Here is a 267,673-nt window from a genome sequence, read left to right as displayed (position 1 = left end):
TACTTTGTCGGGGTGAGGATGGGGCGGCAGGGAAACAAAAAGGCACATGGGTGTGCACACTCTCGCTCACACATTTTTTTTTTAAAACTCTTGCCTTGTCAATTACTGTGGCAAACTGTAATCCTGTACTGGTGAGGAAAGACAAGGCCAGTCTGGGCTACCCATCCAAGCCAGTATCCATGCTTTGAAATCACTTCTACATCAGAGCTACCTGCTCTTCAAGATGGAGCTGAGTTGTCTTTTGTGAGAAGCCTCCCTCGCTCCTTTCCACCTGCTCTGTCCCATCGCTCCACAGACACCCTGCCCACGCACAGGCCAGTGCCCGGAGATGGAGCACACCAACACCACACAGCAGACAGTCTGGTCCATTCCAGGGACTTAACGGGGGGGGGGGGGGGGTAGGACATGAACCAGGGACGGGGATCCCTGTGTTCACAGTCCACACACAGAACTGACACAACAAAGGTCCTCCCCAAACTACAGAACAGGGAATGGCCGACACCCCAACCACGAAGAAACCTAGAAAAACCGTTATACCCTGGGCTTAGCCACAACCCCCTTCCAGACTCCGCCTCGGAAGGCTAAGTACGACAAGAGAAAAGGAACGCAAAAAGTGGTCCTTCGTGACTGCAAGCTCGCAGCTGGTCAAGACTGAAGGGGGGCGGCTCCCAGCTCGTCGGGGCTGCAGGCGGGCACGCACTCGGTGGGGTAATGGCCTCCAACTGCCCACCCTGCGGCCCAGCGCCCATGGGGGAGGGGAGAGGGAAAAACCGTTATTCTCACCCAAAGGGCCGCCAGGGGCGCAGCCCAGGGCAGGGCGTCCGGAGCGGGGTAGAGTACCTCTAGGAAAGGGGCCTCATCCGCTCGGCCTCTTGGTTTGCACTACACGAAGCCGTGCGCGGCAGGCGCTCCTGGTTCCCCACCGGTGGCCGCCAGCTCTGTCCGGATGGCGGCTGTCAGCAGCCGGCCACTGGCGCCTTTATGGGTCTCAGCCGCGAGCGGCCCGCTGATTGGCCGGAATCAGCCACGTGACCAGGCCTGCGCCTCACACCCTGCGAAGGTGTGAGCCTTGTAACGAGGTGTGAGCCGTCCTCTGGCAGGTGAGGCTCGGGTAGGTTGCGTTTAGCTCCGACCGCCACACCCCAAGGAAGTTGCTTGTTTGACTGGTTTAGTTTTTGCATTTATTATTTATTTGTTTATCCGGAGGTGGTCTCAGCCCGGGGTGACTTTGACTGCTCCTTGGACTGGCTTAAAGGCAGGCGTGTACTACTGCGTCCAGTTCCGAGGCCTTTATTGTGCTGTTTCAAATGGAGATGGTAGTTGTATTATGTTTTTATTAATCACTTATGCGTTTGTCAGTGCAGAGGACAGCCTGCAGGATCAGTTCTTAGTTCTCCCCCGTGTTGTTACTTTAAGCGTTCATGAGTTTAGTCTGACGGCATTTCTGTCCTTTTCTCTAGCCCTCTGCATAGCGCCCGTCTCTAGTCTCAGAAGTAGACAATAGATTGCGTCTGTGGCCACACTCAATGTTTTGTTTTTTCTTTCTTTTTTTTCCCCTTTTGAGACAGGGATCCCTGTGTAGCCCTGGCTATCCAGGAACTTACTTTTTTTATTTTCTTTTTTTGTACACTAGGCTGGCTTCAAACTCACAGGGATCTATCTGCCTGCCTGTCCTCTTGAATGCTGGGGTTAAGGGTGTGCACCACCACACCCAGCACACTCACCGGTTTAAAAATACCACTTATCAGCTGGGCAGTGGTGGGGAAGGCCTTAAAATCCAGCACTTGGGAGGCAGAGGCAGGTGGATCTCTCCATGAGTTCATGGCCAGCCTGGTCTACAAGAGGTAGTTCCAGGACAGGTTTCAAAGCTATAGAGCTGCACAAAGTGATTTAGGATTTTTTTTTTTTTTTGATTTTTCGAGACAGGGTTTCTCTGTAGCTTTTTTTGGTTCCTGTCCTGGAACTAGCTCTTGTAGACAAGGCTGGTCTCGAACTCACAGAGATCCGCCTGCCTCTGCCTCCCAAGTGCTGGGATTAAAGGCAAACGCCACCACCGCCCAGCGTGATTTAGGATTTTGATTTAGGTATTTTACCTCCTGCAAGCTCGTGGACACTTGACAAGCTTAATGATGTGTTTAGCATAGTAACTATATTTTTTAAAAATCTAATTGCAATGTATCCATTTGTTGTTTTGAGACAGGGTCTCACTGCAGTCCTGGGTGACCAGGCTATGTAGACCAGGCTGGCATCAACTCAGAGATCTTCCTAAATGCTGGCATTAAAGGTGTGCGCCTCAGGCCTGCCTCTGAATTCACCGCCCTAGACCTCACCAAGGAGAAAGAGGGAAGGTCAGAGCAGCTGCATGGCCTTGACTTGATGAGAAACACAGCTGTGTCCTTAGTTGCTCAGCACTGTGGAGGAGATTCCTCAAGACCAGGTATTCACAGGGAAGAGTGCAGCCCACTAGAAGCTGCAGGTCACATACAACTGTCACCCGGGAAGGCTCTTCTTTCCAAAACACTGACAACGGCTTACTTCAGACAGAACTAGAAATCCCTCCGTTTTCAAGTAAAATTGTTCAGAGCCCAGAATGGTGGCGCACACCTTTAATCCCAGTACTCAGGAGGCAGGGCTGGTAGAGCTCTCAAATTCAAGACTAGCCTCATCTCCAGAGTAAGTTCCAGGACAGCCTCACAAACCTCAGACATTGTAGGAAATTATAGAGAACGTTTCCTTGAAAGTACTGTAGCCTAGGTTTTCAAGTCCTCAGAAGGCACACCCTCTACATTTCTGTAATCCCAGCCTGGGCTACAAAAGTGAGGTCCTAGGAGAGCATGCACTAAGGTGTCAAGATGGAAAGCAAACAGGAGCGTCGGTCTATCATAACTTGCCATCCACTTACCTTCTTTGAAGTAGCTTGGTGCTGCCAGGATCAGACATGTCTCCTTGTCATAAAAAAGAACCTAAGTTGTTGTTGTTGTTATTATTATTATTATGATTATGATTATGGTTTTTCTAGACAGGGTTTCTCTGTGGCTTTGGAGCCTGTCCTGGAACTAACTCTTGTGACCAGGCCGGCCTTGAATTCACAGAGATCCGTCTGCTTCTGCCAACCAAGGGCTGGGATTAAAGGCGTGCACCACCACCGCCCTGCAAAAGAATCAAGTTATTAAAACATCTTAAATGCCATATTCTGTAGATCTCTGGTGTTTATCTAAAATATATCTTTTTTGACCTTGAAAAACTAACTAATGTGACTACAAGCTCGATTATACTAGGTGATTAACTACTAACCTGCATTTCCTCATCCTAAACAGTTGGTAATAATAATTTTCAAGGACTAGAAATTTGCATTACATTGTTAAATGAGTTATATAGGTACAATACCTTGAACAAGAGTAGAAATATATGTATAGTATGTTTTAACAAAATTAATCTCAAATTTTTCATTATACAAAATTTGTATACAATGTACAAATGTTCAGTCCAATAGATAGCATTTATAACTAATAGTTGCTTTTTAAAAGTAGATTCAAGGCCGGGCAATGGTGCCACATGCCTTTAATCCCAGCACTCGGGAGGCAGAGGCAGGCGGATCTCTGTGAGTTTGAGATCAGCCTGGTCTAGAAGAGCTAGTTCCAGGACAGGCTCCAAAACCACAGAGAAACCCTGTCTCAAAAAACCAAAAAAAAAAAAAAGTAGATTCAATAATCTACCTTTTTATCTTATATCCTTTTTATTTTTATAGTAGATTCAATAATCTACCCTTTTATCCTATCTATAATATCTGTAATCCTCTGAACAACCAAAACCCATCCATTCCACCTCTTGGGAATGTGGGCATTGTGATCTTAAATTTACTGCCTGCTGCCTGGGAGTGATGGTATCTTTAGGGAATCCTTGTAGGCAGAGGCTACTTGTTTATTTCCTGGCTGCTCAGACCTGAAATAATCACACAGAAACTATAATAATTATAACACTGGTTGGCCAGCTTAGGCATATTCCTGGCTAACTCTTATATCCTTTTTTTGTTGTTGTTGTTTGGTTTTTTAAGACAGGGTTTGTCTGTGGCTTTTGGAGCCTGTCCTGAAACTAGGTCTTGTAGCTCAGGCTGGCCTCGAACTCACAAAGATCCGCCTGCCTCTGCCTCCCGAGTGCTGGGATTAAAGCCACTGCCGGGCTAACTCTTATATCTTAAATTAACCCATTTCTATTGTTTTGTATTTTACCACGAGGCTCATGGTTTACAAGTAAGGTTCTGTGGTCTGTCCTTTGGGGAGCTACGCGGTGTCTCTCTGACTCTGCCTACTCTCTCTACATCTTTGTTCAGAGTTCCTGCCTGACTTTACTCTGTTAAGTCATTGGCCAAAAACAGCTTCTTTATTAACCAATGGCAATAAAACATATTCACAGCATACAGAGGGGAATCCCCCATCAGATCCTGAAAGAAAAATTTGGGTTAATTGTCAAGTCCTGGGAGAAGTAAATATATCATTCAGTCTATGCAACATGAAACAGATCAGGACTATCTCAAGTCCTGGCTAGAGTAGTCTGTGAGGGTGGATCATCTCAGCCAGCCACCTCTAAATTGTTCTGAGTAGTTGGTAGTCCAAAGCCAATCTTTAAGTGGTGCTATCAGCTGAATGGCACCGTATGAACCAGGTGGGATCGTTGTGTGGGGGCCCCATCTTCTTCCTGGAGACTTCAGAGATTATTGTAGGAAAATTTATTGTTCACTTTGGAAAACTTAAACATTATTCATATCAAAGCAGAAAGTTTGAATTTCAATAGACATATATTCAAAGAAAGGTACCACAGAGATGAAAATATGTATGAGAAGTAAAATTTTAGAAAGCAGAGTGTTGATAACCTTAGTCCCTAGATTTTATCTTCCTTCTGTCCCACACCAGGTGTCTCTTGAATTTTTTTTTAACAACATGCTTGGATTTAGAGAATGAGAGCAACCTTCCAAGAGCCAGCTTTGGTTGTTAAGTGAGTTGTGACTACCATTATACCGAGAAGTGGGGAGATATGGATGGTTAGGTAGTGAGATTTTACCCCGAGGTGATTCTTTCTGGGTAGCTATCTTTTCTTCTTTAGGCATCTAGATATCCAAGAACTGTCGACTTTTTGAAGATGGGTATTTCCTGCAAAGACAAGAACAGAACCTGCCCCGACCCTTATGAGGCTCCCCTACCACCTGTAGGATTGTCACATCTGTGGATGAGCTGTCATTTCTCTTTATCAAGAGGCTTCTCCTTTTCAAATGGAATCTTGATTAATTTGCATGGTATTCATAGTTTTTCTTCCCCTGTGGGAACAAGAGCAAAACCCCTTCCCCAGTGTAGCACTTCTCCTGGTTTCCATTCTGAGGTCAACATGTCCTTGAAATACACCAGCTGATTTAATTCACAAGTTTTTTTTTTTCTATTATCCAATGTCTCTCTGCAGCTGTTGTTCCTTTCTTATTAGCATTAAGAAAATTCAAGGTTGCTGGGTGGTGGCAGCGCGTGCCTTTGATCCTAGCACTCGGGAGGCAGAGGCAGGTGGATCTCTGTGAGTTCGAGGCCAGCCTGGTCTACAAGAGCTAGTTCCAGGACAGGAACCAAAAGCTATGGAGAAACCCTGTCTTGAAAATCCAAGAAAAAAAAGAGAAAAGAAAAGAAAAAAAGAAAAATTCAAGGTTATTAAAGCATTATGCAATCCTTTTCTGGGGGTCTTTTTTTGTCCCTTTCTGTTTGTTTAACATATCCTCTATAGTTCAATTTAATCTTTCTATAGCTGCCTGTTCTGTAGGATTGTATGTATACCTATACTAAGCTTTTTGTTATAATAAGCAAAGAAACTGTTTCTTAGAGACATACACTGGAGCATTGTCTGTCTTTCTAGTAAATGTGTGATTAGCTAATCAGCCTTTTCTGAATTCAAAGCAGTTGCCCATTGAAAACCTGAATACGTATCAGTGGTGTGGTGTACATATTTTAATTTTCCAACTTCTACAAAATGGAACACATCTATCTGCCAGATTTCATTTGTTTGAGTACCCTTTGGGTTATTTCCTGCAGGTAGTGGTGTTTGGTTGTATAAAGAACAAGTAGGACATCTCCTTATAATCTCTTTGGCTTGTTGCTTTGTAATGAAAAAGTCCTTTTATAAACTTTTGTTATTGACATGATGTTTTTGTGAAATTTTGAGGCCATCAAGACATTTCCAATCAGTAATTGATGAATTTCTGCATTACCTTTTGCTAGAGGACCTGAAAGACCCATATGGATCAGGTGTGTGTTATATATGTGGGATGAAGCCTATTCCTGATTATATCTCGAACCTGAATAAATAATAAAGTCAATTCTGTATCAACTCATATAAATTCAGTGGTTTCAATATGCAAAACAACTTTCTGCATATTGTGAATCAGTAACTGTATTAATAGGTTCTTTAAAATCCCTTAGTACCATGAGAGTAGCACATAATTCTGACTTTTGGACAGAATCATAAGGACTTGTTACTTTCCAGATTTATTTGCATCAGTATAGAATGTAGGGGCTCCAGTTATTGGTGTGTCCCATACAATGTGAGGAAGGATCCAACCAGCTCTCTTTATAAGTCAAATTCTCTTGGTTTTGAGATAGTTGTTATTAATCTTTCTCATAATTTGTTAATATCATCATTAATTAAAGGCACTATAATTTAATTGACAAAGTCTCAATTTTCCTTTTATAATTAATTCAGAGAACTTTTCCACATAAGATTTTAATTTTTTTTTTGATTTTTCGAGACAGGGTTTCTCCATAGCTTTTGGTTCCTGTCCTGGAACTAGCTCTTGTAGACCAGGCTGGCCTCGAACTCATAGAGATCCGCCTGCCTCTGCCTCCCGAGTGCTGAGATTAAAGGCGTGCGCCACCACCGCCTGGCTAAGATTTTAATTTTTTAAAAAGATTTATTTATTCTGTATACAGTGTTCAGCCTGCATGTATTCTTGGAGGCCAGAGAAGGGCACCAGATCTCATTATAGAAGGTTATGAGACACAATGTGGTTGCTGGGAATTGAACTCAGGACCTCTGGAAGAGCTACCAGTGCTCTTAACCTCTGAGCCATCTCTCCAGCCCCAAGATTTTAATTTTTATGTGGTAAAAATCCATTCTAAGATAATATCTTCCGCCGGGCGGTGGTGGCGCACGTCTTTAATCCCAGCACTCGGGAGGCAGAGGCAGGAGGATCTCTGTGAGTTCGAGACCAGCCTGGTCTACAGAGCTAGTTCCAGGACAGGCTCCAAAGCCACAGAGAAACCCTGTCTCGAAAAACCAAAAAAAAAAAAAAAAAAGATAATATCTTCCATCTGCATTAAAATTCCTTTAGGGGACTATTTGGAGGGTACTATGACCAGAATGCAGTTAAGATTCAGATCCACATGATCCACATGTGCCTTCTGTAATTTCTCTTCAATCAAAGCCAATTCTATCTCAGTTCAGCTGTTAGTTCCCTGGTATGATTTAAGTTTTTGTCACCATCTAAGGTTTTGTTTAAATTAATCAAGTCATCGGGTTCTATCCCAACAGTGGACCATAGATTGGAAATAGCTCCTAGCAATCTTTGGAATCATTAAGAGTCTGCAATGGCTCTCTCCTAATCTGTACTTTTTGTGCTCTAGTTTTCTATAAACCTATTTTATAACCTAGATAACTGATTGAATATCCCCCTTGTACTTTTTCAGAAGCAATTTGTAATTCCCAATGATGTGAAACTTTCTTTACTTCTTCAAAGATTCTTTCTAAAATATTTACACTTGAATCAGATAGGATAAAGTCAGCCATATAATGGTAAACTCAGGAAATTGCTTATGAATCAATGACTGACTTACAAAATATTGGCACAGTGTGGGGTTATTTAACATTGCTTTTTGAAGAATCTTTCATTAATTTCTTTTAGTGGTCTAAGATTTATTATAAGTAGATACTGTGAAGGCATTTTTTTTCTGTCCTTTTCTTGTAAAGGTATACTGAAGAAACAATATTTTAAATCAATAACTATAAGAAGCCATCCTTTAGGCAATAGGGAAGGCAGAGGAATTCCAGATTGTAGAGGGCCCATAGGTTGAATTACCTTATTGACAGCTCTTAGATCTATTACCATTCTCCATTTTCCAGATTTCTTTTTAATAACAAACATAGGAGAGTTCCAAGGGCTGGTTGATTCTTGAATGTGCTGAGCATCTAGTTGCTCCTGTTCTAGATGTTCCAAACCCTTCAGTTCCTCATTGTTAAAGGATTTTCTCTCAACCATTTTAAAGTTAGGGCCATTAGTACCTCTGAGTGTTCATCAGTTTTTCTGTGTTTTTTGTGCAGTCTGGTTATGGTCTGTTTCTGAGACTGCAGGAATATTTATCTGGGTATTTCATTGCTGTAACAGAGCACAACCACAAAAATTCACTGTTATATTAACCATATATGGCCTCAGCCTTCTTCTCTCTCCTTCTGGCCCTATGCATTCAACCCATCTCTTTGTTTTACCTGAGGTAGAGATCCAATTCCTAAGAACTGAACATCTTGCCTCCTGAAGAAGCCAATTCAGATGCCAAGATTCTAGAGGAATAAGTCACACCTGCACCTGTGTCTAATAATCCTTCCATTATAGGTTTTTTTACTTGTACTCTCAGCTTTGGTCTTTGATTATTTGTAGAAGTCTGCCAAAATATACCTTTTTTTTATCTGCTGTTGGAATTTTTTATTTATCCTCCATAGTTATTCTATCATTCAGAGCAGTATAGTTTTCGATAAAAAGAGATTGGATTTTCTAATTTTCCTGGGGAGGCGTGTCCTCCTCCAGTGCCTGGACCATGTTCAACCTGGGAGCCTGTGAGAGGCCCCTCAAGAAGTTTCCTGATGATAACGGGTGGCCTTGTTTATCTCTTTTCACTCTACACTCATTTTCCAGTTTTGGCTTTTGCTGCATCTTCTGTATAAGCCATAAGGTTGGGGCCTTCTGTTTGATGATTCCCAGAATAAGCATTATTTCAAGAATGCCCCTTCTCAGATGGCCTATTCTCCCACAATTAAAACGTTTGGTATTTTGATCTCTCTTAATACCTTTGGAAATTGCTTCTCCTACCCAAGCCTCAGTGTGATAGTCAAACACCTCAACATTGGCTGTCTGTAGGATCCATTTGTCCATTTTTGCTGACCTGACCTTTAAGAGTTCAAGTATCTTTTCGTGTTCTAAGTTAGAATTTTCAAAAGCAAGAGACTCGGTGAATACTCGTCTAGCTTCTGGATTTGCTACCAATATTAGTACAGTTTTAGTTAGTTGCAAAAAGTTACCACATGGTTCTCTTGGGTCTTGTATTGCCTTACTATATGATTTAGTTCTTTTTCCCAGTTCTTGAACCTTGTCCCAAGCATTCAAGGCTGCTGCATGACATAGGGACAATGTTTGCATTGTATGTAGCCTGACTATCTAGATCACTGTAAGGGCCCTCACCAAGAATTTGATCCTGGGAGGTCTCAAAACCTCTGACTCTACCTTGACATTCAAGGGCCTTAACCTCTTTTCTCCAAAAACTCTTCCTATGACGCTGTGGACCATGGTCTAGTGAGGCTGAGACCAGTTAAAGCCAATTATGTGCAGTAACCTTATTTCTTGAAGCCCATGTTTTTACCAACTCCCTCACATATGGCGAATGCATGCCATAAGATACTACTGCTTGCTTAATATCTCTTAGGCCTTTCATATGTATAGGCTCTCATTTACATTCTGTGTATCCATTTGTGTATTGAGTATTTGCTGGCTAACAGGATAAGTAGCTAAAACTCTTGGTAAATCATCTCTGACTCTGAGAGGTACTAGTGATGCTAAATCCCTTGTCTGTACCTCCTTTCCTTGCTTATCTGTAGTAATATGAGCAGTGGGGCTGCATCCCCAGCACTCTGCTGCCTGGCTAGCTTATGCCCCAAAATAACAACACACAAACTGTATTCATTTAAACACTGCTTGGCCCATTAGCTTTAGCCCTTACTGGTTAATTCTGATATCCCGATCAACCCATCTCTAATAAACTGTGTAGCACTGATCTTACCGGGAAAGATTCAGCATGTCTGACCTGGCGGCTTGCTTCATCGCGTGCATCTGCCTCAGAGAGCAGAGCTATCGCGTCTGCCCGGGAGAGGGGAGCATGGCGTCTCTCTGAACTCTCTTCCTCTTCCTCCCAGCATTCTGTTCTGTTCACTCCTCCGACCTATGTTTTAACCTATCAGGGCCAAGCAGTTTCTTTATTGCTTAACCAATGAAATCAACAGATTGATATATGACACTCCCACATCACTTCCCCTTTTTCTGTTTAAACAAAAAAAGGAAGGCTTTAACTTTAACATAGCAAAATTACATATAACAAAACAGTTATCAAGCAAGAATTACAGTTACAATATTTATATCTATTTTATCTTTTATCATAACAATGGAAAACTATAATTATAACTATCTATCTATTCTGCAACTCCATTAAAGACTCCAGAAGAATACAATATTACCTAAGCAAACAAAAAGTAAGCAGATGACTTCCCTCTGTTAAAATCCGGGTTTAGCTGAGACTTTTAAGGTATGGTAATGGTATGGGTGAGAAAAACCTGTGCATTTTCTAAGTAGAACTCAGAACTAAAACTGAATGGAGTTTTGTTAAAGAGATGCTGGTCAGGGCAGCCGTGAAGAAAGTGTACACATGTCATACAAGTCATGGAGAGCTGTGGCAAACCACGGGACTGCAGGAACCATAGGAAGCCATGTGGGTGCCCCATGGGGTGTCAGCAAGGATGGGCCCAGCAGTAGAGGAAGCTAAGCCTGGGCAGATGGGAGCTGGGAGCTAGTGCTCCTCCTGCACCCAGGTATCTACTGGAATTCCAATCCCAGGCCTGGCCTGGGCTGGTGACTAAAAAGTCTCAGGAAAATGGCTTTTTCAAAACTTCATGCTCCAAAAAGTTGGGTACCAGTTGAAGCACGATCAATAAAACTCAGAGAGAGCAATTGGGGTTCAACCTGAAGATTCAAAAAGCAAAACAGCCAGCCACTGGCTCTTACCTCTACCTCAGTCTAAAATGGTGATCATGCCTCTTGGAATCTCAGATGAGACTGTGTCTGAGAACTGTCTCCTCCCATCCTGTAATCCTCTCTAGGGCTGGGATTAAAGGCGTGCCCCACCAGGTTTGTATGGCAACTAGAGTGGCTACTGGGATTAAAGGTGTGTGTTAGCCATTGGAGCACTGGACTGAGTTCCCAAGGTCCAGTTGAAGAGTGGAAGGAGGGAAAATATGAGCAAAGAGGTCAAGGCCATGAGGGGTTCACCCACTGAGACAGTTTGCCTGAGCTAATGGGAGCTCAACTGGACTGGGAAGGAACGAACACGGGACCAAAGTAGTCCCTCTGAATGTGGTTGACATTTGGGGCAGACTGAGGGGCCACTGATAGTGACACTGGGATTTGTCTCTACTGCATGTACTGGCTTTTGGGGATCCTATTCTCTTTGGATGTATACCTTGCTCAACCTAGATGTAGTAGGGAGGGCCTTGGACTTCCCACAGGGCAGGGTGCCTTGTCCTCTGTTAGGATTGGAGGGGAGAGGGGTGTGTGGAGGGAGAGGGAGTGGGAATTTGGATTGGTATTTCTTGAAGTAATAAAATAATTTAAAAAAGGTGTGCGTTAGCACTGCCTGGCTGTAAGGCTGACCAGTGGGGCTGATTTACTTTCCGGATCCCTAGGTGAGCTTTATTCATGACAACGTAATTGAAATGCCACGGCAGGTGTCGACTCCACTAAGCAAGCACTCTGCTGGTCTCTCTGCTGTGTTAAGGTGATAATTACTCTGATGTTCAATGAGTACATACTGGCAGAAAGCAGGCTGGACTTCAATGTGATGCTAGGCAACTCATAAATTTTAGTTCAAATAAATTACAGTTATGTATTCTATGTGTTCCTTATGCTGCTTTCACTACCGAATTAAAGATACAGAAGTCCAATGTCCCGTTAATACTGATGAAAATTGGATACATTGAGAGATTGCTTTGAAATGCCCAACAATATTTACTTTATTATTCCAGGGTACATATTTCCCTGTAACCACTAGGTGGCAGAATATGCCCGTATTCTTTCCAGGGAGCCTTCCTCTCTTAACCTTTCCACAGTTAGAGAAATTTCACATTTGAAGAGTACTTTGTAGTAGTATAAGTACTTTGACAATGTCTCAAGCTGCTCCTACAAGCAGGGAAGACAGTTATTATTTTTATTTTATTATTTTTATTTTGGTTTTGTTTTTTTCAACAGGGTTTTTCTGTGTAACAGTGTAACAGCATTCGCTGTTCTAGAACTCCGGCTATAGACCAGGCTAGCCTTGAACTCAGAGACCCGCCTGCCTCTGTCCCTGGAGTGCTGGGATTAAAGGCGTGCGCCACCACCCAGTTTATGTTTTTTGTTTGTTTGTTTTGTTTTTTAAATTCACTCCAGAACCAATAACATTGGTTAGCAGTTAGAAGTGGAGTCCTAGGTATCTGCTGTGAACTACGTGCTTGCCCTGGGGTTTCAGCTTTAAAATGAAACCCAACAATGATTTTTTTTTTTTGAGACAGTCTTTCACTCTGTAGCCCAGGTTGGCCTGGGATTCACGGCCCTCTTGACTCAGCCTCTGAGGCCTTGGGATAACAGGAGCAAGCTGCCACACCCTACTGGTTTTAAAATCATTTAATTTAGGATGGATTCTGGCACACATCTCTTTTTGAGTGTCCTCTGACTTCCAAACATGTTTAGGGGGAAAAGCAGTTTAAGTTTCAAGACCTCTGCATTGCCAGGTCCTGGGGAGCCCCAGGGCGCCAAAACACATGACTTTATGTACTTGAAGTTTCTGTTTCTCCAGCAGCTGAGTGCTGTTGGGTGTGTTGTTGTTGTTGTTGTTTTTCCTGTGGAGTGCTGTAAAATTCCTGGGAACTGTGCATGCTTCAACCTGCCTTGGAAGGATCTGAGGGATTCTGAAATGGACTAGCAGAAAAGTCACCTACATGTAAACATTAAGGTTGTCTGAGTTTATTACATGCAATAGCAAGGGGCTATCTAATAGCGGTGTTTCACCTGAGATTTGTGGCACTTGTGGAATACTTTCCCCTTGAGTTGTTGGCTAAGAGTCTCCTGGAGACCCCCAATACAATACAAGCCATGGTCATTGATCTTGTTAGTAAGACCAGGCAGTCATTTGAATGTAATTGGCCCCCATAATCTCAGGGAGCGGCACTGTTAGGAGGTGTGACTTTGTTGGAATAGATATGGCTTTATTAGAGGAAGTGTGTCACTGTGGGGGTGGGCTTTGAGGTCTCCTATACTTGGGATACTGCCCAGTGTCTCAGTTGACTTCCAGTTGCCTGCAAGATGTAGAACTCTCAATTTCTATTCCAGCACCACGTCTGCCTGCAAGCCACCAGATAATACCTTGGGCAACTGAGGAGAGGGAACCTGAAATGACCCTACCCTATAGCCATACTGATGAATATCTTGCATATCACCTTAGAACCTTCATCTGGCGATGGATCAAGATAGAGATAGAGACCCAAATAGGAGCACCGGACTGAGCTCTTAAGATCCAAATGAGGAGCAGAAGGAGGGAGAACATGAGCAAGGAAGTCAGGACCACGAGGGGAGCACCCACCCACTGTGACAGTGGAACTGATCTATTGGGAGCTCACCAAGGCCAGCGGGAATGGGGCTGAATAAGCATGGGATGAAACCGAACTTTCTGAACATGGCGGACAGTGAAGGCTGATGAGAAGACAAGGACAGTGGCACTAGGTTTCGATCCTAATACATGAACTGGCTTTGTGGGAGCCTAGCCTGTTTGGATGCTCACCCTCCTGGACCTGGATAGAAGTGGGAGGACCTTGGACTTCCCACAGGGCAGGGAATCTGGACTGCTCTTCATTCTCGAGAGGGAGGGGGAATGAAGTAGGGGGGAGGGGGAGAGGGAGAGGGGAGTGCAAGGAGGGGGCAATGTGTGGGAGGAGGGGGAGGGAAATGGGGAGGAGGCGGAAATTTTTTTTTCAACAACTAAAAAAAATAAACAAAAAATTAAAGTCTATAATAATAGACTGAACCTCTGAAACTATAAGTGAAAAACCCCAATTAAATGTTTTCTTTGTAGAAGTTGCCATGATCATAGTCTCCTTTCACAGCAATAGAAACCCTAAGACAGATCCTATTGCTGAAGACACCACACACTTTGGTCACAGGACTTGTGAATTCAAGCTGCTACCGCCCATGAAGCTTCTTCCCTGCTGGCTAGTGTTCATAGCACCCAAAGGTGCTGTGAAGACTGCTGGGGAAAACGTCGTGAGCCTACAGTAAATGACCAGGATGACAAGGTATTCCCATGGATACACAAGTAACATGGACCTTAAAGGATGACCAACTGCTGTCTGGTCCAGTCCACAGGAGGAAACACATGCCTAGCACTGTGAATCTGGCCAGTAAACCATGGCTGGGAAGTCACAGCCCAGGGTGAACCTACTACAGGTTTGCTAAAATGCACATAGTATCGAACTGCTCTCTAAATTCTTACCTATACTCACAGGCTAGGGCCGCTCTCAGACACGATCTGTGAAGTCTCTTTGTGCGGCAGACAGGGCAGGTGTAAATGCAGACAGAATGCTATATACATAATAGATAAATAAATTTTAAAGAAGGTTTCCATGTACATAGAAATAAACTTAGTAAGGCTCCTGTACACTGTAAAGATTTGTCACCCATATTGGTTTAATAAATCTCTGGCCAATAGCCAGGCAGGAAGTATAGGTGAGGCAACCAGATTAGGAGAATTCTGGGAAGAGGAAAGGCAGAGATGCAGTCACCACCCAGATGCAGAGGAAAGAGGATGAAAATGCCTCACCTAGAGAGGTACCAAACCTTATGGCTAAACATTGATAAGAACTGTAGGTTAATTTAGTTTGTAAGAGCTATTTAATAATAAACCTGAGCTAATAGGCCAAACAGTTTATAATTAATATAAGCCTCTGTGTGTTTCTTTGTTATTGAACATCTGCAGGACTGGGCAGGAGAGAAACTTCCATTTGCAATGGAGAAAAATCCTGTTAGTACAAATGGACAGTTTATTTTAAATGAAAAGAAAAGAAATTTGACTCACTGAAGCTCGGGATTATCTGTGCTGCTTTGGAGCCATCAGGAGTGAGGAAGGGAGTCATGAGCTTCAGAGGCTGAACTCTTGGGTGTGGCCATACTTATTGGTGGGTCGACCCTCAGCGGCAATTACGCCTCTTCGGGCCGCAGGTGTGAAATGAGCAGGGGGAGGAGACAAGACAGTGATTATGGCAGATATGCAGAAATGAAAACGTCTGGTTACAAGGTGATTGTTACTGCTTCAGGGTGTGGTGGTGAGGGCTGGGACGTGGGGCTTTTAAACAACTGGGCCTGCCATTCTTGTCAGATATTCACATGGAGTAGCTTGCCTAGTGTTCCTGAACCCCAGATTTCTTGAGGAGGAAGGCAAATAAAGCAATCAATACATTATTTATTTGGGGTTTGTTGTTTGTCTCTTTGGTTTTGGGGGGCGGTAAATCATACTCAGTGCCTGGAACCACACAGTGAACCACTCCAGTCCTGACTCTGCACACTCGGGGCCTAGCACCACACAGTGAACCTCTCCAGTCCTGACTGTGCACACTCGGGGCCTGGCACCACACAGTGAACCACTTCAGTCCTGACTGTACACTCGGGGCCTAGTACCACACAGTGAACCTCTCCAGTCCTGACTGTACACTCGGGGCCTAGCACCACACAGTGAACCTCTCCAGTCCTGACTGTACACTCGGGGCCTAGCACCACACAGTGAACCTCTCCAGTCCTGACTGTGTACACTCGGGGCCTGGCACCACACAGTGAACCTCTCCAGTCCTGACTGTGCACACTCGGGACCTGGCACCACACAGTGAACCTCTCCAGTCCTGACTGTGCACACTCGGGACCTGGCACCACACAGTGAACCTCTCCAGTCCTGACTGCACACTCGGGGCCTGGCACCACACAGTGAACCTCTCCAGTCCTGACTGTGCACACTCGGTACCTGGCACCACACAGTGAACCTCTCCAGTCCTGACTGCACACTCGGGGCCTGGCACCACACAGTGAACCTCTCCAGTCCTGACTGTGCACACTCGGGACTTGGCACCACACAGTGAACCTCTCCAGTCCTGACTGCACACTCGGGGCCTGGCACCACACAGTGAACCTCTCCAGTCCTGACTGTGCACACTCGGTACCTGGCACCACACAGTGAACCTCTCCAGTCCTGACTGCACACTCGGGGCCTGGCACCACACAGTGAACCTCTCCAGTCCTGACTGTGCACACTCGGGACCTGGCACCACACAGTGAACCTCTCCAGTCCTGACTGTGCACACTCGGGACCTGGCACCACACAGTGAACCTCTCCAGTCCTGACTGTGCACACTCGGGGCCTGCCACCACACAGTGAACCACTTCAGTCCTGACTGCACACTCGGGGCCTGGCACCACACAGTGAACCTCTCCAGTCCTGACTGTGCACACTCGGGGCCTGCCACCACACAGTGAACCTCTCCAGTCCTGACTGTGCACACTCGGGGCCTGCCACCACACAGTGAACCACTTCAGTCCTGACTGCACACTCGGGGCCTGGCACCACACAGTGAACCTCTCCAGTCCTGACTGTGCACACTCGGGACCTGGCACCACACAGTGAACCTCTCCAGTCCTGACTGCACACTCGGGGCCTGGCACCACACAGTGAAGCTCTCCAGTCCTGACTGCACACTCGGGACCTGCCACCACACAGTGAACCTCTCCAGTCCTGACTGTGCACACTCGGGGCCTGCCACCACACAGTGAACCACTTCAGTCCTGACTGCACACTCGGGGCCTGGCACCACACAGTGAACCTCTCCAGTCCTGACTGCACACTCGGGGCCTGGCACCACACAGTGAACCTCTCCAGTCCTGACTGTGCACACTCGGGGCCTGCCACCACACAGTGAAGCTCTCCAGTCCTGACTGTGCACACTCGGGACCTGGCACCACACAGTGAACCTCTCCAGTCCTGACTGTGCACACTCGGGACCTGGCACCACACAGTGAACCACTACTTGTAGCAGTCACCCACTGATGAAGGCTCTCTTTGAATCTAGGGAGGAGAGTGATGTGCATTTCTTATGACGGAAATTCGTGTAGGCCCAGGGAGTAATGGAGCCATGTCTCATGTCTTAGTGACCGGCATGCAGGAGGCCTCTGGGACTGTGGCTTATGGAGGAAGAGAAAGTGCCTTGAACGATGTCTGTCCAGAATCTGACCGTGTCCACAGGGTATGCAAACGTGCCGCACACACCTGCACAATATGCCTGCTCATCTGGAAATGTTTGGCCTCCCTGAGAGGAAGAGAAGAGAAACTCTATTGCTTTAGATTAAAAGGCTGATTAGGCCTGGTGACACATACCTTTAATCCTAGCGGAGCTAGGAGGATCTCTGTGAGTTTGAGACCAGTCTGATCTACATAGCAAGTTCCAGGCCAGCCAGAACTGCATAGTGAGTCCCTGTCTCAACAAACAAACTAACTAACAAACAAACAAACAAACAGACAGACAAGAAGGCACCAGACCTCAGCTTGACCAACTTGCTCAGATTTGGGAAAAGTCAGTGTTTCTTCCAAATCTGAAGTCTCTAATTTTTGGCTCTCATCCTTGAAGCAAAGACAATATGGTAGACATCTGTGCATTTGTTTGCTTGTGGCTTGGGTTAATTATCTACAAAGAAAAAAATTCACAAAATGTTTCATGTTCTTCTCTTTTAACTGACAAGCCAGGAACCTCTGGGGCTTTGACAGTTTGTCACATTCCTTTGGAAGTTTTATTAACGGAGATGGAGTATGTTTTTAATCTTTTGCAATATGGTTACCTAAGTTTATTTTCTGTGATTCATTTATGCTTGATCCTACCATATTTTAAGTAAACAAAGCACTTTTTGCCTTATAAAATATATCGAGCTTCATTTCTTTAAACACTGTGCACTGGTGATTAATGAACAAATAGTTTTAAATAGTGTTTTTTGTTTCAGAGAGAAACAGTCTTTCAAACTCATGAAAGATTAGTATCTACGCAGATTTTCGTGCAAACAGCAGTCATTCCTCTGCAAACACGTTTCTTTCCAATCAAGCGCTTCTTTGCCTGGGTGTTGTATTGCTATATATCTGTGAATGTAGAGCCAGGATCGGACCACTTCCTTGTGTGTCTCAGGTGATGTTGTGAGTTGGCAGTTGTCATTTCAAACAAGTAACCAGAGAAATTCCAAAAAGAAAAGCATTTAAGAGAAACCACCAACACTTCCTACTTTAAGTCCTTGATTATAATTGTGTTGTTATTCATGTTTTTGGTTTTTTCCACCCCCCACCGAAACTTGCCATTCACAGTTTACAGACTCACGGTTGAAGTTCTACTTAAGGTGTTTGGAGCACAAGTGTCTACTCTTAGTCATTGCCTGAACTAAGAGCGATGTTGTTCTTAATGATGAGTGTATAAGAAGAGCATATTTTGAACAAAATAGAATTTGTAGTTCAACGGTCTTAAGCTAGAGAGTTTTAGTGAAATGCCCAAGCAGAGGCTATTGCAGCAAAAATAAAGGCCAAAGCGTGTCCATTTTATGTCAGCTTGACACTAGCTAGAGTCATCCGAGGAGAGGGAACCTCTGTTGAGATCCGGCTGCAGGCAAATGGTTCTCAGCCTATGGGTTGAGATCTCTTTGGGAATCATATATCATATATTCTGCATATCAGATATTTATGATTCATAACAGTGGCAAACTTACAGTAATGAAGTAGCAACAAAATCACCTTATGGTTGGGGGTCACCACGACATGAGGAGCTGTATTCAAGGATCACTGCAGTAGGAAGGTGGAGAAACCCTGCTGTAGAGCCTTTTCTTCATTAGTGATTGTTGGGGAGGGCACCGCCCATTGTGGGTGAGACCATTCCTGGCCTATTGCTCCTGGATTCTATAAGAAAGCAAGCTGAGCAAGCCATGGGGAGTAAGCCATTGAGCGGCACCCTTCATGGGTTCTCCATAAACTCCTGCCTCCAGGTTCCCGCCCTGTCTGTGTTCCTGTCCTGACTTCCCTCTACATTGCATAGTGCTATGGATGTGTTTGCCAAATAAGCCTCTTTCTCCCCTACTTGCTTTTGGTCAGGCTATTTTTATCAAACAGTGGTAGCCTTAACCGAGATAAGACTTTTGGTTGAAATATATAGTATTCTTTTTTCACAGCCTAGAATTCAGTATTTAGACCAGGTTAAGTGTAAACATACTGAGAGCGATCTGCTTTGCTCCAGAGTTCCTTTTTTAGTTGCTTTTATTATATAGATTTTTCTATCTTTATCGTTGTTAAATTGGCACTATAAATTATACACGATAAGCTTATAAGACAAAATTTTAAAAGTACTTTAACAGATCTCAACTCTATTAGTGACTTATTGGGTTTTAGAGCGATACAGATCCTCAGGCCTCCCAGCCTTTAAGGACTTGAAAAGAATGTTTAATAACAGAAAACTAGCTTCTTTATACCACAGGATCTGGCACAGAAGTCTCAGAAAATGCCGGAAAGAATCACCTTCCTCATTCATTTCTTCTAGTTCCGTAGTGCTAGGGTGGGACTCGGACCTTCAAGCCAGCTGGACAGTTGTCCGACCGCTGGACTGCACAGCCTCCAGCCATCATTATCTAGTAACTAACAGAAGCTACTTCACTGCTCGACAGGCGTAAACTCGGGGACCAAAACCTCGCCCATAGGAAGTGTCTGTCAGGTGATGTGGAACAGCCGCCATTCAAGCACACCTATTTTCAGTTTTTGTTTATTCCTTTTTATTTTGTTTTGCTCTGTTTTAAATCAGGGCCCTACTTTGTGGCTGTCAGATAAGCTCACGTGCCCCTGCCTCCGTCTCCCCCGCGCTGAGGTTACAGGAATGTGCCTCAACCATGCCTAGTGTAACCACACCTTTTTTATTCTGCTTCTAAAGCTGAGGGTGTAGCTGCTGGTTAGTCTGTGCTCAGCAGGTTCAGGGCCCAGCCTCGTGCTGCTATGGGAGTCTCATGTCTTTGCTATGGATTTCTAAGGAAGCCATGGAAGAAACGCTACACCACAACTTGTTATTTGTCTGAATGTAAGAAAGTGTGACAAATCATTAGCTCATTTAAAGTTTATCATGTTAAGTGGTTACTTTCCCCAAGGATAAAGTTTATGTCGCTCCTTACTAAATTATGGTTTTATTTATACTTTATAAAGGAGACCCAAAGAGTTTAAGGCCACCAAGGTAAGTTCCGGGCTGAGCTGGAAATAGAATGTTTTTGTTTGTCTGCGATACTTTGGTCTTGTTAGCCTTTATTTTAAATGCCGAGTAGCAGCTTGGTTGTCATCCTAGCACTGGAGAACTGGAGGCAAGAGGTTCTGGGCTGAAATAAGGTTTGAAACTAGGATACTACTAGAATTCTAAGCTAAGTTTGATTTTATTTTATGTGTATGAGTGGTTTCTTTGCACGTATGTATGCCACTTGCATGAGTGGTAACCCTCAAAGGCCAGAAGAGGGTGTTGGGTCCCTTGGCACTGGAGTTACAGATGGTTGTGAGCTGCCATGTGGATGCTGGGAATTGAACCTGGTGGAATGTAAGATCCCAGAATTATAAACCACTTTTTCAACAAGTATCACCAGGAAGAGGTGATAGCACCCATGACACCAGTGACTTCTCTTTCTTAGGAGACTTAGCTGAGCAGTGAGAAAGGCTGGGACACTGCTGCCCCGGGACAACACTTACAAGTATTTGCCAACTCATTGGCTAATGATTGAATTTGAGGCCTTATCAATGAGATTTTACATCCCAGTGTTACTAATAAGAATTGGAATTTGGGAAACATGATCGTTGGGAAGACATCTTCAGAAGGTGCAACTCATTTGTGAGTGTACGTGGTGTGTTTTGTGTCTGTGCATGCGTGTGTACCTGTGTGTGAGTGCGCGCACGTTCATTTGTTTCTTTTGAGGGTGACCTTGCATCATTTCTAACCTTTTCTCAGCACTGTTCTCTGTTCGGATTGTGTGTCCACATGTATTCAGTTCAAAGAATTAAAAAAAATTAAGTTGCATTATGGAATTTGTGTAAATATTTTTCTTGTTTTCCTCCCTGATCATAAACTTGTTTTCACTCTGGGTCTGGAATGTAACCAGATTGAAGAGAGAAGATGCTTGCAGAGCACAGTGAGGTCGTAGCAAAGAACCCTTGCGTTCGGCAGCATCGGTGGCCCCCACTCCTCTGCTGAAAGATGTCATTTTAGATGAAGCAACACACATGGGATTTCCTTTTTGCATTTCTTAATATTCCAAATAAGGTATTTTTGCAAATATGATTCTGTTTCCTTTAGAAAGATTGACTCAGCCAATACGAGCCATTTGCTGCTGCAAACAATGCCATCGCCTTCCTTTTATTATATTGTATTTATTTTCATTATGGAAAGTTGTTATAATGTTAACTTTTGGTTTGTTTTTAAATTGGCAAAGGTTTGAACTCTCAAACTCTTGTTTACTAATTGACCAACTTAGCTTTTTAACATGGAGGACATTTTCCCCTTACTGCTTTTTCCTGGGCTTGCATATGGCTGCTGTCCTCTGTGCCAGTGCCGGCTGAGCTGCTTGGGAGTTGGAGGCAGAGCACATGAGGATCACTCTGTTTTATTTATTTGCAGATGTTCACCACATGGGGAGCTTAGTTAGCATGGAGAGTAATCATGAGTCCAGAATGCTGTATCCCAATTCTTTCCCGAGACACTTTTTATGTGGTTTCAGGAAATGGCTGTGTGTTTTAACGGATGCTGCTCTGGCCATGCTGAAGTCCTGTGGCAGCTCTCGCCCTTCCCTGATGTCTGCTTGACCGTCTCTGTCGGTCCACGATGAGACTAGAGTGCTTGCCTACGGTGCAGGAAGCTCTGGCTTCTGCTCTTCTGCTCTGATGGTGCATGTTGATCCCAGCCACACTGGAAGTGTGCAGCCAGACTGGGATTGCAAAACAAACAAAAGAAACAAACTGGGAAGAAAAGTCAGAGAATGAACAAATAAGCAAATTGTTCATACTTTTGAGGGATCCTTGCCTCCCTTGTACTCCGAACTAATCGGTGCCTCAGGTTTGCTCTCGAAGACTCATCGTTACAGGGAAGGGAAGGCAATGGGGAGACGGAACTGCTTTGCAAGTGTGAGGACCTGAGTTTGGATCTCTAGTGCCCACACACAAGGCCTGGTGCAGCAGAGAGAGCTCGTTACTATCCCAGTGCTGGGGAGGAAGGAATGGTGTACACACGGCGTTTATTGGCCAGGCATTTGAGTCGACGGTGAGCTTCAGGAAGAGATGGGTGTACACACGGCGTTTATTGGCCAGCCATTGGAGTCAACCGTGAGCTTCAGGAAGATGCCTCAGTGGGTAAAAGTGTCTCCCACTGAGCCTGAGAACCTGGAGAGGGACCCACATGGTAGAAGCAGAGAATCAACTCTCACATGTTGTACACACACACACACACACACACACACAGAAAAAACAAATGACCTGGAGCTTAAGATACCCTAACTTTCCAATCCATAGTGTTGGGATTATAGGCATTTGTTCCCATGACTAGTTCAAACGTTGTTTTGAAAATCTAAGCATGTTCAAGTCTGTGCTTTTAACCATTGAACATCCCAAGTCTCCAGTGTGTGTTCCTGACAGTCACACATGTTAGATTGATTCATTACATTTACCAGTCATATTTAATGATAACTTCATGAAAATTCATTCAATTATTAATTTTTCAAAATATTTTGGAAAAAAATGTTGCTCGCGTGTGTCATTAGCCAGATGCAAGGACTTTTAGTATATCTGGCAGTCTTAATTCAAAGTTCCTCTTTTTCTTTTTGTCATGTGTGTGTGTGTGTGTGTGTGTGAAACGTGCAAGCATACCTACTTGTGTGTGCATGTTCTTGGGAGACCCAAGGTTGAGATCAACAATCTTCTTCGATTGTTCTTCCACCTTCTGAGACAGTCCTCACAATCGAAGCCAGAGCTGGCTGATATGGCTGGTCTCCACAGCCACCTTGCACTGGGATCCCTCTCCATCTTCAGGAAGCAAGAGCTGGACCAGCAGATGGGGTCCCACCAGCACACATGTGGGTTGTGGGGCTCTGAACGCCAGTCACTGCTTACTAGGCCAGGGTTTTGACCTCCGCCACACTGCCCTGGCCCCAAAACTCTTATAATTTTCCATGCAAAACAATGTATTGAATTTTAAATTCTTTTTTGTAGAGGTCCAGGATAGCAAGAAAAAGAGGAGATGGGAAAGAGGGGAAGGAGAAGAGGAGGAGATGGGGAGGGGGAAGAAGAAGAGGAGGAGATGGGGAAGAAGAGGAGGAGATGGGGAGGGAGAAGAAGAAGAGAAGGAGATGGGGAGGGGGAAGAAGAAGAGGAGGAGATGGGGAGGGGGAAGAAGAAGAGGAGGAGATGGGGAGGGGGAAGAAGAAGAGGAGGAGATGGGGAAGAAGAAGAGGAGGAGATGGGGAGGGGGAAGAAGAAGAGGAGGAAAGAGTGGGGGTGGGGGAGGAGACTGAAGTGCTGCTGGCTGCTTGCCAGCTCTGGGATTCCTGCTTCTTCCCCAAGCACAGGGCCTCTGGGTGGCAATGGAGCCTTGGAGGCCTGTGGGAACAGCTTGCCCTGGGCTCTACCCCAGGAGCTTCTCCTCTCAGGCCAGGCCTCTGACCCCGTCCTCCGGGTGTGTGATGGTTTTCATGTCAGCTTTTCACAGCTGGATGCAGTGTTGGGATGCTCACTTGCATGAACCTCTCCCAGGGCCTTGAAAGATGTGGAAAAAAAAATTTTGAAAATATTGTTTCAAATGTAACCATGGCCCTTAATGAAGGAGTGAGAAGTCGGGATTTAGAGAGAAATCACTCAACTATGAATTTTACCTATTTATTAAATATATGTCATTGAAAAAATTGTTTGAGACAGGGTCTTATGTAGTCCAGGCTTGGCTTACACTTACTATGCAGTTTAGGATGACCTTGAACTTCTGACCCTCCTGAGTTTGAATTGTAGATGTGTGACACCATGATTTATGCGGTGCCAGGGATCAAACCCAGTGTTTTCTGCATGCGAGGCCAGCACCCTACCGACTGAGCTACATCTCTAACTCCTCGAAATGGTCTTTATTTAGTTCCTAAGAATACAGGGATGATTCAACCAGACCATATGATTGCTGGTGCTTTGCAAATCTGAAAGCACTGAAGTTATTATAAAACTAATTTATCTGCCGGGCAGTGATGGCACACGACTTTAATCTCAGCACTCGGGGGTGGGGTGGGCAGAGGCTGGAGAATCTCTGTGAGTTCGAGGGCAGCCTGGTCTACAGAGCGAGTTCCAGGACAGGCTCCAAAGCTACGCAGAGAAACCCTGTCTCGAAACAAAACAAAACAAAACACAACACATCCTACTAATATTGATGATAAAAACCCACTGGAGATGTTTGAGTATCAGCGAGCAACTCTGATATGTTTATAGTTATAAACTTTTGGGAGCAGCCGAAAAGCGATAACTTGAATAAACTCTGTCACATTTGTGGTATTCAAATGTGCAACACTAGCATATGGTTGAGTGGAAACAGATGTAGATTTGCAGTCTTTGTTTTCCTTTCTTGTTTGTCCCATCAGGCTTCCAGGCAGCCTGAATAGTCCGGGCTGCTTGGCGCTCCTGTGGAGAGCAGGCTGGCTGTGATCCTCAGGCTTCTGCCCCCGTCGCTCTACGGGTGTACACCCCTATGCCCACCCAGTCCACGTAAGCTCAAACACAAGAGTGATTTAGGAACACGAAAAGATGGCCTTGCTTTCTGTAACTGTAAACCTGAGATACTGAGTAGACGTGGGGCGATCCCTCACACCCTCTGGTCTCCAGGGTTGATCCTCTCGGTGTGACTGGCCTAGGCAGCTGTCCCTGTCCTCCCTGCTTCGTGTGTGCCCACAAAGCTGTGCTCAAAGAGGACGGCCCTCCCCAGCAGACAGGACCGCTCTCAGCCAGGGGCACACCGGAAACAGCCTGCTCTCACTCTGGCTTAACAACCTTTTCTTTAAATTGCACTTATTGTGTGTGTTTGTGTGTGTGAATGTGCACACACGCATGCCATGGGACATGTGAAGTTAATAAAGACATTTTAATACAAGCCCGAGTAAGGGCTAGAAAAGAGGCATTCAGAAGAAAGCGAGAGTGGGAGAGCACAGGCTAGGCGTCTCCAGGAGAGTCAAGGTCAGTACTCTGCACACAGTGTGTGGTCACAGGCTCCCGAAGGGACAGTCACAGAGCACTCTTCATCTTTACAAAAGAAGGAAGTTTTGCTACACACCACAGTGTGGGTGAACCAAGGACATTATGCTAAACGAAAACATTCCAGCTACCAAACCATTATTTGTGATTCCATCTACATGAGGTAAGTATCTAAAGCAGACACACACAGACACACACACACACGCACGTACACACACATGCACGTACACACACATGCACGTACACACACATGCACACACACATGCACACACACATGCACACACACATGCACACACACATGCACACACACATGCACACACATGCATGTACACACATGCACGTACACACACATGCACGCACACATGCATGCACATACACACATGCACTACACACATGCACACACATGCTTGTACACACACATGCACGTACACACATACGCACGCACACACACACGCACGTACACACACACGCACGTACACACACATGCACACACACATGCACGTACACACACATGCACACACATGCACGTACACACACATGTACGTACACACACATGCACATACACACATACGCACGTACACACACACGCACACACACGCACGTACACACACATGCACGCACCCACACACATGCATGTACACACATATGCATGCACGTACACACACATGCACACACACATGCACGTACACACACATGCACACACACGCACACACATGCACGCACCCATGCATGCACGCACTCACAGAAATGAAATAGGATTACCAAGGGTCAGAAGGAAGGAGAAGATAGAGAGTTGTTTCATGCTCTTGTTTCAGTTTTAAAAGTAAGAAACCTACTTATGATAATGCAAATACAATAAATACTACAGAATGTTATATTTTAGAATATAGAGACAGGGTATCATGTAGTCCAGGCTAGCCTCGAACTCAGTTTAGCCTTGGACTCCTGATACTCCTGCCTCTCTCTCAAGTACTGGATTATAGTTTGTACTGTGGCTTCAAGACAGGTAAATGGTGATAAATTTCATTCTGTGTTTCTTTTTAAATCACACTTTTAAAAATTATATAAAAATATTTTTTCTGTACAAGTTGTATTTATTGCTAGACATTTTAAACTTTTTTTTTTTTAAGAAAAAAGTGTTTGAAAGTAGGTAACATAGGAAAAAACAAACACAACTCAGAAACACTCTTGTGTAAATAGATGTAAACCGTGGCGGGCCAGCAAGGGGATGCAGCCGACAACCCGAGCGCCACTTCTGAAACTCATAGCAAGCGGGAGGAGAGAACGGGCTCCACACTCACCAGACTGTGGCATGAACAGCACCCCCATCATAATACACACTAATAATAAATTAGAAACAATTTAAAAGCCCCAAAATACTGACAGTGTGCTAAGAAAGGATGAAGTGCTTCAGTAGACACAGACCACTCGGGCGGGTGGGACCACTCAGCGAGCAGCTGCGCTTGCTGGGACCCATGCAGCGATAGTCGCCCTCTGACTTCCGCGTCTGTACCATGACCTGTGTGGAGCAAAATAATGTAATAACACCACTAAGAAATAACAAAATGAAAGCACTCGAAAGGGATTAAACTTGTGGCACCTGGTCCTCAAGTCGACTGAGCTTTCACCATGTTAGTGAGCCAACTTTAAGATCTTTAGGTGGGTTCAGAGCACGTCAGAGTCTGCATGTGACAGGCTGCATGTGTGCACACCTACAACACACACACACACACACACACACACACACACACACACACACGCAGATCTGCACTGTGTTTAAAGCTGGGGCTTCCCGGACCTCAGCCTGATATCCCACACCCACTGAGACGTGCTAATCACCTCCCTGTCTGAGCAGGACAGCAACCCAGGACAGGTCCTCCTGAGCTTCTCCACCTACATTAGTCCCTGAAGCAGACGGCACAGGCGGCAGCCCACCCTGAGCCCTGTTATTCCCAGCGGAGGGACAGGGAGCTGTGTCCGTCCTTAGAGAGGAGGATGTCTCTTCATCCAGACAGGACGCTGTGGGTTCCCTACATGTGGCACCACAGAAGGGTGCGTTCTGTGGCCCCAGGAACTCACTCTCCAGAAGACTCTTGACCAAGGTTGCAGAAAACATTCCTGGCCTCGGCTGGTTAGAGGGATTTCTCAATAGTAGTGGTGGCAGCTCAGAGGCATTGGTGAGGAGCTTCTACAATTTGGGTCACTGAGCGAGCAGGACGGCGCGGCAGAGCAAGCACAGCTCAGGGCTCAGGGCTCATAGCAGTTCTCAGTGTGATAGATAGGGAGGACAATCACTGTCCATGTGGTCAGCCTCCCAATGTCCTCTTGGCCTTCTGAGGGGAACAGGGCTTGGCCGCAGGCTGTACATGCAGATGTGTGATTTCTTCAACATCAAGTGACCAGAAAGTGCAGGAGATACACGGCTTCCCTACGGCAGAATCTGTGCTCCAGGCTGATGGATCTCAGTATCAGCAGGGCGGAGGTGGAGGGCTGGGCTAGCATGGGCTACATAGTGAGTTTGAGGCCAATGTGAGGACACAGACTGAGATTCTATCTTAAAAATAATAAAGGAAAGAAATGAGAGCTGAGTGTGCCGGCAAAAACCTATAGTTCCAGTTGTTCAGAAGTCTGGGATGGGAGATCACTCGAGGTCAGGAATTCAAGGCTAGCCTGGGCCACACAAGACCTAAAAGAGAAGTTTAATTTTTTTTTATACAAAAGAAAGTTAAATAATATTTTTTACTCTATAATTTCTCAAGGGCTTTATTATACTCATGTTGTTATATAAATATTGTAGATAATCAATATTAATATTACTTTTAAAGTGTTTATTTCCATCATTAGTGTGGCCTGGCACACAGAGGCAGTCAGAGGACAACTTTTAGGAGCTGATTCTCACTTTTTGCTGTGAGTTATAGGGATTGAACTCCCTCTGTCCTGGCTTGTACAACAGACACCTTCACTTCCACCAACATTTACTATTTATGATTAATATTCAATGTGTTGTTGGGTATGGTTGACACATGACTGTCATCCCAGCACTTGGGAGGCTGTCCTTGGCTTACATCATGAGTTCAAAGGCAATCCATGCCATATGAGACGCTGTCTTAAAGAAACAAAACATGAAATTTTTAATGTTGATGTGTTCGTATGTTTTTCCTAACTTTATTTCATCAAGGAATCCGGATTTGAGAATGTTCTCCTACGTGTATGAGACAAGATGGCTCAGGGAGTAATGTGCTATTCCCTGCTCCCCCCAAATGTGTAGAAGGTAGAGGCACGACATTTTGTAAGGTATTTTCCATAAGACAGTAATTGTCATTTCTCCTGACTCTGCTTCCATGGTAACCACTCGTGGATGGGGCGGTAAATCTTTGTTTCTGTTGCTTTGAGATTGCGAGGAGACGGTACAATGACAGCCGTGCTGAGATTCCAACTCTGTTCAGTCTTTTCCAAGCAGCCTCAACGCTGAGCCGTGGCACGGATTTGCACGGGTATCAGTGTTGCCTCTGCCGCTGGCAGAAGAGATGAGTTAAAATACGCACTCTGTGTCTCCAGTCATTGTTATCTCTGTGGAGAGCTCCAGCATGCTGTACCCAAAGCCAGTAGTTTCCTCTTTATCTTCTCAAGACCAAGACACAGCATCAAGGGATGGCAGGGAAAGCCAGCAGTGGGGAGCCCCGAGTTAGGACAAACCAACGAAAGGTAGAACCACCAATCCAAACCCTTGTGAGAGATGATGGTGTCAGTAGAAAGGAATGTGGGCTATGTGTTTCTATGCTTTTGGGGGCTTTCTCTTTAGCAAAGGGGTGTTTCTGAATCCCTCTTTTGGAAATCACCTTGCCTTATTCATTTTATTTATTCATTCAAAGCATATTTGTTGGGCACCTACTGTCTGTTAAATATTGGGTTGGCAGTGAGGGTATCTGAGTTGGTAGCTATCATCTATGAAGTTAAACATTGGGTTGGCAGTGAGGGTATCTGAGTTGGTAGCTATCTATCTATGAGGTTCATTTTGTTTGTGTTAAGAACAATTTAAGGAGGTACTGGGGGATAGCAGGTCTTGTCTTTAAAGAAATCAAAGACAAAATGAATGGTCCTGCGGCCCTGGAGATGATCTTCCTGAATTTAGGACAAGACTAGAACAGAAGGTGTGAGCAGACCCTTCATTGACTAAGGGGCCCACAGTAACCCCGTAGCTCTAGAATATTTTGGGCTTACGTTATGAGCTAAGATTTATAACATTTCGAGCTATTAATACATATCCTGGGTATCTCTGTATGTTGGCTCTCCTGGAGGGAGATGACATTTAAAAATAATTCATAACACTTTATTTTTTCTCTTATCTAGGTTCCAAACCCACAAAGAGGAAGAAGAGTAAGCAAAGAAGGGCCAGTTGTGGAAAGGGGCAGGTGTGTGTGGTCCCCTTTTGGTTCCAGCTTTCAGTTACAAGTGAGAGCAAGTCCCACCCCCCCATCCCATCCCCCATCTGCTGGGCGGAGACCACAAAGATCCCAGGTGGGGTTGCTCTTACTTTGAAATGGTACAAGTTTTCTGGCTTCATCAGAACCCCTGCTGTGGGGACATAGAAGGCAGTTGAATTCTGAAGTCTCAGGACCTGGCAAGTTGGTGGAGGCTGGAGTTTTATTAGCAAGGGAATCCTCTCCACTCTTTCACTCCCCTGGCAGGAATCACCCAGGTCCCAGACAGGTGTTTTCTGGCCCTCTGCCCTGCATGCAGGCTTGTTCAGAAGTAATCTCTCCTCATTAATTGGAAATTTGCCTGTTGCATATTTTATCAGGCCAGTCTCAGATACAAATATGGAAAAACGTGGCTCTGGATCTTTTCCTTCGATTTCGATACCATACGAAACACTTGCAAGTGTGCACTGGTGTCTTTGGGAGCAGACCCTCGAAATGACGTCATATAGCTGCCTGTCACAACAGGCCAGCTGAGCAGACGGTGAGCCTGTCCACTGGGGTCCGTGGACCGCATCCTGTCCCCACAGTTGCAAAGCAGCATTTGGTTTGTGTCCCGCCACGCATTCTTCAGAATAGTTGTGCAATTTCCCTCAAGCTGCTTGCCGTGCTTGACAAACTTTATTCGTAACTGGGTGAAAGGAGCCTACTTTTCTGTGCTAGTGGAAGGCACCAGTTCCAGTCCACAAACTCTTTATCTTGTGAAGCTGCCAAAGAATTGAGCTTTAAAAAACCAAAACAAGACTTTCTGTCACTGAAAAGGGGCTCCTTGTCACCTGTGGTACAAAGTACAGACTCCGAAGATGGATTCTGGAGTCAGGGAGTCACCCCCTCAGCCACTTGCTGGTAAGTGACCAAACCTCTCTGTGTATCATTTTATACTTGGTGAAGTGTGGATCAGGGAACAGCTTCTTTGCTGTTCTCTGCCAGGCCTCACGGCACTAAGGCTGGCCGCATGATTGTTCACAGGCAAGGATAACCCTGCATTTCTGACCCATCCTCTCTCCACCTCCTGTGTACTGGGAATACAGGCATCTGCTATCCTGCCCTGTGTACGTGTTGCTAAAGATAAAACCCAGGGCTTCTTTCATACCTTATCAACAGAGCTACATCCCCAGACCTAGTCAAGGGTCCAGTGAATTAAATTTCTAAAGTATAAGTAAATGGAGTTCTATGTGAGGACTTATGGAAATGAGAAACAACCGTAGGAGTTTAAAATGACGGAGTCTCTCAGAAGACTGCAGTTCTGCAAGGGCGGGATGCACCTAAAGCATATGTTACTGACAACCAGGTCATTATGCATCTGTTCAGTTGTCTGCTTATCAGGGGGATCTGGAGACATGCCATGAGCTGTGAGTCAATTTAAGAGTGGGTCCCTGCTTAGGGGAGGCACCACTCCAGGGCTCTGTAAATCATTGGGACTCTGCTGTCAAGCATTTCTTGTGCAAATAAGATAACGTATGCTTCCAAAAAATGTCAGTTCTCTGTTTACAGTTCCTCTTGGGAGTGGAGGGGCCATTTGTTTGCCTAAATAAGACCTGCACAATGACAGCACCGGTTGGAATGCCAGCGTGGATAGGGGAAAGGTCACAAAGCCCTACCCTTGGATGAAGGGCTCCAGGCCATGAACAGCTGCAAAGAGAGGAGAATCAGTCTTCTCAGGGGGAGCCCCTTGGTAGGTTGTTCAATTCCGAGTGGTCAGCCTCAAACACACACTTACAGGAGCAACACTAAACAGACTCAGCAGGTTATGTGGATCTGTATGTGTCTGTGTGTCTCTCTGTGTGTCTATGTGTGTGTGTGTGTGTGTGTCTATGTGTGTGTGTCTGTGTGTGTCTATATGTGTATGTGTCTCTGTGTCTGTGTGTCTATGTTGGTGTGTCTGTGTGTATGTCTGTGTCTGTGTGTCTCTCTGTGTGTCTATGTGTGTGTGTCTATGTGTGGTGTGTCTCTGTGTCTGTGTGTGTCTATATGTGTATGTGTCTCTGTGTCTGTGTGTCTATGTTGGTGTGTCTGTGTGTATGTCTGTGTGTATATGTCTGTGTGTGTCTATGTGTGGTGGGTCTCTGTGTCTGTGTGTGTCTATATGTGGTGGGTCTCTGTGTCTGTGTGTGTCTATGTGTGGTGGGTCTCTGTGTCTGTGTGTGTCTATGTGTGGTGGGTCTCTGTGTCTGTGTGTGTCTATATGTGGTGGGTCTCTGTGTCTGTGTGTGTCTATGTGTGGTGGGTCTCTGTGTCTGTGTGTGTCTATATGTGGTGGGTCTGTGTGTCTATATGTGTATGTGTCTCTGTGTCTGTGTGTCTATGTTGGTGTGTCTGTGTGTATATGTCTGTGTGTGTCTATGTGTGGTGTGTCTCTGTGTCTGTGTGTCTATGTTGGTGTGTCTCTGTATATGTCTATGTGTGTGTCTCTATGTCTGTGTGTGTGTCTCTCTGTGTGTGTAAACAATAAATAAAGATCATGAGTTTGAGAGGGAGTGGGGGGAATGAACACAGGAGGAGCTGGAAGAGAAAGAGGGAGGTATAGAAATTATGTATTCAAGAATAAAATTCTCCAAAAAAAAAGTTTTAAAAGCTTAAACTATTGACTGATGGTAATGTAGAAGGTCCTTCTGTATATGTATTGCTTTTATTGGTTAATTAATAAAGCTGCTTTGGCCTATAGCAGGGCAGAATGTAGACAGACTGAAAGAGATAGAGAGAGAGGAGGTGGAGTTAAACAGACGCCATGTAGCTGTGGAAGGAGACAGACACCCGGGAACCTTACCAGTAAATCACAAGCCTTGTGCTTAAAATACAAAGTAATAGAAATGGGTTAATTTAAGATGTAAGAGTTAGCTAGGAATACACTTAAGCTACTGGCCAAACAGTGCTGTAATTGATACAGTTTCTGTGAGATTATTCAGGTCTGAGCAGCTGCGAAATAAATGAGCAGTCTCTGCCCACACAGTGGGGATTGGTGGTTCCTGCCTTTTATCTTGGCAATTGGGAGGCAGAGGCAGGTGAATCTCTGAGTTTTAGGCCAGCCTGGTCTACAGAGTGAGTTCCAGGACAGCCAGGGCTACACAGTGAAGCCCTGTCTTGAAAAACTAAAAGAGACGGGGGTGGGGCACTGGAGGTTTAGCTTAAATATTCGTCTACCATAAGTGAAGTCTCGGATACGTGGTGGCTCATGCCCAGACTCCCCAGAGGTGAAGACAAGAGGATCGGTAGTTCATGGAGTTCATGGTCATTCTGTTACCAAGGAGGTCAGAGGCCAAACTGGGATAGTTAAGACCCTGCCTCTAATCAAACAAACACAAAAGACAAACAAACAAAAACTGAGAATGAAAAAAAAAATGATCAAAGAAATATACCAAGATACTATCTCAGACCAAAAGAAGATGGTCTTTTATGGCAACAAATGCTGACATTTCAACCAGCGAGATAGCAGGCAAAGGCACCTGATGCCGGCGCCTGAGGTTGACCCCTGGAATCCGTAGCAAACGTCACCGATGTCCACAAGAGTAGGAAGATGAGAGAGAACATCTTTAATGTCAAACACCAAACAGATTGAACTGTAAAAGCTCAGGGATAGCCCCTCCCCCAGTGATGCATTTCCTCCAGCAAAGCTGCACCACCCATGCCCACTTCTCCATAACTTCCCCAAACAGCACCACCAGCTGGGGACATTTCCCACCCAACCACCACAGATAGGAAACCAAGAGACTTTCATAGTAACGAATCTGATTAATGATATTAACCTTTGTCAATGGATCTCTGTAACGAAACATAAAGAAATATTTCCTGTTTTCTCTAAAACAGTGGATTCCAATAACATTCCAGCTGCCAATTTACTTCCAGTCAGTCAGGGGAGTCCTTGCTTAACACACATGAAGCCCCTTGTCCATCCCGGCCGCGTCAAATCAGATGCCCTGTGGTGGCTCATGCCTGTGATTTTCCCAGGATTCAGTAGGTGGAGGCAGGAGGATCAGAAGTTCCAAGTCATCCTGGGCTCTGCAGTCAGTTCCGCGCCAGCCTAGGCTATGTGAGGCCCCATCACAAAGTGAAAATAGAAATAATGTAAGTCATTTTATGAGACGTCTCCTCATGTGGGTGTGCTGGCTGGCCCACACCTCTAATCCTTGAACTTGGGAACTGGAAGGCAGAAGCCAGAGAATGGAGAGTTCAAGCTCTGCTTAAGGAGATGGAGGCTGGCCTAAGTCACAGGAGACCTACTCAATTCTGTGGTTAAAAGCCTGAGATCCCTGCACTTTGGGAGGAAGTCTAGCTGGGGTGACTGACTTGTGCAAGGTTCCCTGGATATCCAAAAGCAGTTAAGACTGGAAACTTGTCTTTGAAGCCGTCATTTCACAGTCACCCCATCTGCCATAACACCTGTAAGAGTTTCCTGTGAAGCGGCTGGTGATACTACATTTTCAGTGGGTAAAGGCGCTTGCTGCCAAGCCTGAAGAGCGACCTCAGCTGGATTCCTAAGCCCCATGTGATGGGATGGGAGGCAGTTGTGTTCTGAGCACACACACACACACACACACACACACTTAGTTTATTATTTGTTTATAGTCAGGGTCTTCTAAGGGACAGGTTTTGAACCTGCCTCCATGCTTGGGTTCTACGTGGTGCTGGGATCAAACCCAGGGCTCTGTGTGTGTTTATACACTTTACTATCGGAGCTACAGCTCCAACGGGCGATTCACTTTGAATTGGAAAGCGAAGTGTAAATAGGAGTATCAAATTTGTGTTGGTGATTGCACTGACCGCATTTAAGTCGTACAGGTGCAGTTCACGGGCACAAGCGAGCAAGACTTTGCGAGCTCACCTATCCTTTACATCCAGGAAGCTATGGGGAAACTGCAGTGACAACAGCTGGGGAAGACGCTCTGCAAAGACGCTCTGCGCCATCCTGTAGAGAGGAGAAGGCAAGACCCTGTCTACGCTACCGGAACATATCTTTTGATAACCAGAATTGGAAAATAAAATCAACTGGGGCAGAATGAATGTGTACGGAGGGACTACGATGGGGAGCGGGCTTATCTGAGATAAAAAAATTATATATAAATCAAAAACCACAACCAAATAAAGCCCATGTCTTCTCCAGAGCCCTGGTAGTTTGAAGAATTCAGGGAGTGGCAGCCAGTACCGGTTCCCCACTCTTTCCCCACCCGCCACCTCATCCCGGGCTGCTCCCCGACTTCCTTTCCCTTCTTTCAGCTTTCAGACTTCTCTGCCCGAAGGGACGCACAGGCTAGAGCAGGCTCTCTGGGCTCATCCATCAGCAGGAGAGGAGGGGCAGAAGGAGGAGTTTCTAGGCGGCCGAGCCCCCGCGGCCCGCGGCGCCCTTCCCCCTATGCGCTGATTGCTGTGGCTGCGCGCCCGACCCCGCCCGCGCGTGTGCGCGGCCGAGCGAGGGCGCCGCAAGGGCCTGATGGGGGTGAGCCAGGGTTTCGGGGACGCTGAGCGCCACTTTCCTCCTCCCTGGCAGTGAGAGAGAGGGGGACGAGGGGGAAGCGGGCTGCTGTCCTGCCAGGCCACTTTCGCTGCGCTATTCCGCGAGCTCCCGGCAGGAGGTGAAAGTCCCCGGCGGGGTCCGGATGGCGCAGTTGAGCTGCGCCTGCTGAACTCGCGGCCGCCTGCGCACGCAGGGCACGGGGACTCGTCTCGGCTGCTCCCCCACTTCGCGGCGGACGATCGGTTCCCGGACACGCAGCCGACGAGGTACGTGCGGGCTCTGCGCCTGGTTCCCTGCTGTGCAGTCTGTGCGCTGTTGCTTCTAGGGATTGCTCCGGCCACCCAGGACCTCGAGCTCGGGACCTGGCTTTGATCCGGCCGGGTTGACGCTGAGCGGAAAAGGGATCCGCGGCGGTCCCGAGTGGGCAGCGCCGGGGAGGAGCTCCCCACCGCCGCCTTCGCTATTTCTCTCCGCGGTTTCCTAGTCCAGTGCGGGGCTTACAGGCCACTGCCCTCCCGGCGCGTGACAGCGTGGGTGGGCACTCGACCGTGATGGATAGCAGAGGCCGCGGTCGCAGGACACGCGCGCCCAAGCCAGCCCCGGGTCCCTGCCGGCCGCGCCCTGACGCGGGGAGGACGCCCGGGTTAACCCAGCCTCGCTCCCGTTGATGTTAGAGGTTCTCTCGGTGTGTGAACTTGGTTGGCACAAACTCGGGACTCTTGGATGTTGCTAGAAGAATCGGCTTGCAGAGTTGCGCTTATTAGGGCATTTGTTCCACTTTATGGCACCCGGAGAGAAGTGCAGACAGCCTGCGTGCCAAGCCTGAACTACCTCGGCAGAGTAGAACCTGGCGGCTTAGATGTGGGTGCCAACAGTCGCCCCACTCGCTAGCTAAGGGCAGAGGGGACCGGGTCCTGCAGGGTGGCTTTGAGGCTGCAGGAGTGCACAGATGTTCAGGACGAGGACCGCGCAGAGCGGTGCACAGGTGTTAGCGCCGCGTGCTGCGCCCTGCGGTGAGGGATCCAGCGAGTGACAGATGGAGATGGGGAATCAGGCGTTTTAAAGTTTCTTCTTCCTTCGCAGAACTGAAAGGCTTGATAGAAGTTTCCAACATACAAAACCCAAACCAAAACAAAAAACACACCATATCGTGATCCTTTAATATCCTTGGAATGGTCGTTTAGACCGTAGTTGGCTACTTCAGGGAGAACTCAGCTGGTTCTTTTGGGGTAATAAAACGGGAGTGTATGGGTTCACTATTGTGTGCTCCATAATGTCTCCAAGGCAGCAGTCAGGCTTAAGTACCACACCAACTCTGGTTAAAATCTTGTGATTTTAGTAGACCCATTTTACAGTTCGCGTGCCAGACTGTAGGCGCTAGAGGCCAAGTCACTTGCCCAAGGGGATATAACAGCTTTCTGTTAGTTTTAATCCAAGAGCTGCCCTGGTCCTGGCGGGAAGCAGCAAGCGGCAGTAAGTCTTTGGCCCTCTGTCTTGCTTAGCTTCCTGTTTGAGTTGAATACATCTTTTGAAATACTAATTATCTGTGATTAATTTAGGTGATCATACACGACCTTTGCAGGGGCCAAAGCCCAGCTCCCCTGAGCCTGGCTCTAGATAATTATAAATAGAACCCCGACTCGTGTTAATCCTTGCTTTTATTAATCTACCATACGTTGTTGATCAAGGCCACTAGGCTTCCTTAGGAAGCAGCTTGAGGTTGGCGCAGGAGGTAGGGAAATAATTCTTACCCCCTGAAGGGCCATTAAGGAGGAGTTGATTTCATGCAATTGTGTCAGCTAGAGGATGTTGCTCTTGTTTCTTGATGTTCCCCGCTTTTGGCTTGGATTCTGCATTGTTTAGCATTTCAAGGCTTCAGCACATTTTTTTACTCTTGGCATTGCTGTTAACTTTAAAATTTCTATTGTGATGGAATATGACCACCCCACATCAGCTTTGCTTAGCTATTGGGTAAGAGATATACATTAAAAAAAGATAAAGTCATCAACAGTGTTTTGAACCCCAGCACTTCAAAGGCCAATCCCCTGGGAAATTCATTGTTCTTTTTAACATTGGCCAGTAGAGGGAGCGTAGCGTACTTACTGATGTCCTGCAGGCACCTAAACTTGCTTTACTGTATGTACTATATATTTCAGAAATGGAAAATGTTGTAGCTTTATCTAGCAAAATAACTAAGCTGCTTTCTGTGGAGGGATGGGTTTAATTTAAACTGGTTAAAAGCAGGATGACCCTGAGGTCTGGGCTTGAATGTTAAATGTGTTTACAGTGGCTTGTAGGGTCTCTCTCTCTCTCTTTTTTTCTTCTAGTTTGCTTTCCTTGAGATGTGTGCCTGTAAAATTTTGTGTTGTTTGAATAATATTTCAGGTTGTTTAGGAGAACTGGCAACCCAAAGAGATCCATTTGTGAATCCTTTCGTAGTGACCCCTATTTGTCTCATGTATAAAACTGCATAAATGAACTTCTTGGGGAGGCTGATAAATTCAGTACCGTCTTCATTATCTTTCATTATCACCTTCCAAATTCGAGATAGTAAGAGTGACCTCATTATCCCATGTTCCTTTAACATAGCTGTGTATTCTCTAGATACGTTTGTGTCAATACACGTTGGGTTCTCTGAGCAAAAGTGCTTGGGGGTGGGGGTGGGGTAAAAGGGCGCTGGATTTCATATCTGCATATACATATTGATCTCTTGGGAGAGGTGACCCAAATCCAAACATAATTTGGGTGTCATATAGACCATAAAGGTAGTTCCATACGATGTTTTTAGTGTAGTTCTATTATTACTCTGGCTACTTACACAAGATCAGTGTAAATTTTCCACTTGTGGGGGTCATGTTTGTCCTGAGAAAGTTTTGGATTTCAGAACATTTTGGATGTTGGATTTTTGGATCAGTGTCCTTTACCTGTGTGTCAGTACTGAAAAATCTTATCCTGTGTAAGTACAGATGTCTGTGGCCTGTAAATATGCTTATAAAATACCTAAGAATTAACATGCTAGTAAGTCAGTCAAACTGAGTATTTTTGATTAAGTAAAAGTTTTCCGTCTTTGTAGTTCCGTTGGCAGGTCTTGTTTTTTGTGTATCTTATTTTAAAGGTTTAACTTTATATTAGCTGTTAGGGTCAAATGGGACCTATTTTACATCACTTTAGAATTTAGCCACTTTTCTAGCTCGCAGCCTGCATTTGACACTACAGACTCGCGGTTTTCCAGGGTCTCCGTTAGTCTTCCATTCTTTGATCTACTTTACTCATCTCACAAATGTTTATCAGCCCCTCCCCCCTCTAATCAGTCCCTGTTTCCAGGCTTTGGAGTTCGGGAAATTAGAATAACGTCTTCTGATAGCCGGGGTCACAATGGTCTGAGGATGCCAAGGCTTTCTCACAGAAGAGCATACACGTGGCAAAAGTAGCTTGCTGGAAGGAAACTGTTGTCTCCTTCTTTTTTAATACTGAGAGGAATTAATATTTTCCTTTTGCATACAAACTTAATTTATAAAAATCTGCCTGCCAGCCAGGCTGTGGTAATGTACGCCTTTAATCCCAGCATCTGGGAGACAGAGGCAGGCAGAGTTTGAGGCCAGACTGGTCTACAGAGTGAGTTCCAGGACAGACAGGGCTGTTGAGAAACCCTGTCTCGAAAAAACCAAATCCAGTCAATCAATCGATCAATCAATCGATCAATCAATCAATCAATCAATCAGTCTGCCTGCCTAAAAGCCCAGGGAAGTCCTGTGGAGTCACTTCTGGCTTCTTTTAGTTCTCAAGTGGTCTTAAAATTCTACGAGTCTGTGAAAGGTGTTTTACACCTAAGGACAGACAGGTAGACTTTAGAGTGGGCAGGTGAGTGGTAATGTTACTACAGCACACACATCACCCCCGTGTTTTTGTTGTTTTGAATTAACCCTGTTCTTGACAAATCATTAAATTTCCTTTTTTGGGGTGTGTGCATGTACACATGTGCATGCACACACATTTGCCCTATGCATGTATGTGAACCTTGTGCATGCCTGGTTGTCAGAGGAGGGTGATGTATCCCCTGGAACTGGAGTTGCAGATGTTGGTGAGCCACCCTGTGTCCTTTGAGTGCAGACTATGCCTGTTGCTATGTGCCCATTGTTCCAGCACCTCTAAAAGTCATTTTAATGTGTATTTTCTATAGTCTCAGGGCTACTGGATGGAAAATGATGATGGCTACATTTATTGGTTAATGGAGGACAGCCTTTCCACCGCAGGCAGTTTTAAATAAGAATCTTAATAGCTATTTCAGCCAGTTCCTTATTTTCTTATGCTTTCAAACATTGATTTTTTTTCTCACATTCAAAAACCTTAACTGTTTTTTGAAGTTTACATGTCTGGTTAGGTTCATGTTCTTAGAGGTCTTTAACTCAAAAGTAATTTTTCACTTCCTCAGAAGTGTGGACTGTTGGGAATATGAAAACCAGCCTAGGTTATGTGGAAACATTTATTGTTACTATTGTGATTGTTTTGTTGAAGAGCTGGGGTTTGCGGCCTTATGCATTTGAGACCCCACCCCCAAATAAGGAACACCAGTGTAGTGATATTTTATTTGTGATTTAACAAATAAAGCTTGCCTGAAGATCAGAGTGTAGAGCTAAGCCAGTAGAAGCTGGGCAGTGGTGGTGCATGGCTTTAATCCCAGCACTAGGGAGGTGGAGACAGGAGTGACATGGCTGGACAGAGAGAGGACTAGAAGGCAGGAGGAGTCTGAGGAGGAGACAGTCTGAGGACAGGATCTCCCATTTGGTCGAGCATTGGGAGAGGTAAGAACTCCCTGGACCACTCTGCTTCTCTGATCCTCCAGCATTGACTCATATATCTGACTCGGGGTTTTTAGTATTAAGACCGACTAGAATTTGAGCAACACATCAATGAGTGACATTCAACGAGGCGTCTGTGTCAGTGGAAGCAAGCCCAGTGATGACAGGAAGTTCTGGTTTCCTTGTCTTCCAACCTCACGTGTGAAATAACACCGCTTCTTTGTAGCATTTTGTCAAAACAAACTGTTGTTAACCTGTTCAGTTTCTAGTCCGGATGACATAAACCAACCACCTAGAGAAACTGTACAGAAAGAATCTGGGTCCATGTCCTGGGCCCTGTCTATCTCTAGATGTCTTGTCTTTATAGTGCTGAAATCACAGTTTACTTGTTAAGTGACTTACTTGGACTCAGCATGGATCTCCAAGCATGCTCCCCCTCCACCTTAGGGACCAGTTATTTGGATCTCCAGCTCTCTCAAGAGTGTAATATTTTTGTTTGGATGCAGTATTCATATAAATTCTGCCTGAGGCTACTCTTGTTTGTACCTCATTCTGCAATTTTCCCCTTCATTTTTTCAGAACAGAGATGGAGGCTGATACAGGTTAACAACTAGTTATGAGGCATGGAGTCTGTATTTAAGAAGATCCTGCAGCAGAGGCCTGGAACTATACCTTTAGGCTATCTGAGTGCATCTGCTGATGAGAATTATCATATGGTGTTTGCCCGTGCACACGTGTGTGTGTGTGCGTGTGTGGTGTGTATATGTGTGCACTTGTGTATGCTGTTAGCCCAGCATACACCATAGTTCTTGTGAGGTAGAGGCAGAAGAATTAGGAGTTCAAGATCAACTTAACATCCACAATGAGTTTGAGGCCAGCTGGCTACATAGACCCTGTCTTAAAAAACAAAAACAAACAAAAACCAAATAAACAAGCAAACAACCCCCCTCCCAAAAAAAAAATCAAAACCGTCTCCCAAATCTGGGCAAAGGACTCTCGAGTGACATGTGACGGTGAGCAAGTTTCATTTTTATTTCAGATTTGATGTCACCAGACTAATCATTTAGATTAAATCAGAAATACTGGATCCCTCTTCAGGCTTTAAGAAAGGATAATACAAAAATGTCTATTTCCCTGGGCCAGGAGGGCCTGCAGAGCTGGGTCCTGCTCACACCGAGAACGACAAATAGTTCATTTCTCTGGCGTATGTCGAAGGTCGGGTTTTAGTATAAAATTACAGAAGGACCGTTTGTGAAAACACATTTCCCTTGATTAATTCCTGGAGAAAACAACAACAAAATAAACCTCTCTAGAAAGCAGCCTGGGAATGGATCCTTGGACCTTTCTTGTCGATCAGATTGCCCTGGGAGCCGAAGTGCTACACTGATGGCCCATGTGGAGGGTCTGGCAGAATGTTGGATTTCTTTTTATTTTTTTCTTCTTTAGCTTTTTTTCATGGAAACTTGATGAATACTTAATTCCATTTTGTGTGTGACGAGTCCCTCTGGCTTCTGTCACCCTGTTAGCGTCTTTAGCAATTTATGTGTTTTGACAGTATGATGTTGGCCCTTGGATACAACACCATGCTGGTGACTGTTTGCAGATTTCACTTCATAATTGTCTAACTGCGCAGTAATCGCCGGAGCAGAATATGACTTTTTTCCCCTTTCACATTGGGAAGGTTATTTGAGGCGAGACACTTTGACACAAAGCCTAAATAAATATCATGGTGCAATCCTCACTCTGTTATGGGGAGTTATCTCTTTTGTGGCTTTTATTCTTTTAAAACAAAACACTCAAACACAGAGACTTCTTAGTATCCAGAAAGGGTACGGGCCTCTTTCTCTTGCATGGCTTTGTACAGTGGGCTGACAAACTCGGTTTGACTGGGAGGGAAAACACCGTTGAGTCATAACGTGGGCTGAGCATCAATGCAGTACAGGCCTTCTCTGTGTGGGGAGAAGTCTCTCATCTTCTGAATGTGCTGCTTGACTCTTGGGGTCTACCTCTTTCTGCCAAGGCCTCTTCGGCCAGACGTCCCTCTTCATTTTCCTTCCTTCCTTCCTTCCTTCCTTCCTTCCTTCCTTCCTTCCTTCCTTTGTTTTAGTTTTATGACTTTAGAGAGAGGGTTATGGTCATATATCCGTAACATGCCTTTTGAACCATGAATCCTGCATGAGTAACAGCCCATTTTGGGATGAGAGGGCTGTACCCTGTCTACTCATTATTAACTGCAGTTGCAGCCTGGTCATTGGGTTCCTGATGTTTTCCACAGCAGCCCAGGAAGGAGGGCCCTATGTGCCGTATTCCGCGCTGATGGCTTCTCAGTTTGTGGCATCTGTGTCTCCTTTGCTAGAGTGTCTGTTCACGGTTTTATTTTGATGCAGTGTGTGGGCTTAAAGAAAGAGATTTCCTTTAGAAGGAGTTCTGCTAAGTTCTTGAAAACGCCTCCAGAAAACGTCTCAGATAGATAACCTTGCTGAATAGGGTTTGAATGGGGGCTCGTTGAACTCAGAGCAGGATTCTTTGGAGTTTAACTGGCCCAGGAGGCTGGGAGAAGGGGTGGGGTGGCTGGAGAAAGCTTCCCTGTTGTGTCACAGGATGGGACTGCTAGCAAGTCAGGAGGTCTGCAGGCAGGAGCTGTAAGGCTTGCTGAGGTTGTGAGGCTACAGCTGGCAACTCTTAGGATCCCAAAGATGACACTGTTCTCCAAAAGCATCTGGCTCGAGTTATGCACCTCTCCCCCCTCCACATGCACAGATATCCAAAATTAAGCCAATAAAAATGACCACCTGGGTGTGGGGCTGTCGTTGTAGTGGAAAAGACAAAGGAACGTCGCTACATGCCTTCGGGAATCTGCTGGGTTTTCTGCTCGCTTTCAGATGCCCCTCAAGTGCTCCTCTGTACCAGAAATTAGAAACAAGTTTAGGATCAACGTTTGGTTCCCGTGTTTCTCAGAGAACAGAAGAGCAAGCAGCTAGGCAGCTTTTCGGAGGTTCTAAGGTGTCAGGGGTTCTGGGACCCAGCTGGTGTTTTCCTGTCCTCACAGTGCCAAGGTAGTGTGCAAGGTCCCACAGTGTTCCATGCACTTTCCCCATTCTTTCCTGTAGTTTCTAGGCTCAGCGGTATAGGAAGCTGGGGGAGGAAATGTGGGACCCAAGAGTGAGAAGATGAGGGAGACAGGATGTGTAAGTAGCTAGATGATGCCACGAACACATCGTCCTTCACACTGGGCAGACACAGCTAGCTTTGCCTTTCTTTTTTTTTAATTAATTAATTTATTTATACAGTATCCTGCCTATAGGCCAGAAGAGGACACCAGATCTCATTACAGATGGTTGTGAGCCGCCATGTGGTTGCTGGGAATTGAACTCAGGACCTCTGGAAGAGCAGTCAGTGCTCTTAACTGCTGAGCCATCTCTCCAGCCCCTAGCTTTGCCTTTCTTTCCGAACACAGGGGCTCACATCTCTCAGGCTGGCCTCAAAGTCAAGTGTAGCAGAGGATGATCTAAACTTCTGGTCTCCCCGATGTTGGGATTACAGGCATGCATCACCAGGCTTGGTTAATGTGGTGCTGGGACTTGAACCCAGGACTTTGCGTTAGGCAAGCACTCTGTCAACTGAACTACAACGCAAGCCCAGCTGCTAGTTGTGTTGGAGAGCTTGCTGCTGGTTGTAGGATCAGTGGGCTCAGGAGACCCAGGTGGCCATGAACCTCTTTTCTGCTCACACCCAGTGTGTTGCTCATCAGAATACTGTCCCAGCCTGCTGCTTGCTTCTGCTCTTCTCTTCCCTCCATGTTCCCTTCTGTGGTTTTCTCAGAACCAGCTCTCCTGTCTTCTCTGTTGAGTTCCTGACCTCTCTTCAGGCTTCCCTTTCAGTACTGAGCCCCTGTGTGTAGCTTTAGCGTTAACCCATTTTCTGTCGCTACAACCGAATTTCTAAGACCTAGTGATTTATACAGAATGAAGGTTTGCTCAGTTCATGCTTCTGGCTGGGAGACCATGGTGATAAGGCGCTTGTTGCTGGTGGGCTCCACAGCATCTCCAGCGGGCAGGAGGGGAAACAGAGTGTCCCAGCTCAGGTGTCTCTCTGCGGAAAGCTGTAGTCAGGGTCAGGGCCCTCGCTTGACGACCTCACTTTATTGCCATCTCTTGATCCCTCATATAGTGATTAAATTTCAGCGTAAGTTTTGGTGGGGACATCAGAACTGTTAGCTCTTTCCTCATCCCTTCTTTCTTCTTCTCAGCCTACATTTAAGTGTTCATATTTCTAAGTTCAATGGCCATATCTATTCTACAAACGTCTGGCTCTCTCGTTTAGACTCGGCCGGAGGTAGTCTCATGTGGTTCAAACAGGTCTTCTTGTTAAATTAAACCCTCCTTCTAGTGTACTGTGCTATTCTGTGACCCACAGTTTTCTCTTTTTCACTCTTCACGTCAGCAATGGCACCAGAAACCAAGCTAGTGTCTCGGTCTTGCTTTTCTTCCCCCGGTCCATGGATGTGGTCTTAACTCAGCAAATCTCCGCAGATGACACTCTCTCCTCCACCCCCAGGACTTCCCAGACCCTGGGCTATTCCCATCATCACCGAGCTGATTTTCGTGGTGTCTACATCTGTCACCGCCATCTTCTTAGGCCCATCTGTGCCTCTTGCTCTGTGCGGCCCCTGTGACTCTGTTCTCCGTAGCGTGGACTGCATGGTCAGTAACTTTCAGCCACTTCTCTGCCTCCTCCCTCTGTTTCTTGTGAACCTCATGGTGTTTCCCCAGTGTGCCACGTGTGCCCACACCCAGGTCCTTCTGTCACCACCTGTCTAGCGTTCCCAGCTCCCCCTTCCAGGCTCTCTCTGTCCCTAGCTCTTCACATGTTTGTCTTGGAGATGTCGTCTCTCAATAGCTCATGAGAAACTTTCATTGCTTTGGCTTTTCTTCCTGAGGACTTTCCTGGATCAACATTGAGCTTTTCAGTCATCTTTTCATCACCACAGCCACGTACCTGAGATGGTCCTAATAAAGAGAGAAGGTTCTTGGCTCACAGTTTGGAGGGTCTTGTTCAGAGCTGGCCCTGCTGTCTGTGGTGAGGTAGCACACGGCGGGAAGTATGGCAACAACATTGCTCACCTTATGTCTAGGCAAGAAATAAAAGGCTGGGGTCTCGCCACCTCTTCAGGTGCCTGCCCTCAATGGTCTAAGGCCTCTCACTAGGTAACCTCCTTCCTGAAGGCTTTACTGCTCTTTGTGGTGCTCCTATGGGGAACCAAGCCTTTAATAAATGGGTCTTTTGGAAAACATTCTGTTCTCCTAGGTATCTGAAGCTCACTTCTGTGGATCCTTGGTCAAAACAAAGAAACAAGTGGAAGACTCACACGCATGCTTCCTTTCCCCTTCTCTGCTTTCATCGTCTTAGCATGTATCTCCACCCCACATACAGTGTGTGTCATGCTCACGCTCTGTCTCCAAGCCTCCTGGGGTCGGAATTCGCACATTTTCTTCCCTGTTGCATTCCTGTGTGTGAAGCAGTGGCCGACCGGCGAGGAGCAAGTCCTTCAGAACTGCAACGTTTGTTGTAAGATTAATTTAACTAGAAGATGCAGGCCTTTGCTGATTTTTGGATAGCTCTGGTCCGGTATACACTCCTGCTGGAAGATGGAGAATCTGATTTTTCACAGCCGCGTTGAAGACCACATGGGCTAGAACACTGACGGCTCTCCCTGCCGTACAAGTGGTTTGGGGAGATTCCCATTTCACTCCATCAGGCACAGGCTGTGGTTTCCCTCTGCCTGTGGTTTGTCCTTTAACCCATTCTGCTAAAAAGGTGAAAAATAAACACAGCACTGGAGGAAGGGGCTCTGGGAGAGGGTGGGCAGAGCCGAAGGCAGAGCTTCATCGTGGCCCTGACATCCTCCTTTGGCTCTGAGCTCATCCTGTTGGCAGTTCACAGGACTTTCCAGATTTGCCCTGCCTGGGGCTACAATAGCTTGGAGACAGCCAGACCTTGTGTCTCTTGAGTGGTTGTTTTTTGTTTGTTTGTTTGTTTTTGGTACTATTTTCTTTGAAAAGAAATGTCCTACTTTAGGCAAGAAAGACATAGAAGGAAATTAAATTACCATCTCATGTAGCCCAGGCTGGACTCAAACTCAAGAACCTTCTGCATGTACCTCTTGTACACTGGGATTACACATATGTACCACAATACCCAGTTTTTACCATCTTAGGAAACTTTTTTAAAGATTCATTTTTATTGTGTTTTATTTATGTGCCTATGTGGGGGAGAGGTAAAAAAACAACTTTGTAGAAGCTGGTTCTCTCTGGCTCCTGGATCGAACTCAAGTTGTCAGGCTAGGCAGTAAGCCTCCCTTCTCACCTACCCCCATCTTTAATTTGAAGTGAAGTTTCAACCCTTCTTAGATTGTCACAGTGTTTCTCTATCCTCTGCTTAACTGCCACCTCACCTGGGAGGGCTTCCCTGACTTGTCTAAAACAAACTCAGCGTGTCTTTAACCCTTCACAGACCTTGCCTTCTGTTCCCCACTAGAAGGTAGAATCCATAGAGCGTTGCTAACCTGTGCTTATCTCCTGGAGCCAGCGTCCAACACATCATTGTTACTTCTAAATGTTTGTTAAGTTAATGAATGAAGCAACACAAAACTGCTGGCCAGACCTTGCCATGCTGACTTCAAAACAAAGTAACTTGCCCCTGTGTCAGCCCTCGTCAGCTAGGAGCTGTCCCTTGTCCCTGGCCAATGTCCACAGTGATATAGGAACCTGCACAGGCCCTTTCTTTCCTTTTCTTTTTTTCTCCTTGATTGTGAGCTATTTCTGGCACAGCTCCTGTTTATAGTGGCTAAGAGCATGGGTTGTGGATTTAGACAGACTTGGGCTCAAATTCTGGTCCAGGGCTGCTTAGCTGGTGACCTTGGGGTTGCTTAGCAACTTAAAGGAAGCATCCATCTCTGTGGGTGGTTGAGAGAATCACTGGGATGCTATGTGGGGTCAGAGAAGAAAGTCAGGCAGGATGCGCATAGGAACAGGCTAAGGCACACACTCAGGGACAGTTGTAGCTGGAAAGCAGTCTGGGAGAAGTAGAGGACCAGTCATGGAGCCTTCTGAGTTCTCAATCTGCCTATCTGTAAGAGACTGCAGTAGGTATGATCCATCTCTAACGCTGAGTTGGCTCGAAGTAGGTAACAAAAAATACATTACACATAGGAAGGATATCAAGGATAGGATTAATTGTATGTGGTTTTTAGAATAGGAGGGTGGAATGGGTAGTTCTTAGACTTTGAAAACTAGCATAAAATGGTAGTTTTAATTTAAAAAACAACTATTTATATATCCTTTATAATAAAAATAAACAAAATGAGCATGTCTGGCAGAAGTTGGATTTAAATGCTTGCGTTGCTGGGAGCATAAGGCATCTTTGTTCACATAAGTTCTAGATAAACAGTGAGCGTAGTAACAGTGTCATCCTTGGTGCTGTTTGTGAGGTTGGACGTTTGCTGTGGATGGTTTGTGATCCTGCTGGCCTGTGCACAGCAAGGCATTTGAATCTTCCACAAGAATGCACGGGAGTTCATTTTCTGTGAGGGACTCCCGTCAGCTGTGAGTCACAATGACAACTCTACGGGAGGGATAGAAGAAAAGAGTTTTTATTTAACCTATTCATATTAAGGATGAAGAAAGTTAAAGCCCAGAATGCCTTGTGAGACCCTTGGATGGCAGAACTCTTGCCTTCTGCCCTGTTGAGCATACTCAAGAGTTCTTTCTTGCAGCTGCTCCTGGTTTGCTGGTCATTCATTCCTGGAAATGTTCTAACAAATCCTGGCCTTCCATAAATTTCCTATTGTAACGTATATAATAGTGTCATTTTCTTTTTGTAGTGCTAGCGATCTGCCCCAGGGTCTTAAGCATGTTACAGGCCCGAGCCTCACCATTGAGCTATTCTCTTATGCTGGTTGGTTTGGTTTTAGTTTAACTTGATACAGACTGGGGTCACTCAGTGACTATTGCTGTGAAGAAACACCATGACCAAGGCGATTCTTATAACAATATCTGGAGCATGTTGGCACACATGGCTTTGGAGCAGTAGCTGAGGGCTGAATCCTGATCCATAGGCCAAGAGAGAGATAGAGAGAAAGTCGGGGTCTTGCATGGGCTTTTGAAACCTCAAAGCCCACCTCGAATTTTTCAAAGAAAACTCAAACACACTCCTCCAACAAGGCCACTCCTATTCCAACAAGGCCACACCTCCTAATCCTTCTAATCCTTAAATAGTGCCACACCCTGATGACTAAGCATTCAAATATATGATCCAGGGGAGCCATTCCTATTCAAACTTCCTCACCTTGGAAGAACCACAGTGAATAATCACCTCTATCACGTGGGCCTGTGGGTAGGTCTGTGGCATTTTCTTGATTGGCATTGATGTGGAAGGGACCAGGCCACGGAGAGTGGTGCCATCCTTGAGCAGGCCTGGACTGTAGAAGAAAGCAGGTTGAGGAAGCCACAGAGAGCAAGCCAGTAAGCAGCATTCCTCAGTGGTTTCTGCTTCAAGCTCCTGCCTAGAGTTCCTGTTTTGGCTTCCTTCAGTGATGAACTGTAACCTGAAAGTCAAATAAACCTTTCCCTCCCTAGGTTGCTGTTGGCCAGTGTTTTATCACAGCAGAAGACAAACTAGAATACCCACTCCTGTCACAGCTTGTTCAATGGGGAAAGAGGAGACTCGCAGTTGGAAATGTGCACTACACTGAACCTTGATGGAATCCCTTGCAGCTTTGTAACTAAACCCTCTTGATGACAGCTGGCTCCTCATTCTGAATAGTTTGGTTGGTTTATTGGCCCTGACAGGCAGAGTTCCACAGTCCCCTGCTTAAACTTCTGAAGATTTGAGAACCAGAAGGTAGAAGAAGAAGTATGTACAGATCCCTGCCTTAGCCATGTCCAGGCAGCAGCTCCTCTATTGGGAGCAGCTTCACAAGCAGTTGTGAGGGGTGTTAGAGCTTGTGTCTTTTCTTGTTGATTTGAGAAAACATCCCCCTGTGTAGCTCTGGCTGACTTAGACATGGCTGCATAGATTAGGCTGGTCTTGAATTATGATAGTCTTCCCTATCATAGAAGGCAAACTAGAGCCTCTTGAATGCTAGGATTTAACCCATCATGCCTGCTTGGCTCAAGACTCTTTTATTACTTTATTCACTTAGTGTGTGTGTGTGTGTGTGTGTGTGTGTGTGTGTGTGTGTGTGTGCATGTGCACACACCCATAGTAGCCATGTGGAGGTCAGAGGGGACTTTTAGGAGTTCTCTCCTGCTATCTTGTGCATGTCTCAGTATGGATATGTGCTACTGAGTGAAGCTGCCCATGGAGGCCAGAGGTATAGGATCCGCTGAAGCTGGAGTTACAGGTGATTATTGTAAGCCATCTGATGTGGGTCCTGGGAATCAACTCTTTAGCACCTCTCTCTCTCTCTCTCTCTCTCTCTCTCTCTGTCTTTCCTCTTCCATCTCTTTCTTCCTCCTTTTTCCTCCTTCTTCCTCCTTCTCTTTCTCTTCTTTGTCCACCTTTTTCCTCTTTCTCACCCTCCTTCTTCCTCTTGCCCCTTCCTCTTCCTCCTCCTCTTCTCCTTTTTCAGGACAGGGTCTCACTGTGTAGCCCTGGTTGGCCTGAAACCTTCTGTAGAACAGACTGGCCTTGAACTCACACAGATCCACCACCTCTGCCTCCCAAGTGCTGAGATTAAAGGCCCGTGTCACTATGCCCAGCTGTGTTCTTTTGCTGATAGAATTTTTGAATTCTAGGAAATAAAGTCTTATCTCAAAATTAATAACTCTCCATAAATTAGTATCTATGCTTTTCACTGGTAGTTTGCCTACTGAAGTCTTGTGCATATTTTAACCACTAACAACAACTGTGTCGAGTGTGGCTGAGAAATCAGTCTGTGGTCTTTAGCCTTGGGACATCTCTCCCCATTTGCTTTCCTCTGGGTAGTGTGTTTTCCTTCCTTCCTGAGCAGACCAGAGACATCATCTAAACAGTCTTCCTGTAGCAGCTTCTTCTCCAGGTGGCCATGTGGGTATTCCAGACAGTGTTGTGTGTGTCCAGGACATTGACACAGGCCCCAAGTTTGTTAGTGATGAGGTTATAGTGTGGCTGGATCGGGGCTGGCATTGAAGTGGGATTTGATAGCTGAATTGTTGGCTGTGTCAGGAACCCATCTCTCAAGCAGCAGCTCATCTTCTATACCATTCTGGGCTTTCCCTGTCTGAGGCCATGGATGACTCTTCTTATTGGTCATCGTCCTCTTTTTCTTCACCAGGTGAGGCTCCGTGGGGTGACAAGCCATGCCTGCGGCTTTGACTCTATGCCTGCCCTGGTGTGGAATGTGCTAAGTTTCAGCATTAAAGAAAAGAGAGAGAGAAAAGAGAAACCCTTCACAGACAAGTGCACGCCCACAGGCCATCACGGTGTGGGCAAGTCTCCATAAAGACTCTCTTCCCACGTGATCCAGATTGTGGCAGGTTGACAGTTAAAACTAACCAGTACAAAGTGGATCAGTACAGCCTGAACACAGACAAGCTGCAGGGTCCATAGGAGGAGGAGGAAGGGCCCTGAGATGTTCTATGTAGAACAGACTGCAGGGATTACCAGAGGGCATGAGATCAGCTGACATTCTCAGAGCAGGTCAGACAAAAGGATGGAAAGCAAACTCAGAATGGAGCCTTTGGGCTTCCCCTGCACTCACACAGGACATCCTCAGAGCCCCTGTCCTCTTAGCATTTGAGAAGTAGAAGCAGAAGGACTGTTAGGAGTTCAAGATCATCCTTGGCTTTTCCAGACGTTCTAAGCCAATGGGAAATCTATGGGGACCCCACCCCACCTTGGCCCACTCTCTCTCTCTCTGGGCTAAGAACATCAATGTACCTGGCCTTAGCACTTTTGGTTTTCTTAGGACTAAACCCTATTATATCCTTAAAAACCCAGGTATGCCTGATTAAACCCTTGGTGGAGAAAGGAGCAGTGTTTGGTGCTCACAGTTTTCCAGTTCTTGGCAATTAACATGAACTGATGAGGCTCCCTCTTTCTCCCTCCATGTGGCTCACCCACAGCCTTGTGGGCCCCTGGCTCCTGGTCCCTAGTCTCCTGAATTCCCACCCCTCACAGCCCCTGCTCAGCCCGGAACAGAGGGGGTTTTCATAATTGGTAAACTGAGATGGAAAGACACCCTGAATTTGGGCAGCACTGTTCCATGCCCCTGAGCAGTGTAAGCACAACAAAAGCAATCCATGCAAGCAAACGTTCATTTAATCTGCTCAGCTCTTGATGGATGTGACGTGACTGGCTGTCTCCAAGCACGTGACCCTATGACTGTCAGGGCCTGCAACTTGGATCCGTGAGCTGAAATCCAAGTATTTTATCATAATAACAAAAGTGAAATAAGGGTACTCACTCAGTGTCTTTCTGTGCCCAATAATTTAAGATATGTGTCTCCTAAGAGTCCTTCCTTTATAATTCTTTCCATACTGTGTAATTCCATGTTTGTGACTATATGCCTGTTTGCCATACTGTAAATCCGTAAGTGTAAAAGCATACCTCTCGATTCATTGGCCACTATACTTCTATTATCTGGTGCAGGACAAATAGTAATAACAGTCTGTGGACAGAAGAAACGGTGCTGAGAAATTAAATGTCTTATCCCCAAAAGCAAATGACGTTGCTTTTATTTGGCCCCAACAAAACCCCACCAAGCAGAGGCTTGGGCCCTTTTTATACCGCCACACCTTTGGCATCAGACCGGTTTGCCTGGCACACAGTGGCTGTAAATATTTGCTGGGTATCAATGGTGCTTAGATATGGTTTCAGAGATTTCTCATCCAGATCCACTCCCCCACCCTCCCTCTCTGGGTACCTGAGTGATGCAGCTTTTCTCTGTGTGGAGGGGAGTTTAGCCGCTGTGAGGCTGCGCTCATCTGTGTACCATGTGGAGGGGAGTTTAGCTGCTGTGAGGCTGTGCTCATCTGTGTACCATTCCAAAGGGCATCCAGGTATTACCAGACAGCAACGGTTCTGCCTCTGCCACTTCCCCGGCTGCCACACGACAGGCTGATGTTGCAGTTTACACTGCTGTCACTGAATAGTGTATTGAATAGTGGACAAAACAGTTCTGCCTGCTTTATTTAACATTTTCAAACACAACTTGTATTTATCAAAAAGCCCACCTAACTGACAAAGTAGAAAAGTTTTAAAATATGTGTGCATATGTGTGCACATGACCACGGTCCTGCATGTGCTGTGACACTCAAGTGGAAGATTAGAAGGCAGTTTTTGGTTCTCGTCTTTGTAGGTTCCAGGGATTGAACTCGGGCTGTTGTGTTTGTACAGCAAACACCTTTGACCTGCTGAGTCGTTTTTTTGCCAGATCCCTTCATTTCTAAGCCGTCAGAAACTCGAGTAACTCACTACTTGAGCTCAGGCAATGCCATTCCCCCTGGCTGCAGAAGACCTTGGCTTTCCTGATCCTTCTGCCTCTGGAGTGTTGCGATTTCAGGCATGCACCACCTGGCCTGCTCTATGTGTTATTGTTGAACTGTCTATAGCGGGCGAGCATCCTGATGGAGTGTGTGCTGTCTGTGTAGCGGGCGAGCATTCTGATGGAGTGTGTACTGTCTGTGTAGCGGGCGAGCATCCTGACAGAGTGTGTGCTGTCTGTGTAGCGGGCAAGCATTCTGACGGAGTGTGTACTGTCTGTGTAGCAGGCGAGCATTCTCCCAACTGAGTAACCTCCTACTCCTACCTACTCATGACAGTTTTAATTCTGTTTGCTAAATCAGTCTCCTTATGATCTTCAAATCTGGGTCAGTGCATGATTCAGCCAGTGAAAGTGCTGCTGACAACCAGAGTTCAGTCCCTGAGACCCTAGTGAGGAAGAGCATTGGCCTCTGAAAGGTGTCTGCTGCATGCGTGAGTGCTCTCTATGTGTGAACCCGTGTGTACACACACACCACTCTCACACAGACACACACACATCACACACAGACAAACTCACACACCAAACACACACACACACACAAGACACAAATACACATTAACACACACACACCACCACACGCTCACACAGACACACACATAGACAGACACACACACTCACACATCACACACACAAGACACAGATACACACTAAGACACACACACCACCACACGCTCACACAGACACACACATAGGCACACACACTCACTCATCATACACATACAAACTCACACCAAACACACACACACACACACACACACACACACACACACACACACACACAATCTTTAGCCCAGAGCAGGTTTTTCTAAGCCACTCCTTTCAAGGATTCGGTTGAGTAGGCTTTCCCCAGCTAATCCCCCTATTTACCACGAGCTTTGCTGGATCCCAGGAATGTGCAGCAGCCAGCTCAGATTAATGGCCTCAGAAGTAAACACAGCATGATCTGAAATCAACAGACTTAGCGGCACATTCTTCTTTGTTTTTAATCTGTGACTCGCTCTCCATGTTCTCCTGTTAATTTGTGGTGCTTGCTGCTCTCAGTCCCTGTGCTTTGAAGCTGTAAATGGTGAGCAGAGAGAGACCACTCTACAGTGGTGAGCAGAGAGAGAGAGACCGCTCTACAGTGGTGAGCAGAGAGAGAGACCGCTATACAGTGGTGAGCAGAGAGAGAGACTGCTCTACAGTGGTGAGCGGAGAGATGGCTCTACAGTGGTTAGCTGGGAGACCACTCTACAGTAGCCTGCAAATTGTTCCAGGACCTCAGTGGGCCTTTTTGTGTATATCCTTATAGCTCATGAGCCCACAGAGGGTCAGCAGCCCCTGGTCTTTTCCAAGTGAATATGACAGACCCTCAACGAAAAGAGAAGATTTTATTTGAAAGCTTTAACTTTCGGAGGCCTGGCTTCCCCCAAATTCTGCCGAGGGACTGAATCTCTGAGTGTTGGCTGGAGATCAGCCAGGTAGGGCTCATGTGGTTCCCTTTTTAGTCTCCTGTGCCCTAGACCTCTGTCACCACCCTGGGGAGATTAGACCAAAGCTCTCTGCAGTTTGCTTTCTTCTTGAACGAGTTCTGTTAAAGAGGGACTTTAGCTCAAAGAAGGCCCCCTCTTTGTTTGCCACAGCTGTGTGGAGTTCCAACTTGTCTTGGACTTCCTCAGCGCTGTCTTGAGATCCGGCGTGAACTTGCTGTGGTTTGCTTTGGGCATCAATCTGTTTAGCTTGGCTCGGTTGTATAATAATTATATAATTGCCCAATATTCTTGTCAGCAATTTGCAGTCCATATTTTTAATAGAATCACTTGCCTTCCTTTCCATGGGTTCCCTCAGAACTGGTGGCTCCTGGATTAATGCAGCCTAGCCCCACGGGCCCCATGCAGTGGGGGGAGGAGTGAGCCCTGTGCTGCCTGTGGTCATTCACCCGTAAAAATCCCCCTGTGAGCCATCTTCTTACAGCTCCTTATGGGTTTTGCTTTATTAAAATTTCTGCTAGTATTTGTTGAAATGTTGTGTCCTTTGAGAGAGATTCTTTTCTTTATTAATTAACCCATTTAGGAAATCTAGTTTCTCAAAGAGGAAAAACTGGGACAGTCTTTCCTCGTTGTTCAGTTCTTAAGTTAATAGATATAGATATTTCCATTTCTTTGATACACCGAGGAAAAGATGGTGGCGGAAATCGAGGGGCTGTTGAAGCTAACTGCGTGGCTTCCAAATCAGTTTTCTAACTTAGCCAGCCTCGTGCCACCTCTGACTGCTCACCGTGCTGCTCTCTGGGCCTTCAGCTCCACTGGCCACTTTTCTCTCTCAGTGGCCCTGCTCTTTACTTTGGTTCTCCCCTTTGCAATAGGCAAAACTTGCTGGTAGTAGCTAAGAATTACATAAATAACCACACCTTGATCTTCCCAGTTTATCAGTGAGAAGACCTTAAAGAGAATGGAGCAGTGATCAAAATAGCTAACATTGATGACTGATTGAATGATTCATTGTATATGATCTGGGAGCCACTTTTCTAAGCCTGTGCTTGCTTGATGTCTCTCTCTTTCTCTCTTCTCTGTCTGTCTGTCTTTCTAACACACACATACACACAAACACACACACAGACACACACACACATTTCAAAGCAAGATCCTATCTCAAACAAAACAACAGATCCCCCAAAACATACATAAAAAAATCACAAAACTCAACTGGGCATGGTGACTCACGCCTTTAATCCCAAAACTCAGGAGACAGAGGAAGGTGGACCTCTGTGAGTTTTTGGCCCGGCCTTTTCTTCATAGTGAGCTCCAGAACTGCTTAGCTTACACAGTGAGACCTTGTCTCAAGAGAACAACACACACACACACATACACACACGCACGCACACACACCACAAAAGCAGCAATAATAAAACCCTGACAGGGCTCTAGATAGAACGGGGTTAGAAAGAGCCTTCTAAATCTCCTGGCCCAGGACCGAGTCTTCTACAGGACAGAGGGGCGGTGAAGACTTTATTGCTTTTTAATGTTGGCGAAAAGGTGAAAGGGCTTTGTTCTTTTATGGTTCTGTGTGTGTGTGTTTTCCAGATAAATTTTCAGTGTAATTGAATTCAATCTTGGTGATAACTCTGTCACTTTGGCATGCAGCTCGGTTTCTAGGAACTATTTCTGCTTGCTGGCACTCTGAGCTACATGTCCAGTGTTACTGTTGGCACTCTGAGCTGAGTGTTCCATGTGATTGCCTGCTGCGGATAGGACAGGTGACCTGGAGTGTCTGCAATGGTCCAGAAAACTCTACACAGGACCACAGATCTGCCTGTGATACTAGCTATTCAGGGAGGCCGAAACAGGAGGGACTTTTGAACCCCAGAGTGCTGGGCTAGTCTGGGAAACAAAGACCCTGTCTCAAACAATCCCTTCCAACTCCCCAGATATTTAGAATGTCAAGTGTAAACATGTCACTTTCAAAACTATTTTCTATGACGTCTTTGTTAAATAATCCCCGTCCCCGCCCTAATTTGCCCGAGTGCTGTCCTAGTATGTTTCTTGACAAATTGTTTCTTTTTAGAAATTCTCCATTTAACTTTTAACATTTAATGTGTGCTTGCTGGTGAAATTTCAACACCTTGTTTTCTTACTGAAATTTGTTTATTTTTATAGACAATTTGACAGTTGCAGAGAGGGATTTTAAGGCCACTTCTGACTTGCCAAGCTCGCCTTCGACCTGAAAGACCAAAGGCTGCGGTGACTGGAGGGGGCCCCCGTTGGAGAAATGGCAGTGACTTCCCACCACGTGATCACCACCATGTTCGCCCTGATGAGCTCCTGTCTGGCTGGTAATGCTCGTTTTGAATTTTGTCTTCTTATCATCTTGAGTGACTGTTTTCTTCCCCTCCTCAGTCTCTTTGATGAGAAATATTTAGGCCATGTTATCTTTCTGTAAAACACAAATATTTATGTTCTTTAGGCAAATAAAATACTTGACTACCACTCAGGTCCATAATGTATTTGCCTATGTTGTAGTTTACGAGACTGGGACTAGACATTCTAACGTTACAACACGGAAGCCCAGCTACCTCTGTAGAGGCTGGCAGACCGTGAAGAGCCTGCTTGATTCTGGTACCTGTGTAGATAATAGCGAAATAAGAATTTTATGGTTCTTTTTATTATTTTCAAAGAATATTCTTGTAAAACAAGTAGATCTTCTGGATAGAGGTGGCACTCTCATCATGAGATTTGGGGAGGGGGTGTTTAGTTTCAGCCGCTTCAGAGACATTAGTAAAGACTCTTTGAGAAGTCGAGAGAGGTCTGAGAGGCGGCTGGAAGTTCTTGTCTTGCTGGGTGAGGTCTGCAGTGCCAGCTCCAGCACTGAAGGGAGAAAGGGGGAGGGCACTTTGTGTTTCCCGGAGACATCAGAGTAGAAGGTGGCATTTGGGGAGCAGATGACCATGTGAGGACTCTCATCCCGCCTACCAGCATCTTAGCATTTCACGTCAAGGCCATGTGACTAATTTGGAAGATTAATTTGCTCTATTTTGTTGTCATTTGCTCTGTGTGTGTTCCGCAATGAGCCGTACAAAAGCAATTCATTGGCTCAGGTCTGGAAACTGTCAGTTCTCAACAAGAACAATACCGACTTAAATAGGTACTACAGCCAGCCTCTGGGCGGAATGATTATAGCATATAAAAACGAGTAGAAATTAATTTAATAAGCTCATGTAATCAAGCCTCCAGTGAGGTGTAATTATTTGTGACATTTTGTAGGAGATAAAGTGAGAGACGGAGACACAGAGTTCCGTTACACGGAGTTGGGCAACTGGGGGATGGAGAATCCAGATTTTACACTTTACATCTCGCGTGGTGGATGGAAGATAGCATCTGACCACAGAGGCTCCGCAGACAGCGGGGGCTGTTTGCAGACAGACTGCGGGGAGGCCAGTTAGCAGAAACTGATATGGAAAACTGGGGATCAGAATGCCGCCCCCCACCATGGCAAACATTTTGAAAGAAAGTTGTTAGTTTGGGTTTCTGTTTTAAAATTACCAGTGTGTGAGCTTGAACTGCCCATCCTTGTTCTGTTAGGGCGGCTCTCGGTCAGCACTTTCTTTTGTGTCATCAGTGAAGGCGTTCAGCGTGGGCATTAAGATGGATTTTCTTTCCTCTCTTAACTTCTTTCTTTCTTAATTTCTTTTTTCTTTCTTTTTTCTCTCCCTCCCTCTCCTTCCTTCCTTCCTTCCTTCCTTTCTCTTTTTCTTATTTTTTTGAGGCAGGGTCTCTCTATGTAGCACAGGCTTGCCTGAAACACACAGAGATCCACTTGCCTCTGCCTCCTGAGTGGCAGGATTTAAGGTATACACCTGTATGCCAAGGCTACAGACAGTCTCCAGGTAGGAGGACTACAGGCGTGCACACCATGTATGTGTGTGTGTGCACACGTGCATGTGTATGTGTGTGTGCATATGCGTGTGTGTGTGCTATGAAGACCACCCACTCCATGATCATTGTAGCATGAATAATAAAAAACCAGAGACAGATTTTGGGGTTCAGTCTGAAGATCAGAGAAGCAAAGCAGCCAACCACTGATTCTTACCTCTGCCTCAGACCAAAAATGGGCAAGGTTCAGTCTTCATGAATTCTGAAGACTCCATACCCCATACTGGCTGGCTGCTTTGTTTTTCTGATCTTCAGGTTGAACCTCAATATCTGTTTATGCGTTTTTATTATTCATGCTACAATTATCTTACAAATAAGAAACCAAGATTCACTTAGACGACCTGGCACTTGAGCTTAGGTATTTAACTGTTGAATACAGGCCATTGCTTCCCTATTGGGGTCCCCAGGAGGAGAGTCTGTGTGTGGAATGAATGAAACTCTTGGCTTGATTAAATACCAGGTGAGTAGCCACCAGTGTGGCAGTTGGTTAGAAGGTAGGGACGTGCCACCAGAACAGATGTCATGACCTAGGTTGCTTTCTGTTGATTTTCATGTCATACAGAGAGCCTTGTAGCCTTTTGTCAGGACCGGGATGGGGAGCAGAAGGGGTGAAGAAAGTAAAAGTTGTCTTGTGTGTATTTACCACGGGGAGGGGCAAGCACATGAGGCACAGCAGGGTTTTGTGTGTTGACCCCTGGCTTGGCGGGACCTTTTGTGGAAACCTTTTTCCCTTAACTTGTGTTGGGGAAGAGGAAGGTGAAGTAGGCAGGCTGTAGGCAGCCATGACCAGGTTACCAACTGGTTTGACAGAACTCATTCATCTTTTTCCTCCCAGCCTTTCTTCCTTGGAATTACATGGCAGTGTGGGCGGGAGGGTGCCGTTCTTGAAAGGTGCACCGTGTAAGAACCAGATGCCTTTTGATTGGAAACCACGTAGGCTGTTGACTGGCCCCTTTTTGGAGATGCTGTAATCTATCTCACACCGAGAAAGCAGAAAGCTTGGAAATGAATGCTTGCCAGTGCAGGCTCAAGTCTGTTTTCACTTTAAAGACATACTACACATCTCTAAAGAGTCGTAGCTGCTGCGTCTCAAGTTTGCCAGTGTTCATCAGGGGTGTGTTTCCACAGTCTCGGTAATGAGAAAAAAGCATGCAGAAAAAATTCAGGGAAGTCGGCTTGGTGAGAGGACACAGCTTTGGCTGCATTTGCTGACTGGTGTGCCCAGTCAGCAGGTCTGCCGAGGTGAACTCTGCAGAAACTCCCCTGCCGTAACACTGGAGCGAGAGGTGATGCAGAGGTGATGCTGGCTTCTCATTCCTGTCTTGATGTGGTGTCCAGGTGTGTCCTCTTGGAAACTCGCCCACAACCGCACACACGTTTTATCCATTAAACATGCTTCTTCTCATTCCATCTGGATACACCTGGGATTCCAGGTGCTGTCCACAGGGACGTTGAGATGGTTTTCATCTACTTTGCTTTCCTAGTGGAAAAGCTTTGAAGTCCCGTGTCCTGGTGACAGACAGCAAGCTGAGATGCTGGATGGGCAGTGCTAGGTTTGGAGCAGACTGAGCTGTCAGCGTGGAGAGTGTCTAAGCCAATGATGCTATCCTATCATAGCTGCCGTTTGAAGATGCTTTCTCTGCTCCCATTTCATCTGAACCTCCCAGCAGTCTCAAGTGGGCAGATTTCAGTCTCATTTCTAGAGCGAGAATGTTGGGGCTCAGATGAGTGAGTAATTTAGAAAGATGATTCAATTCTTGGTCCAGCTAGAGCTCAAACGTTCTTCCACAGATAACTTCTAGCATCTTCTGCTCAAGACCACCCCCTCCCATACAGACACACAACACCTCACCTCCCCAAGCTGCAGCCTGACTCCTTCCTTGGCAGGTGATTTGTTCATTCAATCCTCACAGAAAACTCATGACCTTGGCATTCAGCATTGCTCACTGCTGTTGTTATTGGCACTGGCTCTATGGCCAATATTTTAACTCCTGTTAAATGAGAAGACTGATGTGGGAAGGTTAAGTGCAGATGCGTTGAGAAATAAATTCCTAAGTTGATGTACAGCCCGATGGGAGAGGGGTGGAGAAGTGGTGGTCAAAGTTCCGTGCTCTTGGGAGGCAGAGGCAGAAGAATGAGGTGTTCATCTTCAGCTACGTGAGAAGCTCAAGGCTAAGTCTGCCTTGACTATGTAACACCATTTAAAAACAAAAATCCCCTCAACCCTCCCCAAATCAAAATAAGCAAATGAAAAACAACAAAATGAAACTCAGAGTTTACACTGTTTCTATTATGTTGTCCCAAAGATATTGACACTCAATTTTCAATTTTATTTTTAATTGATAAATAAGATATGTTTGTGAGGTCCAACATGGTATTTAATATATGTACATTATATGTGTTTATATTGTGAGGTGGCATATTTAATACCTGAATCACTTGTCCCAATTTATTTATTACTGTTTATGTCTATGTGTGTGGTGTATTGCTGTGGTTGGTGTGTGGCGATCAGAGGTCTCTTATGTGAACTCCAGGGCTAAGACTTCCTCCTTTTTAGAGCTGACAACTCCACTGTGTCATACGCCTCATTTTCTTTGCCTATTTGTCCTGTGAGTTCTCTGGCTATTGCATTAATGGCCCATAGATTTCAGAATGGAGACCAGATGACCATCTAACCAACAACAAACCCTCTGCCAAAACAGCAACAAAAAGGATCAAGCCTTGGAGTCTTAAAGGTTCAGAGCAGATTGAGAAATACTTTCTCAGGCCAACCTTGAGATCTTGAGACACAGGAGTCGACTTGGTTTCTGTGGTGGTTTCAATGAGAATAGCTCCCATAGACTCATGTATTTGAATATGTGGTCCCCAGTTGGTGGAACTGTTTGGGAAGGATTAGGAGGTGTGGCTTTGCTGGAGGAGGTGTGTCACTGGGGTAGGCTTTCAGGTTTTAAAAGCCCGCACCATTCCCAGTGTCTCTCTCTGCTTCTTGCTTCAGTAAAGATTTAAGTCTCACCTACTGCTCTAGTGTCTTGCCTGCTGCTGTGTTTTTGCCAAGATGATCATGGATTCTAATCCTATAGAACTGTAAGCCTCAAATAAACCTCTTCTTCTATAAGTTCCCTGGTCACAGTGACTCTTCTTAGGGACAGAGATGTAACTAAGCCAGCCTACAATCATTTTTGTCTTCAATTCTTTTTTTTTTAAATATTTATTTATTTATTATGTATACAATATTATGTCTGTGTGTATGTCTGCAGGCCAGAAGAGGGCACCAGACCCCATTACAGATGGTTGTGAGCCACCATGTGGTTGCTGGGAATTGAACTCAGGACCTTTGGAAGAGCAGGCAATGCTCTTAACCTCTGAGCCATCTCTCCAGCCCCTTGTCTTCAATTCTTTACTTTAGTGTTTAATATTTCTTTTTTACATATAGAGAGAAAGCCTATTGTCAGTAAAGTATGAGCCAACACCAGGGTATTAAATTTTATACTTATTCTATTTTTAATTATATTTATTTAGTGTGTTGTGTTTTGTGCGTGTCTGTGTGTGTGTGTTTACATGTGTGTACTACAGCATAACACACATGTGTAAGTCAGAAGTCCACTTGGGGTGGAGGGAGTCCTTGTGGGTCCTTACATGCTGAGCCATTTGACTGTCATACCTATTCTAAAGAGCAAATGATTGTTTTTAAAAAAAAAAAAGCCCCGCGCAGCTGTAGTGGCCTGCCTTTGGTCTGTGTTCTCTGTGGGGGATACTCTACACATCTGGAGGTGATGAAGTATCACCTTTCTCCTTCCCACAAAAACAACATACATACATACACATACAGATGGTGCAGCGAGTAGTTATTTCCCAAAGATTCTCTTGTACTGTGTGTGTGTGTGCATATGTGAGGTATGTTTGTATATGGTGTGTGTATGATAGCTATTAAAAAAGGATGTGTGTGTCTGTGTGTGTGTGCATGAATGGGGTATGTGTGTATATGGTGTGTGTATGATAGCTATTAAAAAAGGATGTGTGTGTCTGTGTGTGTGTGCATGAATGGGGTATGTGTGTATATGATGTGTGTATGATAGCTATTAAAAAAGGATGTGTGTGTCTGTGTGTGTGTGCATGAATGGGGTATGTGTGTATATGGTGTGTGTATGATAGCTATTAATAAAAGGGTGTGTGTGTGTGTGTGTGTGTGTGTGTGTGTGTTTGCAAGGTGGTTTACTAACAACTTCTTGATTGGGGAGCTAGGTAAACCCCACAGAATGGGAAGGGTGAACGGTTAGCAGGACAGCAAGTGAGAGTGTCCACAGATCTGATGTCAGATTCGTCAGCAGTAAGTGTTCTTTCTTCCATCTGTACCTAGACTGTGTAGCTTCTGCCCTGCTCGTATTTCTGATGATTTGAATTATTTCAGGATGCCAATGGCAGTCTGCTTTATGAACGGTGACTAACATTTTCGCCAGGACAGAGTTACCTGCATGCTCCCAGACAGCTGTGTAATGACTAAAGTTTACGCTTCTGCACAGTTGTGTATGGAGGGAATTAGATAACGGGTCCTTGCTGCTTTGGCAGCGACACACACTGTGTGGCAGAGCAAATGCTGCTCAGCCCCTCCTGGCCCTGTGCCTTTGCAAGCAGAAGCAGGGACCATTCATCGTTTTGCATTGGCTTTAAACTTTCAGATACCCTCTGTGCTTTAGATAAAACCTGTGCTCTTGTCAAGAGATCACGAGGAACCTGCTAAGTCTCAGGCACTGTGCTGGCTTCTGAGGCACAGAAAGGGGTGGAATTTAAGAGTCAGTGCTTTTGCCCAAGGTCTTTTTGTATAGTTAAACTTCTTAAATTGCTAATTGGTTGCTTTATTCAGCCAGGATTTGTTGAGAACTTCCTGTATTTAAGACACTCTTCTGGGTATTGGAGATAATAACGGGGGGCACAGTTCATTGTCTGGAGTGAGGAGAAATGAAGCAGAAACAATAATTATGCCTCTTTAGTGAGTCCAGTCTCCCCTGGACAAAGGCCAAGGGTACAGAGCTTGGTAAGGGAGAGCAATTTAAAGCTCAGTTAGAGAGATGAGAGATTGCCCTGTGTGCCCAAAGCCCTGATTTAATCTCCACTACTAAATAAAACAATCTGAATGGTGCATGCCTGTGATCCGAGACCTCACGAGATCAAGTGTTGATGATTAGAAGTTCAAGGTCATCCTTGGCTACACAGGGAGTTCAAAGTCATTGTTGGTTCCTGAAACTCTATCAAAAACAGAAGAGGAAGAGGAAGGGAATAGTTCGGTTGGAAAAAATTTGCCTCAATTCCACTAGGCCCTGGATTTTATCGTACTACCACCCAAAAAATATTGATTAAAAAATAAAGTTGTAATTTGGGCTTGAAGCTCTAAATAATAGACTATAGGCATCTAATGTGCAAGACCCATCATACAAAAGCACATCCATCCATCCACCCATCCACCCATTTGTCCATCTATCCATCCATCCATCCATCCATCCACCCACCCACCCATTTGTCCATCTGTTCATCCATCCATCCATCCATCAATCTACCCATCCACCCATCAATTAGTCCACCCTACCACTTCTCACCCACCCAGCTGCGGATCCTTCTGTTCATCCATCCACCCACTCATCCATTTCCCCATCTATGTACACACACTCCACAGACAATGAATATGGTCAGGGAGGGGCCTCATTGACTTGATGTCTGTACAAAAGATGGAAGGAAGTGAGCAGAACAACTCTCTGGAGAGGGAACAGTAGCAGAAGGGTCCTGAGGTGGGAGCTTGAAGTACTTGGGCTATGGCAAGCAGTGCAGGTATCTGCTGAGATAACTGAGTCGGAGAACTGACTGTGAGCTGAAAAAATCTTGGGGTGGGCGAGAGAGGTACAGTGTTGGATGTAGGACCATACAATGCGTGTAGGGCCTTTTCGGCCATAGGATGGCCCCACCCCTTGAGATGGAGCTTTGGAGGATTTGAGCCAAAGAATATGATGGGTGACTTTTCTCTTTTTCCATTTTCATATGTATATGCAAGTGTGTATGCATGTATGCATGTTGTTTTGAACGTGTGTGGGTATATGCATGTTTTGAACATGTGTGGATGTATGCATGTTTTGCATGCATGTGGGTGTTCATGAGGAAGCTCAAGGCTGATGTGAGGAACTGCCCACCTTGGAGATCACACTTCCACTTTACACAGTGAGGCAGGTCTCTCAGTCAAACTCAGAGCTCACTGATAGGACTAGTCTTACCAGCCAGCTTGTTCTGTGTATCCTGCCTCTACTTTCAGAGGCTGGAATTACAACATTTACATGGGTTCTGGGGATCTGATCTTGTGTACTTTTGTGGCTGGTTCTTTAATCCCTCAGACATCTCCCCAGTCCTGCGAGCATGTCCCATAGGCTCACGTTCTGGAATACTGTTTGATAGTTGTAATTGCGTTAAAAGAAGGAGTGCCTTTGAGTAGGGGGAGGCTTTCTGGTTTGCTTTCTTAAACCTCATCCTTGGTGTTAAAAGGCCTGTGCAACCCCGAGCTTGCCATCAGCCTCAGAAGGCAGTCTTTCTGTTTTGGAGACAGAACTAGGAAAGGTCAGAGGACTGCTGTAGTATTTTCTCTTTCCCCCAGGTAGCTTCTACCCCCCACCCATTTCTTTTTCTAGCCCCCCCCCCCCCATGTGTTTATTTTGTGGGCTGTGCATATGGAGCAGGCTAGGTTTCTGAGCGGCCTAAGATCATGAAGACTAGATAAACTGCCCAACACATGGCTGAGCTTATGAGATGGGGGCATCTTGGCTTGTGTAGGATTCTTTGAATAGAAGGTAGGGAATTAAGAGGGGGGGAGGGAAGAAGAGAGGGTGGAGGACAGGGAGCAAGAGCAAAAGAGAAACTGTATTTTTATTTTCTTAAGGTATTTTTTTGGGGGTGAGTATGGAGAGGGGATGGGGAGGTGACCTAAAAACAATGTCATACAGGAAAAAAAAAGTCTTTCTGGTAAAATAAATTGTTTGAATTTCAGGCCTGTTAATGATCTAATTGGAGAGTGGGCCCTGACCCCAGCACCTACCTTCCTTGTTGGCTGGAACAGCTCCGGGTCTCAGTTGTGGCTGTGGTGGGTGCCCCACAATCCTGCGCCCCCAGCTTGCCAGGATTAATTTGGTCTAGAGGATGCTATCAAAGGCTGTCTGGCAGTGGTTTGTTAATGATAGGGGACAGATTCAGAGGCACTAATTAATTGTTAGATTGTTTGCAAAGCACATGCTGGAAAACCTGAAGCCTATAGTGAGCCTTGGCAGAGATTAGCCTGACCTTCCAGGCTCAATTGCCTTTTGGAGCTGGGCCAAGAGGGGTGTAACTGTTCTTTGTGGAGAAACACACTTGGCCTTCTTCTTCCCTGAATTGTCAGTTCGCTGTTCCAGCTCCGGGTAACAGAGCTTTTGGGGCCCCTGAAAACGCAGAATATGCAGAGGACACCCTTAGGAAGCTGTGTGTGGTTTTCATTTAGTAAGAGAATACAATCACTTAACATTCATTAACTAATTAATTAAATTCCCAAGGTCCTTTCAGAGAATGGGTAGGGAGCTGCAGTTTGATCTTGAAGCAGTTTAGGTCCTGAGGATTAAATGTTTAAAGGTATGGGGTTTGGGCTTTTAGGGGCTTGGTGTCTGGACACTTACTGACATCCCTAAGCCTCTGTCCTTCTTTTGCAGTCTTACCAAAAATACCTGCCCCCATGAGAAAGAACACTCAGCATGTTTACAGCCTGTTTAAAGGGGGTAAGCAGGAAAAAATGAAAAATATACATTCCTAGTGCATCAGGAAAATAATGCTTAGAAATTTGGAAAAGGTTAAAAACCCCTCAATTTGAAATTCTGTATCCCAGCGGAAGATCAGTGTAGGCAGTGTACGGGAAAGGGGAAAGAAGGTTGACACTCTTCTTCTTTTGGGGGTGTATTGGCGTATATTACAGAATCATAGTCCCCAGACTTAGCTCCATCAGATGACTTAGGAAATCAGTAGTGGTACCCTGAGGCCCCTTAAAGATGACCACCAGTTTCTGCTGGAGGGCAGTGCTGTGGAAGAAAGCAGGGAGAATTCGTTCTTATCTAAGAGCCAAGCAAGTCCAAGTAAATAAGAGAGCTGCAGGAGCCTGTGTTGAAAACAGCCGTCAGAAATATTCCAAGACCCAGGACCTCCAATCCTTCCCTGCTAGGGCAGCCAAGGAGTGAGTGGCTATAGCCGCCAGGCCAAACTGCACTTTATTCACCTGATTCAAAAGAAAAGAATTCTAATGGAAGATCTCAGAGATCTGTGCCGAGCCTTTTCATGATATTGTCAGATCTTCCTGAACCCAAGAAAGACTCAGGAAGGGCTGTTACTTCTGTTGACTGCTCAGTTTGGAATTTACTGGAAAGAGTTTTCGTGAGTCCCCCAGAGAGGGTGAGGCTGGAGGAAGGACCGAGCTCACCTCAGCTCAACTGGCGTCCTTGTTTACCTTGAGGCCCCAGGGCTGGACTTTGGATCTTTCTGCAGGCTTCTCCCAGACCACTCCATGGAGTCTGATGAGACTGAAGCTCTCATGGCTGTGCAGAGGGGTTGATAACTGACTAACTTTGTGGTGGGTATGTGCTGTGTGTGGATTAAACCCACGGCCTCATGTATGCCAAGTCTGCACTCTGCTCTTGAGCTCCACATCCCTGCTGTTTTCGTTGCTGTCCGTTTGTTTCAGCTTTAATACACTTTTACTCTGGGAAAGTGACGTGTGTCGGGGACTGGCGTATCCCAGTGATGCTGTCTGTACCTACGGCCAGTACCTGAGAGTAAAGTGACGTGTGTCGGGGACTGGCATATCCCAGTGATGCTGTACCTATAGCCAGTACCTGACTTTTATTTTGTCATTTTTAAAGGCTTTAACTTAGCTGTTTTAGAAAATAACCATTTTTTCTCCTTTAAATACATGAAAGTGGGGGAAGGGTCCAGGAGAGAGAGACAGAGAATTAGCTGCTGGGAGTCTGCAGCTCACCGTGTTTGTTTTGTTGTTCATGAACATAGTACACCGTTTTGTTTTTTCTAGTTTTTAAAAAATTTCTGCTCTATGTTTGTAGTTTTGGTATGTGTTTTTCCTTTGTTTTTCTTTCTTTGTGTGTGTGTGGGCGCGCGCTTCTTCCAGGGTCTCATGCGCTAAGCATATGTGTGTGTGCACGTTCACATGTTTCTTCCAGGGTGTCATGCACTAAGCATGTGTGTGTGTGTGCGCGCGTGGGTGTGTGCTTGTGTTTCTTCCAGGGTCTCGTGTACTAAGCGTGTGTGTGTATATCTTCCAGGGTGTCATGCACTAAGCATATATGTGTGTGTGCGTGCGCATGCATGTGTGCGTGTGTTTCTTCCAGGGTCTCATGTACTAAGCATGTACCCTATCCTGGAGACACACTCCTAACCATCAGCAGTTTATTTTGGAGGCTTCAGTGTGTTCAAGTATGAACAATATTCCCCATATATGTTTCTTAGACAGTTCAGGGACCTAATTTAAAGCTTTATTTTGCCTCTGTCAATCATCTTCATTAAATGATGCAGTTCACATTCACGGTGGCTGGAAGGAGCCTGAGAGTTCAGGAACAGGGAACTAATGGACCAGTTGTAAAGTAAGTCGGTCAGGATGTCTTTGTTCTACGTCATGGGAACTTCAGACACACTGAACACTGCAAGGAACATATGTCTAGCTGAGGGTCAACTTGGCCTTCTGAGAGTCACAACGTCTCCTCACGGTGGTTAAAATGAGAATCCTTGTGATTTTGGACTAAAAGTCAGAGTTAGGGTCAGTCTCAGAATCCAAACATCAAATGCCATGCCTTGAGGTCCTCAGATTTCCAGCAAAATTTTGCTTGAGCATAATCACTCCAAGGAAGGGTCTTTGGGGATTTGTGACCAAAAGATTTCATAGAGATTTTACCTTCTGAGTGTGATTGTTTAAAGACTTTATCCAGGTGAGCAATGACTCTGTCAGATTGGTACACATTTATTAAACGGAGTAATTGTGGTTTGAATGTGAAATGGTCCCATCTCTTGGTGCCACTTGTAAAGATTGTGGGGCGTTCAAAAGCAGAGGCTGCTGGGGATCGTGGGGCGTTCAGAAGTGGAGGCTGCTGGGGATCGTGGGGCATTCAGAAGTGGAGGCTGCTGGGGATCGTGGGGCGTTCAGAAGTGGAGGCTGCTGGGGATCGTGGGGCATTCAGAAGCGGAGGCTGCTGGGGATCGTGGGGCATTGAGAAGTAAAGGCCGCTGGGGATCGTGGGGTGTTCAGAAGTGAAGGCCGCTGGGGATGGTGGGGCGTTCAGAAGTGGCGGGAGGCTTCTGGAGGGAATGACTCACTGGGGGTGAGACCGCCCAACTCCATTTCCTTTTGGCTTCCTCCTGTTCGTGCCACCTTGCTTCTCTGTCTGCTGCCACCATGAGGGACTGCTTCTCCTTGAACTTTAGGCCATTAGATGTAAGCCTCTCTCTTACATTGCTTTTATTAGGGTGTTTTTAATCATAAGAATGAGAATGTTAGATAGTGCTTCTCCACTCCCTGGTCGAGACTGACCGTGACGGGCAGATGAATTCTACAAACCAGTGGTTCTCCCAAGCGTGATCATGAGTTTGAAACTTTTCCCGAAGATCTGTGAGGTCAAAATGGTTTTCTATTAAGGTTAAGGTGTCTCAAGCCAGGCTAACTTTAAGGATGTGATAGTCTTAAGAGGATTAAGTAAAGCTGCTGGCACCTCAGAGGAATCGGGGCACTGCCTGACCAACACCCATTTACATGAAATCATTTCCAGCTTCATTTATATTGTTAATGAGCTACAGAAGCCTCCAAGTTCGTGTTAGCGGGCGGCAGCATCCTGAGCTATTTGAGCTGTAGGTTGAACTGGTCTGTCTTTCATGAGCCACCATTTTCCTGAGGGAAAGTGAAGGAACGTTGGACAATGTTCCTCCCGACTTTACAGGCAGTTCTGAGTACAAAAGGAGTCTTTTATTAGAAGGAAAACCACTAGCCATATTTGTTGCCAATGGTAAGATCTTATTGAACCAAAGTTCATCACCACGGCCGTGGCAATGCCATGGTAGTTAACTACTTTTCTGACAGCATCAATGGAGGTGCTGTGAATGCATGACTTTAAGGAGACAGCGTGATGAGGTGTCTTATCTGGCAAATCGCTAAAATTCAGCAAATTTGTTTTCCAAATCAGTGCCAGATACATGAATCAAACATTCTTCACATTTAGAGTACAGGACAGAGCAGCTGACTCTTAAAACCTTTATATTTTTAGATAATTTTACATCTAACAAAAGAGTTAGGTAGCCAACACCCAGGCCTTCTGTGCTCTTCACCCAGCTTCGTTGTATGATGGCATAACCACAGAACTGCGGTCAAAACTATGCTAAAAAAAAAAAAGCCTGGTGTGATATTATTAACATTATATTAATATTCAAAAAGTATTCAGTTTATTTGGACTTTATTTGTATTTATTTGTTTATCCAAATATTCTTTTTCATTTCCAGGATCCTTCCAGGTTTTTGTGTTGCCTTTGGTTTCATATTTCCTTAGGTTCCTCTCTCTGTTTGTGTCTGGTCCTTGGTCCTTTAATGATTTAACCCTTTAGGAAAGTGCTGGCGAACATTTCAGTTTGGGTTTGTCTGTTGCTGTCTCTTGGCCACGTTGGCATGGGGCTTTACTAGGTAAGAGACCATGGAGCTCCAGTGCCCTGGGCATCAGATCGAGTGTATTTTGTTGATGGCACTTATGACTTGGTGATATTACCCTTGGTCACGTGGCCAGGATGGCTTATGCCAGAATCCCTGCTCATTCATAAAGTTACTATTTCCCCTTTAAAATGATTCAGGACTTTGGAAGGATGCAATGGATTTTAATGCATTGGAGTATGAAAATTTCATTCTGTGACTCAGAGGCAGCATTACAAGAAGCCTTACAAATGATTGCTTGTTGGTCTGAGATAGAATATGGACGAGGACGTGGGAAGACTTGAGATTTGCAGCTTCCAGTTGCTGAGACTGCTAACCCTCTGCTTTGCTGCAGGATTCATAGCTGAGGCTTTAACCAAGCACAGGTCGGAAGTACATAAAACAAACTGCATCTGTACCAAACCTCTCATCATTATTACCCAAATAATTCAGTATAAAAGCTGCATGATATCCACCCTGCATTAGGCGTCATAAGTAGTCTAGAGGCGGTGAGAAGTACCTGGAGGGGGCGTGTGCCGTCTGCATGGGGGCCTTGAGTTTGCCTGATGGCAGTGGGGTCCCTGGGACCAGTCTCCTGAAGATACCTAGGGACAACTGTCTGTGTAAGGCCACATTTCTTCGTGTCTTTTTTTTTTTTTTTTCCGAGACAGGGTTTCTCTGTGGCTTTGGAGCCTGTCCTGGAACTAGCTCTGTAGATCAGGCTGGTCTCAAACTCACAGAGATCCGCCTGTCTCTGCCTCCCGAGTGCTGGGATTAAAGGCGTGCGCCACCATCGCCCGGCCTCTTCATGTCTTTTAAGCAGAGTAATGCATTGTAACAAATTAAATGCAGAAGGAGGTCTGAAACCCAGCTGTGTTTTATTAAGCCAGATATTAAAGAGATTTGCAAAAATGTAGAACAGTGTAATTCTACTCTCTGAATTGAGCTGCTTTAGAAACTGTTTTTCATGCGAGATGCTGTTTATGTTGGGATGCACTGGGTCTGAGGTTGGCTCTGAGCAACTTAATACGCACGTAGATGGGTCTCTGTGTCCTTTCCTGTTGTGGTAAACATATATGTAGTGTAAGCACACACATATATGACTCAAAGAAATGATCTGTTTGGAGTCCTCACGTGCCTCAGCTGGCCTCAAACTATTAGGCTCAAGTAATCCTCCTGCCTCAGCCTCCCGAGGAGCTGGGAGTACCCATACACACCCATACACTATGCCCAACTAGTCCTCAGTAATTTTAGGCACAAGCGGATTCTAAGACCACAACATGTCAGTTGCTACTTTCTGATAACACAGAAGAGAAAGCCAAGGGAAACTCTTCTTTTGGCTCAAGCAGAGGTTTAATGAGGGACTCTACCGAGAAGTCCTGGCCCTGGAAGAAGTCCTTCAGCCCCTCACGAGGTGTTTACTCAACTGGCAGACAAAGGGGATAGGCCTGCTGAATTCATGAGTTTCCTTCAACTCCAATCACCATGGCTTCAGGACGCCGTCTTGACAGCCTGGGCATTCTGGGTAATGTCCAGTCTTGCTGTGTGGTATGTACGAGGCTGAGAAGAGGGCAGTCTGCGATGCAGTTAGGGACAGGGATTCAAGGGCCTCGTTCTGAGTTTGGGACCTGCGGTTGATTTCTCTGACATTTCCCTTAAAAGCCCAAGTTTCGATGTTGATAGTATTTCCCTATGATGAAAAGGGGACTTTTAATTATTGCTGAGTGTTTCTGGCAGTTTATAGATATCACCAATTTAAAAGTATCCAGTTTCCTAGAGTTTTTCTGCTCTAATTTTGTATGCAAAGTTATCTCACGTAAGTAGTTGTTTTTCATAAATCATTTTGTTAATTTTATTGACTTTTTGAGATAGATCCTACCCATATTGTCTAGGCTGTGATCCCCCTGCTTCAGCAGGGTTATCCAGTTGCCTGTGATGTCTATATTGAAGCTGTTGGTATAGGTGGTAGGTATTTATAACTGCTTATAATCTTTATAAAATTGTTTTTACTCTTTAAAAATCTGACCACTAAGAAGATAGTTTAGGCAGCAATGATATTTGTAGAGAATTTTTAAAAGCAACAAGAGCTGGGCCACAGAGTCCAATACTTTAAAAAATTAATTAATAATCCCACACTTTGGAACTATTTTGTTTTTTGGTGTTCTGTATTAGTCTTTGACCATTTCATACAGGACGTACTGAGTTTGGGGCCCTTTAATCCCATATTCTGCTCTCATTCCCAGGTTTCCCTCTGAGACTCTTCCCAGCAGCATCTTTCCTCCTTTGATCTCTCTCTCCTTCTTTCTATCATGTTATATTAAGAATCCCAAACCGCCTGGGACCAAAAGCAGGCCCTCTCTCCTTCAACACCTCAGAATTAATTTTTTGGGGGTAGGCAGTGATGCTGGAGGTGGTACGTAGGGTTTCATACGTTCTAGGCAAGGACTCTCCCACTGAGCTACACCCTCTACCACAGTGGCAAGAGGAAGCAGGAAGGCAACAGTAGTGTCCACCTAAGTCAGGTCGTAGACAGGATCCTGTATTCCATGTAGTAGATTTTCATTGTTGAGGTCCAGCACTGTAACATTAACGTCCAGTTCATGTGTTTGTTATACTGTCATGGGAAAACAAATATTGTCGCTGAGTTTGAGCGTAATTATTTTTATTGTCATGTGTGTGAGTGTTTTGTTGGCACGTATGTTTGTGTCCAGGTGTGTGCGCAGTGTCTGGGGAGACCAGAAGATAAAGTCGGATCCCCAGAGACAGGAATTGCAGATAGTTGTGAGCAGCCTTATGGGTGCTGGGAATTGAAAATGGGTTTTTTTGAAAAGCAGTCAACGTCTTTAAAGCTGAGCTATCTCTCCATCCCTTGCACCCATTCTTTTCATGTCTGAGCTACTACTTGGACCTCTGTTCTCGGAGCTGGCCCAGTGCGGCAGATTAGTAAATTCCATATACACTGCACGTGGACTAGAAATGTGTGGTGCTCTTATATCAAAAGCGCTTCAATAGACTGCAAGTTTTATTTTATGCTTAGGGTATTTATGTGACCCAGTCTAAAAGGAAAATCCTCCTCACCCCTGACAAGAGACCTTGATTGAGTACGGTGCTTTGGAGAGTTGATTAGAGCAGATGCCTGGGTGCACACCTCAGCTCTGCCAGGAAATGGCCTTGTGACTTCATTCGGTTTGACCCCGTATCTGTTCGGTGGCCTGGTTTTGAAGCACTAATAGCATATCGTGTTTTGTGCACAAAGCCCTACCTGCCACTTAACTAACCTGGTAAGTGTTGGTGTGGTTTTATTAATCACTGCCTCATTAACTTGTGGCTTATTTTGTCATGACATCAGGATGTTTTGATGGCTGCGCACGTGCACATACTCACAGGCCTGAAATGAACCTCGTTGTCTTTCCCCAGGAGCTGTCCTCCTCTTTGTTGTTGTTTCCTGGAGACGAGAGTCTCTCACTGGGACCAGAGCTCTCTGCTCGGGCTGAGCCCGCTTGCCAGTCAACCCAGAGGAATCCTTCTGCCTCTGCTTTCCCGTGTCCCTGAGAACTGGGATTACAAGTCTGCACCAAAAACCAAACTTAGGTTCCCATGTTTGCATGGCAAGCATTTTATCCACTGATCCATCTCATCAGCTCTGATATCAGAAGTTTTATCTCATTAGCAGCATTATCCTCAAGCAAGTTTTGCCTGGAAAGTCATACTTATGAACCCAATGTAGGGCGTTATAAAAGTCTAGTAATATGTTAAGATTTTTAAAGAATCTTTATCTTGTCCAGTTCAGCCTGAGTTGGTACAAGTTACCTAATAATACCCTGTTGATGGAAATCCTCAACATTTGCTTAAATGTTTAAAAACCTCCTGGCTCACGAAATTCTTATGTTGTCCTGCAATCTTCCTCCACTCCTAGCCCCAGATCTGCCCTGCAAGGCTGTATGGAACTCATTTAATGAAAACCCCTCTCAGTATTGACAGTGGGCAGATGGGTTCTGGACAGTTGGCTACTGGCTAAAATGATTACATTTTGTCATAATTTAGATGGCTCAGAAGACTTTGCTTTCTACAGATGAAATAACTAAGCCTCGAGATTGTAGCTTCAGCATAGGGACTTTCCCCTTGAGCCTTGAGGCTGTGAACTAGATGGGCATGGACAGTGTTTTGATTTCTGGGACCTCTCTCACAAAAACACCCTTTGAATGGCCATCCCTTCTGGTGGTGGTCACTGTCGCCAACACCTGGGAGGACAAGTTTGGGAGAACAGGTTTATTTTGGCTTGTAGCTTCGGAGGGCTCAGCTCTTGGTTGCTGGGTGGCAGAAGTGTGTATAGGAAGAGGTCCTTCACTTAATGCAGGATAGAAAGCAATGAACCAGGCCAAAAGAGGCCAGGGCCAAGATATCCATAAGGACTCATTCCCAGTGACCTCTCCTAGTTAAAGCTCCTTCTCAAGTTTCTAGAGCCTCCCCAAATTCTACCACTATGTGGGGACCAAACATTTGGGGAAGGAATCTATGGGGGACATTTGTATTCAAATTCTAATCCCTGGCTGCTTTGGCTTTAATTCAACTCTGGATGTTTGGTCTTTGTGTGTCCTCCTCAGGATGGCAGCTCTGTGAGGGTGGAGTTTACCACTTCCTATTGACCCCTGAGGGAGGTCCTAGCCACAGGCAAGAGAGCCTGCTGGCCTGGAGCTCTCTGTGGTGAGCCGGCCTCCAGCTCATGGTAATCCTCCTGCCTCTCTATCGGTGCACCACCACACCCAGCTTGAAGCGCCATAGTTTATACAGCTTGCAGAACTTGGCCTACAATTCAGTATTGAAATGATACCATTAAAGATGAACTAGAAATCTCCAATGTGAATCTGTTCTTCACTTTGCACAAGAAAATAGTAACTAATCTCTCTTGTGTATCACAGCCAATCAGTTCTTCTGGTTGGGACTGAAAGGGACCCCTCTAAGGAGAAAGTAAAAGACCTCGCAGGAGGTATATCTGTAATTACATGCAACTTCCACAGACATTCAGAAAAGCACTTTCCCCCAGTGTGAGCATTTCCTAGAGGGAAAGGTTCTAATCCTATCCAAGGCAGGAGTATGCTGTGCTATCGTTGGTTACTGGGTCAACCCAGCCGGCGAAGGCTTTCTACCACAGCCCCGGCCAAGTGTTGCGAAAACCTAGCCTGACTTTCCCTGCTAATTAAACAAGAACTATGAATCTCGAGGTGCCATCAAGACATTACAATGTAGAAGAAAAATACAGTGTGGAAATTCCGTCATTTTATGTCCAAGTAGTTCCATTTTTCTGGGGATTCCAATCGTTTTCTTATGTAATTTGCAAAGACTACCTGGAATTGTAGAAAATATGTGTACAATTAAAGTGACAGGCACTGAGAACCTGAGCAGATAATTAGGGAAATGTGGGTCCCTTTTCCTGGGGGGTTTGTGCCTGTCTGCCACACCAGTAGCTGCGCTTGCCGTGAGTGAGGACGTCTGTTTGGGTCAGCGCTCGCGAGCACAGTCCAGGGACTCACTGAATTGTTTCCACAGGATTTTGGAATCAGGAAGGCAGCCTGCCTTCCGAGCCAGCTTTCACACGTGCCCTAAAGTAGGATTGGTTTAATCGTTTGATTCAATAGGTTGGTGACTTTGAGCGAGTTCATAATAATTCAACGTGGGTAGAAGGTATAGAAAACAGAACAATGAAAGACCGAGTCTCAGGCCGAGGAAGGACTGAGTACAGGTAATGGACACAAGTTATGGAAAGGGATGGGAAGCTAATTGTTTTTACAGCTCTAATTCTCTCCTGGAAATTTTTGTTTCCAGTGGTGGATAGATGTGAAAGTGTAAAATCCCGTGTGAGCTCTCTAGCTCCCTTTCCAAATGCCTGCTCTGTGTGTGGTAACAAAACTCCCTGCGTGTTGTCTTATCATTCGGTCCCTGAAGAAAGTGGCGCAGGTTTGAACATGTCATCCACCAGCCGCTGCCCAGAGTCCACCCCCCTTCCCTGTTAAAATAAATTGGCCACTATATTTAATAACACTTTAAACAGAGGTAATTAATTGTGACATGTTTTGATGTTCCGTAGGGAGAGGAAACACATGATTTTGAACAAATGTATAAGGGAGTCTTTGAAGGCTGAAGTTACTTGCCTAAGAACAATCTTAACTATTTGGTTTTTCTCCGGCTTGTAATAAAAATATAGGGGTAAGAATGGCAAGAATTCCAGGATTCGAACATTAGGTCTGTTTACACAGCAGGTTCGGCCTGTGTTTTCGGTTTGTGAATTACTAGGATAAATTAGGGAATTTTCAACCCTATAATGATCTGATTGGTTCTCTTGGTAAAAACAGATATGCTTTTGAGAACAGCACATCCTGTTTTCACTTGTTTTTTTTAAATGACCATGTATCCGAATGTGGTACCAGGCTTAAATGTTTTCCCCTTTGGGGCAGTCTTACCATCTATAGTCTAAGCCAGTCTCCAACTCACTAGGTATTCCAGGCCGACCTTGAACTGCAGGTAATCTTCCTGCTTCCGCTTCCCAAGTGCTGGGATTACAGGTGTGAGCCACACACTCAGCTGCCAAAGACTGATTACTGCATCTGCTTTTCATATGAAGATGGGTCCAGAAGTTAGGCAAGTGGGGTTGTGTCCACATGGATCCTGTGACTTCTGTGGGCCCCAGTCAGGGAGATTTGATTTTGCCCAAAGGAAGGAGCTTGACTTGTAAGTAATCTTACTGGTTTTTGTGTGTGTATTTGCATATTTATGAATGTGTGTGCATATGGAGGCCGGCGGTGGATGGCAGGTGCTCCTCCACCACTCTCCACCTGATATTAAGGCAGGGTCTCCCCAGTGAGCCCAGGAATTTCTGGTTGGGCTACTCTAGCTAGCCCCACCTTGCTTCAAGGATCTCCTGCCTGGGTTACAAGTTGGCTGCCACACCTGATGTGGGACCCCCCTCTGTATGCTGGGATTACCATTGATGAATAAAGAAACTGGCTTGGCCTGATAGGGTAGAGCAAAGATAGGTGGGAGAGGGGGGAACTAAATTGAATGCTGGGAGAAAGAAGGCAGAGTCAGAGAGAAGCCATGGAAGCCCCGCTGGAGACAGATACGCTGAAACTGCTGGTGGGCCACAACATCACGGTGATGCCCAGATTAATAGAAATCAGTTAAATTAAGATGTAGGAGTTAGCCAATAAGATGCTAGAGCTAATGGGCCAAGCAGTGACTTAAATAATATAGCTTTTGTATGATTATTTCGAGGCTGAGCAGCCGGGAACCAACAAGCGGCCTCCTCCAACACCACATGCACCTGGCACTTACATGGGTGCCGTGGACCCAAGTTCTAGTCCTCCTGAAGGTACTCACTGAGCAGTCTCCTTAGCCCGGAATGATTCGTCTCCTATAGTCTTTGTTATAAGCCTTGCACACAAAGGACAGAAGCCACACTCCCTGATTTTTCCGCAGGTATATATTCCCAGGGCCTGTGCTTCCACATGGGCTGAGCTCACCCCCTCCTCAGCATGCATCCCAGGCCTAGCAGATCTCCGGGCCTTTGGGCAGTGTTGCCTTGGGAAGGTGGAAACAGCAATAGTGGTTTCTAACCTGAAGAAGCCTTAGGATTCCAGTCCAGTTTTTTCTCTGCTAGACAGGAATGAGAAGCTCCTTTCTGTGGGGTACGAGAGTGGGTTCTACCTTGTCCAGAAGGCGGAAGGGCATCAGTGAGTATATACCATGCATGTCTGAGGTGAGGATGCTGCTGCTCCAAGGTGTGGTGGAGGGGAAGGTTTCTATTGTAGATATGAGGGAACGTGCAGCCAGAGGCGTCTGGAAGAGTCGTTCATTGAACGTTGCCAGCAGGGTGAACTAGGCCATGAGAGAGGAGAGAGAAAGGGAAAGAGGAAGAGAAGAGACACCAAGAGAGGGGACCATGAGAAAGGGGCCGAGAGAGTGCCTGAACAAGATGGCAGGGATATAGAGGACTGATGGGGAGGGGGTGTCCATGGATGAGGAGTTTAGGGTAGGGCATGGGTGAGAATTGCTGAGAAGAAGCCACAGGTACCCAGGGAGCCTGGAGGCCAGCGCGTGCTTTGGTTTGCTAGTAGGGACCACAGATAGCCATTTGTCCTGTTTCTTTTGGACCTGAAAATACACAAGGGTCTCTGACCCAGACCCAATTTCACTTCTCTAAGATCCTTCTCTCCTCTGCTCCCTCTCACCACCCTGGGCACTGCTAAAGCCCCCCACAGGAAGTCTCCACTCTTCCTATGCCCTTTACTCTTCCTGAGCCTCCGGGCCAAGATCTGTGAGGTGGGACAGACTCACGTCCACATGGTGCAACTGGCTCTGGTGTCCCCAGGGTCTACACTCCTGGATGAAGTCCTAGCTGGTGTGACGGCAGCGCCCGCCTGCTCACGGCCGATGCCTAGGAACGCTCTGGGTGACCTCCGCTATTAAGCAGCTGCGCACAGCCCCGGTCGCCGTGGCAACTGGGCTCTGTTTACAAAAATGAATAAGGACTTCAAGCCTGGGGCATCCACACCATGGATAGGGCTCCCCTTGGAAACTGACTGCCTGCCAGATTGCCAGGGCTAAACCAAAACAAAGACAAACTAACCAAAGTAGCCTGGAAGTATTCTACCCTTGGGGGCATGGACCAGGCCCCCAAACGTCAGGATCTTCGCTGGGCAAAACATTCCAGGCTGAGAAAGACAGACGCCCAGACTGTGGCCCCAATGTGGTGGTGCACTAGCCAGCCTGGTTTCTCAGCAGTGGGTTCAGATGGAAGTAGTGTTGGGTAGTGTTTAGTACTGGAAATGCAAGGTTTGAAATCTTCTTTTAGGTTATATACTTTTAAAAAAGGATTTATTTGTGTGTGTTTGTGTATGCACATGCCTGCCTGGGGGCATCAGGTTTGCTAGAGCTAGAGTTATAGGTAGTTGTGAGTCATCTGTCATGGATGATGGAACTGAACTGGACTCGGGTCCTCTGGGGAGCAGAGAGCACTCTTAACAACCTCTGAGCCAACTGTCCTGCTCCCAGGCTGGGTTTTGATGCAACCAGTGTAGCTGCAATTAAGTCTGCACCCTCCAAACCTGTCAGGAGCAGGTAGCGTTGGAGTGTATCCTCTCTGAGTTCTTCTTCTTTTTTTTTTTAATGATGAGTGATGGTCTTTTGTGTCCTAAGTCCCCTACCCTCTAGAAACGGTGAGCATACTGTGAAGTGTGGAGCCTCTTGTGACCTGCGTCTGGGTGCTTCTGTGTCCTCGGGTTTCATAATTCTGTGGCTGGAGCCTTTTAGCGCTCATGGGTCTTCACCTTGACAAAGCAAAGTCAGAACCTGGGTCTTCTGATGCCCTGCTATAGAGCTCATGGCCCAGACCATGTCTTATCTCCGTGAGTCTCCTTGGTGTGGCCCAGAAGACCTCGTGGAAGGAAACGTGCCGGGGTGGCAGAGAAGGCGGTCACTGGTGTTTTGTCAAGAGAACACATGTCAGGATTATGAACCAGAGGAAGGGCAGTCTTGGCTGTACAGTTTACTGCAAGCGTTCACTACCCCATGGCCTTGTTCACTACCCACATGGCCTTGTTCACTACCCCACAGCCTTGTTCACTACCCCATGGCCTTGTTCACTACCCCACAGCCTTGCTCACTACGCCATGGCCTTGCTCACTACCCCACGGCCTTGCTCACTACACCCACGGCCTTGCTCACTACCCCACGGCCTTGCTCACTACCCCACGGCCTTGCTCACTACACCCACGGCCTTGTTCACTACCCCACGGCCTTGCTCACTACCCCACGGCCTTGTTCACTACCCCACGGCCTTGCTCACTACCCCACGGCCTTGCTCACTACCCCATGGCCTTGCTCACTACCCCACGGCCTTGCTCACTACGCCATGGCATTCACTACACCCATGGCATCTTGAGGTCTCTCAACTGCTCATCCCGCCCTCATCAAGAAGTTGAGGGAGACAAGAGGAGGGAGCCTGGGGTGTACCCTCAGTTGCAAAGACAGGGATGGGAACTGGCTTAAACCAGAATTCCTTCTTAGAACAATCCAGGTCTACCTTTGCCCCCTCCGCCCCTCCTTCCTTGAAGCACGGTGAGCCCTGGGGCCTGGCAGGTGTTTGGGACAGCAGCACCGCCTGGGAAGGTATTTAGCCCTTGAGGCCAGTGCAGCTCCTGGGCCAGCTGCTATTGTTTGCTCCTGATAGTTCCTTGTGAAGTCTCCTGTTGATAAAGCAAACCAAATCAGCAGTAGTTTTCCTTTAACCAAGGATTTCAGTTAAAGCATAACCTCAGGTGTCCTGGCAGTTCCCACCATCATGGTAAATTTGACTCCAATAGCCCATATGACAAATTCCCTTTCTATTCGCTTGCTAATGAGGTAAAAATACTGATGGAGGGGTAGGGAGATCAGTCAGCTGTATTTGAGAATTCATCACGTGGGGTAAGGTGCTGGTAAATCTAATAACTCATTAGTCTCTCTCTCTGTGTGTGTGTATGCATATGCATGCATGTTCATGTGTGTCGGTTACACTAGTCCATAAGTGTATACGTGCCTGTGGAGTCAGAGGACAACCTGCGTATTAGGGTTCAACACTTTGTACTTTTTGTCTGAGACAGGCTTTCTCATTGACCTGGGACGTTACCAACTAGATCAGGCCAGCTGGCCACCGCCCCCCTCCCTCTCGATGGGATTGCAAGCGCTCTCCTCCATACTTGGTTTTTCATTTGGATTTTGGGGATCCAACCTCGGGACCTCATGCATGCAAAGCAAGTGCTTTATTGGTGGGGTTCTTGCTCCTTCGAGTCTGATGCTTCACACCAGGAAATTGTGAACCAGGGAAAACAGCCAGCATTCCCAGGGTTATCCTGGCACTGCCGTGAGTTCCAGATGCTGTTGGGGAAGAGGTGCAGAGAGACTTGTCAGGTGTCCTGCCTGGTGCCGTCAGGGTCCCTATGCTGGTTCGAGCTGGCAGCAGGATGCCGTTCTGGACAGTTCAGCAAACCGGTCCCTTGGGATCTGTCAGACGGTGGGCATGGTAATCTCAAGCTGGTTGGAGGGAAGCCTGCACTGGCCATAGCTACCTTGATTCTGAATGTGAGTCGGATAAACTAAATAGGTTCATTCATTCATTTGGTGAGCAGGGAGTGACAGCATCCTTACTCAGACAGGCTGATTTTCAACATCTCAATGTTGTTGTAAATAGGAGTGGCAGAAAATGTGACCCTGGGGAATTGAAGGCTTTCCTCTACTCTGTGCACAGATTCTGTTTCCCCGGTGTCCCTGATCATTGCGCAAACATCTGTCAAGGGCCAGAAACACACAGAGACACCTAGAGGGGGGGCTGTCCTCTGTGTCCCCTCTTGTTCATCCTTTGGTCCCTTCCATCGGGGAGAGGAAATAGCAGTCCATTTCTATTGGCTACTTTGGTAATAGCAGTTTTAAGAAAGATTTGGAACAGGAAATTAAAACTCTTGAGAAACAGGTGGTCTGGGGACAACTGCTGGGTCGTATTATTCTCATTTCCCGGGGACTCTATCCAGCTACCACTGGTAATGGCTGCTTTTTATGTTTAACTAGCTTGTCGGTAAGCCAGTGACATAGACTGAGAATAGAAACCAGCACTGTCCCATGCTCTAACTGCCAGCCCAGTGTCCGTCCCGGTTCTGTGGCTCTGGCTGTTGTGATGCCTTAAATCCTAACCACATGCCTGGCATTGCCCTTCACACCTCCAGAGTCCCCACTGCAAAATGCTTCCTTCTTTCGTAGTCTGAGACCTTCCATGATGGCACCGTGAGGTGTGTGTGTGTGGGGGGGAGGGACAGAGCTTTGCCTTGATATGGCATCTTTACTTGAATACACAAGGGGACCAGTGTATTCCAGTTTTAATGGGGAGGGCAAAATTACTTTCCAAGTTTGCATTTTTAAAGTGTTTCAGTCAAGTTCAGCAAGGATTGACAAACTAGGTCATTCTGTTGTGTTCTCTGTTCTTTATGTCACTTGTATTCTCTGACCCAGTGCTGAAATTGAAATAGAGATGCTTCCCCTAGTCCTAACTCTCTGAATGCTTCCTGACCAGGAAGGGAAGAAAACATACCAGGGTGGGGGAAGGGGGGCCGTGGTGGGGAATGTTTTATACTAAGTGGTGTCTAGCATGTGCAAGGAAGGTCCTAGGTTCCCTGTCCAGCACTCAGGTTCTCATATACCTCAAGTCAGGATAAAGATGCTATTTTGAACATTTGCTCTATTTGGTTACCTCCTGTACTTCCTGCAAAGTACAGATAAACAGCATCGCAAATGAGAGAATGAAGCCTCAGGATACAGGCAGAGTCAAGGTGCAATGCTAAGCATTTTCACAACTGCATTTTGTATGTGTGTATTCAGATAGGTCTCTCTTTAGCTCAGGGTAGCCTGGGATTTGTGGCAATCCTCCTGCTTCAGCCTGCCAAGGGATAGAACTACAGGTGTTGGGCACTATGCCTGCCAGCTAAGACTCCAGTTCTGGAGGATTGTAGACCAGAGAGGAGGAGGAAGTTGGGCTAAAGCCTTCAAGAAGACAGAAGGATGTTGTGGGGCAGGGATGTCGTGGGGCAGGGACACCCAATGACTGAGTTCTGCATCCTAGAGGGATGCTGGGATTGTTTCTGTAGTACTATCTATCCGGAAGCGAGACAACCAGGGCAGAAGCTAATCCAGCAACACTGGCCTTGGTCTGAATTGCTTGTACCATAAAGGGGAGTACATGTGATAGTTTTAATGTAGCTAATACTCAAAAACATTTTCATGGCAAGAGTTCAATGACCAGGAAGCCTGGCGTGTAGCTCAGTTGGCAGAGTGCTCTCCTAGCATGCGTGAAGCTCACGGATTCAGGTCCCAGCACTGAAGAGTGACGCATTGTAACACATGCCTGTGTTCCTAGCACTTGGAAGGTGGAGGCAGGGCTTACAGGTCATCCTTGGCTACATAGTGAGATCAGGCTAGCCCGGGGCTACATGAGATCCTGTCTCAAATACACACACACTCACACACACATGTGTACACATGCATGGACCCCCAACATACATGCCCCCCACATATACATGTGCACACATGCATGTACCCCCCACATACACGTGCACACATATATGCAATGTGGAAGGACATAGAACAAAGTCATACTTCATTTCCCAATTCACCTCTGGCATCAGTGGCCCCTATCTTAGGAAAATGCTGTTTACAATTAGTTATTCATTTTATAATTTTTCTGTTTATATATATATATGTGTGTGTGTGTGTGTATAGTTATAAAGATTTAAGAAATCAATTTTTCTTTTTCTTTATTTCTTGTGCATGTGTGTGCATGTATGTGCGCACACGTGTGTATGTGTGTGTATGTGCGTGTGTGTGTGTGTGTGCGCGTGTGTGCTTTGAGCCAGGGTCTGACACTGTATCCTGGGATGGCCTCGGGCTCACTCTGCAGCCCATATTGGTCTCACATTGGTCATAACCCTGCTGCCTCGGTCTTCTGAGAGCTGGGATTCCAGACCATGCATCATAGCAACCGGTTATTCTTTACCTGTTTTTCTATCGCTAAAAACTTCGCATCACTGAGACACTTCCATGAGTGTATACCACTGAGAGGCAGAGGCAGCAGGATTGCCAGAAGTTTGAGACCAGGCTTTTATTTCTCTGCTACTCACTTTGTTAAAAAAAATACAGTTGAGATTTCTTTTTGTTTTAGCTTGCCAGAGAGAAAGAATATTATGCTTAAATCCAGGCCTGCAGATTGCTCCCAGCCACATGCCTTAGTGTTTGGAAATAAAAGGGTTTTTAGCCCTTCATAAGAAGTAGACATCAAAGAGCTCTCTCTCTCTCTCTCTCTCTCTCTCTTTCTCTCTCACATTTCTTATCTTCTCTTTTTAGAACCATCAGCACAAGGAAATCATTTGCTACAATAAGGATTTGTGGAAGCATATTTGTTAAAATACAGAAAGAGGAAAAACTTAATGTGTTAAGCCTTTTCTACAAACAGTGTGGGGGTCTGAGTTTATATAGCACGGTTTTAAGCTTCATGGGTGACAGGCTCACAGATATCTGTTGGTTCAGACATAATGCAAAGGCCCAAGACAGATCTGAATATCAAGGCCAGTCACATTTCCCCTTGTTATCAGTCCTATCCTTCACAAAATACTGATTAAAAATGAAGGCCGTTCCCACTTTCCCGTGTTCTAGTTGACTTGCCTCATGGTACACCATGTCACGGCTGAGTTGGGGCCCTCGTTCCAGAAAGCATACTTCCTCTCTGGTTGGAAATTGTCCATATTTTGTTTGACCTTCAGAAGACTTGTGGCCTTACTGGAGGGCATGCCAAAGTTTGTCCTGGCAAGGCCGGGGCTGTCGGAGGCTTGTCTCCATGGGGACTGCTTTACGGAGCCGTTAGAACCAGTGGGCGGAAGGTGGCTGAAGTAATACAGGCTTTCCAGTCCTTCCCAGCCAAAAAGTCAAGGGGTGGTTTTCAGATGGGCAGTATTTCCAATCCCTGCCCCAGAGTTCCTGTTTGTCTGAACCTTTGAGGACTTTGCCAAGGTTAGGGTGTTCTTTGCAGCTGACCTTGGCAGGAAGAGGGCATCATGTCCCATTTGTCACTTTGTTAGTGCCTGTGATCCTCTAAAGTTTGTCAACCGCAGAGCTCGGAAAATGGGTCACGTGCCTTTTGAGCAGCGTGTTTTTCCGGGTTCTTCGTAAAGATGTCGGCAGCTGAGGCTGTAGCTTGTGCTAGCTCTTGCCTAGCATGTGTGCAAGATCCTGGTACATGTGGGAGAGAGAGCTTAGTCCATGACGTGTTTGCTGCTTGCGTGCTTGTGTTCGGTCTCAAGTCCAGTTCCCAGAATCTACATAGGAAGTCAGACATGATGGTGCGTGCTTGCTATCCGAATGCTGGGGAGACAGATAGTAGGTTACTGGGGCTCACTGCTCTGTCAGCCTGGCCTGACGATATACCCTGCCTCAGAACAAAAAACAAAAGCCAGAACATAACAAAATGGAACAAACCCAAACCCCAAACCAAGGTAAATGGCTCCTGTAGAATAATACCCAAGATTGACCTCTGGTCTCTGTTTCCATGCACATGTATGTGCATGTATATCACATGCAGTCACATGTACACATATACACACATACATATATGTACACATGCATGCAAACACGTAAATATTCACATGAACACACCTTGGTTTGATCATCAATACCACAAAATATAACAAACTACCACCCCCTGCCTCGGTGAACACAGTGAGTAGCAACTTCCACATTCATGTGCCCCACACAAGTGAACACACATATACATATGCATGTACTACACACATGTACACACATGCACCTTCAGCACACACACACACACACGCACACACACACGAGAAACGTTTTGCCGCTGACAAAGCAGAACTGGTAAGCGCAGGAAAAATAACCAAGGAAAATGAGTAGAAAGAAAGATGCATGTTTTGATAATCTTGGCGCAATGTTTTTTCAAAGGCCAACCTCAGATTTAAAGTATTGTCCAAATGTAGTCTTTGGCCTCCAGTCGTTCTCTGATAGGAATCCAGCCTTGAGGTGAACTTGGACGCAGGCTGTTTTCTCTTCCTTTTAATTACTGAGTGGCTGACCTGCTTTCTCTCTGTTTTCTGTTTTCTCCGCTTGTCCCCTTTGGTCGCTTTCTTCCTGAGCCGCTGTTTATTCTGGAATGCTGGATACCCACGTTTAGAAATTAGGGTTTGTGCGCCTCTGTCCTAACCAGGAATGGGGAAAATATGATCTGATGGTAATCCACAAGTTTCAGTAGACTCAGGGGGCTGCTAATCCACAGCTCTGTGCCTAGAATTCCAATCTGCAAAGCTTCGGTTCACTGGTGATTGATAGCCTTCGAGGCTCACTCTGTGCAGGCTTTCCGGCCCTGTCTTCGCTGGCTACTCCCTCACCCTGTTTAAGAGGAATCTTTTTTTGTTAGCTAGCATTAGGCTATACGCCGTTAAAATCCACATTTTCTGTTTTTGTTTTGTTTTTAGTGCTGGGATCAAACCAGAGCCTTGTACATGTTAGACAGATGCTTTTTGCATAGTCCCAAGTTCAGATTTCTTACTGGGCAAGTCTGACTCATTAATCTCTTACAGATATCTTTCTCTTAAATTTACAGAATTCTTTGATGCCCGGAACTTTAGTCCATTTCTGCAAGACAGGCAGTATTTGCTCCAAGGCAAAACTCAAGTGAAGGAAATAAAATCCGGGTGAGGCAGCTTGTGTGTTGGGGTGGGGCGGGAGAGGGTGGATCTGATCCCCCGTCTTCAGACTCTCAAGTTCAGCCTTTCTCACTTGGTTCTGGTCGTATATTTTTGTTTTCTCTTTTGGAGAAAAAAACAGGGTAGAAGAATGAATGAGATATCCTATTGCTTTTTCATATGTGAGTATTATAGTTTGGTTTGTGTCAAACTTTCCAGTTAGTTTTGAAAAACTTTTAAGCTCACAATCTTATTTGTCTTGATAACCCCCCTAGGGTCACAAGGACAGTTATTATCCTTATTCTTAAAAAGGAAATACAGGGCTGAGGACGTGGCTTAGTTGGTAAAGTGCCTGCCTCGCATGCATGGAGCCCCAGGTTTGATCTAGCACCCGCACCGCATTAATTGTGCCTGTCACCCTGCTAAAGATCATGGCTTCAGAACTACCTGTTTTTAAATTGTTCATAGTATAACCTGGGGCTCCTGGGAAACACTCTGGGTGGGAGTAATTTTCAATATGGAGAGGTGGTGACCGTGGATGGCTATGGGGTCTACTCAGGCCTGGGTACTGTTTGCTTCTCTGTGTATCTGTTTCCTATGCTGACTTATTCATTCCAATGTATTTAGATAGAAAAAATAATATAATTCTGTTTTGGCGTCTAATACACTTTTTAGTGTTTTTTGGAATTTTCTCACTTATTGTCTTTCATATTCCAAAGTTTTATTAGGACTCATTTTGGCTGTGCAGTAATAAAACCCCCTTTGGGGGCTGGAGAGACGGCTCAGCAGTTAAGAGCACTTGCTGCCCTTGCAGAGGATGTGGGTTCAGTTCCTAGCACTTACAACCCCTGTAATTCCAGTTCCAGGGATTGTGACTCCCTCTTCTGGCCCCTGTGGGTACTGCACACATGTGCTGCACATACATGCATAGAGACAAGCACGCATACACATAATAAAAGGAAAAAAAATGAAGGAGTACCCCCTTTGAAGACTGCAGGAAGTAATCTGGGGAATTATATCTTTGAAGCAATACATTTTTATTAATTTTCTTTAAGTGTTGAAATTTGTTTCTTAGTTATGAGCAGGGCATGTCTGGTGTTCTGGATAAGAGAAGTTAAGATGCCAGGAGTTAAGTGAGCATAGTTATTTTTTTTTGCTTTCTTTGGTCAAATGTGTAGTTTTACTATAAACTACTGAAAATTTCCTGTTCTGGCTTGATTTTAAAAAATCACTTCCATTCACCGTTTCTGTGTAACTTCCTGTGCCTTTTATCGTAGAGAAGAATGAAATCCAGGACAAATTACCAGTTGCCTTTTAGCAGAGAGACTGCGCGTTTTAGAAAGGAGCTTGAGAAGTAGATCTTCCTGAGTCTGCCTGTGTGTGTCCTCAGACCCCTGCTCCTCTTGCGGAAACACTTGGGGACTCTGCACCGTAATTTGGTTTCTAAAAGTTGCAGGAGTATTGCACCAGTGAAGGCGTTCTGTATGGCATCGTCTGTGTTTTCTTTATGAAATGGCACTTTGCGGCTCGTAGCCCTTCCTGGACTACTTGGCACACGGCAGCCATTTGTATAGAGAGTACTGGCTGAAGGATCTCTTCTCTATGATGGTCCCGGCCGGTGCTGGTCTGCGTGAAGGTGGGAAGGAGTAGTGAATCCAGATTCCTGGGAGGAGCTGCAGAGGAATAATTTTGGCCCTGGTGCTAAAATTTTGGTTAATCTGGAGTATCAGTTACCTCTGTTGTGATAAAATGCCTGATAAAAGCACCTCGAGGAAGGAAAGGTTCTTTTGTTCACTGTCAAGAGGAGGGTTCATCAAGGTGAGAAAACCTGGAAGCAGGGGCATGAGGCCTTCTGGTCACACTGTGGCGGAAGTCCAGAAGTAGAGAGATGGATGCTGGGACCCAGCTCACTTTCTCCTTGTGTCCAGGCCAGGGTGGGTCTAACCCACTCTAGGCTCTCTAGTCCAGGGTCCCATCTCATGGAATGGTGTCTTCCACAGTCGGGTGGGCCTTAACCTACTCTGGGATCTCTGTCACAGACTTGCCCAGGGTTTTGCTTCCTAGGTCATTCTAGACCCTGTCAAGTTGTTAAACAATACTAACCCCCACATCTGGGAGGTGTCGGTTCAATATGCTCGTCATCCCACCGAGGTGTTTGGGGAAGGAAACCATGAGAACCTGGGGGTAGGGTAGCCACAGGAGCATTATCAGCCCTACTTATCCATTTAGGTTGAAGGTCTCTTAGCAATAGGAACACGAATGGTCTTTAAATGCCATCTTGCTGTGAACTAAATTCCCAGAAGTCCACCCTTCCTACGTGAGCTCACTTTCTTCAGCTTTGTATTCAGACTTGGTGAGTGTGGGCCTAGGGTCCTTCATGGTATCTAATTCCGTGTCAGTTTTAAACATGTTTCTTGCATCATGAAAGAACCCATAATGTTTTAGTGAGTTAGAAGGAAAACAGATGTCAAAAATCCACATGGGCCATTGTGTAAACAGGCAGGGAGCAACTGAGTGTCTAGCCTTGGCTAGGGTGAGCTCAATAACACTGAGTGTGAGAAGGGATGAGCTTGAGGTGGACACAGGCCTTGATCCAGGGCTAGAAAGGCCTTCAGAAGTATGAGAAGTGCAGGCAGAGCTGTAAGTGTATGAATATGGGGCCAGCCTAGTGGGGATGGACATGGAAATATCAGGGCTGACTGGAGGACGCAGAGGGTAGAAGCTGCGCAAGCCTGATGACCAAGTTTGATTTCTGGAACTCATGGTAAGAGGAGAGTACTGACCCCTGAAAGTTGTCCTCTGACCCCCACATGTGTGCTGTGATATGTGCATGCAGGAATGTGCGTGTGTATGTGTGCTCACACACACATACATACATAAATACAAATTACAAAATAAGGGGCTGGAGAGATGGCCAGTAGTTTACAGGATCTGCCTCTTGTTCTCAGTAACCCCATGGTGCCTCACAACCACCTGTAACTCCAGTTCCGGGGTGTGTGACACCCTCTGCTGGCCCGCCTGAGAACTGCACGCATGTGCACATATAGACATGCAGGCATGCACACATACACATAAACACATGAAACAAAAATAAATAAACATTTCTTAAAAACCTTAAAATAACGTGCCAACCTTTAACAAACTATAATTAGTGTGTATAATGGTAGACTTGAATTAATTCAGAAAAATTCAAATAAGTGATTTTCAGTAGGCTCAAAATACTTACAATGGCCAGAACGTAGTTATGTATTTGTATGTGTTTTGTAATTTTCCATTTAAAGCATTGCCATAGTTCCTTTAGTAAGATTCAGCTGGGGGTGGGGTTGCTTGTGTGGACTATCTCATTAAGCAGTGAGCTTTGAGTAGTGAGATTTTGTTGTGTGGTGGGGAGGAGCGAGACTGATATGAAAAACTCAGAGAAGGAATCGATAGTTATTTCAAATATAAATATCACCTTATGATCGTTTTCTGTTCGAATCTTGCAAACGAAGCTCCTGCGCTGTGGGATTTGATGTGCAAAGCATTTTGGTTTCAGGCCAGACCATTTGGAAGTCTGCGTGTCAGTTCCCACTGGCAGAGTGGCTTCCCCTCTCCACTCATGAGGAAAAGACAGAAGCTACTTGATCCAGAGTGGAAAAACACTGAAGCAAACTTCCCCGCAGAAAACACCCACAGATTATAGAAAAACAGAAATTGCTTTGACTAATGTGACACACTTCAAAATAAATCCCAGAGAGCAGCTCCAGCCTGCCGCGGCCCGGCAGCCTCTCTTGAAAGGGTGCTTTGTCTGGGCAGGTGTACACACGGCACGGTACCACGTGTGGTGTTGCCACGCACGTGCTCAGTAGCTGCTTTGTGGAATGGGTACAGGCTTTATCTCATGTTTGAATTTGGGGGAAGCCTTTTTTAAAGCCGCAAGACAGAAATCTCTGTGAAGCAAATCCTGAACCCACCGCTCCTTTACAGTGTGACTGTAGAGTCTCTCCGATTCAAATCTGGGAAAAATACTTCCCTAACCTAATAACACGCTTGTTTCTTTTTAATGGGATTTGCATAAGCATCCTATGTTCAGGTAATGCTGGTTAGCAGTTATGTGCTGGGTTTGACTTCTTTAGATAGGTTTTCAATAAGATTCCTCTTTTGCTAGCGTTGACTTTTAATTGGTCCGCAGCAAAAGTGGGCTTTCTTGGATTTTTGTTATTGTTATGAGTCCTCTGATTCCTTTTATAGGAATAAGTACATAAACAATAAAAGAATATGCATATTGGCATGATGTTTTAGCTAGCTCACACCGGGGTCTGCTTAGGCGTGTGATACATGACCTGGCAGATGATGTCTGAAAAGTAGGGTGGGTTTGGAAGGGTCCTCTGCTGGCTTGTGTGTAGAAGTCCTTTAAACCCACAGGACAGCAGTGAGGTCACTGAACAGCATGGCATCCGCAGTTCACTGGGCTCTACTGTCCCATGCTTGCTATGGCAGAGGGAGGCTAACCTGGATCAGGATGCATTTTTTCTTTGAGCATATCCCAAGCGTGGACAGTTTGGTGCTGATGGTTACAGCCGTGTAATAGCCGAAGCCTGTTCATCCCATCGTATGGATGGAGAGATGGCGTGGGGAGACACCGCAGCAGCAGATCCAGCACTCAGCAAGACCTTGGGAATGCCTGCTGCATCTCAAGCGTCTAGCAGTGCAGAAGAGAGCAAGCAAAGGAATGTGGTTCTCGCCTTCGTGGATGTACAGCTAAGGAGAGCAAGTCCCCCGCCCCATTCCCTCACTTCTTTTGAGACAAGGTTTCACTCCATAGCACGGCCAATCTGGAGCTCACTGTGTAGACCAGGCTGGGCTCGAACTCCCAGCAATCCACCTGTCTCTGCCTCCTGGAATGAACAACGTGTGCCAACACACCCAGCTCAACACTAGATTTCTAAGGGCTGGCCTTTGCTCTAAAGGAACACTCTAATAGTAGGTTACCAGACTTAAGGACTGTCTGAATTGAACGGGCCACTGACTGTGCTTCAGGACCTATGTTAATGAGCTGGGAATGGCCCCGCTGTGTTTCCAAGATCCTTGGTGTCTACTGAGAAGTTCTGTGACACTTGAGCCCAGTGCTTCCATGAGCTGTGGGAAGTCCAGCCCCCCTAGAGCCCTAAACTTTGCCATGAAAGGAGCTAAAGGGCAGCCATGACAAAACTCCGTATAGACTGCAGCTGTCGGCATCCCTGCGCAGAAGCCCCCGAGCAGTGAGCAAGAAGACAGCGATTCAGGCTGGTCTCCATAGGGTTTGACATGCACAGTAAGCCGGGTAATTTGCTGTTGGAGTTGAGCATTTCCTTCATTTGTTAACATCAATTGCTGACTGCCCAGATTATGTATAAAAGACTTCAAGTAAACATGTTTTAGTTCAGGTCCTGCTTCGTGCACATGGCTGTAATTAGCCATGAGTCCCATGGCCAACCAAAAGTTGGTAGAATTTTCGTTTAAATCTTCCTCTTATCTGTAATCAGGACTGCTGGTTTCAGGTGATGATTCAAGTCTTTAACAGTGTGTTTTCCCTCTTCCATCCTTCCTGTCCCCACCCCGCCCTGTATCTTATGCCACTTACTGTCTGCCCGGCACACAGCATGGCAGAAAGCTTCCCAGTGTAGAGCAGGCCGCACCCCAGGGTTGTGTGTCCGGTTCTTCCCACGTCTCTCGCTTCCTTCACCCCAGGGTCCTGTGCCCTGTTCTTGCTGTGTCTCTGGCTTCCTTTTCTTATTTATCAGACACCAATTAGATCTGAGAATTGAAAGATAAGAGGCCAGGACAATGGCTCAGTGCTCGCACAGAGCCTTGGATTTGACCCCCAGTGCCAGGGTGGCAGGAAGAAAATGAGCTTTGTGATTATCTTGGGTCTGTCAAGGCCTGGGTGGGAAGCGATCTGGGACATCACCACACAGTGAGCAGAGCCAGTCTGTGGCCCTCGAAGTCTCAATTTGCCACTAACTGCTGTGTTGGTCTGGGCCGAGTTACAGGGTTTGTCACGTGGATGACTGGAGGGCGATATTAAAAGTTTAGAGCAATTAAACATTTTTTGGTCCTCACAAAGGAGTTTATTTTCCTTCAGTCATTTTATATTCCAAACTCAAAGCAGGAGGGAAAAAGGAAATCAGCTTGCTTTTTTTTTTTTGGACTTTAAATCCTAAATTTTATGTATTATTATTATTAATATGCATGTATTGGTGTGCGGGGGTGGGTGGGGAGGGGTACACACTGCCATGGTGAATGGCAGCTTGCAGAAGCTGGTTCTCTCCTTCCACTGTGTCCCCGTATTGAACTCAAGTCATCAGGTTTGTAGGGCAAACGCTTACCTCCCGAGCCACCATTCCAGCCCAGACAATCTGTTCCTCTTTCCTCTAAGCCTTCAGATTTGCCCTGGTCTCTGTGCTGAGCTGTGCGGGCAAGGCCATCGGTGAGTTCTCATCTCAAAACGGCCATTGCAGGCTGTGTCCTGTCCACTTCAGCCTCCTTCAGGTTAAGTCAGAAGAGCAGGGACACGGTACCCTCCTGTAAATGGAAGATGGGCTGAAGCTTGGCCCCACTGGAGCGAAGACTCACCAGAGTCCTCAGGAGGTGTGGGCCTGGCCCGCTGTTCCTTTCTGGGTCACACTCCCAGAGTGCGTTCAGGAAACAGGAAATTTTACTCTAACTTTGTGTAGTTTAATATGAAGTCTTCACACTGTAATTCTTAGAAACACTTTGGGGCAGTAGTAGACACTAATTTACTAAGCATTCTAAAGGCCACCAAGAGAACATTTATCAATGGGGGAAATTCATTCATTCATTTCTCCTTCCCCGGGGGAATTTGTGTCTCTACGATCACTTGAAATCTGTACAGTGTGTTACATATTACATACGCCCCCTTTTAGCCATAGGTCAAGCCTGTAAGGGCATTAGAGAGAGTGTGGGAAGCTTACAAGGTCACAGTTGGAGGCTGGAGCCCAGGGGCAGAGTACTACTTTCCTAGCAGATGCCACGTTTTGGGTTTTATCCCTCGTATAGCACAGGCATAATGTGACAACCCCCACCCAGAGATCCAACGTCAAACGGCACTGTTAGTAGCCACTGTGGAACATAACCCTCTGACCGCTCTTCCTCCTAGATCCCCCCTGAGGACATTGTAAGGAGCAGGCTCTTGGTCAGGTAGAAGAGCTGTTCTGCCTCTGTAGCTTGGCAGTTTCCCAACTCTGAGAACTTGCGTTCCCAGTGAAGCTCTGCCCTTTGTTTCCGTTTGAACATTTCAAAGTACAGTTTGAACACAGGAAATTCTTCAACATGGTTGCACCGTGATTTCAGCACAGCCATATACAAATGTGCACTGGCTTCCAGCCCAACAAATTGGCATTTGACTCCTTGGAAGAAGGTTGGTATTGTCAAGAGGAAGCTTAGATTCTGACACTCGTGTGGAGGGTTCAAGGAACCCCGAGAAGCTGAGTCAAAGACGTGGGCTCTTCTCCACCAAGAAATCCACATTTCAGGTTTAAGACTTTATCAGAATTCCTTATCAGAAATAAACTTCAGATTCTAACTAAGTCTTATTGTTGAAAACTCAAGTGGAAACTGTGGCCGAGGCCTCTTCAAGACTTTAAAGCCCATTCTTTCCCCAGCTCCATCCTCCAGGGACCTTAGAGCCCGTGAATTGTAACTTAAGATGTACAAACATTAGCTCATGTTGTGTACTGGCCAGAGGCTCTGGGGCCTAGGGCCTTCCAGGTGTTTCTTCTCTTTGAGCTTTATTTCTGCATCCTACCCTGGCATTTGTGACATTCCTTCTCCCAGAGCTCAGTGAGAGGCAGGCTGTTCTGTTGGCTGAGAAAACATCCCAGGCGCCCCTTTCTCACCGACTCTGGCATCCTCAGTGGGTAGAAGGGGTTTTCTGCTCAGGGATAGAATAGGCCTTACAGTGCCCAGTCCCACAGTCTGTGGGAGTTTGTCCCTCTTTGGCGTTGACAGCATTGCAGAATCCTCTAGGGTACAGTAACACAAACTCTTATTAGCCAATGGTGTCACTGCAATAAAAAACCTCCCCACTGCACTGTCCTGGTCCCAGGCTATAATGTTACCCTTAATTCCCATCGCCTCTTTACCACTTTTATTACAGCTGAACACACGTTTCTCATTAGTGCCCTGGGCGATATGGGGAACCAGAATACTGGAAATTGTGTGGAATAGGTACCAGATGTCTGCATCAATTTAAGATGCTCTCAGATCACATTGCGTAGATGTGAGAACAACTTTACCCTCCCCCAAGCAATACCCTTCCCTCTGTATGTGACTCCATGTTACATGGGGTGGAACGGCAATGATTTCTTTGGGGGACAGGTAGATTAAGTGTGCGGCAAACACATCTGTTCCCAAAAGCTTCATCTGTGTTCTGTCAAGGCTGGGTACTGGCCCTTAGCCAGCGTGGAACTCAGCCTGGAATTCTGGGTGTAGCTACAGCATGTAACGAAGGGGCAAGTTCATTTGCATCTTTCTCTGTGAGTAGATCTGGGGATTTAGGTATTGATGGGATAGTCAGAGCTTATGTAGTTTCCCGTGTGTCCAGTAATCAACCACTAACTGCCAAAGACAAGGAGGAGATTTGGTCCATGAGGCCATGGAGTCTTTTATCTTAGCTGCTGTATGAACTGGGCGGTTTGGGTTTTTATCGATTTTTATCGTAGTATATTGTGAGATGGGCTTGTTTGTGCTTCGTTTGTGAGTCTGTTGATGGAGTCCTCAGTAAAGACCTGTCAAGTGCCAAGCAGAAGTAGGCACTTTGTTGTTACAGGAGAGGCTGGGCCTAGAATCTGAGGAAAACGGTTTCCTCAGCCCGCTCCTGCTCTTGGCTGGTGGAGTGTGACTTTTGATCAGAAAAGCATCCTCTCTGTGCCCAGTTCCGTCACTCCCAAACCAGAATTTTAGCTACATCGTCCCAGCTGTATGACAAAGATGAGAAACAGTACACCTAGGGTGTGTGACCCAGAGCTGGTACACGCTAGCCTTCCGCAGGGTCACTTCATTGGTGTCTGTCACACACGGCAGCAGCGCTGGGCACTAAGTGTCTCACTGTTGGGGATGCTGCTCTGTGAAGGGGGCTGATGCAGTGATGGTCTCTCCAGTATGACTGTGGTGTGCCCTATGTGGGGGGATGACGCATGGAACCGAGTCTGCCTCAGGGCAGGAAGCAAGTGGTCCTTTCAAGCAGGACACTGTGTTCAGTAAGATTTGAGGAGGCTGGAGTTCCTAAAGAGCCAACAGAGAAGGATCAACTCAACTTATACTTGGAGCGCACAGGAAATTTGGCTGTTTTGGGGGGCAGGGCAGGAGGGATAACTCAGGGCAAAGCATGTAGCACTTAGTCGGAAGCAACAGAAAGTCCGGTGGGTAAGGTACAGTGTGGGATGGCTCTGGAGGGGATCTCTGAACACATAAACGCTAGGGACTTGGCATCTTGGAATTATTACATTAGTGGAATAAGTTAGATTTATTCTACTCACTTATAGAAGTTTCTGTCAGGATTCATACCAAGTATCTGTAAGATGATTCTAGCTATGCAATAGTGATGGAAGAGAGTCATCCCAGGAACCTAGCCCGCCGCTCCTCCTTTCAACACAATAGTAGTGTAGGGGGATGTCCTGTTTGCTTGTTTGTTTGTTTATATGAGATGGTCTTGTGCTATAGCCAGAGCTGGCCTGGGTCTTGCTATGTGGCCAAGGATTGCTTTGAATTTCTGATCCTCCCGGCTGTTTCCTGAGTGCAGGGATTACAGGCATGAGCCACAAACCTAATTCTTAGGTGCTAGGAGGGCAAGCATTCTACCAAGACAAGTCGCAGGCCCTTTTCTGCTTTTCTTTTTTTTAAATAGTGTTTGTGGATGCAGCGACAGAATTCTGTGTCCACGTCACCTCTCAAGGCGATGAAGCAGCCTTTGTTCCTGCTCACTGGTCTCTGATTACAGGGACAAGATTAAATAGGAAGAGGAGACTATGGGTTTCCAGATGGGGCCACAAGAGATGGGCTGTGGAGAAGCTGCACAGGTAACAGCGCAGCACAGAGCTTCCGAGTGCATTGGCCTGGCGGCTGGAGGTGTTGCATCTTAGTCAGGGAGTGGCTGGAAAAGAAACTGTCACTGTGCCCCGAGATGCACGCAGTGGGACCCATAGAGTGGACTGCATTCTTCCCAGACGGAGTCTGCTCTGGCATGTAGCCAGGCACTGCAGTGTGTGAGCAGGCTGAAGGGGACCTCCACCACTGTGTATTGCATCTGTGTTCCAGTCAGCAGGAAGAAGGAAAAGCCAGGACACCTCTCCTTCCTTTTGTAAGGACTCTTCTTTTTTTTTTCCGTTTATTTATTTATTAAAGATTTCTGTCTCTTCCCCGCCACCTCCTCCCATTTCCCTCCCCCTCCCCCAATCAAGTTCCCCTCCGTTGTCAGCCCATAGAGCTATCAGGGTTCCCTGCCCAGTGGGAAGTCCAAGGACCACCCACCTCCATCCAGGTCTAGTAAGGTGAGCATCCAAACTGCCTAGGCTCCCACAAAGCCAGTACGTGCAGTAGGATCAAAAACCCACTGCCATTGTTCGTGAGTTTTCAGTAGTCCTCATTGTCCGCTATGTTCAGCGAGTCTGGTTTTATCCCAGGTTTTTTCAGACCCAGGCCAGCTGGCCTTGGTGAGTTCCCGATAGAACATCCCCATTGTCTCAGTGTGTGGGTGCACCCCTCGCGGTCCTGAGTTCCATGCTCGTACTCTCTCTCCTTCTGCTCCTGATTTGGACCTTGAGATTTCTGTCCGGTGCTCCAAATTGGGTCTCTGTCTCTGTCTCCTTTCATCGTGTAAGGACTCTTCTTGGAAGAAGCTATGCATGGAGCCATTGGTTACTTCTCAGAACCTGGTCACATGACCATGTGGAGCTGCAAACGGAGATGGGACAGGAGCTCCATTTGAGATGACCCTGTGCCTAACAGTTCGAGAGAGAACAGTTGGTATTGGGAGACTGCTAGCTGGAAGGTGCCTGAGTCAGGAGAATGGCTAAACCATAGTGAGCAAGTGATGGGGGATGGGGCTGGGCTGTGAGGCTAGGCTAGGTCTGGTCGGGCTTTGTAAGCCTTGGGGGTGATTTGGGGCTTCACAGTGAGAATTTAGGAGGCCCCTTTAAAAAGGACACCACCACATCTATAGTCTTGAAATCTTTATTTTCTTTCCGTCTTCTCTCTGGGTTTTGGTTTAGCCCTTGGTGCATGCTGTTCTCTGCACACTCACCCAGCTATTTCTCTATGGTGAATTCCTGGGTCAGAGGAAATGGCTTTTGCCCTCTCACCAGTCTGTGGTTTCTGGAGGTGGTCCCGGCCTTACAGTTTTTATAAGCATCCCCTCCCTCTCAGTGTTTTAAAAAATGAAGCATTTCAACATAAAAAGATGTTGAAACTGTGTTTGCTGCAGATCCAGATTCCACAACGGTTGTTCTGTAATAGTTGCTTTATCAGATTTATGCGTGCCTGTCCATCAGGACATCTTCATTTTGGATGCGTTTCAGAGTAAGTTACAAACCACCCACGCCTATGATGGGTTTGTTTGTTTGTTTGATTTATTCCCTCAGACTGTGTGGGCACAGCCCAGTCTTGCTCCTCAGACTGCTGTCAGCCAGAGGCAGATCCTTCTCTGAGGCCTCAGGTGACCTTAGAGCAGACACTTACATGTGGGGAGGCATCCCTTTTTACCTGAGATGGGGAGGGTACCACCTCCCCGTGCTGTGCAGCAGCTAGCATTGCCAGCGGAGTGGGAGCTGGCTAAACAGGGATGATTTCATTGTTGTATTTCCTATATCTGTCTGACAGTAAGTTGAGCTACTGAAGACATTTTATATAATCTTTAAGATTTGTTAGCTCTATTTTTGTGTGTACACGGATGTGTGTGTGGAGGCAGGAGGCCAGTGCCAGGTCTCTTCTTCGTCGCTCTCCACTTTATGTTTTGAGGCAGAGTCTCTCACTGACCCCAGCTCGTTAGCTGGGTTGGTTGGCCAGTGAGCTCTGGAGATCTGCTTGGATTGCCTCCCCGGTAGCTACAGTTACTTTCTACCACACACGGCTTTTATGCGGGTGCTGGGGATCGGGTTCAGTCTCCCTCTCACGGCAGGCACTTTCCCAGCCAAGCCATCTCCCCAGCTTCTTATGGTTCGCGGTGGGCAGATAATCACTCATATACACACATTATTTGTACTCTTCGTTTGATTTTAGAGTATGCCTAGTCATAGGCTGTGGGCTTCTTTTTTGTTTTTGTTTTCCAAACGTGTGGGGAAGAACATATAGCGAGTAACCACAAAGCTCTAGAGTATTGAGAACACACCGTACTGTGCCAGTCGGTTTTCTGCCGCTGTAACTGAATGCCTAGGGTGTGACTGAGGGGAAGAAAGGTTCGTGTTTGATGCGCCACATCAGGGGAAGGGCCTGGAAGTCTGTGCCCCCCTTCCTGGGCCTCCAGTGACTGCCTTGTCCTATGCCCATCTCCTGGAAATGTGGTCCCTACTCCATAGCCCAGGAAGAGACAGCCACCATGCCAGGACCTGGGCCTTAAGAGTGCATTTAAGATCCAGAACACAGCACCGGGTATATTTAGACAAGGACTACAGAGGGACTTAGAAAGGGCGGTTGTCCTGCTATGTGATTTCCCTAGACTATGTGCGTCTTCCATTTGACCTTGGGCTGGAACTGAACCCCAAGCAAGAACAGTCGGCTCTTCCTGGGAGAATCTGAGGAGTGATGATGGCCTTGCAAAGGAAAGGCACGTTGAGCAGATTGCAGGCCCCTTTGTAGATGGGTTTTGGGTCAAATGACGGACCATGTTTTTATTGTGTTTAGTTTGTAATCTTTGTAAATTCATGGCAGGAGGCTCTGAAACCAACTTGGTTCCCAAGCACAGTGGTTATTGTATCATCTACGTGCCCAGAATCGGGGAACAGACTTTCTCTGAGGCTCCCCCACAGATTCACCCCCCACCATTGCTGTGGCAGCCTCTTCCTTCACCACCTCCTGCCTTCTCTGAAGCAGCTGGGCACCGTCCAGCAATGGAGTGGCAGTGATTGTTTGAATAGGCACATGCTTCCATTTCAGACCAGATTGCTATTATCAACCTACATAGTTTCTGCGAGTCCCGAAATAGACGTGGCCCAGTAGGTGGGGTGCCTGTTTATGACATAGCATTGGGGTACAGCAGTGGCTAGTCCAGAATTTCAAGTGGTGTTTGTTTGAGACTGAGTCTGCAGTTCTAAAGAATGTGTTTGTTACTTAGAAAGCAGGAGGAATTCAGCGGAATGCGCCCAGGATTTTGATCTGGGTCCCCTTAGCAAAGGTTGAAGCTTGGTGGCGCCCTGTGGCCACAGTCCCAGAGGCTCATTGGAGGGGCCGGTGAAGAATTCTAGGCACCTCTGCCTTCTGATACGTCTTTTGGACACACTGACAAACACGGATTAAAAAGGAGAGCGAGACTAGGAATTTATTGCGAAAGAAGAAAATTCACAGGGATGTGATAAATCAAAAATCCAGAAACATCTGCTCCACTTTGGAGGGAGGGGGATTGCGGGTCTGGGAAATCCGAGGGTTTGAAAATGATTTTTAGGAGAACACAACGGGCTTAGAGAACAAGAGGGGCCCAGGACAGATACACAGGGATGACAAAGGTTTGCATTGATCTCTCTGGAATGTTGAATGGGACGTGGACACACTGCGTTCTCTCAGCCTGTCATGAGCCCAGTCGGTGGAAGTCCTGGGGTCTTCTCCGGGGTCCAGACTTTAAACCCACACAAAAGCACCAGAGGGAAGTCAGGCATCCGTGGTTCTCAGAATTCCTTTCATTTCAACAGCTAACATACCAAGATGGTGTATTTTGGGGGTGACAATTTCTGGGTCCCTTCAGTATCTCATTTCCTCCTCCCAGATGTTTATCAACATGGAATGAAGCTGAGAGGTAGAGGAACTGCAGCTCATATCACTGTAGGAACCCATTTCTCATTAGTTCCTTGTAGCCAACAGGCAAGGGGCGGAGGGGAGAGGAGGGGGAGGGAGGGAGGAAATGAATGGATATATGAATATGAGTCTCCAGGCCAGGCGCTACAGTGGGGCCCTGAAAGCCTAATGATGGGTATGAATAACGTAGCCCTCAGGGAGGTGAACAGGTATATTGTTGACTGGCTGTAGCAGGCATATTCACCTGTAGTCACTGTGGTAAAAGAAGCAGAAGAGATGAGCAAATAGATTGTGGGGGTGTGCGAAGAGGTGGGGGATGGAACAGTACCTCCTCCAGTTTGTGGGCGGGGCTGGAGCTGAAGGGTGACTGAGACAGACTGGAGTAGAGGCAGGGAGTTGAGAATCTCCTACCAAGACAGGAGTGAGGTTGGAAGGACGGGAGGCTAGATCAAGCCAGACCTGGTTGTGCGCCCTGCAAAGGGGCTCAGACTTTGCTTAGTTCTCAGAGTGATGGGCGTCTGAGATAGGAAGGGCGGGCATCTCCGTGTGAACAGCTGTAGAGATGGGCTCCCTGGGTTAGAAGGACTCCCTTGCTAGAGCTGGCTTGGGGAGCTTGAAGGGTGCAGCCTTCTTAATTTAGGGGGCAGTTGGGAATTAGAGACAGAGAGGAGTGGATGGATGGTTTAGAATCGAAAGTTTCATTGGCTCGAGGAATGGAAAATGAGGCTGCAGGAGCCAACTATGACCAGAGTTCTGCTTTTCTGATTTGTAGCGCTGCCTCAGACTCTGCCTGGTGAGGGACGGTTTTCCTCACCTCTGCCCCAAACTTGGCTGTGCAGGTCTGGCTTCAAATTCCTCTTCTTAACACATTTTGTTTTGTATCATTCCTAACAAGAAAAACTCTTAAAAGGTATCAGACTATTCGGGGAGTGTGTATGCAATTTTAGGGCTTTAATATTATTTGTGTATAGTATTATTTGGACTTTAAATAATTTATTTCAGCAATCTCAGGCTTTCTCCCAAGAGAGGAATTAAAAACACAAATTTGGCAAATGGAAGGTATCCTTCATCCAAAGGGATACATACATTGGTGACTGTGAGCCTAAAGAGAATTTAGAAATCAAAATTATGAAAAAAAATGGAAAAGATTGGGATTTCAGATGATGAGTTCTGAAAACTGCTGAGTCACAAGGGCTTCCCAGCTGAGTTAGCAGCGAACCCATCACCCACAGTGTCTCTGCTCTTGCTGAGCAGCTCATGCCTGTGATTCTGTCCGCAGGTCCAGAGCCCAGCACCCCGTGTGAGCTGTCACCGATCAACGCTTCTCACCCTGTCCAGGCCTTGATGGAGAGTTTCACTGTTCTGTCTGGCTGTGCCAGCAGAGGCACAACTGGGTTTCCCCAGGAGGTTCACGTCTTAAACCTCCGCATTGCGAACCAGGGAGCAGGGCGGCTGCAGAGGGAGGTGAGTGCGGGTGTTGCCGTCAGAGACAGCTCTGAGAGTGGATTCTATGCCTCTGTCTTGGGCCCTGAGGATCAGAACTCAAGTCATCGGCCTTGTAATGAAAGTACTACTACCTGCTGTGCTGTCTCGTTGGCCCATTTACCTAAGATTTTAAATTGTCTTTTCATCTTTACACATGACCCTCCTTTCTTCTCGTCTAACTGTATCTTATGAATGTATTGCTCTCGAAAGATGAGTCAGAAAAAACTCTAGAACAAAGTCAGTGCCCTGAGGGAAGCTCTTATTGTCATTGAGGTATCTTCTTCAAGATGGTGGTCTTGGTGGTCATGGAGAAGATGGGGAGAAAGCTCATGATTGTTCAGTGTTTGCTCTGGGCTGAGGACTGTTGGAAACGGTGCACTGGCTTGGGGTCCCCTTGGAGTCCCTTCATTGTGTGCATTCTACAGGTGTGAGGACACAAGTTTCAGGGGCAAATGATCCATTCTTCCCCGTGACTCATCTATAGCTTAGACCATGGATCAGTGGTCTTCTTGTCGCTTTTAAGAGGATGGGTTTTCCCACAAAAACAACACACAGTTGTCATTTTTAATTCATGTGTCAGCAATGTTATCGGGCAAGGACTGTCTCCCTAGAGAAAACGCGTCCGCAGGAACTCCCAGTGATGTGGAGTTTAGGAAGACAGCTGTAAGATGGAATTTTTCTTTCAGTTTTTTTTTCTTGGTCAGGAAAGGGAATTCTCCATCTGCTTGTCTATGTGCTGTGGGCATCTCCTTGCCTTTTGGGGTCTGTGGGGGTAGCGCAGGCATGGAATTCTACTAGCAAAACAGAACTGACTTAATCTGATGGAAGTGTGCAGTGTTGGCTCATTTGAAAGTCAGGGCATCTAGACCTCTCCAGCTCCGTTGGAAATTATTGTGAAGCCTCTTGGTGGCTTGCCATTGTGGCTGCAACGCATTTTTCAGGTCAGATTTCCTTATCCCAGTAATGTGTCTTTAATTCTCAGCGTATGTGGGAGAGTTTGCGGTGGGAGGGGGGTGGGGGGTCGGAAATACAGCTGCTGTGAGGCCTTGCTGACTCCAGCAATTCCTTGGTGTAGCAATTACTCATTTTATATATGCTTCTCTCAGAGGGAGTGAGGAGGAAAAAGAAAGTCCGGGCTGTTGCAGGAATGTCAACAACCAAAAATTCTTAGTGTTAAATCGTGCGATACTTCTGCAGACTCTGAAAGTGGATTTGATGAGATTGCCACAGCAAAAGAGAAAAATACTTCAGGGAGTGACATTCCAGAGCGTGGCAGTGCAGAGGGTGTGTGGCTAGGTAGGGGCCTGGCTAGGCCAGTGAGAGGGCTTGTGCAGGGCAGCCCCAAACCATGCTCCTGCCATGCCTGTTCAGCCAGTGCATACATGCTCTGTGGCCCGGATGTAAAGGCATTTCTGCCACTAGAACGCCAAGGGGAAGTGCACTGTTGCCTTCCTGGAGACCTTTAGGGTTAGGTGGCTGTAGCACATGCCTGCTTGCAGACGTGATGTCGGGACTTTGGATGCTCTAGCCAACTCTGCAGAGCTGTCGTATAGCAGACCTCGGAGCACACACAAGTATTGAGGATGACACAAGGAAGAGGAGGAAGGGTTTGTTGATTGCCAAGGTAGGGAGGAGAAGTGTTAAACCTTCTTCTCCAGTTCCTGCCTCTGCTCATAGTTTTAAAATAGGCTACCCAGTCTATGTGTTAGCACTTCTACTCGGGAGATACACACAACCAAAGTACCCATAAAAATTTCTGGTGTTATTCATAACACTTAAAACTTAGAAATACCTTGAATGGCTGCCATCTGAGGAATGGGCTAAGTTAAATGTGGTATATCCACCCACTGGAAGGTTATCAGATGATAAAAAAGGGCACAGAGATACAGGTGATATAGCACAGGTAAAACGTAAAGCTAAGAAAGTGATAGGCTTACACCTATGCATTGTGTAATTGCACTGTAATGACGTGTACAGAATACACAGATACAGAGAGGCAGGAGTTAAATGAGTGTTTGCTTAGGGCTAGACAGAAAAGGAGGTGTGGGTTGACTATCAGTAGTGAGGGCCTTAGGGATGGAGGAAAAAATATTCTAAAATTAAATCACGGTGATGGTTACACAGCCTGCCATCTATACTAAAATGATTGGATTATAATTTGAATTTGGTGGTACATGAATTCTATCTCTATTTTGTTTTAAAGTCCTTCGACTTCACAGTGTTCTAATTAGCTCATAACGTCAACTTTGGCCAATTCTACGCCCCCCCCCCTCTTTTTTTTGGATTAAAATTGCTTCATCTTTCAACCTAAACTTCATTCTTTGTTGTTGTTATTCTCACTGGATAACTTGATTTTTGTAGCTATAGTGTGGTATAGGCTATGCTAACTGTAATGGCTGTCCTGTTTGGGGGTATATATAGAAGGACCAGAGGCAAGTGGACTTTGTAAAGTCTATACCAATTATTTAAGTCAAGTGTTTTTCAAAATTGAGAACAAAAGGAATGCCTTTGCTTACAAACTAGTCAAAGAATTGCCTCACTGCCCTGCCCATCTGAGCATACGTGGCTCTCTATAGTAGTTCCCCCGATGTCATTCTTGAACATGAAGGAATTATGAGACCAACCCTCTTTGCCCTCGGCTAATTAGGGGTGCAGGATCAGCTCCAGGGCTATGCTAGACCCCCCTTCTCTAACCTTTGACCAAGCCCCTACTTCCTGGATGCTGTTACGGAGCTTCATCTGAGGAGAGGTTTCCTATTTTCCTCGGCAGAGGTGACAAGAATGTGTGCCTGGAAGTGGTCACCAGCAGGTTGACAAGATTTTAGGGAAGGTGGGATAGATAGTCACATGGTTCTGAAGGGAATGGGCTTGCTACAGCCTGTCAGGATGTCCTGTTCCCCAGGCATTGCTCTTCCCCTGGCTCTCTGCTGGCATGAGCCTGGAGACGCTAGATCTAGAATTAGGGTTTCTTCATCTGGGACCCACCACTCGATGTAATCACAGGCTTGGGAAATAGCAGCCTGGAGAGAAGTGAGCAGGAGCCTGGCCAAAGGCTCCGAATACAGAGGAGAGATGAGGCCAAAGGCCCTGAGGTAGTAGATTGTGTGTTTATTGACTATGTTATTACTTTCTTTGCTTTGTTTAGAAACACTGTTACCATCATCATCTACACGTGGGCTGGGCTGAGTGGGTGGTGAGGAGGAATGTTCTGGAAGCCAAAGGATAGTTGTGGAGTCAGCTCCCGCCACATCTTCACCAGGATTCAAACTCAGGTCTTCAAGCGTTTTGGCTCTCTGAGCAGTCTTGCTGTCCACACCTAGGGCCTGTTGAGTAAGCAGTCCCCCTCCTCTCTGTGAAGCCGGGAGTCTGGTGCCTTGGGGCACCTCCTGATTGTGAGAAGGTCACAGCACCCTCAGAGCCTGGCTGGAGCAGCATGCTTTCCCTAGATGGTGGAATAGTGACAGTTTGTTTCCTATCTTTTTGTTTCTTCTTGTGATCTGTTTCCTGGGTTGGTGTGTCTTTTCCCACCTATCCTATTGTTTCTTACCGGAAAGACTGCTGAGGGTCAGCCTCCTGCACCACTACACACGAGGGCCAGCCTCCTTCACGGCTACACGCGAGGAGACATGGACACTTACTTACGTGTGTTCTGGTGTTGAAAGAGACACTGTTCTTTTTGGGGGTGGAGGGGGATGGGTATTAAATGTCCACCTCCCAGCATGCTGTGATTATACCTGTGTACTACCATGTTCCCTGTATGTGGTGTTGGGATTTGGGCCCAGGGCTTCGTGCATTCTCCCCAGGCACCCTGACTCGGCCCACGAAGGAGTGTCAGCGGGTGAGTGAGCCAGTGCCTGGCTGCAGGGCTGGCGTGAGAATCAGGAGGCTTCACTGCCATGGGAAAGGGAACAGGTTCAGTAACTCCACCTGCTAGAAAGCCCGTAGCCCCTCATAATTTGATGTATTTGCTTCTCAGCCTCCTTCCAAAAGAGGATTTGGGGGTGAGCTCCCAACAACAGACACATCAGCTTTGTGAGCAGACATGTAAGGTGAGGAGAGAAAAGCTCACTTTGCTGGCCATGTGGGTTCGTTTATTTGCTATGATAGTGGAGTCCGAAGTGTGGCTCCAGCTCCTTGACGGTTGTGCTGGTGGCTGTGTTAATCACACATGTGGCTCTGAGCTGTTCTCGCTGTCCCTTCCCGGTCTCTTCCTGGGGGTAGGAAAGACCAGAGTAGGAGAAAGAGAAGGAAGGAAAGACTCCAAATGTGCTACTGCCCTTTTAACCGCTTTCTTATCTCCAGATAGTGGTAACAACAGTCTGGTGGTAGGGGCCACAGAGGGCCTCCCCTTGCCAGATGGTCACAGACACTCAGGTAGCCCTGGGCAGCCTGAAAGGGAAGCTAGGCTGTCTGAGTGGAAGGAGACATCTGGGCTTTGAGAGGTTGTGCCACCAGTGGTGAGTGGGCCTGCCGCCTATTAGCAGTCTCTGATCCTCTGACTCTGTCCACTCTGAGATGACAGGTGAGTGGGCCTCCCACCTGTGAGCAGTCTCTGGTCGTCTGCTGGCTCTCTGTCCACTCTGAGATGGCCTCTCTTGAGCTATTACTTTATCCCAGGCCAAGTGAGCTCTGCCAGTTACTCAGTGGAGGTGGCTGTCCCCGGGAGGGTCAGGTTTGCACACGCTCGTCACGGAGGTTCTTGTTCTCGGGCCTTTGTCATTGCTGTTTTCATTTGTCAGGGCTTCACAGTAGTATTGCAATTGAGCTCCACGTGGCAGGGCCTCTTCTTTTGTGTGGTTTAGGATTAGCATAGCAAATGCCAGCAATTATAAAAGGCAGGAGCCATCGCTGGGCTCCCATGGAACAGCCCTGCCAAGGAATTTTCATCTCATTTTCAGTCAGTCTCCAGAAGCTTTCTGTGGCTGTCATTCACGTCATTAGACCTGACCTGAGAGCTGGTGCTTCTAATACACCTGCTTTGGCTGGGGGGGGGGGCGCAAATGAAGAAGAGACTCCCACCCACGGTGAAGTAAGACCCTCTCTGAGTCCACATCTTTTGGATAGCTCCGTGTAACCAGCCACTGCCTGGATGACTTTTTCCTGCTTGTTCACCTGTCTGTCAGCATCTCGTCTTTCTTTCTGTTTCTGTGATCTTAACACATGAGCAACTTTTGTCTTTTTCTCCCTTACTCTTTAAAAGTCAGCTGCAGCAGTACTTGGAGAGGGAGGAAAGAGTGTGTGTCTTGTCTGGACCCATCTCAAAAAAGAACAGATATGCCACTTAAGGCTAGATGTTTGGAAAACACGACAGAGCAGCATGCCACTAAACTAGCTGCATTTATTCCCCAAGGGGAGCATGTTATTCCCTAAGGGGAGTGTGTTTGTTCTGCGGTTAATCACGAATGTGTTCTCAATACGAGTCCTATGTGTATATAAAAGGAAACAAGCCTTCAGCCCCAAGAGGTGTTTGCATTCATGACACCTTATGTGCAACCTACATAGTCGTTGTCACTAAACTAGTGTGGACGTCAGCTCTTCTCGTACATGGACACTGACGAAACTTGGTTTCTTTCTTTTTAAAAAAGTACTGTATGTGTTTTGTTTCAGTGCTGGGTATCAAACCCGGGGCCTCCTAAACACTAGGCATGTTCTCTGGCTACCTTGGTAACTCAGCTACCTTCCCGCATCCTTTCTTTTTAAAAGAATGACATCAGTTTACTGATGGGTTGATATTTGGGGTTATGTGTGGGCTCTCCCGTGTGTGTCATGTTGAATGTGTGCAGAGGTCAGAGGGCAGCTTGTGGGAGTCAGCTCTCTTCTTCCCCCGTGTGGATTCTGGGATCTCCCTCAGGTCCACAGGCTTGGCTGTCAGTGGGTTTGCCCACTGAGCTGTCTCGCCGGCCTTGACATGACAAGCTTCATCCTACATAAGCACTGCCTGCCCTTGGGAGGAGAGTCACTCCAGGGTGGCAGGGAGGATTATTCCTAAACTTGTCATTGTATCACAGACCTGTAGCAGGGTTATTAAATGTCCCCAGGTCTCTCTCTCCCCTCTTTCACTCCACCACCTCCAGTCCTATGTTCCAGAAGAAATGGCTTTCTTCCCTTCAAAGGGAGTTAGTCTGACCCATGGGACCAGAGAACCCAACTGGATAGGACATTCGCATCGTTGAAGAAGTGTCCTCCCTTCGCTTGAAGACACCCAGTGCGTTTAAATGATGCTGACTGCTGAGCAGTGTGATGGTGACAGGCCAGGCCTGGGAAGAGGAGCAGCATGGGAGACAGCAAGGCAGGGATGTCGTCACAGAGATCAGTACGCCCAGAGCTGAAACTGCTCTGTTCAGGATGGTTTCTAACAAGTTGGGGCAAGACGTGTAATCTGAACGACAGCTAACTCTCAACTAAGAACTTCCAAACCAAGTTTTGGAATTCCGAATTTGAAAACCAAAGGTACTAGTCAACACCAGGCTTGGCAAAAAAGATAAAAATAAATTTAAAAAAACAAAAGAAAAGAAAACAAAACAAACAAACAAACAAACCAGGAAACACTGAGTGGAGAAGTTACAGCTTTCCTACCAGGACTCGGGCTGGTTAAACCCTGTCATTTACCACTAGACTGTCCACATGGTATAAAACTGCCTGTCAGAGCTTAGGTTCGACCCCTGGCCCAGCAGGGAAATTGAGCCACATGGACTCCGTTCGGTGTGATGTAAAGCCGGGCTGCATTCTATGCTGCCCCGAGCTGGTAGATAGGGAGAAAATCCAAACAACCTTCTTCTTACGTGCTGGCATTGTACCTGCCGGCCTCGTCCTCCTCTCCTGGACCCCTTTTAAGTCTGCCTGGCAACAGTATTCCCCACCAGTGTGGTGTCTGACCTTCCTGGAGGTTAGGGTCACATCCTCGATCTGTACGGTCACTGCTCTTGACTCTTTAAGTCTCCTGGACTCTTGTTAGAGCATGTTTCTACATGAACGCCCTCCACGTTTGAAAATAAGATTTATTTTCCCTGTTAGCATTGTTAATAGCATATAAAAGCCATAAAATAATGCAAGGAGCAGACCTGCCACAGTCTGAGCCCCTCGGCAATGCCAGTTGGGCCCATGCCCAGTGTGTGCGTGCCCAGCATCCACTCGCCCACCTTATCTGCTATCTTGACATTTTATTGGAGAATAAAGGGAATTTTACCACTAATAAGTTTATTTGAAAAATAAAGTTCCACGGGAGTGTTTATTGTATTACCTTCCATCCTTTCCTTGACTGCGTTTTTGAAATATTTCTGTATAAATTAGACATATTTATTTTACTTTTTCGTCCCCCACTTTAAAGAGGCCTCTAGGCAATATCTTGTTTCTCCCTTTTCCTCTCCTCCCCTCTCCGTTGTGGAATATTATTTTAAGATGTGTTACATTCGTTTGTGCTGTGGAATATTTGCTTAGTGATGCAAAGATCTGTTGCCTTCTTTTAACTCTGTGAAGCTGTGTTACTTTGCCTGTCTGAAATACCCGATTGGTCTAATAAAGAGCTGAACAACCAATAGTGAGGCAGGAGAATGAATTGATGGGGCTGGTGGGCAGAAAGAGGAGGAGGAGGAATCTAGGCTTGAGAGAGGAAGAGCTAGGAGCAAGAAAAGGAGGAGAGGAGGACGCCAAGGGCCAGCCACACGGCCACACAGCTTCCCAGCAAGCCACACAGTCACAGAGAAAGAGGAAAAGAGAGGTGTATAGAATAGAGAAAGGTAAAAACCCAGAGGCAAAGGTAGCCGGGATAATTTAAGTTAAGAAAAGCTGGCTAGGGGCTGGAGAGATGGCTCAGAGGTTAAGAGCATTGCCTGCTCTACCAAAGGTCCTGAGTTCAATTCTCAGCAACCACATGGTGGCTCACAACCATCTGTAATGAGGTCTGGTGCCCTCTTCTGGCCTGCAGACATACACACAGACAAAATATTGTATACATAATAAATTTAAAAAAAAAAGAAAGAAAAGCTGGCTAGAAGTAAGCCAAGCTAAAGCCAGGCATTCTTAAGTAAGAATAAATCTCCATGTTTATTTGGGAGCTGGGTGGCAGGTCTCTGAACTCCAGAGTGAACATCTGGGAATCCTTCTGCCCTCCCTGTTGCCTGATTTCTGTCCTGTGCTCCACTCTGGGTGTCATACACGATATTCTTTGAACAACTCATGGGCCAATGGGACTGGGAAGGGGCCTTCAAGTTGCCTCCAGAGGGGGCCAGACAAGAGGTACCAATCCACTCACTGTGGACAGGAACTGAGAGCGCCCAGAGCCCCATCCTGCTGGAGAGCTCTTCCCAGTCCTCACCTACTTTTGCTGCCTTTGAGGTCGCTAAGCATCCTTTTCCTGGCACCGCCATCTTGGTTTCTAAATGCTGTTCATCTGGTGGTCTGACTTCTTTGTGTCTGTTTCTTGGTGTCCTCGGTTTCCCTTCTTTCCCTCTCTGGGGTTCTGGTCCAAGCCACTGTTTGGCCTTGTTTTCCTCTGTAGTCCTGGGGGTGTCTTGCCTACTCTGAGGACTTGGATTGTCACCTTTGTAACATCTTGCCTCTGATTCCTGAAAGAGGGCTTCTCAAGAGGAGACACAGTGGAGTCTCTCTAGGACTTCACGTCCTGGGTTCCTGAGATGCAGCGTGGTTGGTGGCCGTTAATGAAGTGAGTCTCTGTTCTGGCACCTTCTGTATGTGGGCTCCTGAGAAGCTGCTTACTCCCCCAAGCCTGACTTCTTAGGACACGGAGGGGATAGTAGCCATTGACTGGGAGATACTGTGTGCACTTTGGGCTGGCTGGTTTGCCTGTCAATCATCAAATAACATTAATTAAAGAAAATTATCTCTGAAGTGGAATTTCAGAGCCTTCCGAAGTCAGTTCTCCTATCACAGGGCTGATTTCCCCTGTCCCTTCTGGGGGCCACAAGTGTCACCATGCCATCTCACATCTGATCATAGATTTTCCTGTCCCTTCAAGCCCTGTATTTGGTCAGTCACCAAGTTTTGTCTCCATTTCCCCTGCCGTTGCCCTGGGATTTCTGTTCCTCTCCACTTACCATGTGGCTTCCTCAGTCCATCTCCTGGGACTGCCATCTTCAGCCTCAAGCTCCTCTTGTTTCCACCTAGCTTGGGAACGGCTTCATAAATCCAGTCTTCCATAAATAATCCATTTGTTTACTCATTCGCAAACCCTTTTCTTAAGTTATTTACTAGGTTCTTCCTCATCCTGTCTGCAGCACCTGCGTGGGATTAAAGAAGAATATGTTTGATGCAACATGACAGGCAGTGTAACAAAAGACATTAGTAGGATTTGGCAGAAACTCATGAATGGGATGGAGTGCGTGTTAGAGGAGGTGCCCAGAAGTCGACACATTGTTGCCTGGCAAAGTATAGGAGCCTCTGCATAGCAGAGGGAAGGTTGGAAACCACACACGGAAGAAAGATCTTTGGTGTGTGTGGTGTGGCCGTGACCGTCATCTTCAGGCCATGTACTGCCTGTTGCTTTATTTACTTTTAAATAACTATTGAGAGATCAATTTTATACGTAAGTTTCACCTGTTTGAAAATGGCTTTAGTATGTTCATAGAGGTGTCCAATAAGTTGGCTCTGTTAGTAATGACTGTCAGTTGGACCCCATCTAGCCTCACCACCAAAACAAATCTCCGGGCATGCCTTGAGGGATTTTCTAGCTTAGTTAACTGAGTGCAAGTCTCACCTAAATATGAGTGGTACCGTTCAGTCCAGGAGCTAGAGCCCTGGCGAATGGGAACACGGCATAAACACTCATTGCCGTCTGCTTCCTGAGCTTGGATTCAGTGTGACCAGCTGTTCCTTGGTTCTGCTGCTGTGCCTTTCCCGCTAGTGTGGACTGTACCTTCTGCAGGTTGCTTGGCCACTTAGCTGGCCACAGCCTTCTAATCTAATCCCACACGTCCATTATCTCTCAAAGAAATCGCATCGCTCCCCATTTTTGTGCCTTCCTGCCCAGCCTAACAACCACTGATCTCCTTTCTTCCTAGATTTGTCTGTCCTGGATAATTACATAATGGAATCATGTGACAGGGTGATTTTTATGGCTGGCTTTTTCCGTTTAGCGTAATGCACTAGAGATTCATGTATATTTTTAACGTGTATCTGTTATTTATTTATTTTTGTTCCTGAGTAGCATTCTACTGTAGAGGAATACCATAATTTGTTTATCCATTAATCGGTCTGTTGTCTGTTTTTGAAAATAAAGTTTTATTAGGACACACCCATGTGCATTTATTTGTATTATTGTCTATGGCTGTTTCATATGATGCTAGAGTTGAATGCTATAGAAAAGACCCATATGGCCTTTGAAGTCTTAAATGGTTACTGTTTGACCCTTTGTAGCAATAGCTTACCAACCCAGGGATAGAAGATTGGGATAATAGTGGGGTCGGATTGGGGCCAAAAAGTGGAAGAGGATATTGGAATGGCCACATCAATAAGGATTTGAACACAGTCACATGGGCCAAGGTGTGGTTTGTGAAGCCCCAGGTATCCTTGGAGATTCTTCAGAGTGCGTGTTTCAAGCTCTTCCCCCATGTTTGGTTGCCCGTAGTCCCAGCTACTTGGTTGAGATAGGAGAATCACTTGAGCCCAGGAGTTTAGAGCTAGTTAAGTAGCATAGTCAGACACTGTTTATTTAAGACTATAAAAAAAGGCACTGGGTGGACCTCATTCTTTACTCAACAGCTGAATCCATTGAAAGAGAGAGAGAGGAGAGAGAGAGAGTCTGCATATGGGTGTCAGCAGGCAGGTATGTGCACAGGAGTTCAGGTGCCTGAGGAAGCCAGAAGGTGGTACTGGATCCTTTGAAATTGGAGTTACAGGTGGTTGTGAGCTACCGTGCGGATGCAGGAACCAAACCCCGAGTTATTGCAAGAGCAGTCAGTGCTCTCAGCCACCGGACCATCTCTCTAAGCCCCTCTTGTGTTCTTTACTTCTGAGTCATGTGTATTAACCCTGAATACCCACCCACTAAGTGGACTTCAGGTCTTGGGACTCTTTTGGCTCATGCCAGTTGGCCCGCACACGGCAAGAGGACAGTGTTTGAAAGTTCACCATATGTCTTGAATTACTGCGTTCTCTGGTGCATGCTGGTTTGGTTTGCTTGTTGCCCATGGCCTTGCCTTGGTTCCCCAATGCTCCTGTCTGTATGGCTGCTCTCATGTATTTTCCCCTAATTAAACTCCGTCTCACTCACCTCACCCTTTACCCTAAAGCCTACAGGTTTCTGTTCTCCACAGCGCAGTTTTAAATCCTGTTACATTCTCCTCACTTGGGGCTTAGTCATTTGCTAGTAAACTAGTTAGTCTTCCCCTGGCTGCAGAGGAAGCCGGGAATAGTTCTTTACTCCCCGCTGCTCCCCTGGGCCACTCATTTGATCTGAGCCGGGTTTGAAGTTGGGCCATGTAGCATGATCTGTCCCCACGATGGAATTGGGGGCTCCCAGCCAGTTCTTAATGTTGCTAAACTTAATTAAGTTTGATTTCTCCAATAGAGGGGTTTACTCTACTGTGTCTTCTTAAATAACTAATAACTTGAAATTTTTTTAAACTTTGTTTTCTTGCTTGGTGACTACTTAAAATAACCCTGCCTATATAGTAATTTGTTCCTTGTTTTACGTGGCGCTTCCTTTGTTTACTCTGGACTCCAGTCTTTGTAGCTTGTTTTCTAAGGTGACTCAGAAGTTGGACTTGGCAGTGCCTTCAAGCTTTACCCACCAGAGCCCTACAGGAAGTTGTGTGCCGGCCAGAAGATTCTATTTACTTAGAGCATGGTGTCCAGCAGAAGCAAGACGTTTACAAGGGTCTGCTCTTAAAGACACAGGAACACGACCTCCACTGCACTCTTGTGCCCTGACTTTTCCTTCCAGCATACGGGGCCACTGCAGCTAGACCTCAGGCTAATCTATTACTCCTTCCTACTGTCAGCTTAGCCTTGTCTGAAAGGCTTGGACACTAGGTAGTTCCTCTTAAGTTGAAATAAAGCTCGCTTTTGTAAGGATTCACCATGGACGAGGATTCTACGGAACTGTGCTGAAATGTCCCTGGCACCAACTCCTAGGCTGAGTCCCTGACTTCTATCATAACAGCGACAACAGTGCTTTAGAGTAAAGGCGTTTTCAGTCCTTCAGCTGAATCTCCAGTATTCCTATCTGTTTGGAGGTGAAGGATGAAGGGGAAAGAAGAGGGGAAGGGGAGGGAGCCTTTGTAGGTAGATTTGGCTCCTTTGGAAGTGAGACGAGAGGAGATATTTACGTGGCTGAAAGCCAGTACCAAAGCCAGCTCCAGGACCAGAATCATCGCGCAGCCTCTGGCCAGGAACCCACACCCCATCATGCACATTAGCATGTAATTTCTATTTGTTGTTACGAGTGTGCACACACCAGATTCCTCGTGGGTTTCATCTGCCTTGGGTCTGCCGTGGGGTTGGTACTCAGTACCGTGTGCTGGTTTAAGTGACAGTCATCCAAAGAGGTGAGCCTTTGGATTAAGTGCGGTGTCACAGGTTACATGAGCACAACTCCAGGTGCTTTAGGGGAGAGGAGCAAAGACGTCCAGTGGATGCTGAGGACTGAGGCAGAGGGAGAAGGGAATGTGGAATCTGCAGAGATAGCCATGCCCAGGGGGGGTTTAATCAGATACCATTGTTTTGGTGAAGTGCAAGTTGAGATCTTTTGCCTATTAAAACTCTTAACAGAGCAGTGACTTTATTGAAGTCTTAGGTAAGTTTAATGTTTCATGAAGTCCAAAACAACACTTTGTAACTCTCTTTCCTATGGTGTCTCTCCACCTCAAGTGTTACTGCATAGCAACAGTGTTGCCTTGGGGATCTGAGAGTTTCTAAAGGTGTAGACAAGGCCAGGGAGGTAGACGGGTTTTGTCAGCATGCACATAGTTCCGTGTGAGGTGTGAGGCCCTTGGGTTGACTCCTCTCCCTAGTTTAATTTCCTTTTAAAATCAAATAAATAAAAGTGCTGTGCGGGGTGAGGGGAATGGTGTGTGGAGGTTAGAAAACAATGCTGGGGAGTCATCTCTCCTACTGTGGGTTCTGGGATTAGCTTCTGATCGCCAGACTTTCAAATCAAGTGCTTCTAATCACTGAGCAATCATGACAGCCAGCATTACTCTTGTTGCCGAGCGTGACAAAGTACTGATACTGATGGAAAGAAGGGCAACACTGTGCCAGGGAAGCCATGGCAGTGAGAGCTGCTTCTGGCTCCGTGTCCAATGCCTACGGCTGTTACTCACATCTTGGCTGACTGAGAAGCAGAGAAAGGCAGTGGAGCTGGATTGTGTAACTTCAAGGCCCATCCCCTGCAGCTGGGCCCCACCTCCCATAGGCTCACAACTCCCCCAATGGCGTCCCCAGCTGGACCCCAAATGTTGCAACACGTGAACCTGCGGGGTCAGCGCCCTGCAGAGGGCTGCAGAACGAGCCCCTTCCTGCTGTTTGTGTGTTAGTGCACGTGTTGCTGGCGGTTTTCATTTCCTGCTTTCACTGTTTTGAAGAGTCCACTTTCCCCCCACTGGATTCATGTGAGGATAGTGAGACTCTAAATGAAATGGTAAGAGCACCACTGTGAAGGAATCTTGTTCCTTTTTTCATGCTGTTGAAGATTTAATTCTCAGTGTTTTAATTGGAAGCCGTTCAAATTTACCAAATCATAAAATCTTTCAAAGTCTTTCCCGAGTTGCATTTTATTGATTCAGCTTTCCTCATATTTGCATTTTAAAAAGCCCAACTTGTTTGTTTATGGGGGAAGTGACTTGTGTTTGCTAGAGACACTTGTGTTTGCTAGAGTGATAAACAAACCCATGACTTGCCGCGAGCTTCTTAGGCGTGTTGTTGGATCAACGTGCAAAGGTGATTCCGAGTCCAGTTCTGCCACGTGCTTTATATATGTTTCCCAAACGCTTTTCCTGGCTCAGTACCGTTACTGAGCATATGCTCCACATGTGTTTCCTATTTTTTATGACTCATACTTACGGTACTCATAAAGATTTCTTCTTTATCTTGGCTCTGAGTAATGAGCCTGCTTGTGCACTTCCAGCAGAGATGTGGGTTGAGGATTTTGCATGTAATCCTGTGAGAGGCCCTCTGAAGGCACAGTGCAAGAACATGGCGCAGTCCTCTGTAGGTGCTGGGCTCTGCTCCCTGCACAATTCTGAAATTCTGCCTTTTGTTTGTTTACTATACTTTTATTTTCCAGATCTCCCCCCCCCCATTTTTGTCAGGAATTTTGCTGCTAATGAGTGAGGCCACCCCAGGATGTTCTGCTTCTGACCTCTCTGGTAACTGTGGTAAAGAAAGAAATGGAAGTAATTAACTAAAGTGACGTTTATAACCTGTGGCCACAGACACGTACGTTACAGGGCTGTCTTCTTGGGCTTAGAGAAATGTTCAGATCTGAGACATAGGTGACTTTAGGGTATTCAAAAGAATCTAGGACAGGGATGATAACCTGTGGAAGGACAGCAGTCCCTCTGTGTATGTGCATGTGTGCGTGTGAGAGCATGTGTGTGCTTGCGTGCATGCGTGTGTGTGTGCATGCATGTGTGTATACCTGTGCATGTGTATACTCAGGCATGATCTTGCAGCTCTGTATGTGCACGCACATGTGCATGTGTGTATTGCGTGCAGGGTGTGCACGTGTGTGCATGTGTGTACATGTGTGCTCTCATATGCATGCACCTGCAGCTGTGTGTGTGTTACCCTAATGTAAAAGTCTTATGTCCTGCCCCTGCCCAGGAGCTTTGCTCCATAGGAATAATATACAAAGCCAGTGATCCCAGGAAGCCCACTCACGTTGCTCCCTGACAGATATTTAATATTTTCTAGCAAATACATGGGTGTTGTGATTGGCATGCCAGGTTTACAGAATTAAGAGAATTTACAAATTCTCATGCAGAAGGGAAAAGTGTCTTGTCATCTCTATTCACTTCCAAAGATATGCCTATGTTCAGACTCCCCAAACATGTGAATGTTACCTTCTACAGAGTCTTGCGGGTATAATGGAGAACCTTCCAATGGGGGATATTACCTATGCATTCCAAATTCAGTCACCAGTTTCCTTGTAAGATTTGATGACATCGCCAGAAGAGGGGTTAGAGGGATGGGGTCACAAACTGAAGGACACCAGCAGTACTGAGGAACCGGAAGAGACCAGTGGAAACTTGTTTCCTAGAGCTCGTGGAAGGAGAGCATCTCCTGACACCCCGGGATTTGGGCCCAGCAATACTGATTGGGGAACTCTGGCCTTCAAAACAGCAAGAGGATAAATTTCTATTGTTTAAGTCACTACATTTTTTGTTACTTGTTACAGCAGCCACATGAAATGTATATCTTATCAAGTTTGGAGAATTATTCTGAATTTCACACAACCTTGTCTCAAATTTGTTCCGTCCGTGTGTTTTCCTTCTCTGGAAAGAGCACCTACCAGTCAGTGGCGAAAACCCCAACGCCCTTGTGTTATCTCTCACTTCCAGAATCTTCCTGCCTTCAACTTCTCCCTGTGGTTTGCACCACTGTGTTCACATCTGAGATGTGGTAGGCTTCTAACCCACTCTTTTGAGAGTTCAGGGTCTGAGGAGGGCGCTAACACTGGGAGCCGGGTCTTTGCTGTGGCCCAGGTCACTTCTCTGCCTCATTTCCTGGGATAATGATATCATCCGCTTCATAGGGTCACTGTGACAGAAATAATTAAAAGATGACAGAACGGTGGCAGGAATCAAACCATCACTCAATAAATGCCAGTCACTATCTTTATTGGCTAATAAGATGTGTTCTCTGAACAAAAGCCAAACACAATTCTTTAAAAATTAGGCCCGATCACAGAATCCACCCATTCGGCCTTTTAAGCTGGTTTCTTATATCTAGAATAAATCTCAATCCCTCCTAGTGTTGGAGGAGGTCGCTTGTTCATTTCCAGATCACTCAGACTCCTGAAATAATCACACAGAAACTGTATTATTTAAATCACTGCTTGGCCCTTTAGCTCTAGCTTCTTATTGGCTAACTCTTACATCTTAATTTAACCCATCTCCATTAATCTGTGCATCACCACGAGGTTGTGGCCTACCAGCAAAGCTTCAGCACATCTGGCTACAGCACATGAAGCCATAGCTCCATGGCTTCTCCCTGACTCTGCCTTCTTCCTCCCAGCATTCAGTCTAGTTTCCCCCACCTAGCTCTGCTGTACCCTATCAGAGGCCTAAGACAGTTTCTTTATTAGCCAATGGCATTCACAGCGTGCAGAGGGGAATCCCACACCATCCCAGGGTCTCAATGACCTACCAGTTCCTCTCCCAGCATTTTACCATTTATTGATCACTGTATTGGGATCGTTGACCCTGACCCCTTCCTCCTTTCCTTGTGGGGACCTGGGGCATCTTTCCCATTTATCTGGGAGGCTTTCATCAGTGTTGCTCCTTCATTCCATCTGCAGAGAGGCCCTCACTGGTCTCCCATTTACGGTACCAGTCCTCTCTCACATCCCACTTGCCACATCTTCCACCCTGGTTTATCTTTGAAACGATTTATATCATCACCCAAGACTCCCAAACATGCTCGCTTTCTGTCTCTTCAAGATGAATACCCATAATAATAGACGTTTTCTGTCCTCTGATATTTCCATCAACACATAGTCTGCACTTAAATATTTATGAAATAAATGCTTTGAGTGAATAAATACATATATTAATACACAGTTTAGCTTTAGCAAATATTTGGTTAGTTTTTTAAACAATGCCTTACTGTATAGCTGAGGTTAGCCACAAACTCACAAACTCTGACCTCCACCTCCTATGCCCCGGGATCACAGGCATGGACTGCCATGTTTACAATTTTATATTTGGAAAATTCCTATTAATCACATTTTCTGGAAAATCCAGGTACTGATAGCTGACTATTGTAGAGGCCTATTATACAGGCATAAAATAATGTTTCCTTAGAAATTATTATTACACTCATTATTTGTGTGTCTATGTGTGTGTATGGGGGGGGTGCCACCATCGCAGTATAGCAGAGAACAGCTTGTGTGACTCGGTTGGCAGGCTGGGCAGCAAGCACCTTCAGCCCCTATCCACCTCACTGACCCCAGTAGTTCTAGACCAGGGCTTCATGGTATAAAAGACATTATGGAGTCTATATATGATCTTCCTTTCCCTGTGCTGGTGTTAAGACCCAGCCCTGGGTTTGTGTATGTGTGTGTTTGTGTGTGTGGTGTGTGTGTCTGTTTGTGTGTGGTGTGTGTGTGTGGGGATATGGCGTGTGTGTGTGATGTGTCTATGTGTGTGTGTGGTGTGTGTCTCAGTGTGTGGTGTGTGTGTGTGTCTGTGTGTGTGTGTGGCAGGTGCTTCCTCAAGCTCCATCAGCCCTGTCCCCCATCTCCTTGCTGAAATTCTGGTATGTTCATAGAGCCTTGGGAATCAGTTTCCATTCTTGCCCATAGGAAGGCCCTGGTGAGCCTGAACTCTTCAGGTTTCCTCCTGTGCTGTGGTTTTCTGAGTCTATACTGGGAATTAAGATTGTATTTTTAATGAAACTAGTGCAGGCCCCCAGAATGAAAGGGGAGTAATTTGCATCTAGTGAGAATAGGGCAAGAGAATCGAAAGTGTTTCTGGAACTGGTAAACTAGAGAAACAGTCCTTAAAGACACTCTCAGCAGAAGTGGCCAAGGAGCCACCTCATAGCTGAACCAGTGACTTACTTAAAACAGAAGACTTAGGCAACACAGGGTTTACAGATCTGGGGGTGCGCTTCCTCTCAATGCTTGGAAAAACACATTCGAGTTCAGTGCTTAGATCTCCCCCAGTGCTGAGCACTCCACGGTTTTCCAGAGCACCCTGCTATTCTTGTCCGGACAGAACAACTGCTCTTGTGAATCTCCCTCCCTTTCTTTTGTTTATTGGAATCATTTCAGTTTGCTAAACCAAAGGCCCTCTCTGCAGAAATTAGAAGCAGGCATTTGGACAGTGGGCCGTGCCCGCTTCCAGGACTGTGCGGGGCATTGTGGGACTGATGAGGGAAGCAGGAACAGAGCTCAGGATTCCCTGCTCTGTCCAGGGAGAAAGAAAGGACAGAGACCGAGAGTAACATCGCCTTCCACACACAAACACAACAGAAGGTTAACCATAGCCGTAATCAGCTCCAGCTGGGCTGAGGTAAACACGCTCTCAGTCATCCAGCCTGTTGGAAGGGCCCGGCTGGAGTAATTGGAGCCAGGTGTATTAACCTGGCCCTGCTTTTTGGAGGTGAGAATTTGGAGACGTTTGAAATAGGGAAGTGGTTTGGCTGGGAGACAGAGGCAGAATTTTCCAGGACCAGTGAGGAGACTGGTAAATAAAGCAGAGGCGAGTGGATGAGGACAGCAAGTGCTCCACAGCCCTGACAGCTTGTACCTGCTGGCCCCGCTGGAGCGTGTGCTGAGACAGGTGATCCAGCTGTACCGCGGGTCATTGAGGCCAGCTGAGTTAATATCTTTAACACTGGGCAGGATAATTTAGGTAATTTAGGATCTAAAGGGAGGGTGTCTTTAAGCCTCTGAACATAAACACTTGTCCCCGAGCTTCCCAGTTACAGATCTAGAGCAAACCACAGCATTCCCTCACCACCACCACCGCCGCCAGGTGAGCCCAGCCATCAGGGAAGCTTTAGTTAGTGGTTCCTCTGCTCCTGGCTCTCCAGAAGGGGTGCCCCAGGTGACTGAGTTTCTGTTCAGGACTTTTGAGCAGACGAGGCCCTGGGCATGGGGAGCTACTGAATAAAAGCAGTATTCTCTAAACCTTTCTCGGTTGAGTCACAACTTCTGAAAACAGCAGAGCTGTTGCAGAGCGAGCCCCAGACCTGTGCAGGCTTACATGTGCTGAGGAAGTAGTGAGACACAGCAGCCAGGGCGAAGGTGATGGCCCGTGACCTGCCAGGCTCTACCTCCTGATCCTTCACTAAGCCCAGGTCCCAGGAGGAAAGCAAAGACCCACAAATGGCAGAAACCATTATCTCTTTATTAAGAAGCAAAGTGAGTGTCGCTGTCATCAAAACTCAGGGACCTGTGATGGGCGATCATGGCATCAACACACTACCAACACACTGCCCCGAGCCGTGAACAAACACTGGGAACTACACAAACACTGTTTTATCCTGTCTTCTCAGCATAAGGGCTATGTGCTTAGTTCCTTATGCTGGCGTGGGAATGGAGGCTCCCAGTGGTCATTGGAATTCAGGGGCTCCTAAGAGTTCACATGCCAGGTTAGTGATCGTAGGCAAGACAGGTTTCCCTGAGGGGTCAATGGTTCTTCAACCGTTAACCCATTATTTGCTACACAACTGTTGTTGGCCAGGCGCTGGCGATCCTGTGCCTGTGGCTTAAGGATTTTGCCAAACAGAGCAAACATACAGTGGACAGCATGCTTCTCTTCCCTTGCTCCCTCCTCCATTTAGTGAGCGCCCCCCCCTCCTTGCTGCTTTTTTTTTTTTTTAATGTGGGCTTCATTCAGTGTTGTTCTGGGTTCTGTCTGTTGACATAATCATAGGAGGTAAACCTGAGCTGCCAGGAAACAGCCATCTGGTAGGAATTCGTTGGGATGGCTGCATTGTCACCTACACGTGAGGGGCTTAAGAAGAGGGACAGGTTGGGGACCACTATCATGGCTAATGTTTATCCAAACTGCTCTCTTTACTGGGTTATTTGTGCCAAAATATTACTAAGTAGCTTAGAAACAAGTTGGTGTTTTGCCCTTTACAGGGAAAAGACCATGGAGTTGCATTTGGAAACAAATATTGGAAAATGTTTCAATAACAGAATGTATCATTTCACTTTCCCCCAGACTCAGCAGTGCTAGGCTCCAGTTAGAGCATCCAGGTGAGCTGGGAGTGTACTCTAAGTGGTCTTGAGTTCTTGCCTCTCCTGATTCATTTAAAAACATGACTTTATCAGAGGTGCCCAGGAGATGCGCAGTAGAGAGAAGACTTTGAATAGGCTTTCTGTTTTCTTTTCTCTTTCATTTTATAAAACTGTAAATGAGAGGATGTCCTCGCATCAAGCTGTAACCGAACCCCACATGGTGAGCCATCTTCCCTTTGTCTCCATGGTTTTACTTCATGTAACAACTCCATGTTTTCTGTGAGGTGCGCTCTAAGTTGGAGACAAACTAATAAAAGCTACGCTTCTTATCCCCTCTTGATTCCCCTCCCCTCACCCATTTATCCTTCTTGTTTTTCGAGACAAGGTCTCACTGTGTAGCTCAGGCTGGCCTTGAACGCATGCCCTATCCTAGTACTAGGCTTACAGCTGTGTGTTACTATGTCTGGATGTTGTTTCTTTGTGTTTCTTAGTCTCTGTGTTCTTAACCAGTGGCTTAAGAGCTGGTCTTGAATTCCAAAGACCCACAGAGTCCCTGTTTCACAATAACAGAGGTGAGGCTATTTAAGAGCTGGCTGGCGGGCAAGTAGAGGCCAGGTGATGAGTGGGTGCTGGGGTTCTTGTCTCAGTCACCAGCTGTGAGACTTGGACACCTCAGAACCCCCTCGGGTTTGTTTTCTCGACACCTGGAGTGGAATATCACAGCTCTCTTCTCATTTTATTACATATCTCATTTGGGCTCTGTTCTCATCTGTGGTTTTTACCAGTGTTCTTGCAGTAGCCAAGCCTCTCGTGGATTCTGATTTCATTCTCTTTGCTTCCAGAGCAGCCAATGGAGAATATGTATACGCGCCAGGAAGAAGTAAACACTGGGGAAAACAGAGACCCCCCTTCCACACGTACCTAACGACGCCCTAATCAAGATTTGCCTCTTTCCCCTTTAAGAGAGACTGATGCCATCAAAATTATATTTTTAGACCCTGGCACCATGACCGTGTCATTTTCATTTACTCTTGACTTTTTAAAAGACTTATCTGAACATATTAGAAGCTATATATTTCAGTACAAAGCAGACAGCTTAGGCCTCCTGAAACCCAGTCTCAGTCATGCAGCCCCCTTGTCAAAACACATCTCTAAAAAAAGTGAGCAAGAGCCAGTAAGCGACCTTGTCTTGAGGCCACCACCTCGTCTGCACCACCTCTTAGAAGGATGCCACACAGGGTGCTTCCCCTTAGGAGCAGCTGCAGCTCACCACCAGGGAAAGCTCCAGGGCACACACTGCCCTAGAGTGGGCTAAGCAAAGCACAGAGAAGGAGCCACTGCGGCATTCACCCTGTGGGAGAAAACTAGATAAGTTCATTTGTGGGTCTTTTCCCTCGCTGAGACAGGCCACTTTTTCTCTCTTGCGTTCTCTTTGGCTAGTTCATTTTTTGCCAATTGTCCCTTGTATATTCATGCAAATAAAAACCGTTAGTGTGACCTTGCACTGTGGCCGTGATAACTGAGTCACACTGGCCCCTTGTTCACCCTTACTTCCATCTATTCCTAAGGGTGTGCACTGGAGAGTTGCTCTCTACCCCACCAGTCGCTCTGAGAGCCACAGGCTTTGGCATTGCAAGTGGCCATGTGTGGGGCTTGCAGGGTGGATCGAGGAACAGAACTTAGGTCCGGCTTGGTAGGAGTCATCCTTGCCCACTGAGTTTTCCGGCCTGCTAAGGAAGGTTTTTGTTTTGTTTTGTTTTCTTAAATCTGTAGGAATTAGTCCATTTAAGGTCATCTTGGGATAAAACCTGCCTAACATTTTATCTGGAAAACCACTCCCGCCCTTATTATTTCATCCAGAGTCAGGACCAACAGCTGCTCCAGCTTGCCTGGGTAACTCGATCTAAGGACATACATCTTCACCCTGCCTTGCTCTTAGGCCAGATTTGAAACGGTTGCTTTGGGAAATGTACCATGCATGAGCTCCTACGCAGACCTTCACACTGAGGCGGGAGGCTCAGCCTGGCACATGCTTGGCCTTGACATGCAGCTCTCCTAACACGGCTTTGATGTTTCACTTGAGGCCTTGGGATCAGCACACGGAGCTTGAGGTGCAATGTTGACTTTGATCATCTTTCAATTCCGGTGCCCTGGCCTTTTCATGGTGTCCAGATTGCTTTACCAGAGGTCCAGGCTAAAGCCCACGGAGTCTTTGTAGTCTGGTTGCTGTGGTGATACATAGCCTTTTGTGGACCTTGCGTCTCCAGGGAAACTGAAGGCCTTGTAACTGTCCCAACCTTTCTGGTGTCATACATGGTAGAGGTCTTTACCAGGCTGGCAGCAAGCCCTGCAGCGGTTGGTTTGTGGAGGAGATAAATACTTGGAAACAAGGCGTCTCACCCGGGATATTTAGTACTTCAAAACAAACAGCTCCCCGTCTCTGTCCCCCATCCTATGGGGCCTTTGAAGCATCTCCAAGTCTGGCTGCAGGCCGAGTCAAGTGAGTCCCAGAGATGCTGGCGTTGAAAGAGATGCTCGGGAGATCTGGGTGGAGGAAGTGGGTGCTGATACGAGGGAGAAAGAGTGGACGTGAAGGAGGAAGCTTACAGGAGCTCGTGTGTGGCCAGGGAGATGGAGCTGGCTTAGGAACGCTGCAGTTTTTAGTTTGGAAGATCATTAAGGCAAGCTCAGCTTCTTTCCATAGGAACCAAAGCAACGGGGAACAATTACTGGTGATTCTAATAGGGGAGACATAAGGCCAGAGCACTTACCTCATGCCCCTCGGTATTCTGAGTGATTGATACAGTCTCATCTCTGACACCTGATGAGATGGGTAGATGATCTGCTCCCTGTGACAACGACACATGAAAACTCAGTAATCTGATGGCCGTGTTACGGCTGGTGGGGAGAGCTGAGATCCAGCCCAGAGTCGGTCCCTGAGTCACCATTTTTCACCACCTGCTCAGATTGCCTGTAATTTAGAAAGGAAGGCCGAGTGACCCAAAGGATTATGTTTCGGGTGATGCTGGTCATTGTGGAAGGGGTTGGATTTGTTTTATAATGTGTTTGCATGCTCGCTTTTTCATCCCACGCTTATATACTGAGCCAGGTTCCAGGATGCTAACACAACTCTAACCCCCTCCTCTGTGTCAGCTTCATCTCGACGATGCGGCACCTGAGATAATTAACTTACAGAGAGGGAAGGTTTCGTTTGGCTCCAGCTGTGGAGGTTCTGCCTTGACTGAGCCCTTTGTTTAGGATCTGTAGCAGGGCACACAGAGGAAGAGAACAGGATCCCACAGCCCCCAGTGTGGGCTTCCTTCTCTGAGGTATCTCACCAGCCCCTCCCTCTCATTTTAGTTACAACTAGAAGAACTCAAAAAAGTAGGTATGACTAGCCACATGACTATCCAGTGTGTTTGTTGTTGTTGTTGTTTAGAAATAGCAATGCAGAGAAATCATGTGGTCAAGGGAACGACTGAGTCTTACTATACAGGTGCCCAGAATGTCCCTGTTGTGTACGTGGATGGGCGTGCTCTCTAAGGAATGTAGTACCCAGAGGCCAGTCTACTAGATGCTATGGTGTGGTGGCTTAAAGAAAACGGCCCCCAAAGGGAGTGCATTATTAGGAGGTGTGGCCTTGTTGGGGTAGGTGTGGTCTTGTTGGAGGAAGTGTGTCACTGTGGAGGTGGGCTTTGAGGTCTCATAAATGCTCAAGCCCTGCAGAGTAAGATAGACCCCTTCCTTACATCTTGCCTGTGAGCCAAGACGTAAGAATCCTCAGCTCCTTTTCTATCACCGTGTCTGCCTGCACTGCCTTGCTTCCCGCCACGACAATGGTGGACTAAACCTCTGAACTATTGTCCAGCCACCACAATGAGATGTTTTCTTTCTAAGTGTTGCCGTGGTCATGGTGTCTCCTCACAGCAATGGAAATCTTAAGACAGAGGCTGTATGAGGGACTGGGGTGTTGCTGTGATAGACCTATGTTTTAGTTTGGAGGACGTGGACTTTGGGAGTTTGGGTTAGGAAAGCAGTGGAATGCTTTAAGCACGGCTTAATGGGCCATGCCAGTCAGGAGCATGGAGGACAGTGGTGTTGAGAGTGGTTGGAACTGTGGGGGTCTTACTCAAGAGGTTCCAGAGGAGAAGAATTTTAATATGTTGCCTAGAGATCATTCCTGTGATATTTTAGTTAAGAATGTGGCTTATTTTTACCCTGGTTCGAAGAGTGCCTGAGGCTAAAGTGAAGAGATTTGGATTAATTCCACTGGCAGAGAAAATCTCAAGACAGCCTAGTATAGACCCTGTTGTGTGTATGTGGTTATTACTGGTCACTCATACCGATTTATAGTGAAAAGGAGCAAGAAAATGTACAATTTGAGGAGAAAAGGAGCACCAGGAAATGGAAGGGAGTTAAGTCCTGGGTTCAAGGAGATAAATAGATTAAGAAATGGAATAAAGGGAGTGGTGAACTCAGGGCAAGATCCCACCCAGCTAAGTTTCCAATTTGTGAAAAGGAATTAAAGAAAATCTTAGAGCTGGGTGTGGTGGTACACACCTTAATCCCAGCAAATTGGAAGGCAGAAGCTGGTGGATCTCTGAGATGAAGCTAGCCTGGTCTACAGAGCAAGTTCCAAATAGCCAAGTTTAGTCAGTGAAAAACTCATCAAAAAGAAAGCCGGTGAAGATGCAATTGAAAGAGCTCTGATGGTTTCAGGACAGCCAAGCATAAGCAGAGAAGGAAAACAAACAAACAAACAAAAAAAAACAAAAACAAACAACCAAAAAAAAAAACCAAACAAACAAAACCCCAAAAACCAGAATGCTGGCGAAGATGTAACTGGACAAGGGGGGCCGTATTCCAGCCCCAGCAAGCAGCAGAACCGGACAGCTTCCATCACTGGTTCTGGAGTTAAGGACGGAAGAAAGATGTTATGGAACCTTCCTCTGTGACTGAGGAAAGCTGCTGAGGCCAGGCGTGTGGCAGAGGTGTCTCTAACTGGATGCTGTGAAGTTGAAGCCTGGATTGCCTTGGAGACCTCAGGATACTGGAGATGCCAGAGTCTCGAGATCCCTGCCAAGCAGAGCTGCTAACAGGGAGTGGAACCAGCCAGGAGAAAGAAGTGTGCTGCAGTCAGCAAAGCTGAACAGAGCTGGAGACCTGAGGAGCGCCTTGACATCAGATGAAGAAATGCAGAGTTTGGAGTTTGCCCAGCTGGTTTCAGTCTTGCTTTGGTTCAGTATTTCCAAACTATGCCCTACATTTTGGAATGGTATTGTATAGCCTGTGCTATTATATGTTGGAAATATGTAATCAGTTTTTTGATTTTGATTTTATAGGGGATTACAGTTAAGACTTTGAACTTCGGACCTTTAAACATTGTTGAGACTGTGATAGACTATGGGGACTTTTGAAGTTGGACTTAATGAGTTTTGCATTTTGATATTATTACAAGTTTATGGGGGACTGGGAGAGGAATGCGGTAGCTTGAATGTAATTGGCCCCCATAATTTCATAGGGTGGGGCACTGTTAGGAGGTGTGGCCTTGTTGGAGGAAGTGTGTCACTATAGGGGTGAGCTTTGAGGTCTCTTAAGCTCAAAATACTGTCCAATGTCTCAGATCACTTCCTGTTGCCTGAAAGTCAAGAAGTAGGAATCCCAGCTCCTTCTCCAGCACCATGTCTGCCTGCCATGTCCCACCGTGATGACAATGGACTAACCCTCTGAACTGTAAGCAAGCCACCCCAATTAAATGTTTTCTTTATAAGAGTTGCCATGGTCATGGTGTTTCTTCACAGCAATAGAAACCCTAAGACACAAGAGATTCATAGACTGATAACTGTACACTTCCTCAGTTAGCAATCCCCCCTCCCAAGAGGAATGGCGTCAATTTTGTCCATTATTCATACTTTATTCCTAGGGTTACTAGAACTTTCTATAGCTATTGGGAAAATATTAGAAAAGGAAATCATACAAGTTTTCTGTTTGTTGACTCTGGTTAGAAGGTCTGTTGGTGCAAGGATGTGGAAACTCATTGCTAGATGATGCAGGTAGCAATCTGGCTTTATCGGGTTTTCGGCTCTGATCTGGTGGTGTCTTAGAATATTGTGCATCTGAGATGGTCTGGAAAATGTAACTTTTTTCTTTGAGATAATAAAATTTCTCCTATACATTAATTTTACAAAGAATTATATTTGTATCAAATACAAATAATTTTGTTATCTTGGCATTCCCATTATTTTAAGATCAGTCTAGATTAGAGCCTGGCTCAGTGGTAAGAGCCTTGGCTGTTGTTCTAGAGCCCTGGAGATCAGGCTTTGATGTGACTCAAGTTCTAAGAAATCCAGTGCCCTGTTCTTGTCTCTGAAGGCTCCTGTGTTTGCCTGTGTACACATGCTCACCCCCCCAACCCCCACCCCCACAGAGAGAGAGAGAGAGAGAGAGAGAGAGAGAGAGAGAGAGAGAGATACATACACATAAATAAGAAAATGTTTTAAAGTTAGGAGAGATTTAACAATACTTTATGAACTACACATGTCTCTTGTAAAACTATTTTAATTTCAGAATCTTGACTTTTAAAAACAAATGGCAGGAGTCCCTTGGATTCCCTTGTCCCTGGACAAGGACAGCGTGACCTGAACCTACCAGGACATCTTTCCAAGATCTTTAGGAAATGCTAAAATGTTCTCATAAATTTCCTTTTAAGTTGCTGTCATTTTATTCTGACATCTGTGGAGAATCAACAAACTCTAGAACTTTGCCAAATGTGTAGATGTTTAATAGCAAACGTCGGAACCAACGTGAGCAAGTAAATGAAATGGGGAATAGGTAACAAGAGTCTGAAAGTTTGCCTTCTTCTTTTAAGGTGCCCATCATGAAGTTACGAGATGGTTGGACTCCGGGTCAGAAGGGCTCTCAGTGGTTATCCGTCTAACGTGGCTGGTGAAAATTAACCCTGAAATATTTCTGATAATTGCTCAGCCATCTAGTATTAAATAATTCAGAAGTGCAAGGAGCAAGCAAATTTAACATTTATTTATTTATTTATTTTTCCTGCTTGCTCCTCTTTCCCTCCATCTTCTCCCTTCTTTCTGTTTTCACTATGTAGACCTGGCCTGGAAGTCACTGTGTAGACCAGGTAACCTTGACTCCCAGAGATTCGCCTGCCTCTGCCTCCTGAGTGCTGGGATTAAAAGTGTGACTCTGGGCCAGTTTGTTTCCTTCTGTTGTTGACCTATTTCTTAACAGAGGTGTGGGTCCAGTTTTAAGTTCTTTGGCCTGGTCTGGCCCACCCCATATGAAAGTCCACACCATAGTTCATTGTGGTTAAATACATGTAACAATTCACCATTGTAATAGTTGATTTAGGTGTCAATTGGACTGGGTCAAGGGATGTCCATAGAGCTGGCGAACATGACTTCTGAATGGTCTTTGAGAGCACTTCTAGAAGAGGTGTTTTGGATAGAAAACACAGAGCTGTCCCTGTTGGTGAGGACTGTCCATTCCTCCCAGAACCCATGTGGCACAGAAGCAGAGAACAGGCAAATTTCTTTTCTCTTTTGAGGACATTCGATTTCCTCTGCCTATGGACATAAGGACGCCCAGTTCTTAGGGACCCTACGACTTGCATTACTTACACCCCAGGCTTCCAAGTCTTGGCTCATGGACTTGAAGTTACATGATGGCCACTGCTGGCTTCCCAGCTGTTAGTCCCGAAACTTCTCAGCTTCTGCAATCTCGTGAGCCAGTTCCATGGTAAATAGTCCTCCACGTAAGGTGCCCTTCACAAGTTGAAAGTGTATTTAACACCCTGAATGTCCACACTTAGCCACACAGAAACCCTAGAATGCCAACTGTTTGCTCTTGTGATCATGAGGACCACGGGGAATATGGCTACCCACTATACCCCAGCATTGGGAAAGAGCATCATACCACAAATCACTAGCTTGGGAAAAGATCAGAGTTCTAAACATGAGCTGGATATGGTGTTTTGTCTTTGTCATCCCAGGCATCAGGAGACTGAGGCATGAGACTCTCCAGTTTGAAAACATTCTGAGTGAGAGCGAATTTGAGGCCAGCCTGGTCAATATATTAAGACCCTATTTCAAAAGAAAAAGAAAAGAAAGAGAAGATCCTCCAAGTGTGGTTTCTATCAGTCCTGTGACTGGGGTCTTATCTGTGAGGTGTTTGTTTCTCTGGAGAACTCTGGTTAATACAGGCTTCCTAGCCATTCTAAAGTGTGCATTCAGTGATGTTTGTGTATTTGCGGTGTTGTGCAACTAGGGTGATCATCAAAAAGAACCCATGCCAGTAACTCTTCATTCCTCTAATCCCCAGAGTCGGCAGCTTCCAATCTGGTTTCTATTTTCATGATTCCCTGGTTCTGGGCATTTGTTAAATGTAAACATGCAGCTCTGTCTGTAGCGTTTTCTGTCTGGTGTCTTTCCCTTTGCATGCCGCCTCCCCCATGCTGTACCCCAGGCCAAGGCATCTTCTCTTGTTATGATGAAATAATACTTTAGAATTGCATGGACAATGCCATATTTTAATTATTTAAAATCACATTTTAAAAGGGAAAATTTCCTATTATGAACCTAACCTCTTTTTTCTATCTGAAGATCACACACAGAGAATTTGAGTTGCTTCTGCAAAATTCTGCTAACTGTGGTTAAATTTATAATCAAGGTCTAAATGTTTGCAGTGCAACACATACTCCCATTTCTACTTTTCCTGTTTGGGCTCTAATTTCTGCTTATTAGTGGTTTTCCAAAGCATTAATTAGAGGCAGAATCATATATTAGTTCTACTGAAGATTAGAAGGCTAGCCACTGTTGACGTGAACTCTTAGATTCCAACTGAATTATAAAATGGCTTAAGGAGAACAATCCTGGCATTTCTAGGACCTTTCAGTTTTTGGTGATATATGAAAACCCATAGAGACACATTACAAAACAGTTAGCTCAGACCTTATCTGTTTGTATGGGAAACCAAACCTTTGTAATAGTTCAAAATCTGTACATAGGCACCCAGTGTTAGCGTCTCCGTCAAATATTCAAATCCCCCACGTTTATCACATTGGGTAGTCTGAAGGCATCATTGGCTCATTTTATAAAGCACACATTGTTTAAAATGCCAGAGTGATATCTAGTACCTTGTATGCAAATTTTAAAAATATTTAAAAGTTGAAATACTTAAAATTTATTTTGTAGTTAGGAAGATAGCAAAAAAATGGAGCTCATCTTAAATATGAAAATTTGGCACTATGTGTAGAAATAAAAGTTTGACATAGTGTTGCCAAATGTTAAATAGAACCTTACATTTTTCGTTTTCAAATATAGAAAAAATATTTTAATTATTTGCTTGAAAGGTAACTGATATCTTCTCTTTTTTTCTGTTACATAATCACATTCACAAATTCTCAGGATTATGAGTTATAGACGAGGATTTAAATTGGTCAACTACACATGTAAATTTGACAGGTTTTCTGTGTTTTTGTTGCTCAGAAATGGATGTCTTATTTTAGTTATTTAACTTGAAAATCAAATGGTTTGTGTTCATTTTACACATTTTATTCTGTAGTTGAGGTCTCTCCGAATTCCTGCCATGGCCTTTACTTCAAATTTACCTGTAAATAAATGTTCATAGTGTCGCTGTTAACTTCCCATGGTGCAAGTCTTTTGCCTATTCTTTCTTTTTATTTTCTTTCTTTTCAATCATTAACAAATACTGAGAGAGGATGTGTGTGTGTGTGTGTGTGTGTGTGTGTGTGTGCGCGCATGCGCACGCATGCATTCATTTGTATGTGTTGATGGGCACTTGTGCCAGAAGAGCCATTCTGGTCTATTATTCTCCATTTATTTGTTTGAGGCAGGGTCTCTTCCTGAACTTAGGAACCATGTTTTCCCAGCTAGCCTGGGGTGCAGGGAACCCCAGCAGTCCTGTCTCTACCATCCTTGGACCTGGATATGGATATAATACTCAGAGCAACTGGAACAAGTACAGCCTGACATACAAGGAAGCACATTCAGTATGCAGGAAACACCAGGGTTCATTACTTTAATTGTTTTGCTCCATATGAGCCCTGAGAATCCGATGTCACCCTCTGATGTCCCGTTGTATTTCGTGGTCTTGCTGCCTTGGGTGCAGGAATTGTATTGGAGATGTATTGCTCGGGCTGAGTACCCCACGGGCGTTTGTCTCGAGATTGGCCAGCTGTGGCCCCAGTGTACAGCCCAGCAATCCCCAGGACTTGTTTTGGTAGCTGGGATCTGTTCGTTTTTCTTGACCCTGTTTTAAAGTTCAAGTTGTACTTGATAGTGAAATGTTCTCTTGATGAGGTGTCTCCCCTCTTCTGGCCAGAAAATCAAGGCAATATGACCTCATGACCATTATTGGAGTCACATTTCATTAATTTTATTGATGAAATTTATTTATGGTTCCTTGTATTCATTTTTTTAAACCCCTCTTTTGATCTCTTCCTAGTTGTCTGGCCTTGCACTAGGTGCAAGGCTGCAGAACTGAACATGAGTCCGTTTTTGCCCTTGAATGGTTTACTCTGAGGGTTTCGCAGTGCGACAGAGAACACTCTGTGGTGTCCTGTGGGACTTCCTGGCTCTTCCTGAGGATAGGGAATCTGGGAACATGGCTGTTGTGTACTTTAAGCCCGAAGTCTTTATGACCTTGATAATATATCCGTGACATAGTACACTGTCTACACAGCCTGTGCTTTGTGTCGAAGGACAACAGAAAAGAACCCTTGTGTTTGCTATGGCCGGCGGCCTGCTGAGGGCTCCAGGTGTGTTCTAGCAGCAGAACACACACCAAGACTCTCCCTTTCCTTGCCCCTTTCCCTGAAGCGGCTGAACCACAGGCTTCTCCGGGAAGGGAGGTCCAGGGTCCCTGGAATCCCTGTGTGAAGCTCCCAGGACCCCTTCAGAGGGTCATGACCTATAGTTTCATAAATACTGTTCTGTTTATGTGCGAACTTGCCCCTCACCCCCAACCCAAATTTAGTTCCTAGTATTTTTCCAGAGTATTCAAAATACATAGCAAAAAAGACAGACTTATTTCTGCATCAAAATGCAGACTTTTAGTTTTTTTCCCCCTTTTGTGTTGCTATATTAGATTATTTTAAGACGCTCCCAGGGAATCCAGAATCATGTCCTTGTTGGGGGGAGGGCAGTAGTTTGGGAATTCTCTGTTCCTCTCGGCTCAGTAAGTGACTGCAGGATGGAAGGGCAGGGAGGAAGCTTGATGTTATCTCCATGCAGTGTGAAGGCTTTGGGGCTTCTTTAGAGGCGGAGGATGGTCCTGGGTGGGGTGGGGACTCTCAGAGGTCTGGATACTTTGGATTCAGTACCAACTAACTCTTCGTTGGAAATTCAGCATCATATAAAAATTTCTAAGGGACATTCTTTGCTTTTTTTTTTTTTAATTTTACAAAACTCTAAATCTACCCTTCCAAGAATGCGTTACGGGGTCTTTTTATACTACTTCCCAAACGGCGGAAGACAAGCCCGGCAGTTACGGTGTCAACTGTCAGAGTTCCTCAGACTGGAAGACCCTTTAAAGCACTTAGTGTTGATTAGCTAAATACAGTTTTCTTTCCCACAGCCAGGTACATATTTCAGAACCATTGGGGTGGGGGTCACAGTTGAGTTCCTGAAAGTATTTTTGCCCAAGTATAAGAAAAATCTGAATTCAGCCAGGGGGTCCTCCATGTCTTCAGTCATCTATATACCTCTATCTCTCTGTGTAACATCTGAGTGCCCAGAGGTGTCCCAGTCCCTGACACCACTGGGTGACACCTCCTCCCCTCTGCAGAGGGGACAGGTGAGGGACATGCAGAATGTCTCCTGCTTTTACTCTTGGTTAGGGGCACACTGCTGGGGTTCTCTTTCTTATCTGTAGTGTAAACTGATTATTGAATCATCCATTTCGGAACATTACTTGGTTTGGTTTTAGATAAGAAGTCTCCCGGGGACGAGTTTTCAATGACTTCATTGCTTCATGGGTCCACATGGGTCAGAAGGCTGGCCTAAGATTTAGAAATGTTGAAAGAAAATCTCAGTGACATGTTAGCAAAACGGCAGTTGTTAGACTCACATATCAGTTGCTGTGTGAGTTTTGTTTTGTTTGTTTTAATAAACCCCAGGAGTTGGGGGGTGGGGTCTTACTAATAAGAAATCTTTTGAAATCTCTATGATAGGAATGTCTTGCTTGTAGACTATAAATTCCAGGAAATTCAAAACAATTTTTCTATGGCTTCTTTCCATAAAGAGTAAGTTTCTTCCTCTACCTGTAAGTACACAGTTCATTTTCAGAATGACTTGCAGGATTTGAGAAAATATACATTGCTTTTTCTTATCAAGTGTAATATTTAGAAAGTGGAGAAGCTAGCTGGGCATGGCGTCACATGCCAGAAATCTCAGTACTCAGGAGACTGAGGCAGGAGGATTGTGTGTGGAGTCAAGGCCAGCCTGGGCTACACAGTTTGACCCTACTCCCCACTCGAAGGAAAGAAGGAAGGTGGGAAGGAAGGAAAGAAAATAGAGACAGCTTTTCCATCTCAAGAGTCCTTGTCTGGCAGTGTGTAGATCAGGGTGCATCTCCAGAACAGGAGGCTAGAAATGCGCTCCCCTCCTCCCCCCCCCCCACTCAGAGGCTCCCTGAAGCTGTGCAGGGTCCCGAGGATGCTCTCAGCTCTGCTTTGAGTGAGTCGCTTTATAAAACCGCGTCTGGAATGTTTGCACACAGAGAGCCTCAGTGCTACAGAGCTGATTAGACCAGCTGGCGTCCCTTCTTGTGGAGGAGTGGGGAGGTGGGACACAGGTGTGGCAGACCAGATTTGTTAGCACTTTCTCTTGTCACCAGCATTATAGACCACTCAGTGCGTGTTGACACACCTAAGTTTAGAGCAGGATCTCTGGGCATCATGAGGAGTGGGTAGAAAGAGAGGAGAGAACAGAAACTCTAGACAGTCACTGGAGTTGTCTGTGAAGCTGTTCCCGGGAAGGATGACCTCTTAGATGTGTGCGTCCTAGCTCAATGAGATGAAGCCTTTTGTCTTCAATTGCGCTGCTAGAATTTCCTGCTCTTGTACAGTGGACTCCTTCACCTGGGTTCTAGGTACATTTTTCTCACATTGGTGCAAAGTTTTGTGTGTGTGCCTATGAAGAGAGAGTTCTCAAATGCTGTGTAGCTCCCAGAGGCTCTCAGACCCCGATTATAGAATCCCTTCCCTCAGGAGGCTTCCTGCTCGTCTCCTCATCACATCACCCCTCCATTGAGTTCCCTGTTGCTTTTGAAGCTCATGACACTCAGCTTCGTGTGTGTTTTCATGTGTGAGTTGGATAAAGGATTGAGGGTGGACTCTTCAAACTGCTCTTTGGATTTCTTAGAGATTGTCGCATGCTGCCTGTCCCATTTCTCAGAGGGAGATTTCTTTGTTGCAGTCTGCCTTGGCTCTTCTCTCTGACTCCCAAGGACAATATAACTATAAAAACCTCTGCAGGATTGTTTTTTTTTTTAATTTGGGGATGGTGGCTTAAACCTTGATCCCCCTGCCTCAGCCTCCTGAGTGCTGGATTACACGTGAATCACCACATCCGGTTTGTAATTATTGTTTCTAAGCGATAACTGATCCTAAAGGTTTTCATTCTTCTGCCTTTTTTGTTTCTTTTTCTATTTCTCAGCTTAGAAGAAATTAGGCAATTTGGCCATAGTTCTTTCAAATGTTTGGGCTGAGCTCTCCTCACATTTGGAGGGGCTTTTCTACCTTCCTGCTTTTGCTGGGTTCTGGGTGTCTGCATCCCCCCTTATGTGAGGTTGCTCAGGTGGAGAAAGAACGGGAGAGGAAAGCTTCTGAGGATTTGGTTAGCCTTAGCTCATGGAACTTTTTGTGCCTGCCAAATGACAAAAAAAGGGTGGGGGGAGTATTGAATATTTGTATTTTCCTTTTAATTTCCCAACCATAGTGTGAATTCTTTGTTGCCAAGTGGCTTTGGGGCTTTGCCTGGGACATCTGTGCCAGAGTCAGAGAGACTCATCTTGGCCAGACATGGCCACATATTGAAGAAGGAACCGTTTCCAGGAAAACTCAGAGCTAAGCTTCTTAGAAATCTTTCCTTGATTGTCGGAGCCAGGCCTCGACACTCAGACCATCTGGGGAACTTAGGACCCAAACACACCAGTGTCTGTTTCATGCATCTTCTCATTTCATAAGCTTAAAAATATTCTTGTTTATTTGAGATGTATATTTATTGATTTTACACATTTTGAGCAACGCTTTCGCATATTTAGCAGCTTTAAGAAAAGGTGTCTGCCTTCAGACTGACTGCAAAGCAAGGAAAGAGTCAGTGACCCTGGAGATGATAGTTGCTATTCTCTGGGCCTTGGTGGTTCTCAGTGAGCCACAGGCACACCCTACACAACCATTTAACCCGTTAGCCAGCATCACAGGCACACCCTGCACAACCACTTACCTGTTAGTCAGTGTCCGCAAAACTCTGTAGTTCGCAGGTGCAGAAGCCGTGCCTCCTGCCCTCCCTCTTGACAGCATGCTTTCCCTGTCGCATGTACTTATGTGTTCAGGCAGGGCTGCAGTCTGGACATCTGCCTCCGCTCTGCTTTGATGGCATCTCTTGTGTCTGGTGGCTATCGATCTGTTTATTTCTAGATGACGACGGTGACTCTGGAGTGCACTATGTGTCTGAACAACCAAGGAACACATTCGTTTGCTGGAGCTGTGGCTGACATCACAGTTCATTTAGTACTTTGATTTGATTCTGTGCTCGCTCCAAGTCTAAAACTGGTCCTGTGTACAGAAATAGTTCCCAATAGTTTGAGAATTGCTGCTTGAGATTTGTATTTTGCTGCAAATTAACTAGCTAAACCCCTTGAAACGTAGCCGTTTCTTCAGCCTCTTTCCCAATCTTTTGGGTTACCTATGCATTTACAGAGTGGTTACAGGGAGTCAGTAGTGTTGCTGCCTGCAACATACTGTTATCAATACTCGATTCAAGGTGCATCTTTTTGCGTAGTCTGTTTGGAAATTAAGATGGGCACATTCTGTAGTTAACAAGCAATGCTATTGTATATGTATCTGCAAACTCTCTACGGACTCATATGCCTTGTGGCATCAAGAGATGGAGAATTAAAAGATCCTGCCGGCATTTAGAAGGTGCTTGTTATAAGCTAAAGCATGGGTTTTGAAAAATAAGAAAAGCGTGGTGCTTTATTTATTCATAACTTGGTCACTCTAATAAATGAGATTGGTTCTCGATTGTCTCTTAAAAGTAAGGCAGAGATCAAAGTGGGCCAGCAGCCATAGGGAAAGTCCAAACAGTTGGGTTTCAATGCTCTGCTCTGGGGATTGTACAAACTCGGATGTGTCCAGGAGTCATCTGAGGCCAGACAAGGGCTGGATCTTCTGGGGCTGCAGCTACAGGTGGTTGAGAGCCACCACTCAGGGTGCTAGGGACCAAACTCGGGTTCTCAACAAGAGCAGTAAGCGCTCCTAACCGCTGAACCACCTCTAGCGCCTCTTTTCTTTTCTGCGGAGGCTGTATATCATCACTGTTTATCCCGTCTGATCGCTGGGCTTCGTGGCTTTGGAAATCCCCGTGTGTTGGTAGCTAGAAGGGGTAGGGCACTGCCCTTGGCAGCCGCTCTCTTTGCTTTCAGCAGTTTTCTTTGGCAGAGCATACCTAACTTTGTACCAGTTGGAGGAAGTCACCTGGAAGAGAAGAAGGTCCTTTCTGTCTGGGCCCAGAGGAAAAACCCACCGTGGAGGATTCTGTTCTCTAATCCCAACTTAGTGTTCATGGTTGAAGGGTGAGGAATCCCTGAGGAAAGGTCATTTGTATTCCCACGCTACCAGTTTGGGGGCACAAGAGAGTGTTCTGCGTTCTTTGTTCCATTCTTAGTGGGTGAGCCATGTTTTAGTCTAGATGACTGGGACTGACCAGATGACGTAGCCGCTAGGTAGTAAAACAATGGCCGGACGTGGGCAGCATTTAGCTTAACCACGTATGGCGTCATATATACATTGATCTGGAGCTGCCTGTGATGCTGTTGGCCGTGAGCCGTGAAACGTCTGAGTGCTGCCTAGGTGCTGGGATCAGCGCTGAGCTCTCTCCTTGCTTTCTTGGTCTCCTAGGTTACACTGCATCTGAGACCCATCTCCTCAGTTCACATTCACTACAAGCCAGTTGTGTTCCTGCTCAACTCCCCACAGCCCCTGGTCTGGCATCTGAAGACAGAGAGACTGGCCAACGGCGTTCCCAGATTTTTCTTGGTAAGTGTTCAACACCTTCCCCCGAAATGCTCCTAGTGCAAGTTTATAACGACTCTCAATTTTTGCAAGACATTTTGTTTCTGGAGGCAATATTTTGTTATGTACCCAAGCCTGGCTTCCCTCAGTCCTTCCCAGTGTCCCAAACGCTGCTGGGATTATAGTTGGGTATAGTGTGCCAGTTTGTAATGCATTTTGAAAAAAAAATAATCCTTTCCATTAAAATGATACCAAAGGAGATTGTGCTTTTACTTGTGCGCAGGGGATGTCTGGATGGCATAGTTAGAAATCCGCAGAGAGCAGATGCAGCACGTGTTATGTGGAGACACAGTCGGGCATCGTTAGCACGGTGGTGCAGGACCTGCTGCCATGCTCTGCGTGGCCTGAGTCTTGGTGTTCCCTTCCGCCTCATGGCATTAAGAGCTCTGTCAAAGCTGTAAACAGCCTCTGCTGTGTGGTCTCTGACCGCAGAATAAATACACACGAGCCCGTTTCTCTTGTATATAACTCGGGCCTCATTCCCGATACGAGAGACTGTTGACAAAGTGATACAGTGAGCTCCAAGCATGAAATCATTTGTGTTTTATTTTTTAAAAAAGCTGGAGCCCAGCTCTTTGCAGAGTGCTCCAAATATTACCTACTATTTGTAAATCATGTCCCTTGGAGTTTGCCAGAACGTTTGACTTTGGTAGTTGTGGAGAAATGGATGCGTTGTTGGGTTGAAATGCTTGTCGTGTGATATCATGTCTGATGAGCAGCGGCATTGCAGCTCGGCGGGGATCCCTCTCAGTGTCCTTGTGACAGAGCCCCAGGCCCCCCAGATCTCACCTTAAGCAGCGACTCTGTTAGCAGGCTTGCTTTCGCCCAGTGAATCGATGTTGCCTTTCTGGTGACTTTAGTACAGGTTCAATTTGCTGTCACTTGCATTTATTTGAAAGGCATTTTGAACCATCGAAGGTATCTCCCGAATGAGATGAGGATTCCCATAGCTGGAAGCTGAATAAGTGTGTAAAGCAGGAAAGATAATCCAGCTCTTATGTGTGATAAATGCTAATTATTAAATACACGTGGGGAAATGATGGAGGAGTTGCTGTTTTGTACCCATCACAGTGAGAGCTGATCAGACAAGAATCTCCAACAGATATTAGGCCCAGTTACTAGGAAAGGAGGGGTTTGGAGGGGCTGAATATTCAGATACTCTCGAAATACTTTTCCCACAAATTATATATTAACTAGAAAAGAAAAATTGTAACTATAGACAGTGGGGAATCATCGGGGGTACTTCAGGCAAGTGATCAGAATTAATGACCCCAGCATGGGGCAGACAGACAATGTGTGTCTATAAATGAGGAGCAACAAATATCCCTCATGTCTTAATCAGGGTTTCTATTGCTGTGACAAAGCCACCACAACCAAAGCAACTCGGGAGGAAAGGGTTCATCTGGTTTACCCTTCCACGTCACTGCTCATCACCAAAGGATACAAATGGGGCAGGAACCTGGAGGCAAGAGCTGATGCAGAGGCCATGGAGGGGTGCTGCTGACTGGCTTGCTCCCTGTAGCTTGCTCAGCATACTTTCTCCAGGACCACCAGCCTGGACATAGCATCACCTAAAGTGAAGCGGGCCCTCCTCTCCTCCATCAGCTACTGCTTAGGTAAACGCCCTATAGCTCGATCCTGAAGATGCCTTCATCTGACCTCCGTGGGCTTGTGGCATGCATATGAGTATAGACATACATGCAGATAAAACAATCATTACACATAAAATTCACACATACACACACAGTGCAAGTTCTTAAGAGGTTAAATTGTGCCTTTCCATTAGAAATATCTTTATTTTATTTTCTGTGTTCTATGGGGCACACGTGCTGTAGGAAGCATGGGATAGCAGATACCCTGTGGGAGTCCTTCCATTTCTCTATGTGGTCCTGGAGATCAGCTCAGGTCACAGGTGTGGGAGAAGGTGCTATCACTCAACTGAGCGAGCTCACCAGCCCTAATTGTGTCTTTTTATGGAGAGGAGATGTCACTGTGTGTAATGGCCTTTCATTGGTATTTTAATAAATAAAGCTTGTCTGAAGATCAGAGAGTAAAACAGCCACCCTGGTCAGCCTTACAGACCAGGCAATGGTAACATGCAGCTTTAATCCCAGTAGCCACACCAGTTGCCATAGAAACCGGGTGCACACTTTTAATCCCAGCCCTAGGGAGGAATATAAACTGGGGGAGGGCAGCTCTCAGACACAGTCTCGTTCTGAGATTCCTGGAGGCAGGATTGCCATTTTGGACTGAGGTACAGGTAAGAGCCAGTGGCTGGCTGCTTTGCTTTTCGGATCTTCAGGTTAAACCCTGTTTCTCTCTCTGAGTTTTTATTAACTGTGTATCAACTGTGTATACTTTGTAGACCAGTATGGTCTTGAACTCACAGAGATCTGATGTTCTCTGCCACCTGAGTACTGAGATTAAAGGCACGCACCACCATGCCTGGCAACTTTTTTTTAAAGACTTAAAAATCTTGCAATTTACATTTAAAAGACTGGAGCAATGATAATTAGTGGCCGTTATTATTATTAATTTGAGTTAATGCTCAGTGCGTTTGGGAATTGTGCCAAGGGCTCTAATACTTTATCTCCTGTTTTTCCTCACAATAGCCCCGGGGTATCTCCTTTTTATAGGTGACTTAGAGGTTAACAGCACTAGGCTAATTTCTGGCAGGGTTTGGATTTAAACCTAAGTTAGGACCCACTCTGCAGCACATATTCTGAACTGCCACCTTCATACATAGTCATGCCGGCCTTCTGTAATTAAGCCTATTTGTGACGGTAAGACACAAGGCTGTTATAAAGTCATACGCATTTACTCTGTATACTGTGGTCCAGTGCTGCAGAAACTACCTATGCACCACTGTTTAATTAAATCTAAGCTGAGGTTGGTGGCACGGGCCTATAATCCCAGCTGCCCTTGAGGCTGAGGCAGGAGAATCACAAAGACTGTGAGCTGTTTAGTAAAGTTGAAGCTGGCTTTGGCAACATAGGCCTTCTCTCAAAAAGTGGAGAGGGAGCCATCGATTGAGTAGAGCATTGACGTACCATTCACAAGGCCCTGTGTTCAAGTCCCAAAACCTAAAGAAATTTTAAGATCCAATTCTTGCTCTGCATACCGGGCCCTTGGGACTTTCTGCACCGTGGTTACCACCGTGGTAGCCAGGATAACGGCATATGTGATGAGCAGAGACTCCACCCTGACAGCGGTGGTCCAGGTGGTAATTAGGAAGACTCGTCTCTGCAAACCTGACTTTTCCAGCTGTAATTTAGGAATAATGACAGCCTTATGCTTAGAAATAAGCATTATCTCGATGTGAGGAAATTGCGTGTAAAATGTTGCGTGCAGTGCCCACCACTGCTGAGTTCACTCGCATTTGCAGAAATTCTGCTGCAATTATCAGAGCTTGGGAAGGGTGTTAAGTTAGCACCAGTAACTGTAAAGTAACAGTAAATGGCTCCAGAGTTACGGTTCCATTTCTCTGGGCTTGGGGTCCATGCTCAGTGTGGGCCACACACACTGTAGTCTGCTCGCTGCTGTTGGAGTCCTCCACTCTGCTGGATTTGGAGGGAACCAGCTTTGTTATTGTTTGTTTTCTCTGTGAGCTCTAAGAGCTCTGTCTTGACTATTAGTTGGAAATACACTAATGAAGAAGATAATTTCAGTATACAACTTAACATCAACCTTATTTGGAGTTAATTCCATGTAAGGACATCGCAGAGGGACACTGGAGAGGCAGCTATGGAGAAGTTACTAACTGAAATCCCCGGACACCCAAGCTCGACTTCCTTTGGCCTTCTCTGTCTGCTCGTTCTCCATGGCCTGCGTAGTCAGCAAGACATCGGTTGCTGGGCCAGATCAGGGCACCACAGGTGGTTTGAGATGGCTCACAGCTGGGAAACTCCCCCTCCACAAGGCCTGTGATAAATTAGTGTCCCTCATCCATGTCACAGCCTTTGTGATGATAGAGAACCAAGAGCGTGTTCAGTTTGTCCATCCCTGAAGTGTTTCTCCACGGCATCAGTAGCCCAGAGGCTCCGTAGAAGCTAAGCCCTGTGATTACTCAGAGGGCCTAGAACTGGCTGGGTCCCTGGACCCTCAGTCCAAAATAGATACATACATGTGTTCTCATGCCCTTGTGACATGTAATGGTAAAGGGGTCACATGACTGTCTCCAGGTTGTCTTTTCTGTTACAGTTATGATTCTTTAGTGGTTATTAATTTTTCTTATGCAGGGTGGTGAGAAAAGTTTGGATAATGACATCTACCAGCGAATTTAAATCAATAAGCCTTGGTTGTTTTAACTGCTTACAGCGTGTGTAATTAGTTAGAAAGACCTTGTGTTACTCAGAATGTCTCATTTGCTGACTTCTGCAATACAAAATGTATTTGGTTTTTCTGTTATTATTACACTATCTGATAGAGGCATCTGCCTTTTGTCAATTTATCGTTCCTAATCCCACAGCACAAGCAAGCAGTGTGTCAGGGACCAGAGGGATAGGGGGATTTAGTTTTCCTTGCAAATGCAGTTGCTTTGTCCAGATTACCGAGCAGCTAGGGATGGATGGCGTGTTTCAAGGTGCTTCTCAAGTCACATACAGGCACATGCGTGACAAAGTTGTCATAGTTTTACAATATTTTCTGGGTGGTCCAGAGACTATTCAGTGGGTTGGGGTTGTCCCTGTATAATCAGAAAGAACAGTGACCCTGCCATGGGGTAGAGATCTAGCTCAATGGTAGAACACTTGCCTCATGTGCATGAGCAGTGAGTTAGATTCCCAGCACTGCATGCTACTGGCTGCGGTGATCCATGCTGTTGTCCAAGCACAGCTAAACTGACAAATTTAAACCACACAAAACTCAGTGGTCATGGTTCAGGCAGTGCTGGGAGCTGCCCTCAGGCACATTTTGTACAAGGCTCCTCACTGAATTGATCCCCAGAACCCAATGAAAGGTGGGCGGTAAGAGCTACCGCCACAGAGTTGTCCTCTGACCCCCAAACCTGTGCCCTGCCCCACTGAAAATTATTATCTGTTATTATATATCATTATTGTGCTATTATTTTAAATATACAGGAATATTGTATACATATAATTATAATTTCTATGGTTAGGGTCATTTTAAGCCTTGCTTTGTACTCCAAACCTGAGCTCTGTTTCCCCTTCAGACTCAGAGTCTAACATAAGCAGAAATTTCCAAGGCTGAGAGCCTAGTGGCCTGGTGTAGTGGCACACACCTTCAATCCCAGTGCTTGGGAAGCAGAAGCAAGAAGATCCAGAGTTCAAGGGCAGCTTGCTACATAGTGAGGTCTGTCTTTGTGTGCATACATATTACATACAGATACATGTATGTGTGTATACATATATCTGTATGCATATGTATGTGTGTATATATCTGTATGCATATATATGTATATCTGTATGCATGTGTATGTGTGTATGCATATATCTGTATGTATGTGTATACGTATATATGTATGTATACGTACAATCACACATAGACCCTAATGACCAACTCTTAGCAACACTAAACTGGTCTAGAGGCCACATCTAGACTATTTTAGAGTTAGCTGCTGTGCGTGCTAGTTATAGCGGGAAAGGGGGATATCCAAGATTAGCAAAGTCTCAAGAAGAGCAGCTTCTTCCAGTGTTACACTCTCTTGGGATTACTGTCCTGTGATTCCTTCTTTCCCAGCCATTTATCATTAAAATCAGGAAAGAAAAATGCAGATATCTTTGGCAGCCAGATGGAGAGTGGGAGGGTCGATGCTGGTCTCACAGTACGGTGGCCGGAGTCTGGCATATAAAACTGCAGGCTTCCAGTTAACGTCGAATTTCAGATAAACACTGACCGGTTTGCTTAAGTATGCCTCTGCAGTATCTTGGACATAATTATACTAACAAAAGTGATCTATTCTGGAAATTCAAGTTGAATTCGGTGTCCTATATCTTTTTTTCTGTTAGCCTGGGTTTTTGTGTTTTGGTTTAATCTCCTCAGGATGGTTGCTAGCCCTGGCCCCACCGCTAACTAGCGACACATCCCTGTACATGGCGGTGAGCTACGTGGGCCTCAGTTCCCACCTAAGATGAAGGGTTTGGATTCGGCTGCGCTCCAAAGTTCCTCCCAGTTTCAACTCTGATGCTTTGATAATGCGGCCGCTAGATACTATATCCTAATTCAATTGGAAACAGGAACTAGCAATATGAACCCTGCCCTCCTCAGCAAATCCAAGCAAGTATCAAGGCATGGCAGTTGGAATGGGCGAGGGAAAATGAACTTTATTCTTTGGCTTTGGATTAAAAACAAATCAAAACGTAATCCTAATGAAAAATGTAAATTAATACCAGGAACACACTGAATATTTTAGAAGCAGCTCTGCAAGTCCAAAAAAGGGGGAAGGGTGGTTAAAAAAATTCCTGTTGCCAAAACCTGGTTTATTCCTTTTACTTAAACCGGAGGGCGTGGGGAGGCCAAGTCTTGGGTCCCCGCCACCCAACCACAGGCAGTTCCCTGGTCCGCACCGCAGTTTGGATGCCCGACAAGACTCAGTGCAAACAAGTGCTGTTTGTTTCCCTGTGCCTAGTATTTCACTGGAAATCAAAAGGCTAAATCTCCAGTCAATTGTTAAACAGCCCCAGATGTGAGCTCAGGGCGGCACCAAGAGCAGCCCTACACAGCGCATGCCCAGCCATTACCTCTCCACAAAGCCAAGCGTGTGTGACTGTGGGTTGCCGGGCCCAGAAATGTCCGGAGAATAACTCAGACAGTCAAGCTTACATCTAGAGGAGGGGACTTAAAAACCATCAACAACACAAAGACCCTGTTTTCTTATTGTATCGCATTTAAGATTCTGGACTGAAACAAAACACAGGAAACACCTTTCTTACGTCCTTCTTTGGGGGCCCTGCTCTCACACAGGAGAACCCACAAAACTAGCGAACCTATATGATGCTTTGTGTGTGAACTGGTCACTGACTCAGTGCCCACTTTTCTGCCTGTATGCTTGAGTTGAATGACCCATGGAGAATTCGGGGAATGTCGCGTGAGTCACCTGCCTTCAGGGAGCTTTCTGCTGTGTCACAGAGCTAGCTAGACAATGGGGAGGTGAGGTTCAATATGAAAATGTACCCCCTTTTAGATCCAGAAGGTGGAGAAAATGAGAACTGTCCTCTTGCCTGTGCAGCAGAGGTAGCAGCCTCTTTGAGGCAGATACCAGGGAACAGCATGTGAGCAGAAGGGTTGAGGAGTAAACAGAGGCCGCTTCCCTTACAGCCAGAGGTGTCATCCCTGTATTCTAGGAGATCTGACTATACCATTTTGGCTTTCCCTGTGAGGTCTTTCCCCAAATAAATTCTCCTTTGAAGGCAGATTAAATAAACCGCTTCCAGATTGGCAGTGGTTCTTTTCGGTATCTGGTGGAGTGAGTCATTGTGTCCCGAGGAGGTTCCAAGTGGTTGTGTACCATGCATTACTCTTCAAGAGGCTGCTTATCTGTTGGTTTTGTGGCTTGTCCCTAAGAGTCTTAATTACATAGGGCTTGATCCTTTCATGAACTGGGGTCAGTCAACTACCGTATTTCCTGGGAATGAGTTTCTGTTCCTTTGTGGTAAGAGAGCACTTCTTAAATGTCACTGTGGCATTGAGAGCCTTGGAGAGAGTCCAGTTTCAGCTGGTAAACCTGGTCGAGAGGGAGTTTATAGAAACCGTCCTAGGATTTATCCTAGCACGCGAGGGCAAGGTGGCGAATGCTGCCAGTGGGTGAGTGGCCTGGGGCCCTGGTGCACCCTCTCGTAGTTTTCTGAGGAAGACATCCTGTCCAGGAGGACTCACACCAGCGTGGACTTTTCCTGGCTTTGCTCGGGTGTTGTGTCATGTCTGTGTGGAGGCACAGCCCTAGCCCGGGAAGGTTTTACTTTCATTCAACAAACTGAGGTTAAATAAACTTGAGGACACTGAAGGGAAGACTGGTTTTTCCTTGTGTCACCCAAGGCAGTTCTTGAAAGCTTTGGAATAACGCGAATCTGGTGAGCTAATGCATCTACCCTTCCCAAGCCTTTGGGTAGTGGTTTCAAATGCTAATCTTTGGTGCTGTGGGCAGCATGGTAGACAATCTCCAGAGAGCTATATGGTGAGAAAAACGAGTGTTTTGCTAAGGGAAGTTGCAGAATATTTTATTTTCATGTAATTGGAGGAGAAAAAAACAAACAGGGGGAAGAAGAATCCTGTCTCCCAGGAGCCTCTGGGATGCTGATGTGGAAACACTCGGTCGTGCCTGGGTGCAGGCGGTGACGTTGTGGTGAGGTTCCCGTAGCCATCTGCACAGCCCATCTCAGGGAAGGACTGCAGAATGGCCGGAGTCCTTTCTGGGTACATATGGTCCTGTTTATTCGAGATCATGTGTTTTTGGATCCCTGATCCTAATCATCTATCTGGCTTAGAAGTAACTCTTTTTACATCCACGTGTGACCAGGGTTTGTGTTCTAAACCCTGCTTTTGCCATTGGTTCCCCAAACCTGGTTCTCGATGACTTGGCATCTTTGCTGCAGCTATGAACTGCTCCCGATGCCTTGGTGAGGAGTCATTATTATGCCATTTGGATTGTGAGGGGCAGTCAAAGCCCGGGGCTCACGTGCCTGCCACCTTGGCAAGAGCCCACAGTGATAGTAACCCGTTTGATCTCTAGTCCCTTTATCTTCTTTTATCCTTGAGAAAGCGTTCTTCGTGTCCTGGAGTGCCAGGGCATATAGGTCAGCATTTCATGGATGCAGGTAAAGAAATTCCTTTCCAGAAGTTTGAATAAGAAGGCTAAGCTTCTGTTCCAGGGAGGGACATGCCATGGGCTGTGAGCCTCAAGGTTGATCACACAGCTCTTGCCGCCTGTCTGGAAGATATACACGCATGAGTACATGTCATGAAACCTAAACGGTGTGCGTCCAGTGCCGAATGATCCAAAGCAGCTGCATCTGTTACTTTATTCAGTCTCTGTACCTTGTCTGTGATGTAAGTGCTATGATCATCATCATAAAATTCTTTATCTTGACGTAGGGATGCAGTGTTTATAAAGGTAATTTCCACACGGGTATCGTTTATCTTTATTTTAGGATGAGGAGATAAGACAAAGAGGTTAGCGTGTGTGGACCATCAGCTCCTGGATGGTGGTTGTAACACATAAACTGTTAAGGGCTGGACTAAGGGGCCTGGTTGGGGAAAGCCACATGGCCTATCAGAAGACATGACTATGATGCCGTCTGTAAGTCTGGTGTGTAGCGTGGACCCACTAATAGCTATATCAAGATTGGGACTTCAGGTTAGGCAAATAAAGACCTCGTTTTAACAACGTATGTTATGAATGACTTCAAAACTGGAATATAGGCCTTGCAGTATTCTACTTGGCCAGGGCTTTGGAAACTGTTTCATTGACCCCTTCCCCAAGTACACTTTTCCTCTGGGCTCCTGGTTGGACTTGCTTAATTAGTATACATACATCCATAGCACCACTGGGACCGTTTCATCATTGAGGTTAAATGTGCTCAGCTCAGTTTCCTTAGCTTTGGCAGAGGTGGCCATCCTGGTTGTAGAGATTGTCAATTATAAACTAGAAAATGGGGGGCATAAAAATCCAACTTGGAATTTCCCAGAGGACACAAACCAGTTGTATCTGGCTTATGGCCCCTTCTCCATTGCATCTCCCCAAGGAAATGTCCTTCAGGCCCTTTATTCCCTACCCATTCGTGGGTTTGGTTGCTTAGTGGGCCAGAATATACGGCTCTATTTCTCTTGGGGCTTGTATCAGCCATTCACAGAAACTGTATAAGCCAGGGTTTCAGAGAATTAGAGCCAGCAGGGGATAGACAGAAAGAGAGTTATTGCAAGTCAGCTGACCCCACTGTGGGGACAGGCAAGAGAGTTGGAGATACATAGAGAACTTTCTGGAAGGGACCCAGGACCCAGGGGCATGAGCTACAGCTGACCCCCACAACTGGAACCTCTTCTTCTGGGCAGCCCTCTTCTGGGCTCTTAAGGTCTTTCCACTGCCAGGTCTTTCCAATGGCCTAGGACAGTCCCTTCCTCAAAGTCAATGAGTTTTGGACTTTAGTCACACCTCCGGTACACCTTCTCAAAAGCATGCAGGCATGGGGGTAGCTAATGGAACTGTAGCTGTATAGGTCATCTACGGCTGTGACAAGACCCGATTTGGGTTCAGCTTGACCGTCTATGGAGAGGAAGACATGGTGTCAGGAACAAGGGGCACCTGGCCATGTGCATCCACCATCAGGAAGCAGAGAGGTAGATGCCAGGGCCCTGCTTCCTTCCCTTTACCTCAGATAACAAGTCTACAAAATCCCGTACAGACATGCCCAGAGGGTGTCCAGCTGCCAACGTCAGCCATCGCATAGCTGAGCCCAGGCTTACGTGTAGAAGGCGCATTGTGCCTGTCTTCACACCCGACATTTGTACCACCTGAGATAGTCTTCCAGCACTCTGTCCATCCTGGGTTCTAGTCAACCATTTCCAAGACACTGGGTCACTGGGGATTTGTGTTTCCTCTAACTTGGTTTCTAGCCAGATAACTTGCGTCTGAAGCAGTCATCCCTGCCTGTTCTGTCCTCTTCTCTTTCTGCTCACTTTTCCTCAGGCAGCAGGGAAGGAGGGTCAAAGAAATAACACAGAAGGCCGGATGGGTCACAGAGGGGCTGCGGTGCCTTCAGCAAAGCCTCTCGCTCGGGTCCCTTGCTGCTTGCCCCCAAGCATGTTTCCGGCTGCCCACCCAGCCTCTGCAGATGGCTCCGATCTTTGCTGACCTGCAGGCAGATTCCCTCCCCAAAGGGAGATGGCCTTCCCAGGCGCAGTCAGTGCCCAGTGTCCTGCAAAGAGAGAGCGTGGCTTGGGGGAGTCCAGCAGTTTTGATTTGTATGTGTGCTTTGCTACACCGGCCCTATCATGGCTCAGAGTTCTTCAGTTGTCACACATGAAGATTCAGATTCCATGTAGGATCTGCTTAGCAAAAATGCAGATCAAGACTGTGTGACTGTTTCCTCCCAGTGTTCTGTTGATGGGGGCCCAGAGTTGAAGGAGGTTGACTCCACCCCACGGGGACTGCCTGTTGACTGACTGCTTCTAACGCTGGGACAGGGAGAGGTCTGGCTGGAAGCAGGGTCTCAGGTCTACTCTGTGGCTGGGGCAGGTCCTTCGGTTTCTTTGAGTCTGTATTTCCTTGAGACACAGAGATTACCAGTGTGAACAAGGAGGGCCTCTGAAAGGCCATCCTAAGATCCCATCTGTGGTCTGGCTTTTGTAAAATTTAGTTTGTACCCTTGAAGTTGGCATATTAGATGTAAAAGGAAAAAGTCCTCCCTAGTGAGAGGTTCCTAGAAGCATACATGGAAGGTAGCCACAGCTTGAGGAGTGTGGTAAATAGTAGTAACAGTGTCAACAGCACCCAACACCACCTGCTCATGTCCCCTGCCTTCGCTAATGCTCCCCCCCCCCACGTGTTTCCTTTTAGGTGGCAAATGTACTTTGTAATTAGGCTCAAGTAACTCTTTTGTTGCTGATTTTCATTTTATTTATTTGTGACAGGATCTCACTATTAGCCTTAGCTGGCCTGGAGCTCAGTATGTAGATCAGGCCAGTCTCAAACTCAAAGATCCACCTTAGTCTGCCTCCCAAATGCTGGGACTAAAGGCACGAGTCACCATGCCTGGCTAGTCTCTCTTAACTCTGTGCAATGGTAGAAGGTGAGAAAGGGTGGACTCAGAAGTGAGGAGGATGCATCTGGGCTAGCCTGGGGTGGAATGGGAGGGGGCTGGGCTGAGTCTGACCCTTGGACTGTGGGTAAGATCTGCTTCTCCTTCTCCATGCATGTTCACATCCAGCTCCATTCCCGCGCTGCCTCTGTGGGGGTTCGCATGCGGCTTTCACGCTGGCTTGTGTTCAGGTTTGGGCGTGCTGGTCTCCCTGGCAGCATCAGCATTTTCTCCGTGCTGTGCACAAGCCTGTGGAGTATGAAGAGCACAGAGAGGTCTCAGTTCTTCAGCATCTTACATTTCAGGAAAAATTAAAACATCCCAAGATGGTCATGATGAATGTTTTGACAAAGAATTAATAGTCAAGTATGTTCTAAGTCATCTTATTGGGGGGAAAACAACCTGGTTTGGGTTACAAGATAAAAACACCCAGGAATTTACAAAAACAGTTACATGAGTTTGCGTTTCCTGAATGCATGATTGGTAAATGCTGTAGTCATTTGGCTCGAAAAATTTGTAGCTTTGCAGATTATGAATGTAGGTTCATGGGCATGGAAGTTATTATTTCTTTAGAGTAAGCCCTTTCAAAACAGCGTTGAGTCATGGCATATGTTAATAGAAAACATGTTTCAGATTGAATTTCATATCACGGGACTTGGAAGGAAATAGGCGAGTAGCATCCTCCTGGGGGTCGGGTAGAACGAACACGTGACTTCTTTTGGAACAAATACTTCAGTCCTCCCTGGAAGTAAATCTTTCAGTCCCCTGAACTTTGCAGGCAGAACACATCCCAGCATAATCTCCTTGATGCCTTTCTGTGCAGGCTCTGAGGCACCCCGGGGCCAATTTGCAGATCCTGCTGAAACACAGGGCTAGAGTCTAGTCTCCTTCTCCATTGTCTTCCCCCTGGAACTGAGCAAGCAGGTTCCCAGCCTGGCCGGAGTTTCTGAAATATCAGTGTTTTCCTGGGCTTCATCTGTGTCCCTGAGCAGGAGCTCCATGTGAGCATGTCCTCGGGAACTGAGAACGCGAGAGGTGCAGTGAAAAGAGAAAAGAGAGAGAGAGGACGTGGGGCAGGGCTGAGGGGGCTAGAAGCTGATCTCTACTGCGCATGTGTGGAATCTCCACCAACGTCACAGGAGCAGGCAAAGGCGGTGCATGCATTTGAGCAGCCCCATGGGTCTGTGATCTCACCCACTGATAACCCAAGCTCCCAAGCATCAGGCTTGAGCTGTAGGGGCTTTCTTGGGGGGTAGAGGAGTGCGTGAGTGGTTCCTGGGAGAGCTTTTCCTGGGAGGCCTCCTCAGGTCTTTCTCTTTCTGGAGATGTATTTTCTCTTATTTTGTAAGGCCCACTTCTTTTTAAATGTGCAAAGTGGTGACTCCACCATGGTATGGCTGGCCTCCCTCCCTCTGGGAGCTCTTCTTCTTCGCCTCCCTCCCTCTGGGGGCTCTTCTTCACCTCCCTCCCTCTGGGGGCTCTTCTTCACCTCCCTCCCTCTGGGGGCTCTTCTTCGCCTCCCTCCCTCTGGGAGTTCTTCTTCTTCGCCTCCCTCCCTCTGGGGGCTCTTCTTCGCCTCCCTCCCTCTGGGGGCTCTTCTTCACCTCCCTCCCTCTGGGGGCTCTTCTTCGCCTCCCTCCCTCTGGGGGCTCTTCTTCGCCTCCCTCCCTCTGGGAGTTCTTCTTCTTCGCCTCCCCCCCTCTGGGGGCTCTTCTTCACCTCCCTCCCTCTGGGGGCTCTTCTTCGCCTCCCTCCCTCTGGGGGCTCCTCTTCTTGGCCAACCTGATCGTGTGCTTCCGACCTCCATGTGCCCACTGTGGTAAATACCCCCCCACATCATACACACTCATAAAAACAGAAACACCGTGGGGGCACAGAGAGGCAGATACAATTTAATTCATTGTATTTTATGGAATTATTAAGGAATGTGTAATAAATAGAATCAGTACCAGGCCTGGTGATGTAACTCGATGGCACAGTGCTAGTCTAGTCTTCAAAAGTCCCTGGCTTCAGTCCCCGCAACCGTGAAAACAGATTAGTAAATAATATTTGTATCTCAGTTGTAAGAACTGTAATGTAGTTTCCTGGGTCCCAGGGTCCCACTCCCTACCACCCCGGGATCATTACCTCTAGACTGAGAACCAGACGGGAGAGCGTACATCACCAGTCTGCAAGTGCATTCCTTCATTACGGTCACATTGGAGGAAGACGTGTGATAGAAATCAAGAGTGAATCACGTGTGATTTTACGTATAAGTAAATAAAAATCTAATTTAATCGACTCAACATGATATTTAAACATGTGATATAGAATAAAATTCACAGATATTTTAGTTTTTATAAAAATCTTGAAACTCTGGTATGTATCTTCAGTCTTCGATGTGGGTCAGTTTAGCAATAATTCAGATGCACAGTCATTGGTGACTGCGGTCAGTAGTTATTCTATCAAATAATACGTGGATAGCAGGGAAGACGGCCTTTCCGGAGCCTGACGTTCACAATGGGGTCTGACATTCGCTCCCGTTCTGCTGTTCCTGTGACCTTCGAATCCTCTTTAATACAAACCTTATGCCCAGCACAGCCAGCCAATGAACTTCAAGATGTGTTCTAGGACACACTTACTGTCCTTGGGACACACCTCTGCGCAGCCTGGTGAGCATTCCGGGCTCCAAAGGAAGAGATGGGAATGGGTGTAATAAATGAATATATTCTGTAGCATTTCGGAAAGTGATGGATACAATAGAAGTAATACACAAAGAAAGATGGGGGACCTGGAGCATCCAGGGTGGCAGGCTGCTGGTCGTGGGGTAGGTTTAAGAGCGTCCAGGGTAGCAGGCTGCTGGTCGTGGGGTAGGTTTAAGAGCGTCCAGGGTGGCAGGCTGTTGGTCGTGGGGTAGATTTAAGAGCGAGAGGCTGCCTTCTGAAGGCAGCATGAGTGACCTCGAAGTCGCTGATGTGGAACGGAAGGCGAGATGTGGTCACCTGTGGTCTTCTGTGATCTGACCGCCCATCTGGGGTGCTCATCTGGGGGTGTTTGTTTGGGATTGGGGATAGGGTGGAGTCAGTCGGGAGATGGGAGGATGGGACCCAGGACTGCCCAGGGCAAAGCTCCGCCCTCCTCCCCTCTGACTGAACTGTGCGGCCACCCTGGACCTCTGAGGCAGCTGAGGTCAGCGCTAAGAAGAAGAAGCTCACTTCCAGGAAGACACTGTAGAGGCTCCTGAGGAACTCGGCCTTTGCTCTAGCCTGTGAGCTCAACTTCGAGGCGTGTGTGAGCCCACTTAGGGCTCTGAGAGTTAACGCTCAACCACAGGTGTGGAAACAAAAGGGCTGGATGCCTCCTTGGCTTTTTTTTTCCTCGTGTACTTTTGGAAGAGGTTATTGAATCTGATCCAGAGAAAATAATAAACTTGGCTCGTGTAGCCTCGTTGTAAGTTCTTGCAATAAAACTCTAGCCTTGGCAGATAGAGTAATGCTTTGCTCTCGGGAAAAAAAAGGGAAAAAAAAGTCTGGTAGCTTAACCAGAACTCAAAATACCAGTGCTGTGCACAGTTCTAGCAGGAAAGAACATTTTGGTGAGGAAGGGACCAGGTGCACCTTGGCTTCCTGGGAATTGTAAGACCGTAAGCTACTGGGCGATTGTTCCTTCAACAGACCCTTACTAAGAGTCAAGGTCCTTGGAGCACAGCGTTCTGCGAATTCCCACAGGAAGACATCTGTCATGTTTGGGGGTGGGGGCTCAGTTTTAATTAGAACGCAGGAGGAAAGTTCAGGGCTGTGTGGGTAGAGACACAAAACTGCTAAGTATGCTCTAATAATTGGGTTTTAGCTGGAGTTATTAGGTGAGAAATCAAATCATTAGCTTTAAAGGCCTGGCTGAGAGTCACTTTCTGGGGAGGCTCTGTAACTGGAGGGCTCTTTTCTCGCAGGGAGCTTCGGGGAGCTTCCCATCAGCAAGCCATGTGTTCTAGAAAATTTGCTCATTTATTTATTTTGTGGTTGTTTTAATACATTTTTTAACATGCCAATCCCAGTTTCCCCCCTCCTCTCCTTCTACTCTCCCTACCTCCCCCCCCCAGCCCCCATGCACTCCACTCCTCAAAGAGGGTAAGGCTTCCCATGGGGAGTCAGCAAAGTCTGACACATGACTTTGAGGCCCTTCCCCCTATATCTAGGCTGAGGAAGGAATCCCTCCAAAAAGAATGGGCTCCAAAAAGACAGTTCAAGCAGTAGGGATAAATCCTGGTCCCATTGCTAGTGTCCCCACAGACTTCCCAAGCCATACAACTGCCACCCACATTCAGAGGGCCTAGCTTGGGCCTATGCAGGTTCCCCAGCTGTCAGTCTGGAATCAGTGAGCTCTCACTAGCTCAGGTCAGCTGTTTCTGTGGGTTTCCCCATCATGGTCTTGGCCCCTTTGCTCATATTATCTCTCCTCTCTCTCTTCGATTGTACTCAGGGAGCTCAGCCCAGAGGTCAGTTGAGGATCTCCGCCTCTGCTTCTGTTTGTTTCTGGTCGGGGGTTTTAGCTTCTCAGGTTGGGGACTGTAGGCTGTCAGCAGTGACCCTTAACCCCTACCTTGTGTCATGCACCGTGCCCGGTAAAGAGATTCAGGATGGGCACATGCTTCCTCAGCCCTTGGGTGTTCTTGTTCTTTGTCAAGGGGATGGGAAGGAGGCATGGAAGTCCTGGAAAGAGCGGGGGCGGGGGGGGGGTGGCTGGGAGAAGGCAGGTGAGGAGGAAGGCGCAGCACAGTGGTCCGGACAAGGATGGAGGATCCGAGAGCAGGTAGTCTGTGGAGCGTTCTGCAGCTGTCATTGGTTCTTTATGGTGAACCCTGGGATGGAGGGAAGCAGAGACACCCTCTTCCCCACCGTGCTAAGATGCTCATCTGTTCTGTGTTATCACTTATGTTAGGAAGATTTTCCAGATGACACTATAGACTGTGGTTGAAGGAATGGGATAAATAAATAAAGCTGTAGGAAGTTTCTGTTATTTTATCCACATATAAAATCTTGTGCTTACCCTTTAGTTCCTTTAAAACGACAACTTCACACTCGCTTATTGTGGTGCGCCAAGAAATAGGTTTGGTCCCTGCTCTTTGCGTCTGGCACACATCTCCTAAAACCCTCGTGTCCCCAGAGTGATGCCACCTATGTTAATGTGATGACTGGTGACGGGGGGGGGGGGTCCTAGAGTTGGGGGCTGGTTGCCAGGGGAACCAGCTGCTTTATTAGAGGCTGGAGCTTTCTCTGCACCAGCTGAGGGAGGAAATAGAACTGGACCTCTTCACCACTGGCCAGGAATTTAATTAAGTCCTGCCCATTCAAAGAGACCCTGAGTCTTGCCCCGGTACTGCGGTCAGACTCTAAGCTGGTAATGATTGAATAACCATGGTGTCTGGGGGAGAGCCGAAGACTGAATATGTGATAAAAGCCCTCTGACATTGGCAAATATTTGAAGGCACGTGTAACCAAGGACTGAGGACTGAATTCTCTGCCTTGGTTGGTAGGCCTGACTCAGACCAGCAAACAGAATCTTAGGGGCAGAAAGAAAAGAAGGCTGGAGAGATGGCTTTATGAAGGGCTCTATATACACAGGCACACCACATACACAGCACACACAGACACACACACACCACATCATTTCATACCACACACACACGCGCACACACACACAATGCGAATGTCATTTTGAAAGGAAGAATATAACCCTATCATAGCAGCAAATGTGGGGATCTTTCGAGGGTTAGAACAGAAGCCCACAGTGTCTGGAAGTCCCAAGCCCTGTGCGCTGGTCTTGTCCTGGTGCTGAGGGACACCATCTCTCTCCAGTTCCTTTCTCTACTCTGGAATCCACGGTCATTGCTGGTCCTGACGATCATGGTGGTCACCTGTGAACAATGTCTGTAACTCCATCATGGCAGAGGGCTTCGGTAGGGCCTGTGGAACCTGCGGTTGAGGAAGAGTGCTGACTGACCGTTTCCGGAAGCAGGAAATTTCCACTGACCTGCAGTCAGGGACACCTCCCTACCCCTGGCAGCTTTGCTTTCTTCTAACTGGAATGTGCCTGAGGAGTGGCAGTAGCTGTGCTTCCAAATTCCTCAGCCCTGAGTTTATGAACCTTGGGGCTGCCTGGGAAGGAGACCGCGCTGAGGCAGGGTGGATGGTGTGTGGCAGGGAAGACGGACAGACCAGCAGGAGTGACCCCTTCCTGGGCCTCACAGTCATGCAGCTCTTTGATGACTTCAGGCTACATTCCGCTAGCTGCTGGCCTCTTCTGCTTACGCGATTCTTCGTGCCTTCGGAATGCACCAGCAGGATATATCTCTCCATTCACACTGAAAGGAAAAATGCTTGCTTCTCATGATGCGTTTAAAACCCAGAGTTAAATTTTATAGCTATGACACAAGAAAGGACACAGGCAACAAATATGTAGAGATCCTTGCCTTCACACCCAGACGGTGCAGGCAGCGGTCAGAGTCCATCCCGCACTGCTGAGGGCTTTGTTTTTTCAGGGAAAAGCTGAATAACAATATGGAAGTGCTTTCTGGCAGCAAGAAGGCTTTACTACAGGAAGGGGGGGGACCCCAGATGGTGTGAGGCAGGGCTGATGTGTGGCTGCTCCCCAGCAGAGATCCCTGGAGGTGGCATGGTCAGTGTGACCCAGGAAGATGGATGGCGAGCCTTGACATGAACAGACAATATCCAAACAAGGCCACCGCTAAGGCTTCCACACTGCCATTGCTTAGAATCAGCGGAAGGACCCTCAGGAGTGGGTGCTGTACCTGGAGGGATGTGGTGTTGCCCAACAACTGTCATTCTTGTGACAGTTTTACCCAACTTATTAATGACTAGTTCTGTGCCTCCTAAGCCGGAACAGACCAGAAAGGCTTCCTTAAGACCCCATCAGGGGTCCATGAAGGAGCTCAGTGGGTAAGGCGCTTGCTGCCAAGCCTGACAACCCCCAAGTTGTCTTCTGACCTCAGCACATGCCCACATACATACCTGTACCCGCATACACAAAGTAAATGAATACTGAAACAAAGGAACTAAACTTGACACATGTCATAAAACACGGAACGTGGGGATTCACACTGGGAGTCAGGCAGATGTGTGAGCAGTGAGGACACTTGGTCAGTACTCTTTCCACACAACCTTCTACAGACAACCAGTGTGTACTATCAGCGTCTACAGCGAGTCTGCTCGGGCTCGATATTAGTGGCATTACTAATGGTCCCCAATCTAGAATAAATTCCATGTAGAGAGTTATGCCTGCTGTTTAGGAAATGACAAAGCCGACATTTTTTTTTTTTTGAGTGAAAGCTCATGATTTTATTGTCTTCATAACAAGGTCAGCTTAGAACTGGATCACTTGGCCCTTTCTCTTCTTATCACCACCCAGTTCAAAATGCTTGCATCTCTTAATAGCCAGCATCCTCTTAGATCTACAGTTGGGCTCCACACATTCCAGTCTCAGCACAATCTTCTTTGTAGTTTTCACCTTTTTGAGGAAAATAGGTTTAGTCTGCCCACCATAGCCACTCTGTTTCCTGTCTTAACGCCGCTTTCCCTGGGCATACCAAGAATCTTTGCCCTTCTTGTACTGGAGACCTGCTGGACATTCTGCAAGAAATGTGGCAAGCACCAAAGTCGACATTTTTAAAGTTTGTCAGTATTGAGAGAGGTGCAGTGTTTCCCCTAAATGTCCAGTTCAGTCCACGGGTAAGCACCAATGAAGACCAGTGGTGCCTGGAAGGAGGGCTCTCACAGAGACGTGTGTGAAATAGCAAAGATGATTCGGACTGTTCCCAGTTCCCAGTTTCTCATCACAGGGTTCTTTCAAAGTTCGAAGGGACGTGCTGCCTGGGGTTATCTGGGGGTTACTTGAGTCCACTCCCAGAGGGCTTGCCTCTGATACATCTGCTTGCATAGCAGAGAGAAGGGACAAATTAGGTGTGATGGGGAAATCTGTTTGACTCTGGGTGACTATGCTGTGTTAACTATGCCGTCCTGTCTGCTTCAGGTGTCGAAGGGCTCTAAGGTCCAGTTTTCATCAGGAAACTTCTCCTCAACAGCGGACACAGAAGAGAGGATTTTTCCTCAAGGGAACGAGCATCTGCTAAACTGGGCCCGGAAGTTATACGGAGCGGTGACTTCATTCACGGAACTCAAGATAGCAAGAAACATCTATATTAAAGTGGGGGAAGGTAAATACTGCGTGGCTTCTGTTAAGGACAGATTTGTAACCATTGACTGTTGGCCTTTCTGAATCCAGGTGGTCAGGGCCAGGGACGGTAGGGTCCAGAGAGCTGGAACCAGCAGGGACCTAGGGGTCTCTTAGAGAGCAACTCTTCCCACACACCCCTCCTTTTTCTCCTGCAGAAACGGGACTGGTTATAACCAGCTGAGAGATAGGTGTAGTACGGTTGAGAGAAAAGCAGGTTGCTGTGTAGGATGTAGAGTACCGTCAGCCCTGGCATCCAGAACAAGCAAGTGGCTAAGGTGTGGGGAAAGGCAGTGGTAACTGGCACCATGAAGGATTTAGCGGGATGGGTTTGACACCCGGGGCAGCTTCTTACTTGCTGTTCTGCAGATGTTTGAAGCCATTGTCCCTTTATGGTGTTGAGACATCAGTTAAATCTTAGATACCAACAGAGGGAAAATATTATTTTTAGTACTAACACTTGTTACAAGGACACAGTTTGGAGAGAGGAACTACATATGCTTTGATAAGAGTTGGCTCAGTTTAATTTCCTTGCCTTGCAGAAAGTTATAAATATCCAACAGCTCAGTTTTGAAAGCCTATTTTTTAAGTATTTTAAAATCATTTTTAGTGGAGTATATTTGGAAGGTCCCCCTGCCCCTCCCACAGAGTTACTGGGAAGTCACTGTTGTGGATGGGACCTTGTCCTCGGCTGGCTGGGGAGGGTACTGTCTACAGCTCCTGCCACTTCCTCCCCAGATGTCCCGCAGGGTGGGGGTGTTGAGTGCTTGATCCCCAGCTTGGGTCTGTTTTAAAGTAAAAATGAGACAAGTGCAAGAAAGGCAGGCACTGACTGACGTTGGTGTGTAAAAGCGGGCACTGATGTTGGTGTGTAAGGCAGGCACTGACGTTGGTGTGTAAAAGCGGGCACTGATGTTGGTGTGTAAGGCAGGCACTGATGTTGGTGTGTAAAAGCGGGCACTGATGTTGGTGTGTAAGGCAGGCACTGACGTTGGTGTGTAAAAGCGGGCACTGATGTTGGTGTGTAAAGGCAGGCACTGATGTTGGTGTGTAAGGCAGGCACTGATGTTGGTGTGTAAGGCAGGCACTGATGTTGGTGTGTAAGGCAGGCACTGATGTTGGTGTGTAAAGGCAGGCACTGATGTTGGTGTGTAAAGGCAGGCACTGACGTTGGTGTGTAAGGCAGTCACTGATGTTGGTGTGTAAGGCAGGCACTGATGTTGGTGTGTAAAGGCAGGCACTGATGTTGGTGTGTAAAAGCGGGCACTGACATTGATGTGTTGGCTACAGCAAAGACCGTGTCTGGAGTTTTCCCATGTACAGCATGGCAATCCCAAGGAGGAGATATTGTTTCTGTCACTGTATGCGGATGGGGCTTAGGGAGGGTTCAGTGAATGTGCCACGTTACGAGAAAGTGGCAAAGGCCGTTCTCAACTGTAGAGCCCCTCACTCTTGAGTCTGACGCTGTCTAATGCTTGAAGGACTCTGCCCTCCCTCAAGTCTTACCCAGGCATATTCCCGAGTGAAGGTGAGAATGACAAGTGGCTTGTAGCTCAGAGAAAGGGGTTAGATGGGAATCGGGGTCGAAAGGCCTAAGTTTGTTCCTAGATTCTCATGGTAGTCAGACTGCACTGGAATAAAGAGATTGGAAAAATAATAATAATAAAAAAACCTCAAGATCTCTGCCTGTCTGAGGCAGAATCCAGTAGAACGAAGGGTGAAGGGATAACAAGTCTTACATTGTTAGAATAAGGAGATTTGGAGTGGGAACGTGTAGAATACTGGGCCCTGTTTCCTTGACAACATGCATAGCACAGTAGTCACCTGGGCCAGTGTTGTAAGGAGGCTGCTTGTTTGTTTCCTGGTCTCCCGGCAGTTGGCAGTTCAGACCTAAAATATTCACACAGAAACCTTATTATTTAAATCACTCCTTGACCCATTAGCTCTTGCTTCTTATTGGCTAACTCTTACATTTTAATTTAGCCATCTCCATTAATCTGTCTATCGCCACGTGGCTGTGGCTTACTGGGTAAAATTTCATCCAGCATCTTTATCCGGCGGGGGCTCCATGGCTTCTCTCTGACTCCGCCTCTTTCTCCCAGCATTCAGTTTAGTTTTCCCCGCCTAGTTCTGTTCCTCTATAGCTCTGCTGTAGGCCCAAAGCAGTTCCTTTATTAACCAATGGTATTCACAGCATACAGAGGGGAATCCCACATCATGTCAGGAGTCAGGACTCTTAAGTAGCTGAGCTCCACACTGAGACAGGGAAGCAAAACTAAAAGACCTGATGTCCCAGTGGTAAAAACGGGGTGACTCTGAGGATCCCTAGGATCCCCTGAAGTTTGACTCCAGCCTTTAGTTGGGTCTAAATCACTGGCCCATGTTACTGACAAGAACATTTGGGGTGGGGGGAAACTCCTTTGTTAAGCTCATAGACCCCAGGCAATGTTACTGATTATCACCTTGCATCAATCTCAATCTCGCCGATTTACTTCCCAGACAGGGACCATAGGCTACGAGCCCCAGCGGGTTTTAGAGTGCAGCTCCCACCCTGGAAGCTTTAGTGTTTCTGAGAACCTTGTTAGCTCAGTCCTGGCCAGCTAAATAAGAATAAGGATGGGGTCCGCAAGGCAGGTTGCCCCGAGCCATCCAGGTGGTGGTACTCACTGTCCACCCAGAGTGGGATAAGTGGGCGTTCAGTGCGGGCTCTTATCCTAGCACCGTGGAGTAATCTCCAGGTTGCAGGTCTTCACTACAAGAAAAGGAGCCTTTGTGTGACCACCAAAGCTCATCCCTGCACTCAGAGTCCTTAGCCACGTTTACCTGCACGTTCCCTCCCAGGCTTAAGAGGTTTCTACCTGGGGCTTCCCTCTCTGCTTGGCACTTGAGTATGTTTTTGTGCTTGTGGAAAGTCACGTGACCTGGGGGACTCCTCGCAACAAAATGTGATTGGTTCACTCAGTGTAGTTGACAGTGGCATCCGGAACTTTAGGAGCAGCAACTTTGGAATAGTTAAACCTTTCCGAGTGGCTCACCCACCCGGGGGGGCGGGGGGAATCTTTGGCTGTTTGTCTCAAATTTCACATCATCTTTTGCTGACTCCAGAAGCCTGTGCTATGTGTCTATTATGCGCCAGCTACAAGCCTAGGCACACCTGTGTAGGAAATGCAAGCCACAGTCCCAGGAGGGGCCTGGCTTCTTGAGTCTTCTGGCCCATGTACACACCTCCTGAGTCTCAATCAGATTTCAGCCCTACGGTTCCAATATCATTTTCCATCTTGTGACCTGGGGGAGGCATCCCAGGGCTGCAGCTGTGAAGTACGCATTCCTCATCCGCACATCTGGAAAACCCCTTAGCCAATGTCGCGGGGTGCTGCTCCAAGAGCTCGAATTGTGAAGCTGTGGGCTGTTTCCTTGGGCGAGTTTTGTAGAAAAAAATGCAGGATGCATATGCCAACCCTCTCTTGCAGCAATCACACAAGCAGGGCCATATTGATGACTGTGCCCTTTGTGCCGAGGTGGTGCCGAGGATATTGCTGGGGTTAGGGCCACAGTGCCATCGTGTGAGCTGCAGACCAGCAAACAGAAGCTGTATGAAGTTGGGAAGGGGGCAGTGTCAGCGCAGCCTGAGAACCTTGAAAGCTCATCTCCTGTGCTTAGGTGCCACTGTGGATGTGAAGCCCATCATCCCATCCTTAACATTTAAAAGACACAAGGCTGCGTCACGAAAGTGCCAGGTCTGATTGATTTCCCTCCTGATAATCTGCCTTCACCTAGAATTTCCTGGACGCCAGCTGTCACTGCGACAGCAGCTCCTGTTTAAATATTTAAGCTGCGAGATTGAAGTCCCTTTGGGTGTCGTGCTCTGTAACTAGCATGGGTCACTGGGGAGATCTTCAGATTTTGTGACTGACATGTCTTTTCCCGGGTCAGGTGGTGAGCAGTCCTCAGCCCAGTGGTATTTGTAAAAGCACCTTGAGAATGAGGAAGAGCCGTGCCAGGGTTAGTTGTGTAAGGCAGCCGTGTAAAAAAGAGTAAAAGTTTGTCTTCTCTCTCTTCCCCATGCTTCCCACTTTTAATCTTAATTTCGGGGTAGAGAACCAATAGGCATTGGCATTGAGGCTGCAGGTATCCAAGGAGAAGCCTGTAAGGTTGAAAACAGACCCGGTGTTGAGTGTCTAGGTGGGAACCTCTTGGTAGACAGATGACAGTTAGGTCTGCAGCCCAGAGGAGAAGCGGTGGTCTGGGAATAAGTGGATACCACAGGAGTGGCTGGGTTCTCTGGAGGAAAGAGCTGAGGTTCTGAGTCTGGATTATTTGGTCACATGCATTTCCTGAATGTGTCATGACTTCATTTTTCCTTATGGCATGTATATCTTCTTTGATTTTTGTTTTTTGAGATAGGGTCTGTAGCCCAGGCTGGTCCCAGATTTTCTATGTAGCCAAAGGTGATCTTAAATTTCTCATTTTCCTGCCTCTGCCTCCTGAGTGGCCAGATTATGGGGCTGTGCCATGACCACACCTCAGGCACGCAGTGGCAGTGGAACCCCAGGGTAAACACCTTCCACCTGAGCTACGTTCCCCAGCTCAGGGCTGAGAGTCTCAGCCTTAGCTTACATTAGAATTAACTGTGGAGCCCTATGGAAAGGAAAAATGTCCATGATATCCTGAGTCGGAGTCTAAGGGACAGAGTCCTAACAGGTACAATCTGGATCACAGGAAATGGGCAGGAACCTGAAAAAGAAGCCACTAGTAGCCAAAGTGCGGCACCTTTCTGCAGTAACCGAGGCACAGATGAGCCCCCGCCGCCCCTGCCGCCCTTTGGGCTTGTCTTGTCTGTCACCTCTGTCCTCCGGTCTGGTCCCGTAAGCTCAGTGGTTTGACCAGGCGCCCCTTCTGTCTGCCTGCAGATCAAGTGTTTCCTCCCACGTGCACCATCGGAAAGAATTTTCTCTCGCTCAATTACCTTGCTGAGTACCTTCAACCCAAGCCTGCCGAAGGCTGCGTCCTGTCCAGTCAGCCCCAGGAGAAGGAAGTACACATCATTGAACTAATCGCCCCCAACTCAAACACACACAGGTGGGCCTGTGTGTACATGTGACCTCGTGCGTGTGTGATGCGTGTGTGTGTGTGTGGTATGCACGTGTGTGTGTGTGCTTGTGTGGTGTATATGTGTGTGTGCATGTGTGTGTGCCTGTGTGCGCGAATGTGGGGTGTGTGTGCATGCGTGTGTGTGGTGTATGTGTGTGTGATGTGTGTGTGCATGTGTGTGGTGTGTGTGTGGTGTGGTGTGTGCGTGTGTGTGGTGTGGTGTGTGCGTGTGTGTGGTGTGTGTATGCATATTTGTGGTGTGGTGTGTGTGTGTGCATGTGTATGTGTGGTGTGTGTGTACTTGTGTATATGTGGTGTGTGTGTGCATGTGTGTGGTGTGTGTGTCCATGTGTGTGTTGGTGGAGTGGGTCTTCATGGTACATACGAAGGATGGCACAATTTGCCACTTATGTTCTTATTCTGCCTCTCTGCTTCCTATGCTGGCCTGGAAGTTTGATTCTTCCTATTGAAAATAATTTGTTTTTTAAGTAGAAAAAATTATTATTTTCCACACTGATCTGTATTTCATACGGACCAGTGATTCAAAGTTTACAGTTGTATTGTAGAGGTATTTTTGAAATGACGTGTATAATAGAGTTTTCATTTCAATATTGACTACAGATCGGTTTGGGTAGGATTCTGTTCAGTTCCATGTACAGAACTCTGGAAAATTCAAAGGGACTGGGAGGACCTGGAACATGCGTGCAGACCTTTGAAGTCGGGGCACCATGGTTATCATGTTTCATAAGTGAAGCCAAGACAGACTCCCCTCAAATTCAGGATGAAGGGTGTGATCATTTAGTAAATAAAAATTGTAAATAAAAATCATTCTCTTTCATGCTGAATTCTCTGACCCATAATTTTCTTTAATAACTGTATACCCATAAGTTTGGGGAAGTAAATGCAACTATGATTCTTTAACCACCATTGATGCCTAAGTCAACTCTTGCATAAGCCAAGAGGCCTTTTGCTTCTTATTTTATTATGAAGTTCTGAGTGTCTTCCCACCTCACAGCCATCAGCCACTCTTGTCAGGATTTCAAGGGTTTCTGCATATAGGGTCTTAGAAGTTACAGGCTAATGAAGGGCGGGTTGCAGAAGCTTGAAAACAAACAATTCTGCTTCAAAATGAAGCTCAAGATCCTTCAGATGGTGCTGCATTGAGTAACTGCCTTTCTCTCTCCCCTCTCTAGAAGGAAAAACTTGTGTGGTTAATTAGCATCAGGCCCGTGTTCCTATTGTTATGTAAACCCATTTTGTTATGTGTGCAACAGCAATGTGTTTTGCACATGTCATTTGCCTGGGACCCATGCCAGTATTTTAATCAACTGGCCAGACACTGGAAACACGGGGCTTGGGAGTGGTGGCAGAGTTCCTGGCATTCGGGTCTTGACTTCGCCTTGTTTTCCACACACAGCCCCCTCCAGGTGGATATAGTCATCGACATACAACCCGCTCGAGAGGGCCCTGAGGTGGTCAGAGACCTCATCCTCATCCTGAAGTGCAAGAAGGATGTCAACTGGGTGATCAAATCCTTTGACGTCAAGGGAAGCCTGAAAGTTATTGTAAGTTGGCCGCGCATTTCTTGGTCTTGTTAAACAGCAATGATTTAAGCTGTGGTTGTGTGTGTTATTTTTGCAAGGATTCTGCCTCTTTAAACTTTCTAGATCTGTTAGCTTCTACTTTGCAAACTTTGCTTGGTTTCGCGTGATAGGACAGTCAGTGTGGTGGCTAAAACATGGCCCTAGGAAGTATAATATGTGGGTTTGAGTCTTGGTTCTTCTACTTAAAAATTACAGCCTTGGACAAGTCCTTGAAGCTTTCTGAATTCCAGTTACCTCATTAGGAAAGTTTTGAAATGAATCAGTGTGTTTTCTAGTCATAGTAAACATGAAGCAATGAACAAAAGTACATTTTTCATGTCTGAGTATTCTTTAGAGACTCAATATCATTTTACTCTGGAGTTAGGTGCTTAGGGAGGAAGGAAGATCCATCTGATCACAGCCGTGGCATAGACTTTCCTGTTGAGATAAATATGTATTTCCAGTGCTGGAGTGTGGGAGGCAGACTCAGAATCCTCTGAGTTCATTGGCCATCTGTACAGCCTAGCTGAATGGTGAGCTCCTGTTCAGTGCGAGACCCGGTCTCAGAAACAGAAGCAGGCATAGCGTGAAGAAAACACCTGATGTTGACCTCTGGTCTCCATTCACACGTTTGCACACCAAACACACACTTGTATATGTGTCACATGTGATTTTTTTCAAAAGTAACCGCAGGTGTGCTCCAGTTTATCTCTGGAGCACTGTTAATGTGGTAAGGTGACAGCGAGGTAGCTAGTTTGTTGGGAAACTAGAATGTTAAAGTTTGACGGAATAAAACTCATGTCAGGGGAAAACTATTTGACTGAATATTGGAGCAAATTATATTATGTAATGGGTGTGTGTGCACGTATATGAATTTATATATGCATGTATGTATCACACCCCTTGGCATCTTTTTGAAGAGTAAAATTTTAAGGTATTTTTAATTGACCGGCATCTTTTTCAGTGCCTTTTTCGAAACAGCTGGAGTTGATTTTAGATTTTTGATTTTTTTAAAAGAGATTGCCTTCGGTTGTTTTGGTTCTGTGTCCACTCGCACAACAGCACCTTCCATGGGATCTAGCAGTTGGCAAAGCCAACGGTTCTCTACAATCCCAGCCTCATAGGTGAACTCACCAGAGGAGCAGACAAAGCCAGTAGCACACACATCTCAATTTTAAAATAATTCTTCCTTGTTCCTAGGGGTTTTTTAAAATTTATTTTTCTTAGACTTTGAAACAGTCCAAATACCCATCAAGTGCAGTGTGACAGATGAAGCTGGTGTCGAGCGCAAACCCCAGCCGTGTTTTTCCAAGGTCGTGGGTATTTTGATTGCCTTCCCCTGGCATGACATGAGGGGAGGGGTGGTGGCGACCTGGAGTGTCTGCTGCTTTTGCTGCCTGGCACATCAACCGAATGTTTTTAGCTTCAGAATAACAAAAACAGGAAAGAGAATCAAGTTTTGAAAGGCAAAAAATGATACGGTATGTTTCAGTTCCCTGCTGGAGTGCTTGCGCACGCTCTCAGCCCTGACCTGTGCTCCCGCTGTCCCTGAATGCATGTGACTGGACAGCAGCAGGCCTGGGCTTTGCTTTGAAGGTCCCTGTCTCTCAGAGGAATCAGAAAGACTAGAAATGAGATCGGCCATCATCCCAAGCAAGATATGTTTCTATTCCTCTCTTTGGCTGGACTCGAGTTCCAGGCCAATTTTGGATAATACATGACAACATTGCTAAACAATTAGGTAATGTTTCATCATGTTCTTTTTCTTCTCCAATTCTCCACTCAGTTTCAAGCTATTTGACTTCTAACTCCCTGTCCCAGATGTGAATCCGAACTGTGCCGTGAGGGACGGGCGCATGCGAAGACATAGATTTAAGTTGCTGCTTAGAAAAGGAGACGTAGTTTGTGGAGAACTTAATCCTTGTCTTCCCTGTTATGACAAGGTTGCTAAGTGAAAAATAAATAAATAAATAAATAAATAAATAAAGGATCCTGACTGGAGCAGACAAGGCCAGCTTCAAGGTCCGTCTCCCAGTTCATGGTGGAGAGTCTAACCAACAAGGGGTCTGTTTCTGTAACTGTGAAATGGATACACAGTGACAGCAGTCACCTTGAAAGCTATTGTGTAGTTCAGGTGACTTCGTTGATCCCTCAACTGCTTAGGGCACATAGGCTCCCTCTCTCCCTTAAAACACACAGGTAGGTGGAAATTCTCAGCTATGTGTGTTACTCAGTTGCAAGCCTCAGATTCTCTTCCACTGGCAGAAGAATGGCAGATCCTTGCTCCTTGTATTAAAGGAAGATTACCTAAGAAATATATGTACATATTAGCATGGACCCATTGTAAAAAGAACTCATCCTCTTTCCATAAGTGCTTGCTGGAAGAGTTTGTCCACAGGAAGTGAAGTGCTTCGTGAACCAAGGTGGAAACAGGAACCACAGTTCGTAGGGAGGCGAAAGAATGACCCCGTGGCACGTGCGTGGCTGTGCTGAGTTTGTCAGAGCTACAGCAAGGGCAGCATGCAGCCTGTGTGAGGGACAGTGGTCAGAGATCGGCAGAGCGATGCCAAAAGCACAGCACTAAAATGTGGCTCTGTCTTGTTCCCTGGGTGCCCTATAGACAGGGTGCTGTGACTTCTACAGCAGGGAGAGCTCCAGAACAGGAAAGATGAGGGGGGCTTCACAGCCGTTCCCTCTCATGGGTCAGAGAAATGGGTAAAGGCTCCTGGGCCAGAGTTCTGTCCCTGGGACCAGCATGGTGGAAGGAGAGGACCAGCTCCTACAAGTAGGCCTCCAAGCTCCACCCCTCCCTCCCTCCCTCCCTCCCTCTCTCTCTCTCTCTCTCTCAGACACACACACACACAGACACACACATACACGATAAAATTACAATAAATTTAAAAGTTGAAAGCTGTTTCCTCTTGTGCTCTTTGATGCAGCGTCACAAATATGACTTCTTCTTAGAAAACACATTGCTAGTTTAGAGCGTGTGTGTGTGTGTGTGTGTGTGTGTGTGTGTGTATTTGATATTCTCTCCCCACTGCTCCCCTAAAGCCCTCCTCCCTGCGCCATCATTTCTAGGGCATGGGGCACAGCCACTTAGGCTCCACTTAATACTTCACAATAGAGCTGAGGAATATGGTGGTGGTGTTTGGGGAGACTCCCCTTGAGCCCCCACTTGACTATATTACAGTTGGAAAAACCTGGAGAGTCCAGGAATACAAAGGTGAGGAATTTACTCAACGCTGAGAACCAATTTGCCTCCCATTATTCCGGGTCTTGCTGCTTTACTAGCGTGTAGAGTGATGTCCAATCTTTTAAGTTCCAAACCATAATTAATATGAATTACCCTGACATCATCTAGATTTATGTGGAAAGGCATGAACAGATCACTCTGTCCTGGTACAGCAGGACAGGTGGCCGTTGAGATGATCGGATCTGGAGAGAGTATTTTCTCAGCTGTCTGACAACATGAACGTCTAGGGCAGAAGAGGCCAGGCAGTATTGTTTAGGCCAAGGTTGCGGTTCCAGCCAGTCAAAACACATGCTGCTTTGAAAGGTTGGAAGACGCTGTGTCTCAGAAACTCCCGTTGACCAAATAGTAGGCTCTGAGAGCTGCCTGGGTCTTCCTTGATTTCTGTCCCATTTCTGTCTTTCATCTCTTTTTCATTACCACTTCCTTTTCTCATCCATCCTCCCCCTTCCCTCTCTCCCTCCCTTCCCTTTCTCTCTTCTCATTATTCCCCTAGAATTTTCCTCTGAGTTTGAGTAAGAACTAAACTAATCTCAGTCGTTAACAACCAAGCTTACAAACGGTAGCAGGATTCCGTTTCTCTCCATCTGGTTTCTTGCGTGCACACATGGAGTCATGAGCGGCCAGCCTGGCAGGTTTCCCCTAGATAAGCTCTTTGGGTAACAGGAGACGATCTTGGGTGACAGCTAGTAAGCCCTGGAGTATATGTGTCCTCAGACAGTCTCCCACAACCGAGGAGGCCAAGAGAATGAGAGCCTGTGCATCTTTTATGACTTTACAGTGGGAAAGAATTAATATTTAGTCATGTTTGGGGCAAACAGAATGGGAAACAAATGAGACATTTAGAAAAAATGCTGCAGATATGCAGGAGAAAATCACTGGGCACGGAAATTAAAGGGATTTTGATGCAGCATGACAATGGCCTAATCTATGCTCTGGAAGCTTCTCTGCTCAGCCAGAGCAGTTGTGCAAACTGGGCCTTGCCCTTGGGTCCCTCTGCAGTGGTCAGGTCCCTCACCCACTGACAAGATCCCTGTCACAGGCGTCAGTAGAGCACATAGACCCTGCCACGCCCTGGCTACCCAGAGGCTATCCGTATCCTTCCTTGAAAGAACACCAGCATTTTAGCAATTGTAGCTGATTATTACATAAAAGCTAACCTTTCAATATGGCTTCATGAATTTTCATGTTGTCTTTATTACTAAATAAAGTGCTAATACTTGAGCAGTTTCTTAATTAATACTCCAGACCATAAAGTGTAGTATGTTAACAGAATTGGCAAGTGAATACAACTTAAGGATGGCTAAACCCATCATAACTTATAGATGAAATGTAAAGACTTGAGTTTTACATGTGGAAGTCAATAGCTTAGACAGCACTGGGAGAGTCACGGGATCCTACTGTCTTTCCTTTAGGTCGAAGCTGCAAGAGGCAAAACCACGGAGTGTTTGTAACAGAGTGTGCACACCTGAGTACTTTATACACAATTTTGAATAAAAATAGGAAGGGAACATTTGAAATGTGTACTTAGCACAGGCAGCCAAAATAAAGTGAGAAGGCAGCATGGGTGGGCGTCACTTTGTGTGTGTTAATTTGTATCTCAGTGTCTTATCCAAGGAAGACAAGAGTTGCAGCGTAGGTCCTCATTATACAATCTAGGATCTGCTGATTTCAGGTAAGCCCTTATTCAAAGGATCCTTTGAGAATATCTCTTATTCTTTGACAACTTTATACATGATACAATGTATCTTGATCATGCCTACCCCAGCTCCCACCTTGATCCCCTGTGGACACCCATAAAATATTCCCTTCCCACGCACTTGTTTTCCTGTCTTTCATTTTTATGACTCACCCAGCCTGGTCAGTGCTGCCTGTTGGGCCTAGAAAGCACTTTCAGTTTTATACTCACAAGTGAAATTTTGCTGTTCCCTTTAGGCTACCAACAGCGTTGGCTTTGGAAAAGACAGTGAAAGATCCATGACAGTGACCAAGTCGATAAAAAACGACACCCTTTCCACCCAAGAGAATCTGGTGCAGTGGGCATTGGATAATGGCTACAGCCCAGTGACGTCATACACCATGGTGCCTGTGGCGAATAGATTTCATCTCCGGCTTGAGAACAATAATGGTACGCGTGGTGTTCTGTCTCTTGGATGAAGTGTTTCTGTGAAAGACACTCACGTCCACGTGATGGCTACTGGTTTTCTGTGGTGCGGTTTGATAGTTTGTCTGACGGTGTAAAGCTTAAGCTCACGTAGTAATGGAGGCAGCCGTAGCGCATATGTTCCGTGATGGATTACATGTCAGGCATATTTTGTTCACCAAGTCTTCTGTGATTACATTAGAATGATTAGTGACCAATCACAACTGAGAAGACCAAGGGGGCAGGACCATTGAGGAAAAGCCTGTGGTCAACGGCTGAAGTTTATGGGAGAATAGCCATGGGGACTCAGACAGGGGAGAATTTCTTCATGGTGTGGAGTTTGGCTAGCAGAAGCAGAGTCTGCAAGACCTTGGGAGCATCTGGAGTTTTAAAGTAGGTGTGACCTGAACCCCCTAGTTCTCTGATCTCTGGACCTGTTCCTCACCCAATGGTACCGTGTGGCACAGTACTGATGGATCGAAGCTTCCCATTCTACCTTCCCACCCAGTTTTAGTGTTTCTTTACTATTCGGGGAGGTGTTACTTAATCCCCAAGCCTGAACCTCAGATTCCTTGTCAACAATCAAAATAACAAGAACAACATCTACCCTACTGAGTTGCCAAAATGTTTTGTTAATGTTTTCCGTGTGGGGTGGTAGTGTTTTTGTTTGTTTGTTTTTTATCAATGTGTGTGTTGAAAGCACTCCAAAGCTGTGACTTCCTTTGGTGCTTTGTCTATAACATCCTTTTCAAAAGGATCATGTTGAAGGAGGGGTCACATCTCCTACTGGTTTCTGCCTATCTTACCCTGAGCCTTAAGCATCCATCAGCTGGGCTCAGATAACCATGGATGCAGAGAATCCTGGGGAAACACGAGTTTCTCTCGCAATTATTGGAAACATGGCGATGCTCCATGTGGCCTTTACGGAATTCTATCTTCCTTTCAAGGAATAAGTGTGCCTAAGCGGCTCTCCTCTTCCAGAGTTGAGGTTCAAAAGGACCAGGGTACCTGGATATTGCCTAGATTTTTATCAGTCAAAAAGAAGGCAGCAAAATAATTCTAAAAGAGCAGTGTTAAAGAGGCAGAGGACTCACCCACTATGATAAAGAACCTGGGCTCGATCCTTGGTGCTGCAAAATATAACATAAAAATGCCAATGTTGTTTCAAGAGATATTTTGAGAGATGATTTTAAGACCCCTGGATTAAATGAAATATTTTAAGGACCTTTGCATAGCATGTTATTGCCCCAATTGGCACGGGGATATAGTTGGTGGGAACTTAGAAATTGTCGAGCAGAATGGCTCTCCGTTGTGGTCGAGCGTTGCCGTCACACTAGAAGCTCCAAACACTCACTGGAGCTGCATTTTATCCAAAGCCCCAAAGTGATTTCAACGTGAAGCCCAAGTTGAGGATCATGGTTACAATCCAAACTTTTAAAGTTTAAAACTCCGGAAACTGAGTCACAGAGAAATAAGTCACATGTCCGAAGCCACTCAGCTAGTTAGAACCCCCGATCAGAACTGGGGTTTCCACACTGCTTAGTCAGTTCTATGCCCTGCGCTTGGGCTCCAGTTTTGTTACCAGTCACCCCGTCTCTAACGATGACGCAGCCTGGCATCAGCCACTCACGATGCTTCACCTTTTGTTTCCACAGAGGAGATGAGAGACGAGGAAGTTCACACCACTCCTCCAGAGCTTTGGATCCTGCTGGGCCATGGCCACGGGCCTACCCTGGATAACCCACCCTTCCTGGGAGGGAAAAACAAAGATGAAGGTCTCCCGTTCTCTTTCGGGAATATCCCCAAGAAAGGCTGGAAGGAGGGAGAAGATAGGATTCTCCATCCAAAGAATCCTGCCATTCCCAGCATCCCACTGTTTCGGGACCACAGAGAGCTGGAAGAAGTACAGGGGGGTGTGGCCAACGCCTTGTCGGTCAAGTGTGACAGTGAAAAGCTGACCGTAACTGTGAGCAAAGACTCCCTCAGAGACTCTCTCAAGGTCAGTGGCTCAGTGTGGTCCTCCCAGGAAACGTTCCCCCAGCCAGCTGCAATCCTGCGTCCATTATTTCCCTGAAGTTATTTCACTTTTGAACCCTACACTTGGTAGTTTTTCCCCTCGTTGGATGGGCCACTTCCCCTGGGCTACAGCCCTCATCCGACTTCCTGTTGTTCTCAAAAGAGGAGAGGAGTTCAGATCCTCCTGTGTCAATATTTTGCTATTGGGTTTTCAGTGCCAACAAACACAATCGGGGGCTGTTGACAGGTGGTGGGTGAATGGGGAGAAGGTGGGAGGGGAAGGGGTATGGCGCAGGCCGCAAGCCGCCTCTGTCTGAGGTAGGCACTGCTCCTTCCCGGGTTCGTCAAGCAGCTGTGAAGCCCTCCACTCTGTTGTCCATTTCAGACCGGTAACTACTCAGAGATAGAGCTCACCCTGTCAAATCATTCCTGCAAAGCCAAAATGAACGGCACCCACTTTGTTTTGGAGTCCCCCCTGAATGGCTGTGGCACTGGACACTGGCGGTCAGCCCCTGACGGTGTGGTCTACTATAACTCGGTGAGTCCTGGTGGCATGGCTGTTTATCACTCAGTGTTAGTCCCCCCACGTCTCGGAAGACGACAGGGATGGAGATAAGGCCAGAAGTCAGATCTCAGCAAAATGAGATGGGCTTTGACCCCGAACTCTTGTTTTGGTTTGTCAGTGAGTCTGTGGGATTTGAAGGTTCTGTTTTCTCAGCTGGAGCTGTGGTAATCACACATTTCCTCCTTCCATCTGATGATGGTCAACCAGGAAGGAGACAGTGCCATCCTGCTCTGGTCACACCGGACGGTCAAATAGGTTGGTCTTGATGGGAGTAAAATCCCAAAGCCCTAGGTTATATGTGCATCTCCGGACAGCTGACTCCTTCCCTCATGAGTTTAAAATCAGAAAAAAAAATCCTGGTAAAATTATCTAGTCTCTCCACCTCTAAGAAAGACCCTAAATTTAAGAAATTTTATTTTTGAAGTTAATTGAGAAAAGGCTGCACAAGTGCCCCCCTCCCCTCTACAAAGATCATCCACTGCCATCCGTAAGATAGTGAGGTACTTGACTTGGACGTTTTAAACTGATTTCCAAATTAGCACTGGGAAGAAACGGTGATCTACTGAGTCTAAGGTCTCAATTGCTTCTAAAGAATAAGGATATCCTGGTCCCAGAAGTCACCTCTTTCTTGTATGCTTTTGTTTTCTTGACTGTTAAGAGCAAGGCGTGAATTCTCCAGCTGCTTGTCTCAGAGGCCTCCAAGCTCTCTTGCCTGCCTCTTCTTCCTCCCCCTCCTCCTCCCCCTCCTCCTCCCCCTCCTCCTCCTCCTCTTCTTCTTGGCAGCTCTCCACCTTTGTTTGAGGTGCAGCAGGTTAGCTCTCCTCCACGTTGACTGTAGATTTTGTTTGGGATGCAGCAGGTTAGCTCTCATCTGCACTCTCCACCTCTGTTTGAGATGCAGCAGGTTAGCTCTCATGCGCATTGACTGTAGATTTTGAACGTGGCAACAGGTTAGCTCTCATCCGCGTTGACTGTAGATTCTGAACGTGGCAACAGGTGTGTAAGTTCCCAATGTGTGGAGCTTGTTTGGTGAGTCCTCATCCTCACGACGTTTTCTGGACAAACATACCCGGATACGGTATGGGACAAACATTCCTTATTCCTTTGTCCGAGACGGCTTTATCGAGCCTGGCATCAATCCGCGCATCTGGAGTCCCCATCTCCTTCATGGCAAGTTTCCGGATGGCTTTGAGTGCCCAGGAGCACGCTTCTTGAAGCCCACGCCATGGATGCGCTTGTGAATGTTGATGGTGTTTTCTCGGGTCACCACCGCGATGCCTGCCTTCTTGCTCCTCCTAGTGTGTCCCCTTCCATGAATGACACAGCAGTTTGTAGGAATCTTCAGACTTCCTGTTTGTTTTTATTTTCCATTACGCTCACAATTTAATCATATGAAATGGGAATAAACCAGGATTTTATTTGTGGAGTTGTGATCTTTGGGTCACTTTTCCATTCTATTCAGAACCAACCCAGTAGAATAAGTTCAGCCAATGTTAAGACAGATTGTTGTGAATAGAACATTTTCTTTTTTATACTCATACACACAAGAAAAGATAGTGGGAAGGATTGAGAATAAAAAGGGGGCGGAGTATGCAAGACCAGAGAGGAGAAGAATTGCTCCATGGAAACATTAGGCGCCATGCTTCTAACTTAAACCAAACTTTCTGCAAACCTTCGAAGGTCCAGATAGAACCAGAGGTTTGCTCAGTGGGTAAAAACGCCTGATGCCTAGCCGTACAATGTGAGTTCAGTCCCCAGGACCCACATACGGGGAAAGGAGAGAACTGACTTGCAAAGTGTTCTCCAACTGTCTCTCTCTCTCTCTCTTTCCCTCTCTCTCTCTCTCTCTCTCTTTCTCACACACACACACACACACGCATTCATGTACATACACGCACACATGTACACACACGCGCGCGCGCACACGCAATCCAGACATTATAAAAGATCAAACACTGACACAAATTAGAAAGTGTCTGAGGACCCACAAGATGTGGGCCAATCTGTCAGCAGCCCCAGCTCCTCCACTTCCATGTCTAATGTCCCCACTATTTGACGTAACTTATAATTATTCAACATGGTTATAAATAAATCTATAATTTTTTGCAAGGAAAAAAAAATCCAAATTTTGGTTCAGATCTCCAGCTTGAGTTGAGCTTTTCTGTATTTTCCCATCACTTTGAGGTTTAAAATCCTAACAAGTTTGGAGAATTTGCTCTTGCTGTCGTTTGTATCCAGTCCGATTTTCTGTTTGCACCGAATTGTTCCGTGGGTGCACAGGCGCATGACTCAAAGCTGTGCATCTCCTGCATTCTAGATTGTGGTGCAGACGCCATCCCGTGGGGATGGCAGTGGCAGCGGGTCAGGTGGCTTTGAAGACTTGGAGTCAGGTGACAGTGGATTTTCAGGAGACACGGATGAAGGAGAGGCCATCCCCCTGAGCCGAGCTAGAACTGTGAAGGTATGTATTGGCTTCTCTTAGTGGTTTGCTTTGTTCTGTTGTGGATTACGTTGTTTATTTGGTTTGTCTTCACTGGGAACTGTCAAAACAATGAAAATGCATGTAAAAGACCAAAGTATGTGACTGATGTAGCCTCGTCTGCTTGGAGGTGTTCCAGTTTAACTGCAGCTTGCGGCAGCTGAGGAATCCCAGTGGCTTCCAGGATCCGCTCGATGGAAACATCACCTTCAACATGGAGCTGTACAGCACAGACCTCTTTCTGGTGCCCTCCCCCGGGGTCTTCTCTGTGGCAGAGAACGGGCATGTTTATGTGGAGGTAAGAATAGAGTGCTGGCCATGGGCATCCAGCCTAATACCCCGTGCAGCTCCTGTAACACTAGCTGACGCCTTCATCTAGGAAATAGCCTGGCTCAGAGAACTCCTCCAGGTCACTTTCTGACAAAAAAGGGGGGAGGGATATTGAGATGTTATGGCATATGCTAAATGGATGTAGTGGTTTTTTTGGTAAATGCCAAAAAGAAAAAAGTGAGAAAAATGTGATGTCTACCAGTAAAGCACCCTGCTTGTTTCACGGTCCACACTTTTAAAAAGGGACAGTTTTGTTCATTCATCCAGTGTGAGAGTTAGGCATGGACGCTTTCAGATTGCCTCCCACTTTATCTTGGATTTCCTGTCGAGTGAAAAGCTCTGTGTGTGTGCACATGCGTGCGTGTGTGTGTGTATGTGTGTGTGTGTGTGTGCATGCATGTGCATGTGTGTGCGTGCGTGTCTGTGTGTATGCATGTATGTGTGTGTGTGTGTGTGTGTGTGCATGTCTGTGTGTGAAGTTGTTTCTGCCAAGTCATTATCTAAATCTCCTCCCGAATTTGTCAAAGCCATTTCCCATTTCCAACAGCAGTCATCACACAGAGCTTAAATCTGGAATGTCTATGAAAATATTAGGCAGTGGTGGTAATAACGAAATAGTAACTGCTGATATGTATTGCTGTTTCATGACGTACCGAATGCAGTTGTGAATATCATCACCATGAATTGACTTGTTAGCAGGATCCTGTAAGAGTGGACTCATTTTTAAGATCCGACTTTCAGATGAGAAAATTAAGATTCAAGACGTCCAAAGTAGAGCAGCTGTGGAGTCCTACCTCTCGAGGCCACGCTACTGGCCACCAGGCGCCTCTGTCATGGCCCCTCAGCTTGTCATTTGAAAGGGAAGAAAAGATAACACCGTATCAACATCAGTGTCTAAGTTCACAGATCCATTCTGGGGAAGATGGACCTACGGCAGCAGGCTGTCTGCCGTCTGTGTGTCCTGGGCAGAGTCTGTAGTGTATTGGCATAGCATCTGCTGGTCTCACCGAAAGGCATCTTTGGCTTTGGCGTGAAGCTGCTGGCTGCCGTTGTGCCTCACCGTGGGAGGGTTAGAAGCTTCCTTAGGTGACAGCCACTGCAGAGCACCTTTATCATTTCCAAAGACAGACAGTGCGCGTGGGCACTGGGTTGGCGTGGAGCCAGGGAGCCCACCATGCTTTCTGAGGTCATAGTGGAGCCGACTTCCCCGCTGCCCCTCCCCCATGTGCGTGCACAGCTTTGGGGGAACCGCTGCTCTGTGTTGCTCCTAACCATGATTGCCCCTACAACAGGGCTCTTTTCCTCGGCCTTTTCTGTGTTCACAGCCCACAGCCTCATTAGTCTGACTCCTGACTCTGCCGTGGGTTGGAAAAGACACTACTTAGCTTACAGCTTGCTCTTCTCCAAGCGCATGCCTAGATCTGTTCCTTTGTGGCTTTGCCAATTTATGCCAGCCAGTGGCTAATCTGCCTTGTGTATCCCACCTTCAGTATTTTCCTTTTTCTCTCCTCTTGAAGTACTCGCTTACTTGAATTGTGTTGTTGGGAGGTTCACTCTCCCATCCCTTCTGTCCCTTCTACATTTCACTCTTGTTTTTCCTTCTATTTCTTTTCACTTATCATATTTTTATAGTTAAGTTTGACTTTAAAAGTGGATCAAAGCCGGGCGGTGGTGGCGCACGCCTTTAATCCCAGCACTCGGGAGGCAGAGGCAGGATCTCTGTGAGTTAGAGGCCAGCCTGGTCTACAAGAGCTAGTGCCAGGACAGGCTCCAAAGCTACAGAGAAACCCTGTCTCGAAAAACTAAAAAAAAAAAAAAAAAAAAAAAAAGTGGATCAAATATTTTTTTGCTGCTTTACATATCAAGTATGTTAAGAAGGATTTGGAACTGGGGAGTAGTTATGAACCGATTTAAACTTGATTGAAGCTACCTAAAACCTGAAAGAATCTGTAAATGTTTTGCTAAATAGGGTAGCAACTGGCCATGCCCTGTCTTTCTTTCCCTGTTTGGACTCCTCCTCTGGTAGGAAAATTTTTTTACTTATGTAAAATAAAACTTCATAAATCACTGGCTTAACCTGAAAAGTCATTTCTTGGTTTCTTCTCCAGCTGCCCTCCTTAGCCTTTTCTGGAACCTTTACTTCCTTTAGTCCACAGTTCTTTCCCCTAATCCAAGGTGGTCACTCCTGGGTGACGCCTGGTGATAGACTCAGTTCTTCTTCTCAGTTCATCCGGCCTAGTCAGCATCTAGAGTCGCACTGCTAACAGTGGGAGTTCTTACAGGCCGGGACCCACGCTGTTGGCGTGAGCCTCTTCTAGTCGCTGTTTCTCACACTAACTGCATCTTCTGCATTAATTGCCGCTGCCATCCTGTAGGTGGGAAGAGAGCTTTTGGTCCACACGTCAGGAGCAGAGTGTGGGGATTCCTGGGTCTGGTCTCATCCCCAGCCTATAATCTTCCTACCATTCACTTCTGGTCCATTCTGCAGCAGGACCTAAGGTTTTTCTCCTCCGAAGCACTGAGGAGACAGTCTAAGCAGACATTCTGCCTTTGCATGCCTTTGAAAGTGAGAACAGAGTCAGTATAGTTTTACACTGAAGACTGAGTTCATGTTAAATAGCACTTTGTGGTTTAACATGTATGTAACTTACCTGGTAATTTCTCTAAGACAGAATAGCTTGTTCCTCAGAAATAACTCGCAAAGATAGTGAAGGTAGTATTTGTGGAATGTTAAACACGGCGGCAACATCGTAATCAGCTTTGCCCTCTGTTCATGTCCGTGTTGAATGTCCCACAGTTACCAGTGTGCGATCTTTGGGTGTGCTATGGATGAGGGTTCCTGCAGTGTCGGGGATTTCCCCTGGGCGGGTTCCAAGTGCAAGGTTTGTTTATTATCTCTGTCTTTTTAAGCATTTGGGGGCTCATGGTGTATGGATGAGGACTAGCTTTATTTCTAAAGTGTTGAAGTTTATTATTTATACTTGGTTTAGTCAAGGAAAGAGGCACCGAAGTCAGGCGAGCAGTTCACACAGCCATCACACATCACCAGACAGTAAAGCCAGTCTTGCTCCAGGGATTCTAGCAGGGTTCAGGAGAGCTAAGGTTTGAATGCTGTTTACATTTGGCTAAGCACTCCTTCCCGTGTCTAAACAAAAGAAACCTCAGTAAGATCTAGACACGGCACACACATGTAAGAGGGAAATGGAAATGAGTTGGAAATGTCTCCAGGTTAGTTTTCCCTTTAAAGCCCCCCCAGGGGGATTAAAGAATGGCAGGAGAGTTCTTGGCAAGGCTGGCTTGGTGCCAGGTTGGTGACGGCCACCGGGTCACACTGTCCCTGGTACAAAGCACCACGGGCCTGCTGACTGACAAAGCAGGCTGCGTCTACCACATCCTGCTCTCCTGGCCTTGCTCTGCTTTCTCGAGTAGTCCTGCCTGCCTCTCCAGCACGTGGATTCTCCTCCGTCCTGAGCTACAGGGCAGCATTAAAAAACACTGGTCCCGGTCATAATCTGCTATTGTGGCATTGCGGGCTTCGCCTGTGTGTGCTTATTTCAGAAAATCCACTCAGGTGCATAATTTAATTTTACTTTTTTATCTCCGAGGGCTTACAGAGGGCCAGAGAGCCTTAACCCATTTTGTATTTGTAACTTGCAGCGTTTGAATTAAACAGTTTGTTGTCATTTGCGTCAAGTTTAAATGGGAAATATCTTTCATCAATCAGTGTGTGTTTCTGTTACTGCTAGAGAACTGTAAATACGTTATGAAAACAGAGCAGTGTTACCCAAAGAGCTGTGTCGGGATAGTGTCTGGGTGGCTAAAGTACAAGATGCCTGCCATTTCTGACTCCGCCTTGTTCCTTGGCAGGTATCCGTCACCAAGGCCGACCAAGAACTGGGCTTTGCCATCCAAACCTGCTTTGTCTCTCCATTCTCAAACCCGGACAGGATGTCTGATTACACCATTATCGAGAACATCTGTCCCAAGGATGAGTCTGTGAAATTCTACAGCTCCAAGAGAGTGCACTTCCCCATCCCGCACGCCGAGGTGGACAAGAAACGCTTCAGCTTTGTCTTCAAGTCCGTGTTCAACACCTCCCTGCTCTTCCTACAGTGCGAGCTGACGCTGTGCACCAGGAGGAAGGGCCCGCAGAGGCTGCCGAAGGTGAGTGGGCTCTCGTCTGTCTGGACCGCAATTTGGGCATATTTAGGTCAAGAGACGCCCTAATGGGAACGTGGAATCCAAGTTCCTGCAGGCTGAAGTTGTAGTTTTGAGTTTTTGAAGTCTGGTTGAAGCGACAGGGAACATGTGCTTTAGGTTTTGGAAAATAAACCCTGACAGTGAGTTAGTTTTTCCGTACGTGCGCTTAGCTGTACCTTAGGGTGATAACCCAGGAATGACTTCCACCAAGGGAGAGGCTGGCCCTGGCTCTGTTGGTCAGATAGTGTGCTGTGCCAGAAGAACAAGGAATCGAAAGAACGAGATCAGTGTGAGGATTAATTTTTCCAGGTCCCAGTGAGACTGGGATTGCAATTGTTTTTTTGACCTTCTCTGTGTGGGTTATAAGATGGCCTTATCTTGGAGGATTTCTAAGGGAAACTAACAAATATTTTCATTTCGCCTGGTTTCTTATCAGCTCATCGTATTTGCCTCGTGTCGTTGCCCATATTAAACGGCTATGTTCTGTTGCCACAACAGAAATTAGAACCCTTTGACCTTGTCGGAGCAGCCACTGCAGGGGCTCAGTTGGGTCAACTGTGACACCTTGTTAGGTCTGCCTTGTGTGGGACAGGTATCTCCTGCTGTTGCTATGAGCTAATGTGATTTCATATAATTTCCTCTGCGTGTTTATTCTGTAACTGTTACACACAGTCTAAATTGGATTCTAATTCCCTTGGAATCTGGGATCTACTAGTGTCTCAGAAGTCCAGAATCAAGCTGTAGCATTTATATGTTTAGAATTCTCTTATACAGAGACTGGAAGAAAAAGCGGGTGGAGAAAAATACCTATTAAATAGATTTCTACTGACCTGAATTACTTGAATCATTTCCCTGAGAAGTCACTGAGTTTTGTCTACAAATTAATACACAGCCGACCACCAATCCTCAGGGAACAAAGCCAAAGACTCGGGCTCTGCTCACCTGTCTGCTTCTATAGCCACTGCTACCTTTAGTCCTCTAGAAATGAAAGTAACACACACTTCCCTTCTGGGTAGAAGAGCAAAGGAGGCGGGATGCTGAGGAGGAACTGTTAATGCCTTCTTAAAGGCAGCAGTTCCCTGTTCCTAGTAACTCCTGAGTACTTCTGTGACCTTCTAGGAAAAGGTACCCATGATCACCGAGTCTTGCCCTGCCCTTTGCTGTGAGTTAAGTGTCTGGCCCAGGGTCAGCCTCTGAGACAGAGTTAGCATCGTACGTTCTTAATTAACTGGAGGGCTAGCCAGAGAGTCAAGGGAGCTACAGCAGTGAAATGAGCTTCACGTCTTCTCAACAGCACGCCTTCTTCCCATCATGACATGTCTTTCCCTCTGCAGCAAAGTTCTTCTCAGGGTGTTAGGGTTTCGGTGTCTTCTCACAGTGTGTATCTGGCTTGTGTGTGGCCCAGAGAAGCATATCAGATATGATACCCTCCACCTCCAGACATGTCATCCCTGATAACTTTCCAGACTTAAAATAGCTAGAAACTGCTGGTCTCATACTTCCACGCCTGGGTGACATAGTAGAACATGTGTGAGGTGCTGTGTTAAATGTTTGCACCAGGGGAAAAAACGAAAAGTCCAAACCAAAACAAACAGAATTTTGTAGAATGTAAAAAAAAAAGTCCAACAAGTATGACAATATGTTTACAATTATCAACAGATATAAATTCTATCATATCGCAATAAATGCAGTTTCCCACAATCACAGATTGTAGATGTTATCACAAAGAAGCCATTATTGGACAGGGCCAAGAACATCACATCTGTAGTTTACCCATTTGTCAAACGAATTCTGAAACTGTTTGTGGGGAGGGGCCGAGGAGGATGTCTGTAAGCTTTCTGTTGATATTTGCATCTTCGAGAACAGTGGAAACACACCAGGGCTGCCTTGCTGTCTCCCTGATTATTTAGGGTTCTTTGAAAAGCACACAGATGTCCTTCCTGTCTTCCCCATGTTAGCAACCATGAGCTCTCTGGTGAGGGACCAGAAGACAGCATGCACACAGATGCCCTGTCTTCCCCATGTTAGCAACCATGAGCTCTCTGGTGAGGGAGCAGAAGACAGCGTGCACACAGATGCCGTCTTCCCCATGGTTAGCAGTCGTGAGCTCTCTGGTGAGGGACCGGAAGACAGCATGTGCAGGACTTGTGACTTCCCTATGAGCCATGACCGTGACTGCTTTGCTCCGCCTCTCCGCAGTGCGTGAGTCCTGATGAGGCCTGCACCTCTCTAGATGCCGCCATGATCTGGACCATGATGCAGAATAAGAAGACGTTTACCAAGCCCCTGGCTGTGATCCACCAGGCAGATTATAAAGGTGAGAAGGTGGGGCCTAAACCTGCTCCTCGTAGACATCCCCAAAACACACATGGCGAAGGAGAAGATGGCACCTGCAAGGTTCCTCTGACCTTCATCTGCACGGTGTGACACACACATATGCACACATGCATGCACACAGACACAAGGAGTAATGTTTCCTCTGACCTTCATCTTCACGGTATTACACATGTGTCTCCACACAGATACACAGAATAGTAAATGTCATCCGACCTTAACCTGCATGATATGATACATGCACACACACACACACACACACACACACACACACACACACACACACACAGAGTAAATAAGTGTTTTTAAAAATTCAGTTCTGTAAATCGAAGTCCAGTTTTGTTCAAAAAAATAAAAGCCAGTGCTAGTGAGATAGCTCAGCGGGTTAAAGGTTAAAGCCATAAAGCCTGACTACCTACATTGATCCCTGAACTCACAAGGATGTAGAATGAGAAATCCAACTTCCCCAAGTCGTCCTGACATCCATCCGCATGTGTTCCATGGTACACACATGCACACGCATGCACACCCACCTGTAATGAACACATGAATGTAAAAAAAAATAGCATAAGGAAGTCAATATAGAAAATACTTCTTTGCCCCAAGAGAGTTCCAATTCTGCCACTGTGCTGTGTGTAATTATTTACAAATTCTTTTTTAAAGAACAGATGAGGGGCAGAGAAACAGCTCAGTGGAGGAAGGCTAGATAGGCATAGAAGACAGTGGGTTCGATCCACGCACCACGAAAAAATGACATCATCGTAAAGGCTGGCTCCGCCGTGCTCCTCTCCTGCATTTCAGATGTGCTCCTGTGGTCTGTGATGTGCTGGGACTTGCATGCTTGCACGGCCCAGCTTTCCATGATATGCTCACGGGTCTGCTCACTCCGTGCTACAGAAACGCTTCATCAAGACCACAGCTACCTCTGGGAGGGCTTCTCATCCGTGGGCATCGTCCACTCAGGAATACTGGAAGGAAGCTGAGATTTACGAAGGAGTTTTCAGAACTCCATTGCTCCTCCTCATTCCCAGGGTTTCCATTCCTTCATGTGTAAGAACACTCACTGAGCTATACTGACTAGGAAAGAAGGACAGACATGTCCTGAAATGTGTGGTGTCAGCACCGGGGCGACAGGCAGGCCCAGACAGCCAGCGGGGAACTCCAGGGACTGCGGGGAGAGCATCACAGCCCCAGGGACCCGAGAAAGCCAGGATGCATCAGGCAGCTGTCAACAGCTGAGGGGTGGGGCCGCATGTCGCATGGGTGATCTGAGTAGCTGCCGTCCTCCCTGTCTAGAAACAGCCTGTTGCTCCCCAGAAGCCTTGCTCTCAAAGGGTGTCAAGCTGAGAAAAGACTGGCAGAGTGAGCGGGATGAGAGGGGGTGTCAAGCATCCAGGGTGAGATATGCCAGCACTGCAGTCGTGGACCGTGTCCTGCCACCCTGAAGGGCAGAGAGAAGCCTAGCAAAAGCCGGAGAGCAGCTCAGTCCCGGCTGCTGGGCATTAGAGGGGAGCCGTGGTGGCTGGTGCTGACACCAGATCTGGGGTGCCCTGGGATGGTACTTTGGGGCCAGGACTGGCAGGACTTAGCAGTGGGTGGCTCTGGAGCAGTCGTGAGCTACCAGAGAAGAGACAGGTGGGTGCTGGTCAGTTTCTCAATAAGGGGTGGCCATTCCAGGTGTCTCACCCCTTCAAAGAGGCAAGAGGTAGAGACTGGCTCACAGCCCACAAGTTGGGCCACTGCCCTTATTCCCTCCATACCCAGCGGGCTATGGCAAGCCCTCACGACCTCCCTGGTTCAGGTTCTTATCTGGAAAGGAGAGGTTAGAACAGGGACATGCAAGCCCTTGCAGCCCCGACACTTGGCTGAGCTGTTAGGAGGAGCAAACAGATTCCAGTTCATTTCCTAACTGCCCTAGATGCTGGGTGCACACGTCAAGTGTTTATTGGGTTTTGTCTTGAATGTAGCTTGTTAGGCTTTTATTGGTTGGTTCTCAGTCATTCAGTAGGTAGTCTCACTTCAACTGGGTTGCCCAAACACTGCTACCCTTATCGTTGCGTCCAGGGGGAAGGAATAGGAATGAATTGCCTTGCAAAGAATTCATAGTTGAGAACAGCTGACTGTGTTTCTGCTATAAAAGTAGTTAGCAATAGCAGCAGCCACCTTGCTCCCTGTCCCTTACCCTTACCCTATTTTGAGAGCACGCATTCAGCTGGTAATTGAACGCAGCAGCTGGTTGTGCCCCGTGCCAGACAGTACTTAGGCATTAATATTACAACACTATAACTTCAGCAATTCTTTCATTCTTTTTTTAAAACTCCAGTGGTATTTTTCTAAGTAATTTCTCTTGTAAACTAGGCAATTACTTTTATTTAAACTTAGAGTCATTATACTGAACACTCTGTGTTTTCTTTACATAAACGCTCAAGAGGAAAGTGTTGTGTTTTTTAACTGGATATCAAAGCGATTTCATGAGATTCGCTAATTGAGGTGAGATTTTAGTGGAGAAGCAAGTGGGTGAACAGTTTATGCTTAGGTTTGTGAAACAAATCGAGGAGGTTGAACTGCAGTTTCCCAAGGCTGTATGCAAATTCATCTTCCTTGGCAGGAGTAGGGGGGTTTGCTGCTGGGTTTTCGCTCCATAATGCCTCCCCTTACCTTTTGTGTTTATTTTCATTGGCTCTGAAATCATTCCATGTAGATCACTGAAATCTAATCTTTCAGCCACACAGGGCACTGGAATATTTTTGGGGAAAGGCAGGTGACCATTGGCCCATTAGCAGTGGTGTATTTAAACGACAGTAACTAACGTTCTTTCTTGGAGTGGGAGACCAGAGATGACCTGTGGGGTAAGAGTGCCTAGCAGCTCCACTGTCCTGGTCCATTCCTCCTGACATCCTTACCATAGAGCCAACTGTCCTTGGCCATTTGGCCTGTTTTTTTTTTTTTTTTTTTTTTTTTTTTACAGTTGAGGTTTTCGGGACGACAGATGCAGGCAGAGAGTAGCAACTACCACTACCAATAATGATGACATCTTCAGACAGTGTTTCCTCCTCTGTGGGCAGGGAAAGTGGCCATCAAAGCTACATGAATAATTCTAGGTTCTTTTAATAGGCTACCATTCTTAGTGGAACCTTTGGTCTCTGAGTCCTTTAGAATCAGCCTTGGCTGATCATCGGGCTCCTTTACGCTTCACAATAGATGAAGATGCCGGACTGTTGAGGTGTTAGCGATGGTGATGAGGATCCAACATTCACGAAGCGTTTCTTTTGCTCAAGGCCCTGTCCTGAGTGCTTAGGGTGTTATCGAGTTTAGCTCTCACAGAGGCTTTGCGGAGAGGATGCTTTAACAAGCATGGCCACACACCTACATATGGCAGACCAGGATGCGAATCCATTCCTTTGATTTTACACCTTTTGCAAACCCCCATATGCCTCCTCCTCCCATGGCCACTGTTATCAAGACAGCAGTCAAGTAATCCAAAGAATATGAACTGAAAGTCAGGTGAAAGATTAAAAAAAAAGAAAGAAAACACATTTCTTGACAGGGTTAAAATATTAGGGTGTGTTTAAAAGTGCAGACTCAGACATTCTGTGACTTTATGACTTGAGCACACACAAAAGCAGAAAACAAACAGCTGATGCATATTATGGCTTATGGCAAAACAATTAGAATAGCTGAGGCAGTGCCACCCTGCCATCGTCTCTGAGATGCTTCAGCGCTTTGGCAGCTTTCCCGGCTTTGCCATGATTTATACTCAGCTTTTAATTCCTAGCAAGTTAAACTTCAGGAATTCTGGATTTTCTCCACACTTGAAAATAAAAGCACCTACCTATCATGAGCACTCAGTAAATGTGGATTTCTTCCTTTCCTCTTGGTCAGACTGGGGTTCTTCTAGGAGAGAAAGGTATTGGGAATCTGTTTCAAATGTCAGTTGGAAATTAATCTAAAAGAGGCGTGACATTTTGGAACACATTTGGATTTTCCAGAACCAAAAATACTCTTAAAAAAAGAGTTTGTCCTCAGGTTAAAGCAGAGATGAGGGAAAGACTGGAAATGCTGGCCGAGCGAGGTCTCGGTTCCTGAGGGAGCAGGGGATAGAACTCTCATCGGTCCAGCTGCTTCACAGTTTTGAAAAGCTGTTATTAAGAAGATTTTAAATGTATGTAAAATTAGAACGAACCCTCCAGGAACACATTATCCGGTTTTAGCAACTACATATTCATGGTGAATCTTGTTTGGCCACTTCCTGTGGCCCATTTGTGTGGAAGGAAACCAAACAGTTCCATCCATCAATAATCCAGGAGATACCTCTCTGAAATCTAAGAAGCACCAAAAGATCTTGAGAAGGCTGGGCGTGGTGGCACACACCTTTAATCCCAGCACTTGGGAGGCTGAAGAAGCCAGATCTCTGTGAGTTCAAGGCCAGCCAGGGCTATATAGGGAGACTCTGTTGAGGGAGGGCTCCAGGGTTTAGGATTGTTTAGGATTACCACTCTGAGAGCAGGGCAAGTGTGCTTCTGGGAGAAAACCAGCAAGAGAACATGAAATGATACTCTGGGTTGTTAATTCCAAAAACAGGTTTTCTGAGTCCCTAAGTAGGGACTTTGTAGTACAATGTTTCTCACTCTGAATAGCACCCACCTAGGGCTGGATAACTCTGATGTGGGCGCCCTGTAGAATTAGCATCATCCTTCATTTCTAGAAACCTCCATATTTCCAAAGAGCCTCCTGCCCTGTCCCTGGGTGAGGACCACTGTCTAGTGGCAGAGAAGTTAAGAGGCCAATGCAAAGCCTGCCATAAATACTGAAAAGAGCCCAGAGCAAGAACCAGAATCAGCCGAGCAAGGTTAGGGGGAAAAAAACCACTCTTGAGTAGCCGCCCAAAGTCATCACTCCCCCAACCCCCACCCTATTTCTTTGTGGGCCTTCTCAGCCCTGCAGTGTTTACAAGAACTGAATTAAAACGGGAGGCCAAAGGCTGTGGTCAGTTACTCATGCATAACCTACCCCAGACACGCCGGTTGGCGAGAGCTAGTTCTGACAATCTGGGGAGGGAGGTTTGGGTTCTAGAGGTAAACCAAAATTTGTTCAGACTATATGAGAAGATTTGATCCAGAATGTTGATTATAGTGTATTCTTTCTGCAGAGAGAGATCCACCGTTAAAATTCTCTTTACAGCAATATCTAGGATTCCTTTCTAACAATCCTTTCCCTAAGTAAATACGGCTGTTCCCTTCCTTTCGGCAGGCGGGTTCAGTTGTAGGGCGATGGAAGAGATGAAGCTATTTTTTGCTATAGTCAGAGTTATGGGGAACTGGGGAACAAGAAATGTTAGTTGGTGAATCCTGGAGCCTCAGCTTTGCGGGTGGGGCTTGTCTCTAAACGGATGGTCACGACAAGACTTGACGGAAGGAAAGAAGGCAGGGCTGTTTCTGCTTAGCTCTCTGGGAGGGCCCTATTTGGGGTGAGGGGAGTATTAGATCACAGCATAAGTCCATTTTTAAACAGTACCATCCATCACAAAGACCTTGCCATAAAACCTAAATTCTTACATGTGAGGTCCTCCCTCTGGGAGAATCCTTCTTTTCAAACCACGTGGGGATTCTGAGTGACACAGCGTAACCGCAGGTGGAAGGCTGGTTGGAGCTCTTGCCAGAAGTGTGTGTATACTTCTTGCTGATGCACGCTGCTGAGACCTTCAAATGCCTTCGCACTTAGTTCAGTGAGCCAAACCGTTACTTCTTGAAAGTAGGTGGATTTGTGGTCAGATGCTCACACTTCAGAGAGTTCCTAGGGGTATGAGATAAGAGACGGAGACTTTTTGTCTACTTTAGAGTATTGTCCAAATTTACAAATGTCAGTGCTAGTGTTATTATTGCTGCCATTAAGATGACACCCAGGAAAGGGCATTTTAGGCAAGCACCCTACCAACTAGGCTACATCCCCAGCCAGGAAATGCATCTCTAGAAACATGCATTTTATTATTTTATGTGTGCAGGCATTTTGCCTTCACATTTATCTGTGCACCGCTTGCCTTTCTGGTGTGCTCAGAGACCAGAAGAGAGAATCAGAACCCCTGAAACTAAAGTTATAGATAATTGTGAGCCACCATGTGGGTGCTGGGAACCCAGCTATTGTAGAAGAACAGCCAATGTTCTTAACCACGGAACCACCTCTCTAGCCCCTAGAAAATGTATCTTATATAGTTAGTTTTTGACTGTTGAGTTCTGCATACTAAATTGTATCATTTTTCCTTAAGACTGTGTTCTAGCTTCACTTCTGGGGCTGTAATAAAATATCCAAACAAAACCACCCACGTAGAAGAGGAGGGGTCTATTTAGCTTCTCTCCCAATTTAGTCTGTCACTGGGAAGAACTCGAAGCAGGAACTTCAAACATCTGGTCACACCACACCCGCCATCAAGAGCAGAGAGAAGTGGATGTGTACCTGCTTGCTTGCTTGCCTATACTCAACTCCATTGCTCCATTATGCAAACGTAGGGCCCTTGTTCTGGGAATAGTGCCTCCCACACTGGGCTGAACCTAAGCCAGCTAACTTAAGACAGCCCCCCAACAGACCACCCAATCCAATCTCAACAGTCCCTCAGTGAGACAACCTTCAAGCCAAACTGTCACAAGCAGGTTCTCATCGAGTGGGTCAAACAGGCCTGAGGCCACTGTGTGTCCAAGCTGCCCTCGAACCCATAGCCATCCTGCATCCACCTCCCAGGGACTGGGATGTAGGATCATAGACTGTGCCTGGCTCCTGGATTAATTTTTTAAGACACTTTAATTTTCTTAGTGATTGTATTGACGTATAACTTGAATGTCTCCTCAAAGGGCCACCGTGACACTCAGATTCAGGGATCCATACAGTAGCTGGTTACCTCCTCAGAACCGGACCTGGCCAGATTGTGATGGTTAACCCCAAGAATTCCCGTCTCCATTCACACTGTCAACCTTATTATTTATTTTTGTAAAGACCAACTTGCATTATTTTGTTCTAAATCCCACAAGTTCTTTTTTGTTTTGCTATGAATCCAAAGACTAAGTGTGTCCTTCTTTATGAATGATGATGAAGTTAAAGCCGAGAGGCACTTAGGACATACCACTTTGAACTCCAAAGAGAAAGGTGGTATCTGAGCCAGGGCCTCTTCACTCTTTCTCTATAAAAAAAACTGGATAGATAAAGTATTTGGTTTGGGGACTGTCCAGCCCCGTCTCAAGTGTCTGGTTCTATTGCTGCGGCAGGAAAATGGCTGTAGATCATGTGTGCTGTGCACGACCACGGAATACTGCTTTTGGGACAAACTTGAATTTCATGTAATTTTCACCTCCTGCAATATTCTTCTTTTGCTTTCTTAAATAAATCATTTCAAATTACAATTTCCCGTCTCAGGCCAGAGTGTCCTCACCCTGGTTTAAGCTCCTCACACTGAGGAGAGCAGCAAGCACTGGGCACAAGCAGTTACTAAATCAGAGTTTCTCCAGCTAAGGACAGGGCACACCCCCCCACCCTCCCTCCCACCTGTAACCCATGAAGCCAGAGTCAGAAATCCTGGTTCAGCCTTTCACTGATGTTTCCCAGCTGTGATCTTGAACTGGTCACAGGACATCAGAATCTCAGGCCACTCGTTTGTAAAACAGGAACTGCAAATTCTCTTTCTGACGGCCTCAAAGGACCAGATTTAACATCACTGAAAACCTTGGTCTTGTGGCGTTCTAAGACCAGGAAGCATCTAAGCACAAGGTGTTCTGGTCGTCTTATTAAGGGTGTCAGCATCACCTTCACCAAGCATTCCTGGAAGTCTGATTCTCTGAGGCTTCCCCTAAAGGCAGTGCAAGGAAAATGTTGGGACCCTCTACAGGCCTTGCCACGCCAGCCAGCGTGTCAGAGCGTGACCTGTGTAGCTGAAAAGGGGTGGAGTGAGAATATGGGAGAGGTCAGCCCTGAAGGATAGAACCAGGGCCAGCGAAACAGAAATTGGCTTAGAAAGTGTGACGAAACTGGGGACTGAAAGGAGCCAGTAGGACATTAAATAGGGAGGAGCCACCAGCATCCATGAGTGAAGGACCTGGGAAGGGGGAGGGAGGGGAGAAGCTGTGTTTCATGCTAAACTGACTGGATTTGTTTTTCTCTGTACACAAAGGGTAGTTAGTCACTAGCAGGACTCTGGAGAATTCCCTTTGGGGGAGTTGTGCAGGAGAGAACATTTGGAGTTTGATGGGAAGAGGGAGGGTCTGGTAATGCCAGAGCAGAACTAAACCCTGTGGTTAAGGAGATAAGAAATGATGTTACGAAAGCCACAGATTTTCCCCAACAGGGTCTCACTGTGTGGCTCTGGCTGTCCTGAGACCCTGGTCACTATGTAGACCAGACCAGACTCGGCCTCGAACTCACAGAGATCTGTCTGCCTCTGCCTCCCAAGAGCTAGGATTTAGACTTGTGCTACTATGCCCGGCAAAAAGCTGTCAATTCTTAAAAAAATATTTCAAGGGGGGAACAGTTTTGTGAACGTATTGGAGAAGCCTGGTGTTTGGAGGTATTGAACAGTAACTAGAAAGATGAATGAATACATGCACACTCTGTCAGATCCGAAGTCTTTAAATCGAGCTGCTTGCCTTCAACTTCAAATGGCAGAGCCTCTGTAATTGGTCCCTAGCAGAATACAATGCCTGGAATTTCTGAGAGGTGCCTTTGATACATTAAGAGGAACTTTAGCGGTGGTTTCAGGAAGTGTTTATTAGCTTGGGCTAGAGAGAAGGCTCAGCAGGTAAGAGTGGCTACCTGCTCTTCCAGAGTCCCAGCACCCAAGTCAGGTGGCTCACAACCACTCCAGCTCCAGGGATCCAGCACTCTCTTCTGTTCTCTAGTAGTACACGTACACACACGCTCTCTCACACACACACACGTATTTATTAACACTTAGGAAAATGCCCTTCTGCTGAGAGTCTGATGATCCCTTGCGTAAATGCAGTGCATTGTGACTTATGCTTTTGTTTCAGAAAACGTTCCAGACACTAAAACTAAGGAGTCCGGTCCAGTTCCTCCCCCTCCACGTAAGTCTTTAAGCAACTGTTTCCAAACAATGCCTCTGGGCTTTTCTAAGAATGTGTTGGTGGTGGAAACCTTGCCAAGCTGAACTGATAAGGCAGCTCTGCCTCCTTCCCTCTTTCCTTTTCTCACTTTTCCCCCTCCCTCTGCCCTTCACCCTGTCTGTCCTCCTTGTTCTGTGGTCTCTGCCTTGGCCACGTTAAAATCCTGACTTGTTGACCCACTAGCGCAGGCAGCCTGAGTGTGAAGGCTACAACTTCACACTATCAAGTTAATTGTTTTCATGCTTTTTCCTCTTGTGCTGGAAGAGTTTGCTTCAAGCTTCAGGGTGATTCCTTGCTCAGAGAGATGGTGCTAAGGAAACAGCACCGCACACTTAAGGTGGGAAGAGCCGGAGAGGGTAAGGAAGAGAATGAGAATTCAGTATCATTGGTACAGAACGTTGGGCATCATGTAGGTCACTATCATTTTGAATATATTTGCATGAGTTATCGTTGGCAGTGAAGCCAGGCCCACCCAGAGTTCTTTTTGTTCTTGTGTCCCTGTGAAGAGAATCTGTGTTGCTTCCTGGGGCTGGTGTCCAGGGCTGACCCCAAGATGTACACAACATCCTTCTTTCTTTCTTCTTTCTTTTTTGTTTTGTTTTCTTTTTTGAGACAGGGTTTCTCTGTATCGACCTGGCTGTCCTGGAACTCACTCTGTAGACCAGGCTGGCCTCAATCTCAGAGATCCACCTGCCTCTACTTTCCCAGTGCTGGATACAAGTCGTTCTTTTTAATGCTTTTCTACAAAGCCCCACGAATGTCCTAAGTGACTTATTTCCAGGAGATTATGAAACAGGAGCACCACACACTCAGTAACAGACATGGTGTAGACACGTTCTTTTATACTCATTGGGCTGATTTTCATAAATGACATCTCTACCTTTGGAATTTCAGGATGTTTTTACTAAAAAGAAAGTTACCATCAATCTCTCCTTGCATTCATAGGCATAAGAAGGCACATTGCCTTTTTGCATCTGTCCCATGGACTAGTTTATGCTTGGGGGCTGATGGCTGGTCTGTCGTTCTGACTTCCACCAGCTCTCCCAGGTTCCCAGCTCCTGCCCAGGACTGCTCATCTGTTGTAATAGCTCTCTCTGTGTTACTCCTACCTGTGGTGGGTGGAACCACCCTCAGTTTCCCAGAAGGTAATGAACACACCAGCAGACATAGCTGGAGGAGCAAGGTCCTTCTTGACTCCTCGCATAGGGAGTTACCTAACAGAGAGACCTCTGGAGTGCCTGGCTGGCCTAGGCTCACATGAGCATATAATTGACTCTTTTGTGTCACGTGAGTTGGAAAACAAAGCGATTTCACTTCTAGAATGACCAGCTAGTCTTGCTTCTGAATGGGGTAGAGAGAAGAAGCTATGTTTAGATCATGGAGAGAGCTTGTACCTCCAATTTATGCATAGATAAACAGATTTTTAGTTTACCAAACACTTCCTTACAAGCTAGTCTTAAATCAAAGGCGGTTCTTCCTCAGTGGGAGGAAATCTCAGATTTCTGTGAACTGAAATCAATTGCAAATGTAAAAAAATCTCCACCAAGTAGAGGAACAATCAGTTCTTTTATATATTTTACTGACCGTAAAACTGGCATGGCAACCCCACTGAGAAGTAATTCTCTTCATGGAAAGATGGGAGTTGGAGTGCGACAAAAGCAGGTTGTTTAAAATGAGGCAGCTCTTCAGGGTTAAGACGGGGGCTTACTGTGAAGCCAGGGCAGTGTTCTGATGCACAAGAGTAATGTATTCTGTTCTCTTCCTTTTTTCTCACTCCCTTTCATCTTTCGTACTCTGTAAGTGTTCACAGAAGTACTGCAGAGGATGCTAAGGCCTGTGTAGTGTGTGGGTCACGATTGCTCGGAGGTGCTTGGTGAACTAAGAAACAATGAGCCTGGTTTTGATAATGAAGTTCACGCCCACCCCCCTCTCCCACCCCCTGAGACAGGATCTCACTCTGTAGCTTTAGTTGACCAGGAACTCACTGTACAGACCAGGCTGGCCTTGAACTCATATTAATCTACTTACCCCTGCCTCCCAGTACTGGGATTAAGGGCAAACTCCACCACACCTGTTACTTGACCTTCTTAAGAATCTTAGCCTGTAGCCGGGCGGTGGTGGCGCACGCCTTTAATCCCAGCACTCGGGAGGCAGAGGCTGGCGGATCTTTGTGAGTTTGAGGCCAGCCTGGTCTACAAGAGCTAGTTCCAGGACAGGCTCCAAAGCTACAGAGAAACCCTGTCTCGAAAAACCAAAAATAAATAAACAAATAAAGAATCTTAGCCTGTGAATTTTCAAGTGACCTTCTCAGACCAGGACAATGAGACCACAGATAGAAAGTATCACAAAATTTATGTCTCATTTTTAAAAATGACTTTTTGGGGAGCTGGAGAAATTCCGCAGCGATTGAGAGCACTTGTCACCCTTGCAGAGGACCCAGGTTCAATTCCCAGCACTGACAAGATGGCTTATAGCCATTTGTAACCCCCAATCTAGGATAGGAGATCCAACAGGCACCCATATGGTACACATACCTGCATCCAAGCAAAAAATCATACAAATAAAGTAAGATAAACCTAAATTTTTTATTTAAAAACATTTATTTAAAAAGTCTTTACTCAGAATAAATTGCTAACCGGATAGTTAAAAACCCAAGTGATCCATCTTTTCCTTTGTCAGCAAATTTGCAAGTAACAAACTGTAGAGTTCAGTGGACCCTTACCACAGTGTCTGAATTTCTATCAGCACCTAGGCTTATGGCCATGCTTGTAGCGAGAATAAAATGGAAGTGTGTAAGACTGACTTATACAGAATATGTGTTTCTGGTGTTCTCCTTTTAGAGATTTTCCATGGTCTGGACACACTAACCGTAATGGGCATTGCGTTTGCTGCCTTTGTTATTGGAGCACTCCTGACGGGGGCCTTGTGGTACATCTATTCCCACACAGGTGAGTGTGACTGCTTTCTCTCAGCTGGCCCGTATCTGGGCACCCACCACATAACAGACATACACAATTTTAGGGATGGATAAAATAGTAAGCAAAAGAAAGAACATTCACTTTCACTATTCTTATATTTATATATTTGGTATAAGTTAGGTCGTGTAAAATATAACTTGTCCCAAATGATGCTTAGAAAAAGGATGGTTATTCTATGCTAGTTACAGTTTATCCTATGTTAGTTACAGTTTATACTATGTTAGTTTGTGCGAGTTACAGTTTATCCTATGTTAGTTACAGTTACAGTTTATCCTGTGTTAGTTACAGTTACAGTTTATCCTATGTTCGTTACAGTTTATACTATGTTAGTTTGTGCGAGTTACAGTTTATCCTACGTTAGTTACAGTTTATACTATGTTAGTTTGTGCGAGTTACAGTTTATCCTATGTTAGTTACAGTTACAGTTTATCCTGTATTAGTTACAGTTACAGTTTATCCTGTGTTAGTTACAGTTGCAGTTTATCCTGTGTTAGTTACAGTTACAGTTTATCCTGTGTTAGTTACAGTTACAGTTTGTCCTATGTTAGTTACAGTTTATCCTGTGTTAGTTACAGTTTATACTATGTTAGTTTGTGCAAGTTACAGTTTATCCTATGTTAGTTACAGTTACAGTTTATCCTGTATTAGTTACAGTTACAGTTTATCCTGTGTTAGTTACAGTTGCAGTTTATCCTGTGTTAGTTACAGTTACAGTTTATCCTGTGTTAGTTACAGTTGCAGTTTGTCCTATGTTAGTTACAGTTTATCCTGTGTTAGTTACAGTTACAGTTTATCCTGTATTAGTTACAGTTACAGTTTATCCTGTGTTAGTTACAGTTACAGTTTGTCCTATGCTAGTTGCAGTTTATCCTGTATTAGTTACAGTTTATCCTATGTTAGTTACAGTTACAGTTTATCCTATGTTAGTTACAGTTGCAGTTTGTCCTGTGTTAGTTACAGTTTATCCTGTGTTAGTTACGGTTACAGTTTATCCTCTGCTAGTTACAGTTACAGTTTGTTCTATGTTAGTTACAGTTTATCCTGTGTTAGTTACAGTTACAGTTTATCCTGTATTAGTTACAGTTACAGTTTATCCTCTGCTAGTTACAGTTACAGTTTGTCCTATGTTGGTTGCGGTTTATCCTGTGTTAGTTACAGTTACAGTTTATCCTGTATTAGTTACAGTTACAGTTTATCCTGTGTTAGTTACAGTTACAGTTTGTCCTATGTTGGTTACAGTTTATCCTGTGTTGGTTACAGTTACAGTTTATCCTGTGTTAGTTACAGTTACAGTTTGTCCTATGTTAGTTACAGTTTATCCTGTGTTAGTTACAGTTACAGTTTGTCCTGTGTTAGTTATAATTGCAGTTTATCCTGTATTAGTTGCAGTTACAGTTTATCCTGTGTTGGTTACAGTTTACCCTGTGTTAGTTACAGTTGCAGTTTATCCTGTGTTAGTTACAGTTACAGTTTATCCTGTGTTGGTTACAGTTGCAGTTTGTCCTGTGTTAGTTGCAGTTACAGTTTATCCTATGTTAGTTAGTTACAGTTTATCCTGTGTTAGTTACAGTTACAGTTTATCCTATGTTAGTTACAGTTACAGTTTATCCTGTGTTAGTTACAGTTACAGTTTATCCTGTGTTGGTTACAGTTACAGTTTATCCTATGTTGGTTACAGTTTATCCTATGTTAGTTACAGTTTATCCTATGTTGGTTACAGTTTATCCTATGTTAGTCACAGTTACAGTGTTGGTGATATTCAGCTTCTAATAAAGCAGTGTTGTCATAGGATTTAAAGAAAGCTTGTATGGGACTAATTAGAAAACATCCCTCCAAAGAAAAAAATATTGGAATCATCTGAGCGATACCCAGGATGCGACGAGAGAAGCCAGTCGCTCATTACCACAGCTGCCAGGGCACTGAACAAGGCCCACCAGCGTCCCCGTCAGTGGCCCTAAACCACGGTCCCCTGGCCTCTAACTCGTGACATCTTTGATAAACAAGTTTCTCCTATGTTTACAAAGTTAGGATTTCAAAATATATTTTTATTATTTGTAAAAAGCCTGAAAAGTGAGACACAAATTTTAAAGCTATGCCCTCCCATCCCCACCTCTCGATTTTGATGTTCCCACCAGCCAGCCCCAAGGTTGAACCTGTTCAGAAGCCAACACCGAACACAGGCCTGGCAAGGATTCACTTGCTTGGTGGGGAAGGAGACTGACCCTCCACTTTCTCCTGGTGCTCTTTGATAGCTTTCTATAGTTAGGAAGGGAGGGCTTGTATGTGGAGACATGTTAAAGTCGTGTTTGTTTGGGGATTTGGAGTTTGTGCTGTGACCCTGGGTAAACCGGCTAGATTGAGGGTTCTGAGGCAAATGGACCCACTGACTCCTGTAGCCTTTTCCTCAGCTGGAGTCATTCCGCTAGCTTCACCAAAAGAAAGACTATCGGAAGGGAAGGGAACAACTAGAGGGAGCCTCAGGTGTCACCATACCTTTCAATTTTCTTCATGTCTGTGCATGTGTGTATGAATGTCCTCGTGGGTGTGAGTGTGTGTGCAGGTGTGTGCACGCACACATATGGTGGTTCCCCATCATTCACTTTATGTACTGAGGCATGGTCCTTCATTGAATTCAGAGGTGCCAACATTGCTGGCCTAGCTAACCACCTTACCCCACTGATCCTCTCTTTGCTTCCCAAGTGCTAAGATTACAATTAGCCACTAACCTGACCTGGGTTTCACGTGAGTTCTGGAGGTCCTGAACCCCAGCCCCCATACTTGGGCAGCAGGTGCTTATCCCCTGCACTATCTCCTCAGCCCCTGTTTTCTGTTGGTTGCTAGACAAAGTCTCAAACTGTTGAGAAAAATACATGACAGAGCTCTTATGTTAAAATTTCTGACTCTTTCCATCAGCAATTTCACTTCAAATGCCATAGCCCTGGACGAAGGTGTTTTAGGTTATGGAACACAGAGAAGCAAGCCCTCGGTGTCTGGCCAGGCTAACTCCAAAGCCAGCTAGTGACAGAAGCTTCGTGTTTAATAACTGAGCATTGAGTCCTCAAAATTTGTTGTTCCCAGCCAGCAACCTTACAGTGCAGTGTGCTTCATGTCAGGGAAAATGAAGCCCTGAGTGGGATGGTTCTGGGCACTATATAAATGCCTCTGAATCATTTGAAGACTTTTCCTCCATGTAAAAGTTCAGAAAGAAAGAAAACAAAACCCTAAAGAGACAGCTTTTGGTAGAGGAGAATTTGGAGCCAATGCTATTATCACAGCGGTACTGACGTGTTTAGGTCTCAAGCTAATAGCTCTTCGCAACTTTTTCCAACCTCCTGCACAGGGAGGTTCTGGGGTACTTGGCACCCTGTGTTTGTCTACTGGGAATGAACTTGGAAGTACTCCAAGAAGGCTGTAGTCCTGAGGATTTTATGTGGGGCTGGTCACACACAGATGTTTTCTGTATGTCTGTTCAGCCACTGACTGACTCAGGTCTCAGAGCTGATCCTGAAACCCACATGGTCCATCTTGGGCTAGGAAGCCGGGCCCAGGCGTAGCGAAGGGCTAGCAAATGGTACTCGCTATGGAAGCATCCCACACTGAGACCCCTCTGGCAATTCCATATGTGTCCATAGCCAAGCCTCAAGCCAATAAACAGAGAGCAGAGCTTGATTGTATTGTGTCCTGCTTCCCCTCATTGAACTTGGAAGTGGTTGTTCCTCGCCCCCTCCCATCCAAACAAAAGCCTCAGAGGGGAGCTTCAAGTATTGTTAATACAAAATAAAGTTTGCACATAGATTTAAGACAAACAAAAGCCCTTCCAGCAAACAGTTTATGTTTATTTCTGTTTATGCCAGCCCAGAAACTAAAAGTCCTATAGACACTGTCCTTGGAACTTAAAACTCCGCTGATACTGCTTATGATTCCACTCCGAAAGTACTTTTAAGTCAAAGTTGTGGCCCCAAGTGCATTTTATGTACGGCTCGTAATTAATCTTAGTGTTACTCAAACACAAAGAGGGCTCAGTTCAGAACCTAGTAAATTTCTGACGTGGGTCAGCCAGCAGCGAGTTTAGATAAACAGGGATGGTCAGGATGGCGCAGCGAGCAAGCAAAGATGGGCAAATCCAAACACTGACTCAGCCCTGTTCAGTTTCCACAAGAAGCTCCACTGTGGAACTCAGACCTTATATGGTCTATGTGGGGGCTCGGGCTGCGTCTACCTCTGTGTCCAGAACAACGCTTCGTTTGGACGACTCCCCTCTAAGCTTCTGTTTTCCACAGCACAAACCAAGTCACAGATTTGAACTGTGACTCCTTATGTTCCTGAAATCATTTTGGTCTAAAAGAGAAAGGCAGGGCTCCCACTGTCATATAGCAGCTCCAGGCACAGCGAGATAGCTCTTTTGGGCTCCATCAGTTCTGTCTTAAAGCCTTCTCGTGTTTAGGCATGAAGGACGAGAGGAGAACATGGCTGGAGACAGGCATAGCTCTACTCCAAGATGTCTCACCTCTGGTGCCATGGGTCCCAAAGTCAGAGGTGTGCTTACATCTGTTGTTTTCTAGAGGACAACAGCTCTTACCTTTGCTCTGTAGAAACCCGTGTTAGCCTCATGGAGATAGTACGTGTAGAGTGTGACACCAGAAAGAGTTGTGCAAAGCTTGCTGCAAGACCAGACCCTCACTACCTCACTCTTTGTCTCACCCTCTGGAGTAACATTTATTTCCATTCTTGTCTGATTCTTTGGGATACTAACTGGTATCTCTAAATAGCAAGTAGACCATGTTATTTGACTGCCCCTTTTGGTTTGGGATCTTCTCTGTCAACATCCTACTCAGAAAGTGAGGGTTTATTTCCACTTTCCCCAGATGCCCCAATTATCATCCATTTCCCCTTTCACCCTGTGGTAGATTCATACTGAAGTCTGGTTAGATCCATATTCACTGTGTGTCGTTATGACCACGCACACGCTAACCACGATTTAGCCATTTAGTGACAGTTCTGTTGTGTGTTCTTTCGCCTGTGTTTCAGTTTTCCCAGGGATCAGTAGCATCCCCTGCCTACGTCTATCCATCCCCTGTTAGTTTAGTTTTCTAGACATTTATCATCCATTCGTCTACTGACTGCCAGCTGTTATGACCTCTTAACACATCTGGGCATGCCATTCACCTTCCTCCACAGGAAGATAGCTGGAGACTGCTCAGCATTCAAGCGTCCTGGCCGTTCCTTCAGGGAACCTGGGTTGGGTGCCCAGCACCCGTATCCCACAGCTATTTACATACACATGTGCTCACTCTGCCCACCCCTCTTAAAAATAAAACAATTTTTAAGTCAGTTGGGCCTAGCTAATGTCTTATGCCATATATCCTAAACCTTCCTTCTTCTTGGCCTAAGAGGTCATGGGAAATGCATATTTCCTTTATGACGTGATTCTGAGATATCTTCATTTTATAGAAACCCTTGATAGATGAACATGGTGGAGACTATTAGATTATAAACAATCCCTTTAGAATTTTGAAAGTGCTCCTCATTTTCTTCTAGCTCTATAAAGATTGCTGCTGAGGGGTTTGAGGCCATTGAGCTTTGGATTTCTTATTCTCTGTGTGATCTGACTTGCCTTTCTGGAATCATCTTTATAACACTGTCCTGATTTAGATATGTTTCCACAGTTTGAGCTGGGAATTAATTGGGCTTTTGGCCTGGGAATGGGAATGTCTGCCTTTCATTCTAGTCTTCCTCCTCTCCATCCCTTCCTTTCTTCTTTCTTGCTTTTTTTTTTGAGGGAGGAGGGCATTGATGTAGGAAATAACAGTGCACAATAGGTTGGCCTTGAGCTCACTGTGGCCTCAAAGGTGCTGTCCTCCTGCCTCAGACTCCTGAGCACTACGGTGACAGGCATGTGTCCCCTTACCTGGCTCACTTGCTCATCCTTTCCTCTTCCTTTCCTTGCCCCTGTTTTCGTCTTCTCTCATTACATATTTTTACATTTTATTGGAGAGATGAACCTCTATAGTCCCCTACCCTTCCTCATCTCTCTTTCAGTTAACCTATCATACTGTCTGGAAATTTTTAAAATTCCGAGAACTTTGAGTTTCCTTTGTTTTGTTTTTTTGAAGTTCTGTCCTTCCCTCGTGCCTGCATTATCTATCTGACAATCATCCAGGAGTCCTGAAGAATGAGGTGCTGTCAAAGGCACTTCCTTCGAGCGTGTTGGGAGGGCTGTTTTATGGACGAGCCCCAATGTCACCTCCCTGCATCTTTCCTCTGAACTCATCAGGTTTTCCATGAAGCAGGCCTTCCCGTTTCCCACCTCAGGGTATAGGTCTCGCAGTTTTGAAACCCAAATGGGTGTTAATAATAAAAAGTGCTGACATAGCAACACAGGAAAAGAGGCACTCAAACTTCCTGGGCAGGGCACGGTGCTGACACTTCTCCCGAATGTGGATAATCAAAAACGTACTGTGTTCTGGGGGAAATAAACCTGTGAGCTGTGGCTCGGGGGCCAAGGCCACTCTGCTGTCGTAGCCATGAGGTTGGGGAGGCTGGGCACTGGAGTCAGCGGGCCCCGAAGCATATGGATGTCCACTCAGCTCCTCCCTCCAGGTGTGATGCCTTGCTCTCAGCTGTGTCCGGGGTTGGGCATTTCCGGTACCCTCACTGTCACCCCCTTTAGAGAATCCAGCCTAGCAGGGGAGCAGGGGGAACTCAGGGGAGCCATATTGCTTCCCGTACAGCAGCTCGGTCTACTGTACTGTGTATAGGCCTTGAGCAGCTTCCCTTCCTTCCATGTTCCATGTCTCCATTGTCTGGGCTTTTGAAGCCTCTGTGGTGTGAATGAACTGTTTCTCAGTCTTTGCCACTAATGGCCTAGGTTTGGGCTCTGTGATCAGCTCCAAGTCCCCCAGCTCTTCAGCATCTCCCCGTGTTTTATTGCTGTCGTCTTGGTTTCTGGGATTCTTCTTTTTAAGAGCCCCCTCTCTTTCTTCCTGTTATCCTGGTGAGATTTAAGGAGGGGTACAAGTCTACATGTGCCTACAAAACACTGTCTTTATCTGCCTCTTTGCTAAGTCTTGCCCTCAATGCAGATATATATATATATATATATATATATATATATATATATATATGAACATGCACGCATGCACACACACGCATGCACACACACAGATGCATGGACACACAAATGCGCACATGCATGCCCACACACATACATATATGGGCCAGAGCACTGCTGTGACAACTGGTGGTTCTCTACATTTTCAGTCTACTTACTTCTTCCTGTTCTGTATTATAAGCTCTAAGAACATATGGCTCCAACACTTTCATCTTTGTGTTGCTAATTGGTGAATAAGCTTATTACTGTGTGTTTAATATATACTAATACTCCGATTAGTGATGCAGATCTCTGTTTGGCTTGTTTACAAGTCTGCTCATCCTGTCACTCACGCAGTGAAACTCTTAGCTATTGGTTAATGCCAAGTGTTGACCTGGGCCTTGGTGTAATGCCGGTGGCCAACAGAGCCGTAGCTCCCTTGTAGAACTTACACACATACGGAGAGCAAACGGGCCGTGACCAGTGGTTCCGGTGGAAGCCCAGATCCCAGCAGAGAGAGGCCAAGCCTCAGGACAGGAAGGCTTAGTGAGTTTTTCAGAAAGGCAAGTCTCCCCAGCAGGAAGAAGAGTGGCTTCAGGAGCAGGGGAGGAAGAGCAGGGATGGGGATCGTGGGTGGGAGATGTACGGGGACAGACAGGAAGGTGACTATTTTGAAAAGAATGGGAGAGGCTTTTCTGTGACGAGAGAGGGTCCTGCCGTCTTCACAGCGCCAGCAGGCTCGCCTCTACCCAGCTTCACCTTTCTGGGGCTCTCTTGCCTCCAACCCTGTTCAAGCCTTTCTCTAGCTTAGTGACCTCCTTTCTGTGGTAGTGGGGAGGGAAGACTTTGCTGAAACTCCAGACGTCTGCAGAGAATCTCGTAGCTGAAGCTGCCTCCCGACTCAGTGGGCTTTTAGGTGTGTGCTTGGCTTCTGTTCCTAGTCCGCATGGTGGGTTCAGTGACGACCCAATAGGCCTGAGGGATGGGAGCAGGCAGTCCTGGGCTAAAGCCTCTGCATTTTATTTTGCTCTGTGAAACACACTGTTCCTTCTGCCTGTACATTGTTTTCTGCTTACACCTTGGAGCGGCCTGCAATAGCTGACATTTTTATGGGGCTTTGGTATTTGAAAGGCTTTTCATGGGTGTTTCTTGTTTGAGCATCTCACCTCTAGGAACGTCGTGAAGTAGTCATCTACCGCGCATCTACCAGGGGAAACGGTAGTAATATACCTGGCTCAAATGACAGGCCTGGCAGCAAAATTAACTAGAGAGCTTTAAGTCTAATTTTTTAACAATGAACTAGGCCTTATAAAAGTACATAGGGGTGGGGTCTGGGGATGTAGTCAATTGGTAGGAAGCTTTACATCTGATCCCCAGCACTGTGTAAGTGGGTAATAGCAGCCGCAATTGGGGGGAGGCAGGAAGATTCAGAAAGGTGTCTCTCTCCCTCTGCTAGTCTCCCTGTCTTCTCCCACCCCTCCCTCTTCTCTTAGCCTTATTGCCAGACCCAGAGTACATTCTGTTCATCACAAAGGCAAGTTAGCGTAAGGTGCAGGAAACCACAATGCGGTTGGTAGCAGGTTGGCCACAGCTAGGAATAAAGACAGGGAATGACAGGCAGAGTATTTGGGAAGACTTGAATTGCCGCCTGTGGCAGTTATTTCTTTTCATCAGAACTCATGTCAACAGCTAACACCCCACTCCCTACCCCCCACTCCTTACACCCCCACTCCCTACCCCCCACTCCTTACACCCCCACTCCCACACCCCACACTTCCACCCCCACCTCCCACCTCTGCGGTGGGAAGGAACAGGTTCCAGGAAAGATGAGAAGTGACTGATCCTCTCTAAGCTGAAGGTAGCCAGGTTCGCCTTCCTTCGAGGCCCATGACTGGTTTCAGCTAGTATGTGAAAATAACAAAACAGAACAAAGGAGCAAAACCAATTGGTGGAAAACTGCAACCCACACATGGGTCTGAAGGAAAACCTCCCCATCCCTGTTTAACTACCTCCCAAGAACAAGGACCCATAATTTCCCTCCCAGCCAAGCCAATCGCCATAACCTGCAGCTTCTTTCTATGTCTCATGAGTACCCCCCCCCACACACACACACACTTCATTTCCTCACTTCCTCACCTGCAGGGGGATAGAGGACAGCTGGTCCTGCTCCCACAGTTCTCTCCTGGACACCTGCATGATCTTCTTTAGGCTCCATAACCTAGATTCCTGCTACCTTTCTTTCCTTGTTAGTCACCTCTCTCCCTGTGTCTTCCTGGAAACAGAGGACTCCACTCTGTCCTGGAGAGAGGCTCAGTCTTGAAGGAGACCCTGGTGTGGCTCCCAGCACCCACATTGCCAGGCTGCTCACTACTGCCTGTAATTCCAGCTTCAGGGTAGCCAGCCTCATCTTCTGGCCTCTGCACACCCGAACACACATGGACATGCATACACCCTTATGCAGACACACATATACATGTGTTTAAAAAATCCAGTTGTGAAGATCTGGCCAATACCATGCTGAGCTACAGAAATAAAAGCCGTTGTCCTTTAGGAAATATACCTTCCTCCTCTTTAGAAGATCACTGGCCTCACTTAGTCCCAGCCCAGGCTAGGAAATGCCTCGGATTAATCCTTGCTTTTCTCATCTTGTGTCCCTTCACCCTGCCCCACCCCTGGTCCAGACTGTTCCAGGCTCTAAATGCCCCTTTCCCTACTCACTCTTCCTCCTCCCTGGCTCTCCCTTCACACCCCTGTGTGCTTGAGATTTCAGAAGCACAAAGACTGAACATCTAGGCTCTGATGGCTAAATTTGTGCTGTGAGGAACAAGCCCCCCTAGAACATCTTATGTCTCACTGAGCTGCTTAGCTACAGGGTCCACCTCCTCCACAGGGTGCCAGCGGTACCTGTCACCAAGGTATGCTTTAAAGATAGTGTGATGAGGGGGGGGCAGGAAGCCAAAGGACCACTTGGGCCCAGTGCTGGCAGTGGGAACAGGAGTGTGGGCACATTAGGCTTCTTTGTGATGAAATCTTACAGCTCCTCCCCCATCTCACCAGAAAGGGCAGGGGAAGCTTTTCCTAATTTTCTGAAGGATGAAAAAAAAAAAAACTTGGTTATATTGAGAAATATTAGGTTTTACATGTGAAAATAGCCGGAGGGCAGGTGGGCTCATCTGTGGAAGGTTCTCTTCCTTTTCTTAAGATTAATGTTAGTGTGTGAGAGTGAGTGTGTGTGTGCACATGTATACACACACACACTCACGTGTGCCAGAGGCTGACCTTACACATCTTCCTTGGTTTCTCTAGACCTTCTATATTGAGAAGGGTCTCCCACTCAACCTGGAACTCACAGATTCCTCTAGCCCAGAGAGCCAGGCTGCTTCAGGACATGGGAGGGTCTTCAGCCTTTACTAACAGGTTCGCTGACAGATTCTTCCCGTACAAACTGTGCGCTGAACCAAAGTTGGCATAATATCAGGTTAGTGTGGCTCACCCACCTCAGGGCAGATTCTGCTGTCTTGAATAAGGGCTCTTTTAAGCTCTCTTTGGGATTTTACTTTGGAAAGCATTTTCTCATTACCAAGGCAAGAATTTCCAAGACTCTAAAAGTTGCAAAATTTGTTTTTATTCTCTCTCTCTCTCTCTCTTTTGTTTTTTTTTTGTTGTTATTGCTGTTGTTTTGTTTTGTTTTGTTTTTGAGACAGCTTCTCTGTAGCTTTTGGAGCCTATCCTGGAACTCACTCTGTAGGCCAGAGCGGCCTCGAACTCACAGAGATCCACCTGCCCCTGCCTTCTGAGTGCTGACAAGATCTCTTTTTAATGGGCACTGATTAAAATAAACCAACACAGCAACAAATTACATTTGACAAACAGATACCAAGAAGCAGATATTCTGACTTCCTGGGCAGGATACAGTGCTGACATTTTCCTGGACATGAATTTTCAAACATTTGTCCTGTTCTGGAAGACATAAATGGGACAAGCCCCTAGATGAGTAAAGATGTCCTGCCTCAGCCGCTAGAGACCAAGCTCACCAGACCAGGCCAGCAGAGCCCAAATGGATGGCAAGACCTGTTAGACCAGTGTGCCCTTGATCTAAATGGGGAGGTGTGTGTGTGTGTGTGTGTGTGTGTGTGTGTGTGTGTACACAAGAACAGTTAAGGGCTGGAAATACATGGGACTATAGCTTGGGTGGAGCGTGTGCCTGTCATTTACAAGGCATTGGGTTCAGATTCTAGCACTGAAAAAGGAAAACACAGAAGGGAGAAAGAGGTAGGGAAAGGGAAGGGGAGGAGAAAGAAAGAAAAAAGATTGGATTGTTTTCTAGAAATAATTTCCCATTTTGGAGAAAGTAAATTTTTGGCAAAGTGTTGTTACCCTCGAAGCAAGCTTCCCACCGTTGGTTACATACACTTGAAGGGCCAGTGCTGGGGAAGATACCAAATGCTCCAGGAAAGAAGAGCATTAAAGCAGTCCACCTGCCGCTTGGGAATATCCACCCTTTCCTCTCCCTCCATCCCTCCAGTACCAGGAGGAAAATTAATTATAGGAAATGCAAGGACCAAATGCTTACACAATAGCCTCAAGTGCTCCGAGGTGGATGCAGAATCCATGGGGCTGTGGTTCATAAAACAGATGTCAGAGGAAGCTGAAACCTGGCCGGGGGCACGAGCCCTTGGTGCATTTTGCAGAATGGCTCTTCTGGCCGGGATTTTTGAGGGGCCCCAGGAAGGCACTGGCAGGACAGGTCTCTAGTGCCTGAGCCTGCTCTCGCTGCTGCTGGGTGGTGTTTCTAGGAAGCTGAAGGGAGGTTGCTTGTCTCTGGCTGATAGCTGTACATTTCAGCAGGACAGGAAAGAACTCAAACAGGCCTGCCTGCTGGGGGCTTCTCACATTGGTGGGGGTTGGAGACATTGGTTCCGTTGCTGAGAGTTCCTATCACTTTCCTCTTCCTAGAGTTTTGTGTTGTTTTTTTTTTGTTTTTTTCTTTTGGGGGAGGAGTTGGTGTGAGACTGGTTTAACTGAAGAGACCGCTGGGCCTCTTACACAGTTAAATGCAAACCATGTGTGTGACCTGAGCTTTCCTCACTCCCCAGAGCGTTGTGCATTTGGCACAAAGCATGGGCTGAGCTGTAATGAGGTGGAGTGTGTAATGACGAGAGGGCTGCTTAATGTGTGGGAGTTAGGCGCATTGAATGCAACAGAGCTGCAGTGTACAAAGGGTCTGTTTGTTGGTGTGTTGGGAGATAGATGCATTGAATGCAATAGAGCTTCGATGTGCAAGGAGGCTGTTGCTGGTGTGTTGGGAGATAGATGCATTGAATGCAACAGAGCCTCAGCATGCAAGGAGGCTGCTTGCTGGCAGCCACTGTAAGTCCCACCTGCAGTCAGCTTAAACTTCTTGCCCCAAAGAGATTTCCCATAGCAGCCCCCACCCCAGTTCCTACTTCTCAGGCAGGTTTCATGCCGGGCACACAAAGCTTTTTGTGCCGCAGGTAGAGCAAAGTCTTAACTTCACTGGCCCAGATTTAAACAAGGCATTGAAGCAGAGGTTGGGGATAGCTCAGTGGTATTTGGCTCTCGCCTAGTATGTGCAAAGACCTAGGTCCCATTCCTAGTACAAAAAGGGGTTCACCAATCCACAATTTCAAATTTACTTAGACCATTATGTTACTGTTTTGTGATTAATTGTATAACTCATTCGTGCGTTTCTTGGTCATGAGCTCGTTAGATAGTTGTAGATGCCTGTACTTGATGGCTATGTGGTTTCCTGGCATTCAGAAGGCTCACCCCTGAGTTGTAGGCCCTAGAATCCAGAGTATTGGTCCTCAGCTGCCACAGAGCCTAGCTACAACTGGCCATACAGAAGCACTTACTGCCTTACAAAAACAAGAACAAATCAGAAAAAAAAATTATAGTGCAAGGCCCTCCCGCCAATCGGAGTTAGCTGCTTCTGCCTATAGTTAAGAAAAACACCAGGTAACATATCAAAGAAGGGGGGGCATTCCTTTCCAGAACGCATGTGTGACATGTCTTTATTCACTGCAGGAGAAACAGCACGAAGGCAGCAAGTCCCCACCTCACCACCGGCCTCGGAGAACAGCAGCGCAGCCCACAGCATCGGCAGCACTCAGAGCAGCCCCTGCTCCAGCAGCAGCATGGCCTAGTGGGAGCCCGGTCGTCGCTGCCGCCGCCACCAGGGCAGGGCCCAAAGCCGCCGCTGCCTGTCCAGACTCCGAAGGCTCCATCTGGGCTCCCAGTAAAGAGAGAGTGAATTTCAGTGTGCCAACAGCCTGTTGCACCCACCCCCCATCACCCCGGACATCTGTCACATATGAAAGCTAAGCCAGTGGCCTTCTCCAGACCCTCGGAGGATGAGGGTTTCAATGTGAAACACACTAGTGTTTTCTTTTTTAATGCTGCTTTGTCCAGGTGTCCAAACAGCCATCATCTGGGGTCAGAAGTTTGACCCAGAGTAAGGGGGAAGGAGAAAGGAAGACAGCCAGAGAATAGAGCCAGGGAGACGTGGCCAAAGATGCCCTCCTAGCTGCACCAAGATGTAAAATAGAAGAAATGTCCCCTCCGTATCCAATCCGCACCTCTCTCTGGGTGCCCACTCCTGACCTGCCACACCCTACATGGTGCCCTGTTTAGCTCGCTAGCCTGGGGGAGCAGGCTACACCCTGCCACTTGTTAAGGCAACATTCCTTTCTTGGGCCAAAATGAATGCTGATTCCTGTTCCTCCACTCACGTGCACACACACACACACACACACACACACACACACACACGCCAACTCCATACATATCTTAAAGCCAAATTTGTTAATTCTTGCAGGCATACAGAAACAGAAAATGCCCAAAGTATGGAACAACGGGTTGTGCCTGTTTCTGACATTTTGTCCTGACGTGTGTGTGTGTGTGTGTGTGTGTGTGTGTGTGCATATAAGCACAAGTGTGTGGCATCTGCACATTGGAGATAAGACCACACCCTCTTTAAAAATGTTCTATGCTTCCAGAGTTGAAACGTGAGTTATAAGCCGTAGACTATGTGGACTCAATACAGCGGCCTTTCTGATGAACCCTTTATCAAAGCCAGACCCTTCCAGGAGGCCCCAGGTCATCTCACCGTGTCACCAGTCCTGCCCTCAGAATGCAGAGAGAGAAGGGCACTAGCTTTAAAGTAGCTCACAAAAAAAGGGTTTCAGGGGAACTTCCTTCAACAGAAAAATATGAGGCCACTCTGACAGCGCTCTGTAGCGCTGTGTTAAAACTGAGCCCCAGAGGGGACTCTCCATGCCGGATCCACCGTAAATGAAATCAGATTGCTTTCCCAGAATTCCCCCAAACAACTTAAGAGTCCATAAGTAGAACAAGCTCGATTCTAGCCTGAAATTCTCAGGCGCAAGCTCTACTGCCTTTCAGAGTCAGGTGGTTGTGCTTCAGGAGTGAAAACTTCAGTAGGAAATGTTGCTGGTAGAAACAGGGCAAATGGATGGAGAGGGCAGTGTCTTTGTCACTGAGTCGTAGTCTGGGTGGATGGATGGATGGATGGATGGGTGGGCGTATAGGTGGATGGATGGGTGAGCGGATGGGTGGGCGGGTGGGTGGGTGGGTGGGCGTATAGGTGGATGGATGGGTGAGCGGATGGGTGGGCGGGCGGGTGGGTGGGCGGGCGGATGGGTGGGCGGGCGGATGGGTGGATGGGCGGATGGATGGATGGACGGACGGACGGATGGATGGACGGGCGGGTGGATGGATGGATGGGTGGGTGGGTGGGTGAGCGGATGGGTAGGTGGGTGGGCGGATAGATGGATGGACGGACGGAAGGAAGGAAGGAAGGAAGGATGAATGAATGGCTCTTATTCATTTGGGATAATTCAAACCAAAGCAGATTCCTTCCAGGCTGACAGCTTCAGACTGATGCATTGATGAGTTGAGAGTATTTCAGATTTCCACCTATGAGTACGAATGGTGTGAGACCAGGGAAATACTTCTCTTTAGTTCATCATTTCTCGTCAAGCTGTCATTGTGGAAAACCTAGATTATGCTACCTGTGTCTAAAAATAATGCGCTTTGCCTAACCTTCAGCAGAATGTAATTGTTAAGTATATATTCTATGTATAAAATGTTTAAAGATGTCTTCAAAGAAGACTAGAGTCTTTAAATCACTTATAGCTATATTTTACTACAAAAAGTCTGTATAAAGATATATTTAAATGTTTTAGAGAAATTTAAGTTACTCCATATGAAATGTTTAATTTCAGTTACTGTGAATTCTCATCAGTTACTTTAAAAAACAAAAAAAGAAAAAACCTTTACCGTCTTGTTAAAAAGAAAATTAGCTATGGGAAGGTATTAAAAAAGTCATTTCTTAGATGGATGGAGTTTAAAAATTTTGTAATATATTTAAATGTATATTTTTGAGAGAGATACTACATTACCAATGATTTTATAATCTTAAATTAACTTACAAATTTATAAATTGCAAACAAAAATATTTTTAGAAAGAGAAAGAAAAAAATCACCTTTTATTTCCTTGGATCTCACTATCAGAAGTATTACTCAGCTCAAGAACCCCATTCCGTATTGGAGAATGAATGTGTTAAGTATTTCTGAAGTATAAAGCTAGGGTCTCCTCCCCAGCCTCTTGTTACAGTGTTTCTGACTTCTTCCTGCCAATCACAGATTTAATACAAAGTATAAGCTTTACTTTTATAACATATTCTGCAAGTTTCCTAAGAGTGGCTGAACCCAGTTCCACCTGCAAAGTCTTGTGTTGTTTCTGGGGGCCACACCATGATCAGAGGCCACGCTAGACTGCCCGAGACCATGGTAACTGCAATGCCCCGCTCTTCATGTTGTGGTGTTCCCCAGCTGTAACACTGCGTTGTCAAGGTTGGAGATTTTTTTTCTGCTGGAGCTGGTCATGTAGCAGTTTTTTTCCTAAATACAAAATGGTCTCTTGCTTGTCTGGTAATGTATCGTGAGTCCATTTCCTGCGTGTGTTCTCGGCAGGCATGCCTGAGTGTGTGGGGTGCACAGGCGCGCCCTTCCTTTTTTACTGTAACTACCTCATGGTTTGAATGATGCGTGTACTGCTGGTTGTGTTAACAGCATATGTCGTCGGCTGAGTCGTGTATGCAAACTTTTTCTTAACCCTGTTTGTTTTATCTGGGGGTTCATTCATAAAACTGACAGATATTTTTCTAGGAAGGACTATTATCAGTTTCCAAATACAATACTCCTTCCTCTATTCTGGTTTTTCCTGAATGAGCCTGATTTTGTTACTGTTCTTCGTCTGTGAGGGTCAAAGCGTACCCTGAAAAATCCCTGTGGCCAGTTGGAACACCCCTGCTGTAACCTTTCCTGTTTGTGAGTCAGAGACTTGTGAACCTGCTTAGAGGTATAGTTTTGATAACCACAGTTTTAATTCCTTTATCTGTGCATAATAAAAAGATATATCAATTATTAACTTGTGTCTTATTTGGTCATTGCTAAGTCTCCACTTGAGCTGACACAACTCTGACCACACCTGCTGCACCAAATCTGATGAGGAAGATGAGGGGCCAAGAGAGTGGAGGTGGGGGGAACAGAGAGTGGAGGGGCTGTGCCCAGAGCTCATTCCTACGCCTTCTGAATTCTCAGCGTCAAGGGGAACGTCATGTATTTAGGCTCCACTCTTCCCATCTCCCCTAAGTGTTGACGCTGCTTCCATCACTCACCGTCTGTCTGCCATTAGCTTCTTCTGGTTACCCAAGGCAGAAACTGGGATATAGCTGGAGCCTTGACACCACACTCCACCTTAGCAAACCTAGGTATCGTTCACCTCAAGAATATCATTTTTAAATGATAAACTCATTCCTACCCATACTGTTCTCCACTGTCTGGGAACCATTCTCTCTCCAGCTAAGCCGACCACAGCAGCCCCTGACCAGGAACCAACTGTCTTGCTTTCCTCCAAAGTCTTCCTTCACCACAGAGCAAAACTAAAACCACTCACTTTGTGCTGCTGCCCAGCTTGAGCCTTTTAAGTAATTCCCCTGTTCACCTCACATTCTTATTAGCTGCTGAAATGAACAGCTACTGTAGAAGATGGTCCCACAGGTACCCCGAGTTCTTCCAGTCCCTTCCCTGGAAGAACCAGTATCAACAACCTTAGTTCAAACTTATGTTTTCATAAATAGGAATATTTATGAAAATATTTTCTGTCCATAAAATAGTGTCGCAATAACAGACTCCACTAGTCACATCACACGGCATGGCCCTCCCCCTAGGTTGACAGAGAGCAACTTCATGTTTCTTGATGGGTACACCGTTCCCTACAGCAAGGGGTTGGAGGGGTAGCTAAGTGGCAGACCCTGGCCCAGCATGCCCCGAGGACCTAGTTCAATCACACTGAAGAAGAAAAGGGAAAGAAAATGTGGGTCATCTGGCGTTGAGAGATAATTTGGTGTGAAATCTTAAACTGAAGTACCATAGGATTCGCTAGCCTCGGGGAAAGACAACTGAGCTCTGAGAGACCCAGCTAAGATGTTAGCATATGACAATGGGCCATAGTTTTCGTTCTGTTCTTGCGTAAGCATGAAGGGTTGTCTGATTTTTCCCCCTGAAACAAATCTGGCTTTTCCCTCCCTGTTTTTGCAGAGATGTTGAGAAAAGGTGGTCTGACCAGTCAGAGAAAGCAGACCAATGCCAGACCGAAGGGTCATGGTTCAATCCTGAGGTCATTATTTATAATGTGTTGTTTCTCCCGGCCACCTATGAATGCTATAATTCTATACAGTGAAGAACTGTTCCCAATGGTCATTTTCGAGGAAAATGTAGGCATCTTTTTCTTGTTTCTTAGCAAGCCAAGCTCTCCATCGCCATTCCCTAAGGGAACCTGTTTAAAAGCAAGCGAGCTGCTTCATCAGTTTTTGCAGATGTCATCAACAGTCTGAGGCTTGAGTCTGGGCATTTCTCTGCCTTTGTCTCTAAATTTCCATCTCGCTTTTTTTTCAGAGGAACTGCACACTGGGCTTCATGGAGATTTGATTTTCACACTAGAGTAAAGGTCATATGATCTCACCCCTCTTCCTCAGAAGGCCACAGCTTGAATTGATTTTTTATGATTTTTCTCCACTTAACTCTGAGAATTTGTTAAAAAGAAAACCAAATTCAAAAGTAGAATTCCGGGACTGAATATTTTATTTTTCTTTCTGCTTTGTCCAAATGCCCAAAATGAGGCAACTTAAGGGTCTCCTTTGGCCTAAATTCGAGGGGACACAGTCTACCATGGAGCAGGAGGCATCGCAGCAGAAGGCCCTGTGGGCGCAGGAGGGGCCGCAGGGTGGGGCCCTCACCCCCTCATATCTTGCTAGAGCAGGAAACCAAGAGCACACAGGAAGTGTGAAGGGACTGTAAAAGCCGAGGCCCAGCTCCCAGTGACCAACTTCCTCTGGAGCAGTTCCATCTTCCAAACAGTGTCAGTAGCCAGGGACCAAATGTCCAGACACACAAGCTACACCACCCACCACCTTGGCTTCAGAAGTGAGGTTGGGAAGGAGTGTGTACTCCTGGATAATGTGGTCCTGGTGTATGAGGACCAGCCTTCAGGTGCCCTGACCAAAGAGACACAGACAGATCTAGAATCATGCAGAATGTGATTTTTTGGAAGACCTATATGCAGAAGTATGGTCCTATGTATCCAGATGAGTGCATTTATTGGGTCACACAACAGTGACTTCATCCTGCCTAGAATTTACCTGGCTTCAGATGATATTAAAAAGTCAGGGGCATCCATAGTCCCACAGTAAAGTCCCACAGCTGCCTCTAATATTTTAATCCATTTATGATTTGCTGAGAAAGTATGCAGAAAAAAAACAGGGTTACTCGGGGACCTTGTGTAGTTATGGTTTTAGATGTCTGCAGTCACATCAAGCCATATCCTTACAATATCCCCTCCTTAACCTTACAATCTCACATCCTACCCCCTCCTAGGATGCTCCCTCAACCTGCCAGGGGTTTGAGCATCATGTAGACAGCATGCAGCAAGACCTTTTGTCCAACATGGAAACAGAATCCACAGTCGAGGCAAGTGTTCAAAACCAGATTTTAAAAAACAAAAAAACAGTCATGCAAGCAGCTGACTAACTTCTGCCCTGAGCCCCAAGAACCAAGCTAACAGCTCAGCCTGCCGAGATGTGATTGGGAGACGTGAAGGGAGATGCGATCCGGAGATGCGATCGGGCGATGCGATCTGGAGATGCGATCCGGAGATGCAATCTGGCGAGGCATAAACTTTCATTCACTACCTGTGCAGTCTCCAGGGACAGCAGAAAAACAGCAAGACTCACGCTGTGGGTAGAGAAGCACTGGCCAGGGGCTTATAAAGGGTAAATCTGTGTCTTCCAACAGCACAGGGCTGTGAGCAGTGTGTGTGTGCATGTGTGTGTGTGTGTGTGTGTGTGTGTGTGTATGTTTGAATATATGGTCCCTGGCTGGTGGCACTGGTCTGGGAAGTCGTGGAGCCTCTGAGATGTGACCTGACTAGCGGAAGCAGACCACTGAGAGCAGGACTTTTAGGTTACAGCTGGCCCTGGCCCCATCTCTGCTTCCTGGTCCTTGAAAACATAACAAGCAGTGACCATGTGATGGTCCCACCATTATGGACAGAGACATTTCAGTTGTCACGCCTTCCTGGCCATGACAGACTATTCCCTGAATCGTGGGTCAGAACAAGAGCTTCCTTCCTTAAATAAGTCTCTGTGATGTAGTCTGTCACATGCCCAGAAATGTAACTAACACAGAATCCTTTTCAGGTATGGGGACCACCCCCTCTTGTACTTGTGACATCATCGCCTGTTAGCATGACGTCATCCGCATAACCCGGCCAGGTAACAGCAGTGGGAAATATCCATTTTCTTCACTCCTAAGAGAAGAAACCCTGCCTGTCAATCTAGTTTCAAAAGACTTCTGACAACGGCATCCCGAAGAACACGGCAGAGCCAAGGACGTGATATTTTCCAGCACTTGGGCCACGGTAGGCACCACAGCGTAGGAGGCGCGACCTTATTTAGGTTCCCATACTCCTCGTTCTTCACACTGTGCCCAACAGAATGTATACACGAATACAACTTGACATAACTACAGCCATCTTAAGTGGTAGCCATTACCACTACATAACCTTTTCTCTTCAGAATCACAGTTCTGTCTCACATCTAGAAACAATTATTTCACTTTTACTCCCCTCCCCCAATATAAGAATCATTTACAATGGAGAGACTGGTGTGTTCCTAGTTTACTCTACAATGGAAAGAAACGGGAGTTGCCTCTTTGGGTGCATAAAATCTCTTTGTCCTAAGCTGAATGGTTCCATGTACCATATATTTTCCCTTAGAACGAATGGGATAATTGGTGACATTCAGAGAAACTTTAAAACACAACTAAACTACTATAGTAATTAAATTGATGCCTGGCGTAACTCATTAAACCACAGTGTGTCGGGAGTTAGTGGTAATCTCCATGGGGCAGACCCATGACTATGGCATGTAAGTGTCTGATGTGCAGACTTGCTTTCTTCCCTGTTTGGGAAGATTCTGGAAGCCACACTCTATTTTAAACTGATTTAGTGAACTTGCAATTGAAAGAAAGGATTCCTGTGGTGACTCAAAGCAAATACTCCTTCTGTGAAATGAATAAATACTTCCTAATCTCTCTGTAAATATAGATTTTTATACATTTGGCTGGCTTGCCATATTCTGAGAAATTGGTTTGCTAAGGCTAAGTGTGGATGTGGATGAGTGTTTGGGAAGGGAATAAAAAAGAATGAGTTTACCCAAGCCATGTCATAAACCCTGCTGGTCTGGGCAGAAGCCAGGAGGCTTGAGAAACATATTTTAAATGAGATAAGTAACAACACACACAAGATGAGAAACCAGCACACACGTACGCAGCACAAACACAAGCACAATGGAGACACACGCGAGCACACACAGCAAACACACTGATGCACAAACAGACACACATGCATGTGCTCACACATACACAGAAACCAGGTTATATGCTAGTTTCAGGTCATGTCTCTGCTGTGAAAATTTGCATATTCATTTATGATTGCAGCAAATCTTTGGTGCATGCTGTGTGCAGTTGCTGTTGTAGGTAAGGGGGCCACATCAGTGGACGGCAGACCTACCTTTCCGGAACTTCCATCCTAGCATAAGATAAATGCTCATTAAAATAGAGCAAGATAAGGATGGTAGGGTCTAGCAGGTGTGTGGATGGTGTCTGTTTAAGTAGGGCTGATGAGAAGAACCTCCTTCTCATCAGACAACAAAGAGCACGTTAGGAAAGACCAGAAGAAAGCAGAGGGCTGGACTATCAACACAAAGATCTAAACTGGAACCGTGTTGAAGATGCTGAGGACTGGCAATAACACAGGATGAAATCAAACTGGGAAGTGCAGGCATAAGAGCTGAGCATGGAAGGATCAAACTTCATTCTGAATGAGACAGGAAACCATTGAAAAGTCTTGGCCTGCAGGACACAATCTTACACTTGAGGAGGCAGTCCTGGCTGTTTGGTAGAGAAGAAACCAGTGAGAAGACCCGAGCAGTGGCTGACAGGAGATGGCAGGCGGCTCAAGACGCAAGTACCACTGCCAACAGTCGGAAATTCTGAGGATTTGCTGGTGGATGAGGTGGGATCTGAGACAACAGGGAGAATTGTAGCAGCCTCAGCAGTAAGAATAAGGGTGTTAGGATAAAAATAAAGATAAAAATTTCTACTTGAACTCTTGTGTCCTTTCCTGGGTCTCCAAATGAGATGCTGGATTGTCCAGTGAACGTCTAGACAGTGTTTTGAGATGCAGAATCTGAGAGGAAGGCACAAATTCACAATCATCAATAAGGAGATAGTATTTACTTATTAATGGAACCCAGGGCATTGTTCTCCAGCTCCTGGGGCTATCCCAAGTTTAACATCACAGTTCAAAGGACAGGTCCGTGTTGATGTCACAGTTCTAAGGACAGGTCCGTGTTGAAGGAGGCTGGTATCTGTAAGGGTGACTGGAGCAGTGTTGAGTCAAACAGACCTCCTGGGAAAAGGCAGTGGGCCCTGGACTGTCCCTCAGGGTTTCACGGCATCTCAGCTGACTATTTCCCTCAAGGTCAGGCCCCTGCCCAGCATCAGCCTATCCTTAGCAACTAAATGATGAGGGATGTTAAGTCTTGACCTCCATCCCTCCAAACAGAACTGGATCTGAAGGGCTGTCTAGGTGCCCGGCTCTGCTTGAAGGCGCAGCTAAAACTTGGAATGCAGGCTGGCCTCCCTCCACTCATTGCTCTTCTCGCTCCTTTGCAGACACGTGTCCCGGGAATGCTCCCCCATAAGTCGCCTGTGTGTACGTCTCAAAAGTCTTACGAACCATTCAGCGGTGCGGGTAAAGAGAAATGATTGCCAGAAATAGGTACTGAAATCAGAATTTGGGCTGGTTCACCCACTGGTGGACTGGCTGTGAAAACCTTGGTAGGTTTTCTACAAAAAGCTGCAGTCTGCTGCGGGAGCTCCTTCCGCTCCTTCAGCCAATAGCCTTTGAGATACCAGCCCACTGGGGTGTGGTCTCTTTCTCTTTAAAAAACAGCCGCAGCCCTCCTTTCACTCTCTTGTTTCGGACTCTGACTCTGGTTCCGGTGACTAGACTCCTTTCCTTGTCATGTAGACAGCGTTCTGTAAGTTTTTCCCCTCAAATAAATAATCCTTTTATCAATAATAATTCCAAACTGGTGTGGGACTGTTTCGTGCATTAGCAGTCATTGGTAAAACCTATAACTAACTAGGTCAAGTCCTAATATAACCCAGCTGAGTTCTGGGTCTACAAAGGGAAGGAAGGAACTACAGAACCTATACTGGAGGAATTTAGGAAAACGTGTGTGGGGTACTAAATCTTAAAGAGTACTAAACCAAGTTTTTTGGGTGTGTGGACAGAACACAAGAACTGCAAAGAGAACGTGTATCAGTCATGTGCTGTGTAATACTTCCACAAACCTAGTGGTTAAAACAATGCAGATTTTCTTTAGTTTCTGAGGGTCTAGAACCTGGCACTGCTCTGTTCGGTAAGTCTGCCAAGCAGAGATCCCATATGAAAGCTTGACTAGAGAAGGTCATACCGCTAAGCTTGCTTGGCTATTGGCAGGATTCAGTGATGTGGGGTGTCCTGTATATGTATTGCTTTTATTGGATAATCAACCAATGGCTTAGCAGAGTAAAGCCAGGTGGGAAATCTCATATATATATATATATATATATATATATATATATATATATATATATATGAGAGAGAGAGAGAGAGAGAGAGAGAGAGAAGGCGGAGACAAAGAGACTCCATGTAGTTGCCAAAGGAGCAACATACTGGCACTGGTAAGCCACAGTCTAGTGACAATACACAGATTAACAGAAATGGGTTAAGATGTAGGAGTTAGTTAATAAGAAGCCTGAGTTAATTGGCCAAACAGTGTTGCAACTGATACAGTTTCTGTGTGATTATTTGGGTCTGGGCAGTTGGGAAATGAACAAGCAGTCTCCGTTTACAATTCGGACCCTTGTAGATTGTCTAACTGAAGGCCTTAGTTTCTTGATGCCTGTTCGCCAGAGGCCACTCTTGAGTCCTTGCTACCTATCCTTTTGGGGCCACTCATATTAACAAGACTGGCATTCCAGTCTCAGATAGCTGCCCCCAAGGTCTCAACTGCAGTAAACAGGGGGCTCCATGGAACGACATGGTATGACATGGTCTCAACTACAGTGACCAGAGGGCTCCATGGTATCAGATGGTCTCAGCTACAGAACCAGAGGCTCTATGATATGACATGCTATGACACGCTATGGCATGGTCTCAGCTACAGCAACCAGACAGCTCCATGGTATGAATACATGGGAGTCAGGATAGCAGCCTCCTGAGACTCTTACCACAGTGAGAGTAAACTGTTACAGGAACACGGTCCTACAATGAAGGATTTAATACCCTGGCAATTTCCCTAGGAAGTAACACTAACATGCCTCCCAGAAAAGACAAGGGCACAAACTAAGTGAACGGTGGACTTGTGGAGGTTTTCATGGCGGATAGTTTAAGGAACCAAAGGATTCAGACCACCAGGAGTGCAGGAGCGACTGCAGGGTATGAAGCTGGAAACCGCTGGATCCTGTTCTTCAGGAGAGCCCAGGAGTCCTTATCGACCCAAGCGACGCCTCACAGGCTGAGAGGGAGGTTGGGAGCACCTGCTCACAGAGGCTGTGGCACCGAGCCAGGCACCATCAGCCTGCGGTCAGGAGGAAGGAGGCAGTTGTGGAAGTGGTGAGAAGTGGATGGATGAAGGCTCGACAGGGCTTCCTGTCCGGATGGATGTAGGACGAGAGGAGCCATAGGAGTAGGGCATGCCTGAAGGCTTGGGCTGAGCAAACAACTAAGGTGCACTAAAGAGCAGGAAGACAGTTAAGGAAAGTAGATTTGTGGGGAAATTCAGGAGCTTTATTTTCCAGTCGCATATCTGTTAGACACTCACATAGAGATGCCAGCAGGCCACTCGGTATGAGTCTGGAGTTCAGGAGAAAGGTCTAAGGCAGGTGGTATAAATGAGGCAGTCATCAGCGTAGGGACGCAGAGATCTTCTCATGGATTACTTCTTCTAGAGAGTACATGTAAAGAGATAAGGGGCCTGAGAAACTGGGACCTCAGAGCATGTCAGCATCACGAGACTGAGGATGGAAGAGATCTCGGGAATAATGGGGACGGGGCACACTGTAACAGATGGGAGGATTCAGGCAATAATGGGGATCACACTATAACAAGACGAGAGGATTCAGGGAACAATGGGGAGGCGCCCTGTAACAAGGAGAGTTGGTTGGTAGGCTATGAGATCATGTGAGTTAGAGTTGGAGATAAACTGCTCCTGTTATACCCCTGAAGGACTCTACGTCAACACACCACAGAAATAGGTGTCCATCTCTGTTTTTATGTAACGCTTCACAATGGCCCAAGCTGTGGAATCAGCCTAAATACCCATGAACAAAGGAGTGGATGAAGGAAACGTCACATGTATACTCAGTGAGCTGGAGAGATGGCTCAGCGGTTAAGGCTCTTTCCAGACAAAGAATAGCAAACCGAGTTCAGTTCTCCAGATCCTACAAAAATGCCAGGCGGGCATGGCAGTCACCTGGAACACCAGAACTGAGAAGGTGAAGACAGAGGAACTCTGGGGAAAGCAGGATAGCTAGGCTAGCCAGAATTAGCAAGCTTTGAATCGACCCTGCCCCCAATGAATAAAGTGGAGAGGAATTGAAGGCTCCCTACATCAGCTTTGGGCCTCCACATAGAAGCAAGTCATTCACAAACATGTGTGTGCCCACACATGTGTAAATATGAACGCACACACACTAAAAATACATAAACATGCAAAAATGAAGCAAAATAATGAATGAAATTGTGTCATTTACAGAAAGATGAATCTAACTGTAGACATTAAAAATAAAGCTACCAGCAACCACATGGTAGCTCACAACCATCTGTAAGGAGATCTGGTGCACATGCAAACAAAATACTGACAATACTGTATACATAATAAATAAATCTTAAAAATAAAGCTAAATTAGTCAGACCCAAAAGATATATACCACTTCCTGTTTTTTCTTTCATTTGTGGATTCTAGATTTTATAAAGATTATATAAATATATAAAATTTACATACTGTGTATGTATGTGATAGAAGCAGAAGCAAGATTGTCTGGGGATCGCATGAACATAGGAGACAGGAGGGGGAAGGATGGGAGATAGACATGGATAAAGTACCTGAAGTACTCATATGAAAATGTCCTTATGAAACTTGTCATTGTAGACAGTGGGTATCTTAATACCAGTGTGTATTTTAAAAGAGAATGAGAACCATCTCCTAGGTAACGTCACTCGGACATGTGGAAGACTGACTTCTCATGTTTACAAACCCCCTGAACTCTAAGACAGTATAGCCAATGGTCTGCTCACATCACTGGCTAGATATCTCACAGCAGTCCTACAGTAGAGCAGAGTGGTCAGACAAACAGCATGGGAACTACTGCCAGGGTTCAGAGAGGTCAGGCTGGGAATGCAGGACCTTACTAATGAGGGACTAGGAGATGGTGCCTCTCTCCCTTTCCCACAGTGGCGAGCCACCGAAGACAGTGTGATTTCTAGAGCATTCTGTCCAGCCCCTGCTCCCATCTTGCAAGAGCACACTGGTCGACCTCCTGCTGAACTTCAGTAAAGGCATTAGGTTTAGAGACCAAGATCAGAGGTAGGCAGATGGATCGGGGTGGGGGTGTTACAGCGAGGAGCTGGCCTGGGCGAAGATAGGAAGTGTTGGAAGTCGAGTTTAAAAAAATGTTTAGGTTGCTCTGGGAGCTTGGAGGCAGGAGAGAATTGGGTAAAAAAGAGAGACTGAAACTCTCTGGTCCATCCGGAAGACTAGGAACAAAGGCCAGGCCTTGTCAATCATTTCTTTATTCATCTGTGCTTTTTGTTTCTTTGTTTCCCGGGGTTAGGGCCAGGCTTGTTAGGGTAGGGTGGGGTTTAAGTTAAAGATACTTAGGGTTCAAAATTCTCTTTTGCTTGTTTGTTTTTCGAGACAGGGTCTCTCTCTATAGCCTTGGCTGTCCTGATTATTAAATTAAGTCAAAATACTTGATTCAAGTCAAGCTCTGGATTCCTAGAAGAAGCAAAACTCAAGCAGACAAGTCATTAAGAAATACTATAACAGAATGCCTAACCAATGCATTCATTCATCAGTTTTTTCATTGGTCCATTCATGCAGTTGTCTGTCCCATTTCTCTTGCATTTCCCACACCTGCAGGATGGACTAACGGCAAGGTGCTCGGCTGTGCCATTCCCTGTGCCCGCTGTAGAGGAAAGCCATGTATCGTATGCTGTGTTGGTAGACCATCTCATCTGAGAACGCTGTGACCAGTCCCGCACCCAGTATCAGCTGTAGTTGTTTTCCAGTTGACTTTCTGTTTTTCCTACGGTTAACAATGGCAATTTTCTAGTCATGAAGACTTGAACATATCTCATTGCTTTGACTGTATTTTTTTGACAGCAGTCAAGCAAACATCCCTTGTATATTAGGCAATTTTCCCACTATGGTGAACTGTGTATATGCCTTGCCAATTCCCCTACTTAGAATCTGCCCTTTTTTCACTGATCATATAAAGATATTTACATATTATTCCTGACGAGAGAAAGAGTCACCATTGTCAAATGTAGATCTGTCAGCTGTGAGCCGTCTGGAAGGGGCAGCTCACTTGCGGACACGGGCCTGCAGATTATCCTTTCGTCTCTTGGTCCTCAGCATCCTATGGGTGATATGAAGTCAGGTGACAGAACAGGAAAACCTGTACCCAGAGGAGAAAACAAGAGTTTCCCAAATCTCTCAGCCCACTGCACAGAGCCCCAGCCCCACCACCAGGTCCCACCTGCTGCCCCTCCCCCAACAGCGGGTGGTCTTCTTGCCAGGCCTGAAGGGATTATCCGGAATCAATATTTGAAATAGTTAAATTTTTTTTTTGGTCTAACTGGAGTTAAGTCTATAAGCTTTTTTTTATTTAACCACCAAACACCAGAAATAAAAACCTGGAAGGCCGCCAACTTGACTCAGAGCCAGGGCCCTCCCTCTCTGAGGAGAGGCATCCGCCCCCGCCCCCGTTGCTTTCCCCTTGCTGATTGTTGACAATTCCTTTCAAAAACCGAACAACCCTTTCACGTCTCAAATTCTTCACCGGAGTAACGCAGCCCCCAGCGATTCCTAGAGGTCCTGTCTACCCAGCTTGGCTCCTGATACCTGAGCTCTCGCTGGGACCGGGAGCCTCCCGAGGCCTGGGACTCCACCTGACCTGGGCCCCAGCTCTGGTACTTTCCTAGGGGGATTTTCAGTTGCCCGCTCAGCAAATGTTAAACAAGGCCCCGCGGTGGGTCAGTGGGGCAAGAATCAGAGCGGCTGAGCTTCCGTTCCTGGGAAGTGGGGAAGGGGCTTTCATCGTACTGCTCCCCAATTAAAGACGAGACTGCGGAGTTCTGGAAGGGTTTGTCACCTAACACCCACGTATGGAGAACACACACACACACACACACACACACACACACATACACACTGCTATGGAATCCACAGTCCAGTGAAAAAGACATGAAATAAATAATCCTATAACCAAATTTCAATAGTTACAAGTGTGAAGATTTTGTTTAGGCAAGTGGAAACAAATCCCTCACTTTGTGTATAAGTTCCTTTCCTTTTAAAGAACCAAAGAAACATCAAGGGAGTTTTGGTGGTGTCCCTTTCTCCTGCCTCACACTTAGGGATGATGGGCCCTGCTGACCTGAGCTGGAGGGGGGGGGGGGGGGGTTGGGAGCAGTGAGACACCAGATCCTGAATTTCTTGTAATCCCCCTGATCAGAGTTCCTGATGGCAGGAGAGTGGTTTCTGGTGGGTTTGGCTGGGGCGTGGCTATCTCTATATAATCTGCCCCTAAACTCAATAAAGGGGGCATTCTTGGGGAATTCAAGGATGACCTGTGTAGCTGTCTCTCTGTCTGTGTGTGTCTATGTATTTTAACCTCCAGCCCCTTTCCAGAAGCTCGTGAACTGGGTGCCAGCGCACAGAGCACAGACACGGGAGTGTGGTGTGCAGTAGGGCTGGGCAAACCTGACTGTGGTTCTTGCTTGGGGAGCTGCTGGATTCAGCCCTGACACCCTCACAATGCCCCAGTCAGCGCTAAGCCCTGTGGGGCTGGTCCCAGGGACAGCCTTTGTCCCAGGCTGGCCTTGGATGTGACTTCTGACTGAGCTCTCCCCGACTAGTGCCTCAAGGGCTCCTCCTCTCTCCCACTATTCATGCTCAGAACTCAAGTTCCAGATGGGCTCAGCTGGCAAACATTTGAGACGTGTCTCAGCCTGGTGTGATGTGTTCCTGAGCCCCTGGGCCCAGTGAGTCACTGGCTCTGACTGGACTCCTGATTCAAGCTTCAAGGTCCTTGGCCCATAAACCAAGGTCCAACCAGGCTGCAGGCACTGTGGTTGGAGGGCTCTGCTCTCCCCTCTCAAGCCTTTATCTCTGCAATGATTCTTCTTCAATCCTTCTGGTAATGGGAGGGTTTCTAAGCACCAGGCCAGGCCTCTGGGCTCATTCTGAAGCCCCGTTGTCCTCTACCTTCTGCCTTGCTAGGCTGTAAGACTGGATAACAGCCGGGAACCCTGTCAAGGCAGGGCTATTGCTTTACATCCAGAAGGAAGGATTTCTCTCTAGAGGAGGAGAAGGAGAGCCCTTCACCACAGCATGGTTGAGAAGGCAGACTAGATCCGGATCCTGACGCTGCTGCTCTCTGGCTAAGCAGCAAGTTCTCTATGCTTCAGATCCATCCTCTATAAAATACAAGCACCCGGGTCATAAAAATTATGATGATGAAATGAGTTAAAACATACAGATCTTTGTGAATTCCTGGACGTTGTTAGTAGTGGCGTTTCTTGTCCCTGTTCTTGTGGGCACTTAGCCAGGTCCTGCAGGGCAGCTTTCTGCAACTTCGGGTTGATAATGTGGATTTTTGTGAAAACTGTCTTCTTCCTGCTGCCTCTTAGTCTCCCCAATAGCATCATTTCTCCCTCTTTAAAGCTACATTTTATTCTATTTGTGAGTGTGTGCGTATGCGCACACATGTGGAGGTCCAAGGACGGCTCTGAAGAGGCATGTCTCTCTTTCACTACATGGGTCCTGGGGGTCGCTCAAATCATCAGGTGTGGTGGCAAGAGTCTTCACCACTGAGGCAACTTACGGGCCTCAAACAACAGCCTCTTTTCTCCCAGCAGATCAATAGCAATGGGCTAGACCACGGCACGCTGTTTCCTGGTGTGTTGGCTCGAACTGCCCGGTTTTGGATCTGCACTCAGCCCATCCACTGCTTGGCCCTCAGGTCACCTCACAGGAGGCTGCTCACAGTGGTTCCAAGCCAAAGTGGGCATGGGGAAGTCAGTTCCCTACATGCAAGGCCAGTTCCTGTGGTAAGCCTTCATCAGCCTGTATTGCAGCGGCTGAGAACTGAGGATTTAACCCTAAATGAGATACACCTACTAGAACAGATGAAAGGCTCAGAGGTGGAGCCATGAGGGAGATGCGGGCTGAGAGCGAACAGCTGACCCACACACTTGGAAGCCCAAGGAAAGGCCTGTGGGGTGCTTCTGACCAGTGTTTAGATCCAGGACACCAAACAGAGCAAAGGACTTCTGGGGGAGCACCTAAGAGTGGAGGAGTGGTCCCCCAAACAGGGTGACTCCTTGTTCTGGAGGTGGGGTCCTGGCCCCTTCCCCACACCACTCATAACTGTAGATATCAGACCCCAAGAGCCTAGCTAGGCAGGGGACAAGAGCGCTTTCAAGGACAAGCTAGAACAAGAGACAAGTCCCAGGGGTTCTGCTGGGGACTATCAAAGAAGTTAGTCACCTTATCAAAAGCACTGATGAAGATTACCAGGTAACAAAATTCATTCAGTCATATGACCTCATTCAAAATATTATGTCAGTGATGGCCCTATGTACTAGACTAAAAGCTGAGCACAAGGGATTTAAGAAAATATTTATTTTTATGTCCTCTGCCTATCAATATTATTAATAAATATATTTTTAGATCCTATAGTTTGAATGTGCACCCCAGAGTTAAATGCTGGAAGCTTAAACCCCTATGTAACAATGCTGAGAGGCAGAGCCTTACAGCAGGTGATGAGGTCTTAGGGGTCCCGCCCCTGTGAACAGATGGCTGCCTCTGTAGTGGGAGTGGTCGGTTGTTGCCAGTGCAGACCTGTGGTCAAGCTATCGGCTCTCTCTGAACATGAAGCCTTCTGCTGTGCTGGGTGCAGGACAAGTCTCTCAGCAGATTTACCCCTTATGCTCGGGCTCCCCAGGCTTCAGAGCTGAGTGAGTTTCTACCAGTTAGAAGCTTTCTGATCCGTGATAGCAGGAGACAGCCCAGGGAAGAGAGCCTGCAAAATGTCAGTTCAAAGTTTTTCACAGAAAAAGTTCTCAGGATGTGACCCTCCTCTCACAAAAAAGAAAACTGAAGTCCTGAGAAGGGAGAGACCCAGCTAGCTGGCTCTAGAACCTGCTGGTGATGGATGAAGCCACAGAAGACCCAGCCAGACCCTCCACCTGTCTTCATGGTCTTTCAACTTGCCCCCTACCACAGCTTCCAAGCTGCATTTCCCACAGGGTCCTCATTTTGGGGGAATTCTAGGAGCCATTTCCCACAGTTCCCAGCTTGTTTTGAAGCCAGAGGACAAACAGCTGAGAGGATTTTAAGCTAACTTGAGAACGGTCAGATCCGCTACAGTTTATCAAACCTTCCGTTAGCACCTTGCAGGTGTTTATCACACAGTGTTCATCTGGATTGGCTCTAAAGTCAGTCACCAGGATTAGCGAAGCCCTGTCCCAGATGGAAATCCAGCCACCGACTTCTCCACACCCCACAGCACACAGTCATTTCAAAATATATTTTAAAATCTTATTACACCAGGTTTCACAAATCCAGTCATTTTTCACGCAAGTATAAAATGTTCTTTGAGAATGTCTGCCCCGTTCCCAGCCACTCGCTCCCTCCTCCCGCTCACCCTCCTTTTGGTCCTTGGATCCCCTAGACAGCTGTTTCTCCTTTCACATCATCTGTATGAATATGATTTCACGTGTCTCTTTAAAAAGCTAGGCTCTCAGAAATGAGAAAAAAAATGTGGCGTTTGTCTTTCTGAGGCATATTTAGTTCATTTAAAAGGATTGTCTTTGATTGTATCCATCTCCTTCATGTGACACAGTGACATATACCAGGTATGTAGAGACCACATCTCTCCGTGCTGCGGTAAACACTGACGTACAAGCCTCTCTCCGATGTGTGGCCTTGGTTCATTCGCCTTTATGACCGAAAAGGAATATACCAGGTATGTAGAGACCACATCTCTCCGTGCTGCGGTAAACACTGACGTACAAGCCTCTCTCTGATGTTTGGCCTTGGGGTCTCCAGAGGTAAATACCGGGAATGGCCAGACTGGGTTTTTTAGTTTTTGAGACCCTTCCATACTGACTGTTACAGTGACAGGACTAATTCACACTCGAACCACCAGTGGATTGGGGTTCCTCCTTGTCCACATCTTCACCAGCATTTGCTATTTTTTGTGTTTGTAACAACCGCCATAGACGGGCTGCCCATGCCTGCTTCAGCATTGCCAGGGCATAAGTTTCATCCAATCATTTCAACCTCTACAAGACTCCCGCTGTTCCCACCTTAGCATCTTGACACCAAGACTGTGGTGTGTAGCAAGGAATTTGCCGAAGAGCAAAGGGGCACTAAGATCTAGTGTGCAAACGGAAGGAAGGAACAGGAAGCCTCGGCAGGATTCTCTCCAGGTGGGGAGCCTCTCAGTCCAGAGTACATGTGAGCTATGGTGTCTCATTGACTCTCAGTTTTGAGATTTGATGCAGTTTAGAAGGCCAGACACTGGGTTTTTCATCTTAGCTTGTCATTTCTTTTCCTTTAGCAGCAGTGTGTTCCAGCCACATAACATCAGACAAGTGTCTCGAACCGCTAGCAAGAGGAGATCAGATTAACTGTCTGTGTAGAGAACAGAGAGATTTGAAATTGTGGTGACATGGTCCTGAACCTCCAAAGAGCAAATACCACCCCCCCCCCACCCACGCACACAACAGCATCAGCAGGAGAGCAGAGATTACATTCTCTACTCCTGAAGCATTGGATTTCCAAAACTATTCACCAAATAAAGACCCATACTGCTCAGCCCAGGTCAGGGTCAGGTGGTTGGTTCTCGGCAGGCAGGGAGAACTGAAAGCAGTAACAAGATGGCCTGTCCACCATTGCGTCACACCCCAAACACCTGCAGCATGCTCGCTGCCAAACCCAGTGACCTGACTCTGATCCCTGAAACCCACACTGCGGAATGAGAAAAGACCCCTGCAAGCTGTCCTCCAACACGTTCACCATGGCAACAGGAAAACAAACACGCACAGCATGCACACACCCACACCCACACACAAATGTAATAACTAAAATGCAAATAAAAAGATATATCCTCGATACATATTGACTGAGGCATTGAAAGGGGTGTCCAGGAAAAAGCATATTATGGCAAAATAGGGGTGATTTTTCATTCTCTATGTAGAGATACCTTGCTCAGTCTAGGCAAGATGGTGGGGGGGCCTTTTGCCTCAAGGAGATGAGACAGACTTAGTTGACTTCTCAAGGAAGGCTTTAACCTCTCTGAGGAGCAGATGGGGGTGGGGTGGGGGAAGTGGGGAGCAGGAGGAGAGGAGGGAGGGAGGGGGAACTGGGATAGGTCTGTAAAAAATTTATTAATTTTTTAAAAAGTGGGTAATTTTAGTATGCCAACAAGACCCCAAAGAGAGCTCCTTCTGGGCCTTCTTTATCACAATTGCTGACATAAACAAATTTTATAAAAACTCAAATTTATTTTGTCTTCACTTGCTAGCTAAATTATTAACCATCCTAGTAAAAAAAAATATTAAGTGAAAATAAGAGTGCAAAGAAAGAGAACATTCTCGCCTCACCACCTTCCACAAACCACCTTGTAACCCCTGGTCTTAATCTCACCATGTCCCCAAACTCACTCCTTATCCCTCACCTGCCTCCTCAGGCATCACCAGATGACTGGCAAGCCAGGCCTGCTTGAAGGAGTGACCACCCGCGGAGGGGCGGAGGGTGGACAATTCCCTGTCAACTTGACCTCTCTGACTTTGCAGTCCTGGGAAAAGGAGCCTGAGCCCACCCACCCCTCGGACTGGGAAGCAATGGTGGGACATCCCCACAGTTCCGACTCCCAGGCCAACCTTATCCCTGCTGTGGGGCCAAGGCTTCCTGGCAGGAAGCCCTGGGCCTGCACACAAAAGGGGTTATCAGTTGCCATCAGGGGATTAGGACCAGGGGTGCGACACTCTCAGTGGCCAGGCCTTTCCTGTGTGAATCCTTACTTCCGGAAAAGCTCCTACTTCAGTCTTTTCTGAAATGGAAGCCCTTCCACCTCCTACCTCTTTGACTCTGAGCCACCAGCCCTTCACTCTGACACTTCCTCTTTTCGGTTCAAATCATCCAAACTGAGGAAGAGCAGAGCCTAGATGAGATGTTTTCATTTTTCCTAGAGCTTTTTCTCTTTATATCGTGCACAGATTTGATGTACTGACTGACTTGTGTTCCTCATGAGAACCCTTTTATTGGCTGAGAAAATTAAGAATGCATACCTGTGATGATATTTGCATAATTAAGCTAATGGTTGATTTATTTACCAGCCCTTAACAGAGGGCGATCTGTATTTTTTAAAGCAGAGATTTTTATAAACAAAAGAAACAAAAACAACTCTAGTAGATTGCTTTAAAAAGAAACTTGCAAAGGAGCACAATGTCTGGGTGTGGTGATACAATGTAGCCACAGGGCTTAGAAGGGTGAGGCAGGGACCTCTTGGATCTTAAGGCCAATATAGGCTCCTGCAACATCTAGTCTCAAGAATAAAGTTGGAACAGGGTGGTGGTGGCACATGCCTGTAATCCCAGTCCTTGGGAGGCAGAGGCAGGCGGATCTCAGTGAGTTCGAGGCCAGCCTGGTCTACAAAGTGGTTCCAGGATAGCTAGGGATGTTACATAGAGAGACCCTGTCTTGAAAAACCAAAAAATAACAAAGCTGGCTGTTCTTCCAGAGGACCTGAGTTCAATTCTCAGCACCCACATGGTGGCTCACAACCATCTATAACTGGCGTCCCAGGATACACAACCCCCTTTTCTGGCCTTCTTGGGCACCAAGCACATAAGTGCTGCACAAACATATATGGAGGTGGAACACCCATACACACAAAATAAACATTTTTTAAAGCTGAAGGTGTGTGTGTGTGGGGGGGGGGGGGATGATAGAGCATAACTTATCACATTGAGATTCTAAGTCTTCATAATAAAAATAAAATTGATTTAAAAAATCTGCTTTCGGTAGGCAAAGATATACACACAAATAATCCTGTACCTTGGAGGCTGAAACAAGAGCCAGGCAAGTCAGAGGCCAGGCTATTTTTTTGTAGAAAGACCCTGTCTTCAAAACAAGCTGTAAAGAGGTATTCTTCTTAAAGTCACTGTCAAGGGGCTGCGTAAACTAAAGATCCCTGGCTTTATGAATGACAAAAGGGACCTGTTGCCTGAGGTTTATGTCCTGAGGTTTATGATTCCTGCAGTCATTAAGTCCCAAAGAAATCACACAGAGGTCTACATTAATTATAAATGGATTGGCCTATTAGCTCTGGCTTCTTATTAACTCTTAAAACTGTCTGTGTTAGCCACATGGCTTGGTACCTTTTTCAGTGAGGCAGTCACATCTTGCTTCCTCTATGGCTGGGTCACGACTGCAAACTGAAACTTCCCTCTTCCCAGAATTCTCGTTGCCCTGTCTCTACTTCCTGCCTGGTTACTGGCCAATAGGCATTTATTTAAAATACAAGTGACAGGGTAGAGACCATTGTCCCACAGCAGTGACACTCTGACTAGTTTACAGAGATCACTCAGAGTGGAAATGCTAGGCTTGAACCCAGCCTTTGTGGCTGCAATATGCTGCCTCCCAAAGCTGCTGACAGGTCCACACTGGCCAATAACACTGGTGTTACTATGTAACCACACTAACCTCAAACATCTTCCCAAACCCCAGCACCTTGCCCAGGACCCTGCATGCTCAAGGAGATGAAACTGCACTGGTGTTTGTTCTTACAGCACCTCACGTAACCCAAAGAATAAGGTAAGCCACAAGAAATGTGACGTTGAGGTTAACAAAGCTGTGGCTTTTCCCCCCTGAAGCTTGTATCTCTGTGTATGATTTTATATCTATATAGATATGATACTTTTCTGAACAATTATGGGGGTTCTGCCCCATGGACCATTGGTCCAAGCTTATCTATTTATTGGTTAGTGAGATATTTCTAACTTTACTTCTCAATAGGGGAAAACAGAAAGAAGGATTGGTGGGGGCAAGGGGAGGAAGGAAGTGGGGAGGGAAGGAAGGAATGAAGGGAGGGAGGGAGAGGAGGAATGGAGGGAGGGAGGGAGAGGAGGAATGGAGGGAGGGAGGGAGAGGAGTAATGGAGGGAGGGAGGACTAATCAGAACCTGCTGACCCCTTCTAACCTGTGATTTGTGATTTCTGTTCTTTCTTCAGGAGTCCAGGGGCAACTGTGGCCCAGGGTGCAGCCTGTGTAGACATCAGGCCCACTCTGACTCAGCCGGCCCCCAGCCAGATCTGTACCTCCCAGCCTCACTCAGACTCACAGGGACCCATCCAAATCTGATGAGCTCTTGCTGCCCTGCAGAGCTTGGTGGGGATGTCCGTGTTGCTCGGCGCAAACACCCTAACAGCCAATTTAAAGCACTGAATTAATTTTTATGGCATCCAGTCAGCCGCCTGAGAGACTGATCTCTGAGCTCATGATGACACATGGTTGGGGCTCCTCAGATGTCTGCAGTTGCCATGACTTCCTTGGGATCGTGGTCTGATGAGCATCTGGAAAGTAGCTCATGGGAGAACACATGTGAGGGGACAAAGGACCCTTCTGGGAAGGGTGGTGACTGCTCACTCCGGGGAGTCGCATACTGTATGCCTCGGGCATGAGACCTCATACAAGCATGCGACTCCATGGCCTCTGCTGGAAACCCCAGTGTCTCTGTGTGCTCTGGGAGCTATGAACCTTCGAGCAGCCTCGAGACTTTCAGGGGAATTCAAATTATCTTCCCAAGGGTACCGAGGTTGCCTTAGTTAGGTGTGCCTTGGATAAGCGCAGGGCTTCGGCATATTTTATTTTATTTATTTTTTGAGGCAAGCTTTCTCTGTGTAGCCCTGGCTGTCCTGGAATTCTCTCTGTAGACCAGGCTGGCCTGGAACTCAGGTCTGACTGCATCTGCCACAGTCTGGCTGGCTTGGTGATCTTTAAAGATTTTAGTTTTAATTATGTGTCTGTGTGTGGGTGTGTACTCATGAGGACAGTTCCAGCAGAGGTCAGGAGAGGGGGTTGGGTCTTCCACAACTGGAATGACAGTTGTGAGTCTCCTAATGTCAGAGCCAGGAACTGAACTTGTGTCTTCTTTAAGAGCTAAATGTGTCTTAACTGAGCTACAACACACACACATAACCTTTTTAGAAAAGATTTATTTTATGCTCAGAATATTATGACTATCATGGCCTGGGAACCTTGGTGTGATCCTCAGAACATTGGGGAGGAGCACTCTTACGCAGCAAGTTCTCAAAGGTCTTAGGACCCAGCCAAAGAAAGAGTCCAGTCCTGCTTCATCCAAGTTAACAGTCCCTGTCAACCTGGGCAAAGGAAATTCGCCTTCCTCAGCTGGGATTGCCAGAAGTAAAAAGCTGACTGCATGATGGTTTTGACTAATTCTGGTCTCAGGCCCCAGGGAGGCTGGGGTGTGAGGTCTGTGGAAGGGGCACACCCAAAGTCCCTGAGAACATCCTTGTGCATACTGTCCCTCTGACTCCTAGCATCCTCCTGGAGATGTCCCAACACAAGCCTCCCCTGCTGGGGGTGAGAATGCAAGTCCTGTCCCTGATGCTTAAACTCAGGGTGGGGGTTACGTCCCATGTAGTCCCATGTATAATCGGGGCTCCAGGAGACATCGGCTGGTAGTGAAGTCTATAGCAGCGAGGTACAATTTACATGTAGGCATTTGATTCCTGTTTCACCAATGCTTTATGGTTTCCATGTATATTTTATCTGGTTTGCTGTTATTACAAATACAGTTTTTCTTTATTCCTTTTCTTGGATTGGATATTGCTAATGAACAGAAATAAAACTGATATTTGAATATTGATCTACTATCCTTCAGCCTTGGTAAACTCATTTAATGGGTTCTGTGCAGTTTTCTAAGGTCATTTTATCTACAAATTCTGAGTTATATTCTCTTCTGATAGGAATGCCTTTTATCTCTTTCTTTTGTCAAGTTGCACTTGGAGAACAATATTGACTAGAAGTGGCAGGAGCAGACAGCCTTGGGTTTCCCCTGATATCAAAGGAAAGCAATTGTCCGTCTGCTCAGAGTGTGAGTTAGCTCTTCATCAGGTTAAGGAAGTGCCCTTCTTGGGCTGTTGCAGCCAGCTTGAGGCAGAAGCACCATGGCTGTCCCTGGCTAGCCCTGGACTGTGTCCTGAATGGTTTCTCAACCAGGCACAAGAAGGCAGAAAGAAGTCATTTTTCCAAATCTGCAAATGTGCTCCTTACTCTGAATAAAAGAAGGCAGGGGAGTCACCGGTCTGAAGGAGGAGCTGAGCTGCTCTCCAGTCAAGACAGACGCCGTTTTGATCTGATGTTTTAATGAATCAAAGCTGCTTCCAGAAGGCGCACAGTGAGCCAACTGTCAGTTGTTAGGTAAGGACAGAAACAAGCCACAAGAGAATGTCGCTGCGCCCACCACTGTCACGCATCCCGGTTCTTCACCTTTGCTCTGCATTGAGCCCACTGGGGACAGTGACCGATGGTCTATTAGAGTTCTGGACACAGGAGGCGGCAGCTCAGCACCAGAGCAGTCCAAACTGTGGGTTTGATCTAAAGCGCCAAAAAGAAAAAAAAAAAACAAAAAAACCCCTGAAATCTGTTTCTGAATGAAAAACAGCATCTGCTGGTAAAATTATATATAAGACATCAGAAGCTCAGTGGAGACACATACAAAAGAGTAACCATAGTCTCTGTTTTTAACATGTCTTCTATAATTTTTTTCTTTTCCTGGTATTACCAGTTCAATAACCTAACTTGCTTAGAAAAACAAGCCTTCTCCAAGAGAAACAGCACTTAAATCAGAGAAAATTCTTACCCCAACAGATTTTAAAAAAAAAACAAAGAACTGTGACTGTTTCAAGTCCTCCAATGCTTCTGACAGACAGGGCTTGGGAGCTGGAAGCCGGGGCCATCGTCCCTCAAGGAGCCAACCCTTCAGGAGACTTTGAATTGTGTTTTGGAAAGTTATTAAAAGCGGGTATTTTATCTTTGTGCTGCGGTACAGAAAGGAGGTTTCCATTGTTATTATTTATACTGGAACCCAGTGACAGATAGCTAGTATTAGCCACTCATTCACAGGTCCCCACATAGTTAAAACACTCTGCTGGGCTGGGTGGGAGTCTAGCCCTGTGGTGGAGCGTGGAGCACTGCCCTGCCGTGCACACGGCCTAGGGTTCCATCAACAGCATCACAGGTCCATAATGTGTGTGTGGGGGGGTGTACAGAGTGGGGGGAGGAGGGAGTCGGGGAGGGAACCACGCAAAGATGTAACTAAGAATTACAGACCGATCTCCCTCATGGACACTGATGCAAAAGTGCTCACTGAAATACTGGCAAACTGAATCCAAGAACAGATCAGGAAAATCATCTGCAAATCCCAGAGATGCAGGGATGGTCCAACACACAAAAATCTGTCAATGTAATCCACCACAAACTGAAAGAAAAAGACATGCGATCATCTCATTAGATGCTAAAAAATTAGACAAGGCTGTATGCATCTACACCCAACCCCAGTGCTGGGGAGAGAAAAGTCAGGAGGAGCCTGGGTCTTGCTGACTGTCAGCTTCTCCTCGGGTCCAGTGAAGAGGGCACCATGTGTCCTGCATGTGCACGTGGGTGTGCCCATTGGAGATGCACCACACACACACACACACACACACACACACCCCACTCAGGAATAATTTATGTGATTAATACGTTATATTGATGAAATATATAAAGAGATTAGTTGTCAAAGTGGAATTATTTAGATTTAAGGCTTGATAGTAACTTGATAAGTATTGGGGAGTCTGGCATTTAATAATTACATGTGTACTTTTTTTAAAAAAAATCTGATTTTACCCTTTATGCAAGAAAATGCTAGTAACTAGTTTTTAATCTCTTCTTCTTCTCCTTCTCCTCCTCCACCTCCTCCTATTATTATTATTATTATTACTATTATTATTATTATTATTCTTTCTTCTTTGGTTTTTCAAGACAGGGTTTCTCTGTAACTTTGGAGCCTGTCCTGGAACTAGCTCTTGTAGACTAGGCTGGCCTCAAACTCAGAGATCCGTCTGCCTCTGCCTCCCGAGTGCCGCCTGACTCTTTAAAAAAAAAAAAAATTCTTAAAAAGAAAAAAAAATTGTTTGCACTTCTGGGTTTGTATTGATAGAGAAGTTTTCTGATCCCTTCCTTTTCACCCATCTTTCTGAGATTAAGTAAGCAACAATGAATTTGTGAATGTGGCCCTTTTTATTTTTATTTTATCATGAAAATGATTATGAGAGGTTAATTTCATGACAATTCAAATTTCTGCTTGTAAAGTGGTTCCATTTGCTTTCGACTGGCTATGAACTGCTCTGCTCTGGGACACGCCTCTCCTGGTGATGTCACATACCTGCTCTGGGACATGCCTCTCCTGGTGATGTCACAGACCCGCTCTGGGACACGCCTCTCCTGGTGACGTCACAGACTGACAGTGCAGTCCTGGAAGGGAATGGTGAAGGCCACTACATGGTCACAGTGCTCTCCCTGTCCCGCTATTTCAGTTTCCTGATCTGCGAGGCAGGTCTTCGGCTCTGGTGCTGGCTCCACCAGAAGACACCTGCAGAACCTCTTGGTGCCGTAGTTTACATCATTCCCTTTGAAATCTGTTCTGGAATAATCCGTCCCTCCTCATGGAGTACCCCGAAACCAAAGAGGCACATGGATCTGGAACTCTGTGGGGTGCAATTTGTTGGGGGATTTGTTGACAGAGTGTAGTCCTGGGTGGCTGCAACAATAGTTTGACTCCAACAGGCAGTTTGCTGCGGTAATTCCCTGGGGATGGTGGTGTTCTAGGAAGCAAGATGACTGTTTGACTATGAAGTTGACCTCAAAACTCTTTCTTGCTTGAGGGGCCTTACACTTTGAGTACAGCAAACGGAAGTTAATCTCTGCTTTGGATAAGGATGAAAGGTTTGGAGAAAAACTACCCCTTCTCGCTTTGTTTACTGCAAAGAACAAGAACTTCCTAGGTAGGTACAAGCCATCTAAGAGAAACACTAGCTAATGGATTCAAAGGGCCATGTCAAGGGTAGCTCTCAGTGTGACTGTTCCGCCAGGCGCCATCTTTTTCATTACCAGGCTATTGAAACCATGGTCCCCAAGGGAATGGAATTCCCCCTGGAATTCGAAACTGAGAGACGGAAGAGTCTGGGGCTCTGCACCAAGCCAGAAGAGGGATTTGTCTCCCAGAAAGGGCTTCATGCTGCTCTGGACAGCTTGGGATGCAACCTGCAGAAGGGGAGCACGGTGGGTGAGTGAGGGGCAAGCCCTCACCTTGGCCAGCACCGCTTAGTTGTGCTCGCTCTTTCTTGTTCTCTACCAGGACTAGAAGAGACTGCATCTCTTCATTTGTCCGTTTTCTCAATGTTGAAAATAATCTTTCTCTGCTTGTCACCATTGTTTGTCTCTTTAGCTGACCTGAGGGGACAGGTAACAGGGCTGTTTGAGCCCAGGCTCCGACTCTCACAGCTCCAGGAACACGAGTGCCTTGGCAGAAGAATCTTCCATGGAGCACGTATGGGCGCTCCTAAAGCGGCCATTGTGCTGAGGGGGGAGCACCGTTCTGTAGCTGGGCGTGGGGAGCCCATTGGAAGCTGGAGTTGGACCTATGACTGGCTTATTTGTTCACTTTGTTTTGTCTTTTGAGACAGGGTATCTATCTATCTATCTATCTATCTATCTATCTATCTATCTATCTCTTTCTCTCTCTCTCTCCCTGGCTGTCCTGGAACTTGCTCTATAGACCAGGCTGTTCTGGAACTCCTGTGTACATCTGATCTAAAGAAACCGAATGTGGGTCCAGAGAGATGGTTCATTCCTTAAGATCAGTTGTTCTTAAGACCCGAGGCTAGTTCTCGGCACCCACATCAGATGGCTCACAACCATCTGGAATTTCAGATCTCTGGCTTCCATGGGCACCCTCGAGCATGTGGCATCCATGCACAAAGACACAGACCATGAATTAAAAAAGAAGAAATCTGAATTTGGAAAGGAAATGAGCTTTCACTTCCAAGCTAAGAGGAAGAATGGTAACTCTTATTGGGAAAGTGAGGTGGTGACATGTACTTCCTGGGTCAAGGAAGATCCTGTACTTTTTTTTCTTAAAAAAAAAAAAAAGTAAAAGCAATTGTCTGTAAACTGAAAGAAAATAACCACACACCACCATTAAAAAAAAATACCCCAAACAATTTCATTTATTTCCTTAGTTTCTCCCATGCCTTTACGTAATGGGATAACACTCTATACTGATCTAAGAGTCATTGAATTCAGAACCACTCAGAGGTAGTAAACTTAGAAAGAAGATTCATGATATATAATGTCTGTCCTAGGGTGATTTATTGTTTTCACAATTAAAAAACAAAAAACAAAGCTCAATGAGTTAGATCATTTAACATGAAGCTTAAAGATTCATAAAACCATTTCTCACGTTCCTTAGCAATGAGAAAGTTCATTATACGATCCGATGCAATACAGCTTTTGTGTAGAGAGAGAGAGAAAGAAGAGACCCTTTGTTTAGTGATTTTTCTTGGCATAAGGTCTTTGCTATGCAATAAGCTTAGCTATTGTTCAAAATTCTGGACGAGAACAGCACCCACTACTGTTACCAGTGACCGTCAAATAAGGCAAGAGATTCCATACGAACTCGGGGTTAAAGGATGCGGCTCCAGAGATGTTTCTGGGCACCAAGAAAGGCGTAGGAGAAACAGCCAACACTGCAGGGCTTGTTCCTTAAAACGACTTGGGCTGTGTGTGAGCACAGATTGGGCTCATTTGTGTTTAATAATAATAACGGACAGTATTGCACTGTAGTCCAAGCTTGGTTAACTTAGCTAGTTAGCAATATCAAGCAAGACCCAAGTTCCTTTGTATCCATTGACTCTGTCACCTTAACATGGTCAGATGGTAAATCCGCATTCATGATCCTTCTCTGTGGTCTGTAGACATAACTACACTGCTTTCTGGGGAAAGTGTGCAGGGCTTGCTGTTTCTTTGTTATGCGTAAATAAGCCATTATTCCTTTTTTTATCCTTTTAAAAAACATGTTCTGGGCTGTATCATGTCTTTAGTTTTACCTTGAGTGAAGTGACCCAGCCAGCACGCTCCACTGTTCTTTGGGGATATCTTCTTTTGCCTGTTTGTTCCATCCCTTCCAGACACACTCATTTGAATCACGCTCACTCTCTCTCTCCTCCTCCTACTGTCTCCTTTCCCAACATGAAACCTTTTCTGTGTGTTATTAAGAATATCTTCACCATGGTCCCAGAACACAGTGTCTCCACCATTGCCTCCAGAACGCTAACCTCCAGTCTGGGGGCTTAGTGCTTCTCCTCACTCACTCCAGCTGAAGCTAATTTGCTCATACTGGACTCTCCGGCTACCATTTCGTTAATTTAATTTGCCTGGCCCTTGTCACATTGATGCTTAATGTCACTCTGTTATCCTTGCGCCTACCCTCCTCTCTCTGACTATTTGTATTTCTCTCACAGAAGCCATGTCTTCTTACATCCTTCCAAGACCATTACACTTTACTAAAATGTTTTCTTCCCTGCTACGGAAGTTGCTGTCAGAGGAATGCTCCTCACCTTGTCTTCTAGTTGTTTCAGTGTTCCCAATGTTGGCTGGTTTTCCTTTGAAGGAGTGAGAAAAGTCAATGTCAGCATCACCCACAGAGAGGGTGGAGGTTTTATTGGATTCTAGTGAGGCACTTGGGTAATGATTGGATCATCACGATGCTGCAGCTGGTCAACAGTTTGATGTGGATGCGTTCCGGCCCCTTCCTGAGAGCTCAGCTTTCTTGCTACCACAGCCCTGATACACCTAATTGCTGTCCTAACCCTCAGTTCCAGGCTACTTTTCTGACTGTGCATTGCTACCGGGGTTCCTCCTCCTTCTATTTCTGAGTATAGCTTTTTACTTCTGGTGAGAAGGAGCACACTCAGTATCCAAGAACACGTCTCTGAAGGGAGCTTGAAAGACAGACAAGAGAAGAGAACCACAGAATCAGTCCTTTAGCAAAAGAATACAGAGAGAAGCTGGGGGACCAAGGAAGGCAGATGGGGTAAGGAAGGATAGAGAACCAGCCACCCCTAGTCTCGATGAATCTGTCTATGGAGGCCATTGTTAAGGGTTGAACAGTGTTCAGGATAAAATTTTGGTGGGAAAACTGAGTTTCACATTCTTGGGCCAACTGAGGAAGAAATAGTTAATTATTTTAGTGCTGTGGTGGTTTTAGCTTTGGGTAAAGGATATTTTGTGTGGCCTAAAACCCAGGATGGATGTTTGAGATAATATATTATCTAGCTGCTCTTTGAGATTATTTTAACTCCAGGTGTTGGGTGTCTGATGAAATGCTGGCCTAGCAGTTTCAAGTTGCCCTTCTCAATGTTCAAGCCTCTTGCCTATACTCACAGAACCGGCAAGAAGTCTTTAACCTCAGCTCATGATGTAACCCCAGCATGGCAAAGTGACAGCACCAGATTTCTCATGGTGTCCACCGAGGTCTTCAAACAGCTTATGACTTAACACCAGTGTGGCCAAGTGACATCTCCAGGCTTCTCATGTGTCCTCCCAAGTTTTCAAACATAGGAACATTTTGTTGGTGGTCCTCTTAGCTTTGAGTGATACACAGGGCTTTGAATCATCTGTGACTTCATGCAGGACTTTAGAGGATACCAAGGCAAGTTTCCACTCCTGAACATTTGCCCTGATTCATTTAAAATCAGAAATGAAGGTGAGTGTTTGCCCTGCATGTACGAGGCCCTAGGCTCTATCCCTAGTGCTTGAACAACACAGCTCCCCTCTGTACAACCTCAGCACTCAGGAAGTTGAGGTCAAAGACCTTGAGCTCATGGCATGGCTGTGCTCTAAAGTGAGACTCATCTCCCAAACAAAACCGTGGGCTGGGAAGGCAGCACAGTTGGTACAGGGCACAGAGCCTGGGATTGTACCCCCACCACCACATAAAACTGGTACAAACATGCAGCCAGCCCTAGGGAGGAAGAGGCAGAAGATCAGATGCTCATGGTCATCCTCGACTGTGTAGCGGGTTTGAGGACAGTGTTGGCCTCTAGAGTCAAACAGCAAACAAAACAACAATAAAAAGAACTTCATAAATAAAAATAATTTTAGTTGACCAAACTAGATATGAGCTAATAACACACCTGGCTGTTTTAAAGAAAGGCTTTCTTAGCATATGGATTAGTGTGGAGGTTATTTTTATTTTTTAAACTATGTGTAGGGTGTACCTATGTGCGTGTGAGCAGGTGTAGAAACCAGCAGTAGTTGGGTCCCTTGAGCTGGAGTTCCAGGCAGGAGTGAGCCCTTCAGAAGATGAGTACACTCTTCACCTCTGAGCCTCCCTCCTGCCGCAGGCAGAGGTATTATCATCCACAGGTTTAACCTATAAGGCTTTTTGAGCTAATTTATGTCCCCTATTGCTAGTGCAAATTAGGAAGGTTTTTGTGATGAACAAGAGCAAATTCAAACATGGAAAACAGGATGCTAAGATCCTGTGAATCATTCTGAGGTGGTGGAGAGAATGGGGTGAAAAGCGCAGAGAGGGTAGAACGGGGCTGGGTCTCTTCTGGTTTGCTCCAGGGACAGAGCCAGGTTCACGTGGTAGGACCAAGAGGGAATTGGATTTGGCTTAACTCAGGCTTGTTTGGCAAAGGAATGGATGCTTCACCCCAGAAGGCAGCTGTCTGGTTCTAGGAGCCGAGATAGCCCTAATCACCTGGAAACCCCCTTCCACTCTTTTCCTTTCCCTCAGAAACTGAGGGAGCACTTCTCGTCCAGGATGACCTGTATTTTAATCTTGATTTTGGGGTTTTACTTTTCTTTCTTTCTTTCTCCTTCCTTCCTTTCTTTCTTTTTTGTCAAAAGAGGGACTTGGTTCTCCCCCCTCCAAAAAAAAAAAAAAAAACCACTTTGCTGGAGAACTCAGCTGCTCTGTATATTGGGTTCCTGATGACCAGTGAAGACACAGACAGAGCACGGTCCATCTGCTCTGGAGTCCCACGCTCAGCTCCCTCAGAGCAGAGGCTGCCTTAGGAGATAGGTACCGAGCTGAGCAAGCATTTGGGTAGCACACCATCTCACCCCAGCCCTTACTACAGCCTAGGGAGAGCTTTCTTTTTTTAAACATGTTTGTTTATTTATGCATGTGTGTTATGTTGCGTGCGTGGTATGTGTACTTGTTAGTGTGTGTGTTCACACATGTGTTGGCGTGTGCACATGCATGTCGATGTGTGGAAGACAGACCTTGACTTGGGTGTCTTCCCTCAATTACTCTCCAATTTTATTTTTTGAGACAGGGCCTGACAGTGAATCTGTAGCTAGATTTGGCTAGCCTGACTGGCCAATGAGTTTCAAGGATCTACGCATTTCTGCCTTCTGCCACCCTTAATGCTGGGGTTACATGTCAACCGGCCCAGCTTTTTACATGGGTTTCTAAGGTTCCGGAGTGGGGTCCTGATGCCTGTGCTGTAGGCACTTCACAGACTGAACCCTCTCCAGTCATGGATGGCATTTTCTAGGTGAAGGGGCTCCAGAATTGGGTTTGTTTGTTTGTTTACTAGGACAGGGTCTCTCTTTGTACCTCTGACTGTCCTAGAACTCACTGTGTAGACCAAGCTGACCTCCAACTCAGAGATCCTCCTGCCTCTTCCTCCTGGTGCTGGGATTAAAGGTGTACACCACCACACCCAGCAGAGGCTCCAAAATTTTAAGCCTCAGGGCAGCAACTGGTTTAAAGTGAGTCTGTCGTAAAGCCACACTTGAAGAATGGTTTTCTGGCGATACATTGGTTTGCCTTTTAGCTTCAGCCTTGTCATCTGGACTGAAATGTTCATCTGATGTTTGGGATAGCTACGGGGAGTCGATAGAAACAGGGACAAAGACTGTGCCTCTCTACACCTTGTCCAGTCGCTCTCTGGTATCTTATGGGTGAGTGAAAATTAAGACCCTGGTCTGATCCAAAACATAGTTTGACCTACGAGCAGAGCAAAGACCTCTTTGGAGGCCAGGGATGGTTTGTTCTGCTTTCTTTGGCTTCATTTAAACTAATCTAACTAAACGAGGCAGGAGAAAGCGGGCCGCGTGACTTAGCCTTTTTCCAAAACCTTTCCCAAACACCCGAAGCCTATTCAGAGCCTGGCCTCTGGCCTCTGAGCTGGCTCCCCGCTTGGTGGTCTAGGCCCCTGACTGCGCTGCTTGAGTCCACACACCCGCAGGAGAGCGCTTGCTGTTCCCCGGTGGGGCGCTGTAGTCAGTCTGCTTCCAGGCTAGGACTCATTCTTCCTCCAGTTCACCCTGCTGGACTCCGCTGTCCCGGATGTGTGAGGTGCGGACTGCGGCTAAGCAGTCTAAGCTCCGGGCTTTTCTGCTGCATTGTGTAAGCGGCAGCGCCCACGTCATGTTTCCATGGGTTTTGGACTGGGCTGCGGAGTCCCTTTGGGATGTTCTAAAGTTCATGGCCCCTCGGAGCCAGCAGAGGAAAGCCCAACAGCAAAACAAGTGGAAAGAAAGGCAGGGTGCTCTGGTCACATGGTCTCAGGCCTTTGAAAGGCCTGCCCATATCTATTTTGTTGCTGGGAGGTATTTGTTATATAATCTTGTTAAATGCTGGGTCTATTGTCTTTCCCGCTCATCTAAATCTTTTTTTCCCTTTTAAACATTCAGCATCCTTGATCCCAATCACACTGAATCTAGGAAGTTTGTCTAGCTTCTCTAATCTGTAATCACCCCAATTTTCCCCTTAGCCCCATTGCCTGGACATTCTTTACAATCTTCCCTGAAGGCCAATGTTCAGTATCAAAGAAATCAAAAGTCATAATTGCTCTCATAAAAGTGGGCTGCCCCTAGCCATGCGTTAGCCTGCAGAAGCCTTCCCTGTTAGCAGGTGGGTTTTCTCCGCTTCGGAACGGCGTCCTTCTGCTTTGGGTCTTTCTGCCATCACTGCTGAACCTAGGAATGCCCCGTTTCCATAGCTGCTGTAAGACACTCATCCGCTCAGCACACAGAGCTCCTGATTTGTCCTTCAGGTGTGAGCTTGTTACGTGGTCACTTCCGTATGCCATGAGAAGTATGGCTTGTAGCTGGGCAGCCCTTCGCCAATTATCAGCTGTGTTACAAGAGAGGTGGATTGAGAGTGCTTAGTCGTCTCTGTCACAGTGTTGGGTCCCTGCTGAAGACCGTGGTCCTCTGGAAAGAATGTCCTTTTACTTTCTTGTGTCTTTTTTTCTTTTGATTTGCTACAAATATTTTGTGCCTACTTTCCTTGGGTGTCTTTACCCTTGTGAAGAATTATTTTCTTCTCTTCCTCCTCCCACCCTCCTTTTCTTTCCTTGTCTGTGTTGGGAATCAAGCTCAGGGCATCACATGTGCTAAGAGGTCTTTTACTATGCTCTATCACCATCTCCATCACTGGACTTTTTGTTTTGTTTTGTTTTTTTTGAGACAGGGTCTCTCTGTGTAACAGTCCTAGCTTGTCCCAGAACTAGCTCTTGTAGAAGACCAGGCTGGCCTTGAACTCACAGATCAGCCTGCCTCTGCCTCCCGAGTGCTGGGATTAAAAGTGTACAGGTGTACGCCACCACCACCCAGATCATCACTGAGCTTCTATTTTCATATCAACACTGATGGATCCTTAAGTCTGTGGTTTCTGCTGTCCTCCTCACAGTGATGTCTAATCTTACATTTCTGGCTGGCTTGTAAACATCAGCCTCCTTGATTCATTGAATAGCCTCTCGGATGTACCTAACTAAAGAATTTGTTTCTAGATATTTATAATAAAACATACTAAAATGCAAGTCAAAGTCATATTAGTTTATTAAAAATGTTGTAATAGATACAATAATAGGGCACTGAAAGGCTTTGTGTCAATTTTATGGTCATTGTGACCTAGCACCTGGAAAATCAAGTAAGAAGGTGGCTCAGCAGTGAAGCGCTGGCTGTTCTTCCAGAGGTCCTGAGTTCAATGGCTGCCAACCACATGGTGGCTCACGCCATCTCTAGTAGGATCTGGTGTTCTCTTCTGGCATAAAGGCATACATGAAGGTAGAGCACTCATATACATAAAATTAAAAAAAACTTATTTTGACTCATGACTTTAGATAAGCTCGTCTGACTTAAAATGTCCAGAGAACATAGAAGGGCATACAAATCACATGTGTGAGCTGGAAAACAGAGCAAGGGCCAAGAACCAGGTCTAACCTTCAAAGCATGCCCCGTGGCCTACATTCTTCAGGTAGGTCCTACTGTCTAAAACGTACACCACCTCCTTAGACAGTCCCTAGCTGAGGACCACATGTGCCAACAGTGAGCCTAGAGAGGACAATTCATACTGAAACCACAGCAGTATTATTTCCAACAAACCAAGCTACCTAGGTTCAACCACATCCGAGTCAGGTACATTGCGATGGCTCGTTCTCACGGTCTTTCATTTTGATTGGTGTGTGCCATCGAAGAGGTGACATGAAGTGGAAGCTGAGATCATCTTGGTTGACTTTAGCGTGTTGGAAACGAAAGCCCGTGAATTAGACTGAAGAGTAGAACCAGTGTGAGCCACATGTCTCAAAACAAAGTTTGGGAAGAATGGGTCGCCCATGGTTTCCCGCCAGTCAGGAAGGCTGATGGGCAATAGCTGCTGTACCAAAAGTCCAGATGATCTTTTTGGGTCCTCCAGAGTTTTCTGCCACTCTCCCCAGCCTGGGCAGCTCTCTGGCAGCACCTCCTGTGCCCTGGCACCGCCCATACCTCTCCCCTTCTTTCCGGTGCCCATACTCAGTGCTCTGAGCCTCCCTAGCTCACCCCCTCTCCGGTCTCCACTCTCCCTCTTTCTTTGTTAAATCTATTTAGGGCACTTCTGACAGGCTAATCTTTCTAAAACACTTTCGCTGTGTCACAGCCAAGAATTCTGCTTAAGAACCTGTTGTCACTTTGGAAATGTGGAATTGCTTTACATAGTAACAGTCTATAAATAAGACCACTTGTTAGGCGAAGCAGCGCATTTGTAAGCTGAGGGCCAGTCCGGCACAGCCAATGCACGCACGGACTGATGGACAGAAAGGCAACATCACGGTCCCCCTTGCCTCTGCTGCTAGCCAGGTCTCGGAGGCATTGTTTTGGCCTGAACTCTGTGGGCTCTTAGGGTTTTCCCTTTCCCTCACAGCGTGGGGACTTTAAAGACATAACGCTCCTTCGCCTATAGTTTTTAGCTTCTGCTCTCTCCCAGCCTGGTCATCCAAACCCTCCTAAATGCTTCCACGCTCTGTCTAGTTGCTTTTGCCACGTTCTAAATGATGTTGACCGTGGTGGTGTCTGAGTTCTGAACCACCTGCTCATCTGTGTCTCAGCGGAAGGTCGATGGGCCACCTTGGGCTGCTATGGAGGACTTGAGGTATTTATAAAGGCATTGCTGCATGTTAGGTACGCAACTCAGGAGCTTTGTGACCTCCATCATAGGGAAATGACATGTGCGCACACACACACACACACACACACACACACACACGCACAGAGTGGTCCAGCTGCGAAGACTTAGCAAGATATCACATGTGCCTCTCGCTTTGAAAAACGCTAAACCACACTTTAGCACCATGACTGAATGGCGAGTTAGCCCTGCTCATAAACTGACTAGATTCAGTCGGTCAGCAAACGTTGCGTAAGACCAAACCATTTGAAGTTGCTGCTATTTGATCGATGTTACTGTGTATCCCCAGAAGTCTCCTATGCAGACTTATGTGGTACATGAGAGATACTTGCTATTCTTTTCACTGCACCTTCTTAAATCCTCCAAGACCAATGAAACCAGCAGCTGAGGATTCAGTCAAAGCCACCTCAGAAGTAAGGGCCATCTTCTCTTTCAGCGGCTACTGCAGCCTCTGGGATTACAAGGCAAAGCTGCACCAGAGAGGTTCTACACAGTGACTTCATGCTTTAAGAAGGCAGTTGTGGTGGTTTGAATAAGAATGTCCCTCATAGACATTTGAATGCTCTGTCACTAGGGAATGGCATTATTTGAAAGGATTAGAAGGATCAGGAGATGTAGCTTTGTTGGAGGATGTGTGTCACTAGGGGTAGGTTTTGAGATTTTCAATGCCCATGCCACCCTAAAAGTCTCTCTACCTATGGATCAGAATGTAGCTCTCAGTGCCTGCCTGCATGCCACCATGCTCCCCACCATGATGATAATGGACTAACCTTCATATGGATCAGAATGTAGCTCTCAGTGCCTGCCTGCATACTGCCATGCTCCCCACCATGATGATAATGGACTAACCTTCTGAAACTCTGAATAAGCCCCCAGTTAAATGCTTTCTCTCATAAGAGTTGCCTTGGTCATGGTGGCTCTCCACAGTAACAGAACAGTAATTAGGACAGTAGTGGCCTGGGGCACATGGCAGCCAAACGCTCTATGCTATGGAAGTGGACTGGAGAGGTTAACTTCAACCATGTCTGAACCTGTGACTTCATCCGTACCATCCAGAAGGTTTCTGATGTGGTATTAAGAGGGCCGGGTTTGGAAGCCATGTCTCAAGCCTTCCTACTTCAATTTCTGTCAGAGAAAAGCCCCTTGCTTCACTAGAATTCAGATCTTATTGGAACTGTAACAACATGGCCACCGTGAAGAGCACTAAGGGGGTTTGTGGAAGCTGGTCATAATTATGAAATAAAAATAAATAAATAAAACCTAGAGGGGCTGGAGAGATGGGTTGCTGGTTTTGCAGAAGGCCTGAGTTCAGATTCGAGTACCCACATCTGGTGGCAACAATCACCTGTAACTCCAGCTCCCTCTTCTGGCCTCTGCAGGCACTTGCACTCATATGTACGGGCACACACACACACACACACCAAAAAACAAAAACACAGCGCATTACTTTCCCTCCCCTGACTTATTACTCTTACCCCCCTCTTCCTCCTAGAATATCTCCTGCTGTATGTTAGGGCATAATACGTGGTAGCTATTGATGTAATCACATTATTCTAAGACATGGGTGAGAGCAGAGGCTTTGTCAGTATTTGTGGACATTACAAATAAGGATCTTGGCACTTTGATTCCAGGCTAACGTTGCTCCAGTGGGACTCACCCAGTGTGGTCATGTGCCACAGTTGACCCCTACTCATGAGATGCCCAAAGGGGAAGGACTTCAGAATGGGTCTGGTTAGAGAAAGCCTAGAATCTCTCAAAGCTGAGCAATGGTGGCACACACCTTTAATCCTAGCACTCAGGAGGCAGAGACTGACAGATCTCTGTGAGTTCAAGGTCAGCCTGGTCTATGGAGTAAGTTTCAGGACAGGCTCTAAAGCTATACAGAGAAACCCTGTCTCAAAGAATAAAAAATAAAATAAAATAAAACACAAAAAAAGAAAGAAAAGAAAAAGAAGAAAAGAAAAAAGAAAAAGAATCTATCGACCTGTCCACCACATTCCCTTCTTCCAGTGCCATTCCCAGACAGTTCACCCCGGTGAAGTTGGCCTGGAGGTCTCCACAATGTACTGTGTTGGCCGTCGGCCACAGGTTGAGACAACTCAGTTGCTTCTGCTCATCCCCAGGGAGCCAGAGAAATGTCAGCAGAGGCCTGTCTCCTTCACACATTCTGGGGAACAGTGGCTTGGCTCCTGAGGAAGGTTACCTTCCATGTTCCCTGGTTCCTCCTGTTTCTGTGCTGAGGACATGGGATGGACTGAATAGGTCACACGAGCCCAGGGGACAGGTGGGTTGCTTCGTAGAAGCTGGCCTCCGGGAACCCCAGGAAGGAAGGAGTTTTATGAGGTCCCAGATACCCACTTCCCTCTGGACCTCCATCCATACAGGGACTGTTTCAACTCATAAACCCAAGGTTCTCTCTGTAGTCTTCACTCTGAGGTCACCAACACCCACACACAGAGTGGGTGGAACCCATCTGTTTCGTCTCTTCAGGTCCATGGCAGACACTCCCTCAGTCTGGTGACACAGTCACCCCAGTCTTGCAGAAGCTGGGTACACAGCAGAGGGGACAGGGAGTGTCCTGTGCTAGCAATGACAATGAGTTGGATGATCTGCTCCAGCTCCCTTGAAAAGCCCCAGGAGCCAGGGCAGTGACTTCTGAGGCTCTGCAATCGTGACACACCCTGCCACGCACCTTCCCAAGTGTGACGGGACTGTCTAGCTTCCAGCACCATCAGATTAAATTCAGATCCTGGGTGGAGGGTGCTGGTGTGTCAGATTTTTGGGTGTTGCCTTTTTGTCTATTTCAGAAGGATTTGTTTGTTTGCAAAAATGGAGGCTGAACATGATAAATGTTAAAAGTAAGCAAATAAGATCATCACACGTAGAAGGGAAAAAGGCAAAATATTTTTACTGTGATGAGGATTAGAATGGCCTGCTAGTGTCAGAAGAGGAGACCACTGTCTTCCTTGGAAACTCCCTTCTTGATAATAGCTGGCATTTATCAGGGGCAATTACTATGCAGCAGCCTCCATTCTAAATACTTTGTTAAATAATTTATTCCCCACAACAGAGAAGGAAAGAATGATATCATTGTTCCTATTCTCCAAACAAGGGAGCTCAAGGCCAGAGTAGTTGAGTGCAGAGCTGGGAAATGGAAGATTTGCACCAGCATTCTGGTGGCTTCCTATCTTTTAAGTCAAGGCTTAAAAATGTCTGCATTGCAATTCTCCCAGCACTCAAGCAACAGAGCAAGGCCTGAATATTAAATATTAAATATGGCCGGGCGGTGGTGGCGCACGCCTTTAATCCCAGCACTCGGGTGGCAGAGGCAGGCGGATCTCTGTGGGTTCGAGGCCAGCCTGGTCTACAAGAGCTAGTTCCAGGACAGGAACCAAAAGCTACGGAGAAGAACCCTGTCTCGAAAAATCCAAAATAAATAAATAAATAAATATTAAATATGCTTATAAGCAAGTGAATAAGTTAATGAAAGATAACCTCCAGCCACAAACTTCTCTGATAAGAACGCTTCAATTTGTAAAAAAAAAAAAAAAACAAGACCCCCCCCAACCCCTAGCATTTTGTCTACACTCCATGTTTGTCCTAAGTGCCTTATTCCAAACCTCAGCTCTGGTTGCTCTTCCATTGTTGACTTTCCCACCTTGGATTCTCCCTAAGCTCCAATTTATATTAAACTGGGATTTTAATTGTACACAAGCTTTCATTGTAGCGTTTTGTTTATTGCATGGATCAAATCAACTTTCTGAAACATAATGATTTTGGGAAAGGCTACTTGTCAGTGCCAGGGTCAGAGGGGAGTGTAGATGGAAGTTTCTGTTCTGCCTGGTCTAGCAGCCATTCAGTCTCAAAGAAATACATGAAGGCTAATTTTAATTATAAACGGTTTGACCTATTAGCTCAGGCTGATTATTAACTACCTCTTACAACTTAAATTAACCCATAATTCTTGTCTATGTTTAGGCACATGGCTTGGTACCTTTTCCCTAAAGCATTCTCATCCTGCTTCCTCTGCATATGGCTGGTGACTGACTCTCTGCCTTTCCTCTTCCCAGAATTCTCCTAGTCTGATCACCCTGCCTATACTTCCTGCCTGGCTACTGGTCAGTCAGCATTTTATTAAGCCAATATGAGTAACAAACCTTTATAGTGTATAAGAGCATTTTCCCACGGCAGAGGAGGACTGGAATCGTGGGTGCATTGACAACTTTTTGGGAATTTGTGTAAGCTGCACTGTCTTACAGAAGAGGGCTGCAGGCTTCAGCCATCCTTAACTTAGAGATGGGGATACTGAGATGCTGGGGTGTGGCCTGTCCCTGTAGGTGGAGCTCAGGTCTCTGGAATCCTAACTGAGATGCTGATCAGGGGCTGCGTTCTACCATCAGTGTGACCACCTTGAGGATCTGGGTAGCTTTGCTTTCCCTGAGTCCCTCAGGCCAACCCTTGCCTTCTCTCCCAGTTTCTGCCTGCATAGAGGCTGAGGTTGTGATTACTCTTGGTGCCTCATCCACCATCCAGAAAATGGGGGGCTCCCAGGTGGTGCTGGAATGTGTAAGTCCCAGGACTCTCTAGTGGGCTTGAGCTATCTCAGAAGTTCTCTGTCACACGTCCAGGTGACATGGGTCCCTTGCAGGTCCTCCAGATGCTCTATCCGGGTTACACTGAAAAGGATCCAGCAGATTTGTAGTCTTATCCCCTTCCCAGATGCTGGAGGGCAGCAGACAGCAACCCAGATGTTCAGTCACCCCGAGGGAGGGTCTTGCCTGTATTCGGGGTTCTGTTGCCTGTGAGCGAAAGCAAGTTCTCAGCCTTTCCGCTCAGTCTGGACAATCACTGTTTGCTAAGGAACCCTCATTCTGCTACCTCATTTCCACCAAGAATGTAGCAACCCAGTGCTGTGTCTGTTACTATTCCCAGGAAGACGTGAACAAGCATCTCCTTGCTCCAGATAGAAAAGCAGTGACAGACCAAAGTAAGGACACCACCAAAGTCAACTTTGGCGAACCAGCTTTATTGGAGTTACTTACAGGAGTATAGCCGAGGGGTTCCTTACAGGAGCCGAAATGACTCAGAGACGGCTGCATCACCAAAGCCCACCCCTCCGTGGGTGACAGCTCACAGAGCTGGGAGCCTGGAGCTCACTGCACAGCCTGCAGGCAGCTCAGCAGATGGAGAGCGTCTCCAGGTTATTGGTCTGGTCTGTGCCTTTGTCAGTAGTGTCTTTACTGCTTGCATAAGGTGGAGGCGTGAGGAGCCTAGTGAGTTCAGTCAGTTTCGAGGACTTCCTGAGCTTTTGAGTTGTTCATTTACTATTTTCAGTGAACTTCTGCTCAGGATGGGATGCTTCACCTACCTCTAGAACATCCTGTGTTTTAATGGGCTTCATTCCGAGATGGAATGTTTTACCTTTAGAGGAAATTGCTACCCAATACGCAGTTGCATCCCATGATTCTATGACCTCATTTCCAGAGTGGAGGATGCTGCCGTGTTCTGTGATTCTGTGACCTCATTTCCAGAGTGGAGGATGCTGCTGTGTTCTGTGAGTCTATGACCTCATTTCCAGAGTGTAGTGACACTGCCATGTTCTGTGATTCTGTGACCCCATTTCCTTCCAGAGTGGAGGACACTGCCGTATTCTGTGATTCTGTGACTTCATTTCCATCTAGAGTGGAGGGACGCTGCCATATTCTGTGATTCTGTGACCTCATTTCCTTATAGAGTGGAGGACACTGCTGTGTTCTGTGATTTCGTGACCTCATTTCCATCTAGAGCATCATGACCCTGTGTGGTCCATGAAGACCGTACTGGTTGTGATGTCGGACCACCCAACCCCTTTAGTTTTCCTTTTGATTTCTTAACCAGAGCAGAGAAAAGGGTTGATGATGAACAGGATTTGGGAATGTCTGTGCACAGCCAGGAACTGATGGACAGAGAAGTGCAGACTCTGCCGTTCCAGAATCTTGATTTCAGGCTCCTTCCTAATGCCATCCCTAGTGCCAGGAGCAGCTCACCGCTGGTCCTTTAATCTGAGAGGCTCAGTTTGTTCCACCCACACATGACACAGCACCTGCGTATGAGACAGCTCTCAGGGGTCTTCCAAAGCTCCAGATTAGAAGTACACCCGGTGACTCATCCAAACACAGGCTGTGAGGTGTGTCCTGGGAATGAGAACACGCTGACTTGAGCACAGTCCCGGGATTGGGTGGCGGCGGGACCCTGGCAGTTCATCCCCACTAATGCCCTCAGCCTCTCTCCATACACTCTGTGTCTTGGGTGTGACCCGCAGTGTTTGTGGCTTTAATAAGCCTCTTCCACGCACAGGAACCTGTGACTCATGCTGTTCACTGACGTGCTCGTATTATACTAATAAACCATTAGTAACGTGGATGCCCATCTGTCGGCAAACAGTTAGGTAAATTATAGTGCCGCCGTTTGGTGGAATCTTTTGTAATATTAAACATAACCATAGAGAACATTTGCTAAGTAGAAGAAGCAGTCTGTATAGTTTTGCCAACTTATGCATTCTTGCCCCTGCCAAAGAACAGTGTATACACATGTGTGTATTATGTATGCACTACTATTTATGAAGCTACCTTTTTCATTTATACTTTTTGTGTTTTCTCAAAGCTATATTTTAATTTTTAAGAGTGCTATGTTTTTGAAAAAGTACCTTAGAAATTGTTTTGGAAATTCATGAGGTAGATAAGAACCTGAATCTTCCACCAACATACGCAAATCGAGCCTTGAAATCTAACTACTGACGTGAGCTGGACCCCACAGATCACAGTCCGTGGATTACCAGGGATTAACTTGGCTGTAACGGTCCCCTCATATTTCTGAGTCGTTCATCCCTAACCAGGGGATAAAATGACACAGTGTCCAGCGGAAACAACACCCACACTGCGCTGTGCCCAGCTTGTTTTGCGCCCCTGTGGTTTGCTGCTCCAGCTGCCTGGACTGATCTAAGGCAAGGAGAGACAAGTGGGTCCCAACAGTTACATCTGGCATTAACTCCGTCTTCTGCTGGTGGCTCACATTAGTACTCCTGAGGCAAAGGGTCCACCTACCTCTACCCTGACCATGCTAACCAAACAGACCCAGTGACAAGCTGGAAGGGTGCAGTGAACCTCTTGACCGGTCGAGAAAGAACAACCACCACACCAGGATTCTACTCAGATCACGCTTTACTGGAGTGCCCTTGATTGATGGGGAGCAGGAAGCGAGAGGGGCAGGAAACGAGGGGCAGGAAAAGAAGGGCAGGAAGCGAGTGGGGCCGAGGGCACTGAGGCAGCTGCTTAAATAGGGAATTGGCACACGGGTCGCCCTGTGATTGGCTGCCACCAACAGCTGACACCAGACCGCATTGGGATAGGCTCAAGGACCCTTATCCACCACACATGCGGGAAGCGGGGGACACGCCGCTCTCAAAGGCATAGCCAAATATGGAGTTGTTTATTTCCAACAAGACAGGATGTCGGCGCCATCTTGTAATGGCGATCCTGTCGGGCTCCCTGCAGAAGGGTAAGAGGGGTTTCAGGCTGTACATGGCCTGAAAGACGCGGAAGTGTTTGGCTGGTATGCTGCCCCCCTTTAACTTAGTGGCAGAGGGAAGGGGCATGCAGGTTCCCCGGGCTGCTCCTGGGACTCCAGGGATCGTTCAGAGCAGCTGAGAGCCTTGCAGAGCCATTGTGTAAATTCTGCCACAGACGAAGCAAACAACAGGAATGCCCCCTTCTGTGCTTCCAAAGAGAGGAGGTAAGAACCTCTCAGTCCCTCATGGTTATCCTGGCTGGCAAGGGGTCCCTTAAGGTGATATGTTGTTTAGCTTTTATGTCTAGCAAGCACATGGATGATGCAGAGGCATCAAGGTAGTGACAGTCACAAAAAAGACACAGTCATCTATGCTCAACTGTCCACCCATGCTTGCCGAGAGCCCTCCCCATGGCCCATGCTTACAGCATGGGATCAGACAGGTAAGGACTAAGGTCTCACAGAGCTCATATGTCAGTGACGGGAGACAGAAATTACAAGTCGTGTTTTTATAGTGATATAACAACCACCCTGGGCTAGACATTAATGGCTTGGTGGTTAAAAGCTCTGGCTGCTCTTCCGGAGGACTCAGGCTTGCTTCCCAGCACCCACATTATGGCTATGACCATTTGTAACTCCACTTCCAGAGGATCCGTTGCTCTCTTCTGGACTCTGCAAGCCTCAGCACGTGCACAGCACACAAGACACACATGAGTGCAAACACCATGTCCATAAATACTCAGGGCTTCTCTGGGTAACAGTCCTGGCTGTCCTGGAACTCACTCTGTAGACCAGGCTGGTTTCGGACTCAGAGATCCACCTGCGTCTGCCTTCCAAGTGCTGGGATTAAAGGCATACGCCACCACCGCCCAGCAATACTCAAGATTTAAAAGAAATAAAATAAAACAACACACTGGGAAGGAAAGTTATGGAAAGTATAAGTATTTGGTTCATATGTAAGGCCCCAAATTCCCACCAGGAGCCCATGAAAGGGGAAAAATATGAGGGGCTCTTTCACCGAAAGCATTATCATTCAGATACTCAAATGGAGCCTCTTCATTTGTGTGTGTGTGTGTGCACGCACATGTGTGTGTATGAACATGTGTGTATGAACATGTGTGTGCGTGTGTATGAACATGTGTGTATGAACATGTGTGTGCGTGTGTATGAACATGTGTGTGCGTGTGTGTGAGCATGTGTGCGCGCGTGTGTATGAACACGTGTGTGTGTGCGTGTGTATGAACACGTGTGTATGCGTGTGTATGAACATGCATCCTACTCGTGTGGCTACACTGTGGCTCTCCCGTTAGCTACATTTTTTTCTTCTGACATTTCAGATATGTGTCTTAGTCCGTTCATGACATCATAATAAAATACCTTAGAGTCATTTGTAAGCAACAAAGATTTATGTGCCATGGTGGTGGAGGCCAGGAAGGCTGAGATCACGGCACCAGTAGATGTGAAGTTTGTTGAGAACTCTTTATAGCTGTTTCCTCAAGTGCAGGGAAAGAGGGTAAGTCTTCCTAATGTCCCTCGTGAAGGTGGAACCCTCATGACCACATTTTCCAGAGTTTTTCCAAATACGGCTTCTAATACATAGCTTTGGTAGGGACGGGAGACGTTAATATTCAAATCATAATTGTGTGATTGGACCTGTCTCGTCTCTCTGAATGGCACAGGAGGGTTGGTTCATGTGTGAGGCTGAGAGACACAGAGAGACAGAGAGAGAGAGAGAGAGAGAGAGAGAGAGAGAGAGAGAGAAGGAGGGAGGGAGGGACAGAGAGAGAGGGAGGGAGGGAGAGAGAGAGGGGGAAGGAGGGAGGGAGGGAGAGAGAGAATGGAAGGAGATCAAAGGAGTACTGGGGTCCTATGTAGAACAAGAAGACAGAGGAGATCAGAATGGATGTTTCCTAGCCCGCTTTCTCCCTCCCAGATTACAACCTATGAACTCATGTCAGAGAATTCTGGAGAGAAGCTGCGGGCCAGGCTATCTGTGCCCTGAGAACCACAGGGCTGAAAGCAGTGTGAGCAGGCAGGGTCATGTGTGTTTCCAGTATAATAAACACTAGAACTATTAGGTGATAAAACAGAGACAGGTAGGAGGGGGCATTAGCCGATTTAGTGCTGGATTTTATTTCTGCAGCTTCTAGGTACCAGCTAAATGTTGATATCTGCACTTTCAGCATTGGGGAGGCAGAGACCCACACCCTCAGCACAGGTTTGCCTTCTCGAAGGAGCCTCCCTAAGAACCAGAATGGTAACAAGGACGGGGCATTGGCTTTGCCTGAAGGTGAGGGGTGGGGGAGAGCAAGACGCAGAAGCCACACAGGAGCAGGAGAAAAACAAGAACACACACACACACACACACACACACACACACACACACACACAGAGCAAAATTGTCCTGACACAAACATATGGGAGAAAGAATCACCAAGGATGATGGCGAGTTCATTTTGTGTTGGCCATCTACTGGTGGTCATGGAGTCTGCCCTTAAGAGCGGTTTGTTTCCCCTTTGAGACTCCCTTGAAGAAACCTAAATTTTCATTTTCAAGTGTCTATCCCTTGGAGATGTATCCACCCCAACCTGGAAGCTATGTGTCTGCTTCCTTCAGCTCCAGGACCCCACTTGGTGCAGACCTGTGCAGTCTGATCCATGCTGTCAGTTGCTGTGAGTGCACATAGGCCATGCTGTGCGTAGGTCTTCCTTCCTTGGGGTCCTCCATCCCCTCTGGCTCTTGTGCTCTTTCTGCCTCCTCTTACACAGAGTCCCTGAGTCCTAAGGGGAGTGGGCAGGGGGTGGGGGGGTGGAGACACCCATTTAGGGCTGAGTGTTCCAAGGTCGCTCATTCTCTGCACGTCGTCTGGCTGTGGGTCTCTGCGTTTGTTCCCATCTTCTGCAAAAGGAAGCTTTTCTGATGATGGCTGAGCAACGCATGGATCTAGGAGTGTAGTCATCTAAGATTCTTAGCAGCGCGTATGTAAATGCACATGTGAATATGAATACATATGGATACGTCTGTGCATCTCTGCATCTGCATATGTATTTATATGTATATGAACATAGACTTTCAGGTATGGATTTATGAATGCATAACGAGTGTATGCACATATGGATGCAAGTGTGTGTGTGTGTACTCTTCATACATGTACTTGTATGAATATGTACAGATGTATGTGTGCATGTGGATGAATATGTGTGAATGTGAGTTATATACATGTGTATGTATGCATGGGCATATGCATATGTAAGTGTGCACATAGACATAAATGTATGTGTGTGCATTCATACATGTATGTGATATGTGCACATGCGTGTGTGAATGCCTGCATAAATGTATGTGGGTGTATGTGCATGTGTATGTATGCACATGAATATTGTCCTGGCTAGTTTTATGTTACCTTGCCACAAACTAGAGTTATTTGTAAGGAGGGAACCTCAACTGAGGAAATGCCTCCATTACATCCAGCTGTAAGGCATTTTCTCAATTAGCGACTAGAGGGAGAGTCCAGCCCATTGTGGGTGGCGCCATCCCTGGGCTGGTGGTCCTGGGTTCTATAAGAAAGCAGGCTGAGCAAGCCAGTAAGCAGAACCTCTCCATGGCCTCCACATAAGCTCCCGCCTCCAGGTTCCTGCCCTGGTTGAGTTCCTGTCCTGACTTCCTTTGATGATGAACAGTGATGTGGCAGTGTAAGCCAAATAAACCTTTTCCTCCCCAAGTTACTTGGGTCATGGTGTTTCATCACAGCAATAGTGACCCGGAATAGAATATTAACATGTGTTGTAGGAAGGCCACTTGGTCATTCTGGCTGCTCAGTAGCTCAGACCCGAAATAACCACACATAAACTGTAGTAATTAAATCACTGCTTGGCCAATTAAGTGTATTGCTAGCTAGCTCTTACATCTAGAATTAACCCAGCTCCATTATTTTATATTTTACCATGAGGCTCATGGTCTATTGAAAAGGTTTCAGCGTGTCTGTCTCTGGCGGCGGCTCCATGGCTTCTCTCTCCTCTGCCTCCTTTATCCTAGCATTCAGTTTAGTTTTCCCCACCTAGCTAAGTTCTGCCCTGCTGTAGGTTCAAAGCAATCCTTTATTAACTAATGGTATTCACAGCATACAGAGGGGAATCCCACATCAAACATGAGTGCATATGCAAGCATGTGTGTGTGTGTGTGTGTGTGTGTGTGTGTGTATATATATATATATATATATATATATATATGTAGTAGTAGTGATAAGAGTGGGGGGCTGCATCCCCAGCACCCCAGCTGCCTGGCTAGCTTATGCCCGAAATAACAACACACAAACTGTATTCTTTTAAACACTGCTTGGCCCATTTCTATCTAGCCTCTTCTAGGCTAATTCTCACATATTAATTTAGCCCATTTCTAATCATTTGTGTTGCACCCCAAGGTGCGCTTACCGGGAAGATTCTTGCCTACGTCCATCCTGGGTCGGAGCTGAATTGTGTCTGTCTGCCCAGGAGCCGGGCATCTGCTCCCGAGAGGAGAGCTGTGGAGTCTGAGCTCACTTCCTCTTCCTCCTAGCATTCTGTTCTGTTTTCTCTACCCACCTGTATTCTAACCTATGAGGGCCAGCCAAGCAGTTTCTTTATTTTTTTAACCAATGACCTTCCTCCATCATATGTGTGTGTGTGTGTGTGCACGTGCGTGTGTGTGTGAACCCATGTGTTAATACGTGTGTGTACATGTATATATTGTGTTTGTGTATGTTTCTCCCTCAGGACGTATCTTCAGATTCAGAGCTTTGTCAAAGCTTTGGTGCTCTGGTCTGGGATCTCAACTGTCAGTTCCCAGTGGGTAGCAGAGGAGTCAGCAGCCAGGCCCACAGTCTTGAATCCCCCTCACGGCTGCTGTCAGCACTCTAGAGCTAGGAGAAAGTGCGGTGATGGCTGATGAGCTGGTGACAGGCCCAGGAACAGCTGGACTGGGAGGACAGGTCTGTCAGGGTGGGCAGTTCCTCCAGAGGAAGGCAGCGAGGGTGGGGAGGTGAGGAGCCCTTCTAACAGGGGAGTGAGGACAAGCCGTCAATCGCCACCAGCAGGTGACACCTGTGGTGGTGTCTGTCATGGCTCTCTTTTCTCCTACGCAGAATGCATGAGTCAGGCAGCAGAACAGACATCCATACCAGGCCTTTCATGGGCCGGGGCAAATGCTCATTGCTGCCTTCAACACAGGAAACCTGGAGCTGGAGACGGGCTGCTTGCTTAGCATGCTCAAGGTCCTTGGTTCTATCCACAGCACTTAAAAAATGCAAAGCAGGAGAAAAATAGTGTCTAAAAGCTTCCCTTGTATGTGTCTTCACGAGAGAGAGAGGGGAGAAAGGGGGAGAGAAAGAAAGACAGAGAGAGGAGGGAGAGAGGGAGGGAGGAAGGGTGGGAGAGAGAGGGGGGGAAGGAGGGAGGGAGTTATTTTAACCATTTGAATTTGTGTTTTCTGGACTCTTCAGTGGTGATAATTTGTTTTCCTCAATGTCTAACGATGTAGGATAGCTTTCAAGTGACATTTGCCGTTCTCAAATCTCTTCGTGAGACATCTACTCAAACCTGCATGACGGCACCATTATAATTGTGTCGGTGATTACCCGGCAGTAGTGCCCAGATGTGAGCTCCAAAGCACCAGCACCTCTCAGAAACTTTGTTGCAATGTGATCCCCAGGCCTCTTCTGGGTCCAGCTGACTCAGAATGCACTGTTTGCTCTTGTGGTTTCTGCACTGTTTATGGGTACATAAAAACCTGTGTGTATGACAAGAAAGTACGAGAGAAACTGTCTAAGGAGATAAAAGGGGACTAACAGGAGGGAGAGAGGCAGAAAAAGGAAGAGAGAATGTGTTCAACATATACCCATGTGGAAGATTAAAAAATTAATTTTAAAATCCAGGGTTTGGGGAGGCTTCTCACGTCGCTAGATTTCTTGCCTAGCATGCATGGAGCACTGTGTTCTGAGGACTGTAATCACAGCTGCTGGGCAGCAGAAGAAAGGGCAAAGGTCATCCTCTGCCACAAGTGGAGTTTGGGCCAACCTGGGCTACAGGAGACACATCCTCACCACAACGAATAGCAAATTAACCAGTCTTGAGCTCGGCTGAAAAATATGACAGATTGCAGGGAAAAAATCCTACCGTGGCTGATCTTTTTAAAAAGTCCCCTCGCTTGTGTTTGCTGGTCGATGCCAAGCAGCAGTGAGGGTTTAGGAAACACTAGAGAAACAAAGTAAACATACTTATTTAGGCAGCTGTGAGAGACTATGATCTCAGGGAAACCAAGCGGAACAGTCAGAAGCCCTAGAAATAGGAGCGGACTCCTCGGCCAGCCTGGTCCCGGGGCTTGACTCTAGGTCTCTTAGCTGATCCCACTACCGGACAAAGGCCCTTACACAGAGGGTCCCTCAGATGGAGACATGCCTGTGACAGCAGACATGTCATGAGCTCCAGGACGGCAACGGGAAGACCTGTCGGTCTGTGAGGCAGAGCAGGAGACAAGAGTTCCATGGGTTACAGAAGTGTGTGATGGAGTACACCCGGATAAGGCCCAGCCCTCTGAGGAGCGCTCACGGGCTAGTTGAGGGAGCAGGCAGACTTACCGTTAGTCTGTCAGGTATCGTAGCAGAAATAGTACTGTACAGTCCCGAGAAGGTGGAGATTGAGGGGGTGGAGAATTGAGGGAGGCAAGAGCCGGATTCAAAACAGAGCCAATAACCAGCCTGAGTTGTAGAATTTTAGCAATAGCTAAAACTTACGGGATACGAGGGTCTACTCTCAGAATTGTATCAGATTGTATCATACTGTAGCTTTTGAAACAGAGTCTCAACCTAACTACCTGACAAGTTGGAAGCCAGCCTGGGCTATGGATAACATTCAGCTTTTGGTCCTCCTGCCATTACCTTCCCAGGAGTGGGGTTACAGGCATAAGCTCCCCTGCCTCTTTATCAACACAGAGCACTCTCCTAGATTCAGAATTTTATATCATATATAATGTATATAAGAGTCCCACGACTCATTGCGCGGAGCTGGTTACCATGGTGCTGGGGATTGGTAACTTGCTCCTTTACCTCCCAGGTGGATTCTCACTCGGTCGTCTGGCATTGATATTTGTGTTCACATCTGAACATGCATTGTGAGCCTGGGCACTCCAGGAAAAGTCAGGGATAACAGAACACAGTCAGTCATGCACGGCCCTCAGGGAGCTGCAGACCCCGCCCCTGCTTTTCCCAGAGGGATTAAAGACTTGCCTTCTGATTGCCTGCAGAAGAAGACTCAGCTCTGGGGCACCTGGATTCCCAGTACTATCCGAGCCGCCCGGGGTCAAGCCTCCATGATCAACTGGTCCTGCTGGTGCCTTTCCCTGCAGGCAGAGCTGGACAGTGTCAGAAGCTTGGCTCTCCCTGGATCCCACATAACTGTGGATTTCCCCTCTATCTAAGGAGATAAAGGCCAAGGCGGGCCTTTGCTGTTTCTCAGCCTTCTCTGACAGCGTAAAGGCCTGTACATTGTAAAGATTTCCAGAAGGGAACTCTGTGGGGGTTTGGAGAAGTAAACATGGGGATGCAGGCTAGACGTGACCTTTCCCATGCCTTTGGAAGGCTCAGTGCCCCTCCACCTAGAGAAGAAGCCTTTGCAAGCTCCTGGACTCTGTTCCCTCGGCTTTCCTCCCATGGAGCCTTGACATTGGCCCACGACTGGCTATCAGGGTGCTGGGTGTGCCAGTCACCTTAGAGGCTGATCTTGGAGGGGCTATGCCTCACAATGAGGCTGAGCACAAACTCTAGCGCCAGGTTGTCACGTTGAACCCTGTCTCTGCCACTTGCTTGTCCCATGCCAGAAGAAAGTTGCTTTATGATTGGGCCTCAGTTTTTCCTTGGTGAGATAGACGGGGATGTGACTTTCAATACATTGTTACAAAAGCAGTCCTGGGAAGAGAAGCCACTATGGTGCCTCGTGTGATGGGTCACCATGGAAAAGTAGTCTTTGGAATCCACCTGCCTAATTGGGTCAGAATCCCAGTTCCACCTACTTGAAGATGTGACCTCTAGAAAGAACCTGACCCTCCAGATTTCTGAAAACTTGGCATGATGGTACCATGCCTTCCAGGAAGAGGACTCAAACAGTCAGGAATGTCATTTGGCCTAATGCTGTACGGAGCAGTGCTGGAACAAAGGGGCTTCCTGAACCACTTCCAGCCCACTAGAGCTGAGGTGGAGGGAGTCAGGCCATAGCTGCTCTCTGGCTGGTCCAACAAGGTTGCCCTCCCACCTAGACAAGGCAGCTTCAAGGCAGGTGAGCAACTGAGATATTGAGTTGTTCGGTAAGACCAGAGTCCATGCTGACTTTCTCAGTGTGGCAGAGGGGCCACAAAGAATCCCGCCCCCTTGAGCATCTGTTAACAAGACTAAGATCTCGCGAAAAGAAGCCTGGTTACTTGGTAACCAACTGGCTTTTGGCACACATTAAACCAGAAGCAAAATATCGCTGTACTTGGTAGGATACACCTGTCTTATTTAGGATTCTATTGCTGTGATAATCACCATGACCAAAATCAACATGGGGAGGAAAGGGTTTATTCCAGGCAGGTTCCAACTCTCAGGTCACTCCACATCTGAGGGAACTCAGGGCAGGTACTCAGGGCAGGAATGTGGAAGCAGGAACTGAAGCCAGGGCCGTGGAGGAACGCTGCTGTCTCTCTCTCTCTGGCCATGGAGGAACGCTGCCCTCTGGCTTGCTCAGTTTGCTTTCTAACACAACTCAGGACCACTTGCCCAGAAGCAACCTAGCCCACGATGAAGTCCCCCAGTGTCAATCATTAATTAAGAAATTACCCCACAGGCCAACCTGGTGGAAACATTTTCTCAATTGAGGTTCCTTCTTCCAAAATGTCTAAGCTTGTATCAAGATGACAGCCCAAACAGCCCACAGTCTATAATCTCAGAACTCCAGAGGCAGAATCAGGAAGATTGCTACAAATTTAAAGTCAGGCTAGGCTATGACGCAAGTTCCACGCCAAACTGAGCTGTAGAACAAGGCCCTGTCTTAAAAACACAAAAACTAACAAAGCAAATATCTGAAGTGTATAATCTGTAGTCATCTAGGTGCCTCTCCTTCACCTTCCGTGAGTTTTCGAAATATCTCAGAGGCCATCCACCCTCTTTGGATTCCCAACCAGCCAGTTACATACTTTGCCTCAGTGGAGATTTGTAGTAATTGTTCAATAATAGAAGAGAAAATTGTAAATGAAACTGTGGAGTCCAGATTAGGAACTCCACAACACCATTATCATTAGTACCAGGGAATGGAGGCGGAGCTAGGAGCAGCAGGATCCCTCAGGGCTGTTTTCCAGAATCAGCTTGGGACCCCATAGATGAGCGCTTCTTCCTCTAATCAGAAGAAAGAAGATTCTCTGGAGACATCATGCTGCTGATGAAACCCAAGCAAGAGTGGAGAGTCAGACACCCCCTAAACCTTGCAGCTGGCCAGTGAGCACCAGACTCCCCTAAACCTTGCAGCTGGCCAGTGAGAGCCAGACACCCCTAAACCTTGCAGCTGGCCAGTGAAAGTTAGACTCCCCTAAACCTTGCAGCTGGCCAATGAGAGCCAGACACCCCCTTAACCTTGCAGCTGGCCAGCGAGCGCCTCTTCCCTAAAAAGGGATGAGGTTGGAGGGAACTGCAGGCTCATCTGGAGCCTGTTTACAAGAGTCAAGTTATCAGGACAGCCGGGACAGGACAGCTCATTAGTCTTGTTTTCAAATGCATTTGAAATAGAAATCAACAAAAGTCAAGCTGAAAAATTTAGAGTCGTCTGGAAAAAAGTGTTCTGTTGAAAACAAACAACAGAAGGAGGGGGGAAGGAGAGGGAGGGAGAGAGGGAGAGAGGGAAGGAAAAGAAGGGGAACGGGGAGAGAGGGAGGAAGGGAGGAACAAATGAACTTGTCTATCTGTCCATACTCCCAAGTTAATATTTAGAATTCACTGTTTAAATGTGAAATTGCGACATTTGGAGACAGTCTGCTTCTAGTTTAAACAGACTTGATTCTAGGGTCTTTACCGCCATTCCCCAATTATAACCATGTCCTGCTTCCTCCCATGTATGGCATCATATGCCTGTTTTCATGTTCTAATCTTTATGCCGACCCTTCAGGTCGCACCTTAATGTTCTGACCATGTTTTCTTGTTTTCCAAGAGAGGCAGCGAATGGACACAGACCCCAGGTGCACTCAGACTTGAGATCCTCCTGCCGGAGCTTCTCAGGTGTCGGGATTGCACACCAGGGGTGGCCCATAGGTGGTTCACTGTTCCTCCTTTAGTTATTTTAGGTCATTTCCAATGTCTCCTTATCAGGCCCCTGTAAGTGTGCATTTACCGTGTTTCAGCATTTGGATTTCTTCTTGGGAGATTGTTTCTGGAAGTGGAAATATTGGTCTAAGTAGTATGTACATTTTTATCCGCTAAATGCCTGGCTGGGCCATTTTTCTGAGGAATTATACTTAGCTATTTCATCATTAGTGATTAATGACTATCTTCTTTTCACATTGTGTTAATTTTCCCATTCCAAAATATGTGTTCCTGGAAGCTTTAGTTTTTAAGAAGGCCAGGCTTGCCTGTTTTTCCTTCTTGGTCTTCTCTAGTTGCTTTCGGCGTAGCTAGTTGTCTCTTTCCACACACTGTGAACATGAGAACATGTGTGTATGGGAGCACTTGTCCCTGCTGGCCTGGCTCACACTGTAGAGTAACTGGGCACCTCTGGTACAGAGATGGGGGCTAGTGCTTTGAATGTAAGAGGGGCAGCGGCTCCCTATTTGGCAAAGATGAGTGCCTGGGGAGGTTCAAGAGGGCCAAAGGAAGGAGCCCTAAGAAATGGAATAAACACCAATAGGTGTTTAAAGGGAAGGGAAGGGAAGGGAAGGGAAGGGAAGGGAAGGGGAGGGAAGGGAAGGGGAGGGAAGGAAGGAGAGGGAAGGGGAGGGGAGGGAGAGGGGAGGGGAGGGGAGGGGAAGGAGTCTGCAAGAAGCAAGAGAAAAAGGCACCTAAGAGGAAACGAAATGTTGCTTACTCAGAGGTAAGAGATGAGAAAAGATGGGAGAAGACGCAGGGACATTTTGAGATGTGAGAATGTGCGTCTCCTGGACCCGACCTCAGAGGAGCTTGTCCTGCTGGGGAGTGGGGTCAGGACGGTGGAAATGCTGCAGAATCTCTGAGGAGAAGGGGAGTGGAAAGCAGAGGACCGTGAACTGAAGGAGACTGGTCTTGTCACTTGGTCAACAACTCTACGCATGATGGTCCCCACTGAGAAAACAACAAAGCAATGGATGAATTTGGAACTGAACATTTTTAACCCTCGTGCAGTCTCATTATCCCAAGTCTGTGATGAGCTGGCTTTGTACATCATATCAGCCAGCAAGCAGAACCATGAAGGATGATATAGGAAATGAGGCTTGTTCCTGACTAAGATTTAGACCTTAAGTACCTGGGATCCAGTGGAGAAGGCTGTGCACACCGTGTGATTTTGTGTCTGGTATTGGCTCCAAAGATGCTTTAGATGGGCAGATAACACAGATGTCCTGAGGAAGAGAAGAGACTAGGCTTGTGAAGACAATGGGTCCCCCACTTTCCTGTCCAACCTTGAGGATGGGGGAAATGGAAGTCTGTACCCTTTGTCAGAGGAATACCACAGCCAGTCCCAGAGGGAAGAGCTGGAGGCTCAGACACTGCACAAGGACAGTCTGACAAAATACAAAAGCCTCAGAAGCACACGACAGGTGATCTTTTAAGCATAAAAGTGGAAGCGGCCAAGCTGGGAAGATGGCCACGATGAAGGTGCTTCCCATCAAGCCAACAAGGTTGGGTGCCATCGGCCCCCACAAGTTCTCCTCTGACCCCCACATGAATGTTGTGGCAACCCCATCCTTCCTAGCCCCATAAACAAATGCATAAATGTAAGTTTGAAAACTGTCTAAATAACCATTAACTCAACTCCTTTTTCTTCTAAGTCTCTTAAGGAAAACAAGAACAGAAAGAGAACCCTGGGGAACCAGGTGTCACTGTGAGCTGACACAAAGCCACGACACTGGGGCATCGTCTGTTTCCAAAGCATCTGCTCAATGGAGAGACACACGGGGCTCCATGAAGCCAACTGTGGGCAAAGCCAGAGCTTTGTACAAGGAAAGATGGCAGCCCAAATGGTGCAGTTTGGACCCAAAGTCACCCCCTGTGGAACTGCCCAGATAGAGGCATTTGGAACCCCCCTTTTTTCCTGGTCGTACAAACAAGAGAGCAGAGACCTCCAACCTGCTGCCAGTACTGAGTGTACTGTGGAAACTACACACTGCTGTTCTGTAAGTCACTGCAGTGAGAAGTCTGGGGTAAAAGAAGCAGAAGCCCCCTCCCAGGAGTTTGGCAAGGTAGCCTTAACTTTTTCTTCCTGGCTTGGCACATCCTGGTAACACAGCTTTGCCAAGACATTGAGAACGGCTTCCCTAGACAGCCCCACAGTCAGCACCTGGTCCGAGAGGCCATCCCTCCTGTGAGGACAGTGCAGCTGTGGCTTTAAACGTCTCTGCAACACCCAGATCCTCATAAAGCAGCTCCCGTACTAACCACCCCATCAAGCATGGCTGAAATAGCACAGTGCCAGCTGGACCCTCTGCGAGGCACTGAGAGGCCACGCCCTCTTGGTTCTGAGAAAGCCAGCCGACGTGCCTAGTGTGTGGGCTGCCACCTTCATCTTTACCTGGCCTCTGACTCGATCCAGGTTCTGTGCAGCTGATGCTGGCTGTGTACTCTGACTTCTGCTCTCCCTGCCTCTAACGCCCAAGTGCTATGTCACAGACATGGTCATGCGTGCAGCCTTATGAGGTACTGGGCTTCCAAGACTTTGTGACACACTTGGAAGACTCTACCAACTGGGCTACGGCCCAAACCTTACTTCACTTCAAACACGAGATCAACGCACACTAGGAATTAGACGGCCTAGACCCTCCCCCATAAGCCCAGAGGGCCAGGTGACCTGGGAGAGGGTCGAATTTTAGTCAGGTAAGGACCTCATGTGTTTTACCACAGGCATGTAATCAAGCTACACAGGAAAGTGGGATCATTTGATAGGACTTGGATTTGAAGGATTTGGGAGAATATTCTCAGAACCATAGAAGCTGGCCTCTCATGGCCTCTACTCCATGGCTTTCCCTTTTCCTTTTGCCTCCCTTTGCTTCTCTCTGCCCTTCATTCTTGTTCCGGGTGCACAGACACAAATACCCAGAGACAGGCCGGTAACTAGGCTGGGGACCAAGTGGAGAGACGGTGCCTGGGGGACCGGTTGACCAGCACACCACGGTATGTTGTTGCAGCAGGGGGACAGGAGGTGCTGGTGGCTGAGGCGGGAACAGAATCACCTGATGGTTTCTTTCACCATTTTCTTCTCATTTTCCTTCCCCGTCACCCCCCTTTCAGAACTTTGCTGTGACTGGATTGTCTCTGAAGAAGGGAGGACCCTAGGAGTCCGAGGGTGGCTTGAAGTCATCGCTCATGCCAGCTCTGGACCCTGCCTTCCTGGTAAAAAAGGTATTCTAAGTGCCTACATACCCTAACTTCCTCACTGCCCAGAAGAACCCAGAGCAGTTTCAAGAGTCCAGCCAGGTACCCACCCTCTTGTAATTAGAGCTAGTGAGGACTGGGTGATGCTGGCCTGTGGATTTTTCTGCAGTTCTTCTAGATGCAAACCTGCTGCTTTCAAGTCACTTTCTGGCTCGCTCCAGTTTGTGCTGTTTTTTCCTCATGCCCCATTCACGCCAGTGCCTGCCCAGGGTCCTAAAGGAGTCGGGAATGCAAGTTGGCTCCTGCTTTCCAGTTGAATTTATCATGCTTCCTCGCCCTTAAATCACAGGGGTCCTTCCAATAGCAGACCCTAATCCTGTCCCAGCTGTTTCCTGAAGGAGCTAATTGTCAAGATTAGAACCAGCTCTTAAAGGAGGGGCTTGGAAATGCTGGCTGTGTGGTTGTCAAGTCTACAAAAGGGTGCTGAGCTCCAGGTTGCTGTGAGACCACAGGTGAGTTGGGTACACACGTCAGACCTTAGACCTGGTATCAAGAGGGAGCATGCTCAGCGCTGCCTGCTGCAGGCTCTAGAGACAGCATGGCCTTTCTTCACACCTCGTGGAGCAGAGAAGACAGCTCAGGGTCCCAGCTAGCTGTCTTGTCTGGTGACCAGACGGTACCTCATAGCAAAATGATAACTTGGAAGCTTTGAAGCAGAATCATGCCTTTGACTTAGGAGCTCGTTAGAAATACCCGACTCAGGATCCACACGTATACCAGTTACAGACACGACGGACATTTTCAATAAGACCCCAGGTGATCCATACAGGTAGTGTTTGAGAAACTCTGCTGTAACACACTGTTAATTCACACAAAAGCCTGGTCTGAGGGAGACAAAGGAAAGAGTTGCTTCCCCAGGGTGCACAGCTAGAACTAGGCATTTCTGGGTATATATATTTTTTACTATATTAACTACATTTAAGTTTATAATCTAGCAGTCAACTATTTGTACACTGTGCAACAGAGTTTTAAATTTAAGTTTTATTTTAACAGTGCTGGGGATTTGTATATGCTGGACACTGGCTCTATCACTATGCTTCCAGCTCTAGAAACTTCTGAGCAGCTGTTATTTCAGAGATCTTTCTACTGAACCTATGGCAACAGTCAGGAGAGATGTTTCTCCCTTTCAAAGACTGTGTGTGTGTGTGTGTGTGTGTGTGTGTGTGTGTGTGTGTGTACACACAAGCACGCATAGATTCTCTTGGAGGCCAGAAGAGGGCATCGGATCCCCTGAGGCCACAGTTACAGGAAGTTATGAGCAGCCTGATGTGGAGCTGGAAATCACTCGGGTCCTTTGCAAGAACAGCCCAGGCTCCTAACAGCAGAGCCGTCTCTCCAGCTCTGTAGAAATGGACTAAGTGTTGCTTCCACTGAATCCTTTTGGATCTGCCATGTGGGATTCCTATTTTCTTACAATAGTTAAGTGAAAAAAAACCAGTGAACGCAGGAGCTGAGTTGGCTCTGGAGCTGAGTTAGCACGCAGGAGCTAGAGTCTGGATTTCCCAGTAGTGCCGAGAATAAGGAAGGAGGGAGAATCTGTTGGGAACAACCCCTGTGACCCTGGGTGTGACACCTCACCTCGGGTTGTTATTTGGAGGAGTGAGGTTGAATTGAGTGTGTCCCATCTGCTGTCATTGCAGCACGATTCTGTCATCCACAAGGTTCATGCTCAAGAACCCAAATCTGAGTTACAAAAAGACATCGCCCAAAAGGAAAATTCTCATAATGCTGTGTGGAAGCTTAGGATTCTGGGTTGAACCACATTCATAGCTGTCTTGTCCATGTGTGGAGGCCACAGGCTGGAAATACCTGATCTTTAAAACAATTTCCAGACTTGAGATCTTAGGAATCAAAATTCTTTCCTTAACCTATTGATTTTTTTTCTTCTGGGTGGTTTTGATTTGGGATCAGAAAATGTCCACTCAGACCAGAGGACAGGAGACAGGGACTGGAAGGAGAAATAGCTCACTACAGATGACACAGGTACCAAGCTGTGTATCCACCTTTGGGTGGTGTCATGGGGTAGCCGTCAGCGTGGCTTTGCTACAGAATTTCTCACAGTAATTCAGGGTCAGTTCTTCCTGCCATACCTTACCTTTCCAGTTCAACCACCAAGATGGCACCTTCACAGAATTGGTG

General features: G+C 46.4%; 1 protein-coding gene across 3 annotated transcripts; it reads left to right on the top strand.

The window, feature by feature from the left end:
• Positions 1-35,266: 35,266 nt before the first annotated feature.
• On the top strand, positions 35,267-208,425 carry Tgfbr3 (transforming growth factor beta receptor 3). Of its 3 annotated transcripts, XM_041642148.1 has the most exons (17): positions 35,267-35,572; positions 56,267-56,442; positions 101,291-101,475; positions 137,529-137,666; positions 157,478-157,661; positions 162,589-162,757; positions 164,187-164,334; positions 169,541-169,733; positions 171,404-171,747; positions 172,150-172,302; positions 174,647-174,790; positions 174,939-175,106; positions 179,006-179,302; positions 181,538-181,655; positions 190,681-190,734; positions 193,614-193,721; positions 206,890-208,425. In XM_041642148.1, exons 2-17 carry the CDS (start codon positions 56,379-56,381, stop codon positions 207,006-207,008), a joined length of 2,586 nt encoding a protein of 861 aa, XP_041498082.1. In that variant the 5' UTR covers positions 35,267-35,572; positions 56,267-56,378; the 3' UTR covers positions 207,009-208,425. The 3 variants fall into 3 exon arrangements, with proteins under 3 accessions (XP_041498082.1, XP_041498084.1, XP_041498083.1); XM_041642150.1 differs by lacking the exon at positions 137,529-137,666; XM_041642149.1 differs by lacking the exons at positions 35,267-35,572; positions 56,267-56,442 and adding an exon at positions 100,864-100,921.
• The last annotated feature ends 59,248 nt before the right edge of the window (positions 208,426-267,673 follow it).

The sequence above is a fragment of the Microtus oregoni genome, unplaced genomic scaffold, assembly GCF_018167655.1.
Source record: "Microtus oregoni isolate MIOR12 unplaced genomic scaffold, Mior012 000072F_ref0000427, whole genome shotgun sequence".
Taxonomy (NCBI): Eukaryota; Metazoa; Chordata; class Mammalia; order Rodentia; family Cricetidae; genus Microtus; species Microtus oregoni.
Note: the sequence above shows the minus strand (reverse complement) of the source record. Positions and strands in the feature narration are given on the sequence as shown.

Bases quoted from the DNA above. Each gene is read 5' to 3' on its own strand.
- Tgfbr3 (XM_041642148.1), top strand. From the start codon at position 56,379: ATGGCAGTGACTTCCCACCACGTGATCACCACCATGTTCGCCCTGATG. The intron at 157,662-162,588 runs GTAAATACTGCG...GTCTGCCTGCAG, and splicing joins CTATATTAAAGTGGGGGAAG to ATCAAGTGTTTCCTCCCACG. The intron at 171,748-172,149 runs GTCAGTGGCTCA...TGTCCATTTCAG, and splicing joins CCCTCAGAGACTCTCTCAAG to ACCGGTAACTACTCAGAGAT.